General features: G+C 38.4%; 2 protein-coding genes across 13 annotated transcripts; both read left to right on the top strand.

Annotated features, from left to right (window-relative positions):
- The first annotated feature begins 8,513 nt into the window (after nt 1-8,513).
- On the top strand, nt 8,514-95,512 carry EXOC1 (exocyst complex component 1). Of its 6 annotated transcripts, XM_029234997.1 has the most exons (21): nt 8,514-8,667; nt 12,730-12,863; nt 16,873-17,003; nt 24,005-24,164; nt 28,576-28,763; nt 30,611-30,838; nt 31,047-31,179; nt 32,020-32,129; nt 32,980-33,033; nt 39,549-39,698; nt 44,428-44,533; nt 48,933-48,977; nt 55,574-55,737; nt 56,373-56,480; nt 57,782-57,858; nt 58,388-58,616; nt 62,151-62,334; nt 64,288-64,487; nt 66,939-67,133; nt 68,787-68,959; nt 95,020-95,512. In XM_029234997.1, exons 2-20 carry the CDS (start codon nt 12,740-12,742, stop codon nt 68,937-68,939), a joined length of 2,739 nt encoding a protein of 912 aa, XP_029090830.1. In that variant the 5' UTR covers nt 8,514-8,667; nt 12,730-12,739; the 3' UTR covers nt 68,940-68,959; nt 95,020-95,512. The 6 variants fall into 6 exon arrangements, with proteins under 6 accessions (XP_029090830.1, XP_029090829.1, XP_029090832.1 ...); XM_029234996.1 differs by lacking the exon at nt 95,020-95,512 and having other exon boundaries at nt 68,787-71,543; XM_029234999.1 differs by lacking the exons at nt 32,980-33,033; nt 95,020-95,512 and having other exon boundaries at nt 68,787-71,543.
- Nucleotides 95,513-98,161: 2,649 nt separating this feature from the next.
- CEP135 (centrosomal protein 135) lies at nt 98,162-180,250 on the top strand. 7 transcript variants are annotated; one of them, XM_029235980.1, is made up of 26 exons: nt 98,162-98,376; nt 101,794-101,950; nt 103,997-104,187; nt 105,479-105,646; nt 108,096-108,237; nt 110,332-110,416; nt 119,700-119,828; nt 121,753-121,968; nt 124,858-124,923; nt 127,454-127,592; nt 130,271-130,494; nt 134,641-134,793; nt 135,690-135,842; nt 140,494-140,571; nt 147,613-147,764; nt 153,744-153,859; nt 153,934-154,088; nt 154,515-154,570; nt 156,917-157,085; nt 157,941-158,051; nt 158,333-158,518; nt 164,717-164,926; nt 166,036-166,238; nt 167,155-167,259; nt 169,530-169,640; nt 180,234-180,250. In XM_029235980.1, exons 2-25 carry the CDS (start codon nt 101,811-101,813, stop codon nt 169,627-169,629), a joined length of 3,447 nt encoding a protein of 1,148 aa, XP_029091813.1. In that variant the 5' UTR covers nt 98,162-98,376; nt 101,794-101,810; the 3' UTR covers nt 169,630-169,640; nt 180,234-180,250. The 7 variants fall into 7 exon arrangements, with proteins under 7 accessions (XP_029091813.1, XP_029091811.1, XP_029091812.1 ...); XM_029235978.1 differs by lacking the exon at nt 180,234-180,250 and adding an exon at nt 175,152-175,875; XM_029235979.1 differs by lacking the exon at nt 180,234-180,250 and adding an exon at nt 172,931-172,946.
- Nucleotides 180,251-250,722: the final 70,472 nt, after the last annotated feature.

The raw sequence follows: 250,722 nt of genomic DNA, 5'->3' as shown, positions 1-250,722 counted from the left end.
TACTACAAAGCTACAGTAATCAAGACAGTATGGTACTGGCACAAAAACAGAAATATAGATCAATGGAACAGGATAGAAAGCCCAGAGATAAACCCACGCACATATGGTCACCTTATCTTTGATAAAGGAGGCAGGAATGTACAGTGGAGAAAGGACAGCCTCTTCAATAAGCGGTGCTGGGAAAACTGGACAGCTACATGTAAAAGTATGAGATTAGATCGCTCCCTAACACCATACACAAAAATAAGCTCAAAATGGATTAAAGACCTAAATGTAAGGCCAGAAACTATCAAACTCTTAGAAGAAAACATAGGCAGGACACTCTATGACATAAATCACAGCAAGGTCCTTTTTGACCCACCTCCTAGAGAAATGGAAATAAATACAAAAATACACAAATGGGACCTAATGAAACTTAAAAGCTTTTGTGCAGCAAAGGAAACCATAAACAAGACCAAAAGACCACCCTTAGAATGGGATAAAATATTTGCAAATGAAGCAACTGACAAAGGATTAATCTACAAAATTTATAAGCAGCTCATGCAGCTTAATAACAAAAAAACAAACAACCCAATCCAAAAATGGGCACAAGACTTAAATAGACATTTCTCCAAAGAAGATATACAGACTGCCAACAAACACATGAAAGAATGCTCAACATCACTAATCATTAGAGAAATGCAAATCAAAACTACAATGAGATATCATCTCACACCAGTCAGAATGGCCATCATCAAAAAATTTAGAAACAATAAATGCTGAAGAGGGTGTGGAGAAAAGGGAACCCTCTTACACTCTTGGTGGGAATGTGAATTGGTACAGCCACTGTGGAGAACAGTATGGAGGTTCCTTAAAAAACTACAAATAGAACTACATATGACCCAGCAATCCCACTACTGGGCATATACCCTGAGAAAACCATAATTCAAAAAGAGTCATGTACCAAAATGTTCATTGCAGCTCTATTTACAATAGCCCAGAGATGGAAACAACCTAAGTGTCCGTCATCGGATGAATGGATAAAGAAGAAGTGGCACATATATACAATGGAATATTACTCAGCCATAAAAAGAAACGAAATTGAGCTATTTGTAATGAGGTGGATAGACCTAGAGTCTGTCATACAGAGTGAAGTAAGTCAGAAAGAGAGAGACAAATACCATATGCTAACACATATATATGGAATTTAAGGGGAAAAAAATGTCATGAAAAACCTAGGGGTGAAACAGGAATAAAGACACAGACTTACTAGAGAATGGACTTGAGGCTATGTGGAGGGGGAAGGGTAAACTGTAACAAAGCGAGAGAGAGGCATGGACATATATACACTACCAAATGTAAGGTAGATAGCTAGTGGGAAGCAGCCGCATAGCACAGGGAGATCAGCTCGGTGCTTTGTGACCGCCTGGAGGGGTGGGATAGGGAGGGTGGGAGGGAGGGAGACGCAAGCGGGAAGAGATATGGGAACATATGTATATATATAACTGATTCATTTTGTTGTGAAGCTGAAACTAACATACCATTGTAAAGCAATTATACTCCAATAAAGATGTTAAAATGAAAAAAAGAAGAAAGGGAAGCAGGACTGCAGGGCTTGAGTGACTATTTCATGTCTTTTGAGAACATAAATCTACCCAATTTAATCTTCTAACCAACCTGCATATAAATAATAGCTACCATTTATTGAGTGCTTACTATGTGCCAAGTAATGTGCAAGTGCTTTACAAGAAATGTATCTCAGCGAATTGCGGGACAGTCCCAAAAGATGGCATTTATAATTTTGAATTTACAGATGAGGAAACTCAAGCTCAGAAGAGTTAAGTAATCTGCCCTGTGATCATTGAACCAGTAAAGACCAGATCTGAACAGAGGTCTGCATGACCCCAGCAACCATGTTCTTTCCACTGTCTTATGTTGCTTCCCAAGTGTACTTTATGCAGAGAACTATAGTAATATAAAGAGATATTCACTGAAATACTACTATGTGCCTACTATGTGTCTTTGGGCTAAATAATCTGTGCTGTTTTCTAATCTTTAGAATAAGGATAATAAAGATTCCCACCTCATAGGACCGAAGTAGTTAATACATGTAAAATGCTTAGGATAGTACAGAGAACATAATAAGTGAATTGATATGAGTTCTAGGAACTGGGAATACATGAGTGAGCAAAACAGAAGTCTTTGTCTTCATAAGGCTTCATTCTGGTGAAAGGGAAAGAATAAGTAAATAAATAAACAAATAACATATAGTAACTGTATATATATATATATATACATATGGCATTATATCTGATATATATATATATATCAGATATAATGCCATAGTATTGCAGGATGTAATAAGAACCATGAAGAAAAACAAAGCAAAAATGAAAGATAAAGAATGCTAGGTTGGGGCACTATTTTAAATAGGGCTATCATGGAAGGCCTCATTGAGGTAACATTTGAGCAAAGACATGAAAGGGATGCAGTGGTGAGCCATGCAGATATTTAATGGAAAAGCAAGAGCAAAAGTCCAGCTTGCCTAGACTTTTCAAGGAACAACAAGGAGGTCGAAGGAACTGGAGTAGAGTGACCAAGGTGGGCAGTAGAAGATGAAGTCCTGGTGGGTGGGGAAATGGGGAGATTGTGCAGGATCTTGTAGGTCATTGTAAGAACTTTGACTTTCACTCCGAAGCTACTGGAGGGTTCTGAGCAAAGAGTAACATGATATGGCTCATGTTCTAAAAAAGGATCCCTCTGGCAGCTGTGTTAATAATACACTGTAGGGAGATAAGCAGTCATTCAGGAGAGACAAGATAATGGCAATAATCAAGGAAAGGGTAGCAATGGAGATGGGGAGAAGTGGTCAGATTCTGGAAATACTTTAGAGGTAGAACCCATGAGACTTCTTGAGAGATTGGATGTAGAATATGAGAGAAAGAGAGAGGTCAAGGACCGGCCTGAGCAGCTGAGAAGGTAGAGATACCATTAACTCAAATGGAGAAAACTCAGGGAGAAGCCATGTTTAGAAATCTTTCATGCATTATTTTAAATCCTTTCAGCCTCACCTCTTATTCCAGGTGTTGCTGCAGTGACCAATTCTGTGCAGGCCTCAACCACAAGATCATCTCTCAAGAACAATATTCCAGCACCTTGCCTCTCTCACTCCCTGCTTCTCGCGTGGGATACTGCAGAAACCAGCCCACAGTGCACATGCGCAATTAGAAGCATGTGGTGCAAGCTTAACCAATGGCAGACAGGAGCCGATAGATAAGTGCATCCTCTTTGTTCTTCTTCACTTCAGTACAGAATTCTGAGACCCATTTCGCTAAGTCTTCTCAGAAGGTTCCACAGTATCAATCAACAAATCGCCCACTGCATTTGTCAACTCAATAATGCATCCTTGTATTGGCTTTTCCGCTTTCTCTATTTTGTTTCCCCTGGGCCCCTTAGTCTATTCCCTGAACTCATTTTCTCAAATAAACTACTAGCACCTAAGCCTTTGTTTGGCGCTCTGCTTTAAGGGGAACACTGGGCATCAAAATTGACTCCAGAGACCCTACTGTATAGCACAGGGAACTCTACTCAGTCTTCTGTGGTGACCTAAATGGGAAGGAAATCCAAAAACGAGGGGATATATGTATACATATAGCTGATTCACTTTGCTGTACAGCAGAAACTAACACAACGTTGTAAAGCAACTATAATCTGATTTTAAAAAAAGGTGACTCCAGATTGTAAAGCCTCAGTATGGGATTTTGGAGGCTGATCCTACAGCACTGATCACAGATAATAAGGACCCCTGCTGATGGTTAAGTAGTTGGTGGTAAATTGCAAGTGATGACAACCCCTGGCATACAGTAGGATTGCTAATTACCAAGACTCTCTACTGTTATAGATTAGAATGAGGTGCAGACAGAAGATGAAACATTGAATTACATGTGGCTATGGTACTTGAGCGTTATGGAGCAATGATAGTCATAAAGTGGGCTGACATCTGTTAACTGCTTTGGAGATCTTAACAAAAGAAAATGACAGGCTCTATTCAGCCAACAATCAAATCATGGCACACTGTGAAAGCCAGAAGCCTCTAGGGCAGAGTAGCCACTGAGCCGACCGTGCTAAAAATCAGCTCCGACATATAATCAAAAGGGTGGCAGAGCGGCAAAGGAGTCTAAATGCACAGGCTTAAAATATTACCCGTGTCAAACCTAGGGCCCTGATAGGAAAATAATGAAACTTTGAGATCTAGAATGGGGACATTTGTGTGCACATGTCTTATAATCTTAAACCCCCAGATTTTTTGTCATCCTCTGTGCCAACAGACTCCTTTCTCTTGATAAAGGAAAGCAGCCTCTTCTTGTCTGGAACTACTTCAAAGAATATATCTGAGGCAAGAGCCTAATTTATTACCTTAATTTTCCCAATATCTTCCCCCAACGACCACTGCCTCAAGCCTGTAACCAGGGTCAGAGCTCAGCAAACCTATGTGGGGATTGCAATCCCTGCTCCAGGGAGAACCAGACCAGAGTTCCTCAACCTCGGCCCTAGTGACATTTGGGGCTGGATAATTCTTTACTGTGGGAGCTGTCCTGTGTATTGCAGGCTGTCCAGCAGCATCCCTGCCCTCTACTCACTAGATGTTAGTAGAACCCCCTTGGTAATGACAACCAAAAATGTCTCCAGACATTACCAAACGTTCCCTGGGGGTCAAAATCATCCCAGGTGAGAACCACTGAACTACAGATGAACTCAAAAAGAATTGCAAAACTGTCTAATAGAAACCAGGGGGTTATTTGTAAGAGTGAATATTTAGAGCACTAAACCAGAGACTGCTGGACACTAAACTGGACTGCTGTTGCACATAGCCCCACTCAGGGGTGGCTTTAAAGAACAAAGGTGAAGTGAAATCTTGCCAGTTGGTAGAGCTGGGAGCAGTATTCTTTATTATTAGCTTTGTTTATAGAGAGAAGTGGCCCAAAGTACAAATATTTACAGGCTCCTAGGTTTGTCTTTCCTGCCTGAAGTGACTCTGCCAACATCCATAACACCAGAATTATAGTATCCTGATCAATGCTACTTTAACCAAGGAATCCACTTTACAGCCTCCTCCTAAAAAAAAAGGTGACAATATACACATGACCAGAGGCTCCACTGATATTGCCATATCCCTCATCACTCAGAAGTAGCCAGCTTCTGATGTGGTAAATGCTTAAAACCAAACAATAAAGAGTGTCCCCAACAGCTAAAGACATAGCTCTGGAAACCCCAGAATGGGAGCAGGATTGGCCCATTTTATCATCACTTCCAGTGACGCACTCACAGAATTTGTGTTTCCTGCCTCCCAAATGTAGGCTTTGCTAGATTACAATAATTAGCTCTCCACGAGTTGGGTGGAGGACGCTTCACTGAACTTGAAACTCCCTCACTATCATTTGGTTACTTGGTTTCTCATGGCAGTAGTCACGTAGCAACGGAAAGAGTTACTATAGTAGTGGAAGTACTCAACTGTGACTGGCAAAAAATCTGGGATTGTTGCTATACAATAGCAGTAGGGAGGAATAAGTCTGTAAGGAATTCAACTGAGGCTTACTTACCTTGGTGTTTCTGTACCCCAGGATAAGTTGAACAGGCAATTACACAATCATGGCCCAACCAGAGCAAGGTAAACAAAGGCTGAAGGTTCCAGTTACCTCGCTGAGGAAACAACCTAGATCAGCTGATGTGCTGGTCCAGGGTGAAGGGAGTTTAGGATGGATAGTAGAGGAGGGAGTTCATGAAAACAAGCACAGTCTTGGCATCAGTGTAGCAGCAGGGACTGAAGCTTATTCCACCAACTCTCTTATATTAAGTCTTCGCAGAGATAGTAGGTGGCCATCACCTTGAAGGGGACTCTGTAAAAGACCAGACATAACAAAAGGCCAAGCAGATGTGAGTGGTACAAAGAGTGGACTGAAATGGACAGCATCTGTGTATCTTCTGTCACCACCGCAAATCCTTTCAGCCACTTATTCCAACCACTGCTGCGGCAAACTTTTCTGAAGAGAGTTTGATGAACTTTGGGCCAGTACGACATGACTGCACCTCTCTTCTTCCTCAGGACTTCTCTGATGTGGAAGTCAGCTTGGCATTCACAATTGTGCATTTGGGAAGTGTGGAGTAGTTAATGGCCAGGGGCATTAACCTTTGATCAAAGGGAGACAGGAGCTGACAGATAAATGCCTCTTCCATCTGGCTTTCAGTGGACAGTTTTGCGAATCATCTCACGAAGCTTCCCAGGAAGTCCTAAGGGATCAAGAAAACATTCAGATATGGTGACGACAAACTCAATAATACATCCTTATACTGCCTCTCCCTCTTCCTTGTTTTACTTCCCCTCTCTCTTCTCTCACTCTTGCTCCCTGCTGTCAAAGCCCCAAATAAAATACTGCACGTAAGCCTTTGTTTCAGCCTCTACTTTGAGGGGAATCCAAAGGGAGGGAAGAAAGGAGAATTTAATTTTTAGAATTTTTTTTTTTTGCGGTATGCGGGCCTCTCACTGCTGTGGCCTCTCCCGTTGCGGAGCACAGGCTCCGGACGCGCAGGCTCAGTGGCCATGGCTCACGGGCCCAGCCGCTCCGTGGCACGTGGGATCCTCCTGGACCGGGGCGCGAACCCGCGTCCCCTGCACCGGCAGGTGGACTCCCAACCACTGCGCCACCAGGGAAGCCCAGAAATTTTTAAAATTTAGTTTGAGATGCGTAATGGACATCCGAGTGGAAATGTTGGGGAGGCAGTGGATACACAAATCTGGAGTTCACGTTGTAAAGCAACTATACTGCAGTAAATATTAATTTAAAAAACCAAAAACTAGAGAACAACAACAACAAATCTAGAGTTCAGGGAAGAAATCCAGGCTTCTGAAAAGCAATTCACTTCCTAACTTTGAAGAGGGCTGTAAACATACAGGTTAAAAAAAAAAGGAAGAAAAGAGAAAGGAAAAAAAAAAGGACAAAATAGCACATGCAACTGTCATATAAAGAGTGTCCACAGTAAGCATTCTGGGACTGAGCAGGAAGGACCCAAGAGGTCTTTCTAAAGATCAGATCAGATCCTGCTCTTAAAAGGGAAGTCATTCAATGAAACTGAAAAGCATTTCAAGTAGCATTGACTAGAGCATATTAATCTCAGTAGCAAACAGGTCCCTACTATGTCTGCTGATTTTTCCACCAAATTATATCTTCAGCTAAACACTGAAAGATACCTTGCACAGCTCATTTGTCCCTTTTTCAGTGAATCCATCTTGACAGAGTGAGTTACACCCTCTTTTGCATTCCTACGGTGCTACATCTCTTTTTTTCCACTTTTGTTGTTTACTTTACCACACTAGACTGTAATTTATCCCTCTACTTAATTGTCTCTCCAATGACGGTGTGTCCCCTTCTTAGTGGGATCCCTGTCTTTGTATCTCCAGCACCTAATACAGTGTCCAGCATTGAGGTGGCTCTGTTTTCAAATGAACGAATGCTTGCATTGAATGGGTCCCTGCAGAACCCATGCAAAGGACGGTGTTGAGCTAGAGCAAAGAAGTCGCTCCTCTGAATTACCAGTACATTTATCGGACCTGTATCTCTCTTTGGTCATTTATTTTGTCTTATTTTATATGTATTTTTATGTATACCTTGTTTGGCCCTACCATACCAGGAACGTCTTCAGGTTGAGATTCATGTCTGAATCACCTCTGCACCTCGATCAAAGTGCCTGGCATAAAACAGGTGCCAAACATATGGAATAAATAAATCACTTGCCTTGCAACCAGCAACACTGGCATCACCTGTGCTTCTCAAACTTAAACGTGCACAGGTGTCATCTCGTTAAGGTGTAGATTATCATTCAGTAGATCTGAAGTAAGCCTGAGAGGCTGCATTTTCTAAAGAACCCCCAGATGATGCCCAAGCAGCTGGTCCACAGACCACATTTTAAAATACCAACGTCACTGTATCAATGGTTCTCCACCATAGCTGCATATTAGAATTTTCCCCAATGATGTGAAAAGTGCTAGTGGGAACTTCCCTGGCGGTCCAGTGGTTAAGACTCCCCCCTTCCATTGCAGGGGGTGCGAGTGCGATTGCTGGTGGGGGAACTAATATCACGCGTGCTGCGGGCCTAAAAAAGTAAAAAAAAAAAATTTTTTTAAGTGCTAGTGTCTTGGTCCCCAGCGTCCCCCCCCCAAAATTCTGATTTAAGCTCTCCATGCCATAAGCAGCAAGTATCTAGAGTTAACAAAGCTTTACGTGTGCAAGAAAGTAAACATGTAATAGCATATCTTCTTAAATGAACTGCTGAAAACAGCTGAATAAATAACTCTTCAAGAGAAACTAACACGCAGTACCAAACGGCCCAGCTCCCGAGTCAGTCTCCGAGCGACGGGGTCCCGCCCCTGCCTGTCTTAGACACTCCCCTACGGCGAGACCTGACCCCACCCCTCGCCAAGGCCTCTGCCGCGACTCCTTCCGGCTCTACCCGACCGACTTCCGGCGTGGAGGCTGGTCACGTGCCCGGATATGGGAGGTGGGGCCGAGCGGCCGCTTCCAGCTGGACGCTCGACCGAGGAGCGCATCCTCGTAGCTGTGGCCGTTCCAGCGCCGTCCCATCTCTGTCGTGGAGGACCCGCCTCGGCACAGGCGGGCTCGGTCCGGCCTTGCGGTAAGCCTTCGGCCGCGGCTGCCGGGCAGTCCTGGCGGCGGCGCACCGACGAGCGGACGGGTGGACGCCAGGGTCTGAGGCGGCTCCTCAGTTCCGCTGCTGGCCCAGCACCGGGGGGGTCGGGTGCCGCTGCCTCCGCCGTCAGGGCTCTCTTCTCTTCCTGCCTGTCTGGGTAAGACGCAGAGTCCAGTAGGAGCATCCCCCGCCCCGGGGGGCTGGGAGTGCAATCCTGACACCCCTTTCCGGTTCCGCCCATGAAAACCCGATTTCACTGTAAAAAACGGCCCTGATCCGTTTGCTCTCTGGCGTGAACCAGGAGGGGTCCAAATCCACATTTTCTTCTAAATCTTTTAAGTGCATTTCCCTGGCTCCAGGCACCTTGTTCTTTTCTGGAGGACAGTGCTCCACGCGCTAAGATGTCTCGAGAGCATACAGGGCCCATCCCTCACTCACTCACTGACATGGCACTCCTACAGACAACTTACCTGCCACACCCTGTAATGATCCAGCTGAATTTAAGGAAACAAGAACTAGCGTGTAGAGTATTGTGGCTGACTACCACTGGAACATGGTCATACATGGGTTCTTAAACGGGGGAAATAGTTTTGGAGGACCTCTAATGGTTCATTCACTGACTTACAAAAAATGTACTGCAAAGACTGGAGAGTTAATCACTTCACCCTGAGAATGTAGATGCCATTGGAGGCATGGCTCTTCCTGTCTTCATGGACATATCTGTCATATACACCACTGTAACCTAGAATTGTGCCTGGCACTTCGCAGGCATCGATATTTGCCGAATGAATGAGAGTCGCATAGTGCTTTTCATTATGACTAACTCCTTTATGAACTCTGCCCAGTCCAGTCTTGTTTTACCACTTACCATACAGTCAGTCCTTTGCTTTTGACCAAAGAGGGTCTGGGTGGTAGATGCTGACCACTGTTAGTCATTCATTTAACCAGTTTTTACTATTCAGTTCAAGTTACCGCAAGAGATATTTGTTGAGTACCCACTAATAAAGGATACAGAACTATGCTAAAACACCCCCCATCCCTCCTTTCTTTCAAGAGAGTTGTTGAGATCCAGGAGCTTGTGATTTTACGAACCAGTTGGACAGCAAGTGCTTGATTGTTTAGTAAATGCAGTAAGTGCTGTAGCAGTTGAGAGGAGAGATCAGTTTGGATTAAGATCTTTATTGAATCAACTTCATATAAATTATGGAGTGTAATTAGGGTTTGGATACATGATACTCCCTGCATGGAAAAGCTCCTAAGCAAAGATTTAAAGACCAGAATGAACAGAGAGCTTGGAGTGGAAGGTTTGTATTTGGGAACATTAGGAAAATGTTGAGCAAGGTTATATCGTGATGAAAGCTATGTTTTAGTATTATTTGTCGAGAGTTTTGGGGTTGTAGAAGCTTGCAAAGAGGTAACCAGATGCTGTGGTGTTTAATAGATGTGGTTGATGTGAACCTGGGTTAGTGTGTTGGCAGCAGGAGCAGAAAGGATAAATTATGTGTAGATGAAGGAAAATCAGCAGAATGCTTTAGTTGTCATGTTATTTGGTGCTGTCATTTTGGTTAATTTATTAAATGCCTGGTATGTCTTTGCCAAGTTCTTGGAATACAAAGATGAATAAGATGTGGTCTTGCCTGCAAGGAAATACTTTTAATGGGGGAGAGAATACAACTAGCTAGACAATATGGTTTGTAAGTGCTATGTTAGCAGAATAGAGGGGGAATATTAGAGAAGTGGGAAAGGAATTTTTTTTTCTTTGAGTGTGTGACTACTTCACAGAAGAGCTGACATTTCAGCAGGATCTTAAGGATGGATTGGAATTTCCCAGGGAGAAAAGAATTTCAGGAAGAAGAAATTGCACAAACAAGAGCCTAGAGACAGAAAAGCAAACTGGTCAGTATCCAGCGTGGCTTGGGCATAGGATAGAGTTGAGCTTTTAACACAGTGTGTAGGCCCTAGAACGTATTAAGGGATAGTAACACGGACATTTTATAATAGGTGGAATGGAGGTTAAGATGGGTAAAAATGTAGAGAGATGAAGAAGAAAGCAGTTGGGGAAACTTGCTCTTCATAGCTTCTATATTCTCTGCAGGGTAGACGGTGAAGCCATTTGCAGAGAGGGAGGTGGCTGACACTAGAATTGGGGGTTGAAGGAGAGAAATAAGGATTTGCAATACTGATGGGGAGTAGGAAGAGGAATCATCAAAGAAGGTATTAAGGAATTGCTGAGCAACTTTGAAAGTTTAGCTTTAATTGGATTTAAATATTTGTAATGAGTGCAGCGAACATGGATATGAGGCCTTCTTAAATGGCATATGGTAGCCAAGAGAAGTAGAGAAAAAAGACAGTTTATGGAGATTGGTGAACAGAGTGAACTGGTCTACAAATGGAGCAAGATGTTGAAGGGGATAGTCTGGGGCATAGGGAAATGAACACTGCCTCTAGGCTAGGTTGGAAAAGAAATTAAGCTTGGAGAGGCCAGATGGACTAGGAGAACAGGAAGGAGGGGGCCGTCAGGAGACTAGAGGCAGAGATGAGGTGAAAGAGGGATAGAAGTGTGACTTTTGTGAGAAAAGCAATCTTTTGAGTTGGAGCAGAGATAGAAGTTTTACAGATTGAGTAAAATATAGGAGATACCTATAGTTTACAAAAGTGTCCGTGTGTTATAAAAATTCACTCTAAGTCATTTATTTAAAACTCATAATTTCTTCATTTTCCCATAGAAGCAGTGTTAGAACTAGGAGTTAATTTCCTAAGCAAGCTCACACGTATGAAATACTATACATCTGCATTGGAAATAATAATGTATATACAGTATATTCAAAAAATAAAGTTGCAGTGAGTTTTTTTGAAATATGTAACTTAAGTTATATTTGAAAAAAGATGATTAATATACCATAAAATTCACCTTCTTTCAGTATATAATTCAGCGGTTTCCAGTATATTCAAAGGGTTATAAAAACATCACTACTATCTAATTCAAGGACATTTTCATCACCCCAAAAAGAAGCCCCATACACATTAGCAGTCACTCCCCATTCCTCCTTGCCCTCAGCCCCTGGCAACCACAAATCAATCCATCTGTATGGATTTGTCTACTCTGGACATTTCACATAAATGGAATCATAAAATATGTAGTTCTTTGTAACTGGCTTCTTTCACTTAGCATCATGTTTTCAGGATTCACTGATGTTGTAATATGTATCAGTACTTTGTTCCTTTTTTATGGCCAAATAATATTCTACTGTATGGATATATTTCATTTTTCTGTTCATCAGGACATTTGAGATGTTTCCACATTTTGACTATGGTGAACAATACTGCTATGGACATTTAGGTACACGATTTTGTGTGGACATATGTTTAGCAGTTCTCTTGAGTATATACCTAGGAGTGGAATTGCTGGGTCATATGGTAAGCCATGTTTAACTTTTTGAGGAACCACCAAGCTGTTTTCTGAAGTGGCTGCAGCATTTTATAATCACCAGCAATATATGAGACTTCCTTTTTCTCCACACCTTTACCAACACTTGTCTTTTTCATTTTTAGCCATCCGAGTGGTGTACAGTGGTAGGTATCACAATGTGGTTTGATTTGCATTTCCCTAATGGCTAATGTTGCACATCTTTCCATGTGCTTATTGGCCATTTGTATCTCTTCCTTGGAGAAATGTCTGTTCAGATCCTTTGCTCAGTTTTTAACTGGGATACTTTTTATTTTTGAGTTGTAAGAGTTCTTTATATAGGAAATTTATATTTGAGGATTGGGCATGGGTTTTTAAATTTTTTCCTAAATTTTTAAAAAATATTATAATATTTGGTGAACACTTCCAAAGATTTTAGAGTTTGATATCACTGGTTCTCTAATTTCTTTTCCAAACATACAGCTTCTTATTTTTATGATGTAGGTGTACTAGTGTATTAAATCATTCATCCTACACTTATTTGCCATAAATAAGATCATTTTTTTAATCCTAAATGGAACAATGTAAGATAGAATGATTTTGAGAATGAGTATAATATCTATACTCTGAATTTTTTTCAGTTGAGTAAAGATGACAGCAATCAAGCACGCATTACAAAGAGACATTTTTACACCAAATGACGAACGCCTGCTGAGTATTGTCAATGTCTGCAAAGCAGGAAAAAAGAAAAAGAACTGTTTTTTGTGTGCCACAGGTGGGTATTTAGTAAGTCAAGGTTCTTGTTTGGCATTCTTTTATTCCCTAGGGGTCATTTCCTCATTGTTTAAAATATTCTTGGACTTCCCTGGTGGTCCAGTGGTTAATCTGCCTTCCAACGCAGGGGACATGCCTTCGATCTCTGATCAGGGAACTAAGATCCCACGTGCCATGGGGCAGCTAAGCGTGCGCACCACAACTAGAGAAGCCTGTGTGCTGCAGTGAAAGATCCTGCATCCCACAAAGAAGATCCTGTGAACTGCAACTAAGACCTGATGCAGCCAAATAAGTAAATTTAAAAAATAAAAGAATGGCCATGTATCCCTTTAAAAAAAAAAAGAAATTCAATTTCAAAAATAAATAAATAAAATAAAATATTCTCATTGTTTCTGTGATTGGAAAATCGGGCCAACAAATTCTTTTTTTTTCAATTGTCTTTAATTAAATCTTGAATAGATACAAAAGTATTTCATTTTAAAAAATATTTATTTATTTATTTTTGGCCGCGTTGGGTCTTTGTTGCTGCACGCGGGCTTTCTCTAGTTGCCGTGCGCAGGCTTCTCATTGCGGTGGCTTCTCTTGTTGTGGAGCACGGGCTCTAGATGCTTGGGCTTCAGTAGTTGTGGCACGCGGGCTCAGTAGTTGTGGCTCAGGACTCTAGAGCACAGGCTCAGTAGTTGTGACACACAGGCTTCGTTGCTCCGTGGCATGTGGGATCTTCCCAGACCAGGGATCAGACTCGTGTTCCCTGCACTGGCAGGCAGATTCTTAACCACTGCACCACCAGGGAAGTGCCACAAAAGTATTTCTGTAACATACATACAAGGTGTGAACACTTGTGTATACCACTGTCCAGAATAAGAAGAATTTTACCATTACCTTTGAAGTCTCCTGTGTGCCCTGCCCTGCTCCCATTCCCTTCCCTCCCTCATTAAGAGGTAACTAGTATCCTGAGTTTTGATTTACTCTTTCCTTGCTTTTCTTTATCATTTTACCATATGTGTTTGTAATCTCGAATATACATTGTTATATTTGCGTGTCTTTGAACTTTACATAAATTGAATCATAGCACAGGTATTCATTTGTGACTTTTTCCACTCAACAGTATGTTTGTGAGTGTTATCTCTTGTTTTTCTCCCATAGCTGTAATTCTTTCATTTCCACTGCTATGTAGTATTCTACTCTACTCTGAGAGTACTGCTGTTTACTTACCCATCTTACCAGTGATGACCAGGAGGTTTGTTTCCAGATTTTGCTATTTGGGCAGCACTTCTGTGAGCATGTTTGTCCTTGTCTGCCAGTGTACACAGGCAAGAATCTTCTAGGGTAGACACCTAAATGTGAGATTGCTGGGTCATAGGCAGTGAATGGTCAACACTACCCTAATACCAGATTATTTTCAAAAGTAGTTGTACTGGTTTTCACTCCCACAAGCAGTGTGTGTTTCGGGTTCTCCACATCCTAGTCTAAACTTGGTTTTGACAGACTGTTGTTTCCAATCTGGTGGGTGTGAAATAGAATCTCGTGGTTTTAAATTGCATTTCCCTAAATAATAATGAGATTGAGCCTCTTTTCATGGATTTATTAGCCATTAATTTTCTTGCCTAAGAAATTTGCCTGTTTAAGCCTTTTACTCGTTTTTCTATTCTGTTGGTTGTCCTTTTACCGATTTCTTTAAGTTCTGTGTGTAATTTGGATACTAATTTGCTGATTGTATGCATCCCAGTTTATGGCTTATCTTTTCACTTTTTGTAATGCTTTTTAATGAAATCAGATTAATCAGTCTGATCATTTATGGCTTCCCCTTTTTGTGTCTTATTTAAGATATCCTTCCATACCCTGGAGTAATAAAAGTATTCTCCTATACTATATTCTACAAGTTTTATAATTTTACCTTTCACATTTCAGTCTTTGATTTACCTGTGTCCATGTTTATAGTGATGAGTGTGAGTGTGTTTGTTTCTGGGTCCGTTCTTATATCTGGATTTTATGTTGTCATGTGGGTATTTTGTTTTTTCATCTGAATTTTAGAATCAAGTTCCAAATTTTGTTGGGAGTTTGATTGGAATTGTTTTGAATCTGTAGTTCACTTTGGAGAGAACTTGCATTTTATGATATTAAGTCTTCTTGTTCATGAATATGGTGTGGTTCTCCATTTATCTTGGTCTTCTTTAATGCCTTGTAATAAGGTTTATAGTTTTAAAGACTTTCAATAAGTTTTATGATTTTATTATTACTATTTTTTTAATGTTTATTTATTTATTTGGCTGTGCCGGGTCTTAGTTGCAGCACAAGGGATCTTTGTTGCCACATGTGAGATCTTTAGTTGCAGCATGTGGGCTCTTAGTTGCGGCATGCAGGATTTAGTTACCTGACCAAGGCTCAAACCTGGGCCCCCTGCATTGGGAGCACAGAGTCTTCACCACTGGACCACCAGGGAAGTCCCAAGTTTTATAATTTTAAAGGCTTTGCATGTGTGTTATATTTTATATTTACCCCTAGATATTTATTTATTCCTAGATTTTTAATACTATCGTAAATAATAACTCCTGTTAGCATTAATACATTTTTAAGACTTTATTTTTTTTAGAGCAGCTTTAGGTTTATAAGAAAATTGAGAGGTAGGTACAGAGACTTCCCTTATGCCCCTTTCCCCACACATGCATAGCCTTTCGCTTTGTTAACACTACTCACCACAGTGGTACATTTGTTACCAAGAATGAACCTACGTTAACAAATCATAATCACCCAAAGTCCATAGTTTACTGTAGGTTTCACTCTTGGTGTTGGGTTTGGACAAATGGATAATGTCATATAGGGTATTTTAACTGCCCTAAAAATCCTCCGTGCTCTGCCTGTTCATCTCTTCCCCAATCCCTAGCAACCACTGATCTTCTTACTGTCTCCACAGTTTTGCCTTTTCCAGAATGTCATATAGTAATTGGAATCAAATAGTATGTAACCTTCTCAGATTGGTTTCTTTCACTTAGTAATATGCATTTAACTTTCCTCCATGTGTTTTCATGGCTTATAGCTCATTTCTTTTTAGTGCTGCATAACATTCCATTGTCTAGATGTACCACAGTTTATTTATCCATTCACCTACTGAAGGACATCTTGGTTGCTTTCAAGTTAGCAGTTATAAATAAAGTAGCTATAAACATCCGTGTGCAGGTTTTTGTGTGGATGTATGTTTTCAGCTCCTTTGGGTAAATACCAAGGAATGCAGTTGCTGGATGATATGGTAAGAGTACGTTTAGTTTTGTCAGGAAACTGCCAAACTCTCCTCCAAAGTGACTGTACCTTTTTTTTTTTTCCGGTATGCGGGCCTCTCACTGTTGTGGCCTCTCCCGTTGCGGAGCACAGGCTCCGGACGCGCAGGCTCAGCGGCCATGGTTCACGGGCCCAGCCGCTCCGCGGCATGTGGGATCTTCCCGGACCGGGGCACGAACCCGTGTCCCCTGCATCAGCAGGCGGACTCTCAACCACTGCGCCACCAGGGAAGCCCCTTGTACCATTTTTAATTCCCACCGTCAGTGAATGACAGTGCATGTTGCTTCACATCCTCACCAGCATTTGGTGTTGTCAGTGCTCTGGATTTTGGCCATTCTAATAGGTGTGTAGTGGTATCTCATTGTCATTTGAATTTACGTTTCCCTGATGACATATGCTATGGAGCATCTTTTCATATGCTTATTTGTGGTCTATATATCTTCTTTGGTTGGGTGTCTGTCAAGGTCTTTGGCCCATGTTTTTAATCTGAATTTTTTTTCTTATTTTTGAGTTTTAAGAGTTTTACTTCTCAAGTAATCTGCCTCTGACCTTCTAGTCTGATTTAGATTCTTCCATTAGTATTCTGTGTATTCCTCAGTCATAACATTTTTTATGAAATACTATTCCTGTTTTAGTATTGTGTACAGACACCTGACAGCTGTGTTTGCAAATAATTAATGAAGAATGAGGAAATGAATAATGTCTCTAATGAAAGTGTGTGTTTTATTCAACAGTGACAACTGAACGCCCCGTGCAGGTGAAGGTGGTCAAAGTCAAGAAATCTGATAAAGGAGATTTCTACAAAAGGCAGATTGCTTGGGCCCTTCGAGACCTTGCTGTGGTAGATGCCAAGGATGCTATTAAAGTATGTTTTTGTTAGTTCTTTGACATGAATTCAGAAAGTGTCTTTCATTTTATAACATAGTATGTTGTCTTCTAAGATGATCTAAACTTGTTTTGTGACCCAGTAGTTCACCACCTAACCAGCAATTAGTCTAAAGTGTATTATCCAACCTTCCATTCTCTCACTTCTCATTCGCAGGCTACTTAAAATAAGTATGTATGTAAGCTTGTTTCATTGTTTGTGCTTTTTTTTTGAGCTACAATTACGTTTGTTCACAGGCTACATAACTAGAGCAAAATAACCTTGACTGTACATTTCTGCATTTAGATTAGGTATACTTAGTGTAAAATCCGTAAATTAGTATGGATTTTAAAGTGGTGTGTTATGTGAGTAGTTTTTAAAAAAATCATTGTTTTGGTAAAACCTAGTTCAGAAATCACAGAAAATATAATGGTAAAACCTAGTTCAGAAATCACAGAAAATATAACCAAAGTGAATCTTCCTTAGATAGTCCTTAAAAATAATGTAGAATCACCAGCTGAGGCAGCCAAGCTGGCCCTCTGAAGCTATGGTTTGAATATTGTGGCTCAAGTGATGGCAGTGATAGTGAGTTTCACCCCTTATTTTAAGGACTTTGAAGAATAAGATATAAGACATTAAATAAGATATTAAATAAGATATTAATAAGATACCTTACACCTTAAGTCACACTCAGACTCCAGGAAAGTTGAATAATACGATAATCGTGATAAAGGGCCACCTTTATTCCTGACAGTTCAAGGCTTTTCACAGCAATACCCTTTTTTAAAAAAAAAAAAAAAAAGAAATAGGGCTTCCCTGGTGGCGCAGTGGTTGAGAGTCCACCTGCCGATGCAGGGGACATGGGTTCGTGCCCCGGTCCGGGAAGATCCCACATGCCGAGGAGCGGCTGGGCCCGTGAGCCATGGCCGCTGAGCCTGCGCGTCCGGAGCCTGTGCTCCGCAATGGGAGAGGCCACAACAGTGAGAGGCCTGCATAACGCCAAAAAAAAAAAAAAAAGAAAAGAAATAAAGTAGACCCCCTCAGGTTAAAGTAGGTGCTTCTTCCTCTTCAGCCTCTCTAACCCTCCCCCTCATCTTCCTCTGCAGCCCAGAGGCACCTCCAGAGCTCTAGGGAATGCCTTGCACCACATCTACTGTACTGTGGATGGGGCTGATAGCAAGGCTTACTACTGTAACTACATGTGTCCATTGACTGAACTCTACAAGTCTCGTACAGTGATTAAAAAGGCACAAAGAAGTGAAAACTACCTTTGTAGAGCAGTCTGATAAAAGTCTGGTTTTATGCTGACCTGGTACAAACCTTTGAGGAACTAAAAGCTGGACAGCATGACAGGCAGTTGAGTCAGGTGCAAGAAGATTATTTTAATGAAGCAGAAACAGCTTTAGGAGAGTCCTGCATATCTGTAGAGTTGAGATTTCTTCCAAAATGTAGAGAATGCCTGTTCTTTAAATATTTTAGGCAAACTGGGCCTTTGCTTTATTCCTAAAAAGCACCCAGTTTTTAGAAAAATGTGGGATGTGGAAAACGGGGTCTGACAGGTGCTTTGAATGTGGGTGCATGTATATGTATTTGGAAAGAACATGAAAATGAGATTTTAAAAAACACTTCAATTATTTAATAATTTCTGTTATTATGGGAAGGATCAAGAGTAGAGATTTTCTGTTTAAGACAAAATACTTGAAAGGCTTTTTAGAAATTCACCTTTATTAAAAAGCCTTTTTCTCTTCAGTAGTTCCACACTTCATAACCCCGTTGACTTGTGTAATTCACTAACATTGCTGAATGCTTATTTGAATGCTTTCCTCAGCTGACACCTCATTGCTGACTTGCTTAATGGATTTTTTTTCATTTTATGCAGGCACCTTGGTGTGTGTACGCTACATATGGATATAAAACATAAAATTTTTATACATAGCCTAACATTAGCCATTTTGCATCACACATTAATTTTTTTAAAAAGATTATTTATTTATTTATTTTTGGCTGTGTTGCATCTTCATTGCTGCGCGCGGGCTTTCTCTAGTTGCAGTGAGCGGGGGCTACTCTTAATTGCGGTGCACGGGCTTCTCATTGTCGTGGCTTCTCTTGTTGCGAAGCACGGGATCTAGGCACACAGGCTTCAGTAGTTGTGGCACACAGGCTCAGTAGTCGTGGCTCCTGGGCTTAGTTACTCCACGGCATGTGGCATCTTCCCAGACCAGGGCTCGAACCCGTGTCCCCTGCATTGGCAAGCGGATTCTTAACCACTGCGCCACCAGGGAAGTCCCTGCATCACGCATTGATTTGTGTGAGTGTTGCTGCTGGAGCAGTCAGCCTCTTTTATGGCATTATGTGAAATATTCCCAGGGAAGAGATCATTTCCCGTCAAGCTTCATATGAGTTGCCAAGACTCTTAGATTTCTTTATAAATATTAATGCAATTATTTTTTTTTAATTTTTTAATTTTATTTTATTTTTTATACAGCGGGTTCTTATTAGTCATCCATTTTATACACATCAGTGTATACATGTCAGTCCCAATCTTCCAATTCATCACACCACCACCACCACCACGCCCCTCCACTGCTTTCCCCCCTTGGTGTCCATACGTTTGTTCTCTACATTTGTGTCTCAATTTCTGCCCTGCAAACCGGTTCATCTGTACTATTTTTCTAGGTTCCACATATATGCGTTAATATATTTGTTTTTCTCTTTCTGACTTACTTCACTCTGTATGACAGTCTCTAGATCCATCCACATCTCTACAAATGACCCAGTTTTGTTTCTTTTTATGGCTGAGTAATATTCCATTGTGTATATGTACCACATCTTCTCTATCCATTCATCTGTCGATGGGCATTTAGGTTGCTTCCATGACCTGGCTATTGTAAATAGTGCTGCAATGAACATTGGGGTGCATGTGTCTTTTTGAATTATGGTTTTCTCTGGGTATATGCCCAGTAGTGGGATTGTTGGGTATATGGTAATTCTATTTTTAGTTTTTTAAGGAACCTCCATACTGCTCTACATAGTGGCTGTATCAGTTTACATTCCCACCAACAGTGCAAGAGGGTTCCCTTTTCTCCACACCCTCTCCAGCATTTGTTGTTTGTAGATTTTCTGATGATGCCCATTCTAACTGGTGTGAGGTGATCCCTCATTGTAGTTTTGATTTGCATTTCTCTAATAATTAGTGATGTTGAGCAGCTTTTCATGTGCTTCTTGGCCATCTGTATGTCTTCTTTAGAGAAACGTCTATTTAGGTCTTCTGCCCATTTTTGAATTGGGTTGTTTGTTTTTTTAATATTGAGCTGCATGAGCTGTTTATATATTTTGGAGATTAATCCTTTGTCCATTGATTTGTTTGCAAATATTTTCTCCCATTTTGAGGGCTGTTTTTTGTCTTTTTTATGGTTTCCTTTGCTGTGCAAAAGCTTTGAAGTTTCATTAGGTCCCACTTGTTTATTTTTGTTTTTATTTCCATTACTCTAGGAGGTGGATCAGAAAAGATCTTGCTGTGATTTATGTCAAAGAGTGTTCTTCCTATGTTTTCCTCTAAGAGACTTACAGTGTCCAGTCTTACATTTAGGTCTCTAATCTATTTTGAGTTTATTTTTGTGTATGGTGTTAGGGAGTGTTCTAATTTCATTCTTTTACATGTAGCTGTCCAGTTTTCCCGACACCACTTACTGAAGAGACTGTCTTCTCCATTGTATATCCTTGCCTCGTTTGTCATAGATTAGTTGATCATAGGTGTGTGGGTTTATCTCTGGGCTTTCTATCCTGTTCCATTTATCCATATTTCTGTTTTTGTGCCAGTACCATATTGTCTTGATTACTGTAGCTTTGTAGTATAGTCTGAAGTCAGGGAGTCTGATTCCTCCAGTTTGTGTTTTTCCCTCAAGACTGCTTTGCCTATTTGGCGTCTTTTGTGTCTCCATACAAACTTTAAGATTTTTTGTTCTAGTTCTGTAAAAAATGCCATTGGTAATTTGATAGGGATTGCATTGAATCTGTAGTTTTCTTTCGGTAGTATAGTCATTTTCACAATATTGATCCTTCCAATCCCAGAACATGGTATCTCTCCATCTGTTGGTATCATCTTTAATTTCTTTCATCAGTGTCTTATAGTTTTCTGCATAGAGGTCTTTTGTCTCCCTCGGTAGGTTTTTTCCTAGGTATTTTATTCTTTTTGTTGCAATGGTGAATGGGATTGTTTCCTTACTTTCTCTTTCTGATCTTTCATTGTTAGTGTATAGGAATGCAAGAGATTTCTGTGCATTAATTTTGTATCCTGCAACTTTACCAAATTCATTGATTAGCTCTAGTAGTTTTCTGGTAGCATCTTTAGGATTTTCTATGTATAGTATCATGTCATCTGCAAACAGTGACAGTTTTACTTCTTCTTTTCCAATTTGTATTCCTCTTATTTCTTTTTGTTCTCTGATTGCTGTGGCTAGGACTTCCGAAACTATTTTGAATAGTTGTGAGAGTGGACATCCTTGTCCACAATTACCTTTTTTTAAAAAAAAATTTATTAAGTATAGTTGATTTACAATGTTGTGTTAATTTCTGCTGTACAGAAAAGTGATTCAGTTATACATATATATATATATATACATTCTTTTTCATATTCTTTTCTATTATGGTTTATCACAGAATATTGAATATAGTTCCCTGTGCTATACAGTAGGACCTTGTTTATCTCTTCTATGTATAATAGTTTGGATCTGCTAATCCCAAACTCCCAGTACATCCCTTCTCCACCTCTCCTCCCCCTTGGCCATCACAAGTCTGGTCTCTATGTCAGTGAGTCTGTTTCTCTTTCACAGATAAGTTCATTTGTGTCACATTTTAGATTCCACATATAAGTGATATCATATGTATTTGTCCTCCATCTGACTAACTTCACTTAGTATGATACTCTCTAGTAGCATCCATGTTGCTGCAAATGGCATTATTTCATTCTTTTTTATGGCTAAGTAGTATTTCATTGTATATATGTACCACATCATCTTTATCCATTCATCTGTCGATGCACATATAGGTTGTTTTTCTGTCGTGGCTGTGGTAAATAGTGCTGCAGTGAACATTGGGGTGCATTTATCTTTTCAAATTATAGTTTTGTCCAGGTATATGCCCAGGAATGGGATTGCTGGATCATATGGCAACTCTATTTTTAGTTCTTTGAGGAACCTCCATACTGTTTTCCGTAGTGGCTGCACCAACTTATAATGCAATTACCTTTTCATTGTAAGTGAAAGTTTTTAATCTTTTGTCACTTTAATTCTGCTTATTGAGCTATAAATTCATTAGTACATCCATGCTACTGTAATATGATTGTACCATAGGTAAGTCTTGATCCCTAAATTATCCCAGATCTTCACAGTGAAAGTCATATCACTTTCCTTGCCTACTTATGGTCTTTATTACATTTTATTCCCCCTAAATAACACTTTAAATTAATTGAATACATGTTTAGCCTTCTATAGAACATTAAAAACATTTGATTCTATTTTTAATTCCTTGATGTGAAGGAAAGTATACATCCATATGTTTTCATATTTTATACAGTAGTCAAGTAGTTCTAAATTCAAGGGAGAATATCAAGGCATGAAAATATTTCTGTAATGTGGCTTAAGAGACATGTAGAGAGCATAGTGCAGCTCTCTCACAACAGTTGAACTTCTTTTTCATTTGAAATGACCTTAAAAGGCCTGTATTTTTTCCTTTTGAGACACCTTTAATTGTTCTGTATTTTCAGAATTGTAAACAGGAGCAGTCCCTGCTTTTCACCTCATTTGTTCTTGGAAATCACACTAGGGTATAGATTGTATTTTTTCTCACATGTTATAATGAGAAGATTCACAGCTGTGAATAATAGCACATTATCAAAGAAAAAGTATAACTCCAAAACCCCATAGGCAATTTAAAAAGAAAAATTAGGTCCACATCAAAACCAGAAACCATTGCCATCTTATAAACTAGAAAGCTGAGACACAGGCCATTAGACATCCTATACTTTCACTCATAGACCTAAGGGGCATAGAAAGGAAATTACCAGAACACTATGTTGTTTTTAATCCAGCTTCTTTTGAGAGGTACACAAAATTTGTGCTATAAATTGAATTCTCCAAACCATTTTCTGCAAGTCACTTAGTCGATTTTGTGTGTGTGTGTGCGTGTGCACATTCCTTGCCATTTTATTATGTGCAGGTCCATGTAACCACTGCTACAATCAAGATACAGAAGTATTACAACACCTTAAAGAGCTCCCTCAGCTACCTCTTTATAGCACACCCATCCTCTTTCCTCCCCTCAACAATCCCTGACTCCTGACAACCACTAATCTATTCTCCATCTCATCTATTTCGAGTAGAATTTCATTTTGATTTATTTATAGTTATTGGAGACTATCTCTTTGTGTAGATATTTAGGTATGACATTATATAGACATAACTTAGTTTTGCTTGTGCTGACATTACCAGTTTCAGTGAGGGAAAAAACATTTTAGTCGATTTTTTTTTTTTTTTTTTTTTTTGCTGCGTTGGGTCTTCATTGCTATGCGTGCGCTTTCTCTAGTTGCAGCGAGCGGGGGCTACTCTTCATTGCAGTGCATGGGCTTCTCAATGCAGTGGCTTCTCTTGTTGTGGAGCACGGGCTCTAGGCATGAGGCCTTCAGTAGTTGTGGCACATGGGCTCAGTAGTTGTGGCTCGCGGGCTCTAGAGCGCAGGCTTAGTAGCTGTGGCGCATGGGCTTAGTTGCTGTGCGGCATGTGGGATCTTCCCGGACCAGGGCTTGAACCTGTGTCCCCTGCGCTGGCAGGTGGATTCTTGACCACTGTGCCACCAGGGAAGTCCCCCTTTTAGTAGATTTGTAATGGTGATTTTTTTTTCCAACAACAACTTCAACTTCTTTTTGTTTTATTGAAATATATATTTTACAATAATGAAAAGAGAATATGATCAAAAACAATATCTTTTGTATATTTTTATTTCAGGAAAATCCTGAATTTGATTTACATTTTGAAAAAATATATAAATGGGTTGCCAGCAGCACTGCTGAAAAGAATGCATTTATTTCATGCATTTGGAAACTGAATCAGCGATATCTCCGGAAGAAAATTGATTTTGTCAATGTTAGCTCACAGCTTTTAGAAGGTAAAGTTAAATAAAAATGTATATGTAAAATCAGGTATACCTGTAAGTGAATATATAATTTGGCATTACTCAAAGTATTTAAAACTCTGAATTATCTTTTTTGTAAAGGAATTTTAAGATAATTTTTCTTATTGCAGAAGTGATGCTTGTTCATTATAGAAAACTGATTCATTAAATTAAATGACAATCACTCATAAACTTAATCCTTGGAGATAACTATGCATTTCTATGCATACTGAAATGCTTTTTTTTAAATAAAGAAATTTATGTTGCTACCTAACATGCCTTTTCATATAATGTTTCGTGAACATTTTCCATGTTATTAAACACCCCAACATTATTTTTAATGGCACCATAGTATTCCATTGTATTGGATATACTATAATTTTTTAACTAATCACTTAAAAAAATTTTTCCAATCTTGGCTTATCTTAAACAGCTCTGAGATGAATATCCTTGTAGCTGTATTTTTGTGTAGAGTGTAGGTGTAGTGTTTAAGAAACAACTCTGGAGTCAGACTGCCTGGGTTCAAATACTGGCTTTGTCACTTACTATAGCTGTGTGACCTTGGGTTACTCTATGTTTCAGTTTCTCGTATGTCAGAAACAGAGATAATAATAGTATCGACTCCATAGGATTGTTTTAAAGATTAAATTAATATATGAACATGATGAGAACAATGCCAGATATATAGTAAGAACTCAATTATATATTAACAATTATTATTCTATTATCAGGATGAAGTCCTAAGACGTGAGGTTAATTAGGGTATTTTAGATCAGTATGTCTTCAGGAATATTACTAGGGATTATTTTGTGTTACAAGACAACTCTACTGTTAATTGTTGAAAATATACAATGAGGTTTTTTTCTTTTAAAATATCTTTTATGAAGACATACACATTGTGAGAAGATGGTTTCTGTGTGCCTTGGGGATGCAATTTGTGTTGTATTCTTTATCTCAAAGAAAGCAATTGAAGTAACAGCAGGTGGACAGAGTTGTTGCCCCTTTATTGAGAAAAAAAAAAGTAGATTTGTTCTAAATTATATATTAGAAAGAAAACTTAGATTTGTCCTAAGTTGTATATTAGCATTTCAAAATAGAAGCTTCTGTTCTGTCAAGTGAAACATCTGAAATTGCCAATATTCAACCATTTTGACCTATAAAAATGGCAGTTTCAGATGCTTCAGACTATTCCTTGACTTAGTCACTTGCCTCTGTCCTTTCTCCATTTTGTTTTACTTAATTCCTTTGCTGTTTGGTTATCTATCTTTCTCTCCCTAAATGTAGTATTCTTGTCCATCACTTATTAATTAGTGAGGCCATTACTGGTTTCAGGCTTGATGCTTGGAACTGGCAGAGGCAAGTCACATCTCTCAGGCCACATGCTTCTCCCTGCAGTGGGGCTGGCCTTGTGTCGGAGCCCTCAGGGTTGCCATCTCGCCAACATTAGCCTCCAGTGTCTTGGTGGTTGAGTGTGTTGAGGGAATAACCTTTAAGAAATTTTTGGTAATTTTCCATGCTTTGAATAGTGGCTTAATTTGTTCTGAGTAGCTTTCTTTTTTTTTTTTTTAACCATTTCAGGGTTGAACATTCTGATCAGTGAATGACTCATAAGCTTTCTGTTCTGTTTTTGAATATGATGTGTTTCCAGATGTTACTTATTGCCTAAGATGTATTTTAAACCAATATATTTCATTCAGTCAACAATATGGGCAAGTACATACCTACCTGTATTTACCTCATTAAGGAATATTACCAAAATCAATCAGAAGAGTATTGCTGTTTTTTGAGAATGAGGTGACTAGCTTTAAAAAAAGACAAGACATTTAATTTTTCAGGGCCTTAAATGAAGGTGTAGACATTTTTATTTTTATAAATATTACCTAATTGAGATCAATTTTAAGAATACTGAGATCCTTAAAGAGCTCATTTTGAAAATCACCTTCTATAAATTAGTAACTGTGGCTTTGGTTTAATGGAGTTCATATAGTAGCTTTATTAATGTCCATAAACTTGTTTAATGTTTTACTGGACTTTAAAATCATGGCCACTAACTCCCATTTTTTAAAAAAAAGTCTCTAAGCTTTGGGTTATGTTAGAAAACAAATGAGAAATTATCAACATCTCCTTTTAAGAGCTAAGTAATCATTCAAGTAAGTAAGACTGTTCATTGGGAATGTTAGCAGTAGCAGCTTTAGTAGTTTTTATTGGTGACAGTTGAATGTTCGTGCTAATAATTGGGGCTTCTTAGTAGAATAAGGTTCTTAAAACAGGACTTTGTTAGTAGTTGAAGTAGAGTGAAGTTTTTGTTTGGCCTTTTCTTTTTCATTCTTGCAGCCAGATTTTTTTTTTAAATCTTTGACTTGAATCCTTAAAAGCCAGCTTGAACTGATAATCGTGTGTGTTTTTTTAAACTGCTTCCATCTTGTCCTTTCTAACAATGTTTTATGACTAATCCATTGTGAGGGAGTGTCTGGGTAAAGGTTTGGACCTTGAGTGAAAATAACTAGACTAAACGCATGAGTCACAACTGACCTATAAGCAATCCCCAGGAAGTGATCTGTTTCCCAGTTTTCTCCTCCAAGGACTTGGCAGTACTGTTTCATAAACGACTAAGAGAAAATAGAAATACAAATGTATTTTTAGTCACTGTCAGAAAATGAATTTAAAAAATGAACACTGGAAATTTAGCTTCTTGTGGATATTTCCAGTTTGTAGTTGTATTTGACATTGTCTTTTAAGCTTTAATGTAGCATGAAGTTCGAATGAAATATGGGTAGTATTTTTAAAATTTAAACCTGTGTACGTTTCTAGCCAGCTAATATTCTTTGCTTACTTTCCTCTGCTTTTTTCATACCTTTTTACTCTCCAGAACTGCCTAAAGTTACAGAAGGTGCGTAACACCTTTTCTTCTTATTCTATTCCATAGATTTTTATTACTTGACATTGTTATGTACTGTTGGTTGCATACTTTATGAAATTGTGTGCAGGGAAAAGTATATTACTACAAAATCCATATGGTAATAAAAATCGATGATAGTATTCATTATTGACTTCCAAAGGGCTGTTTTATGGAAGAGAAAATACTTCTGAAGCAGTTATGATCACTTAAAATATTTGTTTATTTTTAAATATTTACTTGTGCAAGGAGCTGTACAGAATGGTTTAGGCATTCCCTGACCCCTAGTGGCTAAGAAGCTGTCACACATGACAGTTTAACATTTCCACAGTGACTGTTTCAAAGGACTAGGAGCTCGATGATGCTACTGTAAGGAACTTATATTTATATACTGTAATCTGTAATTGCCTGTACCAAAAGTTTTATCCCCCTCCTTTTTTTTCTGGGACATTATCTAAATCGGCCTAATTGCCATTCTTAAGAGTAAACCGTTTGTTACTTTGAATTAGGTGTTTTTTGTTCTAGGACAAATGAACATATGTCATGTCACACTGAATGCAAATATTCATTTTCATACAAAATATTTCAAACATCTAGTGTTTGTGATTTTAACATGTCACATGAGTTGATGAAAATCAATGACTTTGTTTCGAGGTTTATTTAGGGGTAAAAATTATTTTTTTTAAATTTTACCTCTCTTAACCTCAAGATTTATATAAATCCCACATGCTGAGTGTATTCTCTCAAAAAACTGAACTGAGACATTTACCCAGAAAGCATCTCAGATTTGACTTCATGGTCTTTTGTTTTGAAGCAGGAAAACAGTTTAAATTTTTGTAATTTCACTCAGCCGTGTAGTTGTTGCTCTTCTTACTACAGTATACAGTTACTGAGAAAGTTTCTATTAGCTGATCTTTAGAAATTTTATTAACACATGTGAAAAATTTTTAAAGATAGAAATGGAAAATTCAGTTAATATTTTCAGTGCCCAAAATAAATTGTGAATTGTAGATGCATTTTTAAAATTTCAATTGAAAGTTATTTGGAGAAAAAACAAAACATAACAAAGACAAAAAGAACAAAGATAACAGAAGAAAATGTTACCTGGGAAAAAAAGGGAAGCAAATTATTTTTCATGTGTCCTGAACTCATAATCATTGTTTTGTTAGAGCGACAGTCACTTCAGGTAGGGGGAAAGGTTAGTCTTGCACACATGCTTTGTTTCTGGTTTTGTATTTGTTTTATAGTTTATGTTTTGGGAAACTGTGACTAAAGCCTGTTTTAACACAAGTCAGTGAATTAGACTGCATGCTTTTGTTATAATAATTATGTTAACATGCAGTTCTTCATAATAATAAGGGGTTTTTTTCATAGATTTTGAATCATTTTTCCTATTTTTCAGCCGCTAAATGTGACCTGTGCTTATAACTGACCTTACCTATAAGTACAGTGCTATTGTCCATCCTACTTTTTTTTACTACTTTATTTTTAATTTTTACCCTCTTTAAGAATCTGTTCCAAGTGGAGAAAATCAGAGTGTGACAGGAGGCGATGAAGAAGCAGTGGATGAATACCAAGAGTTAAATGCAAGAGAAGAGCAGGATATTGAGATAATGATGGAAGGCTGTGAGTATGCAATTTCAAATGCCGAGGCCTTTGCAGAAAGGTTGTCCAGAGAGCTGCAGGTGCTAGATGGGGTAAGCCTTTCTTGTAATCTATGATTAGTGATGTGTGTGTAGTGAATTGAGGAGACTGGTGATGTTCATATTTTACTGCCTGAGCACTTAAGCCTGGGTAGTGTGATTATTGCTGTCTTTCTCTATAAGTGCATTACCAGCTGCCATCAGTCTTTCACTGTTCTTGTTCAAAAGACAACCATGCCTAATAGGCCAATGAAGGCAGTTGGCTGAGGTTCTGGATTTGGGGAGCTTCTTGATTTGAATTGATGGAAGTAAAAAGTAGCCAGCCTGAAACCAACTTGAGGGTTGATTTCCCCAGCCTCTGAAACACCTCAGAATATTTCAATGCAAAAGAATAGCGTTTTTGTGGTTTGAAGGAAAAAAAAAAAAGGTACAGGTTAGAAAGAGAGAAATTGGGCTGAAAGAAGTGAATCATGTACCCAAAGAGAGCAAGATAGTGTGGTGAAAACAGAGAGCCAGGGGAAAAGGATGTTTGACTCCCCTGCTGAAATGTTTTGGAATAGACTCTATTCATTTGTATGCAAATTTCTAAGTTTGTATCTAAATGCACATCTTTATTTATTTACTTTTTTTTAGAAAGTGAAAAGCTGCAGGTAGCACCTCTGTTGTGAGAAAAGCCTAAAATGGGAACATTTGGGGGTTTTTTGTTTTGTTTAGACAAGGTATGCATTTAAGAAAAATCCTCAGAGAATAAAAAATATTTAAAGACTTAAAGAATGTTAAGGTACATGAAAGGTACAGAAGTTACGTGATTGAACTCAGGCCCAGAGATTACACGAACAGTTCAAGCTTACAAATCTATAAAACCCTCTGGAAGTAAAGTCTAGAAGAGACTTCAAGATGTTAAAGTAGAAATTGTCCTGGGTCAGTTCAAGCCCACCTCTGCTGCTTGATGTCAGTGGGTCTGAGCCCTGCTGCCTTTACAGTTGGGCTGCACCTACAATTGAGTTATTATGAATAGTGTATAAAATAATGCATGTGAAATTATAGCATCAACTGTACAATGATACTCTTTTAATTCGTTGTCCAAATTTTTTCCTCATATTGTGTTATCTGCCTTCTTAATGTGGCTTAGTGGTTTGTATTATCTTTTCTAGTTAATATTGCATCTGTGTTGCAAGTCATCATATTACTTTGCAGTTTAATTTTGGATTTGAAAGCTTCCATATTTCAGGCAATTCAGAATCAATAGTCAGAATCATTTAGAAAACATTAATAAAGGGATGGTGGTTTGTTACTGCTTTGCCTCGAAAAAAAGTAGTCGCAAATGAAAGAGAAAAGAAAGAATACCATAGAAGGAGCTATGTTATGGCAACAGGCTCTTCCACATCCTGTTAGTACAAATCATACAACAGTTATAAATTAGTTCCATGAATTCTTCAAAGACTGGTATACTACTGCTACCCTCTTGACTAAGGTATTAACATAGATGATTCTGCTTTTGTTTAGGGTTTTATGTAAATATTACAGAGTATAGAAAATTTTTATAGCTGATAGAGTTGGAAGAAGTATCAGAGATGACATAGTGTAATGCCACTTAATTTATAGAAATGAGAATATACCATTACTGATGATACATCGTGGGGCAGAGCCCTACTTGTTCAGTCTGCAGAAATATGCAATACTGAGGTATGGTCCCTAACCTTGATATAAGGGAAAGTGTACTTTGCTGAAATACTGTGTAAAAAAGTGGAATGTAAACACAAAATGATAAGTTAGATGTTTAAATGTGTATGTCAACCTTTGTTACTCTGCTGTCAAAGAGATTTATCAATATTTCATTTTTATACCTCTTTTACACATTTGAAGAATACAAAGTATTACTTATCTTTTTAACTTTGTAGGCCAATATCCAGTCAATCATGGCCTCCGAAAAGCAAGTAAACATCCTAATGAACTTGCTGGACGAGGCTCTAAAGGAGGTGGATCAGATTGAATTGAAACTGAGCAGTTATGAGGAAATGCTCCAAAGTGTAAAAGAACAAATGGATCAGATCTCTGAGAGCAACCACCTGATTCATCTTAGTAACACTAATAATGTAAAACTCCTATCAGAGATAGAGTTCCTTGTGGTAAGCATGATTATAAATTACCAACAACAATAAAAAAAATCTAATGATAATATGTAAAGCCCATTTGTAAACATTTTCTAATTTCCTTAGGAGAGCAAGATTTAAAAATACTGAAATTCCAAAGACCTAGTAATAGGATTGAGTAGCATCTTACCTGTAAACTTCCTGAAGAGTACATGTACAAACGGTGTATTTATATATATTCCAGAACCACATGGACTTGGCCAAAGGTCATATAAAGGCCCTTCAGGAAGGAGATCTTGCTTCCTCCAGGGGCATCGAGGCCTGTACCAACGCCGCGGATGCCCTTCTGCAGTGCATGAATGTGGCTCTTCGACCAGGTATGACAACAAAATCTGCCCAAGAACCTGAGACTAAGCCTGTGACTTAGTATAAAGCTTTTGACAAGAAGTGCATGGGGCAAGTGGTTTAGGGTTACATTCTTAGCTATTAAAACAAGTTTCACTTATTATCAAACATAATTCATATTAGCACTAAGAAATTTTTCATTTCAGTTCCTTCTGATTGACCATCAATGACTGGTTAACACCAGGATTTTTCTTCAGTACTGTCCATAGAACCTAGCACAAAGTAGATGACATAAGGTTTTGCTATGCCAACAGTTCCAAAACTTGAGTTTGCATTAGAATCACCTAGAGCAGGGGTCCCCAGCCCCCGGGGCTGCGACTGGTACTGGTCTGCGGCCTGTTAGGAACTGGGCCGCGCAGCAGGAGGTGAGCGGCGGGCGAGTGAGCGAAGCTTCATCTGCCGCTCCCCATCGCTCGCATTACCGCCTGAACCATCCCTGCCACCACCATCTGTGGAGAAATTGTCTTCCACGAAACTGGTCCCTGGTGCCAAAAAGGTTGGGGACCACTGACCTAGAAGGCTTACGAAAAAACAGATTGCCAGGTGCCACCTCCAGAATCAGTAGGTCTGGGCTGAGACCTTGGAATCCATATTTCTAACAGATCCCAGATGATGCTGAGGCAGGATGCTGTGAGAACCACTGTGCTATACTATTTTTTTCCCTTTACTTTTCTTTTACAAAGCATACGAATAAACCAGTAACACTTTGGGTTCTTCAAAACTGAAATATGGATACTGTTATAAAGGTATTCATTAAACATCAAGGAACTCTTTTTACGCATTAAATAAGTCAAAAAATGTTATGATTTTAGGCCATGACATGCTTCTGGCAGTCAAACAGCAACAGCAGCGTTTCAGTGATTTGCGAGAGCATTTTGCCCGGAGACTAGCCAGTCACCTCAACAATGTTTTTGTTCAACAGGTAATTTTATTTTATTATTAATACTGGCATGTTCCTGTAACCTGCTTATATATATATTAACTTAAAATTAATATATAGTAGCTTAAAATTAAATTCCCAGAAAAGATTTTAGTGTGTTTAATTGGGATCACAGTATATTCCTGCATACATTTCTTTGATTTTAATATTTTTAATATTTTTAAATTTTAATATTTGTAAATACATCTATGAGCAAATATGTGCATATTTGCTCGTAGATGTATTGAGGGCCTCAGTGGCCTCCTTAGGAAGACAATCTAGTTCCTTTTAGCTAAAACTCCCTGAGTTTTAAATAACTATGCTTACATGTTGCATATACCATTTAGACATTCTTATTTATAAAAATAAGTCCAAACCTGTTAACATGTTTACTGTTTGGCTTGTTTTATTTTTCAGTATTTTGAATTGAGAAATAGGACTTGATTCCATGTTTGAAGTGTTTCATTGGCTTCATGTACTTACATATATGAGAAAAATGACTAAGTCAGTTGTAAATTCCAGTTGATTTAATCTTATATAAACCCTTTGTCTGCATTTTTATATGGAAAGGGATGTTATAATTAAGGTTGTGGCAATGATAATAATGCTAATAATATTATTAAGGGTACCTTAGAGGGATTTGAATAGAAGGCATTTTAATATCTGGGCATTTTAATAAATTAGGTTTTGTATATTTTTCATCTCCTTTATTTTAATAGGGTTATTTGGCAAAAAAAAATTGAGGGAAATTCTGTTCATCAAGAAATGCTGTCTGAAATACTAGATTCTTATTTTGTTTTCACTTTGTAGTATTCTAAAACAATTGTATTTACTATATTTTATTTCTGATTAGTTTACTCAGGCCCTCCTTCAGCTCTATAACAGGTCCTACTTTCTTTCGGTGCCTGTGAGTACATCAACTTTGGCTCCAGCTTCTTTGATTCTTTTCTTTTTTCTGTAAAGTTTACTAAACTTAACAGCAGCAGAATCTTTATAGATTATAATTTACTGATTTAAGCTACCTGTTAACCATATTTATAGCAGTTTTTTAATGTCCCATAACAAAAAGTTTATTTAGGCCAAAAAAGCATTTAATCTCATTCTGCTTGCCTTTCTTCCTGTCATCCTATCACTCACTCACTTTCTCCTTCATATATTTAGAAATCATTTGCCAAGTGATTAGAGATGCATACCAGACATTTACTTGGAATAGATGAGAGGCTGATTCTGCCCTCAAGTCACTCACAGTCTAGAGAAGGGAGATATAATAGACTGATGGACTGAGGGGGGGTATATGTTATAATAGTGGTACTGTGGGAGCATAAAGGAAGACCATCTAACTAAGCATGCAAGGGGGAAATTGGGGAAGACTCTCTTAACATTTTACTTGACATGAAAAGCATCAAGAAAAAAGTAAACCTAGAAATCACGTAGGAAATACTAATGCACATTTTACTTACACTATTATTTCAATAATATCTATTTCTACACAGTTCCCTAGTTTTTAAAAATAATCCTGTTGACAGTGATATAGGCCACACTTGTAGATGGTACTGAAAATACTAGTCAGTAAACGATAATCCTTTCTGCACCCTTAATTGTTTGTTGTAACATGCTACTATTTATGATTTTGCTTCCTTGCCTTATAAACTAATGGCTTTGTTTAAAGTGAATGCTACCGAGTTCTGAAAATCTAATATGTATTGTTACATGTGAGTAATGCATGTTGAAAACCAGAATGTTGCAACAACCTAGAATGTGCTGAAGAAGGTGGAGGACAATGTCCTAAGGATAGAAAAGAGATTTTCTGTGTGTTAAATTTAATGCATTGTGTCACCTAGCAAAAGAGTTGGGAAACATGGGTATTTCTATTCCTGGTTGTGGGACACACTAGCTGGGAAAATTTGATTACCGTATTATGGTTTATCTCTTTGTCAGTCACCAGATTTTTATTGCATGCCTGTTTTGTACTCGCTGTCATCCATATATAAGAATAAGAAATGACTCCCACCCTCAAGATGCTTGTGAGGAGGTGTTAAAAGTAATGTACTTAAAGCTCTACAGCAGTGTATACAGAGTACCTTGGAGACATTGAAGGTTCAGTTCCAGACCACCACAATAAAGTGAATATCTCAATAAAGCAAGTCACACAAATTTTTTTGTTTCCCAGTGCATGTAAAATTTATGTTTACACTATATTGTAGCCTATTAAGTGTACAATAGCATTATGTCTAACAAAATGTACACACCTTAATTTACAAAATATTTCTAAAAATTGCTAACCATCATCTGAGCCTTCAATGAGTCATAATATTTTTGCTGGTGGGGGGTCTTTCCTCGATGTTGACGGCACTGAGGGATCAAGGTGGTGGTTGCTGAAGAGTGGGGTGGCTATGGCAATTTTTAAAAATAAGACAATGAAGTTTGCTATAATGATTGACTTTTCCATTCCCAAACAATTTCTCTGGGGCATGCAATGCTGGTGATAGCATTTTACCCACAGTAGAACTTCTTTCAAAACTGGAGTCAGTCCTCTCAAATCCTGCCGCTGTTTTATCAACTAAGTTTATGTGATAGCCTAAATCCTTTGTTGTCATTTCAATAGTCTTCACAGCATCTTCACCAGGAGTAGATTCCATCTCAAGAAACCACTTTCTTTGCTCAGCCATAAGAAGCAACTCCTCATCCGTTAAAATCCACTAAGTGAGATTATAGCAATTCAGTCACATCTTCAGGCTCCACTTCTAATTCTAGTTCTCTTGCTATTTCTACCACATCTGTAGTTACTTCCTCTCCTGAAATCTTGAACCCCTCAAAGTCATTCATGAGGGTTGGAATCAGCTTCTTCCAAAACTCCTGTTAATGTTGATATTTTGATCTCTTCTCATGAATCATGAATGTTCTGAATGGCATCTAGAGTGGTGAATCCTTTCCAACAGGTTTGTTTACCAGGTCTGTCAGAGGAATCACTATATCTATGGCAGCTGTGGCCTTACAAAATGTTATTTCTTAAATAATAAGACTTAAGGGGCTTCCCTGGTGGCGCAGTGGTTGAGAGTCCGCCTGCTGATGCAGGGGACATGGGTTCGTGCCCCGGTCCAGGAAGATCCCTACATGCCACGGAGTGGCTGGGCCCGTGAGCCATGGCTGCTGAGCCTGCGCGTCCAGAGCCTGTGCTCCGCAACGGGAGAGGCCACAACAGTGAGAGGCCCGCATACCGCAAAAAAAAAAAAAAAAAAAAAAAAGAGTGACACAGAGACATGCAGTGAGTAAATGCTTTTAGAAAAATGGCGCCAGTACACTTGCTTGACACAGCGTTGCCATAAACCTTCAATTTGTAAAACATGCAATTTCTGCAAAGCGCAGTAAAAGCAAAGCACAATAAAATGAGATACGCTTGTATATTAAATTGCTAATTGTATAGCCACATATACATAATATTCATATGTATAAGTGCTAAAGAGGTTTAATCAAAAGTGAGTTTACTGAGGATTTAAATAGTCAGATATGGCATCACAGATTAAGACAAGTCTTGAACAGAGTTCTTGCAATGCAATTTATAGCAAATGTATAGGTATAATATTATAACTACTGTACAGAAGAATCTGGTGGAAATAATCTAATGACCACAACGTAACAGCGATTTAAGAACACTGATTTCTGGTCTTTTTAAAAATTCGCACATCAATAAAATTAAATTTGGAGACTGACCAAGTCACCAATTTATTTTACCAAGTAAAAACCTTAAAAAAGAAATATCTCCATCTGCTTTCACTATCGTTTTATTTTTAAAATGACATTTGGTACTAAAAGAAAAGGAAGAACATAATTTCAGACTTTCTAAATTAATACATTTACCTTTATGAGAAACTGGCTCCCATCCTTTTCTTGTTTTCTTATTGCTGCAGGCCAGTGAGAACATCTTCATATTTGGGAATCACTGATTCAGAGCACACTCTCTGTGACGCGACTTTCACAGTAATATGTCCACATAGCTATATTTTAATGAAACTTGAAATGTGTTTTTAATATTCACTTCTTACTGTAATATAAGAGTAATATTTTTAACAATTGGCAGATTTTTTTGGCTCTTTTAGATCTTTTTACATACTCAGCTTCCATTGAAATGATAGACTCTTACCCATAACTTATACATTTACTAGGGATTCATGTATCTAGAAATATATTCTTCTGGGGGAATCAGACCAGTTACACTAATTAGGATTCTGATATTGGAAGCAGGCAATCAAATTAAGGCTAATAAAATTGAGGAAATATTTGCAGAAGGGATATGTCATTGTAAAATATTTTTTGGTTTTTTGAAAGATTTGTCTTGAAAGGATAACTGTTCTCTGCCCCTTTTCCCCCTTTGGTTCTACAGAGACCTCATGATTCTGTGCTCCACTTTTAGCAACATGATAAGACCAATTATGCACTGAGCTAAAAGTACAGCCAGGAAAAAACTGAAGTTGTGGGAGGTTTTGCTATATGCTTAAATTTGGAAATTTTTCTTTCAACATGTATTTACAGAAACATCATATAGCAAAATAAAACCTGTGTAATAAACCAACAATATTCAGTTCGTGCCACAAAAATTATTTCCTTAAGCACATTTCACAATCTTCTAAACATAGGTTGATGTGGTTAAAAACTTAGAAGGGACTGTGTACTTAAGATCGGTTTTCATGTTTGTTGAAACTTTGCTCATATTTTCTTTTTCCTTTAAGAAAATAAAAATACACATGCCATAACATAGAAAGAGTTCCCAAATCTTGAAAATTTGCTCAGTATTTAACATGAATGTGTCATTTCTGTTTAGAAGGTCAGTAAAGCAAAGTGGTTAAGAGTATGGATGCTGGAGCCAAGTTTCCTGGATTCCAAATCCTGATTCTGCTGCCTGGGTGACCTTGGGCAAGTGAACCTCTTTGTGCCATCTTAGTTGCCCTATCAAATGAATGTGGGTAATAAAAATACCTACTTCATAGGGTTGGTATGAGGATTAATGTGTTGTTATATGGTCAGCACTTAGAACAGTGCTTGGTTTTAGTAAAGTGTTCAAAATTAGCTAATTTTATTATAAATTCTAGGTATATGTATATATATTATATATATTATATATGTATATATATAATATATATTATATATTATAATAATACATATTGTTATAGTATAATAATATATATTATATATACATACACACTAATGAAAATTTATAATTCACTAAGTTCCTAGAAAACGTATTTGTTTTAGCTTAATTTGGAAAAAATCTAGTATATTATTTTAAAATTATGTTAATAATAGGGTTTTGCTATTTTTTAAATGAGGAGAAAAGTAGTCTGCAGAGTTATTATAAGGATTAGAATTTATATATATAAAGAACCTAGCATGGTATTGTTATTGTTACTAATTTACTTATTTATAATAAGAAACTTTAAACAATGTCTTAATTTTAAAAATATATAAAGAATAAAATTCTTAGCACATTTGAGTTCTAGATGTGATCGTTTTCTTTTTTTTTTTTTTCTTTATTTTTTTTGGCCGCGTCGGGTCTTAGTTGTGGCACGTGAGGTCTTTATTGAGGCATGCGGGCTCTTCATTGTGGCACGCAGGCTTCTCTGTAGTTGTGGCGTGCGGGTTTTCTCTCTCTAGTTGTGGCTCACGGGCTCCAGTGCACATGGGGTCTGTAGTTGTGGCGTGCAGGCTCTGTAGTTTGTGGCACATGGGCTCTCTTATTGAGGCGGACAAGCTCAGTAGTTGCGGCACACTGGCTTAGTTGCCCAGCGCCGTGTGGGATCTTAGTTTCCCTACCAGGGACTGAACCCCTGTCCCCTGCATTGGAAGGTGGATTCTTTACCACTGGACCACGGGGGAAGTCCCTCTATATTATTGATTGAACTAAACAATTTAAGTATTTGATTTTCCTGTTTCCTATAGGTATTTTGGAACCATTTTCTCTAAAATCTTTCTGTTAACACTAATAACATTTAATCTATCTTAATAGTAATAGTTTGAAGGTAATGATGTTCTTTATATCAGTGAATTTTCAAATGATGGTGATCTTTAAAATGCTGTTGCAAAAGAAAGCTTTGAATAGTAATATATGTGAAAGATCTTTGTAAACTGTAAAATCCTCTATAAATGTTAACTCTTCCATTTTGCAGGAGAAGTGAAGGTTTTTAATTGAAGAGCTTTCCTGACATTAAATTAAATAATATAACTTAACATGTAATGGTCTGAGTACACAGTTGTAGAAGAACATAAACAATGATTTTGAGTCTTAAGTCATTGAGAAAAATTAATGAGGAAGATTGGGATAATGAAAAGATATCTAATATTGTTATTAATAAAGACAGAATGTTTGAAAAACATTTATAAGCTATAACAGTTTTGTCAAATGTTCTTTGCTTTTAGTCAGTGTAACTAGTTAAGACAATTTGGAGACCTTAGCAGACTTAAAACTATAATATCTATTTATGCTTAGTGTCTAATATCTGTGATATAATGGAATCCCAGTCATCCTTCTGATGTGGCCATTAGAAAACATTTCTGTAATGTAATGTTTGTATTGACCTTTGGCAATTTTTGAGTCTGGTTAAAATGATTTTGTTTGACATGTTTTTAAAAGAAAACAGAAGTGAGACTCAGATGACTAAGGTTCACATTCTAGCTTTCCTCCTGTGTGACCTGTGCAAATCACTTAACTCTTTGAGTTTCAATTTGTTCTTCAATTTTTCTATTGGATCAGATGATCTACTAGTTCCATATACTCTAAAACAAAAGTCAGAAAGCATTATCTGTCTCAGGCTGTTTGAAAACTTATTAATTTATATAAGTCATGTCAAGGATGAAAAACAAAATCATATATTTATTTGCTTAACAGATCATTGGGAAAATTAAAATTACATTATTTTTAGGGGTTATCCTGGAAAGCCCAGGTTATAGTCATCTGTAGTCCTTCCTAGTTCCGATATTCTATATCCTATATATTTTCATTTGTTGCTTTAAATATTGTAGACTCCAATGGAAATACCATAGATGTAGACAATTTGTTTTGAATGACTTCCTTATTTGCTGTGTTTCTTAATACTGTTTGTATCATGATATTTATTTGCTTAGTAAATTGTAAAATGATATGGGAGAGGCAAGCTTGATTAAAACATTCATTCTCAACTCCTTTAGAAGATAAAACAAGTAGTTGATTTATCAGAGAACCACTCTTATGTGTTTATGACTGTTCAATGGTGGTGGTGTTCAGTTCACGTACACAGGATGATAAAAGAAGCCAAGTAAGTACTCAGTTCTTATTTTTCTATGTGCTGTTGGTTTTGCTTGGCCATATTTGATCACTGTTTAGAATTTTTAGTTACAACAATGTTTCTTTATACTGTCTATGATATTTATTTACTTACTTACTCATTCTAGGGCCATGATCAGAGTTCAACTCTTGCTCAGCACTCTGTTGAACTGACTTTACCTAATCATCATCCATTTCATAGAGACTTGCTCCGATATGCCAAACTGATGGAGTGGCTAAAGAGTACCGATTATGGAAAATATGAGGGACTAACAAAGGTATGGATTTGATGCCAGTTACTGAGTATAGAGCATAATCTTTTAGAATCAAGAGGCCATGTGTTCAGTTCCCCGGGTGACATTTGAAATACTATTGTATATTCTTGGCAAAGTAGGAAATAATTGAATTTCTAAGTGCTCATTAGCCAGGGAGGACATTTATTTTATTTACTTGGGTGGAGAAGAGCTAGATTTTGAACTTCCAATATAATGTAGTTTTAGGCCATACTGTAGCCTGAAGCATCATTCAGTTTAGTTAAATGCTATAATTATTTCCTGAGTTTCTTTATATACAATATAGAAACTAGGGAGTATGAAGATGCTGTGAGACATTTGCCCTCTAAGAATCTATAATCTGTTCTTTTAAGCAAGTGCAGTGTGCCTCTTTATTAAGCAAACATTCCACTCTTCTAGGCACACAGAAACATGGTATTTCTATTCCTGGTTGTGGGACAACTGGGAAGAGCAATTATAATTAAAACAATCAGCCAAAAATTAAGTGCTAAACTGGAAATGAGTTTAAATATGTGGCAGTTTAGAGAAGGGAAATCCATGAACGGAAGCCACGGGAGAAAACTTAATGGAAAACATTGGACTTGAATTGACTTTTAAGTAATGAGTGGAATTAAATTAGCCAGAAATAAGAGGAAGGGCATTCCAGGGATGAGGAGCAAGATGTGCAGACAAAAGTGGGAAAATATGCCCTTTTCCCAGGACTATAAGAAGGCAAGCCTGATTAAAGCAGAAATTCCGTATTCTGGAAGAGTGAGAAGTTAGGTTAAAGAATCTGAGCCTTGAGACCTAACAGCATTCTTCACACATGGGAAAAGCCTAAATGGGGGAAACTAATTTAGAACTTAATGTAATAACTGAAATGAAATGAAATCTTGAACCAGAAAGATGATAATAAGAATAGAGAATATAAACCAAAAGAGAGAGAATCCAAAGACAAGGGACGGGATGATGCCAAACTTGCTAGACTTGGAGATTAGAACAGTGGTATATACCACTGACTAAATATCAGCAAGTGGACAAGATAAGAGTCATTCATATATTCATTAAGCAAATGAATTGAGCACCTGTTATGTGCTAACACTGTGGTAAGCTCTAGAGATGCAGCGCTGAAGGAAGTAGGTGAACACTTGCCTGTTCAGAGTGCATATGCCGGTGGAGAAGGACTGACACAAAGGTCAGTTGTATAGCCTGTGGAAAGTACTGCTGAGGACTCTAGAGAAAATAAAGCAGGGAATGCCAGGATGTCAGAAAGGTTTGCAGTTTCAAAAAGGATGGTCAGAGAAGGTGTCATGAGAAGGTGACATTTGAGCACAGATTTTAAAAACAAGGAGGAGTGAGCAGTGGGAGTTTCTAGGGAAAGCTTTCCCGGCACAGTGCAAGTGCCCCAAGGCAAGAGCAGCCTGGAGCACTTGAAGAGCACGAGGAGGCCAGTGTAGTTGGAGCACAGTGAGCCAGGTTCAGGATTAGAAGGGCAGGTGGGAGAGGTAAGGTGGGTGTGGCAGGGCAGATCTGGAAGAGACTGTGCACCATTGTAAGGATTTGGCTTTTACTTTGAGGGAGATGGGGGAGTGGTGTTGGTGGGCTTTGAGTAGTGGAATGACACGATCTGACTTAGATACATGGCCATCGTAGCAGGAACCCATGGATTCAGTACTCTACTGTTGCGTGTTGTTTTGTTTTGTTTTGATTCAGCAGAATTCTGATATGTAGATAGCTTAAAGAAAAATATTTGCATTACTGGAATCTTTGCCTTTTGAAGTTGTAAGAGGATTAATATTTTGGATAATTAAACATGGTTACATCTCCTTAAGAGTTTTGTGCCAACAAGTGCTTTGTCCCCTAGTGAGTATTCAAATGAGTAAAATACTCAGTAAGCTTTTTTGCCTAATTGTGTTCTCAGTGAGTATTATTGCCCTATCTTTATATATAATGTATTCATGAATGTAATTTAAAGTGAAGAAACATGACGATAGCCAATCTAGCACTGAATTATGGAATCATTTTCTGCTCACAGAATATTTTTAACTGACAAAATGATTTTTTAAATGAAATTGACTTATTTCCCAGGAATATTACTTGATCCTGTGTTCTGAACTTTTGACAGACCATGTATTTTATGCCTCATAATCTAATTTGGTAGCTGAAGTGTTTTCCTAAACAGGATTTTATTAAAAAGAAAGAAGGAAGAAAGGAATGAAAGAAGGAAACAGACTAAACCAGTGTTTCTTTAGTAAGAAATAATTAAATCCAGGTACTATTTGCACTTGGTTGGGTGTACACAGCTCACACTTTCTGGCAGGACCAGGAAATGCCTGTTTTAAATTCTTGAGGGATAAGAATCACTAGACCCTGCCCCAACTCTACTTATGGCTGAATCTAAGCAAAGCCCTGATTTTTGGTATACATAATTAGAGCTTAAGGAAAATAGAGGTGCCTTGGTCATGTAATGAGCTCTGCTGTCAGAGTCCTTCCTCGCCAATGGTGGCTCTGGGTTATGCATGTAGGGCAATTCATAATGGAGATGGTCCATCCATGCTTAGGTAGGAAATGAGCTTTCCTCTCCTAATTAGCCCCCTGAGGTTGGCAGTCAGTCTTGAAGATTGCTCAGACATCTTCTCTTAACCTCAGTTTTACATTTGTGGAATTTTCTTTTTGTGTAAAGAGAAAGTAAAACACGGAGTTATCTGTAAGGCTCTACAGTCAGCACAAAATAAAGTTGAAAACACTACCTGAAATAACAGTATTTATACTCATAATAGTTAAATTTTAAGTAAGGTGCTGTATACAAGGTGCTAAGAAGAATACGTACTCACAGTGAGAGATATCTGTCAGAATTTGGTAAATGAATGAACTGAGAGTCACACTGTCTGTGGCCTTTCCCACCAGTGAATTCTGTTGAGGACCTGGGGGAAGCTATTCAGTCATTTGAATTGCATTGAAAACGAAGATGATTTTCAGTAGTCTGCTCAAATCACTGTTTTCAAAATACCAAAATAGCTGTTTTGAAATTGTTTAAATTGCTTGGGTCATAATTTGCTCTTTAAACAATTGGGGTATTGGAATGCAGTCTGTAATATTGAGTGATTTGAGTAGAAACCACTAATGAAGATTTTATGAATTGTAAGAAGCTAATTTCCCATTTGTCAGTCCTTTACAATTATTTGCAGTGATCAATATTTTTATGAGAATTTAAACTTGAAAAAATGAGATGCTGAAAATGTGAAACAGCCCAATGAAATAGGAATAATTTTAGGGTGTATTTTAATTTATATTTCCATTTAAAGTTACACAAAGATCACAGGAAAGAATTTCCTGTTTGACTAATTTTCTTACAGAGACTGTGAGAATGTATATGGCCTACAGATAGACAAAAGCAGGATCTATATTATGTTTTATCCAAAAATTGTTTTATAAGGATATATCTATAAAATATCTAAAAAAAATCAGTGGTGGACTATGAATCAGTATACAAATATTTAAATAATGTATACCTTTGAAAGGTGCATCTGATGTTTAAAGCAAAGTAAACCTGCTTTAAAACTGGGTATGTTAATTTGAAATAATAAAGGAAGTTGAAGCGTAGATTCCATAATAAATTTAAAAGAATAGCTAGGTACAACAGTTTTTCTGCTGTAGATTTATTTAAATTTAGTGAAACTCTACATATGGCATTTAACTTAGGACTTGGAAAAATACATGGTCTCCCACTGTTGAAGAATCTTTCGTAAGGGTATAAGATGTTTTTATGTGATGATAAGCAAATATGATGAAGAAATGAGTTTTCATGTTAAATAATTTTTTTATTTGAACTAGAATAAATTATATTTGCTTTTTTAAAAATAAATTTTTTAATTATGAAAACTGTAAGATGTATTAATTAAATTCTTGTTGAAAGTAACCTATTTGGGGGTAATGTAATACCCCATGCTGGCAAGGTATGGTAAAACTCAGTGTACTTCTTCATTGCCATTGACACTGTCTATTGGTATAATTGTTTTCAAAGCAACATGGCAGTATGGAGGAAGAGTTATAAAGATTCCCTTATTCTTTGGCACTGTAATTCCACCCTTAGGAAATGATCCCAAGGAAGCAGTTCATTAGAGATGAAAAGCTTATTGTAACATTGTCTATCATAGCAAAACATTGAAACCACTTAAGTGGCCTGTGTTAAGAGATTGGTTTACTAAATTGTGGCACATCAACAAAGCGTAATACTGTGCAATCATTAGAGTGTGAGACTGGAGAAACATAATTGCTGTAACCCAAATACCCTATACAGTATGATTGCAATTATATTTAAAGTATGTGAAAGGTAATACATAAAAATGAAAATGTAAGTGTGGTTATGTTCAACTTCATATTTTTGTAAATTCTTAATGTTATGTGTTTAAATTTTTTAAAGGACAGAAAATAGCCTTCTTTTTATATCCTATGAAATGCATCAAAATTTTAAGAGCACATATAGAGAAAAAAACGTAGGGACACCAAGTGGGGAAAGCCGGGATGCGGGGGGGGGTTGATGAATTGGGAGATCAGGATTGACATATATACACCAATACGTATTACTAAGAACCTGCTGTATTAAAAAAAATAAAAAAAAATTTTAAGACCACAAAATTCAGAACAAGCACAAAGGACTTGGTGGTGGGGGGGGTGGAAAATGGAAATTGTTATGTTTGTTTTATTAATAAGAAGTACATCTTTTCTTTTTAAGAATTACATGGATTATTTATCACGACTCTATGAGAGAGAAATTAAAGATTTCTTTGAAGTTGCAAAGATCAAGATGACTGGCACAACTAAAGAAAGCAAGAAGTTTGGTAAGCTTAGGCACCTCAGTCCCTTGTTTTCTATTCTATTAAAAATGGTTTTATTTTTATTTATGACAAATAATTCTGAGACTTTTTAGGCAAGGTGGAAGGAGATACAGTAGAATTAATGAAAGAGTAAATCTAATGCATTGGTTTAATTTATAGGTATTTCATAGAAAAAATATTTATGTCTGTAAATACGTTTTTTTACTAATTAAAATTCTGCAGTGTGTGAATCTGACAGCAATTGTGTATTCATGCTATGTTTAAAAGTACAATTAGCCTCATATCCGCAGCTGTGCAACCCATAGATATGGAGGACCACCTATGGGACTTGAGCATCCATGGATTTTGATATCCACGACGGGTGCTGGAACCAATCCTGCACAGTAACCGAGGGATAACTGTGTATATTCATAGGAGAAGCAGTTGACCAGAAAACGAAGTGCAGTCTGGTAGAGAAAAGAACTAAACTAAGAGACACATATTGAAAGTTCAGTTTCTGATTTCCTAAAAGACCTTTCATAACAGTTGGAGGCAAGTCTGTGATCTCTTAAGTCATTGCTCTCCACAGGGAAGTGAAAGTGATTCCTGGCTTCTTACTTCTCACTGGCTATTTTGAATCAAAAAGAAGGTTTTAAGTGTTTTCTCCCCTGCCAAGGGGCTATAAAAATGTCACCAAAATTTCTCCTGTAATTATACCTTATTTTTCCAAAGAGATATTTTTGAAACAAGTTGGTTTTTGTTGCTTCTAAATATGTTAAAACAATCAAAAATATGATTTAAAAGGATAACCAGTGAAAGTATCAAGTTGCGAGGAAGTGATTTGCCGAGGCCACATTCTGCTCTTGCATGTACCCATCTCTGGACTTCCTTTTGGATGGAGTTCTGTGCCTACTCAAGTCAAAACCTGGCCTTAAATGGCTACAGTGTGTACTCAGTGTGTCTGCATAGCTCCCCTTTAGAACCATGAGTTTAGCATTTGCTTGTTGAAAGGAGCCTATGCCCTAAGCAACTTCCGTAATCAGGAGATAGGATTCAAATTGATAGCTCATCTTTCCATTCTTTTCTTTAGGACAAAGAAGACTATCTTTAGTGGGTAATTATTTCGTGTGAATCACACTGATTTGTGGTTGGTTTTTCTTTGCGGTATGCGGGCCTCTCACTGTTGTGTTCCGTTGTGGAACACAGGCTCTGGATGCGCAGGCTCAGCGGCCATGGCTTACGGGCCTAGCCACTCCACGGCATGTGGGATCTTCCCGGACCGGGGAACGAACCCATGTCCCCTGCATCGGCAGGCGGACTCTCAACCACTGCGCCACCAGGGAAGCCCTGTGGTTGTTTTTTAAATCCAACACTAATATATTGATGATACTAGTCCAGATTCTTTAAATGGTTTGAATCTGTGTACAAATGCATTGATTACACTTGGTAAAGACACTGATAAGAATCTTGGGACAATAGGCTTTTGGAAACAGAAATGCTAACTCATCCTAAAGGTTAATTGTTCTTAAAAAGCAGTGTGTTTATATCCTTGTTAATGTTTCACCATGGGTATGTTATACTTTTTTTTTTAGTAAATGACATATTAATACAGTTACATGTTTAATGTTTTCATTTAGTATATTTGTCACCACTTGTTAGTGAACCATTTTATTTTGAGAGAACTCTTCTACAGTGAAAACTGAAGTAAAAGAGAAATCTTTCTAAAATTATCTCCTCAGGAGGTTATTAATGCCGATATCATAATAGTTTATCAAGCCTAAGATTCTCATTGAGATAAATGACATAATAGAAATCTAATTTAAATCAAGTACAGTAGTATCTTAATGGTATCATTGCATTAACCTGAAATGTTACGTTTTTACTTTTCTTACCCCTTGAGAAGTTCTTTAATTATCTTGTTAAAAATTTTTTTAAATTAACCTAATACAAGATACAGAAGATACTTTTATAGTTTTAAAACAGTGTTAAAATTATATCTCTTCTATGTATCTATTAAAAGAGAATAGGAGAGTAATTTGTAACAGTTGATGTAATCAAAAAAATTATAGTTTCTATTACTTTGATATTATCAGTTACAAGAGAAGAAAAACTAAATAATAAACAATTCAGAAGATAAAAGCGGTTTTGTTCATCTTTGAAGATCTAACTTGTTAGTCAACATTTAAAAATAAATTTCCAGTTAAATACAAATGGCTTAAGAAGTTCTTAAATAGGTAGAATGTAAACTTTCTAAAGGTATCTTTTCAGTGATATAAATTATGTTTAAATTAGTTTTTAGTAGTAATTATAATTAAAAGGAACATCTAAAACTTTGGGAAGATAACTTTTCAATGAATTAAAATTAAGTAATTATGAGTAAAATTTTAATTTGTTTTGTTTTTGACTTGCTGTGAAAATGCTGGGTCACAGATACTAATAAGAGTAGGAAGTCAGATTGAATGTGTTTTACAAAAGGAAATTGTGTAGTCAGTATAGTCATGGAGATTCAGGGGAATTCTCTCTTTTTCAATCACTCTTGACTCAAGTCTTTAACATCTACTTAGTTCAAATAATTTAAAATAATGTTAAAATGCCAGTAAAGTACTTTTTCTTTGTGATAAGGACTTTTTGTAGGTCTGCCTTTTTTGATCTGTAGGTTTACTTTGATATCCTCAAAGGTGAATTTCCCCCCCAAGATTGACACTTTGGTGTTTTGTTTTCCCTTTGTATTCTACAGATGTACTTAATGAAAAGTCAGGAAAACGAAATTTAGTAATTATTTTTTAATTTGCTTCTTTTTTTTCTTTCTGCAGCTGAAATAGACATAGATACATATATTATTTAAGCCAATTAACATATACATTTACATAATTACTTCCTCATATTTATAATGCAAAATTTTAAATTGATATGCCTGAAACATTTTTTCATTGTTTCTCCACTAAATTAAGAAATCTTGTTGATTCCAAAGGGAGTCTTGAATGAAAGACTGAATTTAGTCCTGACTGGAAGATTCATTCAGTAAATGTTTATTAATTACCTGTTATGTAATAAGCACTGCTAGGTACTGAGAATCCAGCAATGAGCAAAGACCCTACCCTCTTGAAGCTTATAGTCTAGCAGGAATTATTTAAAGATATTTAAAAGTTTACCAGCATATTGTTGCTTGTTGGTGATAATATACAGTTTTTATGAGCCCCAAATGGGGCACTACTAGTAACTCTGTATTCTTTATTGACTACTGAAATATGTATGTGTGTGTGTGTATATATAAAGCATTAGGCTTTGCTCTGGAATTGGTGAACTTAGTAGAGTGACAACTTAAGGCCACCAGAAGGTACTATTCAGGATGGCCAACTAGTAGCTCCAGCACATCCCTCCTTGCTTGCCACTTTAATGTCCAGCCTTATTGTTTCATATTCCCTTGAGCTTCGGGTAGCCAAGGCTGGGAACATTCACATGTCTCTGGTGTGGCAAGTTAGTAGTTCATACTTGGGATTTTGCCTTGAAGTTTGGCAGGAATAGTGACAGTTGACACATTGTTTTCTATTTTTTAAATATTTCTAGATTAGAGTTATATTCTTTAATTTTCTGTTTCATTCTGTAATTTCTTTCTTTGCCTTTCAAATTAATTTCTAATTTGGGTTTAGAATGTTTCACAAGATGATCTCTACAATTGATCTAATAAATATTAGAGAGAGATTTTAGATAAAAGAAGTGCCAGATGACCCTAAAAGAGCTCCAGTTCCTCCATTAAACCTGTTCCCTCAGCTTTACCCTTCCATCTACCCATCTCCTAATAATTAGTATTTTTATACATACCTTTCATTCTAGGTGTTCACAAAGCCAGTTTAAGTTTCTTAGTAGTTCAGGTTGTTATTCTAAAATGGTTTTAAAGCCCCACTCGTATAATGTTCTATCAGATGGAGTATACAATTATTTACTACAGTGGAGATTCCTTTCAGGAGCTTTCAGTGAATACAAGAGTGTTAATGCATTTAAAGTCTAAATCTACAACTTCATTCTGATAAATTTTCACTGTATTAAATTATTTACTTGAGCTCTGTTTTCTTCAGAAAACAATACTTGCAAATATAGTCTTTAAATTTAAGTACATCGGCTCAATAAACTTAAAAAAAATCCTTCAAAAGTGTGGGGGAGGCTTACAGATGTAGATATTTTTACCTGAATATTTGCATAAAACAGTACATTAAAAGACTAGTAAAGTTTTTTCTCTCATATAATTTTTCAAACAATAGCTGACCAACTAAACATACGTTGCATCTCTCGTTACTTGATGCTCATGGTTCTTTGCATGTGTCTTTAAAACTAGAGCTTTAACTTCCTCTTGTGCATGGTTTGTGCAAATTGCAGTTTATTAACTTGTCTTTGTCTTTGATGCTTGCAACCTAATCCATCACAGCTACACTGCCTCGAAAAGAAAGTGCTGTCAAACAGGAAACAGAGAGTGAGTATGCTTAGTGTATTAGTAGGTATTCTCAATGCATGTTTGTTTGTCTAGAAATTAGTTATTTTTCTTGAAAAAAGTTACACCAAAAATACTGATTTCTCTGAGTTGCCAGGTATTGGTGAAAGAAAAACAACATAATGGTAGTGGTATGACTACATCCAAGAAATACATAATATAATTTAAAATATTTGGTGGGTAGTCAGCAATTTATAAAAAGTCTTAACCATTATACTTTTGTTTTCAGGCTGTGTTTAGAAACTATAAAAATTCTTGTAGGTATGGTCAGATTTTGCATAATGAAACCAAAGTTTATCTCTAATTGTCCTTATACCTTTTTATCACTTAATATATCATTTGTCCCTCCTGACCATAAGCAGATAATGCAGGTTAGCTGAGAAATATTCAAGAAGAATAAAATGTTTTTATTGTTTAAATTTAATTATAGTAAAAACATCACATTTTCTTGTAAATGGAATCTTTTAATTCTTTTATGTATGTAGGATATTGTCCAGACATATTGTTATCATTTTTCCCCATGGCTACAATAGATACCTTTCTTTATACCTAAACTCACATGTCCCATATTAATATAGTTAACGATGGAGGAAACCTGCACAAGCCTCTTAGATAGCCTCATCTGCCAGAGGAGAGACAGCAGAAGCAAGAAGAACTACAGCCCTGCAGCCTGTGAAACAAAAACCACATTCACAGAAAGATAGACAAGATGAAAAGGCAGAGGGCTATGTACCAGATGAAGGAACAAGATAAAACCCCAGAAAACCAACTAAATGAAGTGGAGAGAGGAAACCTTCCAGAAAAAGAATTCAGAATAATGATAGTGAAGATAAACCAGGACCTCATAAAAAGAATGGAGGCAAGGATCTAGAAGATGAAAGAAATGTTTAACAAAGATGTAGAAGAATTAAAGAACAAACAAACAGAGATGAACAATACAATTAATGAAATGAAAACTACACTAGAAGGAATCAATAGCAGAATAACTGAGGCAGAAGAACAGATAAGTGACCTGGAAGACAGAATGGTGGAATTCACTGCTGCAGAACAGAATAAAGAAAAAAGAATGAAAAGAAATGAAGACAGCCTAAGAGACCTGTGGGACAACATTAAACACAACATTCGCATTACAGGGGTTCCAGAAGGAGAAGAGAGAGAGAAAGGACCCGAGAAAACATTTGAAGAGATTATAGTCGAAAACTTCCCTAACATGGGAAAGGAAATAGCCACCCAAGTCCAGGAACTACAGCAAGTCCCACATAGGATAAACCGAAGGAGAAACACACCGAGACACATAGTACTCAAATTGGCAAAAATTAAAGACAAAGAAAAATTATTGAAAGCAGCAAGGGAAAAATGACAAATCACATACAAGGGAACTCCCATAAGGTTAACAGCTGATTTCTCAGCAGAAACTCTACAAGCCAGAAGGGAGTGGCATGATATACTTAAAGTGATGAAAGGGAAGAACGTGCAACCAAGATTACTCTACCCGGCAAGGATCTCATTCAGATTCGATGGAGAAATCAAAAGCTTTACAGACACACAAAAGCTAAGAGAATTCAGCACCACCAAACCAGCTATATAGCAAATGCTAAAAGAACTTCTCTAAGTGGGAAACACAAGAGAAGAAAAGGACCTACAAAAACAAACCCAAAACAATTAAGAAAATGGTCATAGGAACATACATATCGATAATTACCTTAAACGTGAATGGATTAAATGCTCCAACCAAAACACACAGGCTTGCTGAATGGATACAAAAACAAGACCCATATATATGCTGTCTACAAGAGACCCACTTCAGACCTAGGGACACAGACAGACTGAAAGTGAGGGAATGGAAAAAGATATTCCATGCAAATGGAAATCAAAAGAAAGCTGGAGTAGCAATACTCATATCTGATAAAACAGACTTTAAAGAGTGTTACAAGAGACAAGGAAGGACACTACACAATGATCAAGGGATCAATCCAAGAAGAAGATGTAACAATTATAAATATATATGCACCCAACGTAGGAGCACCTCAATATATAAGGCAACTATGAACAGCTGTAAAAGAGGAAATCGACAGTAACACAATAATAGTGGGGGACTTTAGCACCTCACTTATACCAATGGACAGATCATCCAAAATGAAAATAAATAAGGAAACAAAAGCTTTAAATGACACAGTAGACCAGATAGATTTAATTGATTTTTATAGGACATTCCATCCAAAAACAGCAGATTACACTTTCTTCTCAAGTGCGTATGGAACGTTCTCCGGGATAGATCACATCTTGGGTCACAAATCAAGCCTCAGTAAATTTAAGAAAATTGAAATCATATGAAGCATCTTTTCTGACCACAACGCTATGAGATTAGAAATGAATTACAGAGGAAGAAACGTGAAAAACACATGGAGGCTAAACACTAAGTTACTAAATAACCAAGAGATCACTGAAGAAATCAAAGAGGAAATCAGAAAATACCTAGACACAAATGACAATGAAAACACGACGATTCAAAACAATGGGATGCAGCAAAAGCAGTTCTAAGAGGGAAGTTTATAGCTATACAGGCATACCTCAAGAAACAAGAAAAATCTCAAACAATGTAACCTTAAACCTAAAGGAACTAGAGAAAGAACAGCAAACAAAACCCAAACTTAGCAGAAGGAAAGAAATCATAAAGATCAGAGCAGAAATAAATGAAATAGAAACAAAACAATAGCAAAGATCAATAAAACTAAAAGCTGGTTCTTTGAGAAGATAAACAAAATTGATAAACCATTAGCCAGACTCATCAAGAAAAAGAGGGAGAGGACTCAAATCAATAAAATTAGAAATGAAAACAGAGAAGTTACAACAGACACCGCAGAAATACAAAGCATCCTTAGAGACTACTACCAGCAACTCTATGCCAATAAACTGGACAACCTGGAAGAAATGGACAAATTCTTAGAAAGGTATAACCTTCCAAGACTGAACCAGGAAGAAACAGAAAATATGAACAGATCAACAAGTAATGGAATTGAAACTGTGATTAAAAATCTACCAACAAACAAAAGTCCAGGACCAGATGGCTTCACAGGTTAATTCTATCAAACATTTAGAGAAGAGCTAACACCCATCCTTCTCAAACTCTTCCACAAAATTGCAGAGGAAGGAGCACTCCCAAACTCATTCTGTGAGGCCACCATCACCCTGATACCAAAACCAGACAAAGATACTACAAAAAAAGAAAATTACAGACCAGTATCACTGACGAATGTAGATGCAAAAATCCTCAACAAAATACTAGCAGACAGAATCCAGCAACACATTAAAAGGATCGTATAGGGCTTTCCTGGTGGCGCAGTGGTTGAGAGTCCGCCTGCCGATGCAGGGGACACGAGTTCGTGCCTGTTCTGGGAGGATCCCACATGCCGCGGAGCACCTGGGCCTGTGAGCCATGGCTGCTGAGCCTGCGCGTCCGGAGCCTGTGCTCCGCAACGGGAGAGGCCACAGCAGTGAAAGGCCCGTGTACCACAAAAAAAAAAAAAAAAAAAAGGATCATAAACCATGATCAAGTGGGATTTATTCCAGGGATGCAAGGATTCTTCAATATACGCAAATCAATCAATGTGATACACCATATTAACAAATTGAAGAATAAAAACCATATGAGTATGTCAATAGATGCAGAAAAAGCTTTTGACAAAATTCAACACCCATTTATGATAAAAACTCTCCACAAAGTGGGCATAGAGGGAACCTACCTCAACGTAATAAAGGCCATATACAACAGACCCACAGCAAACATCATTCTCAATGGTGAAAAACTGAAAGCATTTCCTCTAAGATCAGGAAAATACAAGGATGTCCACTCTCACCACTATTATTTAACATAGTTTTGGAAGTCCTAGCCATGGCAATCAGAGAAGAAAAAGAAATAAAAGGAATACAAATTGGAAAAGAAGAAGTAAAACTGTCACTGTTTGCAGATGACATGATACTATACATAGAGAATCCTAAACATGCCCCCAGAAAACTACCAGAGCTAATCAATGAATTTGGTAAAGTAGCAGGATACAAAATTAATGCACAGAAATCTCTTGCATTCCTATACACTAATGATGAAAAATCTGAAAGAGAAATTAAGGAAACACTCCCATTTACCATTGCAGCAAAATAATAAAATACCTAGGAATAAACCTTCCTAGGGAGGCAAAAGACCTGTATGCAGAAAACTGTAAGACACTGATGAAAGAAATTATGGATGATGCCAACAGATGGAGAGATATACCATGTTCTTGGATTGGAAGTATCAATATTGTGAAAATGACTATACTACCCAAAGCAATCTACAGATTCAGTGCAATCCCTGTCAAATTATCAATGGCACTTTTAACGGAACTAGAACAAAAAATCTTAAAGTTTGTATGGAGACACAAAAGACCCCTAATAGCCAAAGCAGTCTTGAGGGAAAAAACCGGAGCTGGAGGAGTCAGACTCTTGACTTCAGACTAGACTAGAAAGCTACAGTAATCAAAACAATATGGTACTGGCACAAAAACAGAAATATAGATCAGTGGCACAGGATAGAAAGCCCAGAGATAAACCCATGCACCTATGGTCAACTAATCTATGACAAAGGAGGCAAGGATATTCAATGAAGGGAAGACAGTCTCTTCAATAAGTGGTGCTGGGAAAACTGGACAGCTACATGTAAAAGAATGAAGTTAGAATACTCCCTAACACCATACACAAAAATAAACTCAAAATGGACTAAAGACCTAAACTTAAGACCGGACACTTATAAAACTCTTAGAGGAAAACATGGGAAGAACACTGCTTGACATAAATCACAGCAAGATCTTTTTTGATCCACCTCCTAGAGTAATGGAAATAAAAACAAAAGTAAACAAATGGGACCTAATGAAACTTCAAAGCTTTTGCACAGCAAAGGAAACCATAAACAAGACCAAAAGACAACCCTCAGAATGGGAGAAAATATTTGCAAACAAATCAACAGACAAAGGATTAATCTCCAAAATTTATAAACAGCTCATGCAGCTCAATATTAAAAAAACAAACAACCCAATCCAAAAATGGACAGAAGACCTAAATAGACATTTCTCCAAAGAAGACATACAGCTGGCCAAGAAGCACATGAAAAGCTGCTCAGCATCACTAATCATTAGGGAAATGCAAATCTAAACTACAATGAGTTATCACCTCACACCAGTTAGAATGGGCATCATCAGAAAATCTGCAAACAAATGCTGGAGCAGGTGTGGAGAAAAGGGAACCCTTTTGCACTGTTGATGGGAATATAAACGGATACAGCCACTATGGAGAACAGTATGGTGATTCCTTAAAAAAACTAAAAATAGAATTACCTTATGATCCAGCAATCCCACTACTGGGCATATACCCAGAGAAAACCATAATTCAAAAGGACACATGCACCCCAATGTTCATTGCAATAGCCAGGTCATGGAAGCAACCTAAATGCCCATCGAGAGACGAATGGATAAAGAAGATGTGGTACATATATTCCAATGGAATATTACTCAGCCATAAAAAGGAACGAAATTGGGTCATTTGTTGAGATGTGGATGGATCTAGAGACTGTCATACAGATTGAAGTAAGTCAGAAAGAGAGAAACAAATATTGTATATTAATGCATATATGTGGAACCTAGAAAAATAGTACAGATGAACTGGTTTGCAGGGCAGCACTTGAGACACAGATGTGGAGAACAAACGTATGGGCACCAAGTGGGGAAAGCTGCGGCGGGGTGGGGGTGGGATGGTGGTGTGATGAATTGGGCGATTGGGATTGACATGTATACCGTGATGTGTATAAAATGGATGACTAATAAGAACCTGCTGCATAAAAAATTAAATTAAAAAATTAAAATATATATCTATAGTTAATGATGTATGTATTATATTTTAGTTGTATTTTAAATATAACAAATTTTCAAGGTGTTTTTTTTTTTCTCTTCATTTTGTTTAGTTTTTAAAGAACTTTAATCAGTTCACTTACTGTAAAAGCAGAGTTTCTGGGTTCAGGAGTGTATTAAGTTGAATCGTGTGTAATTGACTTTTTTGGTAGGGCAAGATTAATTTGATATAGTTCCACCTAATGTGTTGATTTGATGTGGAGGTGAGTAATTTTGGGATATGGCAGTTTTTTTTGGAAATATAACTGTCATGTTAACTAGTACACTAGGGGGCCAGTGACTTTCATCCATAGTCATGTCGTTTGAGTGGGAAAGAAATCCTCATCTACTTTAGTCTAGAGAAATCATCAGGCAGCTTAATCTTTATGGTGAGACTGGGCGGGGCATAATGTGATCTTTAAGATCTTGTTCAGTCCTATTCTGTGATTCTGTATAGTTTCACTACTCTTTACAGTATATTCAGGAATAGGACACAAATGTTAATGAAAGAGAAGGACAGCCTACAATCTCTCCTCTGTGGTAGATTTGTGCCCTAACTAGTATGAGCCCCAGAAGACCAAGACAGTAGAAGATAGCCCTGATTTATGCTATGGATCTTTTATTCATGAAGTTCACAACTTTTAAAGTTGTATTATTTCTTAGGTCTTCATGGAAGTTCCGGGAAATTAACTGGATCTACTTCTAGTCTAAATAAACTCAGTGTTCAGAGTTCAGGGAATCGCAGATCTCAGTCATCTTCCTTGTTGGATATGGGAAACATGTCAGCCTCTGATCTTGATGTTGCCGACAGAACCAAATTTGATAAGGTAAAATAAAATAACAAGTACTTCTTAAACATTACTATTAGTTTTCTAGCATCAGTTTGTTATTCCTTTAATTGTGTTCAAAGATTTGGGCTCCGTTGGCTCTTTTAATTAACCATATCTTACTTTACAGTTCTGAATCTGAAAAAAATATTGTCACATGTCAACTGAAATGTGATTTATCAATTAAATGACATAACAGTTTTATTAAAGTTTGTTATAAATCATAAAGTGCTTGCAATCATAAATCCAGTTATTTGAGCAACTACAGAGTAAAGAGGAAATAGCTGTTATGAAGCTAAACTGTTCTCTGCAATGCATTAAATAAGTTTAAAAAGTTTATCTCGTAAAGCAATTATACTCCAATAAAGATGTTAAAAAAAAAAGTTTATCTCTGTGTTCCTTTTTCCAGATTTTGAGTAAATAATTGTTGTGAGTTTTATTTTAAGTATGTTCTGGCCCTGTTATGCCTTGATAATACTGTATTGTCCTTTCAATCTTGAAAGTGTTTGTTTTGGGGATTTTATTGAGATTATAGATGAAGCATCCCTGGTCCCTGCAGAAAAGTAATTAAATGTGGAATGTTATTTTAAGCATTTTTGTTCAGTTCTTTGTAGGATCATTTTGGTTTTCTTCAGATCTTTGAACAGGTACTAAGTGAACTGGAGCCCCTGTGTCTGGCAGAACAGGACTTCATAAGTAAATTTTTCAAACTACAGCAACATCAAAGCATGCCTGGAACTATGGTATGGCTCACATTTATTTATTGGCTAGTATTTAGGACCTGTAGCATAATTAGCCTAATTAATATATTGCCACAATTTCAATGTCAGAACAGAAAAAGACAAAATTTATAATTAAGGATTTTTTAAATACATTTTGTCATACAAGATACTAAAAACAGTGATAGAGTTTGGGCATCTAATCTAATATTCCAGACTATTTTAGGCCTAAGCATTGTCTAAATTAGTAAGGGGGGAGAATGTCTGAATTTACTTTGCAAAAAACTTTTTTTTTTTTTGGCTGTGCTGTGTGGCATGCGGGATCTTCCCGGAACAGGGATGGAACCCAGGCCCCGTGCAGTGGAAGCGTGGAGTCCTAACCACTGGACTGCTAGGCAGTTCCCACAACAAAACATTATTTAAAAAACAGTTTTAGTAATCATCAAGAAAAAATAGGATTAAAAAAATAAAAAAGGTGTTTGCGTATATATACCATGGTCTTTATAGAAAAGAAAGTAAGAAAGAAAAAAAAATGTGGAGGCCTCAAATCTGAATCTTATGGCTTTGTTACTAACTAGCTATGAGTCCTTAAAGCAATTATTTAATCCCTGTTTTTCCTCATCTGTGCAATAGGTATAATAGTACCTATTCATCATGCCTCTCTGATGGCATAAGTGTAAGAAAGTAAAATGAGAGATTTGTAAGAATATTTTGAAGAACTTAAAAGCACAGTGCAAATTGAGTGAGTTTTTTTTTTAGATTAAGGTCATCTTAAAAAAGAGAACCAACATATCAAAAGCAGGCCTAAAATGAATGACAAATTAATTATTTTAAATGGTTAGGGATTTGTTGTTGTAGGTGGTCCAGGTAGTTAATATGTTTACTTGTTAGCTTCTGTAAGAACTTTCGATAGCATTTTTTAATACCAAAATTTCATTAAAATGATCATTGAGATTTCTTTAATTTTTAAAATTCTCTCTTGAAAGTTGTTTCTGGATGTTTTTGTTGAGCTGCCTTTCCATTCCCATGCTTCCTCTGAGCCTCCTCAACCTTCTCTCTCCTCCTTTCCCCTCATTGCACACACACAAAGACAACTTCTCATGCCACAGTAATTCTAAGATAAAATCTAAGAACATAGCACTTCCTGAACATTCTTAAACAGCATCCTAAACTGTATAGTTTTGTCGGTAATACTGCCTTTAAAAATCATTATTTCTCATAATATATTCTCTCCTAGGAATTTTAAGACTGAGCAGGCTATTGCTATATAAACTAGTCAAATTGTTGGTCTTTTATTATGTAAAGTACCTGAATAATTTTTGCAGACTGAAGCAGAGGACCTAGATGGAGGAACGTCGTCACGGCAACATAATGCTGGCACACCACTGCCTGTTTCATCTGAGTATGTGTTTGTTACTATCTGTTGTTTATTTTGGAAAAAAAATAAACTTTAAATTGAGCAGAAAGGAGTGCTGCTCAGTGAAGAGTTCACATGACTCTCCATAACTGACAGCACTCAGAGCGTCAGCCTGTGTGCCCAGTGTCTTATCGAACATCTTACTGAAGTAAAATTGGTCCTGTTTATGGCTCTTCGGCTCTTTTTGCTATAGCAATCACAGAAATGCAATCAATTTTGGTATTTGCTGGTAGGAAGTAGCATTTGAATTGCAGTGTATTTCTCAGAAATCACAAAGTACATTTCAGGACCCAGTTTTACAAATGACCAAGTTACTTTGAGTGATAAAACTTAACTTCAAAAAAATATGTTTATATTGGAAACCACTATAGGATAATTAGTTCATCATATTTGGACAGTGTTAGTTGAAATACCAAATTTTAGTCATTTTATGTATACCCGGGGGATAAAGTTGAAGATGAATACACCTGAAGCTTGTAATAACTTTTCTATATTTTGTATGTTTTCTGAACAGGAAAGATATGATTCGCCAAATGATGATTAAAATATTTCGCTGCATTGAGCCAGAACTGAACAACCTGATTGCATTAGGAGACAAAATTGATAGCTTTAACTCCCTTTACATGCTAGTCAAAATGAGTCATCATGTGTGGACTGCACAAAATGTGGACCCTGCTTCTTTTCTAAGTACTACATTGGGAAATGTTTTGGTGACTGTCAAAAGGAACTTTGATAAATGTATTGTAAGTTCATTTTTTTTTGTTTGTTTTTTAATAACTTAGAATTCTAATCGTTGCAAAAAAAATGTATTTAAACCAAGAGATTTCCGGCTTTCCACTGTGGGATCTACTGCCCAAAGCCTTGAAGCAGAGTGTTGGCTACAATTTACATGAACAGAGCTAGTTGGATGGTGCTGTGCCATCTAGTTTCCCATCTACACTGTGAATCTTGGCAAGTTCTGGAGTAGGTGGCATAGAGGCAGCAGCTGCATAAGAGATCCACTAAGTAACTGAAATTTCAGTTGACTATTAATGACCATAGATTTAATGAAACAATTGAAACTATCACTTGAATTTATTGTTTTGCTTCTTTTAATATACTCCAATAAGATAATTAATAACTGGATTATTTTAATTGCTTATTTAAATTAGTTTATTAGTTTAATAGCTTTAATTAATAATCATATTACTTTATTTTAAGAATAAATTGTTCTTATGTTAACTTTTGGCAATCACCATTTTCCTCCTTCTAATAGGGAAAAAAGATCATTAACTTTTTTTTTTCTGTTAGGTTTTGGTAAGCTTGTAGGTATGAACTGGACTGGGCCAGGTTCTAAAAAAAAGTTTAATTTTATTAATATATTTAGTATATAAAAGTGGATATTTATTATCTGAATTTTTCTACTATGTAACCTCTAAGTTAAATCCAGCTTTTGAATAGCCATAGAAGAATGGGAGAATAATAAAAATATTAAGGGCAGTTAAAATCCATATTATTTTTTATACTTTCTAAAAATATTTATTGAGATTCTAAAAGTTTAAAAACAGTCTGTGTCTACTGTAGAACCTTAAATGTCACCTCAACAGTCTTGTTAATCCTCCTTCCCTACCAAGTGATTTCACTTGGCATTTGAAGTATTATGAAATTTAACCATTTAAGGCTTATCCTCTTCCCTACCCTGCCTTCTCCAGAGGTGATGATAAACCTGGAAGGTCTGATTGCAAGCTGATAGTCAAAAGGAAAAGGAAGAACTACCAAAGGCTAAGATAATGAGTCCCATTTAACATAACTGGAACACTGAATCATGAGGACACTATATATTTACAGAATATGAAGGTTCTGTTGCTTTTATCAGGAAAATATAACTTTATATAATACCTCTCAACCCAATAGAACATAGTTGTTGAAAGCATAAGATGTAGTATCAGGTAGATGTAGACATGGGTTCAAAAGAAGTGCTTAGCACAGTGCCTGGCACAGAATAAGAGCTCACTAATGGATCACTTGCAATGGTGGTGGTGATAATAGTACTAGTAATTAATAATAGTTTATTAAAGAATGTTCATGTTACTCTCAAGAGTGGGAAGTGAAGAAATTAAGCAAAATTAACCTAGACAAACGTATAAACTCATTTTCTCCTAAATTGCATGTATTTCTAAAGGATATACCTCTTATCACCAAAGGGAGAAGGATGGTTCCTTCTGCTGACTGTCATCACTCTCTGTTTCTTATTTTAACTCACATCTTCTCAGTGTCTGGTTGATTGTGTTTGCTCAGTGTTACATGTTTTGGTACATGGGACAAGATCAGAACCTAGGGCATAATGAATGGGTTATGAATGGGTCTTTGTGTATTAAGACAGAAACATGAATGTCAGATGACTGCAGAAAGTGGAATAGATAGCACCTGAGTTTGGCACTTTCATCTGGTGGCCAAGCCCAAACTATTCTTCAAGGAACAGTGCTAAAAATGTTAGCCTAGCAAGAACCAGAGATAAAATTAGAAAGTAACTGACACATCAAGTACTACCAAGCTGGACTCTGCAATCCGGTACATTTCTTAGCTGCATTTAGTTTGCTTTTCAGGATTCCTCACACTATAGTGACATGGATTTGCACTCTTAAACCTTTGAAAATGATAAGATTTGGCTGTCTCATCATTGTTTATTCTTGCCTTCTTTGTCATAGATTAATTAACCATATAAGCACAGGTTTATTTCTGGGCTCTCTGTTCTGTTCCATAAATCTATGTATCTGTTTCTGTGCCAGTACCATACTGTTTTGATGACTATAGTTTTGTAGTATAGTTTGAAACCAAGGAGCATAATACCTCTGGCTTTGTTCTTCTTTCTCCAGATTGCTTTGACTATTATGGTCTTTTGTGTTTCCATACCAGTTTTAGAATTATTTGTCCTAGTTCTGTGAAAAATGCCGTTGGTATTTTGATAGGGATTGCATTGACTCTCTTGATTGCCTTGGGAAGTATGGTCATTTTAACAATGTTAATTCTTCCAGTCGTTGAGCAGGGTTTATCTTTCCATTTGTTTGTGTTGTCTTCAGTTTTTTTCACCAGTGTCTTACAGTTTTCAGAGTACAAGTCTTTTACCTCCATAGTTAGATTTATTCGTAGGTATTTTATTCTTTTTGTTACAACTGTAAATGGGATTGTTTTCTTAATTTCTCTTTCTGATGGTTCCTTATTAATATACAGAAACAAGATTTCTTTGTTATCTGCAATCTTGCTGAATTCATTTATTAGTTCTAATAGTTTTTTGGTGGCATCTTTAGGATTTTCTATGTATACTATCATGTCATCTGCAAATAGTGAGAGTTTTACATCTTCCTTTCCAATTTAGATTCCTTTTATTTCTTTTACTTACTTGATTGCTGTGACTGGGACTTGCAATAACATATTGAATAAAAGAACAATTACTTTTCTAATCCACATGTCATATGGTTTTCAGGTTTTACCCCCAAAACCTCAACATAGTGAAATTTTAGGTAAGAGTTGAAAATGATCCAACACTACTTGGCAATGTAATTCTTACTGTGAATAGATCTAGATAACCTGAGAAGTACACAGAACCGTAATTGAACCCAGGGATCATTTTGAACCCAAGTGTCTAGATTCTGTCTATATGAAACATCCCTTTTGCACTTTGTCACCATCATACAGAAGCACTTTGCTTACAAATTTAGAATAAGTAACTAATAGATACATGGAAAATTATATAATGCAAATCCATGGTAGAAATGCCTGTTCTCCTTCTCTGTCCTCATACCCCAAAAATACAGAACTTCTCTATCCAAACAGGTTTCAGGCTGCTATGATTTGGAAGTAAGCTATGGTTCTCAAACTTGACCGCATAGCCACCAACCAGAAATAATCTTGAGAAATCCCGTGTGTGCTCTGATATCTGCTCTGCCCCAGAATGGGCAATCACTGTATACTTATCTTTCGTAAATGATAAAAATGTTTATTGGTTGTTTTTACTTTAAACAAAGACCTGAGGTTCACAAGCTTTGATTGCATCTTGTTTTAAATAATTTGTGTATTTTTTGACTTTATTTTCTTATGTAAAATATATGTACTTTTTAATCTGTAGAAATAGTTTTTCTTAGTTATCCGTATTGTATTCATCTTTATTTAGTAAACATTCAAAATGTTCTAGGTATTAAATTATGTCCTGTCTCTATGATGTATACATTTGCTTTAAATTATATGCTGTTTCTAAGTTGCTTGGCTATTTTTCTCCCTTGCGTTCTGCCTATCTTTAGAGTAACCAAATAAGGCAAATGGAGGAAGTAAAGATCTCAAAGAAGAGTAAAGTAGGAATTCTCCCATTTGTTGCTGAATTTGAAGAGTTTGCTGGACTTGCAGAATCAATCTTTAAAAATGCTGAGCGTCGTGGAGATCTAGATAAAGCATATACTAAACTTATCAGAGGAGTGTTTGTTAATGGTAAGCTTTTGTTACATTCTAAAGAATTTTTTGGTTGGTTTTCATTATTTCTGGTAAGTTAGAAGTTGGGGACAGATATGTTCATTATTTTCCATGTTCTATAGTCTTTTTTAAGTTTTCTGAAATTAAAGATTTCTTAAATTTGAAAAATAAGCAATACATAAAACCCATTTGTATTCACCAGGAACCACTTATATTTTAGGGTTCATATGTGCTTATCACTATGCAAAGTTGAAATTCATTGTTTAAACACAAAAAATGATCTCCCGGATTACATTGCTTTTTAGCAAGAGTCTTCCAGAGATGATCAGCAGTGATGTCTGTGTAACCTTAAACAAATCAATTCACTTCTTTAGGCCTGTTTTCATATGTGTCACATAAGGTAGATTAATGCTAAAATACTATAATTCACCATCTTCCTATGTCAGATCACACAATTAAGTTACAGAAACAGTGTGGATGTGTTGTTTAATTTGAAATAAATGATCTGATTGCATCTATTCAGGAATTTTTAAAGCTAAAAGATTGACAGGAAGTGGAATTATCTCACCAGTTATAGATAACATATTTTCAGTGGAAACAGGTTTAGGGGAAAGATAGATAAATTATATGATTGAATGTTTGTATGGTTGATAGTTCTTTTAAAATTCAAAGTAGCTTTGCTTTTTCTAATTGTAAAGTAATATATGCTCATTACATACCCCCAAAAATCAGCAAACTGATTTTAAAAATCAAGAAGAAAATAAGGATAATTTGTAATCTAATCATGCAAAGATAACATTTAATTTTTTCCCTGCTAAACTTTTGAGTATCTCTCTCTCACTGGTGTATATGTACATATTGTGTGTGCGTGTGTTCTCTAACTTAAAAAGTTTTATCATACCTTACACACTGTTTTGGAACCTACTAGACTCTGTACTTCTAGTGTCTTTCCTATTAATATAGATAATATTAATTATTATCTATATATATATCTAATATATCTAATTGTCTATTAATATAGATAACCATAATTGTCTATTAATATAGATAACCATAATCATTTTTAATGATCGCATAGTATTCCATGTATCATTATTTATTTACCAGATCTTTTGTTAATAGGCATTTAGTTTCTTTCCAGTTTCCTCCATATATTTTTGTATACTTGTCCAATAATTTCCTTAGGATCAATTATTAGAAATGGAATTACTGGGTCAAAAATTTTGGGTCTGTGTTGAGGCTTTTGCCAAATAGCCACACAGAAAGATTATACCAGTTTAGTGCTTTGAGCATTTGGTGAAAGTTTCTATCACATCTGCATCAAAGCCCAATATTACTAGGTATTATCAATCTTTTTATTCTTTGTAAACCTGAAAGACTATAAATCAGTTTTGTTTATGGTATGTTTTACCGTGCAAGAGCTTTCAAATTTTATTTGAAATATTTATTCATCATATTTATTTGTCTTTCTCTTTATGATCCTAAGTTTTGTGCCATTCTTAGAAAGTTCGTACTATCACAAAATTTTTCTTTAATTTACTTTATTTTTCTTAGTACTTACGATTATATTCATTTATTTACTTGCTTTTAACATTTTAAGTACTTGAGCAATTTAGAATTTGTTTGTCTGAAAGATGTGAAATAAGAATCCAAATTTAGTGTATTCAAAAGGACCAGCTAGTTGTCCTAAACATTTTGAATAATTCATCATTTCCCCACTGATTTGAAAAGCCACCTTTATTCTATACTAAGTTTCCATATATATATATATTTCGGACTGTTTTAGAATGATTTTTCATTAGGTTTAGGTAGATGTGAAAATCCTTCAATACAGTATATTTTATTCTACTAAGTCCAGAAATGTGCTTACTTCTTAAACTTACAAATGAAAAAAATCCTGTAAATTTTTCCTAGCTAAATATGGTTATACTTATATCAGGATGTTATATGTTTTTTCTGTTTTCATTTTAGTGGAGAAAGTAGCTAACGAAAGCCAGAAGACGCCCAGGGATGTAGTCATGATGGAAAACTTCCACCATATTTTTGCAACACTTTCTCGTTTGAAAATCTCATGTCTAGAAGCTGAAAAAAAAGAAGCCAAACAAAAATACACAGATCACCTTCAGTCTTACGTCATTTACTCTTTAGGACAACCTCTTGAAAAACTAAATGTAAGTATATTTTCATTCAGTATATATTTCCTGGTTTTGAACCTGTGTACATATGAATAACACAATAGACATTTGTTTTAAATTTGCTCATATATTGATGCAGGAGGATAAGGAAGGAGAGACTCAGATACTTAAGCTGCCAGTGTGCCAAGACACTGCTAGATGTTTTATATACATTATTTCTTTTAATTCCTATGAACAGTGATGTGGAGTAAGATGGTATTATCCCCATTTTACAAACAAAGAAACTGAAAGTAAATGAAAAGTTATAATAACTGGAAAGTAGCAAAGCTGGGGGGTGAACCGTAGATTTAGGCTTTTCCATTACACCAGACTCTTATTTCTTACCTCATAAATGGCTAACCTTTATCCCTAGTTCAGATGAAGATTTTGAAAACTTTATCAAGATAAAAGGAAAACCAAAAATTGTTTGGTTCGTTGCCTTTTCTTTTCGCTTCTTTTCTTGACTTCTCATTCCCCAGAGCAAGTCTGATCATTAAAAGTGAGAAATGAGGGATTCCCTGGTGGTCCAGTGGTAAAGAATCAGCCTTCCAATGCAGGGGTCACGGGATCAGGGAACTAAGATCCCACATGCCACGGGGCAACTGAGCCCGCGTGCCACAATTACTGAGCTCGTGCACCTCAACTAGAGAGCCCAAGTGCCGCAAATTACAAGAGCCCACGCGCTCTGGAGCCTGTGCGCCACAACAAAAGAGCCCGCGTATCACAACTAAGACCCAACACAGCCAAAAAATAATAAATAAACAAAATAAATATTTTTAAAAAGTGAGAAATGATAGTTTTAGAGAATTGTGCAACATAGTAGAAGCTTAAATGGACCCTTCTAACTAACTTTGTCCACAGTATGATTAGTCATCTTCTGTAAGTTTTTAACTTGAGATGAGTCAAATAAAAATTACGTATCTGTTGTCAATAATTCAAATAATTGTTTTGATTAAAAGACATTTAATCAGATGCAGAACCAGTTCTTTCTAAAACTTAAGAACAGACAGATATTCCTTTAGGGTAGAAGGTTGGTCTCAGACCTAAAGCCTGCATGATACTTAGCTGCAACATAGAGGCACTTCCTTTGAAATCAGATTTAAAGCAGAAACATTGATAGACCCCTTATTATTTAACATCGTTATGGAAAATCTAGCCAATGCAATAAGACCGAAACATAAAGATATACAAAGGAGAATCAAGGTTATAATTACCTGTATATAATATGTTGGAATTATTTTATCTGGTAAAGTAATAGGATTCAAGATAAATATATCAAAAAATAGTTTATTTCCTATATGTTATAATAACCAATTAAAAGTCTCTGTAGAAACAAAATTTTAAAAGTAACAGGGATAGACTTGTCAAAAATTACTGTCAAAAAATTAATAATATATAAGAATAAGTAAATAATAATTGCTAAGAAAATTTTAGAGAAAAGTAATGACTGGATTTGGCTTGTCGGTATTAAGTCATATTGTGCTCAAATAAAGACTTGCCAATCAATATGCATATTAAAAGACCAATTATAATTAAAAGACAACCTGAGGAGAATATTTGTAACACCATGTCAGTATATTTAATCTAAAAGATCTTTTTAAAATCAATGAGGAAAGCACTAAGACCTCAACATATAAATGGGCAAAGGTTCTGAATGTACCACTAAGCATCTGAAAAGCAGGTTAACTTCATTTATAGCCAAAGAATTCTGAAATAAAATGACAAACTTTTTTCACTTTTTAAAGTGGCAAAGATTTGTTTTTTAATTGTGCTAATGCTGATGATAGTATGGTAAGATAAAAGTCTCATATTACTGTTGACAGAAATATAAACTGATTGATATATAAATATAAACTTTTCTGGGAAGCAATTTGTGTATGTATATGAAGAGTCTTCAGAATGCTTAACAATTATACTCTATAATTTCTAGAATTATAGTCTAGAAATTTATGCTGGGTAGTAATCAGTAATGTGGGTAAATACTTAGGTATAAAAATTATTTGTGACAACTGTATTTATAAGAGTTTTTTTTTTTTTTTGATGAGTAGATTTTGCCAACTCCAAGAAAAAAGAGTGAAAAATATTAAATACCCAATACTGGAGGAATGAATAAACAAATTGTAGTTCAGTCATTGGATGGAACATTATGCAGCCATTAAAATGTATACTTTGGGAAAACATATAAAATATTAAGTGGAAAAGCAGCGTGCAAAATTATAATCTCATTTATGTACTCACATCAAAAGACTAGCAGGAAATCTAAAATGTTGATAGTGGTTATCTCTGAGTGGCATGATAATAGCTGATTATTATTTTATCCTTTATATTTTCACACATTGTCTGATTTTTACATAATGAATATATACTATTTTATAATCAGATTTTTTTTTAAATTTAAGTGGTAATGAAAGCAGTTCTTAGCCATTATTTCTTTCCATTTCCTCGAAGCATTTCTTTGAAGGTGTTGAAGCTCGGGTAGCACAGGGTATAAGAGAAGAGGAAGTAAGCTATCAACTTGCATTTAACAAACAAGAACTCCGAAAAGTTATTAAAGAGTATCCTGGAAAGGAAGTAAAAAAAGGTCTAGATAACCTCTACAAGAAGGTTGACAAACATCTATGTGAAGAGGAGAATTTACTTCAGGTATGCTTTAGTTCTTTGAACCATCCTAGATTGCACATCCTTACATATGTCGCTTTTCTCTAAAATATTCCTCTAGAAATACTATGCATTTTCTAATTTTAGTGTAGGAGGAAAGTTCCACAAGGTACAGACCAGATTAACGAATTGTGAGGGGAAGAAAGGAATAATATTTATATAAGCTTATATGACTATTCCTGTTTATTTTGTATTTCTTTTTTATTGTTTTGAGGCATTAAGTTGTTTTTCTTTTGTTTGGGGATGGGTTTTTTCGTTGCTTTTTTGTTTTGTTTTAGTTTTGAGGGTGGCAAGGAAATGGAATGGTGTATAGTACAGTGGAGTGATTCTGAGCATAGGGGTTGGAGCTGGAAATGGTTTCATAATCTGGCTCCAGATAAAGCTTCATGGTTTGGGGCAAATTACTTCACCTCTCTGAGCCTCAATTTCCTTATTTGAAAAGTAGAAATAATACCTCTCCTGTATACTGGGCACTACTATTACTGTCATTGCCATTTTATACATGAGAAAATCAAAGCTTAGAGAGGTGGAGTAATATGACCATGATGCTATAGCTAATGAATGGTAGAGTCAGATTTAAACTGCCAACTGAGCCATCATTCTTTATAAGCCATACTAAAAGGCCCAGAGATGAGTGAGAATAATTCTGATTTTAACACCATGGAAGGCTTCATGAAGGAAAGCATTTGTGTTAGCCTCTGAAAGTCAGATACTAACTTAACAGATAAAGTAGGAGAAGTGGCCTTCCAGGTGGATGAAATACCATGAGCTAAAAGATGAGAAGCAAAAAAGTGTAAGTAAAACTGTTTAGTAAATACTCTTAAGTTGTCTATTAGGAATTCAGGGTTTATGAGATTTAGGGTTTATAAGGAAAAATCCCCTCAACTGGCAGATAGGGATGATTTCATAGTACCCACCCTCACCAGGTTGTCATGAGACTTAAAAAGGATAATGTATACATAAAGCACTTTGCACTGTGCTAATATGAAATAAGTCAATAAATATAACCTATTAATATTAGCTGTTATGTCAGTGTGTGTATCAGATTCTGTCTTGATAGTTGTGCATCGTGATTCCCACTTCCAGATTATAAATCCTCTGATGGCAGATGATTGGTCTGACTCATCTTGGTGTCCTCCATGGCATCAAGCAGTGTTTTGCATCATCAATTTTAGATAAAGAAATTGTTAAACTTTCATATGAAATGAAATTTAGGCATTCAGTGTTGCATTTCATTTAATCATTAGTCTTAGTTTCATACATAGTTGTGCATATCCTCATCGGTGTTGGATATTGGAGTAAATATAATAACAGCTAAACATAATGAGTGCTTACTGTGTCACACTGTTCTGAGTACTTTACGTGTATCTACTCATTTAACCTCACCTGAAGCTTGTGAGGAAGGTATTATTATCATTACCCCAGTTTACAGATAAGGAACTTGAGGCACAGAGCAATGATGTAATGTACTCAAGGTCACAAAGCTTATAAGGGGAAGGACCCAGTTTCTATCTCCAGAATGCATGTTCTTAACTATTATTCTAAATCCTTAGAATATATCCTGACATTATTTCTACATACTTGACTGTATTATTTCCATTCATAGTTTAACGACTCTTATTTTCATTTTTATTATAGGTGGTGTGGCACTCCATGCAGGATGAATTTATACGCCAGTACAAGCATTTTGAAGGTTTGATAGCTCGCTGTTATCCTGGATCTGGTGTTACAATGGAATTCACTATTCAGGACATTCTGGACTATTGCTCCAGCATTGCGCAGTCCCACTAAACCTTACAAAAGAAGAAAAGGTAAATGAAAAAAGCACTCTGAGTACACCAGACACTATTCAAAAACATCAGACACTATTCAAAAACATCAAGCAACCGTTTTGAGAACCAGACTTAAAATTTTATGTATGAATGTCAGATAAATGGGTAATACCATACCACAAATATTCAAAAGCGATAGTACCAACCTATGTGGCAGTTTAATTTGCCCAATAGGTTGTATACTAAAAGCATTTATCTCGGGCTTCCCTGGTGGTGCAATGGTTAAGAATCCGCCTGCCAATGCAGGAGACGTGGATTCAAGCCCTGGTCCAGGAAGATCCCACATGCCGTGGAGCAACTAAGCACGTTTCCCACAACTACTGAAGTCCGCACACCCTAGAGCCCATGCTCTGCAACAAGAGAAGCCACTTCAATGAGAAGCCTGTGCACCACAACGAAGAGTAGCCCCTGCTCGCTGCAACTAGAGAAAGCCCACATGCAGCAGCGAAGACCCAACGCAGCCAAAAATAAATAAATTAATTAAAGCATTTATCTCATCATAAATGCCTTTATCATTTTTCCAGACTGTCCAGGAAATTTTCCTGTATTGCCTCGCTTCTTATATTTAAGAGTGGTTATCCTGGGCTTCCCTGGTGGCGCAGTGGTTGAGAGTCCGCCTGCCGATGCAGGGGACACGGGTTCGTGACCCAGTCCAGGAAGATCCCACATGCCGCAGAGTGGCTGGGCCCATGAGCCATGGCCGCTGAGCCTGCGCGTCCAGAGCCTGTGCTCCGCAACAGGAGAGGCCACAACAGTGAGAGGCCCGCGTACCGCAAAAAAAAAAAAAAAAAAAAAAAAGAGTGGTTATCCTATGTGTAATGCATTGGGAGTTCTTCAGCTTTCACTAATTCAGTATTGCTTACAAATGTAACTACTAAAATTTTGTATAGAACTTTTTCCCTCTAACTAATGTATATATGGATAGGGATCTTGTGATGATCAGTTGTAAACTTGGAATTTGAGGATTATGTGACTCTGTGTAGCAGTGAATCTAAAATAAAGAAGTTTTCAAAAAAATTAAAATTTGGTAGTATTATTCTTAGATCTATCATGCTATCATTTGTATAAAAGCAAGTTCTTATAAAATCAGTATATAAAAATGAATTACATGTCTATTTACCATAAACCACTTAAAAGTATAATAATAAGAAAAATAAAGGCATTTATAATAGCATTAAAAACATTTAGTATTTAGGACTAAGTCTAATGAAACATGTGCTATGGACTGAATTGTGTCCCCTCAAAATTGCTATGTGGAGGCCCTAACCATGCCCTGCCGTGTGACTGTATTAGAGATAAGGCCTTTAAGGGGGTGACTGAGGTTAAATGAGGTCATAAGGGTGGACCCTGATCCAGTAGAACTGGTACCCTTATGAGAAGAGACACCAGAGCCCCCTCTCTACAATGTGAGGACACAGCAAGAGCGCAGCCATCTGCAAGGCAGGAAGAGAGAGACCACCAGAACACAGCCATTCTGGCACCCTGATCTCAAACTTCCAGCCTCCAAAACCATGAGAAAATAAATTTCTGTTGTTTAGATCACCTGATCTCTGGTATCTTGTTATGGCAGCCTGAGCTGACTAACACAAGATGAGTATAAGACCTTTATGGAGAAAATTATAAAATTATTAAAAGATATTTTAAAAGGCTTAAATAAGTAGAGGATTATTTCGTGTTTCCAGATAAGAACACATAACTTGGTAGAAATGAGAGTTATTCCCAAATTTAAAAATTCAGTGCAAACTTCCAGTTTCCAGTCCAGCAAGTAAGAAGCTTGAAAGTCACCTCTCCATCCTAACAACAAGTGAAAAGCTGAAAAAACTTAAAAGCAACTTCTTAGATCTGTAAGAGAAGCAAGGTCACAGGGCAAACCACTGCCACAGTTGGAGAGATTAATAGGAGAACAGGGAGAATTACAACTTATTGAAACCTCCATAGGAACCAGTGCTAAAGTAGGAAAAAGAACTGTAATTGACAGCTTGCTGGAGATGAGTATGGATAAGTCAGAGAAAAACCCTGGGGGAACACAGTCTTTGGGGGTAAAACTTTTGTGAGTTTTACCTCCTATAGCTCTACCAAGTTCTCACATTGAATATTGGAGAAAAATTCCCTTGTGCTTCTAGCAAAGGGAGGGGAAAAGGAACCAATTTGAAATATGCCAGAATATTCTACTCTTAACAAAGTCTGCTGTCAGGAGAAATTATTTAACCAGAGCCTAACTGATCTGGGAGAAGGGAAATACCCAAATCCAGTTGGCTCAAGCCTTCCAAATGGAATGGAAGAGAAATACCCAACTTCAGCCCACTCTAGTCATCCTTTTCCACGTAAAGGGGGAGAGGGCATTGAAAAGCACAGGTAAAGTTCACAGTCAAGAGTACAGGCTCATTAAAAGACTGAGACCTTATCTTAGGGCTATAGAGCGCTTCCTCTCCCTCTACACCTCACCACCACATTACTAAGACCTATTTACAACAGTTCTTTTTACCCAGTACATCATTATTTGACTACCAAGAAAAAATTATAAGACATACTAAAAGGCAAAAAACAGTTTGAAGAGACAAAACAAGCATTAGAACAGACTCAGATATGGCAGGGATGTTGGAATTATCAGATCAGGAATTCAAAATAACTATGATTAATATGCTAAGGGGTCTAATGGATAAAGTAGAAAACATACAAGAACAGAAATGAAGAAGGCCTTTGATAGGCTTACTGGCAGACTGGACATAGCCGAGAAAAGAATCTCTGATCTTAAGGATATCACAATAGATACCTCCAAAACTGAAACACGAAGAGAACAAAGATTTTTTTAAAAAAAACAAACAATGTCCAAGGACTATGGGACAACTACAAAGGGTATAATGTGCTTGTAATGGGAATGCCAGGAGGACAAGAAATACAGAAAGGAACAGAAGAAATCTTTGAAACAATCATGACTGAGAATTAACCCCAAATCAACGTTTGCCAACAAATCACAGATCCAGGAAGCTCAGAGAACTACAAGCAGGATGAATGCCTGAAAAACTATACCTATGCATATCATTTTCAAGCTACAGAAAAATGAAAGATAAAGATAAAAAAACTCCTGAAAGAAGCCAGAGGGGAAAAAAACATCTTAGCTATAGAGGAACAAAGATAATTACATCCCGCTTCTCAGAAACCATGCAAGCAAGAAGAAAGTGGAGTGCAGTATTTGAAGTGTTGAGAAAAAAACCAACCTAGAATTCTGTATCCTGTGAAATTATTCTTCAAAAGTGAAGGAGAGAGAAAGACTTCCTCAGATAAACAAAAATTGAGGGAACTTGCTGCCAGTAGAACTGCCTTGCAAGAAATATTAAAAGAACTTTAGAAGGAAAATGACACAGTTCAGAAACTCAGATCTGCATGAAGAAAGGAAGAACATCAGAGAAGGAATAAGTGAAGGGAAAATTAAAACTTATTTTTCTTATTCTTAATTGATCTAACAGATAACAGTTTGTTCAAAATAACAATAGCAACGATGTATTCAATTATGTATGCATATATAAATATGCTTATGTATAAGTGAAATGAATCATAGCAGTTATAAAAAAGGATGAGAGGGAGGAATTAGGATTATTTTATTACTATAAGCTACTCTTACTATCCATGACACATTGTAGGGTTATTTGAAAGACTTGGATTAGTTGTAAATGTATATTGCAAACTCTAGGGCAAACAATAAAAAAGTTTTAAAAGAAGTATAACTGATATGCTAAGAAAGGAGAGAAAATGGAATCATATAAAGTGCACAGTTAAAACTACAAAAGACAGAAAAAGAAAGAATGACAAAACTAGGAACAAAGAACAAGGGCAACAAATAGAAAACAGTAACATATATGGGTAGCTATTAATCCAACTATATCAAAAATCATTTTGAATGTCAATGGTCTAAATGCACCAATTGAAAGACAGAGATTGTCAGAGTGGATCAAAAAACAAGACCCAACCATATGTTTTCAAGAAATCTACTTTAAATATAAAGACATATACAGAATAAAAGCAAATGGATGGGAAAAAAATATACCATGCTAACACTAATCAAAAGAAAGCAGGAGTAGATATATTAATTTCCGACAGAGCAGACTGCAGAGTAAGGAAAGTTATCAGGGATAAAGAAGGGCATTACATAATGATAAAGAGGCTAATTCTCCAGCAAGACCTAACAATCCTTAATGTGTATATGCCTAACAACAGAGCACTGAAATATGTGAGGCGAATACTAATAGAATTGCAAGGAGAAATAAACGAATCTACTATTATAGTTGGAGATTTCAGTATACCTTTATCAGAAATGGACAGATCCAACAGACAGAAAATCAGTAAGGACATAACTGAACTCAACAGTACCATCAATCAAATGGAGATAATGGACATCAATAGACTACTTCATCCACAACAGCAGAGTATACATTCTTCTCCTGATCATATGGAACATTCACCAAGATAGACCACATTCTGGACCATAAAAAATGGTTCAGAATAAATTTGAAAGAATATAAATTATCTAATGTCTGCTTTCAGATCACAGTGGAATTAAACTAGAAACCAAAAACAGAAAGATAACGGGAAAATCCCAAAATATTTGGAGATTAAAGACTCAATGCAGTTCCAGTCAAAGTCACAACTGTTTTGGTTCGGTTGGTTTTCGTGGGACCCAACAAGCTGTTTCTAAAATGTATACAGAGAAACAAAAGGCTAATAGCCAAGACACTCCTGAAGAATGAGGTAGAAGGAATTTCCTTATCAAGAATTATAATTAAAGCAGCATTGTATTGGTGCAAAGATAAATAAATAAACAAGTGGAACAAAACCAGGAGTCCAGAAACAGACCCATACAAATAGAGACCCTTGCTTTATTACAGATGTGGCATGGCAAATCAATGGGGGAAAGATAGGCTTGGAATAAATAGTGCTGGAACAGGTTGTTCATAAGAGAAGAGGTAAAAATCGAGCCCTTATCTCACACCATGTACAAAATGAATTCCACATGGATTGGATTCCTAATTGTGAAATGTAAAACTATAGAACTTAAGAGAGTATCTTTTTACCTCAGGAATGGGAAAGATTTTGTTAAACAAGATGCAAAAATGCAAATCATAAGGGAAAAAAAGTTGATAGATTTGACTATGTCCAAATTAGGAACTTGTGTTCATCTTTCATGAAAATGAAACAACAGACCACAAACTGAGAGATGATAACTGCAACACATATGACAATCAGCATCCAAAACTTATAAGGAACTCCTAAAAATCAGTTTAAAACAAAAAAGACAAACCAGGGAATTCCATGGCAGTCTACTGGTTAGGACTCCGAGCTTCCACTGCAGGGGGGAAGGGTTCCATCCCTGGTCGGGGAAGTAAGATCCTGCAAGCCACACGGTGCAGCAAAAATAGAAAAAGACAAACCAATAGACAAAAAGGACAAAAAAAAAAAAACGTACAGGCATTTCACAGAAGAAAGTGACAGTATGACTAATAAGCACATGAAGTGTTCACTTGACATTAGGGAAATGTTTTCCCTGATTGAATTTAAATTAAATTTAAAAGGATGTGAGGTCAACAGAACACAAATGCTTCGGGAGGAAGCATAAGTTGGTATAATCACTTAAACAATTTAACACTGTCTAGTAAAGTTAAAGATGAGTGTAACCTATGACTCAGCAATTCCACCCCTAAGTCTGTGCTCCAACGCAGTCAATCTGAATCCAAACTACACGTTAGAATCACCTGGTGTGCTTGTGTAATACGGATGTCTGGGACATTAAATTTCAGCTGAGCCAGTGTGGAGGGCAGGCATCTATAGTTTTTCAAAGCTCCCCAGTGATTCTGGTACTCAGTGTGGATTGAGAATCACTGCCATAAAGAGACTCATGTACTTAGGCATTAGCACCAAGTCTTAACAAAGACCCTATCAGTACAGTTTGTAATAGCAAAAAATTGCAAATACCCCAAATGTCCATTAACAGTAGATGGATAAATTAAGGTATCTTCATTATATGCCAATACAGTAGTGAAAAATAGTGAATTTTATCTGCATACAACAGTGCAGATAAATGCCAGGAAAATAATGTCAGATAAAAAAAAAAATCACAGAATACATACTGTATGATTCTATTATAAAAGTTCAAAACCCAAAATTAAACTATATGTTGTTTAGAGTTGCAAATGTGGTAAAACTGAAGAAAAGCAAGGAAATGATCATAAAATTCTGGAGAGTGATTAGGGACCAAGAAGGGAAGTTTATGGTACCTAGCAGGGACAGGATTTTTTTTTTTTTTTTTGCGGTACGCGGGCCTATCACTGTTGTGGCCTCTCCCGTTGGGGAGCACAGGCTCTGGACGCGCAGGCTCAGCGGCCATGGCTCACAGGCCCAGCCACTCCACGGCATGTGGGATCTTCCCAGACCGGGTCATGAACCCGTGTCCCCTGCATCGGCAGGCGGACTCTCAACCGCTGCGCCACCAGGGAAGCCCCAGGGACAGGATGTTAAAGGCATATTGTCATGTTCTTTTACTTAACTGGGTAGTGGCTACATGGATTTCATTGTACCATGACACTTTATACCTTACATATACCTTATAAATCTTATTTCATATTAGTTCAACATTTAATTTAAAAACATAAATCAAACTCACATATATGTGTGTATATATCTTTATTGATATATAATAAAATTTGAACATTTATAGATGGTGATCTGGAGCCAAAGAAGATCGAGTGACTTGCTCAGGGTCTAAGCCAAATATTAACAGAGCTGATATTCCACACAACAATAACCTTCCTCTCAAAGTGCTGGCCTTTCTTTTACCCTGTTGATAGCAGGAATGATACAAGTATAAATATACTTACATCTAAGGACCAAACATTATCTAATATCTCCATTAACAGGCAAAGGTTAATTTTACCTGAGGTGGTGTGGCAGGTAAAAGAAAGAAAAGGCAGTGGATGACTCCCATCAGCTATAGTTTTCTGGATCTTAAAGATCTATACTATTGTATGCTAGATGGGATAGGGAAGGAGAAACAGAGAACTTTTAAACAAACTACTGAAGATGATAACTTAGAGCAGGGATCCCCAACGCCCAGGCTGTGGACCGGTACCAGTCCGCGGCCTGTTAGGAAACGGGCCGCCCAGCAGGAGGTGAGCGGTGGGCAAGCAAGCAAAGCTTCATCTGCCTCTCCCCGTCGCTCGAATTACTGCCAGAACCATCACTAGCATTACCATCTGGACCATCCCCCCACACCCCAGTCCATGGAAGAATTGTCTTCCACGAAACCGGTCCCTGGTGCCAAAAATGTTGGAGGCCGCTGACTTAGAGAATATAAATAAATGAAAAAGTGCTGAGAAAGTAAAAATGGCTATGCCAGGAAGGTTAAATATGCAATATTAGAGTGGTGTCAAAGAAGTAAGATTATTTTCTCATAACTGCCTGCTTTGGGGTCCTCTACATCGGCACTTCTCAAATGTTAATGTACATAGGGAACAACCAGGAATCTTGTTGAAATGTAGTTTCTGATCCAGCAGATTTTGTGTGGTCCAAGATTCTGCACTTCTAGCAAGATCCCAGGTAATATCAATGCCGCTGGTCTACAGCCCACAGTTTGTGTTGCAAAGCTTAACGGTGATGTAGAGTTACATCATTCATACCTCTGAACAAATCAGGATAATTTGGGTTTTTTCACCTTTGGGAGATAGCTGACATTTATGCTTGTGGTTTTAAAAGAGTTCTCAGTTTGTAATATTTGGTGGCACCATGATACCATGGTATAATGCTCACTTAATCCCTGACTGAGTATAGTACTAAATGCATTTAGGAGGGGGAGCATTCAAAAGACAGTGGGGTAGATGGAAACGGGGAGAGGTATATATGAAAACAGACAGGGAAAGCAGGTGCTAACAATGGAGAATACAGCAAGCGAGACAAAGCAACGTCGATCTATGAGCAAATCACTTGCCCCACAATCTTGAGAAAGCAGCTTCTGTGAGATCAGCATCTCAATTAATTTCACTTGCAAGATGGTGAGTCCTTCAAGAAGTTCCAGCCTAGTTAGCTAGAGGAGAAGGTAGTGGAAAAGAAATTAAGAAATTGAAGGAATGTGCTCTAATCTGAATTTTATACTTGTCTCCATTTAATTTTAAACAGTTAGCCTTTCCGAATCCCCTGTAAATTACATTGCCCTGTAATTCTCTCGTAAGAGCCTATTCTTCTACTTCATGGCAGTTACCATAATATGAAATATGTTTATTTGTCTTTCTGCTTCTTCAGTGTCTTATCTCCCCTACTTAGCCTGCAGTCTTTATGACTAGAATCAAGATTGTTCTGTTTACCAGTATCTATCTAGCACACGTAAGTACTTAATAAATGTTGAATTTAAAAAGTAAAAAGTGGGACTTCCCTGGTTGTCCAGTGGCTAAGACTCTGAGCTCCCAATGCAGGGGGCCCAGGTTTGATCTCTGATCAGAGAACTAGATCCCGCATGCCACAACTAAGAGTTCACATGCCACAACTAAAAAAAGAGCCCGCACACCACAACTAAAAGGATCCTACAGGCCACAAGGAAGATCCCACATGTGGCAACGAAGATCCCATGTGCCACAGCTAAGACCCCATGCAGCCAAATAAAAAATATTTTCAAAACAATAAATAAAAATAAAAGTAAAAAGTGAACAGGGAGACCTGAATTGTTAATGCATGAAAGGAGGAAACCTTCACGTGTATTTCTTTACGATTCTCTTCCATGTTTACAGTACGACCATATTCTTGAAAGTAAGTTGCATTAGGGCAGAGGCTCTGCCTGCTTTGTTCACTGCTTGAGCCCAGCACTTAATGTGCCACCTTGCTTTAAGTGCTCAGTAACTAGATGTGGAAGATAATGTTCATTCTAGGTGCTGAGTGAAGGAACTGTTATAAGGAAATTGAGCCACAAGATAAAGCAAAAAGAAAAACTGCTGTACTCCCTGTTTTTATACAGGGTCTTGCACAGTGATATAAATTCAACAAAGACTTGATGAATTAAATTCATGGAGGACCTAAATAAACAATGTCTTCTGTAGATTTCAGATATGCTCTTTTTGGGAGGAGGGTTTTCTAGATCTACTGTCAATTCCTCTGATAGATAATGTGGGCTATGGCGTCTGCCTACTCTTCCTTGCTAACAGAGCTCTGCTTTTTACAGAGTAGGAACATGCCAGAAAAAGTGAAAAATCAAGGTTGGCGTAAACCCTTGGATCTCAACCTGCTGCATATTACAGTTGTTGGGGAAACATTTAAAAATACTGATATCTGCACCCCACCCCGGCCAAATAAATAAGAATCTCTGAAGGTGGAGCCCAAGTTTTTACAAACGTCCCGGGTGATTATAATGGGCAGCATGTTTGCCCTGGTCTAAGCCTGCCATGACTATCCAGCTCTCCTTTGCCTGTAGTTAATTTAGGAATATGCATCTATGCGACCCAGTTCTGGTCAGTGAGATGTAAGAGAAAAGTCTGCTAAGGGGTCCTAGAAAAGATTTTCCACCCTGACATAAGAGGAAGTTCATAAGATATGCAGCGTCTTTATCCTCTATGTCTTCTTCCTTCTTGGTACGTTGTGATATGAAGAGATCATGAGGTAGGATCATGAAGGTAGGAGGATTACCTGAGCCATCAAAGAAAATGTAAATCATGGAATGATACATGTCAAAAAATAATATGTATATGAACAGTAGAGAGAGTAGGTACAATTATTTGAAATTTTAGGGTATTGAATTTAATTTCTTTAATGATTATCTAAATGTTACTATTAATCATTAGAGGTTTCTATTTAATTTTCACTGCACAATCATGATCCTTTTAGCTTTGTAGATGATTTAAATAATCGTATTGCAAACAGGTCTGAGAGTTCTTTGGAAGAAATTTTATGTTGTTTTATTAGAATTTAATATTTCTTTCCTTTGCTATAGTTTAAAAGAGCCCTTTATCTTTGGATATCTTTCTGGACCAACAGTTCTTATTTTACTCCCCCAGACTTTGCCAAGCTGTAACTAAGCCAATATCGATTCTCTGCAACTACTTTGAGGTCGGGTTGACAGTCAATATTGTAGCACTTAGGGAAAGAGAACTTTCTAAAAGTATTTCTAAGTAGTGGAATAATACAACATTTAATCCAAAACGCCACATGCTTTTCTAAGACAGTTGGTAGGCCCTAAATTTAATTTGAAAAAACAAAAAATCTTGAAATGGTTTGTATTAAAATTTACTCATTATAATTTTACTTACTTTTTTTAAGCCAAGTTTACTTATTAACTACAGCTATAAATGTACTATATCTAACTTGTGCTCATAAAAAGTCATTCCCATATTTGTTTATTCAGGAGGAGTAATCTGCTGTAAGATTGCTCAAACCATAACATTTAGCACAGGGAACAGTTCTCTAAGTAGAAGAGAGAGGGGCAACAGTTAATGAGAGTGTAATAGATGAATACTTTAACCTTTACTGATGTAGCCTGAAATTATGCACCTCTCCCTAGGGCATCACCTTAAGAATTGTGATTTCTCTTCTTATTCTCAGGGTCCCTTGTCTTTTAAATAATTTCCTGCCTCTTAGCCTTGTCTTTGGACCACAGATTTTTTTTTTCTGCCTGAAATATTATAGTATTGCTGTTCATCAGGGGGTGTAAAATTTATCAAAATAATCTAGAAATGAATTGAACTGTTTCTCCTTCTATATCGTAGTAGAATCATTCTGGATCCTGGTAAGACTATCCATCACAGTCTCCATGCTCTACAAAGATTAGGCAGATGACTATATTAGCTGGACCAATCAGGCTCTCTTCCTCTGCCAGGAATCTGAATCTTGGGCAGAGTGACCCTGAGTGGGATGAAGGCACTTAGAGTTAAATCATTCCAATGGTCACACCAAAAGAGACCACCCATAAATGTCTTCTATAAAGATCTCCAAAGTTGTCCTGGTTTCTATTCCTCCCAAGATCAAGTGGTTCTGTTTTCCTCTGAGTCTGTGAATCACCCAATATTCTTTCCATATTGCAGTCAGGGAGTGGTAGGGAGCCCTTAAGTTAGCTGAAGTTAGTTTCTGTAGCTTGCAACCAAAGATCCCCAATTAATGCAGACTGAAACATGTATGTACACAAAATCAAATCAACTATATAAGACAATAAATGATAGATGCCAAATGTACGATACAGACAGTAAGTGTTGTAATAGCGCAGAGGACTTAGATATATCTGTGGTCTGATAAAGTCAAGAAAGACTTTATAAGGAAATTGGGATATGCATCACTGAGTTACCTTCACCCACCCATTGGGCAACACCCATGAAGATAAATAGCAGTGTAACATTGAGCTAAGAGCTCAGGCTCTGAAGTCAGAGAGAACTGGGCTCAAATCCTCCTCTCTCTGGCTGTATGATCTTGTTCAAGTAAGTCAGCCTTTGTGCCTCATTATCCCTATTTGTAAAATGGAAAGAGTAGTACTCCTCTCATAGGTTCATTGTAAGGATTAAACCAGATAATGTTTGTAAAATGTTTAGCACAGTACTAATAAAAATTCAATTTTAAAAAGAAACAAATCAATCATGCATTTCTTTGCAATGGTTGAGAAATCGGACTCATCTCTCCAGGGTGAGTGGATAATGCACTCACATACGTTCTCAGGACAGAGGGAGTCTCATCAAGTCTTTTTGTCTGTGAAGCCATTACCCACAAAGTCTTTAGTAACTTGCTAATGTTATTTCATTAGCCTTTCGCAAACCTGTGAGACAAAGCACAGAAGAAAGTTTCTAGCTTCAACCAGACTTCCAAGAAAGTGTTTTAGAATTCCCCCAAATGACATGGAAAAGAGGCTCATTCACAGATTCTGGAAACTAGATATGAACTGGGTCCTGTTTCTTATTCCTACACCAATAATCTATTCACTAGATTGGTATGTCTCTTCTGCCATTTTAATCAGACCGCCAAAGTTACATCCTTTTTAATTTAAAAAAGAATTATATTACTACCTTTTAAAACATTGATGAATCCAATTGATCAATCGCCGCAGTTCATTTTACTTGAGCACATTAGATAGCAGAGTATATACTGGCTATACTTTATAACACATCAAAAATAAAATAAACCATGAAGCTGTGGACATTACTGCTATGGTATCAGGTATTCACACAAAAACCCAAAAGCCTTGATGAATTGCCTTGTCATCATCCAAACTCCTCATTCTATTACTCAGTGTAAGGTTCCTTAAGTATAATGGGAAGCATTTAAAAGAAAACTGTAAATGAAGCATCATAATTTAATTGCTGTTCTATTTTAATCAGATGTAATCCTATGAAGAAAGCCCAAAAAGTAACTAAACTAGCATCTTAACAAGTTTACATAACAGCAAATTTTTAAGACATTTCATTTACTTATATTATTTGATAATTCATTATTCAATCATTTATTCATTCATCAAACACTTGCTAATGGCCTGTGGGGCTACAGAGACAAGAGCAAAAAGCGCATAGTGTAATGGTAGAGATGGGCAAGTAAAAATATCCAACCCAAATGCTTACAGTCATTATCTTTAGAGAAAAGAGTAAAATGGGGGACCAGAGCAGGGAAAGTATTAGAAGTTTCTTGTGACTTTTGATTTGTAATCTCCTGTATGGTTTGAATTCCTCTACAAGCATATACTAGTTGATAAATTTGAAACATGGTAAAATGAAATGTTAATAAGGTTAATATCTTAGACATCATCAACATAATTGCTCTCTTTTGCTTTTCTTAGCACATATTTTTCTAGTTGGCCCAAGACATCAACCAGTCTCAGAAGGAGACAAAGAGATCTGTTACAGAATGAGAACACTGATTGCTTACTGGGTGCCAGACACTGCTGTAAGCAATTTACATGTAATGCAAGGAGAAAGAAGTAATACTCAGCTTCTGGCCTTCAAAACAAGATTGTGCAGCCAAACAATAGTTCAAAAGCCAGGCTATTGTATTGGGAGGGGATATTCTAAATTCTTTTATTCACTTTCAGCCCCCATCCATTAGGTACTAAGCCTGGATGCCTTGGCTCAGAGAGTTCTCACCTGGGGTAGAGAAGACACCCCTTAGAGAGGGTCTAATTATGGTGGAAGGAAAGTGCGATACAGAGGGATGGGAAGGGGAGCCATTCCCCTTCAGCCCCAGGATTGTGGGAAGGAAAGAGCAAGAGAGGAACAGAGTGGTCAGACATGCATCCTGGCATGTAGTATTAGCTGGGGAAGACGTCAAAGGCGGAAGGGGGCGCTTATCTCCACTCCCCATTTGAGACTTGGAGAAGAGGCCTCATTCCAGCCTGCTTCATATCAACCCTAGTGGGGCCAGCATGACCAGGCAGAGGGAGGTCATGAGGTTTAACTTTAGAGTCAGCTATACTCTCTTCATGGCGCCCCTGTGACCAAGACTCTCCAAGAATCTGGCTGGGGACTCATAGTGCCAGTGAGGTGGGTGAGGGCCTGCGACATGGGCTGGGATGAGTCACAGCCAGAAGTCAGAGGAATAAGTTGTGTTGGGAGGAGCCCCAGGGAGGCAGAGAGAGAGCGCCACCAGGGAGACAAAGAGAGACCCATGCCTCACACCAGCCACAGGCAGCTGCAATGCCGGCGATGGTAAGAGCAACCAGGTAGACAAGGGTAGAAGAGGTTCCCAAGGCCCACAGTCTTCCCTCAGCTACAAGGTGAGGCAACTCCACACCTCCCCACATGCATACACCCAATTCACGTCTTGGAGCCCAAAGGGTGAGAAATCTGACAGACTGAGCTTTTATTTTCCTAGACATACTAACAACCCCCTTTAAAGGGAGTGTTTAAATTACTGGGTCAGATCTAAACATTAATTGTTTTTACTCCTTACCAGCAGGTGTGGACCAGGGAAGAAGGCTGGATCAGTTAACAAAGGGACCACAGTTTCTCCAAATTTCCGAGACGTGGTGTGAGTTAAATTCACAATCCTGCTAAGTCAGTCTAAAAATCAATTACAATTCAGGGTATTAAATGCTATGAAAAGAAGCTGCTATGGGAGCTCTATGCAGCAGAAGTAATTAATGTATTAGATCAGACCCATAGAGCATCCCACCCAGGATTCGGTCCTCCCAGGGGAACCAGCGCACATGTGCTGAGGGGCCGAGCGAGGGAGCGTGGTTGATTTTGACTCGGCATTTCATTAACTGGAAACTTAAGGGCATTCCTTAAAATATCACCAGTTTGGCATCCAGTGATTTCTACAACTCTCCTTGAACATTTTTATACATCTGCACCATTTCTTGGAGGCTTTAAATCTCTGTTTAGAGGCTATTCTGGAAAGTTCTGTTCGTCATCACCCAATTTTGGTGAGTTAGGAAGAGTGAGGCAAGGCAGGTTCTCTGTGTATCAGCATCTTCCTCTTCAGATGGTTTTTCCCCTACTTTGAGAAAAAAGGAAGCCACCATGTTTATTTATGTTTGAGGTTTAGATAGTAAGCATAGTTTGCTCAGAATGGCTCCAAACATAAGTTTTCTTTCCTCACGTCCAGTTCTTCCTCTTGCCCCTGGATAATAACTCAGGCAGATCCCATGACTTTTTTGGTGTCTCTGAAGAAGAAGAAGTCCTTGATTAGTAATTAAAATACCCACAACAGTTCCCTGTCATAAGCAGAACATTAAACGTGGTTTGGTGGTCAATGTTCTCACCCTTTTTCAGCTTGGGTCCGCTGCTGGCAGAGAAACAAAAGGAAGTGGTCCCTTGTTTTCCTCTTTTCCCATTCCCACTTCAATTCCTCCTCTACCCAAATTGCTACAGGAGGGAGAGGAGGGAAGAGGCAGGGAAGTTCTTAATTGACCAGTGTTTCTGTGCTCCAACGTCTGCTCTCAGGTGTTTAAACCTGACTCTTTCTTTGTTGTTGCAGATGCTTTGGAGACCCTCCTCCCTGCTCTGTGGGTTTCTCACCTACAGCTCATTTGCCAAGAGTCAGTGCATCTCAATTCCCAGCGGGCTCTTACTTCTTCTCTGCCTCCCGAGCTGGCACCAGCCCCAGCTCCCCTCAGCAGAAGACGCCTCGTCTTCCTACGGGCCTTCCTAGACAGGACCTTCTTCTGTTAGGGTTTAGTTGCAGACCAGAGAAACCCCTCTAGATTGTTTCAATGGAAATGGACTTACAACCAGGTTGCACGAGGCTTACAGAATTGTTTGGAAGGGATAGAGGAAGAGGGTCTAGGCAAAGCTTCTAGAAACAGCTCTCACTCCCAAGATCACATCTCCTTTGTGGTCAGGAAAGCTTCCACCAATGCTCCCGGCAGCTCCTGAAGCTACCTGCTCCACGACCCATCCCAGCCAAGTGGATGCCTCCGGTCCACCACTCTCCTTCCTTTATCCCATTCCTAATGTGTCTCACATGAGTGCAAATGATGGTGGAACTTCAGCTGCAGGCAATCCAGGAAAAACAACACTCAGCTTTCCAGCCTCTCAGACAGGAAGGCATGCCAGGAGCCTGGAGTTGATGCCAAGGGACCCAATTCACAGGATCTGGTACAGGAACAGAGATCTCTCACATGAGGCTCATACCTGATTGTGGAAAAGATACGGCAAAGTCTGAGAGGGTGCCCTTAAGTCAGGATTCTCTCCTTTGTTCAGGGGACACGAATTAAGTGGTCTCTTTAAGTGCTCTCTCTCTCTTGATTTGAGATGAAGAGAGAAGTCCTCCAAAAATTCCTGGATCACTTCTAACATTTGGTTCCACTTGTTAATAGAACCCTAATTTGGTATGAGAATAGGTCATAAATTATTCAGGCCTTTGCCAGTGACTGCTCTAGGAGGGGGCCTGGAACCCGGTTCTGGCCAGTAAAGGGAACTTTACCAGTGGATTCTGGGAGACATTTCTCTTTGATGAGAAAAAGGCCTATGAGGAAAAACCTTTTATTTTCTTGCCATGAAATCCCTGCTCCCTGCCCTCGCTTCTTGTTTTGGGTGCTGATGCATGTGGACCTGTTACTTAGACTTGTGGCAGCCATCCTGTGACCATGGGGCAAATGGTCTGAGGCTGAAAGTCATCCACTGAGGAGAGAGAGTGGAAGCATGAAAAGTGGTCAGGTCCTTGATGGCTCCATTGAACGACAAACCAGGACAGGACTCACTTCTGTCAGGTATTTTGTCAAGTGAGACCACGAAATGCTTTTATTAGTTAACCAGTTCTTAGTCAGGCGTTCTGATACTTGCAGCCAAATGCATGTTGACCGATACTCAGGGTGAATCACTGGAACCCATGATAAGTGAGAGAGAGAGAGAGTGATTTGGAGCCCAAGTCAGCAAGTGAGTATTTTCATGTTTCTGCACAGTCAGGACTTTCTGAGTAAGATTTACCAGAACCCGGGTTAAAGAACAAGGCTTGGAAGTTTAATTATGACTATGACAGAATAGATAGTGAGAAAACTCTGGAAAGAGTTACCTCCCTGGAGGTATGTGTTTACATTTCAAATGGGGGCAAAACCTGGAACTAAGGAGACCTCCCAGGATATGTAAACCAGGAGAGGTTTCACTTGTCTTCCCCGAGACATCTATTTATATTCCAGAAGGTCAGAGCCCAGGACCTTTCCCTTATCTTCCCAAGGAAAATTGGTGTTAACTAGGCAGCAAAGCTTTCTCTCCCTTTCTCAAGAGAGGAAGGAAGAGAGCTATTCCTCTCATACATAAACTCTCAGATTCTTATTTGCGGGGGGAGTTCCTCTCCTGCAGTACAGAACCCGGTACATATACGGCAGCATCTGACTCCCTTCACCTCGCCCTGGGGGCTTGGGCAAGGATAGTTATTGATGTAAGTAATAAAAACTGATCTCTGCACCAGAAACCTCATATTTGCATTCAGGATAATATACATAAATATAGATATTAAAAACCGGTCAGCTGTAGAAAGAGGCTCGTGCATGGCTCTTCACTGGAGAATGTGACTCAGTTGCTAAAAAGACTAATGTGATACTAAGACAGTATTAGGATACGTTGAATGTACTGTGCAGATATCGCAAGGGAAACAAATATATCCCAAGCTTCAGTCCTAATCTGATGCAACCATTTCTGGGTATAAATCTCAATAAGAAAACTGAGAAACTACAGTGTTTCTACTCCAGAGAAAGTAGCCAGATAAGTGATGGGCTTGGAGACCCTGTCATGTGAGCAAAGGTGGAAGGATATGAGTATTCTGAAAGGTCATCTCACGTATGAGGGAAAAGATTCACTTTCTTTTGATTGCTCAGAACAAATTGCTCACACACAAGGAGAGGCAGATTTTGGCATCATATAAAGAAGTATTTTTCTAACAAAGATTTCAGCAATAAAATGAGCTGCTTTGAAAAGTAGTGAGTCCTCTTGTCATTGTCAGGTGGCAGCTGGGATGGCCATCTGTTGGAGGCGTTGCGGAAGAAATCTGTGTTTGATGTGGGAAGTTGGTCTAATTGACATTTTAGGACCCTGACAACTCTCTGTCTCCACCAAGTTTAACTGATCACCATCTGAATATTCTCCTTTTAGCCGTTGTCCTATAGCGTTCCCTTCCTTGATAGTCTGTCAAATTCAGAGTTGTTTTAACTTCCAGAGTTAAAGTCAAGGCTCTGTCACTTACTTTGTGACTCCTGGTAAATTACTCAATCTCATCTGTAAAATGGAGATACCAGTACTTCCTACTTCATAGGGTTAGTATGGTGATTAAATGAAATAGTACCTGTACAGCATGCACAGCACTTAAAATAGAACCTAACAAGCACTCAATACCCAATGGTTGTTATTAGTTTCTTAGCATCTTCACTATTGTCTTTCTCCACCTTTCACTTGGCTACCTACTCATCCTTCAAGTCTCTGTTGGTTTTAATGTATATGTCTCTTATTTTCAGTGAGTTTGAGTCTCTTGTCACATGATAAAGAGCTATTTGAGCAATTACATTTTCATACCTTTTTCATTTAAAAATTAATGTCCTGATATATTCTATCATGTGTTAGTCATTTTACTAGCAATTTGTAGGAGCTTTTTATATATTAGGTCTATGATAATAGTTGTAACATTTTCCCCAGCTTATCCTTTGTCTTTTGGCCATAGAACTTTTGAAGTTTCCTTTGAAGGTTAGAGCATGTAGAAGGTTTTTAACATATATATTAGTATTTATTAATCTTTTTATTCATGCAGAGCCCCCTCTCTTATCTCTATGCTTACTGACTCCAAAAGGTGATTAAAGGTGTAGTTCCTTGCATTAAAATTATGAAATGAACATTCTGATGTCTTTGTAGACACACAAAATAAACTACTCCATCATCAAGATGCTTCAGCACTGTGCTTTTAAAAGGGACTCGCCCTTTCTTGCCAATAATTTTCCAGTGTCTCTGCTGCTAAAGAATAGCTTTTCATAGCACCTGATTATTTTGTAGCCAAGTCACTACAGAGGCTCCACTGCAAGGCTCCAGACAGACTGGAACTATCATAACCATTATCCTTATCTGCCGGTAAATAATGAACTTGCCAGCCAAACTATACACCTCTGGCAATAGGGAAATCGAGTCCCTGCCGTTTAAATAAAAGGACCTGAATTCGTTGACAGTAATGTTGATATTTCAGCCCCGTCTTTAGGCCAGTCACTGAAAGGAGGCAGCTCTGTGGTACTGGACTTGTATCAGAAGGCCTGGTTCATTCAGTTCAGTTCTGGTCCATTCGATTCAGTTCATACATCCTGATCTTTTGTTAAGTGCCAGACACTCTGCCTGGGTTATAGGCACAAAAAAGAACACGTTACTCTTCTGTGTACTGTCAGGAGCTCACAGTCTAAAAGGGGAAACAGGATAATCTGTGACTACAGTAGAGTGAGTTAGCAACATCCAGATACACAGAATATGTTTTGAATACACAGAGCAGAAACCTGAAAAAGGAACCTCAAGTTATCTCTCAGTTTCTCCTAGATGTTATCTGCATACACCCAGCTGTTTCCTGGTGAATTTTCTTTACTCACAACACTTTAAACACCAAATGAGAGGGTTTTTTCCTCCTGACACCCAAATACGTGGTGTCTTTTCCAAAACCACTTCTCCAACTCTCTTGGACACCAACTGGTCCAGAATTCAACTCATTTCCTTTTTAAAAAATATTTATTTGTTTTCCTTATTTTTTTGGCTGACTCAGGTCTTAGTTGCAGCATGCGGGATCTTCACTGAGGCATAGAGGATCTTCCATTACGGCATGTGGTCTCTTCACCGCGGCCCTTGGGCTGTGGCATGCGGGCTTCTCCCTAGTTGTAGCGTGTGGGTTTTCTCTTCTCTAGTTGTGGTGCGTGGGCTCCAGGGCACGCAAGCTCAATAGTTGTGGCGTGCGGGCTTAGTTGCCCCGCAGCATGTGGATCTTAGTTCCCCGACCAGGGATTGAACCCGTGTCCCCTGCGTTGGAAGGCAGATGCTTTACCACTGGACCACCAGGGGAGTCCCCAGAATTCAATTCATTTCTGACACTAACTACTTACTACTGTGTTAGTACAGACCCCACAGGTTAAGGGCTCAGTCCCACAAGACTGTCCCTATTTCAGATGCCAGTCACAAGCCCCAGGCCTCCCATATTTCTGACTGACCAGCTATACATTGGATATTCCCGTAACCCCCTCTCAGGTTAGATAATTTACTAGAACAGAACCCAGGAAGACACTTTACTTACTATTACCAGTTTATTAAAAAGGATAGAATTCAGGAACAGCCAAATGGAAGAGATGCCCAGGGCAAGGAAGCGGGAAGGGGCACAGAGCTTCTGAGTCCTCACCAGGTGCACCACCTTCCAAGCACCTGATGTGTTTACCCACCTGGAAGCTTTCTGATTCCCATAGTTTAGGGGGGTTTTTTTGGTTGTTTTTTTTTTAACATTTTTATTGGAGTATAATTGCTTTACAATGGTGTGTTAATTTCTGCTTTATAACAAAGTGAATCAGTTATACATATACATATGTTCCCATATCTCTTCCCTCTTACGTCTCCCTCCCTCCCACCCTCCTGATCCCACCCCTTAGTTTAGGGTTTTTTACAGAGTTCCGGTAGGTAGTCATGATTGTTTAAGTCATTGGCCATTGGTGATTAACTCAAGCTCCAGTCCCTCTGTCCTCTTTAGAGATTGTGGGTGGGGCTGAAAATTCCAAGCTTCTAATCAAGGCTTGGTCTTTCTGGTGACCAGCCCCATCCTGAAGCTATCCAGGGCCCTGTTGAGAGTCATCTCATTAGAACAAAAGATGTACCTCTCACCCTTGTCACTCAGGAAGTTCCAAGGACTTTAGATGCTCTCTTCCAGGACTGAGGAAAAAGACCAAACATCTCTCCTATAATGCCACCCCAAGACACTTTTGCAATATCACCTCAAGCCCCTTATCTTACAGGCCATGCTTACCATCCACCCCTCGTCCCCTTCCTGCCCCAGCACACTTCAAGATGGCCTCCTGATTATACACCCAGGGGTCTGCACGACAGCACATTCTTCAGTCTCTGAAACTCAAAACCTTGACATTTACCTGGATTCCTTCCACTCCTTCTCTTGTAGAGTCTGCCCCCTCACTATGCCCTGCCCATTCTTCCTTTGTAATATTTCTCACATTTCCCTCAGGCCTTTATCTCATCGTTAAAATAATCTCTTGTCCTAGATAATATTGCTTTCTGCGCCATTCACCATTCCATCCTTCTACTACCCAAATTAACCTTCCCCAAACTAATTTCATTGTGCAATTTTCCAGTTTAAAAGATGTTCAGTAATTCTCCATTATATACTGGATAAAATTGAAGCTGTGAAATCTAACATTCGGTGACTGTTTTAGTCTTTGATGTCACTTTTTTTTTTAATTCAGTGCTCATTTTCATGTCTTTTTAAATTTTATTTTATTTATTTATTTGTACAGCAGGTTCTTATTAGTTATCTGTTTTATACATATTAGTGTATATATGTCAGTCCCAATCTCCCAATTCATCCCACCACCACCACCCACCCCCTGATATCACTTTTCATTTCCAGTGTTGTCATCTATGCCACTCTGCCCATCCTTGCCCCCATCAGTTTGCTGCCTTTGTTATTACTGAAGCAGTCATCTTCCCCATCTTTCTCATCATGTTATCTCCTCTCCTCCTTTTCTCCCCTCTCCAAATCTCTCTCTCCCGCTCTTCTTTTTTTAATACTCAAGATCTTTATTGATTTAACTATAACAGCAACTACTGGTGAGAATTTAATTTTTTCCCTAATTTCCAAACACCTGCTGGTTCTGAAGGACAGTTACAAAAACAAGACACAAAAAAACTGATCATGGAGGGGTCACACAGGACTGCCTGGTGCCCTCTGCTATCCGTCCACAACAGAGAGATGAATGGGACGGGTAGGGGAACTTCCAGATCAACAGAGATGAAGAGAAGACCAAGGAAAGTACTGGCAGTCTCTGCTTTTCCATTCAGAATGGATGGAACTGGGCCACTGGTGGCACTAAGACAGGAAAGGGTGTTTAAAAATATATAAAATATTTATGGGGCTTCCCTGGTGGCGCAGTGGTTGAGAGTCCGCCTGCCAATGCAGGGGACACGGGTTCGTGCCCCGGTCCCAGAAGATCCCACATGCCGCGGGGCAGCTGGGCCCATGAGCCATGGCCGCTGAGCCTGCGTGTCCGGAGCCTGTGCTCCGCAGCGGGAGAGGCCACAGCAGTGAGAGGCCCGCATACCGCCAAAATATATATATATATATATATATAAAATATTTAAAAGATGCTTTAAATGGACACCTGCAAATGAGAGTGTCCTCTAGGCTCTGCAGGACACCTTTCGGATTGATCCTTGGGGAAGCAGAGGGTCTCCTCACCCAGGTGGAAAAAGATGAACTCCATCTTCAGGTGAAGGAGAGGCACTGGCTCCCAGTCCTCGGTGACTTGGATACAGACAATGGGTGCAGGATGGCTCACCACACTGCTTGCCCCTTACCTCTACAGTGTCCCTCCCCAGCTGTCCTGGTTTCCTGTAAAATTACCCTTGGTCTGTGCTAGAGGTTTCGCTTTGTTTTGTTTTAACATTAAGATAGAGAGTAAGTGGGTACATTGGAGCAAGAATGGATATTCTGTGCTAGATTCATGGGATTCTCTAAGTTTGAAGTGTCCAGGGATTTTGGTTTCAAGCACTGGCAAGTGCTCCCTTTGGAAATCTCAGTGTGGCCAAATGACTATCAAGCATTTCAGCTCCTCTCTGCCAGCCTCCCACTCTTAGAAAGATGGCAGGGTGAGAGTTTTTGTTTTGTTTTTTAATTGAAATATAGTTGATTTACAATATTGTGTTAGTTTCAGGTGTACAGCAAAGTGATACAGTTATACATATATATGTATCTATATTTTTGATTCTTTTCCATTATAGTTTATTACAAGATATTTAATATAGTTCCCTGTGCTATACCGTAAATCCTTGTTTATTTTATATATGGTAGTGTGCATTTATTCATCCTATACCCCCAATTTATCCCAGCACCCTTCCCTTTGGTAACCATAAGTTTTCTATGTCTGTGAGTCTGTTTCTGTTTTGTAAATATGTTCATTTGTATCTTTTTTTTTAGATTTGCATATAAGCGATATCATACAATATTTGTCTTTCTCTGTCTGACTTACTTCACTCAGTATGACAATCTCTAGGTCCATCCATGTGGCTGCAAATGGCATTATTTCATTCTTTTTATTGGCCGAGTAATATTCCATTGTATATATGTACCACATCTTCTTTATCCATTCATTTGTCAATGGACATTTAGGTTGCTTCCATGTCTTGGCTGTTGTAAACAGTGCTAGCAGGCTGCATTCTAATGGAAATGTTTGAACTGAGACAGTAAATTCTGAGAGTCCCAAAAAGCTGGTAACCCAAACAGTTAAAATAAATAAATAAATAAAAGACCATCTATTTTGACTCCATCTCAAAATCAGAAGGAAAAACAAAATTTATTTAAAGGTGCTTTAAAGATGAGCTCTTGACTTGTGGAAGAAGTACTTTTTTTTTTTTTTTTTGAATAAGCTGTCTCAGCAGCAATGCTTCTTATTCAAGTATATTCTAAAGCGAGCAAGGCTGTAGATAAGAATATGGTAGGAAGAGGCAGAGCATAAATCTAAACAGAAATTTGCGTCTTGAAGATGCCTGAAAGCTCTAAAAACTTGGTTGGTCATGGGTGCCAGAAATAAGGTAGACATTCACTAAGAATGTGTTGAACTGACAAGCCTCATATAAGTTTCTCTTGAGGGTGAAGACAGGACTGGTTCTCTTCAAGAACACATTTCCATCAGGAAGCCCAGGACAAGGGGACCCCATAGACTTAACCTGCACACTGGATAAAGGAGTGGTCAAGCACAGACAGACATTTCTAATTCCCAGATGTTCCCTACTTTATTGAGAAGTGGCTTCTTGGATGGGAGAGCCTGCTCAAGTCTGTTTAAGCTAGTGTGGTTGGAGGGATTAAGTACCCAGCATTGACTCTGGTGGGGACCTGACTTCCAGATACTATCATCTATTTCACCCTGAATCTGAACTCTGAACTTTTCTTCAGCCCAGTAACCTAATATCTAATTCACATTTGCTCCCTTTGCTTGACAAATCCTTACTCCAATTAAATCAGCTTTAGTGGCTCAGCTAGAAGGATCCAATTCCCTTTCTTTGTCAATTCCTTCTAAGGGAGACAGCAAATAATTGAGTCTCAGAGACACCAAGCCAAGGACTAGCAAATAAGCATCTTCGGGCTGCTGGCAGTCAGGCAGATGTACCAACATATCTCTCAGTGTATCGTCTGGTTTAAACCTACCCCTGTTGACCTGGTTTCATCCTCTATTGGGAATGTGGTGGTTTTAAGATATATCCACAAATTGTTTGACACTGCTCCATTCAGTAGGTGGGGTATAATTCCCCTCCTCTTGAGTATAGGCTGGCTTAGTGCCTTGCTACCGTGGAATACATGATGATGTGATGATGACGATGACAACGATGTTGGTGACGACGATGATGGTGACGATGATGATGAAAATGGAAGAAGTGACTGTGGGTGCTTTCGGAGACTGTCATAAAAGGCAGTGCAGATTCCTCCTTGACCTCTCTCTCTCTGGTAGCAAGCCAGCTGCCATGATGTGAGGACACTCCTGCTGCCCTACAGAGACACCCACATGGGAAGAAACTAAGCCATGCTGCCAACAGCCACAAAGAGAGGGCTTGGAAGTGGTCTGTTCCTGTTCTCTATACATCTAAGTTCTAATTGTTTCAAGGTTCAACTCCAAGTTCTATCTGATCCATAAAATTTTGGTTGTTCTTTTCCTCAAAGGATTTTTTTTCTTTTATGAATTCCTGAGACACTTATTCTGTGCCATCAACTGGTAGTTAAACATATATGTATTAGTGTGCTAAGACTGCAGTAACAAAGTAGCACAAATTGGGTTGCTCAAACAACAGAAATTTATTGTCTGGAGGCTAGAAATCTGAGATAAATGTGTTGGCAGGGTTGGTTCCTTCTGAGGGCTGTGAGGGAGGATCTGCTTCATGCTGCTCTCCTAACTTGTGGTGGTTTGTTGGCAATATTCGGCATTCCTTGTAGACAGCATTCTCCCTGTCTTCATATTGTCTTTTCTCTGTATGTGTCTCTTTCTCTTTACATAGTGTGTTCTTTTTATAAGGACACCAGGCATATTGGATTAGGGGCCCATCCTACACCAATATGAATTCATCTTAATCAATTATATCTGCAATGACCCAATTTCCAAATAAGGTCACATTCTGAGGGGGTTAGGACTTCAATATATGAATTTTGGGGAGGACACAATTCAACCCATAACAATATATAAAGTTCTAACACAAAGCACTCGTTTAAATTCAGCAAAATGCTCTCAGCCAAGAACTATAAAAATAGGAAGAAAGGAAAAGCACAATTTGAATAATCTAGGCAGCTTTACCCACTATTTTATTTTATGCTCCCCAGGGGAAATTGAGATGCAAGATGAGATTCTGCTATTCACTCAGTCAGATGCAATTTCGTTTTGCTTCTTGGAAAGTCAGCATCTAGTCACTCTGAATGTGATCTAGTGTTTAAAAATATGTATTTGATAATATGTGATATTTGCCCTATAGTCTGGCTTTATAATCTCACTTCCATTGATATGCTATCTCCTATTTTCCTGGGCTGCTCTATTTCACTATACAGCAATGACAGAATAATGCTTTTACACTTCACTGAATTCTTTCACTTTTACCTGGACAGCTCCCTCCATCCCTCTCCCACCTCAGCCATAACTAAACAAATAAGCAAATATGGAAAGTTCTCAGCTTTTAAGTGAAACAGAAAGGGAGAGAGTGAGGGAGGAAGAAAGGAAGGAAACAAAAGATGAAAAACCTTACGCAAGTGTGAGGCTCTGTAGAATACATGACATGGTATTTTGTCTTTCCCCTCACCCAGACTAAATAAAAATGTCAAAAACTAGGGGAGTGTGGTGGGTTGAATGGTAGCCCCCCCAAGAGACATGTCTACATCCTAATTCCCATGACCAGCAAATGTTACCTTATTTGGAAAAAGGATCTTAGCAGATGTGAAAAGTTAAGGACCTTGAGATGAAGAGATCATCTGGATTATCTGGGTGGGCCCTAAATCCAATGATAAGTGCCTTTATAAAAGACACACATGGACTTCTGGCCTCCAGAACCATGAGAGGTTACATTTCTGTCGTGGTAAGCCACCCAGTTTGTGATCATTTATAATGGCAGCCAGGAAACTAATACACGGAGTAAAAGTAGGGGAGGGATCAGATGGACTTAATAGAGTCAATATCAAAGCCCAGAGCCTAGGAAATCCCTGCCTTCCACAGCCCCACACACTGAACAAGCAAGTGCCAAGGAGCTTCTGGGAGACAGGTTAGGCTGTGCGTGTATATCACTGTGTCTAGGAGCTTTCTCAGTTGTCTTTCTCATTACTATCTGGAGAGCACCCCACATTGATAGCAGCCAGCAAATAGCTTGCTGAGGGCCGGCATGAATAATTCCTGTCTGTACCCACAGAGTTTGCTCAGCCTGCATCTGATCCATCCTGCTGGGGGACCTGTAATGAAGTAATGAAGGTGAGGGAGCAAAGCATCTACTCCTGATGAAGGTGGAGCTACATGGAACTAGCTCCAGATTGCCTACAGAGCAAGACAGTAGGAAACTACCAAGAACAAGTCTGCTGCTGTTAGCCCCCTCAGGGCTACCTGATACTACCAGTTCCTGGGCCTCTGGGATTTCTGCAGAGTAGTTAGCTTACTTCTTAGCTTTTACCACTGCTGTTTGGGATTCAGATTTTTCAAGGCTGAGAAGTCTGTTTTCTGCTGTCCAACTGCTTGCCAGTCCCCAAATTTTACTGATCTTGTCTCCTCCACTATTCTCTTGGTTCTAAAGGCTTTTAAACCTTTTAACCACTGGTGGCACAGTGGTTAAGAATCCACCTGCCAATGCAGGGGACAAGGGTTCGGTCTCTGGTCCAGGAAGATCCCACATGCCGCGGAGCAACTAAGCCCTTGAGCCACAACTACTGAGCCTGCGCTCTAGAGCCCAAGAGCCACAACTACTGAAGCCCATGCACCTAGAGCCCATGCTCCACAAGAGAAACCACTGCAATGAGAAGCTCGCACACCACAACGAATCGGCCTGCCAATGAGGGGAAATGGGTTCGAGCCCTGGTCCAGGAAGATCCCACATGCCGCGGAGCAACTGAGCCCATGCGCCACAACTGCTGAGCCCGTGTGCAACAACTACTGAAGCCTGCGCACCTAGAGCCCGTGCTCCGGCCGCAATGAGAAGCTCGCACACCGCAACGAAGAGTAGCCCCCGCTCGCCACCACTAGAGAAAGCCCATGCGCAGCAACGAAGACCCAACACAGCCAAAAATTAATTAATTAATTAATGAAAGTACATTTACTGTCATTTTAAAAGGATGAAGGAGGGAGGGCGAGAGGAAGGCTGAAGCTAATGTGTACATTTAATCTGCCATCTTTAATTAAAATGATGCAAAATTTTTATCTGAAGATTTGTACCTTGATTCAGTTCTGGAAAATTCTTAGCGATTATCTCTTCAAACAGTGCTTCTTTGCTGAATTAGTTTTTCTCTTCCTACTGTAACAAGTCACCATAAACATAGCAGCTTAAGACAATACAAATTGATTATCTCATAGTTCTGTAGGTCAGAAGTCTAGGTAGGCCCTGCTGCCAAAATCAAGGTGTCAGTAGCCTGGCTTTTATCTCAAGGCAGGAGAATAAAGGAGGAAATCTGCTTCCACATTCACTTAGGTTGTTGGCAGGAATTCCGTTCCTTGTTCCTGGAGGGCTGAGGTTCATGATTCTCTGCAGGCTCTTAGCCTCCCTCAGCTGTCCTAGGATCCCCGCATTCCTCATCACACTGCACCCTCCATCTTCAAACCCCCAACAGCCGTCAAGTCCTGCTCACACTTGTCTGTTTTTAAGGGTTTGTGCAAATGCATTGGGCCCACCTGGAATATCCAGGACAATCTCCCGGTTTTAAGGCCTTTAACGACCTTAATTATGTCTGCAAAATCCCTCTTGCCATGTAATATTCATAGGTTCCAGAAATTTGGGTGTGGACGCCTTTGCGGGGGGCGTCTGCCTTTCATAGCTCTGGGGCCTTCTTTGAGTCTCTCAAGCTATTATTTGTATTTCTTAATTGCTTTCTAAATATATTCCTTTGCACTAGGCTCTAGGTAAATTTTCTAATTCTTTTCACTATATCTAATCTACAGTTCATCCCATGTAATGTAAAAAAAATTTGATGACTGTACTTTTAATTTCCAATTTTTCTGATTGACTCCCTTTCATATGCATCTGTTCTTGTTTCATTTAACAATTCTTGTTCTTTCTAATGGCTGTTATTCCTTCCATCTATCTAGACCAGTGGTTCTCAACCAGGAGTGATTTATCCTCCCAAGGGACAGCTGGCAATGTCTGGAGAGATTTTTGGTTGTCATAACTTGGGGGATGCTACTGGCATCTAGTGGGTAGAAGCTAAGAATGGTATTAAACATTCTACAATACACAGGACAAGCCCTCTAAAACAAAGAATTATTCAGCCCAAAATGTCAAAAGTGCCAAGGTCGAGAAACTTCGATCTAGATCACCTTACACATATTCATTTTAAAGGCTTCATCAGACTCTTTCATCTAGAGAGAATTCATGTTTTGATGTTTTATTTTGTTGGCTATCCTTGTTAGCATTAGATTTCTTCATTGTTTTTGGTTTGTAAGCGCACTTTCAGTGAAAGGTTATTTTTTTTCTCTCTGCATCTGGCTCTCCCTCCCCCCAGTTATCAGTTTTGAGGGTGGCCCCAACAGGATTGCCCCACAATTCATAAAACAACTTATTAAAGCACGTGGGAAAACAGACAAGGCACACACAATGAAAATGGTTAAAGCAATATATGAATGAGTACAAAGTATTCACAACCCACAGAGCAGTTAGGTGATACCCAAAGATTAGGTACATTTTCAGAATGGAAGTCCTACTTGGGAGAGTAGTAAATAGAAAGGAGGAAATGAGCTTCTCTCTGATCATCTAGAAGTTTTCACGCGAGAAATGGAATTCTAGGATTTGACCATGTGTTTTCTATATATGAGCAGGCTCTCTATAACCAGTTGATTTAAATGTAATTTCATTCACACATGTTTACTGCGGTCGGTGCCAGAGAAACTAGCTGAGTAAAATAATCTTGACTCAAGGAATTCAAAATTGGAGGAGGCAGGGAGAGACATGTAAACAAATAATTACCTTTTGACGGGATGAGTTATAACTCATGGGATTAAAACAGTGATATTATACTCATCATAATGGGATGAATATAATATAAGGGTCTACGCATCGGGGACATGGGTGTGGGTGGTTCTCAGGGAAAGTTGCACAGACAACTGGCTATTTAAGCTGGAGTTTACGTGGTGAGTAGGCGTCCCCCTAGCAGGTGAAGGCTAATCCGCAGCAGGGACCAGGGCTGGGAAGGGTTTTAACTCCGCGTCCAGAAGGTTAAGGCACACGACGGAGAGAATGACACAGTTTCTGGCGCCCGCTGAGGTTCGGGGTTCGCCCGCCGCTAGGGGGTGCTGCGGCCTCGCGCCGTACGGGCCGTTGCGTTTCCGGGCCGGGCCTAGCGCCGCCATCTCTGTCGGGCGCGTCCCCGCCGCGCGCGGCGAAACAACTGCCGTTCCCGTTACCGAGGCAACCGCGGCGCCTCCTCCGCGCCGGCCCCGATAGTCTCTCCGCGCCATTTTCAAACTGTCCTGGAGCCGGAACCGGTGTCTGGGGCGGAAGGAGCCAGCAAGGGAGGCGAGGCGCAAGGAAGAATGCGACCGCAGGCAGAGGGAGCAGCGGCCGGGTCTGCGGGTGAGCGCGGCGCGGGGCGGAAGGGCCGAGCTGGGCGGTGCCTCCGCCTCCCGGGCGGTCCCGGCGGGCCGGGCCGGGCCGGGGCGCGGCCGGGAGGGAGGCCGCGCAGCCTTGGGAGGAAGTGGGGCCCGGGCGGGCTGGCGGTCGGGGCGCGAAGACTCCCCGCCGCCCCGCTGCTGACACCCCCTCCCTTCAACACCCGACTGCGGAGCTGTGGCCCAGGTCGGCCTGGGGCCGCGGGAGCCCCCTGTTTCCTCCTACCCCTCTCGCCGCGAGCGTCTGTGCGGCCCCCGCGGACCCGCCTCCTACTGACTGATGGGTTGATTTAAAAGTTAAAATGCTCTTTTCGTATGAGAATCATACAGGCTCTTTGTAAAAACAAAAGTGCCCAAAAGCGTAGGACGAGAGTCGTTTATTGACCCTTGGCTAGCACCTTAGTAAACATCCCCTCTTGCTTCCACTCTCTGAAATGAGTGAGGATTCCCGAGATAAACTCAATTAAGGTTGGTTTGGGGGTTTGTTATGTTTTGTTTTTTTGGCCCCTGTGTATATGTACGCACAGGATATTTTTGTAAAAATAAGATGTACTGGCTTTCAGACGTCAAACCCCCCAGAGTTAAGCAAGTGGCTGGTTCTAAACACGTATGTGTGGAGGACCTCCAAACCTTACCTTTTATGTTGTTTTGCTAGAAATTTTCAGTATAGCCAGTGTTTGGATAATGGAGATGGGGGCGGTGGTGGAGGACAGCAGCCTATGGGTGGGGAAAGCCTAATACGTGTTTTTTGTCCTTGTTGGGAGGATTTTAATCTTTTTCACCTGTCCTGTGTGTGGATGATTTTTTGATTCATATTCATATTCTCCCTCTCTCTCAGAAGGATGTGAGGAAGTATTATTTCTGGGTAACCAAAGTGGGTACCAGACAAAATGGAGACATGTTTGAATGTCGAGGCCCTGCTAGTTCTTGGTTTGACAGGTGAATTTCTGATGTCTCCAGGACTTTTTCTAGAACACCCTGCATCAGTCAGGTCCCTCTTGTGGAAGGAACCTAGAAAGAACCTAGTATAGAATGGGGACTCCATTCAAAGAAAAAGCTAGCAAGAGTGTGGAGAAGGAAAGATTTGTAGAAAGGAGTAATCAAGGAGAGGTACTAATTTAGGAGTGATTTGATAAGTTGAGGCAACATAGTACAGAAACCAGAGTGCTGGATCAGGACTCAGGGGACCTGAATGCCCACCTACTTCGTGGCCTTGTGGTTTGGGAATATAGTTACTCTTTTTATTTATTTATTGGCTGCCTTGGGTCTTCATTGCTGCGCGCGGGCTTTCTCTAGTTGCGGAGAGCGGGGGCTGCTCTTCGTTGTGGTGCGTGGGCTTCTCTTGTTGCGGAGCATGGGCTCAAGGTGCACGGGCTCAGTAGTTGTGGCTCGCAGGTTTATTAGTTGTGGCACACGGGCTTCGTTGCTCTGCGGCATGTGGGATCTTCCCGGACCAGGGCTCAAACCCGTGTCCCCTAGCATTGGCAGGCGGATTCTTAGCCACTGCGCCACCAGGGAAATCCCGAAAGTTACTCTCTTGAGGCAGTGTTACCTTATCTTTGAACAGGGAGGGTGTCCTGCATCCTGTCTCCCTCACAGGGTAGTTGTGAGGACCAAATTTTGCATGTATTCATATACTTGCATGTTTTATAAATTGTGAACAGTAGAGATATATAACAAAATTTTTATTTGGTTTAGAAATATGAGTATTAGGACCATATTTACCTGGCAAAGTTAGAAAAGAGCACATTTTTCTAAAGAAGTGATCTTTGAATGACTCCATTTTAGGGCAGGTTGATAGATAATATATTCATAAATATTTAAAAAGGCAAGGATAAAAACATGTACAGAGATACTTATGTGTTTGTGTCTTTTTTTTTCTAACCTAAGTAAAATTTACACGGTGAAATGCACAGATCTTAAGTGTGCTATTTGAAAAGCTTTGATAAATGTATACACTGGCGTGACGTCTGTCCCCATCAACACAATATTTTCATTACCTCAGAAAGTTCCCTTGTAGCCCTTCTAGTCAGGCTCTCCTCACACCCGCATAGCCCTAGGCCACTGCTGTTCTCATTTCTGTGCACATAGTTTAATTTTGCCTGTTCTTGAACTTCATATGAATGGAATCAAACAGTATATGTATCTTATGTAACTTATCTTTCCTCTATTGATGGATAAATAGGTTGTTTGCAGTTTGGGGCTATTATGAATAAAGCTGCTTGTAGAGTCTTGTAGAGTCTCTTTGTAGATGCTTATTTTCATTTCCTTGAGTAAATACCTTGGAATAGAATTAGAGAGTCATAGGATAGAAGTATGTTTAACTTTATAAGAAGTTACCAGGCTTTTTCCACAGAGATTTTACACTCTTGTCAGCAATGTGAAGATTCCTGTTACTCCAAGTCCTTAATGACATTTGATATTGTACCTTTAATTTTAGCCATTCTAGTATGGGCATAATTGTATCTCATTGTGGTTTCAATTTCCCTGATGTCTAATGGTATTAAGCAACTTTTCATATGATTATTCCCATTCAGGTATCTTTTGCAAATCTTAGCCCATTTTCTTATTGGGTTGTCTTTATTATTGAATTGTAAGAGTTCTTTATCCCATATACAAATCCTTTGTTAGATATTATGAATATTTTTCTCCTACTCTTTTGTTTTTGTTTGTCAAATAAAAGGGCATATTTTGATGAGCAGACTTTTTAATTTAAAGAAATCCAATGTATCAAGTTTTTCCTTTGTATTTAATGCTGTTTCAAGAGGCTTTTCTAAGTATTCTCTGCCTGTCTCAGGCTTGGGAAAATATATTTTTTTTTCCTAGAAGCTTTATTGTTTTAACTTTTTTAAAAAAAATTATTTATTTATTTTTTGCTGCGTTGGGTCTTCGTTGCCGCACGCGGGCTTTCTCTAGTTGCAGCAAGCGGGGGCTACTCTTCGTTGTGGTGCACGGGCTTCTCGTTGCGGTGGTTTCTCTTTGTTGTGAAGCACGGGCTCTAGGCGAACAGGCTTCAGTAGTTGTGGCACGCGGGCTCAGTAGTTGTGGCACAGGGGTTTAGTTGCCCCGCGACATGTGGGATCTTCCTGGACCAGGGCTCGAACCCATGTGCCCTGCATTGGCAGGCGGATTCTTAATGACTGCACCACCAGGGAAGTCCCTGTTTTAACCTTTCTGTATAGGTTTATGAGGAGATGTTTATTTTAATGCAGCAATGTGAATATCATAAACATTGGATTTAAATTAATCTAAATATTCCAGAAGACTGCCTACCTGAAAAGAAACAAAGAATAATTGCTTCATATTAAAAGATTCTTTTCTTCTTAACGTGAAACAATAATAATAGCTGATAACAGAATGATGTTTCATTCTTTTCTTTTAGGATTTTAACTTTTGGAAATGAATAAAACCAGTTTGGAAGACAAGATGACTACAGCTGCAGAAAGAAAATATATTAATATTAGGAAAAGATTGGATCAGTTGGGATACCGCCAGACTCTGACAGTGGAGTGTTTACCTTTGGTAGAAAAACTTTTCAGGTAAAGATGAAAATACGGTTCTAAACCTGTGTGATCCTTAATCCCATTTATCTAGTTTCTGATTGAACTTTATCCTTCAGTAGAGAAATGGGTAGATTTTTAAAAAGTCCTTAAGTCATCTGAAGTTTCTCTGTTCTTCTTAGATTCTACTCTGCTGTCATCATTCAGGGCCTCCACATTGCAAAACTCTAGGGTCACCATTCACACTATACTATTCAGAGTGAATGTTTCTGCAGGTTTTGTCTGTGAGTAAAAGTACAATTTTTAATGTGATTTTCTGATCTAGTTGAGAGTTCTGTAACTGCTTTATTCACTGATCATTAATTTTTTATTGAAATATAGTTGACATTATGTTAGTCACTGGTCTCTAATTACTATTACATTTATAATGTTTCTCTAATGTGGTTGACCATGACTTTAGCTGTTACTTGTTACTTTAACTGAAAGAGTCTTTGTGATTTTTGTTCTTTTCCGCATGAATTCTACTACTGTGATTTGAGACTAGAGCAGGGAAGTGGCCTAGGAGGCTTTTGCAGTAGGACTATAAGTGATGATGATGGAAAGGAGAGAATGGATGAAAGATACTTTATGGTCTTTAGCATGGCCTGCAGAATCCTTCATGATCGAGTACTAGATCGACAATTCGGAATTATAGGGTAGAAGTATATTTAACTTTTCAGGAAACTGACAAACTGTTTCCACAGTGATTTTATACTCGCACACCTTCATCTCCCCTGTATCAACCACCTGAAGCTCCTAAACATGTGTTCACTTTCTCCCTTGGTCTCTCCATATGCTATTCTATCTGCCTATAAAGTCCCTTTCTCCTCTCCCTCCTGCCTTGCCCTTATGTTCAGTTAGCCACGTGGCCTGCAGGACTCTGTCACATCTGCTGCATGTTATTAGCTATTATCGTTGTTGGAAACTTGTGTTATCTTCCCGATAGAATGCAAACTCCATGAGACTAGAGACTGACTTTATAACTGGCATACCTAGAACAGGCTGAACACATTGTTGGCACTGAAATATTTGTTGAGGTTATCACATAGTATTATAACTTTTGACAAATTGTTAGTAGAATATAAGATCCGTGATAGTGGGTTCTTTACCATGTGCCCTGCTCAATAAATGTTGATGGAATGAATATTCCACTGGTCTGTGTTCTTAGAGGTCGGGAACTGACTCATTATTTGTTGCGTCCCTGACACAGCATATAGCAGGCATTCAGTAAATGTTTGCTGAATGAACAAATAAGTTTCACAGATTCCACCGGATTAGGTGACTAATTAGACATGGGGGGGGTAAGTTAGAGGGGAGATTGAAAGATGATTCTGCCTGTGTGTATATGTTTCATAACTTTTTTTTTTTGCGGTATGTGGGCCTCTCACTGTTGTGGCCTCTTCCGCTGTGGAGCACAGGCTCCGGACGCGCAGGCCCAGCGGCCATGGCTCACGAGCCCAGCCGCTCCGTGGCACATGGGATCCTCCCAGACCAGGGCATGAACCCGTGTCCCCAGCATCGGCAGGCGGACTCCCAACCACTGTGCCACCAGGGAAGCCTGTTTCATAACTTTTAATTAATCTTGTTTTGGGACTTCACTGGTGGCTCAGTGGTTAGGAATCCGCCTGCCAATGCAGGGGGCACAGGTTCGATTCCTGGTCTGGGAAGATCCCACATGCCGCGGAGTGACTGAGCCCACGTGCCACAACTACTGAAGCCCATGTGCCTAGAGCCCGTGCACCACAACAAAGAGTAGCCCCTGCTCACCGCAACTAGTGAAAGCCTGTGCACAGCAACGAAGACCCAATGCAGCCAAAAATAAAATAAATTTATATTTTAAAAAATCTTTAATCCTGTTTTGAGAAGTTTTTGAGTACTTTCTGGTACCTTGAAAGACTCCTAGTGTTTGTTTTTGTTTGTTTGTTTTTAGATTTGAGCTCACTTAACATTAACATTTATTTTAAGTCTTTTTACAAATATGTTTTTAGTTATTAAAAGTTAATGGAATGTTTCCTAGTATTTACATTTTCTGTTCTTGAATATTAGTGATCTAGTTCATACAACAGAAAGTCTTCGGAAATCAAAATTATCTGCTGTGAAAGCTGAAAAAGAAAGTGCCAATTTTGATTTTGTATTGGAACCTTATAAACTTGAAAATGCAAGATTGAGTAAGGAAAATAATGAATTATACCTGGAATTAATGAAACTGAGAGAACAATCAGGCCAACACATTAAAGGTAAAATATTGTGATTTTTTTTTTTTTGGTATACGCGGGCCTCTCACTGTTGTGGCCTCTCCCGTTGCGGAGCACAGGCTCTGGACGCGCAGGCTCAGCAGTCATGGCTCATGGGCCCAGCCGCTCTGCCGCATATGGGATCTTCCCGGACCGGGGCACGAACCTGTGTCCCCTGCATCGGCAGGCGGACTCTCAACCACTGCACCACCAGGGAAGCCCAAATTTTGTGATTTTTAAAATGCAATATTTTTGCCCTTTTCATTTTATATGTAAGAAAGCCTAGTCTACCTTTAAAACTGTTGATTAGAAAATGTGATAGTCATCCTATTGACACCTCTTGAAATACTGTAGGGTGTGTTGAAGAGTTTCCAAGAAGGAAAGTAAATTTGCATTCCATAACTGTATTCATTTTTACTTTATGTGGATTAAATTTTTAGAATTAAAATTGCTGTAGAGGGCCCTCCCTGGTGACACAGTGGTTAAGAATCCACTTGCCAATGCAGGGGACATGGGTTTGAGCCCTGGTCCAGGAAGATCTCACATGCCGCAGAGCAACTAAGCCCGTGCACCACAACTACTGAGCCCATGTGCCACAACTACTGAAGCCCACGTGCCACAACTGCTGAAGCCTGTGTGCCTAGAGCCCATGCTGTGCAACAAGAGAAGCCCGCACACCACAAAAAAGAGTAGCCCCCGCACGCTGCAACTAGAGTAAAGCCCGCACACAGCAACAAAGACCCAACGCAGCCATACATACATAAATTAATTAATTAATTTTTTAAAAAATTGCTGTAGAAAATATTAAATGCTGGTACTGAAGAAATGTTCTTGAAATAACTTTTGTTTTTCTCTTACTGAGAGAAAGCCATGTATCTGTCGTTCTGATTCTTTAATATCCCGTCTTTGATCTGGAAGGTAGAATTAGAATGATTTCAAAGGTACTGGGCAAAGGGTAATTATATGGCTAACTTATTATAAAATCTTCTCATATTCAGTAGGAAGCCCTGTCTGATACCTGGCATGAATTCATAATCCCTTAGCTTCATATTCTATTTACTGGATCAAAAGCCATGATTTATATTAGGCTCATAACACAGAAGAAAAATATAATTCCTTTTTGTGCTTAGTGACTTATTTGCAGTTTGTTAATAGTGGTAGAAAAGGTATAGCCTTTCTAACAAAGCATACATGAGAATCAGGTGGAGCCTTTCAAATTACTATGACTTTTTGTATTTTGTGAAATGGAAGAATTTCTAGATTGTAAAATACTCTGAATCTTTTTCATTTTAAGAGTTGAAAACCACATTGAAAAAGTGTGCACGTGAAACAGCTGATCTGAAATTTCTAAATAATCAATATATTCATAAACTCAAACTTTTGGAGAAAGAGAGTAAAGCTAAGAATGAAAAAATTCAACAACTTCAAGAAAAGAATTTGCAAGCTATAGTACAAACTCCAGGTGAGTCTGTTCCCTCTCAAAACAAATTGTACGCATGTAATATTTTAAAGATATTAGAACTGTTGACTGAAATGGGACTTTGGATTTTCATGCTTAGACTTTAGTATTTGAAAAGATGTACTTGGCTAGTCACAAAAACTTTTAAATTTATTTCTGAAGATGCAGCTTATATTCTATACATGTGCTTAGAAATGTATGTAATAATAACTTCTTAGATACAAGTAGTCTGGCTTCAGTGCCCAGAGTTTTATTTCCTTAATCATTAATTTAAATTCTTTTTTCTATTATTTTTATCATTATTATTATTTCAGTTATAAAAGTAATTCATACTCATTAAAGAATTTGGAAATGATGTACTTTCTTATTTCTTAGTTTATTTTACTCTTTTTTTTTTTTTTTTTTTTTTTTTTGCGGTACGCGGGCCTCTCACTGCTGTGGCCTCTCCTGCCGCGGAGCACAGGCTCCGGACGTGCAGGCCCAGCGGCCATGGCTCACGGGCCCAGCCGCTCCGCGGCATGTGGGATCCTCCCAGACCAGGGCATGAACCCGCATCCCCTGCATCAACAGGCGGACCCTCAACCACTGCGCCACCAGGGAAGCCCTATTTTACTCTTTTTAGCTTTATGCTCAGTAGTTCTCAAGCAAGAAAAAAGAAATGATGGGGTATATGCAGAGTTGGTGGTTGTCTGGGCATAAAGTCAGTGGAACAATCTCCAGTACTAGTAACCAGATCATTGAGATGTCTAAACCATGGGATTAAGATTATGGAAGTAAGTGAGGTGTAGGAAAGTGCTGAATTATGAGACTAGGTAGAGACTGAAGTAATTTGGTCAGAATGAAGATTGCCATCAGAAGAGAGTTGAAGATCTGGGCACTGGCACAGTTCTAACCAGTGACAAAGTCCAGGCGTAATCATGTTATTGTGTGCCTATAGCTGAGTGAAGAGGAGACTCATGAGAGTTGAGGAATTGTGAACCGAGGGGTCAGGGTCGGGGAGGAATCAGTGGGATTTGAAATGGCAGGAAATGAGATGGAGAGGGAGGACTGTGAGCCAAAGGCAGAAAAGATGGAGAAATGTGGGAGAAGATCTCAGAAGTACCTAGAAGATTAAGAAAACAAAAAAGAGGATTTTCTGAGAAAAGAGTGGGACAGATTCAAGAGAGATTTAGGAGGTGTAATCTCTAAAATTTAGTGACTGAATATGGTAGACTTGGGAAGTAGAGGAATTCCTAAATTTCTGTTTGAAGGGAATGAGTGGGTGGCTGATGGTAATATTTCTTAAGGTAGAGAATGTGGAAAGCAGAACAGGAGTCCACCCTCCACAAAGGGTGTGTTGAGTATGTTATACCTACAGGACATTCACACTGAGATTTCTAGTATGCAGTGGGATATGTAGATCTGTTCTCAGCAGTATGATCCCAGATGGAGATTCACATTTGGGAATCATTGGAATATCATGAGAATTGAAGCTCTGAATGTGGTAGGAATTATCTAGTAAGATTATGTAGACTGGAAAGAGAGGAGAACCAAAGACAGACCCTAGGAAAATTGGCATTTAAGGCACAGGTGGAAGAAGAGGGTCTTTGAAAGAAACTGAGGAACAACCAAGGAGGAAAACCAGGAGATAAGGGAAGAAGAAAATGGTTTACCTGTTCAGGTGTGTATACAAGCAGGTCATTTAAATACTTTTGACCCAGTTTCTTCATCCTCAAAACAAAAGATTAGGAGTATAAAAAATTTGTTAGGATTCTAATGAAGACAAAGTTGAGAGTTATGTTTGTTCTTTGTGAGGGTCGATTAGTTTTTCAAGTACATGTCTAATCTTGGCCAGATACTGGAAAAGGTAAATTATCCATGTGGCTTGGACCAAGGCAGGATATATCTAACCATAAAAATAAATTACTCCTGCTAGTTTTAAGGATAATTGAGACAATTTACTAATTAAGAAATTGTACTAATTCAGGGTATACATTCCACTATATATTAATTTGGCTTCTTAAAGTTTCAGTTATCTTCTCCTTTGGCATTGCTTAATAAGCATGTTTATTTTAGTTATCACTACCTTAAGCTCCTCGTTTGACAGTTTTCTGCTGGTGATGATTTCTTGAGCTCATAATAGCGAATACCACAAGGCACACTCAACTTTCATCTTGCCGAAGTCTGGTCCTCATCTCTTGGAGGAACGGATTAAATCTGGCCATATGTACCAAGCATGCAGAAAATAAAGCTTGTTTTATAACCATATCTTGTTGAGGTTTTTAGGAATGCATTGTTTAAAGATCAGGTCGGTATTTATATATAAGGGAGAAAACATTTTATCAGTATGTAATATGAGCTAGAGACACACTTTATAACTAGAAGGCTAACCTTCTGAAATATTTAATTCTAAGACAGTGTTTTGTTTTTAATTTTTTTTTTTTTTTTTGAAATACACATTTGCTTTTTTTAGGTGGCAAGAAAAGAAGTATTGCTTTCAGGCGCCAGCGTATGCAAATTGATGAACCAGTCCCTCCCTCTGAAGTCAGTTCTTATCCAGTTCCTCAGCCAGATGACCCTTACATTGCAGACCTCCTGCAAGTGGCTGATAACAGGTGCATTAAATAATTCTTTGTTGGCTTCAGTTAATTGATCACTTGGTTCGCCTTCAGTTTCTTCATAGTAGGGCTTCTGTCGTCTTAACTAGCGTATCTCTGGTGCCTAGCACAGAACTTTGCACAAGCACTCAGTAAATGCTTTCTGAGTGTATTCTGAATATAGAAGGTTTTTACTTGTTTTGAAACTTTTGATTTCAAAGAGATCATATATCTGATGTTTCTGTCCATATTTGATTTAAAACAATTTAGTGCCATCTAGAGCCTATTTCAGTAGAGTTGCTTTGACATTTAGTTTCATCACCCAGTAAATCTTTTACAGACTCCTTATTACTTCAGATTTTTGTCAAATACCAGTAGACATGAGTAGACTTGTAACTGGCTTTGAAATTCTGCTTCATGATTCTCTAGCTGTATATGTTGATATTTCCTTAAATTGGAATCAGATATAAATTGTTTTAATTAAAACTTCATTAAGTTCTCTGGAAAAGGCACTATGTAACTGTTCTGGGGATGTAAAGATGAATAAGGTGGTGTTGCAGCTTTTGAGAAGCTCATAACCCAGTATAATAAAGATGAGACAAGGGAAATACACAAAATGCCATTAAGAAAATTATAAGAGGTACAGAGGAGTGAGAAAACACTAGTGACAGCCTCTGTGGTCTTAGCTGCAGAAACAGTTTAAAGTACGGAACACACTAGTGGAAATGGTTAGTGCAGTTAGCTTTTTACTTTGTAGATTATGCAGAGAATATGGGGGAGTTTTCTACTTTATTAATCTCAATATAGCAAAAAAAAAAAGACATTGATTGAGGGACCAATTAGGATCTTTTAGCTCAGTTCATCTCACACAGTATTATGTACCTGTATTTATATAGTTATCTGACCTTACCCATGAAATATCTCGTGTTTTGTTTTTATGGTACAGTTATAATCTAGGACTTAGACAGTGTGTTAGTATTATGCAAGAAGTTTTTGGGGGCTACATGTGTTATCATTTTCTGTCTTTTTCTTTCACCTTAATGTCCTTCTTCATTCTTCTTTTCTATCAAACCATCATAGGTAGCATTAGTCTCTTGATTATCTTGTTTGTTTTAATTTGCATGTGCACATTTAACTGTATTCAGAGTCATTCGTGCATATGTAAGTGTGGTTGCATACATACTCCTCTCCTACACCTAGATTAGTAGGAAATGTTGGTTCCAGCAATGACAGGGACGAGCAGTGTTTAGCCTTACTCACCCCTACTCCATGGAAAATCTCTTTTTTTTTTTTTTCTGCGGTATGCGGGCCTCTCCGTTGTGGAGCACAGACTCCGGATGCGCAGGCTCAGCAGCCATGGCTTCACGGGCCCAGCCGCTCTGTGGCATGTGGGATCTTCCTGGACCAGGCCACGAGCTCGTGTCCCCTGCATTGGCAGGCGGACTCTCAACCACTGCGCCGCCAGGGAAGCCCCTCTCTTAAAAGCAGACCTGGCTTCAGGCTTTATTTTTCCAGTATGAAAGTGGTTGTGTCATATTTATGTTAATGCGTGGCAAAGTTTGATGTAAAACAAATACATTTGGGCAGTTGCAGAATTCAGATAATTTAGACAAACCTTGTTTCTCTTAGAATTAACGAGTTCTGGAAAGGAGTAGGTTTTTTACTGTAGTTACTTGGAAAGTGGTAGTATTTCTCAATATTTTTCTTTTTTCTAGGATTGCAGGATAGTTCATTAGAAAATACAGGGTCATGTAGGATCCCTTATTTCACTTTATAATATTGTGAATTTTGGACTAGACGCTTAGTTCCCTGAACCTGAGAATTGGCAACAGTACCTGGAAGAGTTGTCCTGAGGATTAAAATGCAGTAGTAGGCATAATGTATCTGAGTTTCAAATTATTTACCACTCAATTTTTTATCTATTCTTGGAAAATTAAATCTGCAAGATGATGTACTCTATGCTGTGGCTTCGGAACCCTTTGGCACAGCACCTCCTACCTCACTGAGAAACAAAAAGTAGAGGGTTTTTAAGAGAAGGCATCTAGTTTCATTTCTTGTTATTTTGTATTTCTTAACAAAAGTATATTGACATTAGTTATAAATGTGTTTCAGAATTCAAGAACTTCAGCAAGAAGTCTACCAGTTACAAGAAAAGTTAGCAGTGATGGAAAGTGGACTGAGAGATTATAACAAGCAGGTAGGATTTTTATTTACTTGCATAGTAGGTGTGATTGTAAGTGAAATTAAGTTATATTTGATATTACTGATACTGAGTTTTTAATACAGCTCTTCTTTTTCATAAATTTGTTAATATTTGGAATTAATAGATGGAATGGCTTAGATGGCTTCAGGGCATTCAGTCCATTCCCTTCATTATGCATGGAGGTGAATAGTAGTTTTTTGTTTTGTTTTGATTTTTTTTAAGGTGAATCATCTGTCTCCCCAAATATAACCATATTAACTGTTTCCATCTCAGGAGGTATTTTATTAAAGTGTGTTATGCTTTGTAATGGTATTTTAAATAATTTTTTAATCTTACTGTAGATTTTGTCATTTTGAATATAAGGCTCTTCGAAAGTTACTTTTCTGTGTTACCATATTTGTTGCATGTTTTTGCTACAAGCACTAGTACCCCATAACACAGTTTTCTGAAGAAGCAGGGGAATTAATAGATGCAGAGTTAGATTATAACTTTAACAAGCTTTGTTCTTTCCTACTTTCTGTTGACGTCTTGGCTAAATTCTGACTTGGATAATTATAGGCTTTCTTTCTTAACAGCTTACTGAAGTTTAAATTGGGTAACATGTTTTTCATTTTCTGCACATGACTACGTTTTTTTGGAGTGAAGAAATCTGCACATACAAATATAGATGTAACTTATGTGTTGGTGTAACTGTTAAGTTTATAAAGTACTTTGAAGATTACTTGGATAAAATGGAGTTAAAAGGAATTGTTATAATGTCAACCAAAAAACTTACTTCATGGAGAGATGTTGAAGATATCAAATATGCACATGAGATGAATTGTATTGATATTTTTCAATTTATATTCAGTCATTCTTTCATCATATTTTTTTCCAAGTACTTTATGAACATAAACTGACCAATCTTTACTATCTCTGCATGAGGTGGCTGGGGTGTTTGGAGAAATAACCTGACCATTCTGATTGAAACCACCAATCTATTGTGGTTATCAATCTTCATTGAGTCCACTGTGTTCCCCATCAGTTTTTTTTGTTTGTTTGAACTTGTTCTGTTTTTCTCAGCATATATTCCAGATTTTACTGTTCTCTTCAAGCTCTTTCCCTGGACTATAAGACCCTCCTTCTCAGGATATCACCTTTTTCTCAATTTCCTATCTCTACCCCTTTAAAATGAGCAATATTCACACTCAGGCTCTCCTTAAGACTTAGTGGGTAGGGTGGTGCTTCTTCCTGTTTAAGGTTTAGTCTTTCTGCCTGTGCACTTGGCCCCATTTCCTCTCTTCTCCTTAGGATATTGCTTTAATCAATTATTCTTCAACAAGCTTACATGGCCGCTTTACAATTATAAATTTTTTAGTCTTCTTAACAGTCCGGTGAGGAGGCACTAGTGTCATCACTAATATCCCGTTAAAAATCTCTTTTAACTACTTTTCTCTCTTGCTAATTAATGTTTTCTCCCTCATAAGTACTTCTCTAAAGAGTATCTTATTCTTCTTTCTCTGCTTCTTCACCTCCTGTTCACTCCATAACCTTTTGCATTCTGGCTTCTGTCCCACACTTTATAAATTGACCTAGTAATTGATACCACTGACATCAATTGCTACCTCCAGAAGGATACTTTAAGTCTTCATTTTTGTGACCCACTCTGTAGTATTTGACATCATTCATAATTTTTCTTTGAAACTCATCCATGGCTTCATTTTCTGTTGGTTTTCCTTTTCTTGCTTTTTTTTTTTTAACCTCTTATAATATCTTCTTTGCTTTTTTCCTTTGCCTGCTCCCTAAAATATCACTGTCTCTCAAGACTCTGTCTTTGACTCCTTCTCCTCTCCCTCTGTGTTTTCTCAAATAGTCTCATCCACTCTCTTAGTTTATTACCTGAATACTGATGACTCCCCAGTGTCTCAGGCTCAGACCTCTCTGCTGAGGTCCAGACCCATATACCCAACTTGACACTGGGCATTTTCACTTGGATGAATGCTCTCTGTACACATATGCCTAGTACTGAACTTCCCAATTTCTGTCTCAAATCTCTTTTTCCTCCTATATTCTCTACTTTGGTTGGAAGCATCAGCATTTGCCCAAGCCAACATTCTGTAGTCTTTCTAGATCTCATTCTCCTCCTGTCACACACCACTCACCATGCTCTGTCAGTTCTGAGTGCTTCTTAAACTTACTACTTCTGCTCTGCCTTATCCCACTGGCCCTAATCATCTCTCATATATTCCTACAATGGTCTTCCTGCCTCTGGTCTTATTCTTATCAAATTCATCCTTTAGTCCAGAGTAATATTTCTCCCAGCGAAGTATTCAGTGCTTATCATAATTAGTTCCTGCCTAATTCTTCATACTCATCTCCAACTATTAGTTTCCTCGCACATTACAGTCCAGTCATACTGAGTCATTTCTGCTCCCTCAAACATATCGTGTTGCTTTATGCTTCTCTGTCACTGCCTGGAACATCCCTCCTTTCTTCTCTGCCTAGCATCATTTATAAGTTTTTTAGACTTGTTTATTTGATAAGGCCTTCATTAATTTCGATAGAAATGACTGTATAATGGAGTCTAAATCACTCTATTCCCTTGACTACTTTGGTACCATATACCTATTTCTATTTTTCTACCATTGAATAACATATTAAAGCAATTATTGGTTAGCTTGCTTGCTTTTCCTGTAAAGCTGTGTGTTCCTGAAAGTAAGGGACTGTGTTTTATTCATCTTTGTATACTTAAGAACAAAGCTCAATAATTGTTTGTTAAATTGAATACTTGGTTTTTGTTTTCAAATTTTTTGGAAAACAAAACCAAATATTCAAAGTGTGTGGGGTTTTCTTTTTTTTTTAATATTTGAATTTTATTTATTTTTCTATACAGCAGGTTATTATTAGTCATCAATTTTATACACATCAGTGTATACATGTCAATTCCAATCGCCCAGTTCATCACACCACAATCCCCCCACCCACCCGCGGCTTTCCCCCCTTGGTGTCCATATGTTTTCTCTCTATATCTGTCTCTCAACTTCTGCCCTGAAAAATGGTACAGATGAACCAGTTTTCTACGTTCCCATACATGCGTTAATATACGATATTTGTTTTTCTCTTTCTGGCTTACTTCATTCTGTATGATAGTCTCTAGATCCATCCACGTCTCAACACATGACCCAATTTCGTTCCTTTTTATGGCTGAGTAATATTCCATTGTATATATGTACCACAACTTCTTTATCCATTCATCTGTCAACGGGCATTTAGGCTGCTTCCATAACCTGGCTATTGTAAATAGTGCTGCAATGAACATTGGGGTGCACATGTCTTTTTGAATTATGGTTTTCTCTCGGTATATGCCCAGTAGTGGGATTGCTGGGTCATATGGTAGTTCTGTTTTTAGTTTCTTAAGGATCCTCCATACTGTTCTCCATAGTGGCTGCATCAATTTACATTCCCACCAACAGCACAAGAGGGTTCCCTTTTCGCCACACCCTCTCCAGCATTTGTTGTTTGTAGATTTTCTGATGATGCCCATTCTAACTGGCGTGAGGTGATCCCTCATTGTAGTTTTGATTTGCATTTCTCTAATAATTAGTGATGTTGAGCAGCTTTTCATGTGCTTCCTGGCCATCTGTATGTCTTCTTTGGAGAACTGTCTATTTAGGTCTTCTGACCATTTTTGGATTGGGTTGTTTGTTTCTTTAATATTGAGCTGCATGAGCTGTTTATATATTTTGGAGATTAATCCTTTGTCCATTGATTTGTTTGCAAATATTTTCTCCCATCCTGAGGGTTGTCTTTTCTTGTTTATGGTTTCCTTTGCTGTGCAAAAGCTTTGAAGTTTCATTAGGTCCTATTTGTTTATTCTCATTTTTATTTCCATTAGTCTAGGAGGTGGATCAAAAAAGATCTTGCTGTGACTCATGTCAAAGAGTGTTCTTCCTATGTTTTCCTCTAAGACTTTTATAGTGTCTGCTCTTACATTTAGGTCTCGAATCCATTTTGATTTTATTTTTGTGTATGGTGTTAGGGAGTGTTCTAATTTCATTCTTTTACATGTAGCTGTCCAGTTTTCCCAGCACCACTTATTGAAGAGACTGTCTTTTCTCCATTGTATATCCTTGCCTCCTTTGTCATAGATTAGTTGACCATAGGTGTGTGAGTTTACCTCTGAGCTTTCTATCTTGTTCCATTGATCTATGTTTCTGTTTTTGTGTCAGGACCATATTGTCTTGATTACTGTAGCTTTGTAGTATAGTCTGAAGTCAGGGAGTCTGATTCCTGCAGCTCCGTTTTTTTCCCTCAATACTTCTTTGGCTATTTGGGGTCTTTTGTGTCTCAGTACAAATTTTAAGATTGTTCTAGTTTTGTAAAAAATGCCATTGGTAATTTGATAGGGATTGCATTGAATCTGTAGATTGCTTTCGGTAGTATAGTCATTTTCACAATATTGATTGTTCCAATCCAATAACATGGTATATCTCTCCATCTGTTTGTATCACCTTTAATTTCTTTCAGCAGTGTCTTATAGTTTTCTGCATACAGGTCTTTTGTCTCCCTAGGTAGGTTTATTCCTAGGTATTTTATTCTTTTTGTTGCAATGGCAAATAGGAGTGTTTCCTTAATTTCTCTTTCAGATTTTTCATCATTAGTGTATAGGAATGCAAGAGATTTCTGTGCATTAATTTTGTATCCTGCAACTTTACCAAATTCATTGATTAGCTCTTGTAGTTTTCTGGTGGCATTTTTAGGATTCTCTATGTATAGTATCACGTCATCTGCAAACAGTGACAGTTTTACTTCTTCTTTTCCAATTTGTATTCCTTTTATTTCTTTTTCTTCTCTAATTGCCGTGGCTAGGACTTCCAAAACTATGTTGAATAATAGTGGTGAGAGTGGACATCCTTGTCTTGTACCTGATCTTAGAGGAAATGCTTTCAGTTTTTCACCATTGAGAATGATATTTGCTGTGGGTTTGTCATATATGGCCTTTATTATGTTGAGGTAGGTTCCCTCTATGCCCACTTTCTGGGGAGTTTGTATCATAAATGGGTGTTGAATTTTGTCAAAAGCTTTTTCTGCATCTATTGAGATGATCATATGGTTTTTATTTTTCAATTTGTTAATATGATGTATCACATTGATTGATTTGTGTATATTGAAGAATCCTCATATCCCTGGGATAAATCCTACTTGATCATGGTGTATGATCCTTTTAATGTGTTGTTGGATTCTGTTTGCTAGTATTTTCTTGAGGATTTTTGCATGTATATTCATCAGTGCTATTGGTCTATAATTTTCTTTTTTTTTTTTTGTATCTCTGTCTGGTTTTGGTATCAGGGTGATGGTGGCCTCATAGAATAAGTTTGGAAGTGTTCCTTCCTCTGCAATTTTTTGGAATAGTTTGTGAAGGATGGGTGTTATCTCTTCTCTAAATGTTTGATAGAATTCACCTGTGAAGCCATCTGGTCCTGGACTTTTGTTTGTTGGAAGATTTTTAATCACAGTTTCCATTCCATTACTTGTGATTGGTCTGTTCATATTTTCTATTCCTGGTTCAGTCTTGGAAGGTTATACCTTTCTAAGAATTTGTCCATTTCTTCCAGGTTGTCCATTATATTGGCATAGGGTTGCTTGGATTAGTCTCTTAGGATGCTTTGTATTTCTGCAGTGTCTGTTATAACTTCTCCTTTTTCATTTCTAATTTTATTGATGTGAGTCCTCTCCCTCTTTTTCTTGATGAGTCTGGCTAATGGTTTATCAATTTTGTTTCTCTTCTCAAAGAACCCGCTTTTAGTTTTATTGATCTTTGCTATTGTTTTCTTTGTTTCTATTTCATTTATTTCTGCTCTGATCTTTATGATTTCTTCTGCTAACTTTGGGTTTGTTTGTTCTTCTTTCTCTAGTTCCTTTAGGTGTAAGGTTAGATTTTTTTATTTGAGATTATTCTTGTTTCTTGAGGTAGGCTTGTATAGCTATAAACTTCACTCTTAGAACTGCTTTTGCTGCATCCCATAGGTTTTGGATCGTCGTGTTTTCATTGTCATTTGTCTCTAGGTATTATTTGATTTCCTCTTTGATTTCTTCAGTGGTCTCTTGGTTATTTAGTAATGTATTGTTTAGCCTCCATGTGTTTGTGTTTTTTACGTTTTTTCCCGTGTAGTTCATTTCTAATCTCATAGCGCTGTGGTCAGAAAAGATGCTTGATATGATTTCAGTTTTCTTAAATTTACTGAGGCTTGATTTGTGCCCCAAGATGTGATCTATCCTGGAGAATGTTCCGTGCGCACTTGAGAAGAAAGTGTAATCTGCCGTTTTCAGATAGCATGTCCTATAAATATCAATTAAATCTATCTGGTCTATTGTGTAATTTAAAGCTTCTGTTTCCTTATTTATTTTCATTTTGGATGATCTGTCCATTGGTGTACGTGAGGTACTAAAGTCCCCCTATTACTGTGTTACTGTCAATTTCCTCTTTTATAGCTGTTAGTAGTTGCCTTATGTATCGAGGTGCTCCTATGTTGGGTGCATATATATTTATAATTGTTGTATCTTCTTCTTGGATTGATCCCTTGATCATTGTGTAGTGTCCTTCCTTGTCTCTTGTAACATTCTTTATTTTAAAGTCTGTTTTATCAGATATGAGTATTGCTATTCCAACTTTCTTTTGATTTCCATTTGCATGGAATATCTTTTTCCATCCCCTCACTTTCAGTCTGTCTGTGTCCCTAGGACTGAAGTGGTTCTCTTGTAGGCCGCATGTATATGGGTCTTGTTTTTGTATCCATTCAGCAAGCCTGTGTCTTTTGGTTGGAGCATTTAATCCATTCACGTTTAAGGTAATTATCGATATGTATGTTCCTATGACCATTTTCTTAATTGTTTTGGGTTTGTTTTTGTAGGTCCTTTTCTTTTGTGTTTCCCACTTAGAGAAGTTCCTTTAGCATTTGCTATATAGCTGGTTTGTTGTTGCTGAATTCTCTTAGCTTTTGTGTGTCTGTAAAGCTTTTGATTTCTCCATCGAATCTGAATGAGATCCTTGCCGGGTAGAGTAATCTTGGTTGCACGTTCTTCCCTTTCATCACTTTAAGTATATCATGCCACTCCCTTCTGGCTTGTAGAGTTTCTGCTGAGAAATCAGCTGTTAACCTTATGGGAGTTCCCTTGTATGTGATTTGTCATTTTTCCCTTGCTGCTTTCAATAATTTTTCTTTGTCTTTAATTTTTGCCAATTTGAGTACTATGTGTCTCGGTGTGTTTCTCCTTCGGTTTATCCTATGTGGGACTTGCTGTAGTTCCTGGACTTGGGTGGCTATTTCCTTTCCCACGTTAGGGAAGTTTTCAACTATAATCTCTTCAAATATTTTCTCGGGTCCTTTCTCTCTCTCTTCTCCTTCTGGGACCCCTATAATGCAAATGTTGTTGCATTTAGTGTTGTCCCACAGGTCTCTTAGGCTGTCTTCATTTCTTTTCATTCTCTTTTCTTTATTCCGTTCCGCAACAGTGAATTCCACCATTCTGTCTTCCAGATCACTTATCCATTCTTCTGCCTCAGTTATTCTGGTATTGATTTCTTCTAGTGTAGTTTTCATTTCAGTTATTGTATTGTTCATCTCTGTTTGTTTCTTCTTTAATTCTTCTAGGTCTTTGTGAAACATTTCTTATATCTTCTCGATCTTTGCCTCCATTCTTTTTCCAGGGTCCTGGGTCATCTTCACTATCATTATTCTGAATTCTTTTTCGGGAAGGTTTCCTATCTCCACTTCATTTAGTTGTTTTTCTGGGGTTTTATCTTGTTCCTTCATGTGGTACATAGCCCTCTGCCTTTTCATCTTGTCTATCTTTCTGTGAATGTGGCTTTTGATCCACAGGCTGCAGGATTTTAGTTCTTCTTGCTTCTGCTGTCTGCCCTCTGGTGGATGAGGCTATATAAGAGGCTTGTGTAGGTTTCGTGATGGGAGGGACTGGTGGTGGGTAGACCTGACTGTTGCTCTGGTGGGCAGAGCTCAGTAAAACTTTAATCTGCTTGAATGCTGATGGGTGGGGCTGGGTTCCCTCCCTGTTGGTTGTTTGGCCTGAGGCAACCCAACACTGGAGCCTATGGTGGGCTCTTTGGTGGGGCTAATGACAGACTGTGGGAGGGCTCACACCAAGGAGTACTTCCCAGAACTTCTGCTGCCAGTGTCCTTGTCCCCATGGTGAGCCACAGACACCCCCTGCCTCTGCAGGAGACCCTCCAACACTAGCAGGTAGGTCTGGTTCAGTCTCGCTTGAGGTCACTGCTCCTTCCCCTGGGTCCCAGTGCGCTCACCACTTTGTGTGTGCGCTCCAAGAGTGGAGTATCTGTTTCCCCGAGTCGTGTCGAAATCCTGTAGTCAAATCCCAGTAGCCTTCAAAGTCTGTAAGTCTAGGAATTCCTCCTCTCGCTTCTGGACCCCCAGACTGGGAAGCCTGACGTGGGGCTCAGAACCTTCCCTCCAGTGGGTGGACTTCTGTGGTGTAAGTGTTCTCCAGTCTGTGAGTCACCCATCCAGCAGTTATGGGATTTGATTTTACTGTGATTGCACCCCTCCTGCAGTCTTATTGTGGCTTCTCCTTTGTCTTTGGATGTGGGGTATCTTTTTGGTGAGTTCCAGTGTCTTCCTGTCGATGATTGTCCAGCAGCTAGTTGTGATTCTTGTGTTCTCCCAAGAGGGAGTGAGAGCACGTCATTCTACTCCACCATCTTGGTTCAGGTTGTTTTTCCAGATTCTTGTATGTGAATTCGTGGTTGGTAGTGATGTTTTTAATCATAGTCTGTTTTCTAAATAATAGATAATTAATTAAATTCACTGCAGCCTCATATCCTTTTTAATATTGAGTTTCAGTAGCAAATCACTTTCCTTTGTGTTTTACATTCATTTGTTTATCCCACATTTATTCCACCAGGCAGTGAAGTAGTTCAGACTCAATTCCAGTAGTTAGTAGTTTCTTTTTATATAAACATTGCCTACTCTTAGAGGAGGAAAAAACAAAACAAAAAAATTAGGAAGAATCTCTTCAATAAAAATACTTATGAAACCTATGTTGACAGTTCTTAGGTTGATATTTTCTGTGTATATTTTTGCTCTGCATAAATGCATTTCATAATCCCATTTATGTGTGGGTATATATATGAATGTTAATATTTTGTGTATATTGTGGGACCTAAGAAAAATGGAAGTTTATCCAAATAAATGTTTGTCCAGTGTTAATCATTTCAGTTGAAAACCCGGGTTTTTAAAATGATAGCACGACTTTATGTCTTCAGATTGAACTAAGAGAACGAGAGATAGAACGACTGTCGGTTGCATTGGATGGGGGTCGCTCCCCTGATATCCTTTCTCTGGAGACTAAAAATAAAGCCAACGAAAAGCTTATTGCTCATTTAAATATTCAGGTAATGAGTTTTATAATTATTTCACTGAGCATATGAAATCATAAGTGTTTATAATGGTCTGTGGGTTTGTGAAAGTGACAGGGTTGTTTTCTTGGCTATTATTTACGGTGGAAAAAGTTTGATGGAGTCAAAGTATCCAAAATTGGGTGCAGCTATTGAAAACTCATGTTTTTTAAGAATATTTAATGAGGTAGGAATATATACACCATAATGATAAATATTTAAAAGAAGAGAATAAACCATAGGTAAAATGTAACCTTCAATTTGCTTTAAAAAAAAATGTGTGTGTGTATAGAATTGATGACTAATAAGAACCTGCTGTATAAAAAAATAAAAAAAACACTAGGTGAACACACACACACACACCAAAAAAATGTGTGTATGCATTTAGAAAGAGAAAACACTAGAAGAGAATACACCAAAGTACACTAGCAATGTTTATCTTTGTGTGATGGGATAGTCTTCTTTATGATTTTCTCCATTTTCAAAATTTTTATGACAGTATTTCTTTTATAATATATAAAAGGTGGTTTTTTAAAATAAATATAAAAATTAAACATATAGTTTTCACTTACCTATGTAGTGGTTTCCCTTGTCATGCATTTGACCTAAGAGTGAAAGAACAAGAGACTTCTATGAAGCATGGCAAATGACCTTTAGGAATTTATTTATTTGTTTTTTAATTGAAGTATAGTTGAGTTACAATGTGTGTTAGTTTCTGGTATACAGCAAAGTGACTCAGTTATATATATTATATATTATTCTTTTTCATATTCTTTTCCATTATGTTTTATTACATAATATTGAATATAGTTCCCTGTGCTATACAGTAGGACCTTGTTCTTTGTTTTATATACGGTAGTTTGTATCTGCTAATTCCAAACTCCTGATTTATCCATCCTCCATCCCCTTACCCCTTTGGTAACCATAAGTTTGTTTTCTATGTCTATGAGTCTGTTTCTGTTTAGTAAATAAGTACATTTGTATTATTTTTTTTTATTCCACATATAAGTGGTATCATATGGTATTTGTCTTTCTCTTTCTGACTTACTTCATTTAGTATGATAATCTCTAGGCCCATCCATGTGTCTGTAAATGGCATTATTTCATTCTTTTTTATGGCTAGGTAATATTCCATTGTGTGTGTATATATATTTACACACCACAACTTCTTCATCCATTCTTCTGATGGACATTTAGGTTGTTTCCATGACCTTCAGAAATTTAAATGTCACTGCTGCCTAGACTGCAACCAGAATAGAGTAAGCCCCAAATATCAGCAGTAACTCTCGAGCAGTGCTGTTCAATAGAAATAGGATATGAGCCACATATGTAATTTAAAACTTCCTAGTAGCCTGATTAAAAAAGTAAAAAGAAAACAGATGAGATTAATTTTAATAATGTATCTACCTAAATATATCCAAAATATTACCATTTCAACATGTAATCAATGTTGTCAAATATCATTGCAACGTTTTACTTTTTTTTGTACCAAGTCTTTGGGATCCTGTTTGTATTTTACATTTATAGCACATCTCTGTTTGGACTAGCCACATTTTAAGTGCTCAGTAGCCATGTGTGGATGCTAGTGGCTACTATATTGGATAGCACTCTAGACTAATATTATCATCGTAGTGATAATCTTGTCATATTTTTAAAACTCTGCATTGGGAAAAAGTTCACACAAATTTCTTACTTATCCTTTCTGTCCATGCTTGAAAATTGAAGACAGTGGATATATATTTTTACTAAACCACACATTGTCAGTTTTGCAAATAGAAACAGTATAAGTTTGCAAATGTAAAAGAGCTGGGGTTTTAACTTTTGGGTTTTTTTTAAATATAGTATTTTGAAATATTTTGGAAGTTCAGTATTTTAATAATTTTCCAATTTATATACCTTATGAATTACAAATTCAATTTAGGTTGACTTTCTTCAGCAAGCTAATAAAGACCTGGAAAAGCATATACAAGAGCTTATGGAAACCAAGGAAACAGTAACTACTGAAGTTGTTAATTTAAGTAACAAAAATGAAAAACTCTGCCAGGAATTAACTGAAATAGACCAGTTAGCACAGCAGTTGGAAAGACATAAAGAAGAAGTGCTCGAGACTGCCGACAAAGAACTTGAGGAAGCAAAGGTGTGTCTAGGTTGTGGAGGTGCTCATTAATTCTCCTAGAGTATGGTGAGCTTGAGACCTTTTGAGGTCCTATTCAGGCCTTTTGGTTTGTTTTGTAATTCACGTTTTTCTAAGGTGTTGTTTACATCCTCTAAATTCTTGCCCTTTTTCTAGTTGTTTGTCTTTCTGAAGCACATCTCTTCCTAGGACAGCTCTCCAGACTCTATCCTCTTTTTCTACAAGATTTTCATCTCTGTCCTTTTATCTCTGCATTGTGAGCAGGCTTCTGAAGTTTGTCCTCTAGGTCATTTTGTGCTCATGAACCTTTAAAGGTATTTTTTAAAACTGTGTATGTCCTTGCACATTTTTAAGTTGATAGCTAACATTTTTCATCTTCAAGTTTAAATAGATGCAAAGGATGTAATTTCTAATCAATTGTAAGTATTGATCTCTTAAAACTGTCATATCATTCTTTTAAATATAGCCAGTATAATCCAAATGACCCTTCTTGAAAGCCTCACAAAATTTTATCCTATTTTAACATATTTTATGCTTGAATATCTTTTTATAATAACTCATATCAAATGTCTCTGCAGTTAAAAAAATACATGAATTGAAATTTTTTATTTTAAAAAATGTCCTGCGACTGTAAGGTTCAGAGTGTTAGTATTTAGTATTTTCCTCTAAATAGTGTTATCATTATAATTATTAGTAATCAGTGGATCAAAGTGACAGCTGTAGTACAAATGTTGATAAATACTTATTAAATTAAAAAGTAAAATTTTATTGGAAATACATCTCTTAGTAAGATATAATGGGAGAAAATAGTGTCTTAATCAAAGGCTTCGGCCAGCTCCAACATTTCAGGTTATCTTTTTGTCTGGTGCTTCGGAAGTTTTTTATAAGTAGAGATAGAATTACATTAGATGCATGCCCTTCTTTTGAAAAGTGGGGAAAAGGCAGTTTTGGAAGGGGAAGTGGGAAAGAAGAACTCACATGATACCTAGAGCACAAGCAGGTTCTCAGGTAGATAATTTTTAAGAAGGACTGTATGTGCAAATTTAAGAATCCAGATATTGATTCCTTAAAACTATATATACATATATATATATAATATATATTGTAAATAATATATTATTTGTGTATATATATATGTGTGTATATATATATATATATATATATATATATATATGATAGTTTTACATAATACTTGGATAGTCTTTATGTTATCCCGGGAATGAGTATAACCTAGTTTGAAGATCACTACTTTACATCAGTTGAATAATATGAGTTAATTTTATAGTGTCACCTCCACTAATTAGGGGAATAGAAGGAAACTACCTCAACATAATAAAGGCCATATTATGAAAAGCCCACAGCTAACATCATACCCAGTGACAAAAGACTGAAAACTTTTCCTCTAAGGTTAGGAGCAAGGGAAGGATGCCCATTCTTACTACTGCTATTCAACATAGTACTGGCAGTCCTAACCAGAGGAATTAGGCAAGAAAAAGAAATAAAAGGCATCCAATTAAAAGAAAGAAGTAAGATTATGTTTCCAGATGAGATGATCTTATGTGTAGAAAACACTAAAGATTCCATTAAAAAGAAAAAAAAAACAAAAACAGAACTAATAAATTCAGCAAACTTGCAGGATACAAAATCATTGTATAAAAACCTGGTGCATTTCTATATGCTAGTAATTAAAATACAAAAAGGAAATTAAGAAAATAATCCCATTTACAATAGCATCAAAAAAGAATAAAGTACTTAGGGATAAACTTAATCAAGGAGGCAAAAGACTTGTACCCTGACAGCTATAAAACACTGCTGAAAGAAATTAAGACAGAAATAAATGGAAAGATATCCTGTGTTCATGGATTGGAAGACTGTATACTGCTCGAATGTCCATACTACCCAAAACAATGTGCAGATTCAGTGTAATACCTCTCCAAATCCCAATGGCATTTTTTACAGAAATAGGAAAAAAATCCTAAAATTCATGTGGAATCTTAAGGGACCCAGAATAGTCAAGACAGCCTTGAAAATGAAGAACATAATTATTGCGGTTTTAATTTTGTTTTTGTGGCTTTAGTTTCATTGCAACACTCCTATATCTCATTCCTCTCCTTTTCCACTTCCTTTTGCATATTCTGTGCTGTGCATACAACATATTGAACACAGCTTCACGTGTCCCATTGGCAGTAATCAAGAATGACACCTTGGCTCAATAGAAGATTCCTATTAGGTTATAATTTTTTTTTTTTTTTTTTTTTTTGCGGTACGCGGGCCTCTCACTGTTGTGGCCTCTCCCGTTGCGGAGCACAGGCTCCGGACGCGCAGGCTCAGCGGCCATGGCTCACGGGCCCAGCCGCTCCGTGGCACGTGGGATCCTCCCGGACCAGGGCACGATCCCGTGTCCCCTGTATCGGCAGGCGGACTCTCAACCACTGCACCACCAGGGAAGCCCCTAGGTTATAATATTTTAATCTTGGCATTCAGCACTCTCAGTTGCAGTGTAGAGGATCCAGGTTGGTAGTAGCAGGTGGTGAGAAAGCAAATAAGATAGGAAAGTCAGGAAATGACAGGGCCACAAGATGAATCCTAAAAATCAAGGATCAAAAAAAGTCCTACAAGTATACAGATAGAAAAAGATTTTCAAGTAGCCCTCTTGTTTCATATGTTACAGATAGGTCCCTGTAAGCATTCAGGATACCAATAAATTAGAGAAACCTAAACTTTGCCTCCTCCTCATTGAAACTGAGGCTTAGGGCTGGCTAATGCCTCAGGTCTCACTGGTGAGAGGGAACATGAACTGCTCGAAAAATGGATTGGTCTCATTTGCACTGTGACTTAGTGATAAGTATTCTTGACTTTTAGGTATTTACCTAATAGGCTTTTTATTCCTAGAAAGAGATTAAAAAAAAGCTATCTGAAATGCGGAATCTTGAAGAAACAATGGGAAAACTTCAACTGGTAAGTAGGTGTTATATTGTAGGGGTCCCCAACCCTCGGGTCGTGGACTGGTACCGGTCTGTGGCCTGTTAGGAACCGGGCCGCACAGCAGGAGGTGAGCGGCGGATGAGCACAGCTTCATCTGCTGCTCCCCATCACGCTCATTACCGCCTGAGCCATCCCCACCCCCATCCGTGGAAAAATGGTCTTCCACGAAACCAGTCCCTGGTGCCAAAAAGGTTGGGGACTGCTGTTATATTGAATTGCCAGCATTTTCATCAAGAAAATTTTTATGTTTTATTTTACTTTTTTTTTTACTAAGATATAATTAACCTATCATGATATTCACTCTTTTAAGTGAACAATTCAGCGGTTTTGGTACAGGCACAAAGTAGTGCAACCATAGTTTGTCCAAATTATGGAAGACATTCTAAACCATGGCAGGATGTTTGGATTTTATTCTAGTGGACAGTAGAAAGCCATCTAAAGTGTAAGCAGAGTAAGACAAAGGCATCAGAGTTTCAAATGAATGAACTGGTTTCTTAGAAAATGTGGGAAAGTAATTTAAGGTATTAAAATGATCTTCATCTCTCGGGGGTCTCATTGCTACTCTGCTCCCACAGTTTTGTATCCACTCCCTGAGGGGCTGTCTGGTCAGTCTTTAACTTGCCATTGGCAAGGCTGGCGTGGGCAAAAGAGTGAGGAGGAAGATAGGAGGTGCAATGGTGTTTTTCATTACTATCTAATTCCAGAACATTTTTTCACTCCAGGAAAAAGCTTCATATCCATTAACAGTCACCCCTCATTTTCCTCTGCTCAGCCTCTGGCGACCACTGGTCTGCTTTCTGTTTCTGTAGATTTGCCTATTCTGGATATTCTGTATAAATAGAATTATATAATATGTGACCTTTTGTGTTTGGCTTTCACTTAGCACAATGTTTTCAAGGTTCAAGCATGTCATAGCATGTATCGTTACTCCTTTTTATGGCTAAGTAATATTCCATTGTATGTATATATTTAGTTTCATTTATATTTTTATAATTCTTTAATATCATATATAATAGGTAGCAAGTTACACTCAAATTTGGAAAACCTGTTAGGAATTTTATATTCTTTAAATGACTTCATGACTTGTCAGTTTACTAATATTTAAACTAAAAATTGATAGTTACTTTGTAAAATTTTGTTGACTTTTATTAAAAGCACTCAGTCGTCTTTTAATAATTTTATTTGGCATTACAAACCATTTTACTAGTCATATTGTTTGTTCTGGTGGTCTTCAAATGAGAAAACTAATAATCATCCCAGCATAAACCTAGATATAGCATATAGTCTTAGAGTCTAGAACTGGCAGAAAGAATATCTTGCTTACAGGTAGAAATTTCTAGGTGGTCATCCAAAAGATTGTTAAGAATTTTTTTAATAGCCTGTTAAATTGGATGAGTTTCCACTAATAATGAAAAGACTAATTTCCAAGTTTTCTCATTACTTATACTCTTTTTACAGTCAAGCTGTAATGTTCTGGTGGCAGTCATAAGGCAAATTAAACAAAGCCATTTGTGATATGCTGGCACATAGTAGGTGTTCAAATACTTGTTGATTTTTATATGCTCACTATAAACAGTGCATCACAATGGCTTCCTGTTTTACTCAACTGCAGGTATTCAGTTCAGCTCAATATTGAATAATTGAATTAGCTAAACCTGCTAAATGTTGTCTACTCTTGAGTTTCGTAGATATTTTTAAATTCTCCAGTGAGGTCAATAAATGTAAAGTAGATGTTTTGATGTTTTCACTACAGTGTAAGCTCTGTGAGGACAGGGATTTTTGTTGTTTGTTCAGTGCTGTTTTTATGCACACTGTATACAGTTATATGTGATTCATAATGCTTATCTCAGAACTCTGACCAAGTTTCAGTATTGTTGCCTGACAGCAAGATGTTGCTGTACTTTCTGACCTTCTTATTTTTTCCATTGGTACTACATTTTATGTTTTTTTAAGGCAAATACTAATGATATCATTAGCTAACAGTTATTAAGTACTTGCCATGTGCCAGACACTGTACAGAGTGCTTCACATTCACAGAGTCATCCATTCATAGATGAATCCTCAGTGTCCAGGTACTGGTCTTATCCTCATTGTGCAGATGAGGCTGAGAGAGAAACCTTTGTACTTATGTATACCTATGGTAGTCTTAGAGCACTGTCTTAACTTCTGCTTTCCTTTAAACATAAAAAACTTAAAAATTTTTTATTGCACAATACATACTCATTTTTCAAAAAGACAGTATGCTAACAAATTAAAAGAAACAAATTAAAAGAAAATAAAATCCAATAGTTCTACTACTTTAGAAAGGAGCACTGTTGAATTTGGGTTTTATTGTTGCTTTTAGCCACAATTGATAATTAACTTTCATTGAAACCATATATATTTGACTGACTAAAAGTGTGTATGTGACTTACTCTTAAATAAATGTGCTTACAAATATCTATTTTAAGTGCTATATTTATAAAGTTGCTAGAAATCTTAATTATAGTGTTAAAATTTTCAGGAATTAAACTTATGTCATAAAGAAAAGGAGAGGCTGAGTGATGAACTCCTTATAAAATCAGACCTGGAAACTGTTGTTCATCAGCTTGAACAAGAAAAGCAAAGACTTAACAAAAAAATTGAAAGTTTCGCAGTTACAGGTAAAATATAAAATGTTGATAACTTAAAAAGTGATTGTGATGTCTTCTTAATGTATTATTTTTAGTAGTAGATGATCTTTCATTCATTCATTCAATAAATATTTGTTGAGTGCTTGCTGTGTATCAGAAACCAGAGTAGGCACTGAGATACAGTAGAAAACCTCTCTGCCTCAGGGACCTTACAGGGGCCTTTTACATTCTGACTAGTTGGTGCAGGGAACCCCGTTTGAATATTTTTCAATGTACATATATCCTTCTTTGAGGCATGCAGTAATAGAATTAATTACGACTACACGGAAGACCATTCTGAAATAGTGGAAAATTGAAGTATAGAATCTTTTTAAGTAAATGCAGTTTTATCACCTTAAAGTACACACACACACACACACACACTTGAAATAGGCTTTCTGCCAGGTACCCCATCCTAAATGAGTTGATTTAAGGAACTTGTAAGAATTCATTCATTTGTTCATTCATTCGACAAGTGTTTATGAACCGGTTTTGGTGCCAGGGTACGTAATGGTAAACAAGATACACAAAGGCCCCTGCTCTTGTGGTGGCTTTAATCTAGTTAGGGAGACAAACTAGTAGCACATAAGTGAAGAAGTTAGTTTTAGGTGGTAAGAATTTTCAAATACAATGGGAAGGGTATGCTAGAGATCGACTGATCCAAGGGCTTAGTGACAGGACACCAGCCATGTGAAGATCTGGGGCAATTTTCCAGGCAGAGGGGATGGCAAGTGTGGAAGCCTGGTGCCATCAAACTCCATGTAGTGAAAGAAAGCCAGTGTGCTATTTTAAGAAGAAGCTATATCCTAGGCTCTTCAGCATTCATGTGGATAATCTGTCTAACCTTCTCTACTTACCAGCTGTATGACTTGAGCATGTTCCTTAGCATTGCTTCAGTTTCCATATCTGTGTGGTTAATGATGGCACCTAATCCAAAAGGTTGTTGTGAGGATTAAATGGGTTAATATATTATTAAAGTGCTTAGACCTACATATAAAACTTTGCAATTTACTTCCTTTCATGCTAGCTCTATCCTGCCATTTCAGTGTAATTTTTCAGATACCTGAAACTCCCTCGTTCCTTTGTGTTTTGAATATATCCCCCTGCACAAAACCTAGCCATGGATCAACCAAAGTACTCACACACAAGCAGCTAAGCAGTCCTCGCGTGTGCACCCGACAGTATCAACGGCACCGTAACTTGTATGGTCCCAAACCACAGCACCCACCCCTCAGTGATGTATGGAAATCTTACTCTATACTTCTTACTGCTTAGTTGCCCAGTCTCTGCAGGGAACATTTTCAAGTGTTTTTCATTCTCAGTAAACCCATTCTAAGAGGATGATCTTAACCTTTGGTTTCCGCTAAGAAAATGGAAGCCGTCAGGGAGGCATTCTGTCGGTTTCCTGTCCCCAGATCTTGAACCTGTCCATCTTTATCTTCCCTCCTGTTACTTGTACCTCTTATGAAAGGCCACTGCCTCCATCTGTTCTCTAGATCCCATTCTCTCTAATTTTAAAACGCTTTCATATTAATTATCTCCTTTCCTAACTTTAGCCTTTGTACTGTTTTTTCCCATTAGTATTCAAACATACTTACCCTTCTCCCATTCTAAAAGCAAAAATTGTACCCATTCCTATCCAGCCACTCTTTCCTTCTCATCATAGCTTTAACACCTTAAAAAGTCATCTGCACTTTTCTGCTTGATCACCAACTACCCTTTATCACCTCGGTCCACTCCAGTTGGCTCTGTCCTCACGTCACCAATAAAACAACTCTTGTTAAGGTCACCACTCACCTCCATTATGCTAAATGCAGTGGACACTTTTCCATTCATCAGTTTATTTGACTTAGCATTTAACACATTTGCCTGTTCCTTCCACTCTCATACTTTCTTACCTCTCTGGTCACTCCTCAGAATGAATTCCCCTATTCATCCTCCAGATTGCATTGCATGCTGTTCTTTTGTAGCTCTTGTCCTACTACAACTAGAATAATTATTTGACCTTGGCTATGTTTTTCATACTTGTATCCTTAGCTCATGCTGGGCATATAGTAAATACTCAGTAAAAGAAAAGATGGGAAGTGAATCAGAATATGTCTTGAAAATCATTTAATGCTTTAGAGTTGTAAAGAATATCAGTTAAATTGAACTATATGAAATTGCCAGTATTAGGCTACTTATGACTCCTGAAAAGGTGATTTCTATGGTAAAAGTTAATAATTGTGTTTATTTAAAGAAAGACTAGTTGTTTTGACCTCTTTGTATATATACTATATTAAATTCAAGCTTAATGTTAAAATTGCCCACGTTATGATCAATTGTTTACAGGTAAATTTTCTTTTAGTGCATTTTCAGGTCATCAGAATGTACCATGTGGTGATTTACTGCTTCACTGTGTAGTACTAAATAGTACCTATCCTTGTATATGACAAAAGCAGAGGACTTTGACTTATTGGATTTTATTTAAACTTTTAATTTTTGCTTTTGTTTTTTTTCTCTTTTCCTTTCAGCATTTACCTCTTTGATATCTGGCAGTTATAGGTGATATACGAAATAGCTAATGATTTTTAGTAACTTACATTGTAAAAGTTATTGATACAATTTATTTGGCTGATTATACATTTTATATGCAACATTGTTTTAATATTTTATACTTTAATTTGCAGAAAGAGAACTTACTTTGGAAGTTGAGAGGATGAGGCTAGAACATGGAATAAAACGACGAGACAAGTCACCTTCTCGTTTAGATACGTTTCTGAAAGGTATAGAAGATGAACGAGATTTTTATAAGAAAGAGCTAGAAAGACTCCAGCATTTAATACAGCGAAGATCTTGCTCTCGAAGTCATTCTACATGTGAAAAAATTCCAGTATTTAAGACACTAGAAAAGGTAATATCTCTTTATGAGAGTAATTGATAAGGCAAGAAAGTATCTTTATGAGCAAACTTTTATGGTTTATTATTGTATTAAATGTAACGTTATTCTACTTGATTTTAAGAAGTCTTTCTTAATTTTGATTTTTGTTTTCTTCCATGACCTGTACTTTAGGAACACTGTATTAATTAGGAAAACTACTTAAGAACAAAGCAAAGCATACTGACTCCAGGAAATTAAGGAAAGATTGAATAGCTCATTATATATATGGGAGGAGTGCAGGGGCATCTGAGCTTCCAGAAACTGGAACCAGGAACTCATGCTATTGGATATTTCCTCTCTTTCTATCCTTTACTTTCTGTATCAGATGCATTTTGTCTCTTGAAGCAAAGTGGCTTTGTTTATATGGATTCATGCCATTCCCAGCCTTGGACCAGTCAGAAAGCCAGGCCACATTGTACAGACCAGTCATCTTCCATGATAACTATGCAACAGGGGAAGGTACAAAATGTCAGTGAGTGCTGGACAGATCATCCCATTTGTCCACTACAATCACATTTGCAACTCGGTAGTCTAAAGATATATATTACTTAAAGTTAACCATGACTTATAAGAGATTAAAAGCATGTGTCTCTATTTTAGGTTTTAATTATTTTCAACATTTTATAAATATCATTTGGGTTCTTTAGATTTTTCTTTATTTTAAGATTTGGAGCTATGGGAGTCCTGGAGGCTTATGTGACCCTAATGTTGTCTACACACTAGATAAAATTAGGGGAAGTTAGGAGTAAAATCATTAAAACTCAGAACATTTGATTTCAGACTTGGCTCTATTAACCAACTATGTCATCTTTTTCCTGAAGATCTCTGTCCATTGTCAAATGGTTTTGAGTCATTTTCTGATTAGACTGTTTTTTAACCTCATTGGCTAGTGGCTGAATTTGACTTACAAAGGTTAGTTTAAACACTATGCTGTGTTATCTGTTACAAGCACAATGAATTGGTGGAAAATGCAGTGTAAGTTAATTTATGTGTACTAAGTTGTTTTCAAGCTCCATATATACCTAGGGATCGGGAAAAATCACTGAATTGATAACCTTCATTGTGTCAGACAATCTTCTACAAGATGGTTGATGAGTTTAATCAAGTATTTATTAAATAGAACTGAGTAGATAAGTACCTCAGCGCTTTTAAATATTTGATTTGTTTGCTTGGTGTGAATTCATAATAAAGACAAATTGAGATGTACTGGTAAGGTACTGGTGAAATTAGGAGAGACTTTCCCCCCCTTCAACTTATTTACTTCTTGAAATATTCTAATGTTACCTGACATAGATAAAGAATTCACTTTCTAAAGTTTAGAAAGTTGGGACATTGATAGCATTTTAAAGTCCCAGTAATAAATTTCAGGCATGATAGGGAATAATAGGTGATGTACATGAGTGAAATGGGTGGAGTGTAAGACAGTTGTGAGTGCTGGGAACTAGAGTAAATTCCCACCTAAAATTGGGTATTTTAAACGTGCTTAGAAACACTTGTTGGCAGACAACAAAGACTTCTCTAAAGCTGAATTAGGTACAGGCTGTGAGTTTTCAACCCCTGCTTTATGGCAAATTGTTAGGCAGAGTTTCTTGGGATTGCAGCAACTCAGTAAAATATTGACATTTTTAATATCAATGATTTTTGTCAACAGTATACCCATTGATTCTCTGTTGTCTGTGTAGGGACGGCACTGTCCTCTTTCATGTTGTACTGACTAGGGTTCCAAATGTGAATTTTGAGTATAGTGTAGCAGAAAGTGCTTTGGATTTGGAAACCTGATAGAAGTTTCAACTCTGCACACTGGCTTTATGACCTTAGACAAGTTACCTAACTTCACGTTTCCTCATTTGCAAAGTGAGGAAAGTAACTACAGCCTCTTGTGAAGGTTACATGAGATAATTTGTAGAAGGGTTCAGCATAACACCTAGTTCCTAGTAAATGTTTCATTTCCTTATTATTTGCTGGTTCAAAGCACATCAGGTCTAGGTAGAAAGTTAGGTTCAGTTCAGTAGACATATACTGAGAATGTACTATGAATGAGACACCCAGAATATGAGATAAAGAAGACCTATTTCCTATCCTCACAGTCTTTAGCATTGTGTGTGTGCCTGTGTGTGTGTGTGTGTGTGTATTAGGAACAATGGAGTGGTAAAAGGGAATTATTAACACAAATATAAATGCCTACATACAAGATCAATTTGGAAAAGTAGAGAATTCATTCATTTTACTGGGTACCATGCTAGGTGCTGAAGATGTGGTAAGACCAGATACCTCCTGTGTCCCTGATAGAGCTTACATTTTAGTGGTAAAGACACATTAAACACCCAATCATGTAAATAACTTTATAATCTCATGTAAAGTAAGTGTTAATGAGGAAAGATACAGGAAAGATTCAGAATGCTATGAGAGTACATTGAGGGAGATCTGAATTAGGTTGGAGAATCCTGAAGGACTCCTTAGAGAAAGTGATGTTTAAGCTGAGACCTAGACAGTAATGAAAATAGACTGTCAAATCCTTATTCATTGAGCTCTCCTTTCTAAAACATAGGCAGCCCACCTCCTTTCGGTAAGATATTTTTATTTAGATACTGTTAAGTTACAGATTTTCTTTTATTGTTATTTAAACCTTGATTAAGTCCTCACCCTAATTGCTTTTGTCCTATAATACATCTTGTCCTTTAAGGTGTCCATATAGCTAATCTCATCCATTATGCCTTGATTTTGCTTGTTTAACCAAGAGGATAACTTATTTCCAAGTGGCAGGTGAAGGGAACTTCACAGATATCTACCATTTACCAAGTCAACATTGGTCATGGTATGTGCACAGTAGATATTGAATAACATAGATCAGGATGCTTCCCGGTGTACCAAATTATCAGATTATCACTATCTGGAGCTTCTGCATTTAGTACTTGAACATTAATATACCACAGATCCCAAGTCTACATTTACTGTATTTATTTTCTACAATAGCTATGAAGATAGTGGATTTTTTGAATTGTACTGGAATAATAGGCAAAATCTTGTTTTAGAAATGTTGGAAGTAGTTGCTTATTCAGTGAACATCCCTAATGTACACCGTCTGGTAGAAATAGTTATATTGGAACTTTCCTGGTGGTCCAGTGGTAAAGAATCGGCCTTCCAGTGCAGGCCACGCGGGTTCGATCCCTGGTCGGGGAACTAAGATCCCACATGCTGCAGGGCAACTAAGCCTGCGCACGCCACAACTACTGAGCTCACCCGCATCAACTAGAGAGCCCGCGTGCCGCAAACTACAGAGCCCATGCTCCCTGGAGCCTGCACACCACAACTTCAGAAGAGAAAACCCACACTCCACAACTGGAGAGAATCCCGCGTGCCGCAATGAAGGGCCTGTGAGCTGCAACTAAGACCCGATGCAGCCAAAAATAAATAAATCTTTAAAAAAAGAAATATTTATATTTATCTGATTGCAAAAATAGACCTCACATAGGTTTGAAGCTGGGATAGTTGGGGGTTGGTGTGCTAGGGAAATTGATCTTAGATTCAGTCACAGAAGACACTGAGGAATGTGCTAGGCTGTACAGTTACTTGTACTGGATGAGCAGCTATACACATACCCTCTTAATTCCTCCCCTGGAGAGGGTTATAAACTAGGGATTCCCAACAATCAGTATGAATCAGAATCACCTGGAGGGCTTGATAAACCAGTTACTGGGCCCTGTCCCCAAAGTTTCTGATCGAGTAGGTCTGGGGTGGGCCCCAAAACTTGCATGCCTAACAAGTTCCCAGATGCTACATGCTTCTTGTCTGGGGATTATACTTTAGTTACCACCAGTATAAACAACTCAGGGAGAATGACAGTTGAAACATCTCATGGAATCTGATCAAGTAGTATCAGTGGCAACTGGGTCCCTTGCTGGGAACTTGAAGGCCAGGAAATTTGCCCCAGTACTGCCAGCACTCTCTGTCCTTCTCTCCTTATAGATTAAAAATTGTGTTCCTTAATTACATTAAAGGAAGTTGTGTTCTTTTTGTCTGTTAGCATCTCTCAGTCAGTCTCATCATCAGCATCCTTGTGGCAACCAAATGGTGATAATTATAACAAATGATAGCTTCTGTTTTTGAATTATGTTTCAGGGTGATTACAACTCAGAAATTCATCTGATCACAAGAGAAAGAGATGAACTTCAGCATATGCTAGAAAGATTTGAAAAACATATGGAGGATATACAGTCCAATGTTAAATTATTGACAGCAGAAAGAGATAAACTAAGTGTCTTATATAATGAAGTAAGATATTGATTATAATTAAGCCAACAGATTATATAGCACCAGTTAACTGTAATGGTACCAGTATATATCCTTTAAATTACTGTAATACATGGACCTTAGTGATTTTCCTTCAGAGTTAGAATTAATAAGTAATAGTTTCTACTATCATCCTGTTCCCAAAGCAGAGATTTCTATTGCTTTTTCTTATTCTTCCTCTTTTCTAGCTTATCTATGGGTCAGGTCAGTTAGGGATAATTCCCTATTTCTAAAACTGCTGAATGAGTCTCAGCCTGACTCTGAGCCAAGTGTATCCTTGGGATTCAGACATGTTGGGGTATGTCTATGAAGCAGTGGGTAGCACTCACTAATAGGATATTAAGGACTTAGCCTCTAGGGATAGGGAGGGGAGATTCAATACAGTTTGGGCTAATTATAAAGCCTCAGTTGTTAGAGGGCAAGGTGAGTCTGAGCAAAGCATGGTGTTTATCACCAAAATTTGTTCCCATACCAATCTCCCATGAAATCCTATTGCTGTTTTTAGAGGGAGAAAGGACATACGGGTTAAGAGGCCAAGTTGAAAAAGCCGTTTTCACTTCTGGTGCTTTTTTGGGATTCTGCAGTACAAATTGATCCACTTCTGGGCTTTTCCCACTGTTAGCTTAGATTTCTGCTTTCTTGGGACTGCTTAGTTTATTACTAGTTGTCCATGTGCTATTTGGTTTCCCAAATTTTGTGGCTGGCACTTCCCTCAATCTCCTTGTCCTTTGTTTTTATTATTACTATTATTACATTAATCCTTTTACTCTCATTTTGGTGGCATTTGGGAAGAGAGCAAAAGTAGCATATGTTTAGTTGCCTTTTTTAAACTGGGAGCATGTCCAATGTTTTTTAATTTATATCTTTAATACATTAAGGCTCAGGAAGAATTATCTGCACTCAGACAAGAATCTACCCAAACCGCAGTCTCCCATAATACTGTTAGTCTTATGGAAAAGGAAAAAGAACTTGCATTATCTGACTTAAGAAGGATTATGGCAGAAAAAGAAGCTTTAAAAGAAAAGTTAAAAGTACGTATTGACTTAATTGACTTATTTTTAAAAGATTATTGAGAAAAGGGGAGGTCTTTTTATATGTTTTCCTGTGACATGACTATTTTGAATCTAGATCAGGGGTTGGCAAACAATGGCACATGAGCCAAATCCAGAACGCTGTGTTTTTGTATGGCCCGTGTGCTAAGAATGGTTTTTACATTTTAAAATCATTGAAAAAATATCAAAAGAAAAATATTTCATGAGACATGAAAATTATGAAACTCAGATTTCATTGTTGATAATACTCATTAATTGGAATACTCATTGGAATACTCATTCGTTTATGTGTTTTGTGTAGCTTTTTTTGTGCTGCAGTGGCAGAGTTGAGTAACTGCAATAAAAACTGTATGGTCCACAAAGCCTAAATATTTATCATCTGGTTCTTTATAGAAAAGAACCAACCTCTGATCTCAATAGGAAGTCCTTCATGTGGAGGGGCATTATCTTATTTTGCAAAACAACTTCATTGAGATATTCACTTTACTATATAATTCACCCATTTAAAGTGTACAATGCTTTGGCTTTAGTATGTTCACAGCCTTGTTCAACCATCACCACAATCAATTTTAGAGGATTTTCATTACCTCGAAAAGAAACCCTGTACCCAGTAGCAGCCACTCTTAATTTTCCCCAGCCTCCTCAGGCCTAGACAACCACTAATCTACTTTCTATCTCTAGATTTACCTACTCGGGACATTTCATATAAACTGAATCATTCAGTATGTGTTTCTTTATGTCTGGCTTCCATAGCTTAGCATAATGTTTTCAAGGTTCATCCATTATGTAGTATGTATCAATACTTTATTCCTTTTTATTGTGGAATAATATTCCATTTTATGGATAGAAAATATTTTATCATTGGGGTGGTTTCTACTTTTTGGCTGTTATGAATAATGGTGCTATGAACATTTGTATACAACTTTTTATGTGGAGATATGTTTTCATTTATCTTGGACATATACCTAGATTCATATGATAACTATAACCATTTGAGCAACTGCCAAGCTGTTTTCCAAAGTGGCTTTACCATTTATATTCCCACCAACAGTGTACAAGAGTTCTAATTTCTGTACATCCTCACCAATACTTGTTATTAGGTTTTTTATTATCATCATGCTGGTGGGTGTGAAGTAGTATCCATTGTGGTTTTCATTTGCATTTCTCTGTTAGCGAATGTGCTTATTTTCAGTGCTTATTTGGTCACTTGTATATCTTCTTTAGTGTCTATTCAGATCCTTTGCCCATTTTTAAGTGGGGTTGTCTCATTATTATTGAATTATAAGAATACTTTGTATCAATATATTCTCAATATAGTCCCCTTATCAGATATATGATTTGCAAATACTTTCCCCCATTCAGTGGGTTGTCTTTTCATTTTCTTAGTATTGTCCTTTGAAGCACAGATAGTTTTTAATTTTGATGAAGTCCAATTTATCTATTTTTTCTTTTATTGCGTGTGCTTTTGGTATAATATCTAGGGACAGTATTTTATATTTTATAATCTCCCCCAAAATTTTAATATACATAAAGCACTTAATACTACTCAGTACATTATAAGAACTCAATATTAAACTATTACTGTTAACTATTACAGAGTCCATAGTTTACTTCCAATAAATATTATTGAATTAATGCTTAGAAATTAGTCACTAAGATTAAGAATAAAAACATTTAAGTATTATAAGGGTAGTCTTTATGTCATAAATTTTCAGTTAAAGTTTTACCCCTACAAAATACTTTTAATTGGGATCCTTTGGAATATTGCCTTCCAAAAAGTGCTTTTTTATAAAAATAATTGTTAAAATTACCAAATGGAAAACTGTGCAATATGGCAAGTTTTAGTACAAGCTACTGGTTTAGCCTTTTCCATATCATTGAAATGACTAAGGAATGTAAAAACAGGATTAAAAAAATGCACTTGTACCAAAAACTCAGAAAAAGTGACATTCATATGACCAGAATCTTTCTGGATTACAAGAGTCAGGATTTATGAGTTTGCAATAGGTCTTTTACATAAAAACTGAACTAATCCTCTCATTCTTTAAGTCTTCTCTAGTAGTTTCCTGTTGTTCCACTATCTATCTACCCAGTTGTTGAACCCAGGCACTGAGTCCTCTTTCCCTGAAAGCTCCTATCTCTCATTTAATCACAAAGTCCTATTGATGCTACCTCTTAAATAATAGTTAACATTTATTAAGCCCTTTCCATGTGGGAAGCTCTGTTTTGAGTGCTTTTTACAAGAGCTATCTCAATAAATCTTCACAATTGCCTTTTTAGTCAGGTAATGCTTACAGATGTGGTCTCTGAGTTACAGTGAGTTTAAATAATTTGCCCAACCAACAGACACGTGAAAAGATGCTCAACATCGCTAATCATCAGAGAAATGACATTCAAAACCGCAACGAGATATCACCTTATACCTGTCAGAATGGCTGTCGTCAAAAAAAAAAAAAAAAACACAAATAGCGAATGTTGGCAAGGTTGTGGAGAAAAGGGAACCCTTGTATACTGTTGGTGGGAATGTAAATTGGTGCAGCCACTGTGGAAAACAGTACGCAGGTTCCTCAGAAACCTAAAAATGCAACTACTGTATGATCCAGCAATTTCACTCCTGGGTATATATCTGAAGAAAATGAAAACACTAATTCAAAAAGATATGTGTTCATAGCAGCATTATTTATAGTTGCCAAGATATGGACGCAACTTAAGTGTCCATCAACAAATGAATGGATAAAGAAGATGTGATATATATACATTTTATATATATATATATATATACACACATACACACACACACACACACACACACACAATGGAGTACCCACTCAGCCATAAAAAAAGAATTAAATTTTGGCGTTTGCAACAACATGGGTGGACTTGGAGGGTATTATGCTTAGGTAAGTCAGAGGAAGACAAATACTGTCTGTTATCACTTATATATAGAATCTAAATAAAACAAACTAGTGAATATAACAAAAAAGAATCAGACTCACAGATATAGAGAATAAACTAGTGGTGACCAGTGGGGAGAGGGAAGGGGAGAGGAGCAAAATGGGGTAGGAGATTAAGAGGTACAAACACCTATGTATAAAATAAATAAGCTACAAGGATATATTGTACAGCACAGGGAATACAGCCAATATTTTATAAAAACTATAAATGAAGTATAATCTTTAAAAATTGTGAGTCACTATGTTGTACACCTAAGACATATAATATTGTGGATCAACTATACCTTAATTTTAAAAAAGCAGTAATAATAATTTGTCCAAGATCACCTGCTAATGAAGTCACAAAGAATCTGGCTCCTCAGCTCACACTGGTTTCTCTTCAATCAGCCTACTTGTTTCTGTTCCCCTGCTACCATCCTATTCTGGCCATTGTTCTCTCTCAACTGCACTAGTGTATTAGCGGCCTCTCAAATCTGTATTTCACACTGAAGTCAGTCATCTTTCAAAGATATAAATCCGATCACATCACTTCCTATTTAAAATCCATTAACTGTTTTCAGGGACTTCGATGATTGGCCCTTGCCTACTTCAAGGTCTAGCTTCTTTTCCCCAAGCTCATCCCCCCCATTCCTCACCCCTCAGTTTCTCAACGCCAGGCTTAATGGACTTTTTCTTGCCCTCAACTTTCTAAGGAAAAAATCCTTCACCCCTTCCAGTCCCCTCACCTGGCTAATTCCTGTTCATCCTTTATAGCCAAGTTAAACATCATTTCCTCACAAGGAAATGAACCCTAGATCCTAGACTCCCTTTCAGTATGTCGCCATAAAGTTCCTTTTCCTAGCAGAATATTCATGGATTTTATTTTAATATCTGTTTAAGGTTTGTCTTTAATAGACTATAATGTCTATAACATCAGAGACTTTATCCATTTTACTGTATTCCTAATACCTTACTTGGTGCTGGGTATATAGTATGTACTCAATACCGGTTGAATGATTTAATAAACAAAAAAATGCATACAGCACAGTGATCTTTTCAATGAAATATATAATCCAAACATCAGATGTCTTTACTTATTTTTAATGAATAACATGGATGGAAGTAAGAATTTGCACGAAAAATTCTCACAGAACACCAACATATCACTTGTCCTAGACTTAGCATCAGCAAAAGTTGGATAAGGTAATGTAACCAAAAATAACAACACTCGTGTTTACACTGTTGATCAGCTCATTGTTGAAACTGATCACTTGCATGGCCCTGTAGTGTTCTGCTTCCTGTGTCTTTCTGATCCCATCTGTTCTTCCTTTACACTCTTTTTCTCTTTCATCTTCTCTCATGAGGGCATTCTCCTGAGCTTACTTAACCTGCTGGGTTTCTCCCTTTATAGTTGTGCTAATGGATTGATCTGTGTAAATCTTTATAAATGAACCCATACCAATCTGTGTCTTCTGTTATAGTCATACATGGAGGTAAAGCATAAAAGATGAGAACCTCTTGTGTTTTTGTTTTCAACCAAAAGCATTGTTTTGGTAAAATTTCGAATGATTTTCTTTCTAAAACATTTCTGTGTTATAAAAAGACAGATAAAATAGTACTGTAGACTTGCATTGCTTACTTTGGTAATTTTGTTTTATTATCTGATGTGAGTGAACATCTATAAAATTCTCTTACAGCATCTCCATGAAATGAGTATTTTGGGAAAATCAGAATTAGAGAAAACTGTTGAACATTTGACATGTGTTAATCACCAGGTAATTTATCAAACTGAATTTGGGGTATATTTTGTTGTATGAATGACTATTTTAATTATAGTTTTAATGTACTGTATGTTTTTTTTGTTTGTTTGTTTTTCTTTCTTTTTTTTAATTCACATCTTTATTGGAGTATAATTGCTTTACAATATTGTGTTAGTTTCTGCTCTATAACAAAGTGAATCAGCTATATGTATACATACATCCCCATATCCCCTCCCTCTTGTGTCTCCTCCCACCCTCCCTATCCCACCCCTCTAGGTGGTCACAAAGCACTGAGCTGATCTCCCTGTGCTATACAGTTGCTTACCACTAGCTATCTGTTTTACATTTGGTAGTGTATATATGTCCATGCCCTCTCTCACTTCATCCCTGCTTACCCTTCCCCCGCCCAGCCCCCATGTCCTCAAATCCATCCTCTACATCTGTGTCTTTATTCTGGTCCTGACCCTAGGTTCATCAGAACCATTTTTTTTTTTAGATTCCATATATATGTGTTAGCATATGGTATTTTTTTTCTTTTTCTTTTTTTTTATGTTTTTAAAATTAAAAAATAATATGTTAGAGAAACTGTATAACAGTGACTAGGAGTATGTACTCTGAAGGTTGACTACTTAGATTCAAATCCATCTTTGTCACCTGTTACCTGTAGGCAAGTTTCTTAAACTTTTCATCGCTTAATTTCTTTATTTGTAAGATAGAAATGGTGCTAATACTTACTTCTTAGAGTTTTTGTGAAAATTAAATGAGTTAATAGATATCAAGAACTTAGTATAGTTACTGACATACCGTAAGCCCTCAGTAAGTGTTAGCTATGATTATCGTTGTTTTGCTCTTGTTTAAAAAATCATGTAATACAGACTTAGAGTAAAAAGTGAAAATCATTTTCATTCCTTATTGCTCTCACTAGAGATAGGGCTTTTAACAAATTGGTATGTGTTCTGATAGTCTTTTTTTCTTTCTGCGTTTTGTTTTGACTAGTTTCTTTTTCCCTGTCTTCATTGTTTTTATTTGTCTGCTAATTCTATCATCTGTTTCTATCAGCTTTGGGCCACTTGATTTTTTTCCCTCTTCCTCATAGGTTGTATTTTCCTGCTTCTTTGTATGCCTGGTAACTTTAGATTGGATGTCAGACGTTGTGAATTTTATTTTCTTGGTTGCTGGAGAGCTTGTATTCCTAGAAACACTCTTGAAGTTTGTTCTGGGATACACTTAAGTCAGATGGAAGTAGCTTGTTACTTTTTGGTTTTGCTTTTAAGCTTAATTAGGTGGGACTAGAATGGCATTTAGTTTCAGACTAATTTTGTTTTACTACTGAAACCAAATCTTTTTGAGTACGCTCACTACCAGTTGCCTCATGAATTATGAGGTTTTCAAATGAATCATGGGAAAAGAACCTATTCCTGGCCCTGCATGAGCCCTCAGTACTGTTCCCTCTAATTCTTTGATGGTTCTTTCCCTGGCCTTGGGTAGCTCTCTGTGAGCTGTGCTCTCCTCAGCTGAAGATTCAAGGGGCACCCTTTATAGATCTCTGGTGCTCTTACCCTGTGCAGTTCTCCTCCAGTATCCGCCCTGTGAATTCTACCTGCTTTGGCCTCCCTTGACTCTCAGTCCTGTATTCTGAACTTACAGGAATCACCAGGTCCAGCTGGTTTCTTTCCCTGTGCCACAGCCTGGAAATTCTTCAGGCAATAAACTGGAACAATTATAGGGCTCATCTCACTTGTTTCATCTCTCAGGGATCACTATCCATCATTGCCTAATGGCCAGTGTCTTGAAAACCATTGTTCCATATACTTTGCCCAAATTTTTAGTTATTTCAGGTAGAAGGGTCCCTGTCACTCTAGCCTGCCCAGAATCTGAAAGCAAGAATTAATGAACTGGAAAATATATCTGAAGTACTAGAAGTCATTGGAAAGAGACTAGGAGATAGAAAATATAAAATAAGTTAAAGCCTTAGAGAATAAAGTGAGAAGGTCCAACATTAGTCAAAATTCTAGGAGAATATAATAAAATATGGGAGAAGGCTGTATTTGAAGACATAATAACTGATACTTTTCTAGGTATGATAGAAAACACAGGAATCCTCTGATTCAGGATGTACAGTGAATTCTAGTAGCATGACAAATCCTAAGCAAGATAAAAAGAAAATCCATACCATTTTTATAGCAATAAATAATACAAGATACCTATGTATAATTTTGCAGGATCTTAATAGAAAACATTTTGCATCCTTACTGAAAGACATTAAGGAAGACCTAAATAAGTGGAGAGATATATCCAATTTATTAAAAAGGTGACAGATATTATGTTTATAAAAAAATGTAAATTCTCACCAAATTCATCTGTAGAGTTGATGTAGTTTCAGCTGAAATCCCAAGAAGATGGGTGGGTGGGTGGATGTGTGTGAGAGTGAACACTGACAATAGATTTTAAAATTTACATGGAAGCAAAGAGCCAAGAATCACGAAGAAATTTTAAAGAAGAACGTGGTGTGGAACTTGTCTTACTAGATATGAAGGCTTTAGAGTCATTAATTAAGATAGGGTGGTAGTGCTCAGGGATTAAGAGAGTGATAAAACCCAGTAGAGAGCAAACCCACAAAATTGTGTCTGGGACAATTGTTCATATATATGTATATAAAAAAGTAATTGGGGACTTCCCCCGTGGTCCAGTGGGAAAGACTCTGCACTCCCAATGAAGAGGGCCCAGGTTCGATCCCTGGTCAGGAAGCTAGATCACACATGCATGCCGTAACTAAGAGTCCGCATGCCACAACTAAAAGATCCCACATGCCGCAACGAAGATCTCGTGTGCCGCACCTAAGACCCAGCGCAGTCTAGATAGATGGATGGATGGATGGATGGATAGATGGATGGATGGATGGATGGATGGATGGATGGATGGATGGATGGATAGGTAGATAGATAGATAGATAGATATTTTTTTAAATAAATAAAAGAGGAATTGGATCCTACCTAAAATATACCAGACCCAAAAATCAGTTCAAGGTTACTTGCAACCTTGAATGTTCAAGAAATAGCTACAAATTTTAGAAGAAAATACAAGAGAAAAATCTTTTTTACCTTGACAAAATAATAATAATAACAATCATTTATATAGCATTTACTGTGTGTCAGGTACTATTCTCAACATTTTATATATATTCATGTATATAATTTTAATTCTCACAACAACCATAAGAAGTAAATGCTAATATTATCCTTATTTCACAGATAAAGAAACAGAGGGGAAGCTTGCCCAAGATCACACAGCTAGCAGGTGTCAGGTGCCAGTGTTTGCTCCTAAACAAGACACAAATAAGTTTATTCCTTTAAAGAAAACATAGATAAATAGGACCACATTGACAAGAACATCTTTGTTTATCCAATTGCCATAAATTGAAAAGACAAGCCACTAATGCAGAGAACAACTTACCATACATTTAACCTAAAAAAAACTCAACAGAAAATGTGAATTGACACTTCATGGCAGAAGAAATTATAAATGGTTAATAAATATAAAAAGATGTTCTACCTCAATAAGAGGGGAAATACCAATTACAACCACAGCAAAATCATTTCACATCCATCAGAAATTAACAAGTTATAGCTAGTATTATTAGTTTTGTGAAGCTTCTGGGAGTGCAAACTGGTGGTACCTCTTTGGAGAATAATTTGGCATTGTTCTAGGTTAGCAAAGGCATACTCTATTAGCCAGCAAATACATTTCTAGATATGAACCCTGGATCAAAGTCAATAAACTATGGTCTCTAGACCAAATCTGGTCTCCAGTCTGTTTTTGTAATAAAGTTTTTATTGGAACACAGCCATGCTTATTTAATACATTGTTTATGGCTGTGTCTTTGTTACAGTAGAGTAGTGGCAAAGGACCATATGGCTCACAAAACCTAAAATGTTTACTCTCTGACAGAAAAAAGAAAACAATCTGGATGTCAGTTGTGAGGAAAATAAACAGTGGTAAGTCATACAATGGCGTGTTACAGAGCAACAAAAATGAATGAATAATAGCTACAAACATCAACATGCATGAATCTTGCACCTATGATGTTGAAGAAAACATGCAGTGTGATTCTGCTTATGTAAAGTTGAAAAGCATGCTAACCTAAACTGTAAATTGTTTGGAGATTCATACAAATGTGGTGTGCTAAGGAAAAGCAAGAAATGAGAAACAGAAGACTCAGGTTAGTGGATACTGTGGGCAGGAGTTAGGGGATGTCACTGGAGACTGCTCACAGTAGTGTCAAAGGTTCAGGTAATATTTTTTAAGCCAGGTGATGGGTACACAAATGTTCCTGTTTTTAGTCTTTATACCACACATGTACTCTTGTTTGAACAAGAATTCTGGAAGATTTTTAGTGCAAAAAAATTTTTTTTTCCTTTCCCACCTCCATATCCCACAAATTACCATCCACAACTCTCTTTCCTGGTGTTTACTTCCCTGTTTCTAAATAATGTGCTCGTGCTATTTAGTCTTTATTGATTTAAGGTTATTTAGTGAGTCTCCATGATGGTAGATGATGGATTAGCACTCCCCTTTTCTTCCCCCATTACATAGTTTAATTACATATTTTGCTCACTTAAGTAGTTATTGTTTATATTACCAAGACTTCTCGTGGTTTATGGCTCAGCCAAGTGGGACAGTACTACTCTTACCTTTTTTCTTGTAGACCATTTTCCTGGAGTTAATAATTGCTTTTGCTTTGTTTTGTTTCATTTTGTTTTTTGTTACTTTTCTGTTTTTCATTGCTAATTTTTATCAAGAACTCCATCTCTGCCACATGCCTTTCAATATTTTTTGAGTTTTCAAACTTACCAGTTCTGGCCTTTTTCCCCCTTTTTCCTCCTTCTTGAGCTTTCTGTCTTGATTCATTATGGACTATGTCTCTCCATAGCTGTCCTCATAAGACTTTCCCTGTCCCCCTCTCCTGTGTTGAACCTCATGTTTTCTTCTTTTCTTGGTTTGTTCCTTCATTATGGTATAGCATCTTCTCCAGCAGTTTCCTGAAAAAGAATACATGGGAGGAAATTTTTTTGGTACTCTACTTGTCTGAAAATGTCTTTATTGAACTTTTATAATTTATGATTTGGCTTAGGCATATGGCAGTCCAGATTGGAAAATTATTTTCACTAAAAATTTTGAATACTGTTCTCCATTGGTCTTTCAGCTTTCTTTGAGATGTCTGATGCTATTCTTTTCTGAGTCCTCTGTACATGACATATTTTTATTTCTGAAAGGATTTGGGGTTTTCTCTTTATCTTGTGTCTTCAATTTACTATACTCTTCTGTTTTCTCTCTCTGGAGCTTTATTTGTTGGTTTTAGACTTCCTAAAGAGATCTAATATTCTTATCATTTCTCCTTTATTTTCTCTTTGACTTTTTGTTCAACTTTCTGGGAGATTGCCTCAACTTTGTCTTTTGGCCCTTCTATTGATTTTTTAAATATATTTGATTTCCAAGAGAACTTTCTAGAAAGAGATAACTGGGGTATGAGTGTCCCAGTATATAGACTTTCAGCCAATCTCCTTGTTCAGTTCTCTTTGTGACCCCACCTCACGGCTTCATGCCTCCACGTGTTGAGCTTCTTCAGGCTAAGTCAACTGGCTGCGCTCATTGGTATTCCCTACTGTGGCCATTTTAGGTCAGTGATTCTCTACTGGGACCAGTTCTGCCTCCTAAGAGATATTTGGCAATATCTGGAGAATTTTTGTCTGTCACAATTAGGGGAAAAAGTACTTATTGTTTCTGGTAAGCAGAAGGCAGGGATGTTGCTAAACGTCCTACAGTGCACAGGACGGCCCTCACAACAAACAATTATCTGGCCTCAAAGGTCATTAGTTCCTAGGTTCAGACCCTGCTTTAGATTGTATATATCTTTCTTCCACTCTGAACCACTCTCTGCTCTGTCTTCCACAAGATTTTGAAGTCACTTGTTCACCCTTGTTTTCTCTCTTGTTCTCTCTGTCCTTATGAGTATATAACCTTATTTCTTTACTGTCATTTTAGCACTGTTTCCAGAAGAAGGAGTGTTAAAAATGTGTGTGGTCAGTCTACAGTTTCAACTGGAAGACTGAAATTTATCACTAATGTTTCTTGGCTTTGAATTTTGTATATAGATCATTATTGCATCTGGAATTTATTTTTGTACGTAAAATAAAATAGAATCTAGCTAATTTTTTGTCTCCAATGAGTGGCTATCCAGCTCTATTTTTAAAAAGTTTATTCTTTTCCCACTTTCTTAAAATGCTGCCTTTTCTAAACTTACATCTGTGATGTATCTGCTTATCCATATGTGAAATCCATACTGTCTTAATTATAGTAGCTTTTTCATTTATTTTGATATCTCATAAAGCAAGTCTAGCTGCAGTCTTCCTCCCGCCCCCCATTTTTACTGTTTTTTTCTTAACTTTGTTTTTTCCTAAATAAATTTTAGAATGAAATCTGAGTCACCCATCTAATTTTAAAAAGGTTGTGTCAAGATTCTTACTGAAATTTTATTGAATTTATAATTATTTCAGGAAATTTTAATCCCTTTCCAATATTGTGTTCCCATTCAGAAATATGGTGTGTCTTCACATTGTCAGGTTGTGTTTTATGCTCTTCAGGAACATGTTACAGGTTCCTCATATAAATCTTGTCCATTTTGTGTTTGGGTTACGGTATTTTCTGCTCTGATCTTTCTTCAGTTCAGTCCTAGCTACGTTTTTTTTTAGAAATTTCTCAAAATTTTGGCCTGCTAGTGGTTTCCCTTCATTGCTGTTATGGATACATTCTTTTCTTCCTTTCTTGCCTGTCTTTTTTGGTATCTTTTCTTTGATTTCAATGATATTGAAGAGGAGAGAGAGAAAAATGTGTTTGCCTATTCTGACATCTAGAACCTAAAGTGTACACATGACTTTTAAAGTATTTTTAAATAAATCTAATTTATTTCCTTAGTTTTCTTCCAGAAATATTATGAAAGAGTGCTTAAGGAAAAGAAACTGAGACATATACCTATTAATTTTTAAAATTTAATTATAGCTTGAAAACGAAAAATGTGAATTAAAGTCTAAAATGTTAAAAATGAAAGAAACAATAGAGTCTTTAGAGAAAAAAGTAAAACTCCAAGCTCAAAAACTTAGCCATGTGGCTGGTGACTCATCTCATCAGAAAACAGAGATGAACTCACTTAGGTAAGTTTATTGAAAGTTTCATTTCTCTTCTGGGAACAAGCTTGTTGCTATATAAGGTTCATAATGGTGGCATTTTGGACTAGGCCTTTGAAAAGCAGTAGTTCTCAAAGTTGGCTTTGCAGCAGAATCACTTGGGGAGCTTTTGTAAAGTATGGATTTAGGGACTGATCTCTGGAGGTTCCTGTTCACTGAGTGAATCTGGGTAAGTTTTGAGTATCTGTACTTCTAAAGACTTTCATAGCTTGATATGATTGCAGGCAAATTTTTGTACCTACCTCCTTCTAAAATCTCCCTAACAGATACAGGTGTACTTTGTTTTATTGTGCTTCAATTTATTGTGCTTTGCAGATGTTGTGTTTTTTACAAATTGAAGGTTTTTGGCAAACCTGCATCAAGCAAGTTTATTGGTGCCGTATTTCCAACAGCATTTGCTCACTTCATGTTTCTGTGTCACATTTTGGTAATTCTTGCAATATTTCAAACTTTTTCGTAATTATTATATTTGTTATGATCTGTGATCAGTGAGCTTTGACTATTACTACAACTCACTGAAGGCTCAGATGATGGTTACTATTTTTTAGAAATAAGGTTTTTTAAATTAAGGTGTGTGCATCGTTTTTTTCAGACATAATGCTATTGCACACCTAATAGACTACAGTATAGTACAGACATAACTTTTATTTACTTATTTTTTTAATGGCTTTGAATTTTTAATTTAATATTTTTTATTGAAGTATAGTTGTTTACAATGCTTTGTTAGTTTCTGGTGTACAGCAAAGTGATTCACTAATACATATATGCATATATATATATTTATATATATACACACATAAAAACTTTTTCATATTCTTTCCATTATGTTTTATAACAAAATAGTGATTATAGTTCTCTGTGCTATACAGTAGGACCTTGTTGTTTATTTTATATATAGTAGTTTGTATCTGCTATTCCCAAACTCCTAATTTACCCCTTCCCCCTTCCCCCTTCCCCTTTCCCCTTTGTTAACCGTTAAGTTTGTTTTTTATGTTTGTGAGTATTAAACATAATTTTATATGCCCTGGGAAACCAAATAATCCACATGATTCACTTTATTGCCATATTTTCTTTACTGTGGTGGTCTGGAACCAAACCCACAATATCTCCAAGGTATGCCTGTACTTCAGATTATTTGTACTCCTTAGTGTAGAATTGCTGGAAATTACAGAGTTCTTTGCTACCTATGTCATTGTTCTTCTCGTTCTTCTTTCAAAGAAATGTAAAATCAGAATATTTATATACAGAGTCTAAAAGGTGATGTGTCTGAAAAATGGTAAAAAAAAGTCAGTATGGCCCAAGTAGGCTGTATCTACAGGTTGAAGTCAGGTGATAAAGAACATGGTATGATAACCAAGAGTGTCTGGATTTTATCTTATAAACATGGAGAACAAACAAAATTTTAACCAAGGGGGTGACTTCCTACCATGCCTCTTAGGAAGTGAACTCTCACAAAAATAGGGAAGGTGAATTTGGAGTCTTAAGAGACTGATGGCAGACAATGGAGACAATGTGCCTGGAGTGAAACAGTGGCAATGAACTTGGAGAACAGTGGCGAGATTTAGGAAACATTTGTTACACAAAATCAAAACAAACTATGTAATAAGACCAAGAGCTGGCTGTTTGTCTGTTTAATTAAGGAATACCGTTTAGGAAGAACTAAGGTAGAAACTTCTTTTTCCGTTTTGTTTTGTTTTTTCCTTGCAAGGCACTACATACATCCTATGAAGGAGAGCTACCTGAATGGAATGGCCTCTCCCCCTCTGGTTCATGTCTATGTTCAACTCCAAAGTACAAATACCATGGTATATTTCTGTCACCCAGAATTACTAGTCTACCCTTTTCCGTTTTGTGTCCAGATGATTGGAGCTGCATTTAGTCCATTTTGCTTTTTCCTTCAAACTATAGCTATAACTCCCCTTTCCTTCCCTCACAGGATGCCCTTTCCAGTCTTATAAGACAGAGCTTTCAGTACCCTCCCTTGGATCCCCTACCATGCAGCTCCTTGGGCGTTTTCTCTGCTATACTAATACCCTTTTCTCTTACCCAACTTGCTACTTCCCTCACCTAGGAATAATCCAGTCACTGTGTTATAGGAATGGGTTGTGGAGAATTTTCTCTTTACCTTGTTACAGGAATGGGTTGTGGAGAATTTTCTCTTTACCTTTGTTTGTCTGTAAACAGAGACAGGTAATAATGGGGGGATTGCAGGATTCCATAACTTTTTTTGCTCTGACAAATATCAGACTTGTCTCTGAGGAAGGTGTGTCAGTCACATTCTCCATATCAGTATACATCAGTAAACATTAGAACTATGAGTTCAAGCTGTCAGGTTCACATCCAAAGCTGAACCCAATACAAACATAATACCAAGAACTGTATGGAAATAAAGTCGCCTTGTCCAAACCTCATGCAACTTTTGATATGTTTAATAGAGATCTTGCTGTCCCTTTAATCACATCAAGTTGTTTCCCTTAACATGAAGACATTTAAGAAGCTGATACTCAGATAGATAAAGCATATATTCCTTTTCATCCACCTGGTGGGCCCATTTTCTCTTTCCCTTCCTGAGTTAGGCATTTTTCATCAAATTTCAGTGCCACCAAACAGTCTTTTCTATATCAAGCACAGTCTCTAATTGTCCAAATAGAGGATCTTTGGTCTAGTCTCTTGGTGCAGCAGCAGAGGACAATAGCCTTAATCCTTACCACTGCTAGCTATGAGCCTCTAAACATTTAGATTTCTGCAGCTGAAAATACCGTCAGGCTGTTTTCATTTCACCTTAGTCTTTAGTTATTCTGTGTACCTTCTTTAAAACTAGAGGGTTATGTACTTATCCAGGATCAAATAAATGCATTAGCTGATTTTCCTGGGAAGAGCCCATAAGCTCTAGTTAGAGTTATTATTATGGCAATAAGTATCAGCTTTTATAGTAGAGTGTGTTTGTATATTCAGAAAACCAAATATAACTGGTCTCCTTTGAGAAGTATTTATTTGTTAAGGGAATTGAGAACCATTTTAGATAAGGCTCATAGATTCCTTAGGATGCCTAAGAATTATCTTCTGGGCATGTCTAACATTTTTTTCTACCAAGACAGGAAGAGGAGCCAGGGCCCTAAGTAAAGACAGCTGAGCTCATGGAACTGGACTTAGAAGGGCCAAGGGACCTAGGACCACCAGATATAAATCATCATCCTTTTGCAGAAATGTGACAGAAAAGCCAGTCCTTATCCCTATTCCCCTCTCTCAGTTATCAAGAGATGATACTTTCTCAGTTAGTGGTGGGTCATAACCATAGAGTCTTGGAGACATCTGAAATAAAACAGGGATACCAAAAAAAATCCAGCGATACTGGGCTTCCCTGGTGGCGCAGTGGTTAAGAATCCGCCTGCCAGTGCAGGAGACACAGGTTCGAGCCCTGGTCCGGGAAGATCCCACATGCCGCAGAGCAGCTAAGCCCGTGCACCACAACTACTGGGCCTGCACTCTAGAGCCTGCAAGCCACAACTACTGAAGCCCGTGCGCCTAAAGCCCTTGCTCCGCAACAAGAGAAGCCACTGCAATGAGAAGCCTGCTCACCGCAATGAAGAGTAGCCCCGCTTTCTGCAACTAAGAAAGCCCATGGGCAGCAACAAAGACCCAACGCAGCCAAAAATAAATTAATTAATTAATTTTAAAAAAACAGGGATACCATATCAATCTCTCTTTCTTCTAAGAGGCCATTAAAATTCCAAACCTATGCCTCTTAGATAGAGCTTCAGCTCCATTTTACAACTTGAACACTTCTTATGAATAAAGGACCCTTTATGATGCTGTCTTTGTTTAAAATATACTCTATCATGAAGAGAAGTAATTACTTTTGCCCCCTAAGATGAGAGCATGTATACATCCATGTACTGTAATAAAACTCAGGAATTTGAGGCTCAGAGAGATGGTCTTATCCAGCCACATGGCTGGTAAGTGGAGAGCTAGAATTTTGATTCTAAGTTTTATTGCTTCACTCTCTGGTGGGAAGTCATCACTTCCCTTTGCTTTTTGCTTATAGCACTTTCGAAGCTAAGAAATTAGCTCATCCTAGCAACTTACTTCTCAACAGGTTCTCAAATTTTCCTTTCCAAACACCATGATGACAAATAATATGATAGTCACTCAACTGTTCTTTCCTATGAACTTTATACCTCAGTTCTTTCATTAAGAAGACCTTTATCTTAGCAGCAATCCTTCTGTCAGAAAGTTACTGCCGAGGTCTGTGTGGAATCTCTATTATTCCCTTGCCTGCCTACACTAGAATATGAAAAGGCAAAGCTATTTTTAAGACTCACTAAGGGCCCCCTTTATATGTATAATCAATCAAGATGTTATCCTGCCTTCATTTATCAACCCTACTTTCATTAGGAATTAACCCTGCTAATGAACTTAGATGTAAAAAATCTTTACATTTTTTTTTTTACTTAGGATTTCAAGCACTGCCAACTACTCAGTGTCCTTCAGTAGGAACTCTGGGAGCCATTCCATTTTTGAAAGGATTCTTTATAGCTTACTGGCAGACATTTTCCCTTCCACACGGAAGATGTCCTGTGCTCTTTGTAGTAGGCAGTGTGATGTAGTAGAAAAACATTGATATCAGGGTAGACTAAACTGGATTTATATATTTTCTTTGCCTTAATAGCTTTGCCATCTTGAACAAGTTATTATTTGTTTCTATAATATCAAAATAATGGTTCTAATTATGGAACTGTCCTAGGAATAAATGAGGTAATGTCTGTAAATTATCAGTACAGTGAACATTAGCTTTCTTTTTTCTCCACTCCGTGTAGTTATATCCCTCAGAGTAATAGTTGTAGCTTTTACAAGCAGCTTGAATACAGTGAGTCACCTGGACCTCACAGATGATTTTATGAAGTAAAATTGCTTGAACCGAGAGTCTTTCTGACTTGGTTTTATTTGGTTGTGCAATTCTAAAGAAGTCAGCCTCACCTTGACTTCCCTCCCTGCCTCTGGGTCATCATTCATTTGCTATTAGAGCAGTCAGGGTCATGTCTTTTGTGTTTCAGAATATCTCAGTGTTGCATGTAAAACTTTTTCATTTCTGTGGGAGATGTCCCATCTTACTAGTGGTTTCAGAATCCAACCTCCTCCCTATTAGGGAATTCTAAACTAAGCCACCTTTAGTATCTTCTACTATCTCATCTTCAAACAAACCCTAAAAGGAACCTGTGGAAGTCCCCAATAAATAGCCTAATGTGAGAGCCATGTTTTTCCAGCACGGCCAGACTAAGAATTCCTAGGCCAGGACTAGGCTTCCAAAGACCCTAGATGACATGAGAGCAAATTCTTGTTACTTCTGAAAAAAAATTAATCTTACTGATCAGTAAGGGATTTGTCTGAAATTGTCTTTATTTTTGCTGTATGTCTTTTTTTTTTGCTCCCTGAAACCAATCTTTAGTCTTAAATCCTCATTGCACTACAGTAAATACCTATTTCCCTGTTTACTATGACCTCCTGTTGACTACCTATCAAAAAAAGTCAGAATGGGAAGCAGAATTCAAAGCTTGCTGGTCAGGATGGTCAGGATGTTGAAGTGCTAGGCCATTCTGTAAAAGCAAGACTTTTCCTTTGCCTTGACTATTGAAAATAGATTTTAAGAGAAAGAGGGTTGTTATTAGGAAACTGAGAAAAGCTTTAAAACTACTAGGAAGCCTCTAGAAAAAAGTATACAATTAATTTGATTTTTACACTTTATTATTTTGAGGAAGATGGAACAGTTTTGAAGAAAGGAATAATATATATAGTATATTGCCATTGATTATACTGGAAGAGCTTTAAAATAAGGAATAAAAGAAACTTTAAAAATAAGAAAAATATTTTTTAAGATCTTTCATTTTAAAAAAATTATTTCTACCAGAGATAAAGAATACCATTTGTTTTTGTCCACTGACTCTTTAGGCTAGTAAATGAGCAGCTACAGCGGTCACTTGAGGACCATCAGCACCAACTTTCCATGAAAAGAAGTGAACTTGAATCAGCACAAGCACAGGTTAAAATACTGGAGGAAAAAATAGGTAAGTATTCTTCAATTTTGTTTTTGCGAATCATAATTTACTTTGTCTAACAAACATTTCTTTTTCATTTATAGATAAACTACACTTCAAGATGACTTCACAGAATGAAGAGGCTCATGTAATGAAAAAGACCATTGGTGTTATTGATAAAGAAAAAGACATTCTTCAGGAGACTGTAGATGAGAAGACAGAAAAGATTGCAAACTTGCATGAAAACCTAGCTAATAAAGTATGTGACTGTTAAGTAATGTTACCCAGCATCTGAACAGAAAAGCTTATTTTATTCTCTGTTTTAGATATGCAGTTCTTATTGCCTGTGTACAAGCTCCTAAGACCCAAAGCCGTATCTTCTAATGTGTTTAAATTTCATTTTATACCAATAATTTGAATCTTTAAAAGTTCTGTTTCTAGAAGACAGTTTTATCATATATGATTATAGCAAACTCAAGGAACAATTCAAATTCTTAGTGGGTAGAAATATGCCAATATATGAAATATAATTCGTACATGGAAATATGTTTACTTGGAGGTTTCTTTTATAATATAATTTATATAATTGGATTTAAACTATATAAATGTGATATTGTATCAATTCAAATGAAGACATTTCTATATGAATGGTTTAGAATCTTACATATTTTTATAATTTCTATAGGAAAAAGCTATTACTCAGATGAAGATAACAGTCTCAGAGTATGAATCTTCTATGAAGTAAGTAATCAATGGAACGGCATCCAGTTTTGTTTTGTTTTGTTTTGTTTTTGCGGTACGCGGGCCTCTCACTGTTGTGGCCTCTCCCGTTGCGGAGCACAGGCTCCGGACGCGCAGGCTCAGCAGCCATGGTTCACGGGCCCAGCTGCTCCGCGGCATGTGGGATCTTCCCGGACCGGGGCACGAACCCGTGTCCCCTGCATCGGCAGGCGGACTCTCAACCACTGCGCCACCAGGGAAGCCCCGGCATCCAGTTTTTTTAGAAATTTTCAGTGAATGCAGCTTTATCTATTTGAATAGCAATCTGGCAATAGGAAAATTTCTTTTTCAATTTTCCTGTTTTTATCAGTAGCAGTTATTTTCTCAGTCTCCTGCATGGAAATGTTATCCTCTTTAACTTTCTTCCCTCCTCTGTCATCCACATCTAAACAATTATGTCTTATTAATAATAGTGGGGACTTAAACATTAAATAAGTGTTTGCCAATTGAATCGTTTATGTTCTGCTCCTAACACTTGAAAGTCTTCTGTTTTTACTTGACTTTTGGAATAATAAATTTATTTTATGACTTTATTTGCACATAATGATTGGTAGAGATCTAAAATATCTGCTTCACCTAATTAATCAGTATCTTAATGCAGTAGTTGTAATTTCTTTTTTTAAATTTTATTGCAGTATGGTTGATTTATAATGTGTTAATTTCTGCTATACAGCAAAGTGATTCAGTTATATATTCTTTATCATATTATTTTCCATTATGTTTTTTTGGCTGCATTGGGTCTTCGTTGCTGCGCACAGGCTTTCTCTAGTTGCGGTGAGCGGGGGTTACTCTTCGTTGGCAGTGCGCAGGCTTCTCATTGTGGTGGCTTCTGTTGTTGTGGAGCACAGGCTCTAGGTGCGCGGGCTTCAGTAGTTGCAGTGCGTAGGCTCTAGGGCACGCGGGCTTCAGTAGTTGTGGCACGTGGGCTCTGGAGCGCAGGCTCAATAGTTGTGGGACACGAGCGTAGTTGTTCTGAAGCATGTGGGATCTTCCCGGACCAGGGATTGAACCTGTGTCCCCTGCATTGGCAGGCAGATTCTTAACCACTGCACCACCAGGGAAGTCTCCCATTATGGTTTATTATAGGATATTGAACATAGTTCCCTGTGTTATATAGTAGGACTTGTTGTTTATCCATTCTATAATACTAGTTTGCATCTGCTAATCCCAAACTCCCAATCCTTTCCTCCTCCAGCCCCCTCCCCATTGGCAACCACAATCTCTTGTCTGTGAGTCTGTTTCTTCGATATGTTCATTTGTGTCATATTTTAGATTCCACATATAAGTGATACCATATGGTATTTGTCTTTCTCTTTCTGACTTATTCGTTTAGTATGATAATCTCTAGGTCCCTCCATGTTGCTGCAAATGGCTTTATTTCATTCTTTTTAATGGATGAGTAGTATTCCATTGTATATATGTACCACATCTTCTTTATAGATTTCACTGTCAGTGGACATTTAGGTTGCTTCCATGTCTTGGCTATTGTAAATAATGCTGCTATGAACATAGGGGCGTGTGTATCTTTTCAAATTATAGTTTTGTCTGGGTATAGGCCCAGGAGTGGGATTGCTGGATCATATGGTAACTCTCTTTTTTAAGGAACCTCCATACTGTTCTCCATAGTGGCTGTATCAATTTACATTCCCACCAACAGTGTAGGAGGGTTCCCTTTTCTCCACACCCGCTCCAGCATTTGTTATTTGTAGACTTTTTTTTCTTTTTTGCGGTACGCGGGCCTCTCACTGTTGTGGCCTCTCCCGTTCCGGAGCACAGGCTCCAGACGCACAGGCTCAGTGGCCATGGCTCACGGGCCCAGCTGCTCCGCGGCATGTGGGATCCTCCCAGACCAGGGCACGAACCCGTGTCCCCTGCATCGGCAGGCGGACTCTCAACCACTGTGCCACCAGGGAAGCCCTATTTGTAGACTTTTTAATGTTTGCCATTCTGACTGGTGTGAGGTGGTACCTCATTGTAGTTTTGATTTGCATTTCTCTAATAATTAGCAATGTTGAGCATTTTTTCATGTGCCTATTGGCCATCTGCATTTCTTCTTTGGAGAAATGTCCATTTAGGTCTTCTGTCCAGTTTTTGCTTGGGTTGTTTGTTTTTTTGTTATTGAGTTGTGTGAGCTGTTGGTATACACCCTTGTTGGTTGCATCATTTACAAATATTTTCTCCCAGTCCATAGGTTGAGTAGTTGTAATTTCTTACATTCCTAGTATACTTAAATCAGAGTACAACAGTTAAATGAACTAAATTTTCCAAAAAGCTTTCTTTATTATTGCTACACCACCCATGTAACAGCCACCTAAAGGAAACATTGATTAATCGGGACCGTGAGATAAGCAGCCTCCGGCGCCAGCTTGATGCAGCTCACAAGGAACTTGATGAAGTAGGAAGATCTAAAGAAATGTCTTTTAAGGAAAACAGAAGATTACAGGATGATCTGGCTACAGTGGCAAGAGAAAACCAGGTATGAGCACAAAGCATAAACTTTGATAGTTTTATAGTATACAGTTATACAATATATTCATAGTTTGCTAAATTTTAAAGCTTTAAATATGCTTTCTAAATTTTAATTATATAAATATCAACAACAAAAGAAATAATTCTTTAAGAAGAATAGTGTTTATAAGGGTATTTTAAAATGTGGTTTAGAATGCTGCGGTATATTACAGGGTGTGTAATGGGTACAACTGTAGTCCCCTCACCATTGTGGTCTTTGTTGCAAGGAATCCTGAAGCTGGGAGCATGGTGTTCTCTATGGCAGAAATCGGTGTTACTCTACTGGGTGAGGACCTCAGCATCACTCCCAGGGCAAAGTTGCTGTGTTTTAAAGACCCATGATAGATTTTAATTATTTGTACTTACTTCCAGTGGCTTAGAGATATGCCTGTAAGTTAATTAATGAATATTTTAGAATGGCAAATACTAAAAGGTATTGGTTTTGTTTGTGCTGGTTTATTAAGGATTACACCAAGAAAACCAATAATTTTCTTATTTTAAATATTTTATTTTTAAAAATTATTCATTATAGAGTATATTGCTGATATATAAATTTTTTTAAATGTCAACCCCTGAGCGTAGCTAGCCCTTAGTTTAAATACCAGATATGTGGTCACATATATTGTGGGAGATACATGGTAATATTTGGTTAAAAAAGTCAATATCAGTCCAGAAAAACATGTGAAAATAACGGTCAGGAACAGTTTTCCTTTTTTCCTACTCTCACTTATTCCCCAAATTCAGAAAGAGCTATTTGAACATAAATAGAACTCATTAGGTGCTACATTCATTTTAGATTTGTCTTCAATTTTCTGATTTATAGCAAATTTCATTGGAATTAGAAGCAGCAGTGCAAGAAAAAGAAGAAATGAAGAGTAGAGTTCATAATTACATAACTGAAGTGTCACGATGGGAGAGCTTAATGGCTTCTAAGGTGAAAAAACATTGTTTAGGTTGGATTTAAGACTGATTTTTTTTTTAACTTTTTCATGTTTCTTTATTCTGTCTCCTCTATTAGATATTAACATATGAAAGTGGAGGTCTTGCCTACTGTCTTTGTATATTTTCTTACAGATCTTAGTATAGTGTCTGCACAGATAGCTTATGCTTCCTAAATTAAAACAAAAATCCCAGTGTGTGTATATGTTTATGACATGGGTATTCCAGTGAGTAATGATGACTAATTTAGAAACAATTTAATTGTGGTTAAACCAGGAAAGAGAAAATCAAGATTTGTTAGATAGATTTCAGATGCTTCATGACCGTGCTGAAGACTGGGAGGTCAAAGCCCATCAAGCTGAGGGAGAAAGCAGCTCAGTTCGACTGGAACTTCTTTCTATTGACACCGAGAGGAGACACCTTCGAGAAAGAGTGGAGCTACTAGAAAAAGAAATTCAGGAGGTAATATATTCATTTGTCTTGCACAGACAGAATTTAGTAAAACAGAAAACATTCAAAGGCACTTTATTGAAGTGAGGTTTAAGCATTGGTAAAAATCAAGTTCAGTGGTAATCTGTCATTCTGATAATTTGCTTAGGAGAGCCCCATTACTTTTATATTGTAAGTAAAATATACATAATATCGAATTTACCATTATAACCATTTTTAAGTATACAGTGGCAGTTAGTACATGCATATTGTTGTGCAACTATCACCACCATCCTTCTCCAGAACTTTTTCATCTTCCCCAGTTAAAACTCTGTACCCATTAAATACTAACTAGCTCCTCATTCTCCCCTCCCCCAGCCACTGACAACCACCATTCTACTTTCTCTCTATGAATTTGACTACTCCATGTCCCTCTTATAAGTGGAGTCATACAATATTTGTCTTTTTGTGACTGAATTATTTTACTTAGGCCTAAGGTTCACTTAAGTCTCAAGGTTCACCCATGTTGTAGCATGTGTCAGAATTTCATTCCTTTTTAAGGCTGAATAATATCCCACTGTATGCATATACCACATTCTAAACATTCATCTGTCAATGAACATTTGGTTTGTTTCCATCTTTGGCTATTGAAAATAATGCTGCTATGAACTTGGATGTACAATATCTATTCAGGTCTTTATTTTCAGTTCTTTAGGATATATCCAGACATGGAATTACTGGATCATATTGTAATTTTATGTTTAACTTTTTGAATAACCACCATACAGTTTTTCACAGGGGCTGCACCATTTTACATTCCCACCTGCAATGTTAGGCTTCCAGTTCCTCCACATCTTCACCAACACTTGTTATTTTCTGGGGTTTTTTGTTTTGTTTTTTTTTGTTTTAATAATGGCCATCCCAATGGGAGTGAAGTGGTATTTCATTTTGGTTTTGACTTGTATTTTCTTAATGATTAGTGATATTGAGCATATTTTGTGTGTTTATTAGCCATTTGTATAGTTTCTTTGGAGAAATATCTATTCAAATCCTTTGCCTATTTTTTTTTTTTTTTTTTTTGGTATGCAGGCCTCTAACTGTTGTGGCCTCTCCCGCTGCAGAGCACAGGCTCCGGACGTGCAGGCTCAGCGGCCATGACTCACGGGCCCAGCCGCTCCACGGCATGTGGGATCTTCCCGGACCGGGGCACGAACCCGTGTCCCCTGTATCGGCAGGCGGAGTCTCAACCACTGCGCCACCAGGGAAGCCCCTTTGCCTAGTTTTTAATCAGGTTGTTTTCTGTTGTTGTTGAGTTGTAGGAATTGTTTGTATATTCTGGATTTCAATCCCTTATTAGATATGTGATTTGTGAATATTTTCTCCCATCTCATGGCTTACCTTGTCACTCAGTTTTATCCTTTGATGCACAAGAGTTTTAAATTTTGATGAAGTCCAATTTATCTATTTTTTTCTTCTTGCCTGTATTTTTGGTGTCATATCTAAGAAATCATTGCTAAATCCAACATAATGAAGCTTTTCCCCTGTTTTTTCTATGCGTTTTATAGTTTTAGCTCTTATGTTGAGGTCTTTGATCCATTTTGAGTTAATTTTTATACATGATACAAGGTAAGGTTCCAACTTCATTCTTTTGCATGTGGATTTAAATAAGCTTTTGTCATAAAGACAGTCTAATAAAAGTCTCTTAGGGCTTCCCTGGTGGCGCAGTGGTTGAGAGTCTGCCTGCTGATGCAGGGGACATGGGTTCGTGTCCCGGTCCGGGAGGATCCCACATGCCGTGGAGTAGCTGGGCCCTTGAGCCATGGCCACTGAGCCTGTGTGTCTGGAGCCTGTGCTCCGCAACGGGAGAGGTCACAATAGTGAGAGGCCCGCGTACTGCAAAAAAAAAAAAAAAAGTCTCATAATAGAATTTTGAGTTTAGTTAAAATATAGGGACCCTAAATAAGTTAGATTGATAAGGAACAGTTGGCTATTAGTTCTACTTTTGTTTTGTTTTGTTGGTATAGTATCGTAGTTGGTCTTTATTTTTTAGAAGAAAGTATTGATTATCTGTAGTGCGTAGAATTATGCACCCCTCCCCCAAAAAATATATTTAGGTCCTAGCTCCCAGTACCTGTGAATGTGACGTTATTTGGAAATAGCATCTTTGCAGATTTAATCAAGTTAAAATGAGGTGGGCTTCCCTGGTGGCACAGTGGTTGAGAATCCGCCTGCCAGTGCAGGGGACACGGGTTCGAGCCCTGGTCTGGGAAGATCCCACATGCCGCGGAGCAACTAAGCCCGTGCACAGAACTACTGAGCCTGTACTCTAGAGCCCACGAGCCACAACTACTGAAGCCTGTGCGCCTAGAAGCCGTGCTCCGCAACAAGAGAAGCCACCGCAATGAGAAGCCTGTGCACCGTAACGAAGACTAACCCCCGCTCGCCGCAACTGGAGAAAAGCCCGTGCACAGCAATGAAGACCCAATGCAGCCAAAAATAAATAAATATTTTTTAAAAAAGTTAAAATGAGGTGACACTGGGTAGGATAGACCCTAATCTGATAACTGGTGTCCTTGTAAAATAAGGGAGATTCAGACACAGAAGACACAGGGGAGAATGCCATATGAGGATAGAGGCAGAGATTGAAATGATGTGTCTACCAAGGCAAGGAACCCCAAGGATTGCCAGCAATCACTTGAGCTGGGAGAGAGGTGTGGAAAAGATTCTCGTTCAGAACCTCCAGAAGGAACCGATCCTGCTGACATCTGGATTTCAGACTTGTGGCCTCCAGAACTGAGAGGGAATACATTTCTGTTGTTTTAAGCTATCTAGTTTCTGGTAATTTGTTATGGCAGCGTTAAGAAACTAGTACAGATTTTGGTACCAGGAAGTGGGATGCTTTTGTAACAAACCTAAAAAGGGTCTTTGGAATTGGGTACAGGCTGGAAGAGTAATGGGTACAGGCTGGAAGAGTTTTGTAATGGGTACAGGCTGGAAGAGTTTTGAGGTGCCTGATAGAAAAATCTAGACAACCTTGAAAAGTTTGTAGATAGGAAGATGGATATTAAAGGCAATTCTGGTGAGAACTCAGAAAAAAAGAGGAGGGCTTCCCTGGTGGCGCAGTGGTTGAGAGTCCGCCTGCCGATGCAGGGGACGCAGGTTTGTGCCCCGGTCCGGGAGGATTCCACATGCCGCAGAGCGGCTGGGCCCGTGAGCCATGGCCGCTGGGCCTGCACGTCCAGAGCTGTGCTCCACAGTGGGAGAGGCCACAGCAGTGAGAGGCCCGCGTACCGCAGAAAAAAAGAGGAAAGCTGTAGCGAAAACTTCTATTATTTACAAAATACATAAATCGTCATGAATGGAATTTGTCCAGAAATAAGAATGTTTCTTCTAGTGAGGTCTCAGATGGAATTGAGGAACATGTTATTGGACACTGGAGAAAAGGTAATTCTTATTATAAAATGGCAGAGGACTTGGCTGAATTATGGTATACTCTTAGGAAAGTAGAACTTATAAGTTATGAACTTGGATATTTAGCTGAGGAAATTTCCAAGCAGAGTATGAAAGGTGCACCTGGTTTCTCCTTGCTGCTTATAGTAAGATGTGAAGGAAAGAGACAGATTGAAGAAGGAATTGCTAAGCAAAAAAAGAGCTGGGACTTGATGATTTGGAAAAGTCTTAGCCTATCCAGATAGCGTGTTCTGGAGGCAGGGCCAAGAGTGTGGCTAGGCAAAGAGAGTAGGTGAGTGACTCATAGACCCAACCAATCACCTCAGCAGAAACACTGCCAGCTTGGGCTGAAAGGGACAGAAACAGGATACAAGGAAAGAAGGTTAAACTTCTTGCATCCTACTAGCAGAAAACAGGGCACTAGAGTTATGAACATATGTTCTCCTTCAAGAAAAGGGAAGAATGAAGGTGGCTCAGAGATCAGCAGGGCTGCCAAGGGCAGCTCAAAAGCTGGTGGACCTGCTACGCTACCATAGGCCCAGGGGACTGGGCTATTTCTTCCTTGATTCCAGAAAGCAGCGCCACTGCCACTGTGAGCCAAGAGATGGGGCTATATCTGAGGGCTGAGAAGGTGGGGCTGCCCTAGCAGGTCCAGAGGACATAGTATCAAGACACAGATAATTATTTTTAGGCCTTGAAATCTAATGGAATTTGCCCTACTTGGCTGCAAGCTTACTTTGGACTAGTATTCCTTCTATTTTCTCCCTTTCAGAATGGGACCATTTTATGCCTTTTCCACCATTTTGTTTCAGAGAGAGGTAACTTGTTTTCTAGTATCACGGGTCTGTGGAAGGAGAGGAATTTTGCCCCAGGAAGGACCACCATACCCAGAGTCTTACCCATTCTGACTTAGATAAGATTTTGGACTTAGAGTTGATGCTAGAATGTTGGGATAGAATGAATATATTTTGCACATGGGAAGGACATGAATTTGGGGGAGCCAGAGAGTTGATAGAATTATGGCCCCCCCCAAATATATTGAAATGCTAACCACCAGAACCTGTGAATGTGACCTTTTTGGAAATAGGACCTTTGCAGGTGTAATCAATTTAAGATGAGGTCATACTGGACTAGGGCAGGCCATAACCTAATGTTTGGTATCCTTATGAGATAAGAGAAATCTGGACACAGAAGACACAAGGAGAATGTCAAGTGAAGGTAAAGGCAGAGATTGGAGTTATGTGTCTACAAGGCAAGGAACACCAAGGATTGCCAGCAATCACCAGAAGTTTGGAGAGAGGCGTGGAACAGATTCTACCTCAGAACCTCCAGAAGAAGCCAACTCTGCCAGCATCTAAATTTCAGACTTGTAACCTCCAGAATTGTGAGGGAATAAATTTCTGTTGTTTTAAGCCACCCAGCAATTTGTTACAGCAGTCCTAGGAAAGGAATACACTACTTCTGTAAGTTTTTCTGTTAAGAGTATAATAACTAAAGGAATGTTTTTCAACCTTCAAAATAGTTCTCAGGAGAAACTATTCTTTAGTTCTTTTGTTCTTTGTCATTGTTCATGTTCTTATGTGGTATATAAGATTGACTTACATATTTATATTTCTTTGGGGGAATTTTGATTAATTAATTCATTAATATTTGGAAAATCCAAGTACTTTTCTACAATTGTTGAAATTTATTAAATCTTCAAAGCAGTGTATTAGATTTTTAATGTCGATTCATTCTAGTAAAGCTTGTTTAATAATTTAATTTTCAAATGTGGAATTCTTCCTAAATTCTAGAAGTAGAGTTTATATCTGTTTGTATTTATCACTCACATTTTAAATTGTGAAAAATTTTAAATGTGCATTACTTGGGACTTCCCTGGTGGCCCACGCAGTGGTTAAGAATCTGCAGGGGAGATGGGTTCGAGCCCAGGAGTCCAGGAAGATCCCACATGCCACGGAGCAATGAAGCCCATGCACCACAACTACTGAGCCTGAGCGCTAGAGCCATGAGCCACAACTACTGAAGCCTGCGCGCCACAACTACTGAAGCCTGTGTGCTGCAACTACTGAAGCCCGCACGCCTAGAGCCCGTGCTCCGCAACAAGAGAAGCCACTGCAATGAGAAGCCCGCACACCGCAACGAAGAGTAGCCCCCACTCACCACAACTAGAGAAAGCCTGTGTGCAGCAACGAAGACCCAACGCAACCAAAAATAAATTAATTAATTTTTTTTAACGTATATTACTTTAGGAAAGAAGTGTTTATCAGTATTTCAAATTTTGCTCGTCATTTCAGTTATTAAAATCTTATAAAGTATACTATTATTAGGTTAAATTAAATTTAAATATGAGCTTAGGTATATAGTTTTAAAGCAAACTCCATTTTTGAAATTCAGAATTTAAAGGCATTTGAGGAGTGATAAGTATATATGTTACTTTAAAAAGCATTATTATAAGAGTTTATAAAGGAAAAATTTAATATGACTTAAAAGATCTCTCACGTTCACAACCCTAAAGCAGTAATTTTCATCTTTGCCTCTTCCAAATATATACATGAGGTACTTAGTTACCATGATTAATAATTAAACACAGTTTATTTTTTTAAGCATTAAATAGGCCATCTTTAAATAGACAGCTTCCTGAGAGTATCTTAAAATTGCAAAATTTTTAAAATTGCAAAAATTGGCTTTTATAGTTATATAAAGGGACGTTGTAGTTACACAGATTCAAACCTTTAATATTACTGGGTTACTTTAACTTTTTACCTGTTTTCTTATTTTCAGCACATAAATGCACATCATGCTTATGAATCTCAGATCTCATCCATGGCAAAAGCCATGTCTAGATTAGAAGAAGAGCTGAGACACCAAGAAGATGAGAAAGCAGCAGTATTAAATGATGTGTCATCTCTTAGAGACCTTTGCATTAAGCTTGATTCAGGCAAAGATATTATGACCCAGCAATTGAATTCCAAAAACCTTGAATTTGAGAGGGTAAGAACTTAAAAGATAATATTTTAGCATGTTGTTTTTTAATATATAAATTTACTTATTTATTTATTTTTAGCTGTATTGGGTCTTCATTGCTGCATGCGGCCTTTCTCTAGTTGTGGCGAGTGGGGGCTACTCTTTGTTGTGGTGCGCGGGCTTCTCATTGCGGTGGCTTCTCTTGTTGCAGAGCACGGGCTCTAGGCGCGTGGGCTTCAGTAGCTGTGGCACGTGGGCTTCAGTAGTTGTGGCTCACGGGCTCTAGAGCGCAGGCTCAGTAGTTGTGGCACACGGGCTTAGTTGCTCCGTGGCATGTGGGATCTTCCCGGACCAGGGCTCGAACCTGTGTCCCCTACATTGGCAGGCGGATTCTTAACCACTGCGCCACCAGGAAGTCCCAGTAGCATATTGTTTTATTCAGCCCTACTCTAATTTGACTACTACATTTTTTGTCGAGGTTTCTTTGGCAAACATGATGATAAAATTAGGTGCTGTTTTGAAGCAGATGGGTATTTAGGAGAATATAAGTCTTCTAATTATAGAATAGGAACATATCCCAATACATTCTTTCTCTGCTTAAAAGTAAGACTTATATGAAGAATTGAGCAGTTCATTCCTTTCTAAGTGGAATATTTTCCTGATAAAAATCTTACTTAATTTTAAAAGTCGAGTTAACTGGAACGTCCCATTCCCAAACCGAAGCATTACTTTAAACAACCCAATGTGTGTTTTTAAACACTTATTTAGTAGTAACTTTATTTTCAGGTACTGAGAAGCTTCAAGACTGGTTTGACTATGTAAACAGAATATACATATTTACTAAACCAGAAGGGCCTCCTTACTGATAGGGTGGCCACATTTTAGGATTTTACGTTAATTACCCTCTCTTGACAAGATAACATGAAAGAAAACTATTTGAGGGTTGGGATAGGTCTTTGCTAAAAATAACAAAGATTATTTTGACAATAAGATGTTTTTCCTATATGTGAAAAGTATTACAGAATCTTTAATCAGTACCCAAAATGAAGCAACTGATGTGCGTATAGCTCTGCAGATAATTGTTCAGAGTAAGTCTAAAATTATACTGAAGTAATCTTGCTTTGTTTTTCTTGTAGGTTGCAGTGGAATTAGAAAATGTAAAATCAGAATCAGAGCTGTTAAAAAAACAACTGTCAAGTGAGAGACATACGATTAAAAACCTTGAATCATTGTTGGCTACAAATAGAGATAAAGAATTTCATTCCCATTTAACCTCCCACGAGAAGGATACAGAAATTCAGCTACTTAAAGAGAAGTTAACCCTTTCAGAAAGCAAATTGTAAGTGTCATGAATCAACTTATGTGAGGAAAATAGCTTGTCACAAATAATTTTTCAATATGAATAATTTTTTATAGATTTGTAGTGTAAAACAAATGATAGAAAAATAGTGGAGGAACCAAAAAAATTTTGTTTTCGAAGTGTTGGGGGACTGGGGGATGGGAGTGCAAAGCAAAGTATTTTGATTACATGGCCGCTGCTTTGGGAAACTCAGGGGGCTTAGCTCAGAAGAGACATCATGTTTGGGCGTGTAATTTGTATATGTTCTCCACAGAGGTGGTACCCATGGAAGTGAACGGGTGGACTTTAGAAAAATACCTAAATTTGAGGAATGAAGAGAGAAGTCAGCGAAGGGGAGAGCATTTCAGAATGGGGAGAGTTGGCTGTGTTTCATGCTATGGATTAGGAAAAAGACTTTGAAAAGGCCATGAAATTTGACCCTCATAATATTGATTACCTTTTAGGAGATTGATAATGGAGAAGTTTGGACATATTTTTGGAAGAAGGGAGGAAACACAGAGTAGATAGTATGAGTGGAATAATTAACTTTTAAAAGGAATTAGAAATATATCTCTTTCTGAGGTAGGAGTCAAGAAAGAGCCAATAAAGATACTTTACTTTTTGATATTACAATTCATGTCTTCTCACATTTGTATCTCCAGCATTGCTGCAGTGCCTAGCACATACTAGAAGCTTAGTAAATGTTCGTTAAATAAATGAGATGAATGAAAAAGAAAACTTTGTGATAGAAGCTCCAGACGTTTATGGAATTATTGTTGGAAAGTCTTCTCTTTTTTTCATCCTTATATGTCACCTCCATTTGTATTTATTAATAACAAAAACAAAAATCCATAGCACTTGATGCTATAAAACAGAGTATTTATTATTTATTTGATTTTCTAAATTTGTTTTTAAGAAATAGTCAAAGCCGGGAAAACACCATGCTTCGGGCTAAAATGGCACAATTACAAACAGATCTTGATGTTCTGAAAAGGCAGATTTCAACTGAAAGATACGAACGGTAAGAATATATTTTTAGCATTGAACAGCGTTTTTATTTATTCCCTATTCTATTCCAAAAGGATTTAATATGGCTTACAAATAGCAAACTTTTCTTAGCATTAATATGTAAAATAAATTTCTTTGGTAATTCTTCCTAAAAAGGCAACAAGTGTTGTAGAAGATAATATCCCCACAATAAAGTAGCAAGTATTGTATAAATGTTTGCTGTAGCATTCCTCAGGACAAAATTAAGGCATTATTTCAAAGGATATAGTTAGGGAATCAGCAAGCTAGTAAGGATCCTACAAGAGCCCAAAACATTATGGTCCAATAGGAAATTCCAAATACAAATCATCATGAAAGCGATGATGCTGATGATCTTAAGGGCACTTAACAAATATATGCCAGATACTATGTATGTATCTGATTAATCCTATTAACTGTCTATTATTGTGCCTATATTATTATTAAAAACTAAGGTCACGCAAATAGTAAATAGCAGAGCCAAGACTAAAATCCATATAGGTTTGTCTAATTTTAAAGCCTGTGCTCTTAATCTTTTCAATATATTCCCTACAGCTTAGGAATTTTCATAGTCACTTATATTTCAGTTCTTTTGCTTTATTATGTTGAAAATTTTAATCTCCAAGTGTTACAGACAGGAATGAGACCTGCTTTAACAGTTAAAATGCAAGTCTAATTTGTGAATCAATTTGTCAATTTACTTTTCTTCCATTATTCTTTCCTACTGTATTAATACCATAGGCATCAGCATTCCTAAGATTTCATTCTCAAATAGTGGTCAGATTGCTTATTTAGGTCAATATTTTGAGTTCTCTAATCTTATTCTTAACCATTTGCTTCAAAACTTTTAAGTGATGTGCAATTTGGATTATAGATGGAATTTGCTAGGAAATCAATATTTGTGATTTCAAAGAGAAATGAAGCCTGAGGTTGCATCAGTGTCATGAAAGCAGTGTTGTTAATTTCTTGTAATTTAGAAGATCTATTTTCTGAATGTACTAAACTGTATATATGTAATGATTTTCATTTATTAATGACAACTGAAATTCTCTTCAAGGGTCCTAAACCAAGCTCTCTGTTGCCTAGGGTTATAGGCTCCCTTAATTCTTCTCCTTTTTCCTTGCCCCTGGTCCCCAAAGAAACCTTGACCCACATGACCATGTCTTTCCTTCTGTTTACCATGCAACTAGGTCTTGCATTTTTAAAGAGGCAATATTGTCTCTGCAGGGAACAATATAGATTCTTGGGGAAGAGGGAATGGCAAAGAAACCTTAGGCACTACAGTGATTTATGGCCCTCGGAAGGGCCACAGTATATTAACAGTGTATCTGTGTATTAAAATCTGATGTATTAAAATTGGACGGAGGGGGAATAATTTGGGGAGGGGCATCTAAAAAAGTTTTTGTAGGGGATTATAATGAAAAAAGTTTGTGAAGCACCCGTCTAGGTAGAAATCCTAGGTACTGAAGAGCTCAAGTCAGAAAGTCTGGGCCAGGGACTGTGAATAGCCCACAGTAGAGGTGGCAACACAGTCATTATGCTTTGTGGGGCAGACCAAGACATAACAGAAAGTAGATTATTTTACTTCTAACATTTGGGCATTTTGAGACAGGAAGGAAGAGGACTAGATTTATGTGCAAGAAGGGGTGGGAAAGGTAGGGGCAGAGAGGGGAACCAACCAACTTTGAAAATCTATATTCAGAGGGGCTTTGAACAATCTCTTAAAGTACATATTCCTTTAATTGACATCTTTTATCCTCAACTTAAAAATGATATAAAGACATAGGATTTATTTATTTGTTTGTTTATGGCTGTGTTGGGTCTTTGTTGCTGCGTGGGCTTTCTCTAGTTGCCATGGCAAGCAGGGGCTACTCTTCATTGAGGTGTGCAGGCTTCTCTATGCGGTGGCTTCTCTTGTTGTGGAGCACGGGCTCTAGGCGCGCGGGCTTCAGTAGTTGTGGCACGTGGGCTCAGTAGTTGTAGCTCACGGGCTCTAGAACGCCGACCCAGTAGTTGTGGCACACGGGCTTAGTTGCTCCACGGCATGTGGGATCGTCCTGGACCAGGGCTCAAACCTGTGTCCCCTGCATTGGCAGGCGGATTCTTAACCACTGTGCCACCCGGGAAGTCCCTTCAAAGGATTTAAATTTAGTAGAAATACTAATTAATCAATTGAGTAGAAATTACTTAACTAATAACAATAACAGGACCTTTTATTTGTTTACCACTTTTTGGTATAATCTCTTATTTTGTCTTTATTGACAGAGAACGAGCAATCCAAGAGATGCGTCGGCACGGTCTTCGCACACCACCCCTTAGTTCTACTCTGAAGTCTCCTTTACATTCTCCTGAACATAAAAACTGATTATCAGAAAGGTATGTATGTAACACCAAGTACAAGCAAAACTTATCTCTGGTTATAAAAATTACAAGAGTTGTTTTCTGTGTGAGGGGAGAGGAGATTGCCTATAAAGGTGGTAGGGAACTTTCAGAGGTAATGGAATGTGCTGTATCATGGTGGTGATGGTTACATGGCTGTATACAATTGTAAAAATTTGTTGAACTGAACGTTTACAGTCCATGTATTTTATTGTACATAAATTATACATTAATTAAAAAGGAAGACATCTGGGGACTTCCCTGGTGGTCCAGTGGTAAAGAATCTGCCTTCCAATGCAGGGGACGTGGGTTTGATCCCTGATCGGGGAACTAAGATCCCACATGCCGTGGGGCAACTAAGCCGATGCACCACAACTACTGAGCTTGCGCGCCTCAGTGAGAGCCTGGGTGCCACAAACTACAGAGCCCACGTGCTCTGGAGCCCGCACACCACAACTAGAGAGAGGAAACTCACGCACCACAACTAGAGAGAAGCCCACGCGCCGCTACAACTAGAGAGAAAACCTGCACGCCACAACTAGAGAGAAGCCCATGCGCCACTACAACTAGAGAGAAAACCTGCACGCCACAACTAGAGAGAAGCCCATGTGCCACTACAACTAGAGAGAGAAAACCCACGCACCACAACTAGAGAGAAGCCCATGCACTGCAAGGAAGAGCCTGCACGCCGCAACGAAAGATCCCGCATGCCTCAATGAAGATCCCACACGCCACAACTAAGACCCAATGCCGATTTAAAAAAAGAGAGAGAGAAGACATCCACAACAAAAATTAAATGACAATATATCACAGGGTAATATTTGATGAAGTGCCAAACTCAAGGTACAAATAACAGATAGTGAAAGTGTGGACAAAGACATAGAAAATATTATTTAATATTGAAAGCTAGATATTTTAAGATAAATTATTATATACATACAGGAAAGTGCTATATCATAGGGTATACAGCTCAATGAATTTTTACAAACTGAACACACCTATGCAACCTGCACCCGGATCAAGAAACAAAACATGACCTCTCTTGGGTGTCCTTCTGGTCATAAGCCTTACTCTAAAAGTAACTGTCTCGGTTATTAAAAGCATAGATTTCTTTTGTCTGTTTCTGGACATTTTATAAGCGAAATCATATATTTCTGGCTTTTTTTCTCAATAGTGCCTCTGTGACATTCATCCATACTGCTGTGTACTTGCAGTTGGTTCAGTCTTGTTGCTGTGTAGTATTCCATTATGTGAACATACCACAGTCCATGTACTCACTCTGTTTTTGATGGGCATGTGATAATTTCCAGTTTGGGCTATTACAGGTAGAATTATGATGAACATTCTAGTACCTTATGTTGGCGAACAGATGTGTGCATTTCTTTTGGGTATACACTTAGGAGTGAGATTGTCAGGTCATTGGATGTGCATGTGTTCGAGCTTGAGTAGTTATGGTAAGGCAGTTTTCCAGAGTGATTGTAAAGAGCTAGGACACATTTGGCTGAGGAAGGGTCAAAGTGATGTGCTCATTCATTGGAGATGGGAGTGAATGGGAAAGAAGCATGTCAGACCCAGGGTTTGAAAAGTAGATGACTGAAAAATGCAGGCTTATTGACAGAAATAGTAAAGTCAGTCCTTTTAAAAATTATTCATTTTTTTGGCTTCTCCCAATAGAATTTTATAGGAGATAATTAAGCATTTCCTTGGTGACTTCAGAATCCTCATAAGAGTATTAGCTATGTTCTATTCTTTAATATACTGATGCCCCAGGGTTTACTGATATCTGTAGGGCCTATGTTTAAATGATTCCTGATTGCTGTGCTTTTTGCTTTTGTGTTTGTTTATTTGACTAAAACATTTGACTTCCTCTTTCACTTTGAGGACCACTTCCTAGTGCTGGCAGCAGTCACTTTGTCCTCACAACTTCTAAGCTGCTGCATTAATTTGAATGTGATTAGATGGAGGTTCTGCTTCTCATTATAAAGCCTCTTGGCAGTTGTGACACAAGCATTTTTTTCCTGCTTGATTCACAGCTGCATTTTAGATCAAGGGTTGGTAAACTAGGCCCCTATAGGCCAAATCCACACCACTGCCTAATTTTGTAAATTAAGCTTTATTAAGCCACACCGATTTGTTTACATATTGTCTCAGACTGCTTTTTTGCAGTGGCAGAATTAGGTAGTTGTGACAGAGACCCTGTGACCCACAAATCTGAAATATTTATTTACTAACTGGCCTTTCATGTCACATAGCCCCTGGAAAACTTATCTGTATACTCGTGAGATAATATGAGTGAAAAAGCAAGTAATTCCTTAGTTTATGAAAAGAGGCTTGACTCCCAGGGATCCCCAAACTATACTTTAAGAACCACTGGGGGCTTTCCTGGTGGCACAGTGGTTGAGAGTCCGCCTGCCAATGCAGTGGACATGGGTTCGTGCCCCAGTCCGGGAAGATCCCACATGCCGCGGAGCGGCTGGGCCCGTGAACCATGGCTGCTGAGCCTGCGCGTCCGGAGCCTGTGCTCCGCAACGGGAGACGCCACAACAGTGAGAGGCCCGCATACCGCAAAAAAAAAAAAAAAAAAAGAACCACTGATCTAGAACATAGTGCTTTCCAGCAGTCTCTAAAGCTGTAATGAATTAGAAAACTTTTTAAAATTATGATAAAATATATATAACATGAACTTTGCCTACTTTTTTTTTAAAGATTTTTTTGATGTGCACCATTTTTAAAGTCTTTATTGAATTTGTTACAATATTGCTTCAGTTTTATGTTTTGTTTTGTTTTTTTTCTGGCCAGGAGGGATGTGGGATCTTATTTCCCTGACCTGGGATCGAACCCACACCCCCTGCATTGGAAGGCAAAGTCTTAACCACTGGACAACCAGGGAAGTCCCTCAACTTTGCCTTCTTAACTCTTTTGTAAAGTGTACAACTCAGTGGCATTAAATTCACAACGTTGTACAACCATCACCACTATTTCCAGAATTTTTTATCACCCCGACAGAAACTCTGTATCTATTAAGCAATAACTCTCCAGTCCCCTGTCTTCACTTCCCTGCCCCTGATAACCTCTAATCTACTTTCTATCTCTATAAATTAGCCTACTCTAGATTTTCATATAAGTGAATTTATACGATATTTGTCTTTTTGCATCTAGCTTACTTCATTTAGAATAATGTCTTCAGGGTTCATCTGTGTTGTAGCATGTATCAGAACTTCATTCCTTTTCATCCCTGAATGATATTCCTTTGTGTTTATACCACGTTTTGTTCTTTTGCTCATCAGTTGATGGACACCTGGGTTGTTTTCATCTCTTAGCTATTGTGAATAATGCTGCTGTGAACATTGGTGTACAAGTATCTGTTTTAGTCTGTTTTAATATCTTTTGGGAGTACCTAGAGTTGCTGGGTCATAAGGTAATTCTATGTTTAACTTTTTGAATACCTGCCAAACTTTTTCCACATAACTGTACCATTCTCACCAGCAGTGTAAGAGTTCCAGTTTTCCAAGTCCTTATCAACACTTGTTATTTTCCATTTTTTTATTATAGCCATTCTAGTAGATGTAGATTAGAAAATGTCTACAACCATTAACAAATTCCCAGAGTATCCTAATGATATTGTTAATTGGTAGCACATTTCCATTCATATTTTCTAACGTTGTCACCAAAACTAATTTTAAGGGATTTCCCCATAAGTACCCAGAAATGAATATGAAATATTCATATCAAGTCGTATTTACAGTGTCTCTAATAGTTAACATATATAATCCAGTTTTGCTTTTACTGTTTTGATTATTGCATCTAAAAAATGCTCACTGAGAAAACATAAAATACAAAAGTATAAAGAAGATAACCAAAATCACTTCTTTTTATATTTTTTTTATTGGAGTAAAATATACATAAGGTCAAATTTATCATTTTAACCATTTTTAAGTGTACATTTCTCTGGCAGTTAATACGTTCACACTCTTGTGCAAAAATCATCTCCACCATCAATCTCCAGAACTTTTTCATCTTCCCCAGCTAAAACTCTGTACCCATTAAACACTTAACTCCCCATTCTCCCTTTCCCCTAACCTCTTGCAATCACCGTGACAATTTCTGTCTCTATGAATTTGACTATTCTTTGTACCTTAAGTAAGTGGAATCATGCAGCATTTGTGTTTTTGTGACTGACTTATTTCACGTACTATAATGTTTTCAAGTTTTATCCATGAGGGAGGGAGTATGTGTCAGAATTCCCTTCCTTTTTGAGGCTGAATATTATTCCATACTATGTATATAGCACACTTTGTTTATCCATTCATCACTTGACTTGCTTCCATCTTTTGGCTGTTGTGAAAATGCTGCTGTGAACATGGATGTACAAATCAAAATCACTTTTAATCCTACAACCCAGAGAAAATAGCAATTAGCCATTTGGTACACTCCCTTCTTTTTAAAAAGAAAAAAAAGGTTTATTTATTTATTTTTTTAAAACGTTATTTATTTATTTATTTTGGCCGTGACATGCGACATGCAGAATCTTTGCAGGATCTTAGTTCCCCAACAAGGGGTCAAATCCGTGACCCCTGCATTGGGAGGGGAGCATGGAGTCTTAACCACTGGACCACCAGGGAAGCCCCTACTCCTTTCTTGTGTTTAATTTGTAATAAATATACACACAAGCATAGACATACATGTATAATTCTAATAGAAATCATACTCAAAATAGTTTTTATCAGTTTTTTTGTTTTGTTCTGTTCTGTGGGGTTTTCCCCTTAATATAGTTGCATGCATTTATTCTTATCATTAAAAGCATTTTCAAAAATGCCATTTTAAAATAGTGATTTAACAGTTGATCACATGGATATTTCATAAATTATTTAATCATTCTCCTCTTATGGAACGTATATCAATAGTTTGTTTCCAGCTTTTTTTTCTTATAAACAATGTTTTACATCAGTATTTGACAACCTGCCTGATAATTTCTTCTTAAGTATGTGTTCCTCGATATAGAAAAAAATAATTACTTTCTCAGTGTTTCCATTGTGTGATTTTTTTATATTTTAATGTCTGTGTTTTTTAATTGGGAGGGTGGTTAGATAGCACATAAGGTCAACATACTTGGAAAAATATTTGACTATCCCTAACATGCTATTTTAAGACTCAGACAACATAATTTACAGTACTTGTTTGTAATTTTATGAAACCTATACATCATAGTATCCCTTCTTTTGAGCAATTTTTCTCAATTAACATTCTATGTTACCCCATTCTTTTCACTGTGTATCATTCTTTCAGTACTCTTATACTTTGAAGTGCTTTTGTATAATAGTTTAAAGGGAATATCTTTTTGAAATATAGAACAATACTTCTTGACTATTAACTATAATTTGTGGGCAAAGGTTTTATTAGAGATTATAATTTCAGTTAAAACATTACTGAATTGCAGTTTTTCATGAAAGTACTGAGTAATTTTATCATTTTTTTCTTAATCCACCTTTCCCCTCCCCACTTTTTCAGAATGGTGGCTTTCATGAGTTGGCTATACGGATTTTTTTAAAGGACAGACAGTAATGAAATATTTGAAGCACTTGTTCCTGAAAATTATGAACATTGACACAAATTCTACCTCTGTCAACTTTTATTTAAATCAGTGAATATTTATGTAAAAATTTGGTTTAAAAGAGCTATATCCATGTGTATATTTTCATACATATGACAGAACAGAATATGTATGGATAGTGCTAATGTTATATCTGTATTTTTATTATTCCTGACTTAAATTACTTCTCAAAGTGTGTTTATACTGTGAATTAATATGATGTAGTATTCACATTATGCTTTAATAATCTTTTTCTTAATGAGCCATGATATATGTATATAAATATTCTCATTTCCATGCCTGTGTTTATAACCCATATCTTTAATACATTCACAAGGGATGATCAACTTTGATGCTATGCTGTCATGTTTAACTTTTTTCTTCTAAATGTAAAATTAATTATGTACCAATATGCTGTCTGTCATTGAGGGGACTATATTCAGGTCTATTCTTATAATAGCAAAGGTCTTGATAAAATAATGGTTGCCATATATAATTTGTTATTGCCAACTAGAAGAACTGTGATAGAAAAGATACATTCATATATTATATACAATATACTATTTTGGCTACCACATGGACTCTTCACATAGTATAAACACTATCAAAATTAAACTAAAAGCTGTATTTAGAATTTTGTAAAACGATAGAACAGAAATTTGGGATATTTTTCAGTAAATAAAATTTCTCACTGTATGAATCTAAAATTTTGAATACAAAAGTATCAATATATAGGGTAAATACAGTAAAACATTTTGTTAAAATTCCATTATACATTCAATAATATCCAGTTTTTTGCTTCTAAACCTGTGTGTTGTAATTTATCAGTTTTCCAGAATAGTATGTAAACACTGACCTGTTGTGGCACATTAGATAGAAAACAGCTTTTTACAGTGAATTTTCAAAGTTGTAACTTTAAAGGATTTAGATATATACCGATATTAATAAAAGAACAAAAGTACAAAATAGATTGTCGTACAAAAACTAATCGTGTTTAAACCATACATTGGAAGAAAATCCTGTTCTTAATAAATTTCATTATGATCGAAAAAGAACTTAAAAACTAGCATTGGAAAATGGAAGACCAATTATTTATGATACATTTTATTTCCTCCTGTGGTTTAATAAAGTGCAGTTTGTGTGTGAGTGTTTGTGTGTACCTGGGGGTGGGCAGCACTCTTTTTCTAAAACTAATATTCCTTATATGTTCTCATTATGCCCTTTGCAGTAATTATGTATTTGGTGTGATGTGGCTTACTTTTTCACCATCTATGTAATTTTATGTATTCTGTCTCCTGTGTGTGAATTCATGTGTTACAGCAAAATACAATAGAAATGGGACTATTTACAATGTCATATGGAAAATCTTTTAATAAATATATGTAAATAAAATTTTAAAATTTGTCCCCACCTTTTCCCCAAAACAACAGCAAGGCATATTTTGTTCAATATTTTATTTCTAATGTTTCTATAATTGAAAAATGTATAGTTTGCCATAATTGTTATTTTCATAACCATGATACAATTTTTTAAAGTAGCTTTATCTTGAAATACTGAATGTTCTGACCTTTTATAGATGTTTTTAATTTGTTTTAAATAATTTTAAATTATAGAGCTTGACATAGATTTTCCAATAAACTTTCCAGTCCATTTATTTTCTCTTTCTTACAAATAATTTTGTATAATGGTAGCAATATTCTTAATTCTAAAGTTAAGTATAATTTATTCAAATCAAATTTTATCATGGTGGGATATGGAGAAGTCTCTGAACTCAGATTCCAGGCACTTTCTTTTTTTTTTTTTTTTTAACATCTTTATTGGAGTATAATTGCATTACAATGTTGTATTAGTTTCTGCTGAATAACAAAGTGAATCAGCTAAACGTGTACATATATCCCCATATCCCCTCCCTCTGCGTCTCCCTCCCACCCTCCCTATCCCACCCCTCTGGGTGGTCACAAACCATGGAGCTGATCTCCCGGTGCTATGCGGCTGCTTCCCACTAGCTATCTGTTTTACATTTGGTAGTGTATATATGTCAGTGCCACTCTCTCACTTCATCCCAGCTTACCCTTCCCCCCTCCCCGTGTCCTCAAGTCCATTCTCTACATCTGCGTCTCTATTCCTGTCCTGCCCCTAGGTTCATCAGAACCATTTCTTTTTTTCAGATTCCATATATATGTGTTAGCATAACGGTATTTATTTTTCTCTTTCTGACTTACTTCACTCTGTATGACAGACTCTAGATCCATCCACCTCACTACAAATAACTCAATTTCGTTTCTTTTTACGGCTGAGTAATATTCCATTGTATATATGTGCCACATCTTCTTTATCCATTCGTCTGTCAGTGGACATTTAGGTTGCTTCCATGTCCTGGCTATTGTAAATAGAGCTGCAGTGAACATTGTGGTACGTGACTCCTTTTGAATTATGGTTTTCTCAGGGTATATGCCCAGTAGTGGGATTGCTGGGTCATATGGTAATTCTATTTTTAGTTTTTTAAGGAACCTCCATACTGTTCTCCATAGTGGCTGTACCAATTTTCATTCCCACCAACAGTGCAAGAGGGTTCCCTTTTCTCCACACCCTCTCCAGCATTTATTGTTTGTAGATTTTTTGATGATGGCCAACTGGCACAAAAACAGAAATACAGATCAATGGAACAAGATAGGAAGCCCCAGAGATAAACCCACACACATATGGTCACCTTATCTTTGATAAAGGAGGCAAGAATATACAATGGAGAAAAGACAGCCTCTTCAATAAGTGGTGCTGGGAAAACTGGACAGCTACATGTAAAAGAATGAAATTAGAACACTCCCTAACACCATACACAAAAATAAACTCAAAATGGATTAAAGACCCAAATGAAGGCCAGACACTAGAAAACTCTTAGAGGAAATCATAGGCAGAACACTCTGAGATAAATCACAGCAAGATCCTGTTTGACCCACCTCCTAGAGAAATGGAAATAAAAACAAAAATAAACAAATGGGACCTAATGAAACTTCAAAGCTTTTGCACAGCAAAGGAAACCATAAACAAGATGAAAAGACAACCCTCAGAATGGGAGAAAATATTTGCAAACGAAGCAACTGACAAAGGATTAATCTCTAAAACTTACAAGCAGTTTGTGCAGCTCAATATCAGGAAAACAAATAACCCAATCCAAAAATGGGCAGAAGACCTAAATAGACATTTCTCCAAAGAAGATAATACAGATTGCCAACAAACACATGAAAGGTTGCTCAATATCACTAATCGTTAGAGAAATGCAAGTGAAGACTACAATGTGGTATCACCTCACACCAGTCAGAATGGCCATCATCAAAAAATACCTCCCATTTTTAATCTCCCATTTTAAAACCCTCTCGAACCATACCATTCCATTTTTCATACTCTTTGTAGCAAAAGTTCCTTGAAAGGAGTTATCCATACTCACTTCATGCTACCTTTCCTTCTTGAACTATTCTAATCACCTAATCACAATTTATTCCCATTACTCCAGTCAAACCATTCTTATCAAGACACCAACAACCCCCATGTGTTCTTTATTTCCACTATTACCTTTTTCATACCTAATATTTCCACTTAGTGCTTTTTCATTATGTTTGATACTGCTCCTGTTTTTCTTTGAGGAAGGATTAGGTACAGATATAGCTTTAAAGTAGTGCATTTGAAGATAAGATTGAGGACTTCTTCCAGAAGGCATCAGAAAAAGAGATTGAAAATGTAAAAGAAAGGATGAACATCATAGGGGATATGTGTAGGAGTGCCAACATCCAGGTAATAATGAGCCTTAGAAATGAGAAATATTAGAAAGGAGTGTAGAAAATAGTTTAAGAAATAATGGAGATAAATGTCCCCAAATTAAGCATACTTTAATAAAGTCTGAGGTCTTTATTAAAAGGGCTCAGAGAAAGCCAAGTAGGAGAGAAGGAAAAACCCACATTTAGACACAATATTGAAGACAAGAGAGAAATTATAAAAGCTTCAGAGAGAAAACAGGTCACCTAAAAAGGAACAAGGGTCAGATTTACATCTGTTGTGGACTGAATGTGTCTCCCAAAATTGGTATGTGGAAACCCTATTTTCTAATGTGATGATATTAGGAAGTGGGGCCTTTGGGAGGTAATTAGGTCATGAGGGCGGAGCCCTCATGAATGGGATTAGTACCCTTGTAAAAGGAAGCCCAGAAAGCTCTTGCACTCTCTGCTGTATGAAGGTACAATAATAAGTCAGCAGTCTATAACCCAGAAAAGGGCTCTCACCAGAACCTGACCATGCTGGCACCCTTATCTCTGACTTCTAGCCTCCAAAACCATGAGAAATAAATTTTTATTGTTTACTAATCTATGGTAAATTATTATAGCAATTCCAACAGAGCTGAGACAACATCAACCTTCTTGATAATTACACTGGAAATGAGCAACATAGTACTTTTAGAACATTGAAAGAAATGAATTTTGAACCTATTTTATAACTATGCTGTCATTCAAATCTGAAGGTGTAATAAAAATGTTCTTAGGCATACAAAGTCTCAATGTTTGTCAAGTGAAGATCAACATTGAAAAAGCTTGAAGGAAGTAATCAGAGAAGTAGGTATAGAAGATGCTGCAAGAGATGTCATAATTAAAGATAATCAAATAGCTTGGTAAAGCATATTAAGAAGAGGAGGGACCAAAAAAAGAAACAAAATATAAAAATTAAGACCAAAAATTTTAGAATCTGGATAATACCAACATGCTAGATAGTGGGGAGGAGGACAGAAAGAGAAGAAAGGCACATGAGGTAAAATACCTGTCAAGAGAACATACAAATCTCGATATTTCAGAAATCAACAAGGAGGGGTAACACAAACAGGTGTCTTAAGAGCAACTATCAAAATGATATAACAGTAAACACATAGAACTTTATTCTTACCAGGCACTTTCTCAAGAGTTTTACATATATTAATTCCCACAACAACCATATTCTCCTTTATTCTCATTTTACAGATGAGAGCACAGGCAAGACTTGCCCATGACCACTTAACTAATAATGATGAAGTCATTTTGGGATGCTTTCAAAAGTGATTTAATATTTAAACCAGCAGAAGAACACTTGACCTCTGCAGTGGAAAGCAGGAAAAGAAGAAAAATCAAAACGAAATTGAAGTACAGTAGATGGAAAATATGAAACAAAATGGCAGAAATAAATCCTTATGCAAGAGTAACCACAACAAATTGTAAATTGATGGATAAAATCCATCAATAAAAAGAAAGAATCAGGGGCTTCCCTGGTGATGCAGTGGTTAAGAATCCACCTGCCAGTGCAGGGGACACGGGTTCGATCCCTGGTCCGGGAAGATGCCACATGCTGCGGAGCAACTAAGCCCGTGAGCCACAACTACTGAGCCTGTGCTCTAGAGCCAGTGAGCCACAACTACTGAGCCCACGCACCACAACTACTGAAGCCTGCGTGCCTAGAACCTGTGCTCCACAGCAAGAGAAGCCCCCACAATGAGAAGCCGATGCACTGCAACGAAGAGCAGCCCCCACTTGCAGCAACTAGAGAAAGCCCACGCATGGCAACGAAGACCCAACGCAGCCAAAAATAAATAAATAAATTGATTTTTTAAAAAAGAATCAGATTTAAAAGACAGGGGACTTCCCTGGTGGCACGGTGGTTAAGAATCCGCGTGCCAATGCAGAAGAGATGGGTTCGAGCCCTCATCCAAGAAGATCCCACATGCCGTGTAGCAACTAAGCCTGTTTGCCACAACTACTGAGCCTGCACTCTAGAGCCTGCGAGCCACAACTACTGAGCCTGTATGCCACAACTACTGAAGCCCGCGTGCCTAGAGCCTGTGCTCCGCAACAAGAGAAGCCACTGCAATGAGAAGCCTGCGCACCGCAACGAATAGTAGCCCCCACTCACCGCAACTAGAGAAAGCCCATGCGCAGCAATGAAGACCTAACACAGCCAAAAATAAATATTGAAAAATAAATAAATTTATTAAAACAAAAGACAGTATGTGAGTTACAAGAGAGATATGCTTTTTAAAATTTGAAAATAGAAGGAAAGAAAAAGATTCACCAGGCAAATGGGAACCGAAAGAAAGCTGGAGTACTAACCTTATTATCTAAAAAGATAGAATCTTAGGGTGGAAAAAAAGTGTGATATAGTGGTGAGCAACAAGAAGAATAACAAGTACAATAGAACAAGAAGATACAGCCAACATAAACATATGGCTGTATATGTACATACATGTATAAAACTCCACACCCTATAAACTGAGAATACATGTTTTTCAAGCATATCTCTTACATTTGAAAAAATAGACCATATAGTAGCCCTTAAAGGAAGCCTCAGATTCAAAAGAATTATATAAATCATTTCTCTGACCATAATGCATAAAATTAGAAAATAATTTTTCAAAAGGATAGAAAAAACTTCAATATGTCTGGAAACTAAAAATGTCTTTCTAAATTACCCTTTGTTAAAGATGAAAATCATAAAGAAAGTAAAATAATTTAGACTGATAATCAAGTAATAAACCATTAAAATCAAAATTGTGGGACACAGCTAAAGATGAGTAATTAGAGGAAAACCTGTAATTTTAAATATGTTAATCAGGAAATAAAACTGTTCACAAATGAGCAAGCATTTAAATCAAGAGATTGGAAAAAAGTAACAGTAACCCCTGCTCCTCCTCTGCCAAAAATAACAGAAATAATAAAGGACAAAAAACAATGAGTTGGAGAACAATAATATCAACCACAAAAATTGAGATTTACAAAATTAAGAGCTGGATCTATAAAAGGACTGATTAATGAACTTTACTTGAAATAAGACAAATATATAGTCGAAACACAGAAGGGGGAAATAACTACAAATATTTTAGATATTAAGAAAATAAAAGTATGAAGAGTGAAGATATGCTAATATATAAAATGGATAAATGCAATGAAAACTAAAAATGCTGAAACTTGGTACAAGAAATAAAATAGAGCTCAACGAGAACAATATGTACTAAAGAAATTGAGAGACAGTCAAATATAATGGGATTTTATTTTACCTTAGTTGCAAGCTAATAAGTTAACCTATTACTGTTTCCTAGATGCAGGAATAAAGTAGGAGACTCCTGGATCAGAGACAGAGGCCTTTATTACTCATGGCCCAGCAAGCAGCATGAGCATCATGTTTGCCACTGGTTCTCCTTACCTCCTCAATCCCCACAGGGGCAATGTGGAGGGGCCCAGATGAATACTAAGCATGCAGAGGTTCACGTAGCAGCCTAGAACACTGAACTTAGTTAATCCATCTCTTTTATGGCAAGCAATTAGTAAGCCTGCTCTTTGTCCCAGAAGGATGCATCACTTCATCCCCCAAGGTTGCTCACTGCAAACACAATGCTGAGGAATGGCCTGGATGAAGATTAATCAGGGCCTTGCATTTTTTGCATACCCACAACAAGAATGTACAGGGAGGGGCTTCCCTGGTGGTGCAGTGGTTAAGAATCCGCCTGCCAACGCAGGAGACGCAGGTTTGGGCCCTGGTCCGGGAAGATCCCACATGCTGCGGAGCAACTAAGCCCGTGCACCACAACTACTGAGCCTGCACTCTAGAGCCCCCGAGCCACAACTACTGAGCCCATGTGCCACAACCACTGAAGTCTGCGCACCTAGAGCCTGTGCTGCCAACAAGAGAAGCCACCACAATGAGAAGCCCGCGCACCACAACGAAGAGTAGCCCCCCCTCACCGCTACCAGAGAAAAGCCCGCGTGCAGCAACGAAGACCCAATGCAGCCAAAAATAAATAAAATTTAAAAAAGAAAGAATGTACAGGGATACTCAGGGGTGTATGGCACATTGCCTCTCCCAAGGATATTCTATCCCTTGATCCTATACATTCTTGGCCAAAGTTGAGTATGCCACTCCATTGACCACCTGCTGAAAATGCCCAACAGAGGGTGGGACCAAACCTGTTCAATGTGTCTCATATAGCATTAATTAAGGCTAATATCAGTAAGATCCCAAAAGCAGAAGGAAGAGGCTAACCAGCAGTACTGATCTCAATTGTGCCTTCCAGGATCCCAGACGTAGCCCACTATAGTTATCATGGGGAGCAGAGGGTGTTATTTTAGACATGAAGGATGTGGTCTAAAGTCATTCTGTTATCCATTATGACTCATGCAATTTAGATTGACTGGTTAATCTCTGGTGTCATTGCCAATGGGGCAATAGATGAGCAAAAAAGCAACCCTCATCCACAATGGAGAGTCCATGGCCATCTCTCCCCCACATACAAACAGATAGCCCAAAGGTCACAAGTCACTCCAGTTTGGGGTTTGTTGTTAAACTTGATTGGGATCATCATCACACTGGTTTGGTTGAGAAACCTGGGCTATGTCACTGGGTAGTGATATCCTTGAGAGTCGTACATGGCATAACCCAAAGCTGCTTAGCAGTCAGGAGAAGCATATGAATTTGCATCGATCAGATTTTTAAAAGATTGTGTTGGTGTGTGTGTTTGTACATGTACAAGGCGGTGTCCATGCCTGGGAGCGCCCATCGATGGCATTAGGCGTAGCAAAATAAATGGTTCAAGAGTGGATGAGTTTTTCTGTTTTCATAGCCTGTGGACAGGGGTGACAGACACAGCAGCAGGTCAGATTGCCAGCCACTGCAGTTTCTTGCTTCAGGCAGACCATATGATTTTTTGCAGGCTGCAATGTAGGCTTTTTGTAGGGGACAAAGAGAGCATTCATTGCTATTGGTTTGGGCCCCACTCAAAAAATGCTGATTTGTGGGTTAGCTGATATAAAGGATCAAATAGAAAGCCCAAGTGGGCACATACTCTCTCCAGTTTCCCAAAAGTCCAACAAGAAGCTAAACCTCAAAGGTTTGGTTGGAGGAAGACGGTAGGTGGAGCAGATATACAGCACTTTTTCCTGGGGTGCCAGAGAAATAGAGGGTTGTGAATCTGCCCATTTAAGTCCAAGAAACTTCACTTGGAAAGCCAGCCTCTGAATTTTGTTAGGGTTTATCAGCCACCCCGCTAGTGTAGGTGTGATAGGGGCCTTGAGATGGAGGCTTCTGACTTGCCAACCAATAGGATGTCATCTATAGGGTGAAAACTTTGAAATCAGAGGGTAAAGACACACCCACTAGTGACAAATGGCAGGGAGTTCATCTCACAAGCATGTCTCTACTTTCTATACTTCCCTGATTGGGATAATCCCCTCTGATACTTACAGGATGGGAGTATAAGCCTATAGCACCTCAATTCCTACTATTTATTCAGATGTACAGGCAACAGCAGCACATTGAATTAGTTCCACCCATACGGTCAAATTAGCTTCTCTTCCCCATTCAGAACCCTGTCCTAATCCCATCAATTAAATTTGAGCATCAATGGACCAGGTAGGATGGTGACTTGGGTGTCTATATCCAAGGAAGCCATAGAAATTTGAGTCCCTCCCCTCCCTGAGGTTCCTAAGTATATTTGTACAGAGTGTGTATGGCCTTCAGTCCTCCTTTGGGACAAACCCAAACATTTGGTTTCTTAGAGTAACAAGACTTTCCTGAGGTCAGAAAAAAGAAGGAGGGAGAGAGCAGCTCCTCCCTTTGGACAAAGAATGTCGCCTGCCATATCAGTAAGCTAAGGATGTTGTGGCCATCAAGCCATCAGTGACTGCACCCTGAGGGCATTTCAGGATGGACAAAAGCAGGATCCTGGCCCTGGATAGCTAAGGTTCATATCAAAGGAATTATTTCAATGAGCCCAGACCCTTGCATCCTCCCATACCTAGAAAAGCACCAAATTCATTAACTTGAGAGGTCTGTTTTTCTTTAATTAACAGTAACATTTTGATGTTCCAACTACCTGGTTTTTGTTGCAAAGAAAACCGGCCCCTCCCTTATGTACCCGGGCCCCTCCCTTACCTCTTTGGAGCAGTCCCTCAGAGTTGAGAGGCTGTCTTCCAGGCTTAAGTCCTCAGTTTGGTCCACCAAATAAAACATAATTCCCAATTTTTAGGTTGTACCTTTTTTTTTTTTCAGTTGACATCCCCAATAAGCAAAGCTTTGCACTGACTTCTAATTTCAAGTGGCTGAACCAAAGTTCTATGTCCTTATTGCTGACACCATTTATTTCAGCAGCCACAGTGTATTGCCTTTTGACTGGGGCTGTAGGGCTTGCTGCCCGTTGTCACGATGACATCTCTTTCCTGTCCCACCTGAGCAGAACACCATTCCAACAGCTTGTTTCAATCCCACCTCTCATTGCTCAGCTTCTAAATATTCACTAACAGGTAGGACAGTCCGGGACCCCTATTTCCTCACCTTCACTCAACACTTGGGTGAGAGCGTTCACTACAATCATTTCCTGCGCAATCTTCTCCTGTCCCCTAACTTCATCCTTTCTCTTCAGAGAGCCATGTCTGTCGGCACCCATCTTTTTGTGGCCCAAACTGGAGAACCGTGAGTGGTCTGAGACTTGGTTCTGCTCACAGCCTGGTATGTAGCCTGCCACATGTTCATGAGCGCTAGCAGAGGACAAGAGACTCCTGGGTCAGGGAGGAAGCTCTTTATCACTGCACAGCAGGCAGTGTGAGTTTTACACCAGTTCCTCCTGTCCCCATATCCCACAGGGGGCATTCAGGCAGACCTAGATGGATGCTGCACATGCAGTGGGTTTATATCCCAACTGAGGAATTGGAATTTAGGAAACCTCAGTCTCAAGTAAGGGGCTTCAAGCAAACCTGCACAACCTTTGCCCTGGAAGGAGACGTGATCTTTCTTATATTGGATGGAAAACAAAGCTGCCTTGTTCTCTGGGGTGACATTGTCTCTACCTCCCAAAGCTTTATAAGCATCCTTGAAAAGATTGTTCAGAACAAAAACTGCCCCTACCTCAGTGAAAAAAACATGCAGAAATGAGAGCTCTGTGTAGAGTTGTCTCCAGCATCTGTAATGTTATCTTTTTTTTAATTCTGCTAAGATGTACATGAAATGTACCATTTTAACAATTTTTAAGTGTACAGTTCAGTGGCATTAAATACATTCACAATGTTGTAGTACTATCACCACTGTTCATTTCCAGAGCTGTAATATTATTTTTAATGCACCGCTGGTTTTGCATTTAATTTGAATTTTTTATCTGTGCTCATAGGTGGGACTGGCCCATAGTCATCTTTTGTGTGAAAGCAGTGTTGTCTAGCTTTGATGTCATAGTCATCCTTGCTTACCAGCACATTATTGACGAGGGGATTTTTGCAGAAACTAATGCCTGTGTCCGGTGATGTGTTATGTAATTGAATATTAAAACACCTGCATTTGAGTAAATATCAACAACATTTTTTGCACTTCATGTATTTATTTGAAACTTCGTACATGTCATACTAAGGCATTTTAATATTTTGTTAGAGTGTGATAGGCATTATAACAGGCACCTTCGTGCAGGGGAACAGAACATCTATTACAACTATACCGTGTTTCACTGCCCTTTCCCTGGAAGAGCAGACTACACTTTCTGGCGGTACTTTTTTTCTTAGTCCTGTGGGTATTATTTCCTCTAGAATATATTCTTTTATTTTACCTGATAATCGGCAAGGTGAATCTTTGCAGGGGGCTCTTTTAGAAACTCCACAAGAAGGACCAGGTGTTGGACTACCATTACATTCACAAGAATGGTCAGTTACCCATCTAGTGCTAACAAAAATTGCTTGTAAGTCATTTTATTCTGTGCATTAAGGCTACAATAAATTTTAAACGCATTGAATAAACTGCAGTTACTGAAATAGAAACCCACTTTCTTATACCATTTTCGAGTTTTCCAGAGGATATTGAAGTTTCCCAGATATTGATAGGATCAATCAACTCCTTCCATATATTTATTATACTCTAATATACAAGTGGGCTTAGTTATCTGATGGCCAGTCCTCCTGTCTTCCTTTCCTGGAGATGCTATGGAGGTGTCATGAATAGTTGTCACCATGTGGACTAGCCTCTTGTCTTTCCACATGAGAAGAATCACTTCTCCCTTCCGTAAGAATGTCATTTCTCCCCTCTGTAGATTTTTAGATTTCTCCTTTAATTCGTTTGGTAGACCACTATTCTCTCTTATAATCCCACAAACTCTGGTTTTATTTTTCAACAATATTTCAGATGTGGACACACTGTTGTAATAATTGTTTTGGTGACTATGGTGCCATGAACCAAGATAAGGTTGTAGGACTGATAATATTGTTTCTTGCAGTTTCTTTCCTTCACCCGTGTAAATCTCAAGCTTGCATATATATCCAGTTCCACTTTCGCTAACCATCCTGGCCAAAGCTCCATATTTTGTAAGTTTTCCAGGATTATAGGATTTTTAAAAATATATTTATTTATTTGGCTGCGCCGGGTCTTAGTTGCAGCATGCAGGATCTTTGTTGGCGCGAGTGGAATCTAGTTCCCTGATCAGGGATTGAATCCGGGCCCTCTGCGCTGTAGTGTGGAGTCCACTGGACCACCACGGAAGTCCTCGAGATTATAGGTTTCGAACCTGAGTTGTCCTCTCCACTTTATCATTGCCTCATCAAGTGATAGCTCTTGTTTGGGTATATAGATCAATTGAAATTTTGGTAGAAAAAATAATCCAAAAGAGGTTTAACTTTTGAAATTCTGTCCACAGAAGTGGAGTTTCCGAGTTATTGTTAAAGTGAAGAAATTATTTGTTTGAAACTTCTTCTCGTCATAATCTTTGGAAAGATAAGTGTTTCAAGTAAGGGATCAGTTGACCAATATTTTTCCAGTTTGACTTTCTTATTTTTTCCATCAAAATTATTAATCCAAGAAACTTCTTCATGTCACTGTTGGCTACATCAGTCCATTTTAAAGCCTTATCATACTTTTTATATGATTCTTCATTCTGTTGGCGATACAAGTTTGTTTGAGAAGCAACCAACTCAAAAAAGTCGTTACCGGGACTTCCTTGGTGGCGCAGTGGTTAAGAATCCACCTGCCAGTGCAGGGGACATGGATTTGAGCCCTGGTCCGGGAAGATCCCACATGAAGTGGAGCAACTAAGCCCGTGCTCCACAACTACTGAGCCTGCGCTCTACAGCCCTCAAGCGACAACAATTGAGCCCGTGAGCCGTAACTACTGAGGCCCAGGCGCCTAGAGCCAGTGCTCTGCAACAAGAGAAGCCACCGCAACGAGAAGCCCGTGCACCACAACTAACAGTAGCCCCCGCTCACTGCAACTAGAGAAACCCTGCGTGCAGCAATGAAGACCCAATGAAGCCAAAAAAAGAAGTCGTTACCCAAAATTAATTCTGTTATTTCACTAACACTTTGCGGGTTATTACATTCAGTAGTTACACCTGACACACCTGTAAAGTCTTCTACTTTTCGTGAAATGTTCAATCCATTCTTTTGTAGAAGCAAAGGAGCATTCTCCAGCACCATGAGTTTCATTTTCACTTTCTGTATCAGAATCAATCACTAACGTTTTTTGTCTTTCTGTTGGTCTAATATTCACATCGTCTGAAGAACTACCATCTTCTGAGACATTAGTATATATGTCACTTGGACAATCAGAGAAAGTATCTGCATAAAATTCACTGAAAAATTCTTCACTCAAAATTTCATGGTGTCATTTTTGAAAATTTTATGGTAATAAACTTGCATTTATAATACACACAAGGTTGGAACAAAAACCTAACAGAGCAAAATATGAATGATAACGACAATCATAAGTTGTATAATGAACTCTTGATCAATTTTAAGCTCTAACAGCTTCACAAGGTGATGTTAATTAATCACTCTCTAAAATACGTATTGATACGCCTCCGGTCAATAACGTTCGGGTAACAAAAGACGTATTAATACGTCTCTGGCCAATAATGTCCTGGAATGGGTAGTGAAATTTCTCTTTTCCCATGCCCTGGAACCCTTTGCCTTACATGGGAATTGTTGACTCCTTGAACGTTTGCTAGAGCTGACTCATGAAATTACCTGGGTAGGTGTCTTTTTTAGAAGAAAACATTTGACCACCGTTTTGATTTCTCCTATAATATTCATCTATTCTGATTTTCTTCCCCTTCTCAAGTCACTTTTGGAAATTCAGTTTTTCTGGAAAATCTATTTCATCTAGATTTTTAAAAATCCGTACCTTAATTGTTTCTCTTGTGAAACGCTTATTTTTTGTGTCTCTTCTCTGACTGACCTTTTCCTAAGAATCAACATTTTATTTTGCTGATCAAATCTACTGTTTGTTTTTATTTCATTACTTCTGCTTTCATTTCCTCTTTTCTGCTTTCTTTGCCTTTATGTGTTTTCATTCTTGAGTTATATACTTAGTTTACTTTTAATCTTTCTTAAATTTCCTCTAAGAACCTTGGGCTGTACCCCCAAAGGTATTTTGTCATTGCTTTCTAAATAGATTCCTTTTTCAGTTCTGGATTATTCATTAACTGGGGTCACTATATAATTCACCATCCAAACTGGGATACTTTCGTGAGTGAAATATGCATATTATGTCCAGACAATAAGTGTAAGCTGGGACTGTTTAGGGTGAACCAGAAAGGTTCTGGTGAACCACCCTATTTTTAACATGAGTTATTTAAAAGGAAGTTTAAATTTTTCACATAGGACATAGGATCTTTTTACAACTTTGTAATGTACTGAATTTTAATCACAGAATGTGGTCTGCAAGGATTTTTTTTTTTTTAATTTATTGAGCTTTTGGGGGGGTGTGGCGCTAAGACTTGGTAAAGTTTTGTGACTGTGCCACATGGTGCTGTACGGAATGTGCATGTTTTCTGTTGGATACACATTTCTTGACATCTTTTAAATCAAGCTTGTTAATTTTCTGTGTAGTTATCTTTATTTATGTGATGTGTCAATTTCTAAGAAAAGTTGAAAGCTCTCCCACTATGACAGCAGATTTTTAACCTTTCCTTTTATTTCCGTTTTTGGCTTAAATAATTCAAAATTTCTGTTGTTAGATACGTAAATTTTCAAGACTGTTTTTTTGTTGTTGGCTTGTACCTTTTAGCATTTGATACTTTTTACCTTAAAATCTCTTTTATCAAATATCAATATTGCTGCTTATGCTTTCTACTCTTTTTTGAACAGCTTTATTGAGATATACTTTATATATCTCCATAAAATGCACCCATTTAAATTGTATGATTTGATGATTTTTTAGTACCTTCACAGCGTTGTACAACCATTACCACAACCAATTTTAGAATATTTTCATCATCCTAAAAAGAAACCTCATACCTATTAAGCGTCACTCTACATTCTCCCCCCTCCCCCTCCCCCCAGCCATGAATCTCCTACTGTCTCTATAGATTTGCCTGTCTGGGCATTTGATATAAATGGAATCATGTGATATATGGTCTTTTGTGCCTAGCTTCTTCCATTTAGCATAACGTTTTCAAGGTTCATCCGTGTGGTAGCATGTATCAGTATTTCATTCCTTTTTTATTGCCAAATATTCCACTGTATGGATAATACCACCTTTTGTTTAATCCATTCATGAGTCGATGGACATTTTGATTATTTCCACTTTTGGCCATTATAAGTAATGCTACCATAAACATTCATGTACATCGTTTGTGCCACATATCTTTCATTTCTCTTAGGTGTGTGCCTAGGAGTAGAATTTCTGGGTCATATGGTAGGTAACTCCATATTTAACATATTTCGGAACTGCCAACTATTTCCCAAAGTGGCTGCACCATTTTACATTACTACCAGCAATGTGTGAGGGTTGAATGTTTCTACATCCTCACCAACAATTGTTATTATCTATCTTTTAAATTATTGCTTTCCTAGTGGGTGTAAAGTGGTATTTCATTGTGGCTTTGATTTGCATTTCCCCGTTGGTTAATGGTGTTGAGCATCTTTTCATTTGCTTATTGGCCGTTTGTATATCTTTACGAGAGAAATGTCTGTTGAGATCCTTTGCCCATTTAAAAATTCGGATATTTCTCTTTTAAACTATTGAGTTGTACAAGTTCTTTATATATTTTGCCTACAAGTCCGATACATATATGATTTGCAAATACAGGTATCCCCGGATTTTCAAAAGTTTGCTTTATGCAAAGCGGCTTTATGCCGCTTCGTTGTATTAGTACCTGCTTTTGCTAACTGAAAGAAATCCAAAGAGGATTTTCTCTTTTACAGAAAAAGTCAAAAAGCAAAAATAGTGGTCAGTGTTCTACAGCAAGCTGTTATAGAAAAGATGTGCATCCCAAGCAGTGAGAGTGGCACTGCCAAGCTCTTTCCCCAGAAACTACACTTAGCATCTCAGCATCAAGCTGCCATAGTTTGAACTGTGTCTGTATGTATCTGTGCCTTATTTTTTTAAAATTGTGTTATTATTTTTTAATTGAAGTATAGTTGATTTACAATGTTGTGTTGATTACTGCTGTACAGCAAAGTGATTCAGCTATACATATATATACATTCTTTTTTTATATTCTTTTCCATTATGTTTTGTCATAGCATATTGAATATAATTCTCTGTGCTATACAGGAGGACCTTATTGTTTAAGTGCTTTACCCTGATTTATTTTGTGCATCTGTTAGCAAGCTGTGTCCTAAGGTAATTGCTTCTTTGCTTTACACCACTTTGGATTATGAAAGTCTTCATAAGAATGCTCTGCTTTCAGATAGCAGGGGAAACCTATATATTTTCCCACCCTGTGGGTCATATTTTCACTCTTTTTTTAAATTTATTTTTGGCTGCATCGGGTCTTCATTGCTGTGCACTGGCTTTTCTCTAGTTGCGGTGAGCACAGGCTCCAGGCGCGCGGGCCTCAGCAGTTGCAGCACACAGGCTCAGTAGCTGTGGCGCACGGGCCCAGCTGCTCCGCGGCATGTGGGATCCTCCTGGGCCAGGGCTCGAACCCGCGTCCCCTGCATTGGCAGGTGGACTCCCAACCACTGCACCACCAGGGAAGTCCCACTCTCTTGATGATATTTGCAGCACAAAAGCTTTGAATTTTGATGTAGTCTTGTTTTATTTTTTTCTTTAGTTGCTTGTGCTTTTGGTATTGTAGCTAAGAAACCATTGTCTAAGCCAAGGATGTGAAGATTTACTCCTATGTTTTGTTTGAAGAGTTTTACAGTTTTAGCTTTTACTTTTAGGTCTATGACCTATTTTGAATTTATTTTTGTATATGGTGTGAGACGGTGTTTCATTCTTTTGCATATTAATATCCAGTTGTCTCCATGTGCTTTCTTTTTGTTAGTGTTTGCCTAGTATACTTTGCTGTTACTTTATTTTTAGACACCATTATAACTTTGTAATTTATTTTTTAAAATTTATTTTATTGAAATATATTTGATTTACAATGTTTTAATTTCTACTGTATGGCAAAGTGATTCAGTTATACATGTATATACATTCTTTTTCATATTCTTTTCCATTATGGCTTATCACAGGAATAACTTTGTAATTTAGATGTAAGATATGTAACATGCAACAATTATCCCCATTTTACAGACCTGAAGAAACGTCTGAAATTAAGTGAATTATCCACAAACCCGTGCACAGATCACAAAGCCAGTACTATGGATAGGGTAGGTGTTATTCCGAGTGTCACCCCATCCCAAGAGCCACTGCCTGCCCTTTGAGTCTTTTAAATAAGTCCACCTCACTCACCTTGAACTCTGAATATTCACAACAGCCCATCCCCTGGAGTGGTCAGAAGGGAATTACTAACCTTATCCTTGACTAATAGAAATTTTCAAAATGATGTTATACTTCAATTTTCTCACTTTGGAGGTTAAGGCTGTTGGGAACACAACAAGGTTCTGAAGAAGTTGCAAGGGACAATCATGATACTTCCTACATCACAGTATTTCTACTACTTTAGCTTTTTCCTATCTTTATTTATTTATTGCCTATATAACTTTTATTTGCACAATTACTTTTTGTCCTATTCAGTTCATTGGTCTCTCCTCCCAGTGAAAGATTTTACTATTGTACTCCTTTCCTGAGCACTAAGAAAATTCCATGTGAATACACAGGGAAAGGGATGTTAAGCAGACATGGTGGAGTATAGTATCCTTAGGTTTTGGAAGTCCATGGTCTAATTCAGGGTTTCTCAGCCTTGGCACTGTTGACATTTTAGGTTAGATAATTCTTGGTTGTGGAGGCAGTTCTGTGCATTGTAGGATGTTTGGCAGCATCTCTGGCCTCTACCCACTAGATGCTCGTAGCAGCACCTACCAACCAGTTGTGACAACCAAAGATGTCTCCAGAAACTGCCAAATGTTTCCTAGAGGAAAAATCACTCACAATTGAGAACTGTTGGTTTAACTGTATAATTTCTTTCTTATATCTTTTAACCTGTATCCTCTAATACAGCAGGTAAATGGTAAATATTTTTTAAATTCTTAATGTTCTGCATCTTTCTTTTGTATTTGTATTATGGTCTCTGAAAATCCATGTCTTACATGTCAAAAGTGGAATAGTGGACTGATACCTGGTTTGATGTGCCACATTGTTATTATAGTCCTGAATGTAGTAACTAGGAACCAATGTGTTTGAAAAGTGAGGGAAAAAAACTGCACCTGTCAAAAGTGGTGCCTGATAGCTGCTGATTTCTGAGGCCCATGAGACACAAAGTCCATTAGAGCTAGAGAACTCTAACATAAGCATAAATTCTCTAGAACTCTTTCAATATTTTAAGGGTGTATAATTTGGTATTCCTTGCCCTGCAAAATTAAAAGACAGTAGACCTACACTTGATTTATGTAAATTTGAATATTTATACTGTGTGTATTCATGTCCTTGGCAAGACTATAAAATGTCAAGAAAAAGACCCCAGTTATATGTTCTACAGATTTAATTTTTGGCTTCTGAGAACTTGTAGTGCTACTAGATCAAATCAAAGAGAACTTGCTCAAGCCTTTATAAAACTCTTCATTATGCTTATTTGGAATAAAGCAGACATCATTTAGAATATGCAGGCACTGAACAATGATATCTATATTTACAAAAATACACAACCATATTCTGTAGTTAATTGTTTATCTAGAAAAACTCAGTTGGATAAGGCAATATGCACTATTCTCCCACTATCAAAGTTGCTCTTGTAAGTCAGGCACCTGCATTTAAATTAGTAGCCCTGGTTTTGGCATTGGGACATCTAACTCAAGATGGAGCACCTATTAAGTTTACCCCTCATCTTCTGCATTTTTTGTCACAGAAATTGTTTTTTTTGCTTTGTTTTCAACTTCTTGATTAATAATGATACAAAATTGTTTTTAGCATCTTTGCATGCATACTGAAGGAAAAGATCACTAGAAACGGATTTCCAAGTTCCATCGAAATAGTCATAGCAAAACATATGGAGAAAAAACCTTAGTGTTTCCAGTTAGGCCAAAAAAGGAAAAGATAAATAGTTTTCTTAAAATATCAAAGTCAATATTTAATTATGGCTAGGGATAATAATGCCCAATGTCAGTGTCAGTCTGTTCAGACGTACAGCGACTCAGCAAAGCAATTTTGAGCCTTTCTATTTGTGTAGCATCTTTCAACTTGACTTTCAGGAGTCCACTGCCATTTCTCATTGTCTGGGCTCTGCAGGGCGCAACCCCTTCTGGAGTCCAGGTCGTTCCCGTGAGTCTCTGACTCATCCAGGTACCAGGGGCCAGACTTGCATCCCGTGGGGTGGTGACTTACGGTCGCCGGTTCTTGCCCCACGTGAGCCTCCCTGGGAGCTCACCACAGTAACCTCCGACGCCACGGGTTCAGCCGGGACATCCCTGCAGTGGTAGGGACGGCACTGACCAATCCCACGCCCTTCCCTGTGCCTGGCTCCGGTTTTTGGGCACCCCCCCCTACTCCCCCGGGAAGGGAGCCGTCTGGCGCCCGTCTTTCCTGGAGGGCGCGAAAGGGAACTCGGGGCTCCCCGCGCCCCGCAGCAGGGCCCGGCGGTCCACGCGCGAAGCCAGGCGGGGCCGCGGCGCGGGTCCGAGCGCCCGAGGCGCGGGCGGAGCATGTGACCACGCCGCACGGGGCCGGGAGCGCAGTGCCGCGCGCTGGCGGCGGCGGGGAGAGCAATGGAGGCCGCGGCCGCCTGAGAGGCGGGTGCGCTGCCGGTGCTGCTGAGGAGTCTGCTGGTGCTGCGGCAGCGCCGCGGGCTGTGCATCCGCGCCCGCCGCCCGCGCGGGACCGCCCGTCACCGTCCAGCCCCTCTGCCAGCCCCGGCTCCGGGCGGGGACCTCAGGTGAGCGCCCTCCCGGCCCGCGGCCAGAGCCAGACAATGGGTGCAGCGGGCGGGCTTCTCCCTTCCCCTCGCGACCCGCGGGCCAGGCCCCCGCGGCGTCCCGGGGTCCCCGACCTTGCCTTTGCCCTGGGGGCGTGGGCTCGGCGTGGCCGGCCGTGGACTTTGGGGCGGTGTCCCCGCGCGTTCTGCGCGGACCCTCCCTGAGGCACCCGCTCGTGGTGTGCGCCGCTTTGGATCCCACTCGAGGAACCTGCGGACCGGCTGTGCCCCCGGGAACTTGCAGAGAGCGTGGGACCTTCTAATTCCCTCTGTCCTTCCCGCGCCGCAGCAGCTTGTCCCGGGGTCCCCGGCTCGGGTCCCGACTGTGGCGGGGGTCAAAGCGAGACCTCGCCGTCTGGGATCTCGGACGCTGACCCGGCTCAGCCCTCTCCCCGGGCCTGAACTGCATTGCTTTGTTTAACCTCTGCCGAGCCATTTCGCACAAACTCTTGTTGCTCCAATTCTGATGAGCCACCAGTTTGATGGCTGAGGCAAGACAAAGGTTTTCCCTGTTTACAAGGGCTGGAGTCGGGAGACTGCACGCTGCCAGTGGTGTAAAATGTGTTTTCCTTATCTCCTCCCAGAGGTTTTTCTGGTTCTATAACCCTCCTTTCTTGCAGAGCTCCGTAGTGGCGAGATTGGACCTCCTAACCCTACCGAGACGGTGGGTGGGGTATGGCTTTTATTCCGGCTTATCAGTAAACAGAAGGGCAGACGGCTACATTTGAGATAGTCTCAGAATAGAGGCATCGTAATCATCTTCTGAATTTTGCATTTTCAGAGGAAAAATATATATTTAAAGACACATTGATTCAGTGAATGGGCGGGGTGGCAGGGAGCAGAAAACCTAGTAACTACCACCGTGTGTTGTGAAATTTTAATATGGTTTTAAGAATAATGGCCCGGAAACTGATCTGGTGTAGGTGAGGGAGTGCGTGTGTGTTGGGGGGGGTGGTGATGGAGAGGGAGTGGTTAGAATACAAAGGATAAGGCAATTTTAGTAAAGGCTTCTTAGTATCATGTAGCAAATTTTCAGTTCATCAAGTTGTCATTAAATCATCGTTTCCCTGTAAAAATCACCTGTAGTAGTTGTTGAATTATATATAAAAAGGCTAACAATTATTTGGTTTTGTATGTGACTCAGGAATCTGAAAACAACAATTTTGAGTAATTTTAAAAAGTCAACAAAGGAAAGACACTTCCACTACTCCCTCCTTTATGCTATGAGAAAACTGAATCCTAGTTCAATATATTCAACAGAAAATTAGCTGTAAGAAAAAAAGATTTCAAAGCCAGGTTTTTTAAGAAACATTTTGAAAAATGCATCTTATGTAGGCGATATGGCTGCGTTACTTCAGCTCAGACATGTGAAGGGAGGAAAATCAGGCTACTAGATTGCCCCTTTCCAGAATTAAAAGGTAGCTTCTTCAAATCTGATATTCAGAAATGGGGAAACTTTCACTTTAAAGACGTAGCAGTCATTTAGCACTGAATTTGGAGTCAGGAAGATAATAATACTGACTTGACACACTTAGGCAATTGGCGTGAGAAACAAAAGCTTCCACATAGTTCTTTCCAAAAACTGTAAAGCACTGTAATAAATATGTTATTGCTAGGTGAAGAAGCTGTACTTTACAGTTTTCTCTTACACAATTTTGGGAAAATTAATTGAAATTAATATGAAATTCTCCAGGGTAAGGGACAGTCTGGTATATACTAAGTGTTCAATAAATAGTTGAGGAAAGAATGAGTTAATGAAAAATAAAATGCAAATGGATAAAATATGCATACAGATCGAATTGGTTTACTTCTTTTAGTTTAATGAACATTTACTGAAGGCCTACTGTGTGCCAAGAACTGTACAGACTGTTTCCACACACAGTTTATAATAAAAGCCTGGTGACCTTCCTTTTTTGATCATGTGTGATGTATGTTTCTATGAAGACTGGGGCCCCTTGGGTCATGTTAATGATCATCTCATGTAACTGAGTAGCACAATAGAACATTTCACTTGTTATATGTACAAATACTTTCTCACAATGGCCTGTGGGGAGGCAGGGCAGATACTATCATTCCCGTTTTGTAGGTGAGGAAATCCAGACACAGCGAGATTAAATGACTTGCCAACTCCTCGCCACTGAAGCAACAATGCCAGGGACAGAAGCTCGACCTCACGCCTGGTGCTTTCATCTCTGAATCACACTGTCTTCTCCAAGATACGCTGCACCTCCAGAAAATCTCTCTTGAATTAGGCCTTATTAAAGTCTACCTTTTGAATAACTTTTACATAAGGAAAAGTTATATCTTATAACCCACTACTTAGTGAAGTGGTTAAATGTGCGAGTTCTGGAGACAGGTGACTAACCTTGAACTCTGGATTTACCAGCCACCAGTTCTGCGTCTTTGGCAAGTGACTTAATCTCTCTAAGTCTCAGTTTTCTCATCTGTAAAATGGTGAAAGTAATAGTACCTACCTACCTTACAGGATTTGGGGGAGGATCAAATGAAACAATGTGCTTAGCATAATGCTTAGCTCAGTGTCTAGTAGAAACTAAGCATTCAGTGTCAGCTAATTACTTTTATTCTCATTATTGTAATGAAGCAGTGGCTTTTAAACTTTTTTTTTTGGCACAATAAGAGATGAGTTTTACTTTGCCATCCAGTATACAGATACATTACAAGTGTGTTTAATTTAAAAAAATTCATTAATCAGTGCTCAGACTTCCTATGTGCAATGCATTCTTATATTTTTCATTCTGTTTTATTTAGAAATGCTGGTTGAGATACACTAAATAATTTCATATCCCGTTAATGCACCAGGACCTGCAATTTGAAAAGCACTAATGTAAAGGATAATCAGGTTAATGAGTGCCTTAAAGAAAAATCTGTTATTGAATCTTTGTTTTTCCCTCTAATGATTTACAGCATCTTTTGGAATTTGAATATTAAATTACACTGAAAATAGGTTTTTAAACATTTCTTAGTAATTATAACCACATATTGAGTATTTATTACCATCTAGGTACGGTGCTAAGCAGTCTATTTTTGTATGTTATCTAATTTAGTGCTCATGACAGCCTTGTAAGAAGGTCTTCTGTTTCCATTTGGTAATTGAAATTAAGACTCAAAGTGGTTTTAGGAACTTGCACAAGGTCACAAAGTTAGTGAGACTTGAAGCAAGAATCGTTCTGTTTGACCCCAAAGCTCTATGCTCTTTCAGCCTCAACACTGTGTTCTGAGGTTCTCTCACAGTGATTTCTGAAGACATATCATTCCTTCTTTTGCATAAATTTGAATGGTAATATTGAGAACTTACCGGTTGTGGTGCATCTTTTGTAGTTTCCTTTGAAAGGACCCATTTGAAGAAAATCTTCAAGTTAGTAAAGTAAGAAAGTATACTGCATAGACTAGTACTTCATTTTGACTTTGGCTGGTCTTTGATGTAAACATTTTGGAATAATTTCTCAGGTTTTTATGACAGAGTCACTCAATTGGTCAGTTTTATTGTGTACCCAAAGGTTTAATATATATTCAGAAGAGACATGAAATAGCTGTGTCACTGTAAAAAGATTTCATTACAAATGAATGTCGGCTTTTGTTAAGGCACAAAATGAAGACTTAAGAGCTACAAGAGTACTTTATAGTATATTGATTTGTTTCAAACTCACCAGGCAGTGAAAGTATTTATTTTGTAAAGTACTTGTAAGAAACCACCACTAACTGTACTATTAATTTTTTGTTTTTGTGTTTCACTTCCTTGCAAATGTTTCTTAAATTTTTAGCAGTGTTTTAATTTTAATTTTTTGGTAGTTCTGGGACTTTCCTCCTCTTTTAAAAATATTGTGAAAAAAAATATTGTGAGAAAGAATTTAGGAAATATATTTTATAAAGAGTACTTTGAAACACAAATAGATAATTTTACATGACAATGGAAAGGCAAATTTCACTGTTTCTTTCACACTTATGTCTGACAGATTCAGGCTTTTTCAGTGTCTGGTTGAACGCGTAGGAGTGTATCTTATAAATAAGATAAATACCAGGTGCTTAAAGATATATAAATACGCTTTTGCTTTTGCATTATAGCTTCCGTGTGTATGGAGCTTTAAACTTTCGCCGGTATGTTTAACTAGTTTATTTGTTGAATTAAGGTTGGTATTTTCAAAACTGACAATTTTTTAAAATCAGAGTTTGTGTAGATCATGATGCTATATTAGACAAAGATCAGCAGTTTCATGGTTTATGTGAAACCACATATTTTTCATAAACCATCATTTTCTGTTAAGATTAGATGAAAGTGAGTATATTGTTTCATTTATTGTTGGACATCAGATTTTATCCTTAGATGAGCCCTCAAAAACTTGTTTTGCCCCTGACGAAATTGTGTACAGTTGTCATAAGCTTATGTTTTATGCTTATTTTATTAATTTATTCCTTTTGTCTAACACTTGACCCTTAGTGGATTGGTATAGTTTTTATGAGCATCAAGAAACATTACAGCTATTGAATGGTCACTGTGATGTTTTTATATTCAGGCAAGTAAACTGGATTCCCATTACATTTTGTACTACTTTTATTCTTGATGTGAAAATTCTTTGAGATAAAAAGAGCAAAATCAATTTAGATATGTACTTGTACTAGTGCCTTTGAGGCGGATACATAGGCATATTTTGGATCTACTTATATGTATGATTTCCACAGTTACATGAGAAGTGCAAGATTACAAGCTCTTAATCCATAAATTTAAAAATTACCTTAAGTAACTCTGTGGAAATGAAAAAACCGAGTAAACACATTTAAGAGATGTTGAATGCTTTAGTCACATGTTATCAGAAATATTTAAGAAGCCAAATAGAACAACTGTACATAATAGCTTTTATATTCTAGTGAGTTTGCATGTGGAAAGATGATTCCATTTAAAATGTCAAAAATGAAATGCAGAAATATTTTCAGATTTTAAAATCTTCACCAGCTCTTCCAGATGTTTGTAGAATTTTTCAAATAGTATTCTTTGAGGCTTGCGTGGAAATTTTAATAAACTTACTTCTGAAACTGGTACTATTTTAAAAATGTGTCTTTGAGGAAAAGATACAGAAGCTGCATCCCTGAAACACTTTGGGAAATATTTAAATTGGCAGCAAGTACTCAGCTCACTAGAGACAGGTTTTTAGAGTAGCATTTAGAGCTGATACCAGCTGCTAAGAATTATTCTCATTAACAAGAAAGGAGGGAGCACTTGTAAAAAAGGTGTTGGGCTTTTTACCAGGGAGAGTAGGAATAAGCCACCCAGAGGTCCACTGGCCTGGTCAGGGATTGGCTGGCACTAATAGGGGAGAAGGGGAGCAGGCGGGGGCAACAGAGAAACTCAGTTATTGTTTAAATCAGGGATAAGCCGGATTCAACAAATAATCTGTGAAAGTTCTTGTATGTAATTGTTAACCCACACTTTCCCAACTTGGGAGAAAAAAAAGGAAAGTCCATGGCCCCAAGATCATGGTTTTTGGAAGAGGAAACATCAGGACCCCATTGTCAAAGCCATTTGTGGTCTCAGGCCAGGGCCACTGCTGAAGTTCTTAGGGAAGCCTGCGACGGATTCAGCAGAGCTGGTAAGACACTGCCGATGAATTCCAGCTGCCCTCAATGATTGCATTCCAGCTTTTCTTCATTTTGAAAAGTTCTTAATAGATGTAGAGTGACTTTTTCTCTACCAGAGTATTATTGTGACAGATGCAGTGGGCTTGTTTGGCACTACTTAGGATGTAGCTGCCCAGGCATGTTTGTGATGGGTTAACTGTTTTCTAGAGTTAATGAGGTCAGGGTCACAGGTTCAGTTCCCGGGAAGGCCAGTTAGCTTTGCTTTGTTCTCTGATCTCATATTGTGCTCTTAATGCAGACCAGCCATCTGGCGAAGGCAGATCATTGATCACAAAGGGACTAATAAGCAAGACCGGTGTGGGAGGAGTAGCATGAATCTTCCTCAGTGGATGTTGAGTAATTAGAGAAACAATTCCAAAAGCATGTGCACATTTGGTGTTTCCCAGCATTATCTTAATATGTGGAGGATAACATGGTTGTCCCATAATTTTCTTTGTCATTTCTGTTGAACTCCCATTTTAACAGTTGTTTTTTCTAGTTCTGAGGTTTTAGAAGTCTCATTTATTTATCAGTTATACATTGTCTTGAATGTTAGCTTTCCTTATAGGTTTGTAGGACAGTGGCTTTGTTAGTGAGAACAGGGTAAGTCTGACAGTAATAGATTAGACCACCTACTCAGTTGTTTACAAATCCAACCCCATTTGAATTAAAAAAATAAAAGTTAAAAAAAGCAAAACACCATTTTGAATGAGAATGAATAGACTGAGAATATTCGGAAAACACTTTATAGTTTTTTTTTAAGCATACCTTCATCTCCAAATCTCTCTTTATTAAAATTACTTCTAGTGTCGAGAGAAATATCCAAGATCATCTAGACCAGTGCTGTCTCGTACAGTAACTGGTCCCCCATGTGGTTATTGAGCATTTGAAATGTGGCCTGTCCAAATTGGGAGGAGCCCTAAGTTTGAAATACACACTGGATTTCAAACTCTTGGTATGAAAAAAATGTACAATATATCATTGATAATTTAAAAATATAACATCTTGAAATAATGTTTTAGCTATGTTAGATTGACTAAAACATTATTAAAGTTAATTTTACCTTTTTTTTTTTTTACTTTTTAAAATGTACCTACTAGAAAAATAAAAGCTACATATGCGGCTTGCATTATATTTCTATTGGGTGGTGTTGTTCTAGACCAACCCTTCATTTTACAGATGAGAAGGCTAAGTTCAGAGGTTAAGTAACTGAGCTGAGTTCTTTCCATTGCCTGTAATCTCTTCCTGCTAATAGGTTAGGTGTTCAGGAAGATGGGAACCCTTTGAACCATTAAAAGACCATTTAGTGCATGGCAATTATCATATGTTGCAAGATCTGTGCCTGAGTCACTGCATATTAGGTATTATGCCAGGTGTGTGTGTGTGTGTGTGTGTGTGTGTGTGTGTGTGTGCATGCGCGTGCATGTGTAGGAGGGGGGCTTTGTTTTGTTTATGGTGTTGATTTTTAGGCTCAGTTTTACCTTCCTATTATAGGCCAGAAGCCCTATGGCTTTATTTAGTTATGAGAAAAGCACATTAAATTATTAGACATTAACAGTTGTAACTCTGGAATAAATATGGTGCTCAATTGAGTGAATACTTTAATATATATTGTGAAGATTTCAGACAGTTTTGAATGACGCTTGAGGACAAAGCAGCAAGATTTAAAGGCTGTATTCCTTTTGGAGGGAGGAGAGCTGAAGTGAAGAGAGATTGCTTAGCCGGTGTTCCACAGGAAGAGCTTATGAGCTGTTAGTGACTATCTCTTAACCATGGATGTGACTGATGTTCCAGTCAAAGAAGGAATAGCCAGGATCAGGTGGTGCGAAAGCCGTGGCCCCCCGTGGGGGCTTCTTGTCAATTTTGTGACATAATAGTCTTTAATTGGCAAAGATAGAAAGGAAGAAAACCTCAGGACCAAATTTGTTATTTTTAGTTGAGATTTTTGTTTTCCTAGTCATCATAGACAGCTCAGATTAACATCTTAAAGATGTTTTCATTATGCAGCTCAGATCTAGTCTGTCTTTTTCTCCCCCTTGCCCACACAGAGTTGTAAGTCACTATCAGTTTGTTATCAGTGACAACTCATGAGCAGCAACTTTGTCAGGCAACCTCTTTACACTTCAATTACTCTCATCATCCATACTAGCTAGTAATGTGCACGAACTTATCCTTTTACTAGGAGCAGTGTAGAGGTTGAGAGAAGATAGGCAATTACTTCTAGAAGGGTGGCTTATAAAAATATATCAAGAGATCATTTTTCTATGCTTTTTGTCTGCTGCAAACAACCGAAGTTGATCAGAGGAACAAAACAAGATAGCAGTCTTAAATGCTTACCTTGGAGTAGGCCAGAAATAAGTAACTGTGTCCTGCGGTATGAAGCTTAATGAAAAGTACCATGACCATCCACATCCCATGCAGCCTGAGTCATCGTAAATCCAGTTTATCTCACGTCAGCAGACGTGTGTTGAGTGCTGCGAACCGTGGGCTGGGCACCATGGACATAGCGTGAAAAGAACAAAGATTAGGGAAGTACAGGTCACTTGAATGAGAACTTTTCTTGTAGTTTCTAGCTTGAGAAAAGAATGTAGCGTTTTTACATTGTTGCAGAATGAATGAATGCATTATGATTTATGTCATACAGTTCACTAGTTGATTTCATGTGCTGTCACGTCCCATTTCTAGTTGTAACCGATTTTTTTTTAAAATTTGGGTCATTGAGACAGTCAGTTGGGGTGCTGGGAGGCTTGTTGTCATGTTGGGAGTCATATTGAATATGGAAAGGTAGCATATTTCCCTGTATTTCTCCTTCTTTCCCTGATCCAGCTGTTCATACCAGGCACTGTGGAGTTGCTAGTGAATATAAAAATGAAGAATTCACAGTCTAGTAAAGAAGAAAGACAAGAATGTAAAATGTGCTGTGATAGAAGGTGCAAGTGCTATGGTGACTCAGAAGAAGGAGTGACTGTTCTGGGGAAGGAGGGTAGAATGAAGAAAGATAAGGAGGTTGCTTACAGAGGAAGTGATAGTTGAGCTGGGTCTTGAAGGGTGGGTAGAATTTTGACAGACGGAGAGGAGGTGGAAAGGTATTCCAGAGGTAGGGAACAGAGTGAGCAAAGATATGGCAAGCATGAGGCCATGGTATACTGAGGTGGCAGGAACATTCAGGCATGGTAGGGAGTGGCAGGAGACAAGACTAGAGGAAGGGGATCAGGCAAAATTTGGAGAGATTTGAAAGGCTGAAGCATACTGACAATTTTTAGGAGCTATAAAAAGCAGGGCGTGGCATAATTTTATCTACTTTGGAAGGATGACTGGGAGTTAAGCTTGGCTCTAAGGCCAACTTTCCCTCTAATTAGTGTAGTGACCATGGGCAAGTCACTTTACTCCTCTGGGCCTCGAATAATCTCGTGTATAAAACAAAAGGGTGGGCCTTCCCTGGTGGCGCAGTGGTTGAGAGTCCGCCTGCCGATGCAGGGGACGCTGGTTCGTGCCCCGGTCTGGGAAAATCCCACATGCCGCGGAGCCTGCGCGTCCAGAGCCTGTGCTCCGCAACGGGAGAGGCCACAGAAGTGAGAGGCCCTCGTACTGCAAAAAAAAAAAAACCCAAAAGGGTGTGGCAAGAGTTATCCGGTCAATCAGTAAACAAAGACAGGGCTTACCAAGGGCCTGGTCTGTGCTAGGTGCTGCTGTTGGTGCTGGGATACAAAAGCAGACATACAGCCAGGGCTCCTGTGCTGTGAAGATGATATTCTGGTGGGAGAGAGGGTCAAGAAACAGTACACAAATAGTATATAGCACAGTGTCACGTCGTGATAAGTGCTGTAAGGAAAGTCAAGCTGAGCGAGTGGAGTGAGAAGTTTCCACAGAGCAGCCCAGAAAACTTTGGATGAAGTGAAAGAAGCCATGGGACTCTTTGGAATCTCTTCCAGATCTCAAATCATAGGTATAATTAAGTGAAAAGCTATGGGAGTTCAATCTCTTCAATATTGATTAAAGTCAGTTTCCAAATAGATGTTGTTCTTACAGTTTCCATTAGGTCCACCGGTATGGCTGTCTTTTTAGTGCTCCATCTTTGAAAGTACAGCATAACATCTTTGAAAGTACAGCATAATCGACTAAGTACAGCATAATCGCATTTTAGAAAACAATTTCTTCAGTGTTTTGGAAAAATGCCCCTTGCATGGGTAATTCGGCACGTTATCCCTCAGCGCATTACCCATCTCAGAGCTTATGGCTTATGAAAGGGGAAGATGCTCCTGTTTAAGCCACTAGATTTAGGGTGGTTGTTCAGTATATTGAATGGCTCTTCTATTGTAATATAAATTAAAATTAAGTGGGAGCCCTGGGAAAGCTCTGTTTTAATTAGAGTTGGAATGCATCTTAGGAGACCATTTCTGCCAGTTATAATCGTAACAGTGGCATGATTTTTTAAAAGACTCCTTAATAAGCTGAGTCTTTCCTGAGGTCTTAAAGTTTATTTTATAGATGATTCTTGTCAAATCAAGTGAAAGGCAGAAGAATACAAACATTCTTCTTTGGCCCTAAACCTTTTTCTTGGAGATGTGAAACAGCTGAGCAGTAATCCGCAAAAGAGCATGCTTAAAACTGGCTTGTTGTTGAACATGAGCTATGAGCTTGGGAAATCTGGACTTACTATTTAGTGAGGACCATTCACATAGAGTTTTTTTTTTTTCCTCACAGAGTTTTTTTTTTTTTTTTTTTGCGCTACGCGGGCCTCTCACCGTTGCGGCCCCTCCCGCTGCAGAGCACAGGCTCTGGACCCGCAGGCCCAGCGGCCATGGCCCACGGGCCCAGCCACTCTGCAGCACGCGGGATCCTCCCAGACCGGGGCACGAACCTGCGTCCCCTGCATCGGCAGGCGGACCCCCAACCACTGTGCCACCAGGGAAGCCCCCTCACATAGAGTTTTAAATTGATTTCCCACAAATTATGTCTGCAGTGTTGGGAAGCTAGAGTGGTAGTCTGTACTTTCAGAGATGGTGTAAGATGTGATCCCTGGCCTCCGCTGGCATGGAATCCAGGCTGTTGCTTTGTCTCCTTGCCTAGTAGTTCACAGCCAGTGAGACTGGCCCCACCTGAATTATTTAACTCATCCTTTAAAATAATTACAAGGAGTTGTTCTAGAACTAAATGACTTACAAATTTGGGGCTTGCATATACATTTTTGTCTTTTCTTCATTTTCACTTTTACTGAAGATAGAAATACCTCCTGGTCTTTGGTTCTGCCTGCTAGTTTTTTTATAATCCCTGCTCTGGATTACCTCATTCTGCCAGTCTCTGTTGCAATATGATTTATTTTTTTAAAATTAAATTTTCATTATAATTCCCTCATGCATCTGTCTTCCTTAGAATGTTTTGTTGTTTGGTATAGCTTAAGAAAGAGAAAGGAAGGCAAGGAAGGAAGGAAAGGAGGGAAAGAAGAAAGGGAATTCTGTTTGGACACTGTACTAACAGGTCATGTTAGTATTTGATTTGCTCATTATATATGAATTTACAGTATTCTGCTTTTTTTCCTTCAAATGTTAAAAATATTTTTTATTATGGTAAAATATTTATAACAAAATGTATCATTTTAACCATTTTTAAGTGTACAGTTTATTAGCATTAAGTACATTCAAAATGTTATGCAAAACAAAAAAAGTTTGGGGGGAATTCCCTGGTCCTCCAGTGGTTAGGACTCCGAGCTTCCACTGCCCGGGGCCCAGGTTCCATCCCTGGTCAGGGAACTAAGATCCTGCAAGCTGCACTGTGTGGCCAAAAAACAAAAAAAGTCATGCAACCATCACCTTTATCCATTTCCAGAACTTTACATTACAAACAGAAACTCTGTATCTGTTAAACAATAACTCTTCATTCCCCCCATCTGCTGGTAACCTCTATTCTTCTTTCTGTCTCTATGAATTTTCTATGAATTCTAGGTACCTCATAGAAGTGGTATCATACAATATTTGTCCTTTTGTGACTGACTTATTTCACTTAGAATAATGTTTTCAAGGTTCATTTATGTTGTAGCAAATAACAGACCTTTATTCCTTTTTATGGCTGAATAAGATTCCACTGTGTGTGTGGTGTGTGTGTGTGTGTGTGTGTGTGTATATACATTTAAAAAAATCCATTCATCTGTTGATAGACATTTGGGTTGTTTCCACCTTTTGGTTATTGTGAATAATGCTGCTGTGAACATTGTTATATAGGTATCTGATTGAGTCCCTGCTTTCTATTCTTTTGGATATATAGGTAGGAGTGGAATTGCTGGGTCGTATGGTAATTCATTGTTTAACCTTTTGAGGACCTGCCAAATTGTTTTCCATGCTGACTATACCATTTTAAATTCCCACCAGCAATGTACAAGGGTTTCAGTTTCTCCACAGCTTCACTGGTGATCGCTTGTTATAACAATTAATATTCCATTGTATGTGTATACCACATTTTGTTTATTCATTCATCTGTCAGTGAAAACTTGTGTTACTTCCATGGGTGTTTTTTTTTTTTTTTTTTTTTTGGCTGTGTCGTGCGACATGTGGGATCTTAGTTCCCCTACCAGGGATCGAACCCGTGTGCCCTGCAGTGGAAGTGCAAAGCCCTGACCACTGGACTGCCAGGGAATTGCCTCCATGTCTTAGCTATAGTAAATAATGCTGCTATGAACAAGGGTGTATAAATATCTCTTTGAGAACCTGCTTTCAGTTCTTTTGGATATATACACAGAAATGAATTGCTGGATCATATGGTAATTCTATTTTTAATTTTTTGAGGAACCACCATACTGTTATCCAGTGTGGCTATACCATTTTATATTCCTACCAACAGTGCACAAGGGTTCCAATTTCTCTGCATCCTCTCCAGTACTTATTGTCTTTTGTTTTTTCATAATAGTCATCCTGACAGGTGTGAAGTGATATTTCACTGTGGTTTTGATTTGCATTTCCCTAAGGATTAGTTACGTTGAGCATCTTATCATGTGCTTATTGTCCATTCCTATATCTTCTTTGGAGAAATGTCTATTCAAGCCCTTTGCCCTCTTTTGAATCAGATTGTTTGCTTTTTTTGTTGTTGAGTTTTAGGAGTTCTCTGTATATTCTGGATATCAGTCCCTTATCAGATATATGATTTGCAGATATTTTCTTCCATTCTGTGGTTGCCTTTTTACTCAGTGGGTAGTGTCTTTTAATGCACAAAATTTTAAAGTTTTCATGAAGTCCAATTGGTCTATTTTTTCTTTTGTTACCTGTGTCTTTGGTGTCATATCCAAGAAATCATTGCCAAATCCAATATTGTGAAGCTTTTGTCCTATGATTTCTTCTAAGGGTTTTATTGTTTTAGGTCTTACATTTTGATCCTTGATTCATTTTGAGTTAATTTTTGTATATGGTGTTAGGCAAGGGTCCAACTTCATTTTTCTGCAGGTGGATATCAAGTTTTTCTAGCACCATTTGTTGAAAAGACTGTTCTTTCCATATTGAATGGTGTTAGTGCCCTTGTCAAAAATCATTTGACCCTATATGCAAGAGTTTATTTCTGGGCTCTCTGTTGTATTCCATTGGTCTGTCCTTAATGCCAATACTACACTGTTTGGATTATTATAGCTTTGTGGTAAGTTTTGAAATTCAGAAATGTGAATCTCCCAGTTTTGTACTTCTTTTTCAAGATCGTTTTGGCTACTTGGGGTTCCTAGAGATTGCATATGAATTTTAGGATGAGTTTTCCATGTCTGCAAAAAAACGTCATTGGGATTTTGATAGGGATTACACTGAGTCTATAGATGGCTTTGAGTAGTATTAACATTTTAACAATATCAGGTCTTCTAATCCATGAACATGGGATGTGTTTCCATTTATTTATGTCTTCTTTAATTTCTTCCAGCAGTGTTCTGCAGTTTTCATTGTACAAGTCTACACCTCTTTGGTTAAGTTAATTATGAAGTATTTTATTCTTTTTGATGCTAATGTAAATGGAATTGTTTTTGTAATTTCCTTTTCAGATTGTTCATTGTTTGTGTGTAGAAATACAGCTGATTTTTCTGTGCTGACTTTGTATTCTGCTGCTTCGCTGAATTCATTTATTAGTTCTAACAGCTTTTTTTGTGGAGTCTTTATGATTTTCTAGATCTGTCATTTGTAAACAGATAATTTACATCTTTCTTTCCAATTTGGATGTCTCTTTTTCTTTTTCTTGCTTAATTGCTCTGGCTAGAACTTCCAGTACTATGTTGAATAGAAGTGGTGAAAGCAGACATCCTTATGTTCTTGCTGATATTAGGGGGAAAACTTTCAGTCTTTTACCATTGAATATGATGTTTGCTGTGGGTTTTTTTTTTTTTTTTTTTTTGGCGGTACACGGGCCTCTCACTGTTGTGGCCTCTCCCGTTGTGGAGCACAGGCTCTGGACGTGCAGGCTCAGTGACCATGGCTCACAGGCGCAGCTGCTCCGTGGCATGTGGGATCTTCTTGGACCGGGGCACAAACCCGTGTCCCCTGCATCGGCAGGCGGACTCTCAACCACTGCGCCACCAGGGAAGCCCTCTTGTTTTTTAATGTAAGTGTTTGTAGCTATAAATTTCCCTCTTAGTGCTGCTTTTGCTGTGTCTCATATGTTTTGGTATGTTGTTGTTTTCATTTTCATTCATCTCTATTTTCTAATTTCCCTTGTGATTTCTTCTTTGACCCATTGGTTGTTTAAAAGTGTATTGTTTAATTTCCACAATTTTGTTAGTTTTCCACTTTTACTTTTGTTATTGATTTCTAACTTTATTCTGTTATGGTCAGAGAAGATACTTTGTATGATACCTATGTTTTAAAATCTTTTGAGACTTAATTTGTGGTCTAACAGATAGTTTATCCTGGAAAATATCCCACATGCACTTGTTGGGTAGAGTGTTCTGTATGTCAGATCTAGTTGGTTTATTAAGTTGTTTAAGTCCTCTCTTTCCTTATCTATCTTTTGTCTGGTGGTTCTATCCATTATTGTGAGTGGGATATTGAAGTCTCCAACTGCTATTTTAAAACTATCTAGTTCTCCTTTCAATTCTGTCAGTTTTGCTTCATATAATTTGGTGGTCTGTTTTTAGATGCCTAAGTGTTTATGTAATTGTTATATTTCCTTGATGTATTAAACCTTTTATTACTTTATAATATCCTTGTAAACTTTTTCTGATTTAAAATCTATTTTTTCTGATGTTAGTATAGCCACCATATTCTATTTTGGTTACTATTTGCACAGAATATCTTTTTCCCATCCTTTCACTTTTAACCTGTTTGTATCTCTGGATCTCAAATGAATCTCTTATAGACAACATATACAGATCTTCCTTGACTTACAGTGGGGTAATGTCCCAGTAAACCCATCATAAGCTGAAACTATCATAAGTCAAAAATGCATTTAATACACCTAACCTACTGAACATCATACCTAACCTACCTTAAATGTGCTCAGTCACTCAGTCACTTAGCCTACAGTTGGGCAAAATCATCTGACACAGCCTATTTTATAATAAAGTGTTGAATATTTCATATAATTCATTGACTATTGAACTATAAGTGAAAAACAGAATGGTTGTAAGTGTATTGGTTGTTTACTTTCGTGATTGTATGACTGATTAGGATCTGCAGCTCACTGCTGCTGCCCATCATCACCAGAGAGTATTGTACTGCATATCACTAGCTCAGGAAAAGAACAAAATTTAAAGTACAGTTTCTACTGAATGCATATTGCTTTAGCACTGTCGTAAATTCAAAGAATTATGAACTGAGCCTTCATAAATAGGGGACCTGTTATTGGGTCATGTGTTTTTATTTACTCTGCCAAGTCTGTGTCTTTTGATTCGGGAGTTTAATTCATTTACGTTTAAAGTGATTACTGATAAGAAGGGACTTCTGTCATTGTGCTGTTTGTCTTCTATTTGCCCTGTGACGTTTTTATCCCTTATTTCCTGCATTACTGTCATCTTTGTTTACTTGATTTTTTTAGGGAAATGTTTAAATTCCTTTCTCATTTCCTTTTGTGTATATTCTATAGTTATTTTCTTTGTGGTTACCATGGGGATTACATTTACCATCCTAAATCTATAATACTCTAATTAGACTTTATATCAGCTTAACTTCAGTAACATATAAAAACTGCTCCTTTATAGCTCTGTCCCCATCCCTTTTGGTTGTTTTTGTCACAAAATTATATCTTTATATACATTGTATGACAAAGTACATACTCTATTAATTCTTTTAAATGCATTAGTCTCCTAACTTATGTAGAAATCAAGATTTGGAGTTACATACCAAAGTTACAGTAATACTAGCTTTATATTAATAATTATTTTTTTCTGTAAATGGATTAGTCTCCTAAATCATATAGAAAGCAAACAAAATGCATAGTTACAAACCATTGTTACAATAATACTAGCTTTTATAATTGCCCATATGGTTACCTTTATTGAGATCATTATTTCTCCATATGGTTTTAAGTTACTGTCTGGTGTCCTTTCATTTCACCTTGCAGGACTCTCTTGAGCATTTCTTGCAGGTCAGGTTTAGTGATCATGAACCCCTTCAACTTTTGTTTATCTGGGAATGTCCTAATTTCTCCCTCACTTTTGAAGGACATTTTGGTGGATGTTGATTTCTTGGTTGACAGTGTTCTTCTTTTGGCACACTGAATATACCAGCCCACTGCCTTCTGGCCTCCAAAGTTTCCCATGAGAAATCTGTTGATAATCTCAGGTCTTTTTCTGTTGAGGATTCCTTGTATGTGATGATTTGCTTCTCTCTTGCTGCTTTGAAAGTTTGATTATAATGTGTCTTGGTGTGGGTCTCTGAGTTCATCTTACTTGAAATTCATTGAACTTTCTGGATTTGTATATTCATGTCTTTCATCAAATTTGGGCAGTTTTGGCCATTATTTCTTCAAATACTCTCTCTGTCCCTTTCCCTCTCTTCTCACTCTAGGATTCCCATGATGCAAATATTGGTCAGCTTGGTGGTGTCCCACAGGTCCCTTAGGCTCTCTTTGCTTTTCTTCAATCTTTTTTCTTTCTGTTCCTCAGCCTCATTAATTTCCATTGTTCTATCTTCAAGTTCACTGATTCATTCTTCTACCTACTTAAATCTGCCTTTGAATCTGTCTAGTGAATTTTTCCTTTTTGTTATACTTTTCAGCTCCAGAATTTCTTTTCAAGTTTTGTATTTCTTTTTTGACATTTCCATTTTCTTGACTTTCTCCACATCTTCTTTTAGTTCCTTGAGCATCTTTAAGATAGTTGTTTTAGAGTCTTTGTTTTAGAGTCTTTGTCTAGTATATATGCCATTAGGTCTTTTTCAGGGACAGTTACTATTCTATCGATTTACTTTTTCTTTTGAATGGACCTTGCTTTCTTGTTTCTTTGTAAGCCATGTTATTTTTTTGTTGAACCTTGGACATTTGAATCTAACTCTGGAAATCAGATTCTCTACCTTCTCTGGGATTTGCTATTTTCTTTTACTTTGTATTTTTGTGATTGTTGTAGGCTGTCTCTGTGCTGAGAATTAGTCTGAAGTGTAAACTTAATGTCTTCTCAGATCTTTTCTGAACCTTTCCCAGAGTATGTATGGCCACTTTCTAATTTTCCCCATATATGCAGTTGTTTCTGAATGTCCTAGTCCTCAATATCTGGCTCCCAAAAGGGGAAAGAGTGAAAAATGGTGGTGATGGGGGAAGGGCATTGGCCTTGTAAATTCCCATAAGTCACTTCAGCCACAGGGAGAGGGGCTTACAACAACGAGAAGAGATACAGCAATGGCTGGCAGCCCCTTTGTTTGCATCTCTGTGACGAGGGACAGCAATCAACAATCACAGCACAGTTCCCAAGTATTTGGAGGACAGATTCCTTTTTGCCCACCCTGGCTGTCTCAGGCTGTGTGCAAGCTGCTCCAGTAACCATGCACAGCTGCCTGCCATGTGGCTGGAGTGGGGGATGATAACTGCCATGGTGCTAAGAGCTGAAGTTGACTTAAATTAACCACAGCTTACAGCCCAGGTCTTCCTCTGGAAATTGCAAGCCTTCAACAGACTCCAGAATTCCAGATAGTTACATCTAACAGATTCTGCCAGTGCAGTTGTTTTCTAGGTGGGGAGACAGATTCTCTGCCATCTTCCCAGAACCCCTCTCCCCTTTGCCCATTTTTTTTTTTTTTTTTTTTTGCGGTATGTGGGCCCCTCATTGTTGTGGCCTCTCCTGTTGTGGAGCACAGACTCCGGACGCACAGGCTCAGCGACCATGGCTCACAGGTCCAGCCGCTGTGCGGCATGTGGGATCTTCCTGGACCAGGGCACGAACCTGTGTACCCTGCATCAGCAGGTGGACTGTCAACCACTGCGCCACCAGGGAAGCCTCCTTTGCCCATTTTTGAATTGAGATGTTTGCTTTTTTTGTTGTTGAGTTGTAGGAATTCTTTATATATTCTGGATATCAATCACTTATCAGATACATCATTTGTAACTATTTTCTCTTATTCTAAGGGTTGTCTTTTTACTTTCTTGATGGTGTTTACATGTTTTCTTAACTGTAAAAGTTAATATATGTATGTGAAAGAGGCTTAAAAAGCAAGCCACAAACTCAGCTCTTCAAGTAGATGGTAATATTGATGCTGTTTGATTAAAGCTTCCAGGAGAAGACAAGATGAAGTCTCTGAGTCACAATCTGGATTCAGGGTCCCTGAGAGTTTACAAGCGCTCCTTCTGGGAAGCCAGTGGGCAAAGCCATGAATGAATACTGAGAAATGTAGGGCTTCCTACAGCCAGGGCATCTGACATAGAGTGTAGTTTAGTATTGGTCATTCATATATTTTTCCTCCATGTTGCTTCCCAAAACTTTGCTGATAACCCCATGTTCTGGTTCTCTTACAAATTTTGATCCACTTTGATTCAGCAGTGATATTCTGCCTGTGGTGCTCACCTGCTTTTCCCTGTTGTATCTCCTTCTGTGCTAATTGTATGTTTGTCCTAGTGTCTCTTATGTTGGTGAGAGAAAAGCTATACACTAGTTCAGTGAGTAACCAGATACACTTTCACTCTTGTTATTTCTTTTGGGGACAGGATTATCCATTACATTTCCACCTACAAGATTTTTTAAATTATAAATCTTCTGTTTGCAGCTGCTGTATCCAACTTTCTCAAGCAATCTGCCTTTTTGACTGGAACGGTCATCGTTTGTTTACCACCTGAAGCTTAGAGTGGTGGTGCTTATGGTTTTCACTGTTAAAATGAAGAAAATTTCCTTTATTATCTCCCTAAACTCATTCTTAGGACAATGGGAAGAAAACACAATTGTGTACTTCTTTTTTTTTCTTTTTTTCATTTATTTTTGGCTGCATTGGGTCTTCGTTGCTGTACGCAGGCTTCCTCTAGTTGTGGTGAGTGGGGGCCACTCTCTGCTGTGGTGCGCAGGCCTCTCATTGCAGTGGCCTCGCCTGTTGCGGAGCATGGGCTCTAGGCACGTGGGCTTCAGCAGTTGTGGCACACAGGTTCAGTAGTTGTGGCTCGTGGGCTCCAGAGTGCAGGCTTAGCATTTGTGGCACACGGGCTTAGTTGCCTCACAGCATGTGGGATCTTCCTGGACCAGGGATTGAATCTGTGTCCCCTGCATTGGCAGGCGGATTCTTAACCACTGCACCACCAGGGAAGTCCCAACTGTGTACTTACTGGTTCTCTCAAGCTGGCGAAGAATTTGTGGTGGTATGTGAGGCTGAGTAAGTAAGCAAAAAACTTGCAGTACAGATTTTCAGGAAATTGTCTTCACAGTGTGATAGATGGAGAAACGGCATGAGGAGGTAGCATAAGTTTTCAGTATGTGGTCCCTTGTCTTTAAGTCTAATATGTAAAATCAAAACAAAACAGAAATAGTTAACTAGGAGATTGAGGGTTGTTAAGAAGTTTAGAATTAGTGATGTTTCCTGACATGTCTGTAGAGATGCAAAGATGCTAACCACTATAGTTCCATCTTTTTTCTTTTATAAATTTGTTTTTATTTATTTTTGTCTGCATTGGGTCTTTGTTGCTGCGCATGGGCTTTCTCTAGTTGCAGTGAGTGGGGGGCTACTCTTCATTGCAGTGTGTGGGCTTCTCATTGCGGTGGCTTCTCTTGTTGTGGAGCACAGGCTCTAGCTGTGTGGGCTTCAGTAGTTGTGTCACGTGGGCTCAGTAGTTGTGGCTCGTGGTCTCTAGAGTGCAGGCTCAGTAGTTGTGGCTCGCAGGCTTAGTTGCTCTGCGGCATGTGGGATCTTCCCGGACCAGGGCTCGAGCCTGTGTCCCCTGCATTGGCAGGTGGATTCTTAACCACTGTGCCACCAGGGAAGCCCTATAGTTCCGTCTTTAATTGATAAGAGGGGTGCATAGAAGAGTCCAATTTTTGTGCATGAGATCAACTCCAAGTGTAAAATTGGTATTGACGAATAGATTAATGTAAAAACTAGAATAGAGCTATTAATCATGTCCTCTTTCCAATCCCAGGGTGCCATCTCAGTTCTCAAGAATGGGTAAATTTCATGTCCCCAGTATTGCACAAATAGTTTCAGCCAGTATAGAATTGGGGGGGGGCATTTTTGTCTTCTTGTAAGATAACAAGAGTTATTCTTAGATGCAGTTGAATCTTTATTTTTTAAAAAAGTTTTATGAAACATCATAAAACTGCTTTGCTGGAATAATTTTACAGTTATGGAATTTTTTATGTGTATAAATGTGCATGTACATATATACGTATGACTTTGTTTTTATGCAAACTTGTTTAAAAATAGTTTCTCCAAATAGAGTATTTGTTTTTGATTGGTTAGAGAGCAAGTATCTTTAAAAATGTAATAAAGGAACAGGTATTTCCTTAGAGGATATTTCAGAGTTTTACTGCACCAAGTAATGTTTCAATGTAAAAGAAATGAGCCATTTCCGTACCTAGCCTCAGGTTATAGCGTCTCGCAGTGTTCTTTGACCTCCTTCCTTCGGCTGTGATGAATGTGTTAGCATCTGTCCCAGAGCTAAGAATAATTTAATATAAATTCCATACCACCCACCAACCTTGCAACAAGAGAAGAAATAAATACGCACGTTCTCATTCTGAGTAGATTGGAACTTTTGGACCTTGGCCTTAGCGGATCTCATTTTGTCCAATATCTCTGTGCTGTTTAAAGGGTAGAGACAGCTAGGATTCAGGATTGAATGTTGAGCTCATCCCCATCTGCTAGCATTCTGGACTTCTTGCTCCAGACCCTCGGATGGAGCCCCCTTCTCTGACCACAGCCTTCTTGCCTTTCAGTCCCACCATTTCCTCATAGTGATAGTCTTTCTTTTCTGCCTTCATTCTGAGTTTTTCCCCTTTTCTACCCCCTCCCATTTGCCCAGTGCATCAGTCTCCTCGTTTTACTCACCCTCATGCTCAGCCTGGGCTCCATGAGCAAACGTGTCAATATGCACCAGTACTTCCCTCCTAACACCCTAAAGACACCCCCAACCTCAGCTGCTGCACCCCTGCCTCCAGTCCTCTTCACCGTTAGTTACACATTTATATTGCCAGTCCTTGACTGAGCCATCATTGTTTGTCAGGACTAAAAGGTTTCCAATAAAATACTAATTAAAATTTTCAGTGACTTATTTTACTGCCCTTGACTCCTTCATGCAGTTTTCTTTTTAAATTATTTTTTATTTATTTTTATTTATTTATTAATTTATCTTTTTATTTTATTTTTTTTGCGATACGCGGGCCTCTGGCTGTTGTGGCCTCTCCCGTTGTGGAGCACAGGCTCCGGACACGCAGGCTCAGCGGCCATGGCTCACCGGCCCAGCCGCTCTGCGGCATGTGGGATCTTCCTGGACCGGGGCACGAACCCATGTCCCCTGCATCGGCAGGCGGACTCTCAACCACTGCGCCACTAGGGAAGCCCCTATCTTTATTTATTTTTAACATCTTTATTGGAGTATAATTGCTTTACAACTGTGTGTTAGTTTCTGCTCTGTAACAAGGTGAATCAGCTATACATGCACGTACATCCCCCATATCTCCTCCCTCTTGCTTCACGCAGTTTTCAAAGCAGTTATTTCAAACCTTTTCCATACGTTTCAAATCTGCCTTCAATTTCGGGTGACTTAGTCTTTTGCTTTTCTCAGGAAATTCAGCATGAACTTGCTTCTCTTCTCTTTTTCTTAAGCATTTCAGTTCCCGTAACTATTTCACTATCTTAGGTTTTCTCTAGATCTCATTTATTTATTTATTTATTTTTGGCTGCATTGGATCTTTGTTGCTGCGTGCAGGCTTTCTCTAGTTGCAGCGAGCGGGGGCTCACTCTTCGTTGCGGAGCACGGGCTCTAGGCGCCCGGGCTTCAGCAGTTGTGGCGTGTGAGTTCAGTAGTTGTGGCTCACGGGCTCTAGAGCGCAGGCTCAGTCGTTTTGGCGCACAGGATTAGTTGCTCCGTGGCATGTGGCATCTTCCTGGACCAGGGATTGAACCCGTGTGCCCTGCATTGGCAGACAGATTCTTAACCACTGCACCACCAGGGAAGACCCAAGATCTCATTTATTTTAACAGACATGATTTTCATTTCTGTTTTTAAAGACACGTTTTGAATGCCTGCTCTTTTGGCATTTGGTAGATGCTGCATAATAACTAACTTTGGAGGGAGGAGTACACTTTACAAGGTGCTTGCATATACATTAATCTCACTTAATCTTTACCCAAGCTTCTCTTCTTTAGTGTTCCAGAAGAAAAACTTCTCTTTTTCTGAAGTCAAACTTTGTGTTTGTTCTCTTGACCTTATTACCTCCCATCTTCTCAGATTATCTCCTTTTCCCCACTAATTTTTTACCTTTTTTTTTTTTTTTTTCTTGTTTTTTGGCCATGGCACATGACTTGTGGGATCTTAGTTCCCCAACCAGGGATGGAGCCCGTGCCCCCTGCAGTGGAAGTGTGAAGGCTTAACCACTTGACCGCCAGGGAAAGTCCCTAGTTTTTGTTCTGTACTAACCTCAGATATCTTCCACCAGGGAACACTTTATATCAGAGGAGGAAGAAAGGATGGGGGACCCTTTATCCAGTTCAAGAATGAGCTTGCATAGAAAGCTGCCAGAATAAATTGGAGCGGCAGAGAAGCTGTGTGCTGTTTTCTCTTCTCCCACTCCATAGAATACGCCAGGTCAAAGGAGGAATTAGAATCAATTAGAGAGATAGACTCTTTCAAAGAGTTGTAGCAGGTTGAGACTGGAAGGGGCTTAATTAATGTGATAGTGTGTGTACACGCACAGCACACAGCTCTACATGTAATGGGTGAGCAACTTATGTAATTATTATTAGTTAATAGCTATTTTCTAATCCTAAACTGTCACTTTATAGATAAGGAGATTGAGACTCAGATGCTCAGGAACCAACAACGATTCCCTTAAGCTACACAAAAAGAGAAATCAGTGAAAAGTCATTTGCTTGGCACCTAAGGCTCTCTGCTTTCTGGTTCCAACTCCATTTCCATTCCACTTCCTCCCCCACCGTGTCTTGCGTCTCACTCTCTTGTTCGACCCTCTGTTCAGTGCCTCCAGTCACCCCCTCTCTGCTGCCATCAGTCCCTGTCAATTCCATGCTTTCCCCCTGTGTGCTTTGCCTGCGGCCCCTCCCACTTCCTCTCTCCCTGTCCAGGTCCTGGCGCATTTTCACAGCTCTGACAACACCTGTGAATTCCTTCCTGACCTGTCTAGTCACATTTCTCTCTTCCTCTTTGAAATTCTTTAGCATGATTCCCAGGACAATATGTGGGTGCTGCAGCTATGCTGGTGGTGGTAGTGGGGAGTAGAATGCTTTAGCTTCCAATCCCCCATCCCTTTTCTGCAGATGCTTCCTGCCTGTGCCTCAGAGCCGAACCTGCTGGGTAAATATGGAGGAAAGCAGCCCAGGGGCTGTGGGTTGTGTATGTGTGTGTGTGTGTGTGTGTGTGTATGTGTGAGCACACATGCACAGGGCACCCCCATGGGCAGGTGTACCTTTGGGCTCCCAGCGAGAGGAAAACTGTCTTTTCTGCTTGGCACCTCCCCTGATGAGTCTCTCCTAGCAGAAGTTTTGTGTTGTGTCTGGCATGACCTGTGTAATATTTTGCCAGTCTTTATTACCTTGTAAAAAGACCTTGTAAGGCGTTAAAGTTGGATTCCTCTCATATTAGTATCTGGATTAAAATAGCTAGCGTTAAGAACCCTATTAGTACTGACAACTTCTAAGAATCAAATACTTAACTTCTTTTGGTTAAGACTTTCATTCCCCTTAAGTTTTTGCACTAGGATAAACTTAGGACAACCAGGGAAAAGAGAAAACTGATTCTTTGCAAGAAAGATACTGGTGACAGTGATGTGTACCCATGCTAGCTGGTATCTTTTCAGATAGACAGTTTCTTCCTTCAGGGTCTGAGATATACCAGAGCTTCCCTGGTGACAGTAATGAAGGATCCATCCTCTTGTATTTACCTTTGCTCAAGGTAAATTGTATTTACCTTGTCAATAGAAGATCTAGGTTGTTTTTCGTTGTGATGGTAACAATCACTGTTAGTGAAGGTTGTATTTATTTAATTCTTACAAAAGTTTCAAAATTGGAATATCTGGGTTCAGATAAAGTATAAACTCCGACTAAAGTTCATAGTATAAGAGACACAAATTATGCTTCTGTTTATCCTTTCACTCTCATAAATTATTTTTACATAAGTTTTTCTATCTGGGTACATATTTTTATATTATACTTTGTACATAATGAACATTTGTGGACAAGTTTTTGAGTGGATGTACATTTTCAATCTCTAGGGTGTATTTCTAGGAGTGGAATTGCTGGATCATGTGGTAACTTGTGTTTAATATTTTGAGGAACTGCCAGACTTTTCCAAGGTGGCTGTACCATTTTGCATTTCCACCAGCAGGGTATGAAGGTTCTAGTTTCTCTATATCCTTGCAACACTTATTATTATGAGAGTGTTTTGGATTATAACTATCCTAGTGGCTATGAAGCGGTATCTCAGTGTGATTTTGATTTGCACTTCCCTGATGGCTAATGACTTAGAGCTTCTTTTGATATGCTTATGGGCCATTAGTATATCTTCTTTGGAGAAATGTCTATTGAGATTCTTTGCCAATTTTATATTGGGTTGGTTTTCTAAAAATTATTTTGTAGGAGTACTTTATATATTCTACATATAGGGTTTGCAAATATTTTCTTCTGTTCTGTGGGTTGTCTTCTCACTTTCTTGATGGTGTCCTTTGAACCACAAAAGTTTTACATTGTGATATAGTTCAATTTATCTATTTTTTCTTTTATCATTTGTGCTTTTCATGTCAAATGTAAGAAACCGTTACCTGATCAGTGGTCATGAAGATTTATGCCTGTGTTTTCTTCTTTGAGCTTTATAGTTTTAGCCCTTTAAGCCTTTGATCCATTTTAGTTAATTTTTGTACATGGTGTAAGGTAGGACTCCAACTTTATTCTTTTGCCTGTGGATGTGGAATTGTCTCTTCTTTTCCCCATTGAATTGTCTTGACACCAAATAGATAATAAAAAGGCATAGTTTGCTTAGCTTCCTGATTAAAGAGAATGTGACATAATCATTGTAAAAAATGTATGAAACTCAGAAAAGTATTAACAAAAAAGTAAAAATCATCCTGTTAGCCACATTGGGGTCACATGGCATTTTAGTTCAGTATAATTCACCATCTCATGCCCTTAGGCTGGATGTTGATCTGGTTGTTTTGTTTTGTTTTTTGGCTGTGCCGTGTGACATGCGGGATCTTAAGTTCCCCAACCAGAGGATGAACTTGCACCCCCTGCATTGGAAATGGGGAGTCTTAACCACTGGACCACCAGGGAAGTCCCTTGATCTGGTTGTTTTTAATGAGGAGCATGTGTTCTCAACAGGGAGGATACTGCCTTCAAGGGCACAAAAATTGGTTCTCAGAGGGGCTAAAATCTTAGCTATAACAATGGTTTGTGGCCCTGCAAAATGCTGCAGTATATAAGCAGATATTTACATTTCATGGGTGAGGGGAGTGATTAGGGAAGAAAATGTCTTAAAAGGTTCCTTGGGGGGTGCTTCTCCCTCAAATTCATATGTTGAAGTCCTAACCCCTTGTACCTCAGAACGTGACTAATTTGGGGATAGGGCCTTATAGAGGTAATTAAGGTAAAATGAGGTCATTAGGATGGGCCCTAATCCAATATGACTGGTGTCTTTTTAAGAAGAGGGCATTAGTACAAAGTTGAGCATAGAGGGAAGACCATGTGAAGATGAAGGGAGAAGGTGGCCATCTACAAGCCAAGGAGGGAGGCCTTAGAAGAAAACCCTGCTGACACTTTGATCTGGGACTTCTAGTCTCTAGAACTGTGAGAGAATACATTTCTGTTGTTTAAGCCACAGTACTTTGTTATGGCATCCCTAGCAGACTTATAAAGGGGGGTAATCATGACAAAAGGGTTGAGAAACACCAATGTAGAATAACTTACTCTATTTTACGTTCTTTTAAATTCACATCTATTTCTTTCCAGTTCTCGATGTTATTAAAAAATTGCAAAATTGTTTTTCAATTTTATAATCTTATTAATAAGTACCATTCACAAAGGAATTTACCCTTCCACACCAATATCTAATTTGAACCTCAGAATTGCTCCATGCGGTGCTTTGGCATTCAGATTCCTATCTTATAGATGCCTGTGGGCATTTATACACTTCCCTGCCTCCCTACGTACCACCTCTTTTCTCTGCTAAACTCTTTCAGGACCTAGCTTTCCCTGACCTGCTAACCTTCTTAGTACTATTTCCCCACCATGGTGCCAACCACCTGAACTGTGTTGCCTGTTTGTTGTCTGTTTCCTTTACCAGATTGGCAGCCCTGTGAATGGGAGCTCTGTCTCTCATCACTGAATTTCCAGCATCCAGCAGAGTGCCAGGATATTTTGTTTATGGATGTATCAGATCTTATAGCTAATAATTTGAACTTAGTTTTTTTAGCATCTAAATTCAGCTCTTTCTCAACGATACCATGCTGCTTCTCTAATAATTCATCTGAATTATTTGTCATAATGGGTGTGGTTTTGTCTCTAAGTACAAAAGAATACTAGTGGGGTCTGCTCTGCATGTACTGTAGGTCCCTTTCATATTCTGCCAGTGTGGCATATATGTCTGCATGCATGTATGTATGTGTGTGTGTATGTGTATAATGGACTCAACTTTGACTTGTTCCCCAGAGGATTTCATGCTACCTACCTCATTGAAAAAGACTCCTAGGGCTTCCCTGGTGGCGCAGTGGTTGAGAGTCCGCCTGCCGATGCAGGGGACACGGGTTCATGCCCCGGTCTGGGAGGATCCCGCGTGCCGCAGAGCGGCTGGGCCCGTGAGCCATGGCCGCTGAGCCTGCGTGTCCGGAGCCTGTGCTCCGCAACGGGAGAGGCCACAGCAGTGAGAGGCCCGCGTACTGCAAAAAAAAAAAAAAAAAAGACTCCTATTAGTCCTTTTATAGTTTCCTAGTACTTCTTATTGGAGATTGTGATACAAACAGATTCCTTCTTCCTTCAGCAGTTGCTTGAGGTGGGTATTGGACAATGTTTATGATACAACATGAAGCTAACCAAAGTAAATCCAAACTGTATGTACAACACAATTGTAATTGTTTCATTCCTTCTTTTCATGTACCACCTGCAAGTGGTGGGCTAGGTCCTGGGATATAAAGTTGACTAAGGGATGCCTCTGTTCTCATGGAGCATGCAGTTTGTTCACGACTGGTCATGAAAACAGATGAATTCTGCAGGGTCAGATGAATTCAGCAGGTTTAGTGCTACAGCAGAGATAGAGAGAGGATGCTGTGAGGCCTGACGAGCCCAGCAGATGCTCTTCCTGGAGATATTTTGGGAGGACATCATATATGAGCTGGGTTTGAAAGGAGAGTGGAAATTTGCCACATGAAAAGTGGGAAAGAAATACACAAAGGCATGGAAAGACCTGGTCCAAAGATGAATGTGTATGTGGCAAAAAAACTGAAAAAGAATATCCCTAAATAAATAGTTGGTGTTTTATGGTTGTGGAATTATCAGTAGGTTTCTTTTTCCTTTTTCAGAATTTCCTTTAATATTGTTGCTCTAGTGTTTTCATAACTCAAACTAAAATGAAAGAAAAGCCTGTGATGACTGTATCAGAGCATTAGAGTGAATTACTTTGTCATTCCCAGTATTTGTACTTAATTTAACATCCAGATTAAAACCTAGTATTGCCCATTTGACTAAATTCTTATTAGGTTTTTAAGGAGAAGACACAGAACAGGGTACCATTTGGTTCCTTTTTTGCTAAGCAGACCCCAAGTTTCCTTTTCCCTTGAGATTTCATTGTCTGGCTCTCATCTGGGCCGCCACGATAGGCCTGGAGGGGGGTTATTTGCTGAAGTACATGGGGAAAATGTGTCTTTTAGCCTGGTTGGCAGAGAGAGTTTACCCTGGATGCAATTAATGGAATGCATTCAACCAAGAAGGTGAGACAGCAGGGTGGCTGGGAGGGACCTGGGAGAGTCTGGGTTATTTTAGTTACAAGGGAAGAATCCACAGATGGAACTCTCAGAGGCACAGCAGGTCCAGGGAATGGAGCGAAAAAACTGGGCAGGTGAAGTTGGGCTGTTCAGAAAACGAAGTCTGCAGACACTTGGCTGGTGGTAGAAGGCTCCTTTTATGTGAAGTCCAGCGTGTCTTGCCAGGGCAGGGGAAGCCATTTAAAGGCACCATGCCGGCCCAGTCCCCAGGCGCTGGAGGTTTTCCCAAAACAACTTCAGAGAGAGGCTGAATAGACTTTTCAGTGCACTGTGTATACTGAAGGTTACCATCAACTCTAAAGATCTATATGCAAAGATGTCTCGTTTCTGATTTCATTTTTGGAAGGAAGATTTAAAAAAATATATTTTTAATTACTTCATATTTGAATCATCACCCTGTTTTGGTTTCTTTTCCCCTCTTCAGAGGAGGTAGGAATAGACATGGCTTATAGGTTAGATGCTTAAGATTTGTTTTTTTTTTTGTCTAATAATTGTTGATTGCATCTGGGTCCAAACCAAGCTTATTTCTCATGTCCCCCTAATAACCTTTTCTTTTAATCTTCTTTCTCTTCCTTAAAATGAAAAAACCGCAACTTTGTGCAGTAGCAGATTTGTCTTTTCCCCAGCAACAGAAGGCAAGTGTCACTTTACCAGATGAACAGTTTAATAATCTGAGTGATCAGGACATGAGCGCTAGAAGAGTGAGATGAGAGGGGGTATAGGAGACAGGATGAGGAAAACTGCAACTCAGAAGCACTGTTTTCTAATGGCTTATAATTTGTGTTATTAGCTGAGTATTGAATATTTTAAATTTACTTTTCCGAACGATGTTAAAAGAAATGGTGGCAAAAAGAAAACTGGAAGGAATTCTTTTAAAATAGTAGCATTTGGGCTTCCCTGGTGGCGCAGTGGTTGAGAGTGCATCTGCTGATGCAGGGGACACGGGTTCGTGCCCCGGTCCGGGAGGATCCCACGTGCCGCGGAGCGGCTAGACCCGTGAGCCATGGCCGCTGAGCCTGCGCGTCCGGAGCCAGTGCTCCGCAGCGGGAGAGGCCACAGCAGTGAGAGGCCCGCGTACGGCAAAATAAATAAATAAATAAATAAAATAGTAGCATTTGCTGGAAATATGAGCATGGGTTCTGGCCCATAGAATGCTGTATTCTTTTTCAGCAATGGCTTAAACAAGTCAATATGATCATGGGTTCTGGCCCATAGAATGTTATATTCTTTTTCAGCAATGGCTTAAACAATTCTGATTTCCATAAATCATCTTACATTGTAAGCGACCACATACGCTGGATCAGATATTAAATTGCATCAGATTTTCCCTCGCCTTCAGGACCTGTTGTGGTGTGTGGCTAGAGATCAGATGTCACCTCTGCTTAAGAAGCCCTACATACGTTTTCATTTTATTTATTTATTTATTTATTTTTTACAGTGATGTTACACACACGCATTACTGCATGGGTGATTAAAGAAGTTTGTCAGATAATCTCTGATTATAAACTAAAGAGTGGCTCCCACTTTTATGGAACCTCCTTTGAACTGGAATACGCTGTGTTAGCGGGTGGTAGTTTGCCAACTCATTAGTAAGGTCAGTTTTCTAGAAGATATAGTTACAAAATAAAGGCCCCTCTCTCATCAACAGAGAGTTTCAGTGGCAAAGTCAAGGTGACAAGACTTAAAATATTTATTGCTTTTAAAGGCATCTGCCCTTTTGTGACCAGCAAGCAAGGCACCAGACCTTTATTAACGAAGATAAATGATATGTTTAGAGCAGCGATGCCCTTCTCTCTAAAAACAAAATTCCAAAAATGTCTCATTTCTCAAGCTATATTAGATCTGTACACTTATTTTCTCTTGCCCCAATTATCTAGTTACCATAGATCAAATTAAACACCTATGTGACATCTTCTGTTCAAATTCTTTCATATCAACACCACTTTATACTTAGTACTATTTTGCCTAAGACTCACCTGGATGGTGTATGCAGAATGTATCAAGTATAGTTTTATTTTTAATGATCTGAGCACCTGTACAGCATGACTGCCAGAAACTCAAAGATCTCCTTGAGGTAGAATGCTCAGGTAAAAAGGCTAATTAATTTTCTGACCAAAATGTTTTTTGTTTCCTGCCTCTCTTCATTCAACTATAGGAGGTACATATTTAATATTTAAGTTAATTAATATTTGTGGTTGATAATGGTGACATCATGAAAAGTTAAATCATGTATTTATTGAAAGCATCAGTACAAGAGATGTAGCAAGGCACAAAGAGTCAAATAAATGCTCTGAAGTCGTAAAGGAAAATTATCATTTTAGGCTAGAGTGGTAAGGAGCGACTTTGGGCAGACTCTGGGGATTTTTGTTCATTTATTCAGTAAGTGGTCCTGGGAAAATTGGACAGCTACATGTAAAAGAATGAAATTAGAACATTCTCTAACACCATAAACAAAAATAAACTAAAAATGGATTAAAGACCTAAATGTAAGATCGGATACTATAAAACTCCTAGAGGAAAACAAGAGCAGAACACTCTTTGACATAAATTGCAGCAATATTTTTTTGAAGCCGCCTCCCAAAGTAAAGGGAGTAAAAGTACAAATAAACAAATGGGACCTAACTAAACTTAAAAGCTTTTGCACAGCAAAGGAAACCATTGACAAAATGAAAAGACAACCTACTGAATGGGAGAAAATATTTGCAAATGATATGACCCATAGGGGTTAATATCCAACATATATAAATAGCTTATACAACTCAACATCAAAAAAACAAACAACCCGATTAAACTGACACAACATTGTAAATTAACTATACTTCAATAATAAAAAAAAAAAGACCTCTCCCCCCCAGAAAAACCAAACAACCTGATTAAAAATGGACAGAAGACCTGAAAAGACATTTTTCCAGAAAGGAAATGCAGATGGCGAGCAGGCACATGAAAAGATTCCCAGTATCGCTAATCATCAGGGAAATGCAAATTAAAACCACAAGTTATCACCTCACACCTGTCAGATGGTTATCAGCAAAAAGAACACAAATAACAAATGTTGGCGAGAACGTGGAGTAAAGGGAACACTTGTACATTGTTGGTGGGAATGTAAATTGGTACAGCCACTGTGGAAGACAGTAGGGAGGTTTCTCAAAAAATTAAAAGTAGAACTACCTTATGACCCAGCAGTTCCACTTCTGGGCATATATCGGGAAGAAACAAAAACACTAATTCGAAAAGATACATGCACAGCAATGTTCACAGCAGCATTATTTACAATTGCCAAGATATGGAAGCAGCCTAAGTGTACATCAGCAGGTGAATGGATAAAGAAGTGTGTGTGTGTGTGTGTGTGTGTGTGTACACACACACACATACACATACAATGGAATACTACTCAGCCACAAAAAAAGAACAAAATGTTGCCATTTGCAGCAACATGGATGGACTTGGAGGACATTATGCCACGTGAAATAAGTCAGAGGAAGACAAATACTGTATGATATCACTTAAGTGTGGGATCTAAAAAATATAACAAGCTAGTGTATATAACAAAAAAGAAGTGAACTCACAGATATAGAGAACAAACTAGTGGTCAAGAATCGTGGAAGGTGGGAAGCACAAACTATTGGGTGTAAGATAGACTCAAGGATTTATTGTACAACACAGGAAATATAGCAATATTTTCTAATAACTGTAAATGGAAAGTAACCTTTAAAAATTGTATAAAAATAGAAAAAGGTTTATTGAGATCTTACTAAGTTCCTGGAATCTCTCTAGGTATTGGGCATACAGCAGAGGACAAGACTTACCAGTTCTCTGCTTTTAAAGTGCTTAGGTTCTGGTGGGAGAACAAGACAGTAAACAAAAAAATCTATTTAACAAGAAATATTTGATAATGGTTTTGCAGAACTTTAATATAGGGTGGTATGATAGAGTACCTTGGGAGGTTACGTTAGATTGTTGGTCAACATGGGCTGCTTGGAAGTGGTGATGTTTTAACTGAGACTTGAATGACAAGAAGGAAGCAGCCATGTGACATTTGGGTCCTCCAGGCAGAGGGGTAGCCGGTGCCCAGGCCCCAAGGCAGGAAGGAGCTTGGTATGTTTGAGGAACAAGAAGATGAGATCAGGAGGGTTGGTAGGGATCCCAGATCATATGGACCTGTGGGGTTTTTGATAAGTTTGGATGAAATGCTAATTGCAGTGGTAAACAATGGGAGGCCTTAAAGCAGGGCCATGAGCTGGTTTCTGAATTTCATTATGGACACTGTGTGAAGAGTGTATTTAAGGAAGGCAAGAGCAGAAGCAGAGGTACTAAATAGGGGGTGACTGTAGAAGTCCAAGTGAGGGATTATGGTGTCTTCTACAGGAGGGTGGTAGGGGCATGGGTGAAGTGGATAGATTTGGCATGTGTTTTGGGTGTAGAGCCTGCAGCATCTGCTTATGGATTTGAAGTGGGATGTCAGGATGTTATATATTTTATATGTAAAATAGGTAAACAACACGGACCTACTGTATGGCATGGGGAACTATACTTAATATTTTGTAATAGCCTATATGGGAAAAGAATATGAAAAAGAATATATATATATATGTAGTTAATAACTGAATCAATTTGCTCTACACCTGAAACTAACACAACATTATAAATCAACTATACGAGAATTTTAAAAAAATGAAATGGGATATGAGGAAATTAGAAATCAAAGATGACTTCTAGATTCCTGGCTTAAGCAACTGGGTAAATGATGGCGAACTTTGGAGAAAGGATGGAATTTAGAGAAAAGGAGCCAAGGGTTTCAGATACAGAGGTAGGAAAAGATAGGGCTTAGGGGGTAGGCTTTTAAGATTTGGTAAAAACCAAAAGATTTTCCCCAGTGCTTCCAAGAACAGAGACATCACATTCTGTTCAATACATTTGAAAAAAAGAGAAAAAACATTATAAATGTATCGTATTTTCTACATGCTGGCCTGTCAGCAGAAGCGGGACAGGAAGTTTGGGAAAAAGAAAAAAGAGTGGAAAATAGAAACAAGAGCAATAAGCAAGTCAGAGAAAGACACAGAGATGGAGAGATACAGAAAGAACATTTGCGGACAAAAGAGACAGATGCTCAAAATTAGAGACACAAAGGACACACATTCCCACTCAGATTCTGCATTCTCCTGCTTTCTGCCCTTAGAGCCAAAGACAGATCTGGAGGCTTGTAAGGAGGTCACAACATTTTTTCTTTCTTGTAATTGACTGTGGAAGTGACACCAGCACACCAACCAAAAGCAAATGAGACCAAATCGTTTTCAAAAGTAGGAAATTGCCTTGATTCCATTCTTTGTTATTAGAAAGGATCTTGTACCCTGAAATGTTTCCAGGATGAAAATGTTTTTCTACAGTTTGTTATTAGCTAAGCAGCAGGTTGAATATGACCTGAAAAATAAATCAGTAGCAATGTACAATTATTCGTTTTGTAAAGAAAAGAGGCTCCCAGAAGGACTTCTTCCTCTTAGTGGAAAAAGTGAGAAATTAACCATCAATTAACAGGTTAAGCTGAGCTGCGGGAATAAACTCATAAACAAATACACAGTAAACACATGCATACATTCCATACCATGCCATACCATACCCTAAACCCACCTACATTTCTTGACGTAATAGTCTCCATTTAGAATAGAAAAACAATTTGAGATTTTTTTTGCTTGATTATTGTAAGTAGGATCTATAACCATGCTAGACTCACTGTTAATTTTCTTAAAAATTGGATATTGGTTAAAAATGTGTTTACTAGCAATCTGTAAGGACCTACAAATGAATCAATTCAACAAGGAGATAAGAGGAACAGGGATTTTAGATAAATGTGTAATAAGACCAAGAAACATGCTAGGTGTACTGTAAAAGGAGGTATGTTATTGGGACCTCCAGTCTGCTTCACCCCAAAAGACCAGTGAAACTATTACAAATAATAAAAGTAATTGAGAAAGTTTAAAAGCCATGGAACTACATTGGGCTGAAAAGTCAGGAAGTACATTGGGCTGAGGATTTTTCTTTTTATCCGTCCCCTTTCCTTCCCTCCATCTTTACTTTTTCTTTTCTTTTGAATTATTGATATGTTCTTAAGAGACATGAAAGAACACTCAGTTAAGACATTATACTTGGGTTCTGTTATTTATGATGATGTCCTAGTATCTTTTTGAAAAACCTGGACTAGATTTCTAAAATTTACTTTACCATTTGAAAATAATACTCAGTATGAAATCTGCATTTATCTTCTTGTCCCAGATTCTTGCCTTTTAGGTTTTTGTTTTTGTTTTTTGCGGTACGCGGGACCCTCACTGTTGTGGCCTCTCCCGTTGCGGAGCACAGGCTCCGCACGCGCAGGCTCAGCGGCCATGGCTCACGGGTCCAGCCGCTCCGCGGCATGTGGGATCTTTCCGGACCGGGGCACGAACCCGTGTTCCCTGCATCGGCAGGCGGACTCTCAACCACGGCGCCGCCAGGGAAGCCGGCCTTTTAGACTTTTTATGATGGTGTTCATAATATTGTTATCATCAGGGTCAGCTCTGCCCAGCTCCAGGATGGAATGAGGCCATAGGCACTGAGAAATGTCTGATGAGGTGAGTGGGGATGTGTTGTGATTTAGAAAGACAGATACATTGTCACCACCCTTTCTTAGTGAATGATATTAAATATCTGCCCCGAGATGAGTTGTTTCTGAATGGCCATTCAGGACAGAGAGGTAAACCGGAAAATAGTCTGGTTAGTATGGAAAGACTTATGCAGGGGTCAGTACCATGTGAAATTTCCTTGGCCGTTTCAAGGTGAGTTTGATTATCACACATAACTTCATCAAAAGTTAGGTAAATGAATTACATAGGGAACAGTTTTAAATATTAGAAGAGAGACATTTTGACTTGGATTACCACTTAAGCCACGTGAAAAATCTCTTGGGGCATAGCCTTCACTGCAGGCAGTGTGATTGTCACATAGCTTCACAGTGTGGCTTTATGCGTGAGTGCGGGTAGGTCTGAGTGGAGTGGTGCTTGGCCAAGAACAAATCCTACTTCCTGACATATCTTTTCTACAAACATTCTTATCCAGGGGACAGAGATTAGATTTCAGGAGGCACCGTTAGAGGAAAAGGTGAGTGTAGAAAGGGAGAGTCTGAGGGATGTGTGTTGCCCATCAGTAAATATTTCCCTCCCGTTTCATACCCTCAACCAGAAGTCCTTAAAAAATAGTAGTAGAATCTCTCACGTTTATTTATGTGGCTCTCTCAGAAACCTTAAAGTCTCCCCTTTTTATTTTCAAGTGAGAATTACTGCAAGCCTGTGTTTGGCTGACAGTTCTATCAGCTCTACAGTGCGGTGGTTGGGAGGGTGCCCGCGGCTCGGAGCCAAGGATTCTTGTGGAAGTTCTCCTGCTAAACAGCTGTGTGGCTCCAGGAAAGTCTCTGCCCTGCTGGGCACCAAAGTCTTCATCGTACTCAGGGGACAACGTTTTCCTGTAATGGACCAGAAAGTAAATATTTCAGGCTTCCCAGGCCACATACGGTCGCCCTTGAGTATTCTACTTTGGTTTTATTTGTTTGTTATAACCCTTAAAAAATATAAAAACCATTCTTAGCTCCTGGCCCACACATAAGCAGGTTGGGGGCTGACTTTGGCTCCCTTGCCTTAGTTTGCCCACCCCAATCTATTGATATACCAATATATAATAGAAAAGGACAGGGGAAAGTCAAAAGGAGGAGTTTGAACTGCCACTTTCTAGAGGTAAGGCTCTGAGGAACACCAGGTTAGAGAGGAGATTCTGGAGGCAAGGGTTTTTGTTTGCTTGTTTGCTTTTTGTTTTATTTTAAATATTGTGTATTTATTCATGACAGAGTTTCCGTTTTGTAATTTTCTCTGTTTTAAATTTGATTTCACTCCTAAGTCCTATTCTTCAACTTTACAAGCATATTGCTGTCTACCCTTTGTAGCACTCTGCAGATTTCTTATTGCATACAAATTGCCCAGAGAAGCAAACTAGTTAGAGGAATGGCTTTCTTTGCAGATGGAGATGTGACCTTTCACTTACTAAAAGGAAGCAGCCATTTTATTGCCCCTGGAGGCCTAAGCAAAGAAATAAGTATGAAACAGGCCTGACCCCAGCTGCTCTGAATTTTGGGAGAGAGTGGCTGGGAGGGAGCAGGGGATGGCAATGGGGGTTTTTGCGGTATGCGGGCCTCTCACTGTCGTGGCCTCTCCCGTTGCGGAGCACAGGCTCCGGACGCGCAGGCTCAGCGGCCATGGCTCACGGGCCCAGCCGCTCCACGGCATGTGGGATCTTCCCGGACCGGGGCACGAACCCGTGTCCCCTGCACCGGCAGGCGCACTGTCAACCACTGCGCCACCAGGGAAGCCCCCCAGTCCTTCATTTCTGATAGAGTTGCATCCTGTTGCTCACACTTAACCAACAGTCCAAAGTTCTATTTAAAGAGACCTCTTAGCCCATACTGGGATGTGCTGGCGTTTTGGTTTCCCGGAGGACAAGACCCAGAAGTGGGCGCTCTGGACCGTGTGCCCCAAACTCCCCCGCTTTCCCTCCACCTCTTCCCCCACCCGTACAACCCAATCCAGTGCCCACTCCTGTTTCCTCCTCTTCTCTGCCCCTCTTATCTGATTTCCGTGGTGGTCAGGAACTGTCCAGCCATATCACTCTCCCAGCAAGGCCCAGTGAGTTTCTTCCAACTTTCTGCGCTGTTGCTGTTGGTGGTACAGTTAGTGAGTTGTCCCAGCCTCCAGTAATGCCATGGGGTCTGATTATGACCTTGGAGTCTGCATATGACCTTGGGGTTTTGACTCCAGAACCGCTGTGAACACTTTTTTCAGTCAGGCACATTTGAAAAAGAAGCCTGCACTCCACTTTTTCACCTTCTGTTCTCTCCTCCACCTCAGTAATTTGGTAATCATTCCCCGTACTCCACAAAAATGCACTCTGCCTTTTTTTTTTTCTTTTGGAAGGATGGTAGTGATTTGGGCATTGATACATAGAATGGATGCCTTTTCAGTCCTTCTCTAACTGAACATGTTTGTCACAGAGACATTGTTAGCCATTGATGCTTTGAGATGCCTTCTTACCAGGTTTCTTGGATTCTTCTCATGCTTCTCTGCTCCTTTTCCCATGGTCTCCTCTCTTGGCTCCCACACTGCCCACCACTTGAATGTGGCAGTTTCCCTTCCCCAGGTGCTTTCCAAAACCCTCTTCTCCTACGTGCTTTCTTGAGCTGATTTCGTTCATTCTTGAGGCATTGCTTTGCCAAATGTGCATCTTCGTCCCAGCCTTTCCTCCTAAACCTCACGCTCCTTTATCCAGATGCCTTCTTGGACATCACTAGTTAGATTCCCCATGGGCATCACAAAATTCAAAACTAACGTCAGCACCTTCTCCTCCAAACCCGAAGCTCTTCTTTTGTTCCCTGTCTCCATTAACCAACTCTCCCAAGCCAGAAGCACGAACATCTTCCTAGACCTCGACATTTCTCCTTTGTCCGTTCCCTTCCCCTTCCAGTCACTTAGTAAGCTCTGCTGATTTTATCCCATCACTGCCTCTCCTCTGTATCCCTCCTTCTCTGCTACCACGTCACTAATTCAGGCCCTCATCACCTCTCTCTGCCATCTTTTTCTCTAGTTTTGTCCTCCTTAAATCCATCCTTCCCTCTGTAGCTATATCTAAAATTCACACCTGTTACCATGTCATACTCCTTAAAATTCTTCAGTGGCGACCCATCATCTACAGAATAAAACCCAACTCCTTAGATCTGGCACCTCCACCTCTCCAGACCTGTTTCCTGACATTCTTTGTCCTTTGCTGCCTAGTAATACCACCTTCTCGGAGTTCAGGGAGCTCTATACTCTTTCATGTTTCCATGCTCTTTCTTGTGCTGTTCCTTTTCTTTCTTATAAATTTATTTATTTTATTTTATTTATTTATTTTTGGCTGCGTTGGGTTTTGTTGCTGCGCGCAGGCTTTCTCTAGTTGCGGTGAGCGGGGGCTACTCTTCCTTGCGGTGTGCATGCTTTTCATTGCGGTGGCTTCTCTTGTTGCGGAGCACGGGCTCTAGGCATGTGGGCTTTGGTAGTTGTGGCGTGCAGGCTCAGTAGTTGTGGCTCTTGGGCTCTAGAGTGCAGGCTCAGTAGTTGTGGCACATGGGCTTAGTTGCTCTGTGGCATGTGGGATCTTCCCGGACCAGGGATTGAACGTGTGTCCCCTGCATTGCAGGCAGATTCTTATCCACTGCACCACAAGAGAAGTCCCAACTGTTCCTTTTCATGGACTTCAGCTCATATTTGATCCCACACATTGTGCATCCCTCTCTTACCACTATTATTGAAGTTATTTGTTGCTATCTATGTCTTATTCATGGACTGTGCACTCTTCCAAGACAGAGGAATCTTGTTTGTTTCTCATTGAATCCAGAGCATCCCTCTCAATTAACACTTATGATAACCCCATGCAGCTGGCATTATTATACCCATTCTATGGATGAGGAAACTAAGGCTCAAAAGAAGCTAAATAAACATCTTGCTCAATGTCACGTAGCTGTGTAGCAGGAGAGCTGGGATTTAGTTAGTATTTACACATGCTAGTTATGCATCCAGAGTGAAACAAATAACCTGCAGTCGTAAGTTTAAGAAATACTCACTTTACTAGAATTTACCTGTGATTTTTGAGGCAGTAGAAAGAACAGTGGAGTGCGGGGGGTGGGGGAATAGGATGAAGGCAGTCAAAAGGTGCCAACTGCCAGTTATAAGATAAGTACTAGGGAGAGAGTGTACAACGTGATAAATATAACACTGCTGTATGTTATATATGAAAGTTAAGAGAGTAAATACCAAGAGTTCTCAACATAAGGAAAAAAATACTTTTTTTATTTCTTTAATGTTGTATCTATGTGAGGTGATGGATGTTCACTACAGTTACTGTGGTGATCATTTCAAGTCAAATCTTTATGCTGTGCACCTTCGACTTATACAGTGCTGTATGTCAATTATATCTGAATAAAACTGGAAGGAAAAAAAAGAACAATGTGTTTGGTATCAAAGACTTAGTTTGAAGTATTGTTTTAGGCATTTCTAGCCAAACTGATTCATGCTGAGTTACTTCCTCCCCCTGAGCCTTTATTCAAACCATATACAGCATGTGGGAGTGCTTTGTAAGGGTTATGCAAATAGGACTTGTAACTTAGTTTTTCATTTGAGTTTACACATGTGGGTACACCTCAGAGACCAAATTCTGGCAAATTATGTTCGTTTCTTTGCGGTATTAGAGATATTTTCCTTTAGTTTTGAGGAGTAAATGAGTTAATACTTAGTATCACCAGTAAAGTACAACATTTAGAATGCCCTACAAAACTCTGGGAGTACAAATGTACATGTCTTGAAGAGTTCATACCTTTGCTCCAAAGTAGGATTTCAAATGCCAGCTAAATTGGGTCGCTTTCTAAGTGAAAGGAGCTTGTATTGCTCCAGACACAGGGCTGCTTATCCTTCCTTTTGTTAAGCTGTAAACACGATGCTTCCCTCTCCCGCACTGCTCTGTTGTTGCTTTTGTTACCTGAGGGTTCACTTTGCAGACTTTTTTTTCCTGAACCCTATCACTTTTCTTGATAGAATGTCTACTGTTAAGTTGCCGCCTTTGGGCACTACTTCCTGTAGGGAGTCTAGCTAGTGTGTACAGGAGTCATTCAGACAAAGTGGTTTTGGTCAGGGTATTACAGGGTTTTATGGTCTGCAACACTGGATTCCCAGTCGAATTGCTGCAGGTGTCTGCTTATAAAGGAGGAGGATTTATTTCATGGGTTGGTATCATTAATTTATATAAAAAGTTCTCAATGAGGAGTTTTACCTCTCCTGTATGTCTTCACCTTAAATTTTCCTTTTAAAATAGTTTCATTTATTTAACAGAAGTATATTGAAGGGCATCTACGTGCCAGAAACTACTCCCGGTGAGGGGCTAGAGACCAAGAGGGAGACATATTCTGCCTTCCTTGAGTTTATGGCATAATCTGAAAGGTAAACTTTAAATTAGTAGTTGTACTTATGTGTGATGAATATAGTGAAAGGGGAAATGCAGGGTTTAGAGGACTGTAATGGACTGCAGTGGGTTTGTCTACTTGGCACCCCTTTTCTAGGAATCACCTCTTATACCCAACCATCTACATGGTTATTACAAGTTGAACCAATGCTGGGAGTCACAGTTGATTGGTTCAAGGGTGAGCACCTGTCAAACTAGGCCAGTAACTATTCTTCCCCAGGAATGTTGGAAGATGGAACAGAGACAGAAAGGCCAAGGAATTTCTGGGTGTCTAAACAGGAATGTGAAAGCATGGGAGCCTTTAGGGTCACCATAAGGCCTGGATGAGGGAAGGAAGCCACAGGAAGAGAATGGGAGGAAATGAACCTGATACTCAGAGGTGTGGGTACCAGAGATGGAGAGAAAGTTCTCGCAGTGTTTGGGTTTCTGGTTAGTTCTCCATGAGAATCTTTACAATAAGTATCACTTCTTAAGGTAGTTTGGGTTGAATTTCTGTTGGATGACACCAGAGCAGTCTTTTGTAATACAGACATGTATAGCACGGGGACCTAACCCAAATCAAGGAATCAGGGAAAGCCACTTACAGCATATTTTTACACAGTGTTGTAATTGTTGGTTAGATTCCCAGGATAACCTACACATGATGATCTAACCCATAGTGTAGCTGGAACTGATTACTCTTTCCCCTTTGAATGGATTCATTCATTCATATTGAAGGCCTGCTGTGTCCCAGGGATTATACCAGGACCTGGGAAAGTAAAGTGATTACAGTGACCTGGGCCTTGGAGGTTTTTACTCGCTCTTTACTAAGCCACTTGCTGACATTGTCCCATGTACTGTTATTTCCTCCTAGGTTTTGGTTACATTATGGCTTAAGTAGACTTTGGTGGGCTAGTCTGGGAAACTGACTTCCATATGACATTGTTTCTGTGGTAAATGCCTTTCCTAGTTGGTGGGAAGGAGAATTTCTGCCCTTTGGCTATAACAGTTCATTAATGCAACAAGTATTTTTTGAATACCTTCTGCGTGTCGGGCACTGCTCCGAGCTTTGGCAGCAGTGATGAAAGATATGGAAAAGGCTGTGCTATCACGGAGCTTAAATTTTAGGGTGGGGAGATGGGCAATAAACAGTGAACAAATGAATGACCAGATAATTTAGTTAGTGATATGCGCCATGAAGAAAAGTAAAAGAGGATGTGGTGGAAGAAGGTGGCCAGGGTGGGGTGGAGAGTGACTTTGGGTCAGGAAAGGCACCACTAAAGAGGGAAGTTTTCAGGTGAGAGGCACCTGACCCAGGGAAAGAAGGAAACATGATGCCTCCAGGAACTCGCCCCTCATGCCACCAGCTGTGAGATGGAGAGCACTTGTCAGTCTTGGGCCCTGAGGAGCAGTTTCTTTGCTTGTGGAAATCAGTGGGGTATAGACATGGACTGTCCCAGCACCGTGACCACTAGCCACAAGTGGCTCTTGAGCACTAAACGTGGCTAGTCCAAACCAAAATGTTCCGTAAGTGTAAAATATGCACCAGACTTCCAAAGACTTCGAAAGAAAAAAAGAATGTAAACATTGCCAATTTTTTTTTTTTTTTTTTTGTGGTACACGGGCCTCTCACTGTTGTGGCCTCTCCCGTTGCAGAGCACAGGCTCCGGACGCGCAGGCTCAGCGGCCATGGCTCACGGGCCCAGCCGCTCCGCGGCATGTGGGATCTTTCCGGACCGGGGCACGAACCCGTGTCCCCTGCCTCGGCAGGCGGACTCTCAACCACTGCGCCACCAGGGAAGCCCTCCAATATTTTTTTATATTGATTACACAATGAATTGATAATATTTTGACACATTGGGTATATAAAATATGTGATTAAAATAAATCTCACTGATTTCTGTTTACCTTTCTTAATGAGACTACTAGAAGATTAAAAATTGCATCTGCTCCAAAAATAAATAAATAAATAAAAATTTGCATCTGTGTATAAATGAACTTATTTACAAAACAGAAATAGACCCACAGACAGAGAAAACAAACTTATGGTTACCAAAGGGGAAAGGGGTGGGGGAGGGATAAATTAGGAGGTTGGGATTAACATATACACACTTCTATATATAAAATAGATAACCAACAAGGAACTACTGTATAGCACAGGGAACTCTGCTCAGTATTTTGTAATAACCTATAAGAGAAAAGAACCTGAAAAAGAATATGTGTCTATATATGTAACTGAATCACTGTGCTGTACACCTGAAACTAACACAGCATTGTAAATCAACTATACTTCAATAAAAATATGTAAAATAAAAAAATAAAAAAGGAAGTAGATCCAAATGTTGTTTTTAAAAGTGCATCTGTGGCTTGTGTTATGTTTCCGGTGGACAGCACTGGTGTAGATGAATTAGCTGGTGCTTTGGACTCAAGACTGATGGGGGTTTGAGTACTTAAGGATTTTGTTGTAGTTTCTGTGTTTGTTTTACTATGGACAATTTATTTGATTCTCCTCAGTCCTTTTTCATCTATCAAATGGGGCAAATACTACCTTGTGGGGTTGTTTTGAGGGTTAAATCAGCTTTGGTCAAGTGTCTACTGTGTATCAGGCACCGGGAAATCCTGCTAGCCTCTGATTTATAAATGTTGGTTCCTTCCCTCACTTTCTGATGTGACATAAGTTAGTCATACCTGCCTGTGGGTATTTGGGAATATGTTTGGAACTCAGAGAGTGACTGTGTTGAGAAATGGCTATGCATGTTCATGACAGTATTTTAATTTGCATTTTTGTCTTATTCTTTTCATGTGAGGTTTCTGAGGTCTTTATCGTAAGATGAAAATAATTATTCCCATTTTACAAGTAAAGAGATTACATTATATCCAGAGTGGCCCTCTGGAGTTCCTTTAGGCACATAGAGGCTGGCCTCATGTTTCCTGCGACCAGGCCAACTTCCCTTCCCTTAAATGCTCTTGTCTTTCTCCACAAGGTAGGTAAGTTCTTCCACTGGAAGCCCTGAATAGGAATTCTGGTGCCAGGTTCCATGCCAAAGCGATGCCTTATCTTCTGAATGTTTTTGATACTCTTGTTCTACACAAGTGACAATATCAGAATCCTGAAGACCTTGTTTATGCTTCAGGAGGGTAGGTAATCAGAGGCCCTTCTGGCCTCATGCCATTTTAGATAGTGATTGGTTAGAAGAAAATGCTGATGCCTTTCTTTCTTTTTTTTGGCCGAAACACAAAGGTCTTTCCTTCCCTGTCAGTAATGTATGCACCATGGCTGGCAGTTTCTAGGCTTCAGATTGGGACACCCAGTCATGATAATTTGGTTTGAATTAAGGACACCTTGAAATGATATCATTTGGAGGACTGAATTTGGCTCTGTTTTAAGATGGTCACTAGGAGTTGATTGCATAACATGGAAAGGTTTGCTTAAAGTTTAGTTCAAGTAACAGTTATTGAGTTCAATGTTGGAAAAATAGTTTGCTGTTTTATTAAATGTCTGAGAGATTTTAAAATTGTATTTGAAGGAAACTGTTTGAAATGCAGTAAAAGCTGGGTCGGTGTACATATACCTTTTCTTCCAGTAATTGCTTGTTCCTTTTGAATCCTTGTGTCACAAAGAGCTTTCTCCTTCTTCCCTAACAAGTCATAATAATGTTTGCGACTCAACTCTGTTGGCTACTGCCATGTTTTAGTTGGAAATGTAGGCATAGGAAAATACGGAAGGAATTTATATAGTGACTTTATGTATATTCGTTTATGTGTATTCCATAACTCCATGCACATTTATCTATATACATTTAACAGAATTATCTACTAGAAATCTTAAAACTTAAATTTCCTGTAATAAAAGAAATATAATTTATTTTGTATACTCACTTATACATCCACCAGAAAAGTGTGAAAGTTACAATTTGTTGGCATCCTTACCACCACTTACTATTAGCAGATAGCTTGATTTTTTTCCCTCATTTCATGAATATAAAATGGTATTTCACAGTTGTTTCAATCTGCATTTTCTGATCAGCAGTATGGCTGAGCATTTTTTCTTAGAATTATTGACCTGTTGAACCTTCTCTCTGTGAATTGCCTCATCATCAGTGTTGTCTATTTTTCAATTCTTTTTTTTTTTTTTTTTTTTGTGGTACGCGGGCCTCTCACTGTTGTGGCCTCTCCCGTTGCGTAGCACAGGCTCCGGACACGCAGGCTTAGCGGCCATGGCTCACGGGCCCAGCCGCTCCACGGCATGTGGGATCCTCCCGGACCAGGGCACGAACCCGTGTCCCCTGCATCGGCAGGCGGACTCTCAACCACTGCGCCACCAGGGAAGCCCTTATTTTTCAATTCTTATGGTCTTTTTCTTTCTAGTTTCAAGGAAGTATTTATATATTTTGGATCTTACCTCCATCTGTTTGTTGTCTTTTAGCTTTATTTATGCTGTCTTAGGAAGAAGTAAAGCAACTTACCAATTCCCTCCTTTATAATTTGTACTGTTTGTTTCATTTTATTTTATGTTTTGTTTTGTTTTGTGTTTTAATTTTCTTGGCCACACCATGCATCATGTGGGATCTTAGTTCCCCAACCAGGGATTGAACCTGCACCGCTCGCACTGGAAGTGTGGAGTCTTAACCACTGGACTGCCAGGGAAGTCCCTGTTTGTTTCTTTTTAAAGAAATGGCATAAAGTTATATCTGAGTCAAGTAGGATTTCTTAAATAAGACATTAAAATGCATAGGTAATAAAGAAAAAGATTGATAAATTAGACTATATCAAAATTTAAAACATATTATAGTATATAGTTTAAATCATATAATATGTTCATTCATTCTTTCATTCATTCTAAATACTTATTGCCTATAATATGCCAGGAACTCTCCTGGGCTCTGAGGGTATAACTGTGAACAAGAATCCCTGCTCTCCTGCACTGTGGAAGAAACAGATAATAAACTAAAAATCAAGAACATGTAATTTATCAGTACTATCAGTACTGCAGTGGAGAAATATCAATGACTTCCATAGAGAAAAATCAGGGAAAAGGAATAGGGAGTGTTACAATTATAAGTAGAATTATTAGGGAGGCCTCAGTCAGGAGGTGGCATCTGAGCAAAGACCTGAAGAAATTGAGATGGTAGCATGTGGTTATAATGGGAAAGAATGAACCAAGCTGAGGACAGAGCATGTGGAAAGGCTCTGAGGTGGGAGTGTGCCTGGCTTGTTCAGGGAACAAGATCATGTGGGTAGAATGGAGTAAGTTAGGGGAAGAGTAGTGGGAGATGAAGTAGCCTGATACCCTCATGCCTGATACCTTGTAGGTCATTGCAGAAGCTTTGGCTTTTACCTCAGAGGGGTGGAAAGTCATTGGAGGGTTCTGACAGAGGGGGATAGAACCTGACTTATCAGGGTCACTCTGACATCTGTGTGGAGAGTAACAGTGAGGGGTCAGGGAGACCAGGTGAGAGGCTCTTGTTCATCCGTTGGAGGTGTCATGGTGTTAGCTATGGAGTAGTGAGAAATGGTCAGATTTGAAATATGTCTTTGTATCTTTCATATTTTTCAGAGGTAGAACCAATAGGATTTGATGATGCATTGGATGTGGGAGGTGAGAGAGAGGAGTCAGGGGTGACACCAGAGTTTTTTCATCTGAGCCATTGGAAGGGTGGAGTTGCTATTGATTGAGATGAGGAAGGTTGTAGAAGGAGCACGTTTGGAGGGGAAGACCAGAGGCTCAGTTTTGGACAAAGTAAGTTGAGATGTGTATTAGACGTTCAAGTAGAGATGTAGAAGAGGCAGAGGGCTACATGAGGCTTGTGTTCAGGGGAGAGATCTGGGTGGAAATACACATTTGGGAAGCATCAGTCCATAATTGGTATTTAAAGCTGTGAGGCTGGATGAAGTAACCCAAAGAGTGAGTATAAATTACAAAAGCAAGAGGTTCAAGGACTGAGCCCTCGAGTACTTTAATGTTTAAAGGCTTGCGATAAGAGGGGGACTCAACTGAGAAAGCCTCTGGTGAGCCAGTGATGATGAAGTTCTGAAGAAGACAGTGTTTCAGGAAAGCAGGAAACGACCCACCATCTCCAATGCTGCTGAGAAGTCAAGGATGATGAGGACTGTGAACTGACCATCGGATTTAATGGTATGAAGATCATTGGTGACACGGACAGGAGCAGCTCAGTGGAATGTTGGTGGCGACAAATTGATTAGAATAGGTTTAAGGGATAAAAGGAGTTGAATTGAAGACGGCAAACAGAGACAACTTTTTGAGGTTACTGTCATGTGGAACAGAGAAATGGAACCAAAGCTATAAAGGAAAACAAGAGTCAAGAAAGTTATTTTTTTTAAGATGGGAAATATAGTATGTTTCTGTGCCCCCATATGTGCCAGTGGATGTCCAAGTAGAGTGGGAAAATTAATGATGTAGGAGAAGGGGGAGAATTGCTGGATGTTTCCCCTTGAGTGGATGAGAGTGAATGGGGTCTAGTGCACAAAGTGGAGGGGTTGGTCTTAGGGAAATGGACACGTCATCCATAGTAATAGGAGGGAAGAGAGAATATCATAAGTGGGCCCAGCTACAGGCAGGTAAGTAGATTCAGTGCTGAGAGCTTGTGGAAGTTCTCTTCTGGTTGCCTCTATTCCACCAGATGAGAGTGAGGGTGTGGGGAGCCCCTGTTGGATGTTGGAGGAAAGGGGAAAGGTATGGAACGGTTGTCCATGACAGTGGAAGAATGGATGGTATGGTACTATATTAGGATTGCCTGACCGCGCTAAGGGCTCCGCTGCTTGAGGTTCATGACCATGAATTGAAAATTTGACCTGTCATTCTAGTTGACTGTATTTTTCTAGCCATGTTCAAAAACACTGGCACAGTTGTGGAAGACCTAAGGATTGGGTTTCGCTGGGTTTGGTGTTTTGACGTGTGAATAGGATGAAATGAGAAGAGGAGCGAGCGAGGTAAAGGTGTGTGCAGGGAAGTGATGGTTATGATAGACCACGGATTGAAACTGGCTTAGATGAAATCTGAGGACAAGAAAACAGTGAATGATGGTGAAAAAGGTATGGGATCAATGACTTGCGAGTACAGAGGGGTCAAGAAATTTTTAGAGATGTTTGGGGTAAAAAAAGGAAGTGATAGAGAATTGGATGGAGGGGTTGTTGTTATTGATCGTTTTAGAGAAGTGGCATTTTCATTTTTTATCTGATTTTTAGTTGGCAGTTACTTAAAACAATTATCTCTTTGACCTACTCTCCCCTCAGTTGTTAACATTCTATAAACCAACGCTTAAATTTCTCCAAAAGAACCCTAAAATGAAAAAAAATTCAAAAAAAAGAACAAAAATGAAAACATTTATATGTGTGTTTAGTTTTCAAAAAAAAAAGTTTTTAAAGCCCTAAGTGCTTTGCTGGTTTTTTACTGCTTCTTTAAAATACTTTCAAAACGCCCTTTGGCAAATCCAGTGAATTTAGACTTTCTGGTTTGAAGTTCTGGTGCTTTAAGCTAGCTTTGCACATTTACTTGACAAATGTTTTACTGCAGCATACGTAGAGTAAAGTTTCTTTGAAATTGTAGTAAAATTTTCTGGCATTTAAAGCATAATGTGAAAAACAGTAAGGACTTAAGGTTTTCTGGTAGGGCAGTGTGATAGATTTTGCTATGGACAGGTTGCAAAATCTGCCTTGATTTTTCATATTTTCATATATGAAACTTTGAAAAACGTTTGAAGTTTTTCGTTTTCACATATGATTGGCATAAGTTCAATGTTAACTGTTTATGTATGCATATACTTATACTGCTTTGGTAACAATGTAAGTAAATATTATTATGGTTTTGGGAAATTCTACAAAGTGTGATCAACTTTAAAAAACATTAATTACTGAGGCTTATTCTGACCCACCCTTTAAGAATAATTTTAGTTGTCACAGATTTAGAGCACTGTTGCTTCATTTTTAATAAAACTGATATAGTTAACACTTCTTCCACTTAATAATAATGAGAACTTAAGGTGTCAACAGGATAATTCCCAGGGGTCAACAGCTTGTCTCCCAAGAGACCTCCACATTTAAACTTGATGCTGCCACCATTAGCTATTCTTTATCAAGGTAAACAGCATGAACTCTCTGCTGAATTTCTGCCCTGTTAATTACATGAGAAACAGTGATCCTATAGATTCGGTGACCATTCATTGAGGAACAGGTAGCTGTTTAGTTTCACTTGAAGGTTTAGGTAACCTTGGGCCTCTATCTGAATCATCAAAGTCTCTTTTGAGAATTTAGACCTTCATCTTTCATGAGAAGACTTTGGGTCTGCTGGATTTGTATCTGTCTGCTAGTGACTACCTTATTCAAGTCCCATTTCTTGGACTAGGATCTGACATTAGTATTTGATATTCTCTGTTTCCTCTGGCTCCTTTGTTGTTCCAAATGAAGTTGGATCTTCTAAGTACCTGCTCTCTGGGGACATGCTTTGATGATGTACTCACCTGTCTTTGGTGTAAGGTATGTCTTGGCTAAAACCACAGTTTCCCCAAGTGAAATATAGACATGTCTGTGGCTTAAGGAACAGTGTCCTTCAGCTGCCCACACTGGCCATTTAAGGTTTTGGCATATTGACTGCTCCAGAATGGCCAGTTTCCATGACTCCCAGTGTCCTTTGATGGTTTTGCCCTAATGAGACCTGGCTCTCTTTCCTATGATTACAGGCTCAAGAAAGGAGGCTCTGTGTGGGTTAGCAGACATTGAGACTTCTGCCAAGCCAACAGAGTTCAGTTTGTCACTCACTGGGCTAAATTAAGTGAGCAGCACGCTGGAAGTGGGACAAACTGGCCAATTACACATCATATAATGCCGTATGTGTTGCTGTGGACTAACTCTGAAATGACCATGTCTCTCCATTAGCAGAGTCTAGTGAAATGATATGCTGGAGAAATTATATATATATATATATATATGACATATATATATACACACACACACACACACACACACACATATATATGTTTAATGACATATATGGCACATATATAAATGTGTGTGTGTGTGTATATATATATATATATATATGTCATTTTTGGCACCAGACGTTAGTTCTTGGAAACCAGTTGTGTGTTTCTCCAACCAAATTATTTCTAGAAAATGAATGAGTTTTTCTTAAAAGAAAAGACATAGTGGGACTTCCCTGGTGGTCCAGTGGGCAAGACTCCATGCTCTCAATGCAGGGGGCCCGGCTTCAATCCCTGGTTGGGGAACTACCACATGCGTGCTGCAACTAAGGTAAACGTGTGACATTTTAGTGACAGGAAGTAAACAGTTATAGAATTAGAGTAGCTAACCAATTTAAATTAGTGGTAAGTTAGTAAGTTTTTGCTACTTCTTCCCACAAACCTATCAGTAGGAAGATTTAGGGCTTTCCTATTGTTATGGGTTGAATTATGTCCCCCACCAAAATTCATATGGTGAAGTCCTAACCCCTAGTATTTCAGAATGTGACTATTTGGAGATAAAGTCTTTACCAAGGTTATTAAGTTAAAATGAGGGTGGGCCCTAATCCAGTATGATTGGTTTCCTTATAAGAAGAGCGAAGTTGGACACAGATACACACAGAGGGAAGACCATGTGAAGACATGGGGAAAAGGCAGCCATCTATAAGCCAAGGGGAGAGAGAGCTTCAGAAGCAACCAACCCTGCCTTGATCATGGACTTCCAGCCTCCAAAACTGTGAGAAAATAAATTTCTGTTATTTAGGCCACCCAGTCTGTGGTACCCTGTTATAGCAGCCTTAGCACACTAATACACATATCAGGTGTGAGCAAGAGAATAAAAACATGATTTTATAGATAAAAAGCTAAATGCAAGTTTTAAAACCTTAATTTAAATTACAAATGATCTGAGTGGGGAAAATCAGGGCTTAGCCTCTCTGTTGCCAGTGCCAGAGCCCCAGCTAATATGGGGCTTGTGGAGGTGGAGTATAGTAGAAAACCATGAGATTTTAGGTCTGGAAAGGAAGGACCTTAGGCCTCCTCTGTTGCAACCTCCTGATTTACAGACGAGGGAACTACCACCTGGAGTGCTTAGAGGATTGATTCAGGGGAGCAGTATTACGTATGGGCACCTCCATGCCCAGGTCTCTCACTTTCTGGCTCAAAGCCGAGCCCAACTCCTTTTCTTCTCAAGGCTGTATCTGTATATACGTAATCAAGTTCTACTGTTTTGACACATTTGATTTAGAAAAGCAACCTGTTTTTCTTCCTCCCTTCCTCCCATCCTTTCTGTTGTTGTTGTTAAGAATACTTTCTATATACAAAAAGGCATAAAGGTAACATAATAATTACCTTGTGTATCCACCGCTCCCTTGAAGCAGTTAAAATATTACAAACTGGGTTAGAGCCCTCCCCGGTCATATTTCCCTCCCTTCCCCAGAGGTGACTAGTTTTACCATGTATCTTTGTCCTTTTACCAAAAATGACTATATTACTAAACAACGTATAGCATCATTGTGTATGTCTTAAACATTATGTAAAGATATCATGTTAAATGTATACTTCTCGATTTGTTTTTATTCCACTCAGTTTTGTCTATGAGATTTATCCTTGTTGCTGTATACATTGCTCCATCTCATTCATTTCCACTGCAGTAGAGTTTTCCCTTTTATGAGTATACTACATTTCTCTATTCTCTTGCTAATATTTAGGCTGTTGCTACTTTCTTCAGGAATGATGCTGCTATAACTATTTTTGTATATATTTCCTTGTGCATAAACTTTCCATGTGTGAAAGTTTATTTAGGGCAGGTATCTGTGGGTGGAACTGCTAAGTCATGGGTTGTGTCTTTTCAAGATACCGCCCAATTGTTCCGCGAAGTGGTTGTACCTATTTATACTCCTGCTTAATAGTGTAGGTTCCCGTTGTTTCACATCCTTGCTGGCAGTGATTTTTGTGCCAATCGAATGCATTTTAATTTCTCTAGTTACGTATGAATATTATCATCTCTTCCACGTTTATTGGCCACTCGAGTTTTTAAAAGTATATCTTTTTTTTTTTTTTTTTTCCTTTTTCCAATCAGAGTCCCAGGGCCAGAATGGACTAAGTGGTCCAGTGCCCACCTCCTCATTAAAAAAAGGCAGAAACAAAGGGATATACTAGAGAAATGTAGTGACTAGTTCTTTGCCCCCAAACAGACAAAAACTCCCAGTCGACTGTTCTTTCTATTATGCCAAATAGCCACATCATGTGTTTGGATGAATGACCTTTTTGGTGTTGTTGCGAATAGGGTCCAGGGCTAAACTGACCTATCAGGAGAGTTTAATTGGTGACTGTGGGCGGATTACGTGCGGGATTTTGTTGTATCTGAATTTTCTGCAAACCTGAGTCATCACCTCCTTGTCGAAAAGCCTTCTGGTTTCCCACTGCTTGCTTGCAAGTCAGAGCTGCTTAGCTCAGCCTGCTGGATGGGGCCCCTACTGCCTCTTCCAGCTCTCCTGTATCCCTCACTGTCTTTCTTCTGGCCATAAGGCTTGCTTTTGGCTTCACACTTGCCCAGCCAGCCCTCTTCCTCAACAGGGCCCTAGGTTCTCTCTGCTTGTAGCTCTCAGCTCTGGCCGTCACTTCCTCAGGGAAGCCTTCCTGAGCTTTCCTACTAGACCACATCCCTCCTTTATGCTCTCCAGGCCTTGTACCTTTCACAGCACTCACCACAGCTGCAGAGTTACCTTTACATGTATGATTGTTTATGAAGGTCTCTTTCCCCATCTGTCCTTGAGTCTCATGAAGTCAGGGCCTGCATCTGTTTCTGCTCACTCACCGTTCTATCCCTAGCTTTTAGCAGTGTGCCTGACAGATGGTTGGAACTCAATAACTATTTGTGGAATAAGTGAATGAATAAATGTTCAGAGTCTTTAAGAAGTTCATCTTACCTAACTCCCTGGAGGCAAAACTGTATCTAATTGGACTCCCCCATTTCCTTCTCAGCCTAACCCTATGCCACCTAACCCTATTCTTCCGGAAGAGAGCAAAACCAGATGGACTGTATTAAAGATTTACCCTCATAGCTTAAAGGATATGGCAAGAGGATAGGCAGAAAAGGAGAAAAAGGAAAGAAACCAAATTGGTCCTTGGGCAAAGGAGCGCTAGATCAGTAGGTACCTAATCAGGCAGCCCCTAGGGTGGGCCATTTGAGCTCCCTTTGAGGGTCTCCAGTACAGCTGGTTGGCTGGCTAAACTCCAAACCCAAGAGGGTCTGGACCGTGGTAGGATGGGTCACTTCTACTCTAGAAGCCCTTATTATTAGCTTAGAGGGGGAAACCTCTGAGTAGATCTTAGCTGGGCCTTTCCTTCCAAGATTCTGGTTTGAAGAACTCAAAATGAGTGTACAGTATAAGAGTAAGAAGCCGTTTTGTGTTCCCTTCCTCCCAAATGATTACTTTTACTTGCACAAGATGAAAATGGCTTCTATATATGACTAATCATTTCATTACATTAATTCTTAAAGAATAATGGAACTCCTGGCAAAGTCCAAGTGGTGAGATTCTACATCCAAGTAGAAAGCTTACTTTTATTATTAGATTTTCTATTCTTTGTCTTTTGTAAACTCAGCATTGCCTAAGATAGAAGAAGAGAGGCGACATCTCTACCTTTTTGTAGGCATGTCCATAATTCTATTAAAAACATTAAATAGCTATAATTCTTCTATGTTATTCCTAACTCATTATCAAAAGAAAGAAATTCTCTTAGCATTGTTCACTTAGCAGTTGGTAGCAAACACATGTTTTTAAGATGGATGATAACGAATTGTCTTATTTTCTATTTAGCTCTGGTATCTATTTCTTAGGCAAGGAGTTAAGAACTTTTGCAAGTCTTCACTTTGCTCACAGCCTTGGGAACTCAGGGTTCTCAGTGGAACACATTCTTTGAGCTCTGTGTTTTCATTAAAAGCAAAGAGCAACTAAGATGTTGCAAGAATGCAGAGTAAGAACATCAAAGCTAATTAAATAAAACTACCTGCCGCCAAGTCATGTCTTTTGCTACAGAATAGAAGATATTTGCCTGTAGTATATCACTGATCTTTCAAAGGACTCTTTAAGGTAGTTATTATGAATATCCAGTTATTTTGATTTTTGACAAAGTAAAAATAACTGGAGCAGTGAGCTTGAGTTTTTTCATGTGTTAGGAGCAAAGTGCACACTTAAATCTGTTCTCATTTCTAATAAAATAATAGGACCTACTAATCTGTCATTAAAGGACCTACCTGATATGCTTGTGTGTCAAATGGGTAATAGAAATGAGTTTATAGATTTAGAGCTTGCCTCCCACATAATAAGCTCTATATTAAGTGTTGGTTATTAATTATTTATAGTTATTACTGTTATCTGATGCCTTTCACGATAACAAACCTAGGTTGTCTTTTTTCAGTGATGAGACAGCATCCTTTCCAACCGTTAATGCCTTTGTTTTCTGTCAAAATTTATTGAGTCTTAACATTAGCTAGAATACGATTCTAAATGTGGAATGTCTGTGATGTTTGTTGGACATATATTACATCTAATCCTACTCTCTTCTTTCCACTCCTGAAACTCTGCAAATCCATCCCCGGCAAATCTAATTCTTTCTTCCTGAGCTTTGGGCTAGTGCCTCCAAGTAATCCTTGTGACATCTGACTTCCTTCAGAATCTTTTTTCCATCCCCAAGCTCTTGTCCTCATTAAAACCTGCTTTCTGGAAAGTTTCTGGGTGTATGTGGAAGTTATTATGTTAGAGCTTGGTCTCTCTTCAAGGACTTTCAGGCCAGGCTGAAATGGTACGTAGGGCGTTTTTCTCAGCAGCATCCTTTCTGATCTCCCAGTTGGGGGCCTGGATGCAGAGTCAGGCTGTCCCTGCAAGTCTGGGCTTCTTGTCTTTTTAAAGCTCTTTATAATCTCATTTGTCCCCAGGCCACACATCTTTAAGCCAAACCCTTTCTGTCCTTTAGACTTCTGCAGAAGTCAGGAAAGGCCCATGGGATCCTCAGAATTATAAACTGTAAACAGCCAAAAGCACAGTGAGAGGAGACATGAAGAGTCCCAAGAGTGGATCCTACTCTACAGAATTATAAAAACGAAACCCCGAAGACCGCTTGTGTTTAAAAACACTCATTCTTATCGAAGGAGATCTGTACTTGTCTTGACTTTCTGACACTGTCAATCTGAATAGTATATTTGGAAAGTTTCTAGTCTGGCAAGATTGATTTATTCCAGTCTGCAAACCTTTTCAGTGTTAGCTGTGTGGAAGTTTTCTCAGCAGCCATAAGAAAGCTGTTCTCTAGTCAGAGCAGGTCACATAGTTCCCTAAAGCAAATAGCAGGCTGGCTTATCTGAGTGCAGTAAGGGAAATCATTATTCTTTTTTCCTCTTTTTTCTTGGTTCCTCTGTAATAGCTTGGTCTTTAATAATCAGATATCATTTGGGTTGTACAAGAACCTGAGAATATTTAATGAACACCGTTGAACTGTGATGGTTGTCCTTGTGGAAAAGCACAAATAATATATCTACTAGAAAAGCACAAGGCATATGTAAGGCCGAGCTCTGTTTCTGCACTAAGGCTATGCAACTTAAGGTTATAGTGCCATGGGTGGCACCGGAGGTAATTGGTGGAACTTGCCAACCATGTATGTGAACTTCTAATGGAGGCTGCGGACATAATATTTGAAGAGCATTAGTGGCTAAATGGCCTGGGATCAGATCCTGGACTGGCCACTTACTGTATGACCTTGGACAGGTTATTACCCTCTTATTGCCTCCATTTTTCCCTCTGTATAATGAGGGCAGTGATAGTACCCACCTTAAAGGGCTGTTGCTGTGTTCATAATGCGCTTTGAACAGTGGCACATATGTACTTAGTAAATTTTAGCTAGTATTATTATTCCTTTTCTTCTCTCTTCTTGTTTCTAACCTGACACTTCTTTTCATCTCTTCTTTCCCTCTTTTCAGTTTTCCAACTTGTCATGTCTTTAGTTTTTGACCTCCCCA

This window comes from Monodon monoceros, unplaced genomic scaffold (genome assembly GCF_005190385.1).
Source record: "Monodon monoceros isolate NGI ecotype Baffin Bay Population unplaced genomic scaffold, NGI_Narwhal_1 Super_Scaffold_20, whole genome shotgun sequence".
Taxonomy (NCBI): Eukaryota; Metazoa; Chordata; class Mammalia; order Artiodactyla; family Monodontidae; genus Monodon; species Monodon monoceros.
Note: the sequence above shows the minus strand (reverse complement) of the source record. Positions and strands in the feature narration are given on the sequence as shown.

What these genes read in the sequence shown, in the direction of transcription:
- EXOC1 (XM_029234997.1), top strand. Translation starts at nt 12,740, where the DNA reads ATGACAGCAATCAAGCACGCATTACAAAGAGACATTTTTACACCAAAT. An exon ending in CCACTGCCTGTTTCATCTGA is followed by an intron (nt 57,859 to 58,387) that starts GTATGTGTTTGT and finishes TTTTCTGAACAG; the next exon opens with GAAAGATATGATTCGCCAAA. An exon ending in GGAACTTTGATAAATGTATT is followed by an intron (nt 58,617 to 62,150) that starts GTAAGTTCATTT and finishes GCCTATCTTTAG; the next exon opens with AGTAACCAAATAAGGCAAAT.
- CEP135 (XM_029235980.1), top strand. Translation starts at nt 101,811, where the DNA reads ATGAATAAAACCAGTTTGGAAGACAAGATGACTACAGCTGCAGAAAGA. An exon ending in TTGCTCATTTAAATATTCAG is followed by an intron (nt 119,829 to 121,752) that starts GTAATGAGTTTT and finishes AATTCAATTTAG; the next exon opens with GTTGACTTTCTTCAGCAAGC. An exon ending in TGACATGTGTTAATCACCAG is followed by an intron (nt 140,572 to 147,612) that starts GTAATTTATCAA and finishes ATTTAATTATAG; the next exon opens with CTTGAAAACGAAAAATGTGA.